Source organism: Diadema setosum, chromosome 9 (assembly GCF_964275005.1).
Source record: "Diadema setosum chromosome 9, eeDiaSeto1, whole genome shotgun sequence".
NCBI classification, from domain to species: domain Eukaryota; kingdom Metazoa; phylum Echinodermata; class Echinoidea; order Diadematoida; family Diadematidae; genus Diadema; species Diadema setosum.
Window position 1 is genome coordinate 5,820,766 of NC_092693.1, and position 240,667 is coordinate 6,061,432.

Consider the following 240,667-nt stretch of genomic DNA (forward strand, 5'->3'; position numbering starts at 1 on the left):
ATGCATGGCAATGGATAATACGCACACACACACACACACACACAAACACTCATACAAACACATACATATATAGGGCTTAATGTATATCTATGTGTATATATGTATGTGTATACATAAATATATATATATATATATATATGTATATATCAAGAGTAAAATCAGTCGTATAAACACCGCAGGAGCCAAAAAATTGGACTGATGTTTCGGTCAAAGACCTTTAGTATTTTATCAAAATATTCTATTTCAAATGTTTTATTAGAACATTTTATTTCAAATGTAGTTTTTTTCTGTGTGTGTGTGTGTGTGTGTGTGTGTGTGTGTGTCTATTTTTTTTTTTTTTTTCAGGTCACCAAATTTCACTACCAGACCACCAAAAATTGAAATTTGAAAATTTTGGTGGCCAAACAGGCCACCAAGAAAAACAAGTTTGCGTTGAGCCTTGTATAAAGTCAATAGGATTTTAGTTTGTGGCGGTCTCCAGAGGGTTAAGCAACACATGGATTACAGTAGATGGGACTGATTCATGACAAGAAATCATATCAGACAAATTTGAAAACTCCCACATATTGAAAAAGGAAAATCATTTATTACATACATACATCCATCAATGTCATTCCAGATTTTGAGACGAGGAAAAGAACACCAAAGAATAAGAAGAAGAAAAATAACAGATTTTGAAAAACAAATTACAATGCATAGAAATCATGACACCGTCTAAATTGCTCGAATCAAGTATGTGACAAGTTCAAAATTAAAGAGACATACATAGCTGCAGGATTCGATGATTAGAACTTCTGTGAACCTTAGGAGAAAATCTCATTGACTAATTACTTAAATGCTAGCTAACAGTTAGATAACTTAAATTTGCACGCACGACTGAACTGTTTTAGTGATCATGACAAGTCTAGCTACTAGTTTGCACTTAAGATGCATCACAGAACAATATTTCAAGTTCTTGAAAAGTTCAGTGATAAGTGTTCTTGACAACAGGCAGCAAAATTACATAAGAACAAGAAGGGCTGACAATAAAACTAGCTCACATTTACGATCTCCACCTTACACATCCCTTCATACGAACCAATATTTGCATGCAAAAGCGCTAAAAAATCCTGACATATAGTACAATCTCACAACTTTCAAGCCACACCGAGGTCCATGGAGAATTGAGAGAAATGAAATAGAAAACAACAAAGATTTTGACTCTGGGTCAACACATGAACATTTTGATCTGTGTACCTGGGTACTTAAAAAATGGCCCGCCCTTTGCTATGTCAATTCAAGGTCAACGTGTATGTTTATCGATTCTCCCCTGGCAGACAGTCTATGATAAAGGCACACAATATGAAAAGAAAAACAACTTTCTTACTATCAGTGACCTGCGCAGGTGTTTGACATAAATTAAATCCAGTTTCCCAGAAATTCATGCAGCCTCTGATGTGAAGAAATTCGGAATCTGCTGGCCACTTCCTTCAATCAAGTACTGACACTGTTGTTTACTTTTTCAACTGAATACCAAGCCTTAAGATAGCTATACTGACAAATACACTTGTAACCAATGGCACAACTGTCAAATACACCTAGCGTCTTCAGTTTTAATGCTTCTGTCAGCTCATCATCTTACATGATGACTTTAAGAAAACAGAAAAAATGGCTGCAAAATACATGTTGCCTCTAAGAACAGAAGGAAATGTAAGATATAAACTCTGGTTGCATAAAAGAATATCTCTGGCATTCTATCAGGTCATACACACTAAATACAAGGATAACTAACATTCCTTAAAACACGCTGCCCTTTCTCTGAGAATGACTTAGGGGTATGCGTCATACCTTTGACGTTAGTTTCTTTTCTCATGATGATATTTTATCGAACGTATGACATGAACCCCTGGACATTTACAGCATAGTTTTCTGCTCAGGAACTCCTCTGGTGATTCAGCTATCATAGGAACAGAAGTTTTACCTGTTCTCATTGTGAAGGTGGGCTTTTTATACTGGAATTGAAGACTAGTTACCTGATTACATGTCTTTGCACCATGTTAGGACAATCTGCTATACTTCAAGCTGCCATGCTTCATCATGCAAGGTGATGCTTCCATATCTACATGTTCGTGCATGTCTCCATGTGTCGGCAAAATTTTCGATTCAATCAAGAGTGCAATAAGCACCAGAAATGACTGACGTGTTTAAGATGAACTCAGAGAGCGAGAGCGAGAGAAAAACCGCCCTACCATCAGCATCAAACAACAAATTCATGATGCCTAGACCGATAGATCAAACATGTGACATGTGATTCTCTCCCTCTTCATGTCATTCTTGATATAAATGACTTTGTAGCTGATTTCAGATGAAATGATAAACAAGATACTCTACCACTTGCTGAAAACAGACACCTCACTTCAGCTCTTCTAAGCAAAAGCAAAAAAAAAAAAATGATCATGGCATGCACACACAAAAATAATATGTTCTCATATATAGTTCAGTTTGATTTGTTCTCTCATGACAGTGTCAAGAAAAGACAAGTATGATACAAAAAATACTGAACACTTGTACATCGACTGAAGCAAACATAGACGCTACATTACAATTACATAACCGCTCACCTAGTACCATTTTAGCCACCATCACAAATAATATAAGGTTGAAGATGTGGAGATCTACACTACCATACAGGTCTACATCCAACATAACAGATAACATGGACTCCTTGGGAAAACTTGATAATGTACTTTTTACGATGCTTATATGAAGCTTGGAGAGCAGGAACATCTGAGAACCACAATTAAGGTGTAAAACTAATGAACATGATCCATTTCACATATAAACTGTCTGCATCTAACTCTTGACATGTGAGGTCACATTGCAACTCTGAATATATTATGTTCAATATCCACAATTCTACTTCATTAAGAAACAAAATAAACCTCCTGCATATGATAGTCACACAAAAAACCAAAAAAGAAACCACATATACATGCACAAATAAACATACCTGAAAAAAAACAACAAGAATACAAGACGTCTCCTCTAATCTGAACAGAATTATTTCTTTGCCATTTGTGATCTAAGCACAAATAACCACAGTCCATTGTCACGTTATCCAAATAGAAAACCACAAAAAGAAAATTCAGGCAGTCTTTGTTAATTTGATTGATTATGACTGCACTAGAGTGCAGGTGGACACTAAATCCTCCTCCCCCACAATCCTCCTTATCATTGTTCTCCTCTGCCAGCCAAAGAACTGGGGAGGAAAGAGACTGTAAACATGCTATGAAACATGATTGCACATCTTACTTTCTGCAGAGACAACACAGACAGACAGACAGACAGACAGACAGGATGCAATACGTTGAAACATCCACCTGCTGTGTTCAATGAATGTTTGTCAGTCATTCTATTCTCCCTAAATCTCTGTCAAAGCTCACAGGAGGAGTCCGGAGCGGTATGCGCTTTTGACACAAAAACTATAACGCCCACAAGACATGATATTCTTGCTGTGTCAGTACACTTGTCCCGCGTCACTCATTCTTCCTCTCAGCACAGCATGGTTGCATTTCTAGCAGCAAACCCCTCGTCTTCAACATGACGACGAGATGAGAGGATGGAAAGTGGGGGGGGGGGGGGGGGTAGTCCACTTCACCGACGGTCACCATTAATCAGACCATGTGACCCCTTCTCCACAATCTCCCTACTTCCTGGCCTACTCTGCCACCTGGGCCTCATCTCCAACATTGGACAACCAGCCCTGACAGATCAAACGTACACGACGGCGGCACCCTACAAAGGTGACGTCAGGCAGAAAGGAGCGACGACACATTACAGATGCGAGTGCATGCAGCACCAGCAGCTCATTATCAATAAAGATACATCTGATAACTCTCTACACGAAAGAAAAAGATATCACAATGACCATCATAACAACACAGTGGATCATATATTACACTTCAAAAAATGAAGCATATCATTCTTTTGCTATTCCTTTTTTTGTTGTTTTGTATTTCTCTAGTAAAAAATGCCTATATATGGTACATTACTGCTAGTCAGATAAACTACATGACAAATTCTATATCAGAAAGCTATAACACATTTTCTAATTCTCTTGATGTATACAATGATTTATGTCTGTTTTTTCTTTTTTTTTTCTCTGCTACTCAAGGGCTATTATATCTGTACATTTGAATTACAATAAGAAGTATGTACAACTTGGCCCCAAACACAACTAGGAAAGTGCAAAACATAAAGAAGTCTACTCCCAACTATCACATATATCTAAGAAACAACAACTTACATGGTATTCCCTCCCTCAGTTTAACTGTTAATCTAAAGGCTTTTTGGAAATACAAACACTACAATTCATACGCTTGTAGAATACATGCAAAATCAGAGAAAAAAACATAATCCGTAATTTTGTGCTAACATGCTGAATATTGTCCCCCCCCCCCCCCAAAGAAAAATGACCAAGGCAAAAAGAAACATCATATATGAATGAAAGACATGTGAACACTCATCACATATCAACATATCACATCATGTATAGAACACAGACGTACAATGTATCGGCAGAGCTGCTTTGCTGTGCGCTAGGTCTGATATTCTTTGTATAACACGCAAGGACAATACTGTTGACATTAAGGAATGCTCCCGTTCGGGCGAAAATTGACATCCGCTACCGCCATCGAGGCAGCCTAGAGTTTGCAATCGTTGCAGCTGAGGTCTTCTCTTTCCAGAAGAGTACACCCTGGTTGCTATGGCAACTCTCACATCCCAAGGAGGACAGCGTTCTGGGTCTGCAGTTTGCTTTGGTTCTTTTCCCTTCAACTGCAGCTATGATAGACGAGAGGGATATGGGTGTTCCACTTAAGTTTCACAAGAACACTGCACAAGCCATGCAGCGTCCAAGAATCCTACAAACTGCTAATTAGTGAAGAAAAGAGGAACTTCACACTAACACCCCCTGAATGATCAAGGATGCATTCATGAACTCCCCTTGCCCACAAACAAAACATGCATATATCTTTTTTTTTTCCAAGCTGACGTCAGACTGGTAGAAAAATAGATCAAAGGGCGACACATCTACAAACAAAGCAAAGATGGCAGAAATATACGCCAGCTACAAATGTAATCATATAAAAGCCTCCACATCTGTATTTCAAATGCATATTTCATATTCAACATACATAATGACAATCTATTGATACCACAGTGAAAAAAATACACGACATACTTTGCAGGGGGAAAAAAAAAATGAATATAGCGACTATTGGGCCGCAGTTGCTCTATCACGATCAGACGACTAAATGTACATAAAACAATAAGAGAAAAAAAAGGAGTCAGGTCAGATGCTAAGTCTTGTATTTACGCTATTACAGTGTCTGGAAGGCAGAAGGCCTCTGTAACTTCGAATCAAAAATCTTGCTGGCATAAACACACAAACAAACAAAATGTCCGGAATAGGCCAAAATATTTTCCTTGTCAATGGCAGAACCGAACCCGTAATAATGTGACTCCTCCCAGACTCGTCCAAGGTGTGATGTTTGAATGCAGAATTATTAAATATAGAAACACTTCTGTGGTACAAAGCACCTTTACAATATTTCCACAATTCTTCCTAAAGAATGAACACCATTTCTCCCTCATGCCCCTTCCCCCACCCCAAGATTAAAAAAAAAAAAAAGGAATAAATGACCACAGTAGACAAATTCACAAACAATCTTTCACACATGCTCACAACAAGGTTTAAATCAAGACAGTTGGTAAAGGATCCCTGTAACAGAAAGGACTGTACATCCACCATCTATGGGTGACTGGGTTACACCCACAGAATTTCATTTCCAGAGAAGAGGGTCCCTGAACACTAAAAGTAGCCACTTGAACTGTGCAGGAGAGCAATCGGTCACCAGCCCCTCCAAATCAATTCTCTCAGCCACCAGTTTGGATTGACACTTGGACCCTTCTTGGATGGCCCTGACTTGCTAACTGAGTTTTGCATTTCACAGCACTGTGGTCATGACATTGGTTCTTTCAAGTTAAAAAATCCCATCTGGAATTTCAAAATACCCTTTACAAAAACAAAAAACAACAACAACAAAGAAACAAACACTAGAGCAGTCTAAATGCTATGCACAGTAGACTGGGTTTCTTCAACATCTCATGTATTCACTACATATGTCACTAGTGCATGGCCTGTCATTTACATTTCGATGAAGTTCATGCGATCTTGACCACAGAGAAAATGTTGACCTCTAATCCTTTGGGCACAAAGGAAATATTCTCAATACATTTATATTCATTTCATTAAATGAAACAATTGCCAGAACTATTAGCTGAACTATGTTTAAATTTGCCCTTTTGAAATTTTACCCCTATTTGCACCCTTCCAACTTATCTTTATTACTAATGGACTTCCCTGGATGGAATTAAAGTTGAATAATGCCATTTGCACCTCAAGTTCAGGGAACATGTACCTTTAATTTCATCCATAATCGCAAAATTCTAATCAATACATCTACACTTCATGTAGCATACCTAGGCCAGGTTTCTAGGGAAATCCATTGAATTTGTGTGCTGAAACCATGGTACGGGATATGGTAATGACCTACATACGAACAGACAGATGGGTGGCCTGGCAACCTCAAATCATAGTACGTCCAGCACCCTAATGGGCCGAGGCATTAATGAAATTTATCCAAATGAAAAGTTAAGTTTAAGTAAATTAGATGCTGGTTAATTTTACATAATACACATTGACAGAAGTGGGGAGAGACAGGGGTAGCGTAAGATAGAGACAGGTAGAAATTTGCTGATTTCCTTGTTTCATGTATTCTACTAAAAAATACCCATCATATATAAATTTGTTATTGCAGCCCGCACGTCAGAAGGCTGGGGGAGCCCTTCATTATTTGTTCTTCAGCTCTTGCCTGACGCGCTTCGTCGCCCGGCCACAGCACAGCCCGCAGAAGAAGAGCATGCCGATGAAGCTGACGATGACGAGCATGAAGTAGTTGTGGGACGGTGAATTTCGTATCTGGTTAAAGATGTCGAGGAAGTCCTCGGCTGGAGCAACCTGAGGGAGGTAGAGGAAATCCCAATTGACAAAACACTTATCAAATCATTCTGAATTAGGCTCATTTCACTGTCTAACTGTACCAGGAAAACAGACACAGTGATATCTTCCTCTACAGACAAAATGTAAAAAGATACTGAATATAAGAAGTTCTGATGATTACACCTTGAATACATCATTCATATAATTCACTCACTGTCAACAAACTTTCATGATGCACACCAAAAAAAAAAAAGACTCACATAATGTACGTAACACAGAAATACCGACATGACATTAATCCTATTGACACTTATCAAAAAAGGTCTGTATGAGCTAATTCATCTGCAAGAAGTATTGTGAATATTACATTATTTCTACTAAATGACAGTTTTACAGCAGGTCAAAACCCCATATGTAATATTTAAAAAAAAAAAATAATCTAATGGAGATATTGAGTTCTCTGCATATAAAAATAAAGAATATGAAAAATTCAACAACAACAACAACATAAGAAAAGTAGTGGTAAAAATGACAGCATATAGTGATCCAAGGCCTTGACTTGCTGGAAATAAAATATAAAACAATCATTGGTATTGCTCACCTTGGCAGCAAACTCCCACATTTCTTTGCGTTCAGCGAGCATCCGGCGGCAGTCCGGCTGTAACCTCACTGTTTTATCATCCAACGTTTCCAGCAGACAGGACATTTCTGCACACACAAAGAGAACATTGGACTTGCATGAGACCGGATAAATCTACACCATGGCATCTACCAGCACCAGAAAAAATGTATCAACAGCCACTGAGTGTCCGCAATAAAGATAAAACCTGCTACATTGTATGGTGACAATGGAGTAACATACATAGCAATCTTACCGTCCGATGCATTATGCATTTAATATGAGCTGAACAGAAAGTTATTGCAATTTTTATTTAACCCCCCCCCAAAAAAAAAAAAAAAAAAACTTTTCCCATGTATCAGTTCACTTAAAGAACACCTACAGTACAGCCCTACTGAAGTCATTTTCCTGCATTCAGTCCTTAACCTTCCATTCAAAGAACACAGAGGATTCAATTATTACAAACATGAACGCGTGTACTTGTTACATTCCCTCAGATGAAGAATCTTCTTCTTTTTTGTATTTAACTGTTTCCTGCCAACATGCTGAATTTTATTATGTATGTAAAACATTGCAGAGTCTAACATCATTTTCAATGTCAGAGACTTGCCTCACCTAAAACTTGGTGACAAATCACATGAAAATTGGTTATTGACAAAACTAATTGAACAAGCATTTATAACAAATGCAAGTCAACAGATCGCAGAGGGCACTCTCAAAATTCAAGCCACTAAATGCAATCTGCAGAAAGATCACCATTTTTATCATCTTTTATTTTCCTAGATTTTTTCATTCACTTATAGCTCATATAAAAACAAAACAAAACAAAACAACAACCTTACGGAATAAACAGCACAACTGACAAACCAACAAATCAGAGGCTTATAAACTAGAACAGGGGAGTTCTCTAAAATGATGCCAAGTTTTGTATGACTGAATGCAGGGGTCAAAGGTGAGAGTCATATTCTCCCTTGCTACATCAATAGGGTAGCTTTGGTATCATCTTTAGACCAGCTACGTTGCAAGCTACTGGGAGATGGCAACACAATAAAATCCCTGTAAACCTACAAAAATCAAACATGCCTCCCACATTAAAGGGATTGTATAGTATTGGTAGAGATGGTGATTGGGCTTTTAACTTTTTGCAAGATACCAAGAAACCACTTACGAAATAGTACAGAGCATACCATTCTAAGAGGAATTCAAAGTTTACTTGATGAAAATTGGTTTTGGAATGGCTGAGACATCCAAAAACAAAGTAAAACAAAGCAATCGTAATAAAAGGTGGGTCCCATCTTCAATTAGGATTGCTCTGTTTTGGATCATCTCGGCCATTTCAAAACCAATTTTCATCAAATAAACACTGAATTCCTCTTGGAATTACATGTTCTTTCTCATTTCATAAGACATTTCCCATTGTCTCACAACAAAAGAAAAAAATGTTAGAAACCTGAAGTCTGGTCACAACCAAAACTATATGATCCCTTTCACTCTCTGTATGCTTTCACTATCAATTGGCATAACAACCCCCCATCGTGTTTGCCCACACTGTCCTTATACCTTGGCACAAAAAGGGTTATCCCTTTGTGCGCCTTGAGAGCCAATGGACAGAGTACTGTAAAACACAGTATTTACGCCGCATGAAATTTTCGCGAATTGAAGCGAACGGCCTTTTTTGCAGCATGAAATTTTCGCAAGTTGCCTCTAACATTCAATGCGTATAGTGTAAACAAGAACTTTCACATGCAGTTTAATTTCGCGAATCTTGGCTCTCGCGAAATTTGCGATATTAAAATGCATGCAAACATTCATCATTTTACAGTAACCCCAATAGTGTAAGCACTCACTGTCCTCAGTCCCTAGTATAGAAAAGGTCAAAGCAGTCACTGTGTGTTTTTTTGACGAGGTACTCACGTTGTCCCTGGCCTTGAGGGATTCCCACGCAGTAGTGCTTAATGTCCAGGGCACAGGCCTTGTAGAGAAGGGGATCGACGTGGACATCGGCGAGGCCCTCGCGGAAGAGTTGGATCACTTGCTGTTATAGGATGCAGAATAGATGCATACAGATTACAAGAGTCATTTAAAATTTGACCCTTTGCATCAGGGAAAATTCCATGTGTAACGGAATCAACTCCGTGGGAATTTTGCAGAATCTGAGCGAAGAGGAGTAAAGTTTCATCTCCCTCTGAAAGCAGGCGAATGCAGCATACCAATTGATGCAACATGTTTTAAGCCCTTGAGTGTGGGAGCTGTTTATGAAAAGGGTCTGTGCATTACGAGATCTCAATGACAAGAAGTTATGCCCCTTCACCCCTAACCATCCTCTGTTTTCATACCATAACGTCGGTCGAGAATGATAAGGGCGTTAAGTTGCCTCTAAACCCATAGTGTTCGGGACAACTTAACGCCCTTCTCATTCTCAACAGACGATGAATCTTGAAATTAAACTAGAAATGTCGCTATGGCGACTGATGCCTCCGCCATAATGCATGATTCTCCCAATAGGTGTATAGTACAATGTCTTCACAATGTGTGATGACAGTTTCACATAAATGCAAAATACTGAAATGACAGGTTTGTCAGAAATATCTTGAATGTTCACTTTCCTTGAACTGGGTTTGCTATAATTGTCTAAGAGTGCAGGTACACATATTTGGGGAATTGAGGATTTTTACTTGACTTCTGACCGTCCCTTTTATAAGTTTATGCATTGAGTACTTTTCAAGGTATGAAGAAAGAGTGTAATTACAGTACACAATAGATTTTTTTTTTTTGCATTTAAACCTGGCCTTTGACCCTTAACCTTTGACCTTCTGGCTGGAAATTTCCCAGAGAATCTCCATTAGGTAATACATGTATATATTAAGTTTTAAAACTAATAATGCAAGCATTGCATAATATACTAGTATATGGGGGAAATAGTAAAATTTTGAGGAGTTGACCTTGACCTTTGACCCCCTTGACTATTGACCCATGACCCCTAAGTTCCCTAGATAATCCCTGCCAGTCAGTACATGTGTATGTACCAAGTTCCATGAAAATACATTGAACCATTTGTGAGAAAAGTGAAATTGTAACATTTTCACCTAACCTTTGACCTTTTGACCTTTGACCTTATGACATGAAACTCTCTCTGGAGAATCTTTACACAGTAGTACATGTCTACACTAAGTTTCAAGAAAATACCTTCGGGCATTGCACAGATATGGGGAAAATAGCAACATTTTGAGCATTTGACCTTGACCTTTTGACCTTTGACCTCTTGCCAATGTCACTTAAATCTACTCAACTAATTGCCCCATCATACATCATCCTTGGACCAAGTTTGGTGAAAGCTGCTTCATCCAGTCTTGAGTTATCGCGCAAACAAATACAATTTCATGATTTGACCTTGACCTTTGACCTTTGACCTTTGACCTTTGGCCGATTTCACCCAAAATCTAATCAAGTAATTGCCCCATCATACTTTATACTTGGACCAAGTTTGGTAAAATTCCAGTCAATATTACTCAAGTTATCGTGTAAACGAATGCGGACGGACGTACGTACAGACGTACAGACGTACGGACGTACGGACGTACGGACGTACGGACGGACGGACAACCCGAAAACATAATGCCTCCGGCACCACTTCGTGGCGGAGGCATAACAAAGACCAAACTTAACCCCGTTGAGGATGGACTGATTCTGCTACAACACGCATTTCCTATAGACACCCTGCCCGAGTACACTCTGGACTAGTCTTCTAATGGGCTAACAGATTTCCCAAATGATCAGTTTGTCGTTCTGCATTATAGAATGGGTAGCGAGAATCCTGCGATCTCATTGGTCGAGAACTGTGTGTGGATATTCTACTGGCCACATGATGCCTTAAAGTGGGAAACATGTACCACGCACTTGTAAAAAAGGATTGCGCAATACGCCAAGCGTTCGTGCACTCAGTACGAGATGCCTATTGGCTGAAAAATCATGCCTCCAGTACTTTTGCCATGCATCCAATAATTACTGGATGCATGGTTTTGAAGTACTGAATGCATGACTTTCGGGCTTTCGTCTGTGGCAAGCCAAAAGAAAATGCATCCAGTAAATTTGCCATCGGGTAACATGACCAATAAATGGATTTTTGGAAAAAAAAAATTCTCCCCATTCTATAACACAAATGACAGACACGTCCTTTTGTGCGTCAGTCGGAATAGTGTGCATGCGGTAACTATGGAATTTAGCCTAAATCTACTTGGCTTCGCCTCATGGATTAATTAGCATTCCATAGTTACCTTATGCAAACAATTCCGACTAACGCATTCAGACCTGTGCATCATTTTGCATACTGACCTGCCGACACTTTGGATCAGAGATGTACTGTAGGTTCATCTTGAGGCACTCCTCCACCCGCCCCGTTCCTGGGTTCTCTTTCTCCTCTGAGCACCTCTCATTGATAGCATCCAGGCAGTATTTGTTCAGCATGGGGTCCAGGCGGTAGTCCTCTGCCCCCTCTTTGATCACCTGTGGTGTGAGGTGAAATGAAAGAACACTGTGGAATCCAAAGACTGCACTGCACACCTCCAAAATTGTTACAGGCCTGTATGTACCTATCTACTAATATCATATCCATAACTTTACAAGCAAGTAATTTTGAGTGTAAATTTTCCCCCTCCCTCCAAAAAACAAACCTTTACAAACAAACAAACAAACATGGCTACAGTGTAAATGGGGTACAGCTTTCTTGACTTATGAACATCTCAATGAGTAGAAATATCCCACATAAAGGGAGATTTTCTTATTCTCCTTTCAGGACACGAAGAGATATTCAAGTTTTCAGGGAGCCTCCTGTAAAATAAGGGAAAGTTGGCAGCTCTGAGTTTAAGTAGCAGCTGACAAAGTCCAGAACCCACTGAAGGGTGCTACACGTTTTTATCAGTATCAACTGCAGGATGACGCAAATATAAAGTAGCTCAAAAACCTGGTTGTCTAAAACACAGAAGACAACTGCGCCATAAATCTCACAGAAATATGTAAAAGTAGAGAAGCACTCTGAGAGCGCAGACCTCCGCCAAGCATGCAGCTAATTTCCACCACTGATCTTGTTCTCCCATAGAGATATCAGTGATTTCCACCCATACGCACTTATAGCATTGCGTGCTGAAAGTCGCCCGATTTCCCAATATAGAAGCCTTTGTTACGTCATAAACCCTAAGCTGCACGGCGCGCCTCGCCCTAGCAGAAACTAGAGCATGCACTTTAGTGCGCGCACGCAAACCTGAAATACGCGTAGCCTGAACTCCCAAGTTCATTGACCCTACCTGCCAAAATATAAAAAATCCTTCATATATTCCCCAGAAATTCTCGGATCACTACCAAAATCTAATCATCTGTTACTTGTATCATTCTCAACCTTTCCTGCAAGTTTCATCCAAATCCGTTAACTACTTTTTGAGTTATCTTGCACACAGACAAACTAACAAACGAACGAACAAACCAACGGCAACGAAAACATAACCTCCTCCCTTGGCGGAGGTAAATATCGATAACATTCTCCTTTACATGCTTAATCAATGATCCCTGCTTTGAATCTAAAATAACTGATGATGAGAGATGGACACATTGTCTCATGAAAAAAAAAAAGAAAGAAAGTTGTGTTTGGCCAGACAAGCAACTATTCTCAGAGTCCAACTTTACGACTGCTCTTTTCATTGCTGAGCACTGGCCTATCATGCAAAGGTTCAATGTCCCATTGCCTACATCCCCTGACCCCTCCCCCCATCCCCCCCCCCCTCCCCCTCCACTTCAATGCTTCATCCTCTTTCATGCACTTCTTGTTTCCAATCTTGATAGGTTGTGATTGTATCGCTGCAGCAGAATTAATGAGCACTCACCGCTCCAATATGCCTGGCACAAGACGGGGATAATTTCTGTGGAAAAGCACGAGGGAGAGAAAATTAGAAAGACAGAAAACAAAAAATGAATACCTTGAAAAACAATCAGTTCATTAGAGAAGAAATATCACAGATAAAATAGAGTTGTACGTGTTGTGGCTGAAATTCCTAAGTCAGACTAATGACACAGTACTTCTGTTACATCAAATCAAAGAGCCAATACACTATTCCATGTCTAACCTATTTTAAAAAATGACAGCTTACTGCTCTAAGGTTCAGAGGAAAGCATGAATGGTACATCAAAAAAATAAATAGAAACCACATTTAGCCCCAACTTGAGGCATGCTGTCCCAGAATAAAGGCAACAAATGCAAAGAAATTCTTCAAACTACAAAGAACCAATAAAAAGTTGTTAAAATAATATCCAAAAACTTTCTCTACCACATGTTATCAATGCACAGCACTTTGATACAGTCTACTTTAAATCCTATTTACTCATAATCTCAATCTCTGCGCAAAAGTATTGACATGCCACAGCTTATGTGCAGGGAACTAGGGTGACCAAACACGGAACCAAAATCAGACACAGTAACACCTGGGGGGAATTTCATCAAGTGTTTTCTCGGCAATCTTTACTGACAAATTTGCTCTCAGCCAATCAGATGAGAGGATTTCAGTAGTTCAAAACAATTGTCGATGACTGACAAGTTTCATGAAACGCTGCCCTGAAAGGCTGGTTTTATGGAACAAAGGCACTTTTCTGACACAGTGGGAATGGGGCCAAGCAATCGCCTGTATTCTGCATCTGTGACTAGTGAGCACTACACTGCAAGGAGTCCAAGATTAATCCTCAAAGCATCATGGAGGAGTAATAGGACTCGTACTGTACATAGCAAATTTATTGTAACAAATTGATAAAAATGTAAAGAGTTTCAACAATATTCCCCTGGAGCGAGTAGGAAGGGGAAGGCTCACCGACTGTCGCTTCTGGAATTCCGACCGCAAGCACTGGATGACTTTGCCCTCCATTTCTGCTGGGTTGGTCTTTTCTTCCTGGGCATTCATCTCCTTGCGACAGAATTTGTTGATGTCCAGCTTGCAAGACTTGCGCAGGGCGGGGTTCAGCTGGATGTTGGAGTTGCGCTCAATCTGGCGTTTGGTGAGCACAACTTTGCATCTATGTGCAGAGAAAGCGAGAGATGAAGAGATTACATTTTATGGAATAAAAATCTGTCCACAAAAGCTGAATGGAACTCTGGAGGGTCGTCGCCTTGAGTGTTTGTTATATTTCCACAAAAGGATTCTCAGACCTTTGAATTAATCCCAAATGGTTGAATTTTAATTTCGCCCATGTCATTAATGTCTGAAAAATCTGCCAAAATCAAGCCAAAGTCTAACAGTAAATACTTCATCCTGGTTTGACTGCGAAATCCTGTCAGCCCATACAAGGTGTCAGCCAACTGACCACATAAGGAGCTCTTCCCTCTATATGAACATCAAACACCCTGCTAAGCTTATGCATCATAATATGACAAGAAATGTCGCTTTGGCGACTGGTATGCCTCCGCCATAATGCATGATTTTCCCAATAGGTCTAGATAGTACATGTGGACACTGTGTGATTACATTTTCACAAAATTGGCAAAATATTGGAATGACAAGTTTGTCACAAATGTGTTGAATGTTCACCTTCCTTGACGTAGGTTTAATTGGATGAATAGGAGAGCATGTATCTAGGGATTTAAGGACTTTAACTTGACTTTGACCCATTCATACATTTAGGCATTGAGTAATTTTCAAGGTACAGGTGTGGAGAAAAAGTGCAATTTCTGAATTGAATAGTAAATTGTTACCATTTTCATCTGGCCCTTGACCATAAAATTCATAAGATAATTACCTTCAGGTAGAACATGCATAATATGTACTAAGTTTCAAGGTAACTTGGGCCACTTCCGAGATATGGAGGAAAAAGTTAGTTCAGCACTTTCACTTGATCTTTGACCTTTTGACCTTTGAGGCAAAAAGAGAAAAAAAAAAACTTTCCAGAGAATTTCTATTAGGTTACACACGCATACACCAATTGTAAAAACATAACCCTGCTGGCATTGCATAAATATGAGGGTAATAGTAAAATTTTGAAGTCTTGCACTTGACCTTTGATCCCTGACCTTTGACCCCATGAACCCTACATTCTCTAGATAATCACTTACAGTCAGTACATGTATATACTATGTTCCATGAAGATACCTTGAACAATTTTCCAAGGTACGGAGAAAAAAAAGAAGTTTTAATATTTTTACTTGACCTTTGACCTCATGACCCAAACTTTCACCAGAGAATCTTAATTGGGTAATACATGTATACACTAAGTTTCAAGAAAATATCTTCAGGCATTCAATAGATATGGTGGAAATAGTAAAATTTTATGTATTTGACCCTGACCTTTTGACCTTTGACCTTTGACCTCATGACCCAAACTTTCACCAGAGAATCTTCATTGGGTAATACATGTATACACTAAGTTTCAAGAAAATCTCTTCAGGCATTCAATAGATATGGTGGAAATAGTGAAATTTTATTCATTTTACCCTGACCTTTTGACCTTTGACCTTTGACCTCATGACCCAAACTTTCACCAGAGAATTTTAATTGGGTAATACATGTAAACACTAAGTTTCAAGAAAATATCTTCAGGCATTCAATAGATATGGTGGAAATAGTGAAATTTTATGTATTTGACCTTGACCTTTTGACCTTTGACCTTGAGCATGTGCATCCAAAAGTTGATAGGCACAACTTCACCCCCTAATACACATACATGCCAAGTTTCATTAGGATACCTCAACAGGTTTCGATAGTTACCTTGTCCACAAAATTCATTACGGACGGACAGAAGGACGGACGGACGGACGGACGGACGGAAGGACGGACGGACGGACGGACGGACGGACGGACGGACAACCCGAAAACATAATGCCTCCGGCACCACTTTGTGGCGGAGGCATAATAATGACATTGACACATTTGTACCAAATTTCTACAAAAAATCATATGCTTGGTCATCTATGAATGAAATTCATAATAAAAAGGTTTGATGTGGAGCATGTTGCTTCTGGGGAGGGTAGGTCTCCTTGAACTGAATTGGATTGAATAGACATTTCCCCTTTCACACACAAAAATGACAACAACAAAAAAGAAATTTACACACTGAAGTTTGGAACATAACTGGTAATGATTTTCACTTGAAACCGTTCTAAACAAGAAAGAAGTAAAAAAGAGAAAACTAGAATTCTGAAGAAAGCAAATACAACCTTAAAAATGACATTGAATATTATATGACATTATTTGGAAGAATGAGACAGAAATAGGGTTTACGCAATTAACTAGTACCATGAATAATTTTCTATCATTCAACAGAACCCAGTTTGACATGACAACATGTCAGGTCTATTCCATGGGCAAATATCCCAGGATAACATTACTCATATTAATGCAGACAGAAATTCATAATGTGGCTATCTCAACAAAATATTCCTCTGAGAAAATTCATACACCGTATAAACAATACAGTCAAACCTGTCTATAGCGGCCACCCAAGGGATACAGAAAAAGTGGCCGTTATAGACAGGTGGCCGCTATAGACAGGTAATCCAACTTTGTGTGCATTGCCTACATGTACATGTATCATTGTTGTATATACACGTACATTTATGTGTGTAGGTATGCACACGTGTGTATCATGCATAGAACAGTGCCGGTGTTTATGAAATTGTTGCACAGTACACTAGATGTAGCATGTGCACAGTCATGAATTAGTGCATTATTGTGACTGAATAAGTGATGAATGCAACGGTGGCGATCACTGAATGTTGCCCAGAAATGACTGGCACGATTAACAAGCAGAAAAATACCCTGAATTATCGGCTCGGCTACGGCTCCATCGGGTTTTTGGCCGCTATAGACAGGTTAAAATCTACCGCGGGAAACAAAATTTGTGGCCGCTGGCCGCGTTAGACAGGTGGCCGCTATACACAGGGTCTTTAACATGGCTTTTCTCTCGGGGGGATTTTTCAGTGGCCACTATAGACGGGTGGCCGCTATAGAGAGGTGGCCGCTAAGGCAGGTTTGACTGTATATGTCTGTTTTTCTTACTGCCTTTCGTAACACAACTGCATTTCTATATCTCCATGGTGAGAAATCCCTCACATTCCTCTTGGAAATGGATACCACATCTTTCTCATTCAGTCAACTACTCGCAAAATTGTCTACACAAGTTTCAATGTGGAGAATGTACGGCTTATACAATACTATGTTCATACATTCCACACACTTTGCAATCCACAACATTACTGGAAAAAGGTGAACAGATTTTAGAGGACTTACTTCTGTTCCATGTCGGGATCATCTTTATGGCTCTTGAGACAGTCTATCATGGTGTCAGGGCTGGCATCTTTGCACTTTGTCTACAAACACACACATCCAATTCAAAAGCAAACAAGGATTGATGAGACATTAAAACACATTCAGTTCTCCAAGATGAAATGTACTTTGTAATGATTTTTTTTACACAACAATATCAAACAAAAGTTATACCTACAAATCATTATTTCTTATTATTCAATTGATAAGATTTCAAAGCATTTTGACAAAAACAAGTGAAATGAAACTTCAGAATGTTACTTGATCAATAATACCATCGATTTATTATTTAACCCTTGTTGTATCAGGCTACTACGACACAACAAAACATATGAAGACACAAATTGAATGCAAAGACACCAAAAACTTGACATGACAAAGGAGACAACTTACCTTGATACTCTTTTTGCAGGAGTGCATGAGGGCGTAATCAATGTCCGGCTTGGCGGCCATCTCCTTCTCGCGGTTGAAGAGCTTCACGTGGCAGTCATTCTCCAGGTCGGCCTGGTGCGAGCGCAGGCACTCAATGACCCGGGCATTGCCCTGGGTTACCGTAGAACAGAAGTGGCGTATTTCCGACTTGCACACCTTCTGCAGCTCAGGGTCCAGCTCGATGTTCTCATCCTTTACCATCAAGCAAAATGAGAACACAGACAGAAGAATAAACTGGTGCTACACTGTACCTTCATTTGTATTAAAGGGGCATTCCGGACGATTTTCATAATTTCACATCATGTAGTACATAAATCAACAGCTTCATGTATAGATTTGTAGAATTTATTGTGGTTCTTGAGCAGAGAAACAGTACTTTCAAAAACCTTAAACAAATTACACTGAACAAAGATGATGACATAGGAGCCTCATCTCAGAAATGTAGCAGTGTCATTCCATTACAATACCGCATGCTTGCAAGCTCACCTGTGTATAATCTATGCATGCCTTCTTCTTTTGTTCTGCTTCCTTGAGCCACATCTCATGCATTCTTGTGGTGAGGCTGCCATGTCATCATCCTTATTCATTGCAATTTGTTAGAAATTTTGAAAACATTCTCATTTTTCATCCCAGTCATTATAAATCCTGAAACTCTGTACCCAGTATAACTAATTTATATATGTTCAAATGTAAAAATTTGAAAATCATCCGGAGGTCTCCTTTAAAGTGACAGAACAAAGTTTGGTGTACCTTACAGTAACGCTCTACCATGCAAAGCAGCAAAGGGACAGGCAACTTCACACAAAAACCAAAGAAATATAAAATATTCATATGACCTTTATGCAAAGACTGTCCACAGACAATTTTTCCAATTCAAAAAGGATATCATAGAAATATGAATATTACTAGCAGATGGACCAGTCCTCACAAGGGTAAGGAGAAAATGCCACAGTCACACTTTTTCCGTGCTCTCATTTTTTTGGTCCCTAACTCACTTATCTATGACATATCTTTGACATGCATCAGTGTAGGCTTGGAACATTTATGTTTATGACGTAGAAATATTAGCCTCTTAAACGTTCATGCGCAGAATAGAATTGAAGGATTTGCATCGCTTTCTGCATTGTGCTTTCAGTACAAACTTGGAACTCTGTGTCAAACATATTGTCACTATTTCTTCCATGGCAGACCTTCTGGGCAATTAATATTGGATGGTCTCCAGCCATCTAACATCACACTGTTATAGTGGAAATTTTCACACATTTCACACAACATGAAGCTAGCATGAAAGTAAAAGCACACAAATATTTTTGCTTCTCATATGTAACAATATTTCATCTTTCTGATTACACAGAATTGAAAAAAAAAAACACATGAAATTCATTTTACTCACTAAAATCACTCACGTGAAAGTTTTTACTTTTGAACAGTTTATCTTGTTCGAAAGAACGAGTGTATATGAGGGAGGGACAAGGGGGTCATCCCCTTAACCTGATGGCTGGAGCGGTCAGCACTGCCTTGTAAATGGCAAGTGCTAAATTAGAGGAGTGGCTGAAGAAAACAAGAGAGGGAAAGGGGGTCATCCCCTTAACTTGATGGCCAAAGCGGTCAGCACTGCCTCGTACATGTAAATGGTGCCCCTGTGTTCCTGACTGCCTCCCTGCGCACACACACACACACACACACACACACACACACTCACCCTCTGGAGGAGTTCAAACTTGAGCTGCTGCCGACACTCCTCGGTGACGGGCGGGGCCTGGCTCAGGAGGATGCTATCCCTCACCTTGGTGCTTAGACACTTGATGATGGAGGACCTGCACGGGGAGGGGAGGGAAGGGAGGAGGGGTGCAAGGAGTGACACCATCATGTCATGTTTTTTCAATTCGATTCGATTCAATTCAGTTCATTTTTTTTTTATTTCATTTTATTTTTTCCAACAAAACATAACACAGAATAAATCCAGAATTATATAATAAACATATGCATTAGACTTTGAACCGGAGGGGCTCCAGTTCCTTCTCTCTACAGGACTTTGTGCATGTCTACTTTCCACTCTATTCCAGCTTATTGCAGATACAAAGATTAACATTTTTAAGAAAGATTGCCTACGGCAAATACCTAGACGAATATTGTTTTTCTGCACTCAAAGACATTACAAATGTGTTGTTGCTGTTGTTGTTGTTGTTTATCATTTTGGCAGTTCATCTGTGGAGCATTATTTTTGAGGTTTTCATATAGGCATGGGCTTTTGTTGTTGTTGAAGCTCGTATCACTGATAAAGATCCAAAGCATGATGCAGAGTGTGAACTCTTCAACCTTTTATGGGAGCAAAATTACTGTACACACACTTGTCATATTAGTTACAAATTATGACTTGTACAGGAGAACAGACTGTAACAGACCATCTCAAATATCACACAAGTGGTCCACTGTTGCTCTCATGTGTCTGTGCGTATGTGAGTGGATGTGGGGTGTGGGTGTGTGACCATGTGATTCTTTGCCTGGTTCATTTCATCCCCATATCCTTCCCCTGTAATTCAATTCTAATCTCCAATAATCCTGTGCAATTTAATGCCATCTGCAGTGAACAGAGGTTGACACACTGAAAAACCACCAGGCGCTAGAGTTAACACTCGCAACGGTGATGAATTAAATCAAGCATTTCTCTTTACGAATGATCAAACTGGTCTGGCAGTGGCAATGCCCCAGCAACCACGTCCAAACTCGTTAATCAACCTCGTAACATTTCCTTCATTATTTCACAGAGGGGCATGGCCAGTGCGAGGTTGCTCGTCCTCCAAGGCTATATTGATATTGGAAGACATGCTAATCACGTAATCAGAATCAGGATTCTTCTAACCAGTCATCTGTTCAAGTGAGAAATTGGTGTGTGCATTGAAAATGGGACTTACTTATGCAATTTATATAATATACATGGATGAAGGAAAGCATTAAAGGAAAACCCCAATTATGTGCTGAAGCTGATCTTGAAAAGAAGAGTTGAGTCAAGCAAACAGAACAGCATGTTCCATGGAGAATACGATAATATTAACATTTTGGACTGTTCTAAGACATCTTCCTTAAAGAGTAATATCAACCACAACCACTCATGTGAATAGAAGGAAATATTGCCATTGGTTCATCTCTCTTCCACTGGTTTGCACAAAAAGAAAATAATTCTACCAATAAATGCTCTTTTCACGCCCTCCCATTTAAAATGTCATCTGTGTTTCATGGAGCATTATAAACTTTACATTACGAAACAATTTCAGCGGAAGATTAAATTCACTTAGAAAGGGAAAGAATCTGAGTATCCTGGAGATGTGAATCATCCAAATAGCTTGATATGACAACTATCACTGTGATGGAAAAATCTTAAACTTTAGAATTTTTAACTTGTGTTTATTTTTCACTTCATTTCAGTGGAATGAAATTTTCACTATGTTGTTGTTTTTATCTCGCTCATCCATCAAAGTCGCTTTGAATATGGAGAGGATTTTGTTTTATTTAAAAGGTTACACCAAGGCAGCCTTTCATGAAACTTGTCAGTCGCTGTCAACAGTCTTAAGCTACAAGAAATCCTTGCATCTGACTAGCTGAGAGCAACTCTGTCAGTGATAATCGCTCACAAAATACTTGGTGAAATGCACCCTAGGAATAATATGATGACAATTCTAGAACAAACTATGCCACTCAGGCATCACTGTCATATTGTTTCAATTCATTCAGCAGATGCAGCCCTTGTTGCCAACGAATACTGTAAAACAAGGAATGTTCGCATGCACTTTAATCGCGCGAATTTCGCAAGAGCAAAGATTGGAGAAATTAAAATGCATGTGAAAGTTCTTGTCTACATTGTACACATTGAATGCCAGTGGCAGCTCGCGAAAATTTCATGCCGTGAAAAAGGTCGTCGGCTCCAATTCACGCAAATTTTCATGCCGCGAAAATATTGTGTCTTACAGTATCCACTCCATGCCCTGAATTGCATACAAGATTAAACCCCCTCACAATCATCCAGACAACTTGAAAGAGTTGGTGACCTACTTGTCTCGGCTTCCTTTGCACAGCTTCAGGACGTCCTTACGGCAGCTCTCCTTGAATTTGAAGCTAAATCTGTAGTCCTTCAGCTGCAGCTGTTGCCCGTGCAAAGAAATCATTATACCATTTTAGAATATTACAAGTTACATCTCTACTACTCGTAACTCACTCTCACAACTACACATACACATACACACACACACACAATATGCACAATGACTGTGCTAAATTACATCACACCAGAAACATACATGTGCTCCACAGAAACAAAAAAAAAAAAAAATTATTTTGCTTTTAATAAACATCTACCTAATTTTACTTTTTACAGGTTTCCTGGATAAATAGTTTGTAATTGCTGAAGTAAGCTGAAGAGAATGACGTCTTGCAACAATACCTGCTACAACAATCACCCAAACGCTTACTCTGGCCAAATCATTAGTCTTTTCTTACTCATTGTTAACTCCACAGTTAACAATGAGCACAATGAGTAACAATGACGAAAAACAATAGCAACAACAAAATTTGGCTCAGCATATGCTTTTCTTAACATCTTCCCCTCTTTAACAGATCCATTTCAGCACTGCATACTGCCATAGACAAACCCCACTACACCCCCAGAACATGTTTGCGTGAAATGCCCCCGCTTCACTCGATCAAAGCTTTCCACCCAACCATCCGCCAGGTCTCACCAGTTGGAAATGTTCGATGCTGGCCTGGCATTTGGCCTCCATTTCATCGTTGTTCTTGTTTTCAATCAGGCAGCGCAGGGCCTCTCCTTCATCCACCTTCTTAGCCTTTAGTTTGTCCTGGGAAGAAAAAGTGGAGAAAAAATGAAGTCTCTGGGAAATTACCAATCAAAACCTTGGTAAAATCCTGACAATTGACAGCAGTGAAAAGTTAAATGCTACTGTTAGTTCTCATTCTCCATGTCAAACAACAGCCCTTTCTTATTTCATGTTTCATTATTGTAGCACTGAAACAATTTTGAGACTAGATATATCGCTACGGCGACTGATATGCCTCCGCCATAATGCATGGTTCTCCTAATAGGTCTATAGTACAATGTCTTGACAATGTGTGTTGACAGTTTCACACAATTGGCAAAATATTAAAATGACAGGTTTGCCACAAATGTGCTGAATGTTCACTTTCCTAGAACTAGGTTCAATTGGATGAATGATTAAAAATGTCAGAGTGCAGGTATTTGGGGAACTGATGATTTTTACTTGACTTTTGACCCTTTTATAAGTTTATGCATTGAGTAATTTTCAAGGTATTGAGAAAAAGTATAATTTCAGTATCAAATGGGAAAATAGCATTATCTAAACCTGGCCTTTGACCTTTGACCTCACAGTTCCAAAGAGAATCACTGTTAGGTTGAACATGCATAAATATGTAAGTTTCATGATGATACCTTGAGTTACTCTTGAGATATGGAGGAAAAAGTGCAAGTCAACACTTTCACTTGACCTTTGACCTTTTGACCTTTGACCTTTTGGCAAGAAACTTTCCACAGAATATATATCGGGTAATACATGCATACATCAAGTTAAAAAAAAAAAAAAAAACCTTCAGGCATTGCATAACCATAAGGAAAGTAGTGATATTTTGAGGAGTTGACCTTGACCTTTGACCCCCTGACCTTTGAACCATGACCCCCAACTTCCCTAGATAATCACTGCCCATTGGAACAAGCATACATACTAAGTTCCATGAAGATACCTTGAACCATTTGCGAGATATGGAGAAAAACATGAATTTTCAACCTTTTTTTTCACAAAATAACCTGTGACCTTTGACCTTTGACCCCGTGACCCTAAAATCCAAACAAAGTATTATCCCCTCAGGATATACCCTCATACCAAGTTTGATGTAAAACCACCACACGTTTCTTGAGATATCGACAAAAACAAAATGGGACGGACGTACGTACGGACGGACGGACGACCCGAAAACATAATGCCTCCGGCCACTTCGTTGGCAGAGGCATAAAAAAAATTGGTCACAAAGCAAGGCCAGCGTCGCACACACATACAGACCCTGTTAAATTTACTTTTTCATGTATAAAGACGGAACAAGCGAGGGCACCATCACCAAAAACAATAGGCGTCTTCGCCAAATTTGAAGATGATCTAAGAAGAACTGCAGCCAGTAGAGTGCTCACAAGAAAATCTCTGCAGCGGACGCGGCGCAACGAGGCCAAATCCATAGTATCCTCTGAACTCTGTTCGGGGGATACAATGAGTGGATGACCTACAATGTATATGTCAACACTCAGCATACTTTCACACCCCATGATAGCATACTATGCAAACGATATGCAAATGAGTCCATTATGCCCATTGCATATGGATATGAAAGATTGAAAATACTGAAAAATGTGAAATACATACACTTTGTATGACTACGTTCCTCTTTAACTGGAACATTTTCTCTGTGTGTACAGCTATAATTGTCATCTACAGAAACATTCAAATCAAAACTTCAAAACGTTACCTATTCCTCTCACACTGAGGACTATAATTGCAATCTACAACGTTCGGAACAATTGTATTCTTTATGTGGTATGTGTTTGTTGTTGTTTGCCATTTTCTTCTCTGTTGTCATGCTTGAACATGTGTTACATCTATCTTTTCATTTATGAAGCACCATGAGCACTAAAAAGCGGACCTGTGCGCTATACAAGTAGCCACTATTATCATTATTATTATCATTGCTACTTCTACTACTATTACTACTACTACTACTACTACTACTACTACTACTACTACTACTACTAATAATAATAATAATAATAATAATAATACTAATTGAACTCTGCAATACATCTTGTAAAACTATGTCTGCTGATTCTTTAACTCCTTTACATGTATCAGTGTTTTTTTGTGAGTGAATATATGCTACTGTCATACATTGTATAGTACATGTGTGAATAATGTGCACAGCTATTAATATTTACCAGGTACAATATTTTTTCCTTTCATTGATTTCACATTTTTCACAGGGGAAGACATTCAAAACTACAGAAGCACTCTGAGAGCGCAGATCTCCGCCAAGCATGCAGCTCATTTCCACCACTGATCTTGTTCTTCCATAGCAGTGATTTCCACCCACACATACTTTATAGCATTGTGTGCTGAAAGTCGCCCAATTTCCCAATATAGAAGCCTTTGTTACGTCATAAACCCTCAGCTGCACGGCGCGCCTCGCCCTAGTAGAAACTAGAGCACGCACTAGTGCGCGCATGCAAACCTCAAATACGCGCAGCCTGAACTCCCAAGTTCATTGACCCTACCTGCCAAAATATCAAAAATCCTTCATAAATTCCTCCAAAATTCTCAGATCACTACCAAAATTTGATCATATGTTACTTGTATCAATCTAAACCTTTCCTGCAAGTTTCATCCAAATTCGTTACCTACTTTTTGAGTTATTTTGCACACAGACAAACTAACTAACTAACAAACAAACAAACAAACAAACAAACAAACCAACGGTAACAAAAACATAACCTTCCCCCTGGGCGTAGGTAATAACACAGTAACAGCAGATTTGTGACAGAAAAAATCTACTTTATCTGCAGATTATCCTATCATTGTTTTGATAGCAGAAATTCTACAGAATTTGATAGGGTTGGGGTTTTAGGTGGTATGGAATTGTTAAATGGTATTGTTAAATTCAAGTATCAGAATGGCTAATCACTTTCAACATCCAGCTGAATCCCTGCTTGGCAAACTGCTTGGCACACTCTCTTATTGCCACAAACTAGCATTAGACTAACATGAAAACATATGAGTGGGACTGTAAGGACAGCAGCAATTCTGCTTAACCCACCACCTAGGCTTCAGTTTCTGTACCCGTTCACATGGGTGAACCGACATTTAAGAATTTTTAGTTGGCAGAAATGTATCAATACATTGCTTTCAAAGTGACTGCTATACAGAATCAGAGCGTATGTGAGTTTTGTCCTGGCAGCTCATATTACAGGATATAACAGTAGTTGTTGAATTCATGTTCATGGAATACAGCAGTGAACACAGAAATGTACACATGCACGTTACATGATCAGGAGTTGATATTTTCACATGTTGTTAGATTTGCGAATAGTACCCAGATCGGAGAATTCCCACAAATAACCCCAGGAAAACAGGTAAGGTATGAAGTCTCATTAATAAAGATTGTCTTTGATGCATTTGAGGTGACAAAAAATGATGTCAAGTATCAAAACTAAATGCAATCGTAAAATTTGCTTTGTGTTTGCTCTGTGTTGTGGGCTGCTCAGGTGCAGCCCTGTCGCGATTTATACAGCGACTGGGCTGTGTATAGTTAGTGTACAGTGTATTTACATAATATGCACAGCCCTGTACAGTGAATTTACATAATATGTGTATGCACAGGCCTGTCACATCATTATCACAGCAAGTCATGACTGTCTATAGTTAGTGTACAGTGTATTTACATAATATGCACAGCCCTGTACAGTGTATTTACATAATATGTGTATGCACAGGCCTGTCACATCATTATCACAGCAAGTCATGACTGGTACTCTTAGTGGTCTCAGTCTGGTGGCCCCTGGCTGGGCCCCCTGCCTTGGGCCAGCACTTAGGCTCCTGGCCTCGGCCCGGCCTTGGGCCCCGTGGGCCCCTGGGCCACTGGGCCTGGGCCCACTTGGGCTATGGGCCCCTGGGCCTGGGCCCACTTGGGCTCTGGGCCCCTAGTTCCGGGCTAAGGCCCGTGGCCTTGGGTCCGGCCTTAGGCCCCGCCTTTGGCCCGGCTATACTTTGTACATGGTCTATGTGAAATCAGGCTTGTCTGTAACTGTATAATTACAAATAATTACAAATAATCACAAATGATCAACAGGTCCATACTACATATAGGAATATATGAATATATGATTATATGAATATATGAATATATACAATGTATGTGAATATATATATTATTATATATGAATATATAAATGTGATCAGGAATTCTGTTACGGTGTCAGATCTGCGGTCATTCATATATACAAAGCAAATTTTATGCATGTATAAATGGCATACATTCATGTGTACAGTATACTACTTGATTGAACCAGCCAATGGAGAAAGATCACACTATTGAACAATACTTGAAAGACATGTACAGTTCAATGACTCATTGCTTGTTATTATGAACTCTGTAGAGGTATGCAGCCCTCTTCAGATGGAAAACATACAGTTGGCTATCAAACAGAGCTTGCAAAACCATCAACAATTTATTGAATTGGATTTGTGTGTGTGTGTGTGTGTGTGTGTGTGTGTTAGAGTTATTTGGCTTGTTTCCTTTGCATGCATCATCACAAATTCCCGAAGTCTGAATAAAGTGAAACCAAGACCTTCATATAGATGTGCTGCATTGTAAGGTGCTGGATCAGAGCACTACCATAAGATTGACACCATGGCGGGAATTGTGCTAACAGTGTACTATCCTTCCTGTGCATTTATGTTAAAGTGTACCAATACCCTGAAAATCACATTTTAAACTAGAAATGTCACTATGGCGACTGATACCTCCACCATAATGCATGATTCTCCCAATAGGTGTATAGTACAATGTCTTCACAATGTGTGATGACAGTTTCACATAACTGGCAAAATACTGATATGACAGGTTTGTCAGAAATGTATTGAATGTTCACTTTCCTCAAACTGGGTTTGTTATAATTGTCTAAGAGTGCAGGTACACATATTTGGGGGATTGAGGATTTTTACTTGACTTCTGACCGACCCTGTTATAAGTTTATGCATTGAGTACTTTTCAAGGTATGAAGAAAGAGTGTAATTACAGTACAAAATAGATTTTTTTTTTATTTAAACCTGACCTTTGATCCTTAACCTTTGACCTCTGACCTTCTGGCTGGAAATTTCCCGGAGAATCTCCATTAGGTAATACAACATGTATATATTAAGTTTTAAAACTAATAATGCAAGCATTGAATATACACTAGTATATGAGGGAAACAGTAAAATTTTGAGGAGTTGACCTTGACCTTTGACCCCTGACTACATACTGACCCATGACCCCTAAATTCCCTAGATAATCCCTGCCAGTCAGTACATGCATATGTACCAAGTTCTATGAAGATACATTAAACCATTTGCGAGAAAAGTGAAATTGCAACATATTCACCTAACCTTTGACCTTTTGACCTTTGACCTTATGACATGAAACTCTCTCTGGAGAATCTTTACGCAGTAGTACATGTCTACACTAAGTTTCAATAAAACACCTTCGGGCATTGCATAGATATGGGGGAAATAGCAACATTTTTAGCATTTGACCTTGACCTTTTGACCTTTGACCTCTTGCCAATGTCACTAAAATCTCCTCAACTAATTGCCCCATCATACATCATCCTTGGACCAAGTTTGGTGAAAGCTACTTCATCCAGTTTTGAGTTATCACGTAAACATATAAATTTTAGGATTTGACCTTGATCTTTGACCTTTGACCTCTGTCCGATTTCACTAAAAAAACTAACATGTAATTGTCCCATCATACATCATCCTCAGACAAAGTTTGGTGAAATTTGCTCAATCCAGTCTTGAGTTATCGCGTAAACGGATACAATTTCATGATTTGACCTTGACCTTTGACCTTTGGCCGATTTCACCCAAAATCTAATGAAGTAATTGACCCATCATACTTTATACTTGGACCAAGTTTGGTAAAATTCCAGTCAATATTTCTCAAGTTATCGCGTAAACGAATGCGGACGGACGGACGGGCGTACGGACGTACGTACGGACGGACGGACAACCCGAAAACATAATGCCTCTGGCACCACTTCGTGGCGGAGGCATAAAAAACACACAGAGTGATTATGCATTCTTCTCTGCATTAAAGGAGAGTAAAGGAGCACAATTAAAACTCCTCCAAAATTTGAGCAAATTAACCTATAATATTCTCTACAGAAGCATGCTAACAAATGTTACAGTAAAATATTTCATTTTTCCACGACTACGATTTTAAGTAGGCTTGTGCAAATTACACTATTGTTGCAGTGTACACTACCTACGTGTATGCAGCTACCCTTTGAGCCGGCACCAGACTTGTACTCATATACCGGTATACATAGACATTGTTTCTCCCATATCCGGTCAGGGCCCTGTTTCATAAAGCTCTTTGTAAAGTTAAGCACGACTTTCCAAACGACTTAAATATGGCAAGCCAAGTGGGTTTCCTAATCATTACTAATTTCAATAGCTAAAGTTGAAATTTGCAGATGATGATGATTATTCTTACATGTTAACACACATTTTAGTTGAAAGTGTATCTTTGCCCCAATTTACGTACATGTAGATGAAATATTGACATACAGTCGTACTTTGTTAAAATGTAAGGGAAAAAATGGGCACACATATTGGCACTTCATATTCCAGACATTCGTAAAGTTACGCATGACTTTACGAATGTCTGGAATATTTCAGCTTCATGAAACAGGGCCCTGATCTCTTTATGCGGACGGGGGCCCATTAACAGAGGTCAGACTGTATTTATTTCTGCTGAAATTCTCACCTGGCAGAACCTGCGAAGCATCGGGGCGCAGGCAGAAATCAGCTTGCGATTCATCTGGATGTCCTCTGCCTCCTCCACTGTGAAGTTCCCGACGGCCTGCCTGCACTTGTCCGTCAAGTCGTTCACGTTGTCTTGCAGACATTGCAGCTCCTTAGGGTGAAATCAGACATACACAGAAACGGCACTGCAGTCAGTGGTACAGTATTCATCGCATAATCGGGACAGGTTGGGAGTAGCACACACGGCCCCTTTAAGCGGGGTGCCCGATTTCGCGATGAGCACTGCCCATACACTAACGTAACGGCATACGACATGTACATGTAGTGCACACACACACACACACGCATACTGACGTACTGTACATGTACATGAATACACAACCACGCTACTCCGCGGCGCGACCCTCTAGCTCTCCCTGCATTAATTCTCGCAATGATGTAGAGTAAATGCAACCGGGTTCTTCTTCTGTTACCTCTCTCCGAACACAAACTATGTGGATTAAAAACTAGCACTTTCTTATACATTCGTAGAATTCTTGAACACGTAGGGCGTTCTGTATAAATACATATCCACAACCATGGGAAATGATTACCCCGAACTGATATGTGGGAACGTCAATGAAAAGTCCTTCAATCATTCAATCATCACGGCTTGATTGTTTACTTGCCGCTATCACTAAACTGTACATGTGTTGTCAATATGTAGCGATCTAGCTCGCCATACACATGTACAGAAAAGCGAAGGCGGGCAGCGAGCTGAAATGTACGTGTACTGGATGGACGGAGGTCAAAACACACCAGTCCGAAGCTTGCTTTGTAAGTTCGATGTAAACGACAATTGATCGGGAATCTCTGAAATATTGTTGTGGTATTTTGGTAGATTTTTTGTGTAAAATATCCACAAAATCAAAGATCGCTTGAAGAAAAATTGTCCCGTTTATCAGAGGTCCCCGCCCGATTATCCAGTGAAAATAACGTGCACTGGAAATGTTTCTGGGAAGCGTATGTCATTTAAGCGAGGTTCCCGATTATCAGATGCCCAATTATGCGATGAATACTGTATTTGCAAAGTCACAAGATTTTAACGGCTAAATACAGACTCTGTCCACTATATGCAACAGATCAGGATACAATACAAATAGCAGCCTGTAATCTAGTTTGGTTGAGGAGCTGTTCACCAGAGGCATTCACTTAGTTTTATATGTTACGTTTCTATAGTCTTAAATGGCATGACATGAAGGCATTCTTGTCTTCACACAAAGCAAATTTACCCATTGGGGAGAAAAAACTGCTCAAAAAGAATGACAGTGTGAGAGAAGTGGGAGATAGACTGGTCAAAAAGAATGAAAGGGAACGAGGGGGCAAGAGAGAGAGAGAGGGAAAGAGAGAGATAGATAGATAGATGGGTAGATAGATAGATAGATAGATAGATAGATAGATAGATAGAGATAGATAGATAGAGATAGATAGATAGATAGATAGATAGATAGATAGATAGATAGATAGATAGATAGATAGATAGAGATAGATAGATAGATAGATAGATAGATAGATAGATAGATAGATAGATAGATAGATAAACAGAGAGCAGAAGAGAGAGATTATTGAGTTATCCACATAGATGTCACACAAAGTCAGGAGCATACCAACCAGTCACAGCTACCATTATAATAACACTTCCTCGTCACATACCATGATGTGTCATCAACAGGTCAACAGGTCCTCGCGATGCAATCAGCATTTCACACCAACTCACATCTGTGCTCGCTTCATACCAACCACAGCGCAATCATTTAAATTCATTTCCTCATTTCAAAACCCCGAGCTGGTTTTCACCCTCCAGCCTGCTTCTCACCTCTCCCCTCTTGATCTTATCGCTGCAGTGCAGGCCCAGGTCCATTCGACAGTTCTCTTCGATGCGGGGGTTGAGGTGCACGCTGACGGCCCGCTGCCGTAGGACCCGATGGATCTGGTCGGCGCAGCGGGGTTGGAGCTGAGCGGACAGGAAAACAGCAAAGAGGTTAAGTATAGTTGTGGGGACAGTCTTCTTGTTTTTTTTAGACACATACCTACGACAGTCACAAATCCTACAAAAAGACAACAACAAAAAAAAAATGGTAGAAACCACAGAAAGTATGGCCTGGAGATAGGCCTTTAAAGAAAATGAAACATTAAACCACAGAGGGTGAGAAAAAATAATACAATGATCATAAATTACAGGGTTTGTCATCAAATGAACTCAACAGCACCCCCGCAAACTCTGCTGTATAACATCACGTACATTCACATTTATGGTGAAATACTGCGGTATGTCGCATGGTAATTCATAGTGCGAATGCTATTTCATGAGAATTACATTACAAAGTACCAGTAGTGATTAGAGTGGTAATGCACACTTCAGGAGAAATGCTCATGCGAGATGTGAGCGGTAATCATGTCATGAAATACTATAAATCATGCAGCAGTTTATTTCCAACTTCACTCGACACTATTCTTATCTCCTCCCCATATGAGATGCGACACATGCACAGTACTTGGCAGATATACCACGGTTGTTCGTGAATAAAACAGAACTAAGTGAACTTCTGTATCAGGGTATCTGTACATGCTGAATCAAAAGTGACCAAAACAAATATTTGGCTTTGTTTTGTGCCGTCCACCAAGGAGGTTGAATTTTTGCTTGAGTCTGTAGTTTTGTTTGCATAAAAATATTAATATTACCCCAAAAGTTGCGGTGAACAGCAATTAGTTTTATTTTTGTTTTGTCTTTTTGTGTGTGTGTGTGTGTTTCTTTTTAAAGGACTCGGGCCCAGTTAAAGGGCACTAGAGACCCTAAGGCTTTGCCAGATGTCTGCGCTCTCCCACTACTTCTAGTTTCTAATCTCCTTACCGGACTTTCCTCATTATGCAGATGACCGTGCAGGCAGGAAAATATGATGCCAGCGGGAACGTTGTTGGAGGCTGACCAGTTCTCTGTGTAACACAGTTGTTTGGCATCAGATTGGCAGTTCTTGTAGAGCACTGGATCTAACCTGTAGCAGAAGAAAAGGGGTTAAAAAAAAAAAATGGGGACGTCCTCTTATCTTCAAAACATGCAAGGAATCAGCGATAAAAATGATTTGGCAGCTACACTGATAAATTCAAACTTAGTTGTGAATCTTTTTCCTGATGACCGAGTTGTCAGCTTTTCACTTCAGACATTCTTACGCACATTCCAATGCATACCAAATATGAAGAAAGCATACAGAACTACTACATCAGTATCATATTTAGCACAGACAGAAGTCATCCCCAATGGTAACGGTCCAGGGCCCAGTTTTATGAAGAGTTAAAATTGATTACATAGTTGATTTCAACTGTAAGTCTGTGGCAGCCTGTGTAGTAAGGACATTTAAAATCGATTTTATCTTTTCATAAAACGAGGCTCAGAACTACACAGCACTCTGCAGGGACCACTCTGCTCCAGGAAGAATCCTAGACAATACAAAACGGCTCACCTGAAATTTCTCGAAATGAAATACTGTATTTCAAGGAGTTTCTCTGCACAGACATCCTTCATCTGGTTATCGTCAATATTGTCCATCAGACACTGTAGCACCCTACAAGAAAGGACAACAGAATATGTGACGGAATCTGCAGTAATCACAGTTGCTGCTGGACTACCGGTACACTTCTCTGACATTACCACTTGGCAGAAAGGGGATGGGGCTGAAGAAAGGAAGACATATGTTCACAATTGCAATTTATAATTTCACACAAAAATGTATCTTAACTCCAGATTTTTCTCTATATGCTATATACACATTATATGTACACAGACAATTACTTTGGAAAGTTCATAATTCTTAAATCTTAATTACTTAATTTGGAAAGATCATTATTCTTAAATTCTAATTACTTACTATTTCCAGTTTGATCCTTGCATATCAATACTTGATTGTCATATTTTTTAATTCTATTTGCTTGCCTGTCATTTCTCTTTGATCCTCTACGTCTACATGTATTTTCTGAATCTTTTGAAATCACATAAACTCTACGAAGCGAATTTGTAAGGTGTAGTCCGGCCCATCACGGGTTTATATCGGATAGGCCAAGGACCTTTGTCATTCCCTCACATCCACTGCAATATCAAACATTGCTTTCCTATTTTTCACTATATGGTAACACTCCTTTGTGTTATTCGTAGATCATAATTGTATGTACCGTTATGTCAATTTGATGATTTGACTGTGCATATGTCTATGTATATTTTTAAACATATATCCTAGCTGTCTTATCCCCAAAATGAAGCCACCATGGCATGTCAAAGGAAAGGCTATCCACTTTGCTATTGTGCTTTGGCCGCCATGTTTTTTTGCTCTCCTGTGCATTTGACATTTTGTCGATAAGAGGTCTTGTCGCCCCAGTGACGATATGTGAAATATAAATGGAAATGGATTGATAAGAAGGATAAGGGGAGGGGGGGGGGGTGGGGTTTGGCTCTGGCTCACAGACAAACTCACTCTGAATCTGCTTTCTTGGGACAGAGGGCATCCCTCACTGGCTTACAGGCTTCATGGAGGGCGGGGTCCAGTCTGTAGTCTGATCCCGCATCCGCTTCTTCCACTAGATCGGAAAGCTGATGACATCAAAGCGACATCACAGAAAAAAACAAACAAACAAACAAGAAAGACGTGATTCCCCTGTTTTCTGTTACATTGCATAATTCACATGAAAATCAATTATCTTAACAAGTTAATTGATTGATCTCACAGACCGCCGATGGCATCACATTTATAATTTACATTCCCATCAATTACACTGCTACGACGGGCAAATGAGAAAACACTCATATCCATTTACATACAGAGAGATTTGCGGCACATCATGTCAGAAGTCCTGAAGAGGACTGTAGAGAGAAGAGCTGGGAAAAGTGTAAAGAAAAGCGTAAACGAGGGAAAGTAGAGTCTTCTTGCGTTGTGAATAGGTGTGATGCGAAGGTAGAACGGCCACGTGGATAGTCATAAAATAGACTGGGTATTCTTTTTGAAAGGAAGTAAAGGCCTGAAGGGATGATCACCACATGAACAGTCCTGATAAGAACCGTTGGTTTTTTCTTTTGTTATACCGTAAAAGTGGATATTTTCATGCGACTCATTTTTTGCGCTCGGACCGGTAAGAAGAATTTCACGTGTTTTTAATTCCGTGGAATCATGGCAGTAAGTACAAGAACATACGGCAAGAAAAAATATTCGCATGCTTTTATTTTCGCACTAGTTTCTGTTTGCGCGAAATGTGCGAAAATTTCAACACCGCGAAAATTTTCACTTTTACTATAGGTGCAGTCCAGTGAGGAGAGATCAGCACAAGGATGATCACTCACATCCATTGATGAATTTTGATTCATATCAATACACATGTTTCCCAGAGGAACACACACCTCTCAGACTCTCTAGTTGGTTGATTTCCTCAAGAAAAACAAACAAATACAAGAAAATGCACTCAGTGGCATATAAGTAAAACTGAAGGATAAATGTGAAATATTAAGGGGTGAAACTAATGAGTTTTAGAATGCGCTATGACTTTTTAGCAGCATCGTTAGACATTAAATCCGGAAGCTGCCTGTCATGATGGCTTCCAAAATGAAAGAACCCCACAAGCGACTTAAGCCCATTGAGGGCTTGCACTTACGCCTTTCTTGCACTTGTCCGAGAGTTTGTTGCGCTTGGCCAGGCCCATGAGGCAGTGGATGGTCTTCCCCTCGCGGCGCACCCCATTACAGTCCCCCTCAATCTCCTCCGCACAGCTCTCCATCAGCTCCGGGTTGATCATGTAGTCTGACATGATCTCCTTCCGCACATCCACCAGCTCCGCCTGGCACTCTCCGCTGATGGTCACGGTCTCTGCGGCACAACACATGACAAGAAAGAGATTACACGGCTGCTAACATTCATGCATCCACATCAGGGAGATTCTACAGAGTAATTTTGTGAGTTACATGCATCTCAATGGACAAAAAAATAATTCCCAAATTAAAGGAGATTTTGATATTCTCTCATCCAGACATGAACAGATATTGAAATTTTCATGAATGTTATGTATACAGGTATCATCGGCATAATACACACCAAGTAGTCATAACTAATGAGGACTCTTGGGCTTTAGAGTTTATCTATTGGAAGATTTTGTGTGTTCATCACCAAACAACATGTACAGGGACTTCAGTTTCATCGTAACTTTGGCATGAAATCTGTCAAAACCTGATTTCCATTAGGTTTAATGCAATATCATTTTCATATCAAGTTACCTTCACAGTTGAAATCATTGGCTAAATATTAGCTGCTATAAAGCTTAATTCACTCTTGCATGATACATATTTCCCTGACTCAATGCAGAGAAGTAATTAAGAATATGAGCTTAGAGAGCATGAGAGTATAATTAATTCTCATCTAAATTACTGTCCCTTTCATTTATTTGATGGATAGTTATGAGTTGAATTAGCCAATTTGAGGTTCCACTTTGCACATGAGCAGAAAAAGGCCATTTGTGCCAACAGGGCATGTTGGTTTTTAAAATCAATGAGATAAGCATCTGGGATGTAATGATTTTTCAAGTACTCCCTTATAAATCCTGCTTGCCAGCATAACCACCTGGCAGCAAAAGTGGTATTAGGCAATATCAATAGAAAGAAATTGTTCAGACATTCAATGCAAAATGATTAAATGAATGCTTTCCTAGATGTTATCTGGCAGACCATTCTGGTCACCTAGTCTACACAAGCTCAACTTTTATTTGACCATCGCTGATCAGGGGGCGGATCCAGAAATTCCATAAAGGGGAGGCACCTTGTCAAACTTAAATTATGTCGACTAGAAAGCAAGTGAAGTGCCTAACCAACTGAGAAAAAAAAAAGGTCATTATTACTAATGAGCACATGAACTACATGTACCTCCGAACTGGCTTTTAGCTGTCACATCATCTGTATCGCGATAATGACAAAATGTACTTCAGCTAGATTAGTAACAGATATGGCTTATCCTTATCAACTTTACATTGGTAATTGTTTCTTCTGAATCTTATGAAAGGCAAACATTCCCCACTGACGGATAAATTTGTCTTAATGCTAATGACACCAAGGACCAGGTGTGCATTTCTCAACTTTTCTTCAAACGAAAAGGGCAAGGGAAACAGACCAGAATTATCTTGGGTTATCGGTCATGAAAATTAATGTTCCCCTTCTATCAGGAGTCTCAGGAGGGTGCTTGTGATGAACTCACTCTCTTTGATCCCCCGCTCCAGGCACAGCAGGATGTTGGCCAGCTTCATCTCCTTGGTCTTCACGTCACCAAAGGAACAAGCTGCATCTGACACCTCCTTCTTGCACTTGCGCATCAGCCTGAAGTTGACCTTGTAGTCCTCGGCGACAACCTTCTGTCTCGTCGTCAGTTTCTCCTTGCACTGCACGGTGGGGAGACGGGTGGAGGAGGGGCGGAAAGGTAATGAAGGAGTGGGTGAAAAGCGGGTCAACGAGGGGTAGAAAGAGGGGTGTTAATGGGGTGAAATGAGGGCAGATAAGGGGGCAGTGGTGAGAAGACGGGGGGGGGGGGGGGGAGAGAAGTTGCATAAAAGAATATCAAAGTGTGTTTAAATTCTTTTGTTTGTTTGTTTTTATTGATAAAAATACCTAATCAAAAATTGTAGCAGTGCTTGGTAATCGTATGTTTTGGGAGACTAACAGCTGCTCACAAATTACTGTAAAAGTGGAAATTTTCGCGGTGTTGAAATTTTCGCGCATTTCGTGCAACCAGAAACTAGCGCGAAAATAAAAACACGCGAATATTTTTGCTTGCCATACGTTCCTGTGCATGATGTCTTGATTCCGCGGAATTAAAAACACGCGAAACTCTTCTGACCCAGCCTAGCGCGAAAAATTAGTCCCGCGAAAATATCCACTTTTACAGTAGTATATAAGCACTCCTAAAAAGACAAAGGCAATGCAGTCATTTCTCATTTGCTATATACTGCATGCCATATATTTAGAGAGTCTAATTTTTCATGAATTGGGACGTCCACACAATTTCACGGGATCTTAGATTTGCTATCATAGAGTGCAGTGATGGAAGGAGAAATGTGCACATCGCATTCATGTCAGGATCAGAATAAATATATTTTCTCATATTCTAAAATTCACCAAGAGCACCTGACTCTCAAAACTTGTGAAAATAAAACCCCCATAAAATGTATGGCATATACAATACTCACAAGTCTCATAATTTGTTATTAGGTTGGAATTTTGTTTGTTTTGTTATGTTTCGTTTTTTTAGTTTTTTGTAAGTACTTATACACTTGTACTGGAGTGTGCCAATCAATCTGCCTTTCTAAGCAAATATGAGGACACTGAAAGGCATTTTTCTTTTTTTTTTCATTGATAGAAAAGTGTCACAGCTTTCCCCGTATCCAAAATGAGAAAGCCTAAAAATGTAGTGCCTTACGTCTTCACTCATCTCCTTGTCAAATTTATTCTTCAACAGGCATTTGTAGACGCGTCCCTGGCCGCTGACTTCCTTGGGACAGAACCGCTCGCGGTCGTCGCGGCAGGCGAAGAAGAGGGCGCGGTCCTCCTGGTAGTCGCGGGAGGAGAGTTCGGCGACCCGCAGTATCTGCAGCTTGCACTTGCCTCCCAGCTTCTTGATGTTCTTCTCTAGGCAGTGGATGGTACCTCCTTGGGAGTGGTGGAGCTATGGGATTAAGAACAGATTAAATGCATATAATGCTGTCTGTCTTTTGGTTTTCATTTGAAAGTCTCCTTCCAAAGATTATCAGCTCAAGGAGGGTGAGAATAAAAAGATTTGATTTCTTTCCCTTCATCCTTTTAGATAATATTCCGTTCTTCAATTTGATATTATGGATATTATCAGACTAACATGACAATTCTTTTTTTGGTCAGAATGAAGCCCAAATCAATCAAAATCAATTCAGAATGAAGCCTAAAAATAAATTTCTCCAAATTATTATCTAAGTTTTCATTAGTGAAAGAAGCAGGAAAAAAATACATGCCATCTTTACAAATCACATTGTGTATGTTGTCTAGTATTCCCTGTGATACTTACACGGAATGAGCCTGCCAGACAATAGTGCAGACCATTTTCACACTATGCTTTCTCTAACACCCTTGAATTCTGAACTGTACAGGTGGGAGCTATGAATAATGCAATTACCAGACAAAGATCCTGCCCCCACCCACTTAAAAAGGAGGGAAGGCACTAAAAGGATGTAGTGTCACATTTAGTCTCTTTCACTGTTACACACAAACAAATGTAGCATCATCACTGTAAATAATCTACCAGTACGCTTTCGTCAACTATCACACTGGTTGCACAGTTCGTTACTCTACCACTTTAAAAATTCACAGGTGGTAATTAGTCCCTATGACAACAATCCGTGCACTCATATCGTTGCTGGGGTGACAAAACCTTGTATCTCAAATTTTTGTGACAATCTTTTTTTTTTTTTTTTTTAAATCAGATATGTGATGTCCTGTCCAAATCCTAGTTGTCTTAGCCCAAAAATAACGGCAGCACAGCATGTCAGAGGAAAAGCAATCCCATTTGTTATGGCGCTTTGACTGCCGAGTTTTTTTTTTTTGCTTTCATGAATATTTGACGTTCTTGAGAGGTGGGGCTTTGTGTCAGTAGGCATCATGCTGGTGTCTGCATAAGTACAGTAATGACAAGCAGATACATCACAGCATGGTTTTTCAACTCACGTTGGTGGCAGCATTGCCGTCCTCATTCACCACGCCGCACTTGAAGGTGGCGATGTCGTCGCCGCACTGTTCGTAGAAGCCGGTGATGAGGCGGAAGTCGCTGAAGGTGATCTCCTTCATGCGGTTGAGGTACTGGACGCACTGCTGGTTGGCAATATCGTCAAAGTGGTCCAGCAGGCAGGGGAGAATCAGTCCCTTACCGGCCTCCATACCGCTGCAGTCACTGAACTGTGTGCCCAGAGAATGAGAACAATGAGTAGTTTCTTTCATGTATAATCACACACACACACACACACACACACACACACACACACATATACACACACACACATACACACACAAACACATAAACAGGCATATCATGTATGATCTCAAGTCAATCACAGGAGAATTGGATAATAACACCATAGCATATATTATGCATTGGTGATTACGCCAAATTATCCTTGAAACTACAAAATAAAAAAAAAATTACAATTATCTAAATCTGAACAAAATTCCATATAATCGGGGCCCTGTTTCATAAAGCTGTTTGTAAAGTTACACAACTTTACGAACAATTTAAATATTGCAGGTCGAGTGGGTTTCCTAATCATTATTTCAGTAGCTAAAGTTGAAATTTGCAGATGAAATTGATTATTCTAATATTCTAACACACGCTCTCAGATAAAGTGTATTTTTGTCCAAATGTAGACTAAATATTGACGTACAGTTTTACTTTGTCAAATCTTAAAGGAGAAAAAAAAGGGCACACATACAGGTTTGCACACATGTTTATATTGGCACTTCATATTCCAGTCAATCCTAAAGTCATGCATAGCTTTATGAACAGCTTTGTGAAACAGGGCCCAGGTTTGTTACACAAGCTGCTTGAAGAATGCCTTGTTTATGAGAAAACTTACCTTCCTGAGGTCTTCACGACAAACTTCCGATGCAGCATTGTCAAAACGGTAATCCTTTGTGAGGTTCATCTTGTAGTTCCATAGGAACTGCAGAGGAGAAGGAAGAAGGAGAAATTGATCAATAAACCAATTAATACTTCATATGCCATGAGAGCTTTGAGGCAAGTACCGAGGCGTTTACATCCTCTACCAAACTGATTCAAGTTCAGACACACTGATTGATTATAACCAGAGACCCTTTCAGGTATAAACGTATTGTGACGGTGTGATATTTAACCTGTTGAGGACGGGCTAATTTTGCTACAACACGCATTTCCCATAACCCCTGCCGGAGTAGGAGTATGGTACTCGGGACTCATCCTCAATGGGTTAAATTTTCCATTTGCACTATGTGAAAAAATAAACAATTTTGTAAAGATACTGCAAGATATTGTAACCTGAAGGAACATGCACATACAGTTGTACAGCTTAGCATCAGCTGTGATAGAACTACTGTTATAATGTCTCAAAAACCTTGACAGCTAGCGGCACATTTTGGCCCAAATTCATGAAGGTGGTACATATTTAAACCACAGTCTATGCAAATTTCTCCTGCGTTAGTACGACTGACAGATTGTGTACGCCAACAGACTCCAGTATACTACAAGTGCACATTGATACATGCATGTCAAAGTTACGCCTATTTCACACTTGTTTCAGACCATGGTATAACTTCGTACCATGGTCGTCGGGTCTTTGTGTCTAGCCAGGGGTAGGAATCTAAACATTGAGTGCAATTCATATGACTATTATATGACACATTTCTGTAGTTTATGTCCTCATAGAGACTAGTTGTACAAAACTCATGGTTTGCAAGTTTTCTGGCAATGTTTCAAGTGGCATATGGCACTACTAACTGGCAACTCTGAGACGAATGTCTTGGTTTTTCAGATGCTGTAATTTTTCAAATGTTGCAATTTTTCACTGTTACTATGAATGAATGAACCCTTTTACAATTCTTTAAATTACTAATTATCAACTACATAGCACATGGCATCAGCAGTATGTCATAAATGCCCTCCTCAGAGCAGGGTTACCACACTCATCTCCAAAAATTTGGAAGATTTTAAACAGAAATCAGAGAAAAACTGACCAGTGCATAACAGACATCTCAAAGCAGGGCAAAAATCAGTCTCACATCAGGGAGAGTTTTGTATTCTTTTGTGTACACATGAAGAGATTAAAGGGAAGGTACAGATTGAGATTTGGTTTATATGTTGAGATTTGGTTTAGATGGGGCTGCAGGTTTCCAACTTTTTTTTGTGTGTGTTTGTGAGATAATGATAAACCTCTTATTAAATATGAAAAAAAATCATAGCAAGTAATTCGAAGAGGAATTCAAAGTTGTTGTTTTTTTTTAATGAAAATGGGTCTTGAAAGGGCCGAGATACCCAAAGAAAGCGATCCTGATATGACAGGCCACGACTTTTATTAGGATTGCTTTGTTTTATCTCGTTTTTTGATACCTCGGTCACTTCAAAACCAGTTTTCATCAAATAAACTTTCACTTCCCCTTAGAATTGTATGCTCTTTAACAATTCATCTAGTGGTTTCTAAATATCTCACAAAATGATAAAAGCTGAATCCTCACCTCAACCAATACTATACAATCCCTTTAAGGTTTTTAAGAAGCCTAGGGCAGAATCTGGCAGACTTGACAGCTCTCTGATAAGGAGTTTATCCTCCCAAATCACTCCTCCACTCAACATCTAATGGAGTAAACTGAACTTGCAGTGTTATAGCGGTTCCACTATGAGCCAATGTGAAAGAAGGAAGCCATTGGATCTGCAAGTTAGGCATGTTTTCAGCAATAGTCACGTTTGCTGCCATCACAAACACAGGCTAATAAGATGAGGGGATGATGACACTATCTCAAAACACGGCCATCAACCTGCATTGACATATTCTCTAAAATGTTGTCATGTCTCTCTTTTTAGGAATTAACAAAAATAGAATAGCTTGTGTCCATCCTCTTAAATCTTTTCACACAACTACAAAAAAAAAAAACAACAACAACAACAACCATACTTATAGGGACAAGAAAATGGGTTGAAGGATATAGTTGCAAAGTTATCAATTCAAATTCAAACTTAAAGGGACTGTACAGTACTGGTTGAGGTGGGGATTCATGTTTTGAACATTCTTAAGTGAGATAATGAGAAACCTGTTATGAAATATGAAAGAGCATGTGATTTTAAGAAGGATTCAACGTTTATTTGATGAAAATTGGTTTTCAAATGGCTGAGATATCCAAAAAAGTGATAATAATAAAAGGCGACAGGCCACAACTTTATTAGGATCTCTTTGTCTCACCTTGTTTTTGGATATCTCAGCCATTTCAAAACCGATTTTCATCAAATAAACTTTTGATACCCCTTAGAATTGCATGCTCTTTGACATCTCATAGAGTGGTTTCTGAATATCTCGCAAAACGTTAAAAGCTAAATCCTCACCTCGACCAGAACTATACACACCCTTTAAGATATGATGGAACCTGATGGAACTTATGCAATTTTTTCATATGACTCTAGTTAGCGCAAGCATGCGAACATGTGTGCATATTGTGGAATACAAGCCTGGCCAATGATCAGTCTTTCGAATCTGCTTTTTACCTCACTAAATTTGAATGCAGTCCGCGGAATTCAAAGAATTCCAGAAATCCAGCCCGAAAAGAGATATTCCATTGATCCTCTTACAACATTATTACTCCTATTAAGCACTCAAAATTAACCCATTAAGGACGACCTGACTTTGCTACACTACGCATTTCCCAGAGACCCCTGCCCCAGTATAAGTGGTACTCAGGACTCGTCCTCAATGGGTTAAAAGTGAGGGACTACAATGCAAGTTTAACTCCTTGTGCACAACTCCAGTCATTGTTTGGGCATGCACAATTTGGAGAATAAAAGTGCTGCGATTGCAGAAAAAAAAAAATTGGCCATGTGAGTATGTTGTCAAATAAAATCAATTTTTGCAACACGATCCGAAAATAGATAACTCTTGTGTGTGAATAGGTCTATAATGACTTACTTGCTGGACTTTTTTAAGGCTCACTGCTACATTTGTATGCCTGTGTGGGCTGGCTAAGTTAAAATCAGGTCAAGTTTGGAATTATCAACTGAATACTGATGAACGGCTAATTATATAGCTATTAAAGTGCCTGGACAAGTTAAGGTTTAAATGCCTTCAATTCACATTCAGGTGCTCATATCTTTGATATACTAGGGAGACATTAAAACAGGATCTGATTCACGCAAGAAGGGGACATAGTGACAACATTGCATTTGACCTTTACATTTGACCTTGAGCATGTACACCCAGAGTTAATGGGCACAGCTTCTTCCATTCCAACATAATATGCCAAGTTGATACCTCAAACGGTTAAGGTACATCGTCCATAAAATCAATTATGGATGGACGGATGAACGGACAATCAAAATTATAAAGCCTCTGGTACCACATCATGGTGAAGGTATGGGAAAACCTGAACATCATATGTCACAGCATTTAGGATCCTGATCCTGTATTAAAGATAATAAAAAGTTTTGGTACCTCAAAAGTTTCCCTGAATTTCCTTGTCTTGGTTTGTGTTTCACGTTAAAGTACGTTGTCTGTGAGAATTACTCGCCCCAAAGTGCTCTCGTGTCTTAGTAATCATGCAATAACGGTTTCATACCAGAGCCGTCGCCGTACAGCGTCGATAAATATTGTACGAAACCACTGACTGCGACCAGCAGCGTGCAGCCCACTGTACGCATAGCTAACTGCGACCAGCAGCCCCATAAATACGCATAGCGTAATGGGGCTTCGCATTGTAACATTCAGGATCATGACAGAATTAGTATCGCGGGTAAATGTCAATTCAAAATCCCAAAATTTCTTCGATTTGAAGACTTACCAATTAAGTTGAAGTATTGAAAACAGGCTTCGAACAACGTTTGGTTCTGCCAATAGTCCCTTTCTTTTTCGAATTGATGACTGAATGTGACTCGGTCGAGAGGACCTTGGGAGAGCTACATACACCATGGACCGATGCATACACTGACTACTACGGCCAGCGCATGCGCACACAAACATCTTATCCGTTGATATGGGATTTGAAATTTGTGCGCATGTGATGTGTTCGCATGCACTGGCTGTAGTATTCAGTGTACATGGTGTATGTAGCTCTCCCAAGGTCCTCTCGGCCGAGTCACATTCAGTCATCAATTCGAACAGAAAGGGACTATAGGCAGAACCAAACGTTGCCCGAAGCCTGTTTTCAATACTTCACCTTAATTGGTAAGTCTTCAAATTGAAGAATTTTTGGGATTTTAAGTTAACATTTATCCCGCGATACTAAATCTGTCATGATCCTGAATACTACAATGCGAAGCCCGATTATGCTATGCGTATGGGACTGCTGGTCGCTATGCGTATGGGGCTGCTGGTCGCAGTTAATTGCATGATTACTAAGACATGAGAGCACTTTGGGGCGAGTAAGTCTCACAGTGTTAGTTATATGAAAGGTACTTTAACCTGAAACACAAACTAAGACAAGGAAATTTTTGAGGTACCAAAACTTTTTATTTCTTTAAGGATCAAAACTAGCCACAAGCTTTTATGTGATGTCATTCTTTGCTTTCTACATTTTTTTTTTTTTTTTGGAGGGTGGGCAAGGGGAGAAAAATGCGTTTTTCATGTTTACAACCCCAAAGTTTCAGGAGCGATGATGCCAGAATCCCAAATCAGAAAACAAATCAATAAGCTTACAGTCATAGTGCTTTTGACTTTACTACCTGCAAATGACTGAACTTAATATGTGAGGCAAACCAATTGTGTGCTCCTGAGGACATCTGAAACTCCCTCCTCAAAAGGCAAGGACTGTAAACACCTAGGCTGAGTGGCTGGAATCAAACTCTGCTATTAGGCTAATGGCGTTGTTAAGCTTTCAAGGAAATACAATCTCTGGAAAAAAAAAAATAATTAAAAATTGAAAAGCGTCATTCCCTCAGACGGGAGGGATCAGTCTGTGACAGCACATCTTTGCTCTCTTTCTCTCTCACAGCTCGCCGGAGATCCCCTTATCAAGCTAAGTGTGGGTTTCATACAGAAATGACACAAGATACACCGCAGTATAATACTGCTCTAGCCTGTGAGCATCATATCTTATTCCTGTTCCTCATTAGGCTATAAGATTAGAGGTCGCCATCCATTTTGTTGTTTTTTTTTACTTGTGATATCATTAAAATTTAAAAGGAAAGATATCCCTGTGACTACATGTCATGCTTACCACTCACAAGCTTTGGTGGAGCAGCAATGTGAACTATGTGCAATCAAATCAGGCTCAAGTTGGCTCCTCATCATGAGCAATACTGTGATACAATGTTTGCTACATACAAAAAAAAGGAAGGACCGCTCTGGATCTTAGGTTGCAAGAAGTCCATTTCTACTTGGCATCTAACAAAAGAAAGCTCATACCATTCAAGCTTCCTTCACCGTTTTGGGAAAACTGACACCACAAGCTTCTCTTCTACAAACTTCACCACTATCTTTCAAGCACACATAAAACTATGATATATGAGTCTATGTAATTCTGGTTTGTTTGTTTGTTTGTTTGTCTTGTTCATGAATAAATGCTTCAAATTCATCTGAACAGTTAAATTACTGCAGTTAAGATAAAAGACTCCCAAATATTGTGTGGCAATTTTCAAACAACCCTGGATGAAAAGATAAATAAAAAGATATACGAGAAATTTATAGGCCTATTTATATTCTTTATTGCTGAGGCTATACTGTACACACTACAAGCATAGATATGGGTATCTAAAGTAAGTGACCTCATATTACATTACGCAGAGACAGTGTTTCAGGTCATTTAAAGGACAAGTTCACCTTCATAGACATGTGGGTATAGTGAATGCAGCAATATTAGTAGAACACATCATTGAGAGTTTGAGGAAAATCGGACAATCCATTCAAAAGTTATGAATTTTTGAAATTTCTGCTCAGTCACGGCTGGATGAAAAGACTACTATAGCTTGTGATGTCATATGTGTACAACGATATAAAGAAAGAATAAAGAAAATTCTACATATTTCCATTTTTCTCGCATAACAAAAGAACACTTGACTTCTCTCTTTCAGAAGGCACGGGGAATAATATTACCCTTCACAAACGTCAGTAACAAGTCGAAGAAATATGTACTTTATTCAAAAAGTAAAGTTTTGTTAAATTATCTTTTTATTTTCCTTGTATCGTTGTATGCATGTGACATCATACACTATAGTAGTCTTCTCATCAAGCAGTGACTGCACAGATACTTAAAAAATTCATGACTTTTGAACGGATTGTCCGTTTTCCTCAAACTTTCACTGACGTGTTCTACTAATATTGCTGCATTCTCTCAATCCTTATGTATATGAAGGTGGACTTGTCCTCTGAATATCATTTGGTCTTTACACACTGTCACCATACTTTAGTCACAAAGATGCTGTATAATGTAGTAGCACTTGGAGTCAACAAGCTATTCATGTCCAGTTGACTTTAACAAAGAGTAAAATCATCAAAACAAACATACAAGTAGATGTTAACCCAACATCAAACACAAAATTAGTTATAAAGTTCAATAGGTTTTTCATATTTTCCTGAAACAGTGAAATTGGTTTAAATCACTTATGCAAATTAGATGAGGTCATGATATCCTATTAATAGGTCTTACACTAAAATGCACTCCAATTTTCAGTATCACATTGAACTTTCTTCTTCTCTTTTTTTTTTTCATTGAATAAACAAGACTGAATCAAATCCTATTAATATACCATATCATCGTAAGGCTTGTCATAATTAAATAATGTGGAGGTTTTTTTTTAAGGGAAAGGGATAACGGCTGTGAAGTGGTAACATTCTCTTGTATGTAAGCCTCAACGCTGGTCTGACAATCTTGTCGTCTATGGTGATAAATATTAATGGCTATAGCTATTCAGAACACTCTTCATGGTTTCTCCTTTCCTTTTTGTGAATTCTTTGTAGGCAGATCTTTTGTCTTTTTTCCTGCATCTGCTGGTCAGAAGAAGAATGAAAGAGAAACTATCATTGATTTCCCGCTCCATAGAGGGCAGGTATATTTACTTATGATTGGTCAAACACTCACAGAATGCCATCCATACACGACCTCGTATGAACTGAGAGAGTTTGCAAATATTGAAGGGTAAATTCTCAAGCGCTCTCCTCTAAAAGTTCAAGGAATAATCATTAACTAGTGCAGAAATATTGACTGCTCTCTAATAAAGAAATGTATACAAAATCACTAGAGGCCTATAAGATCACCCATGACTGGACTGTTAAAATATCAAGATACACATGTATTTCTCACTAATTATTCCTTTCATATGGTAATGTTATAGTAAAATAGCAATTGGCCTTATTCTCTTAATTATTTTTTTCCTCTGACTGATCAAGTCCGAGAAACTACATTTTTCTGAATCAATGCTTTACCTTTTTAATTACTACAAATGTATTTTTAACATCCACTGCTCAAAAGACTAGTATTTCAGTTGTACAGTCATCAATGCCTCTAAATTCCTGAATTTAGGACTGGCCCTACAATTGGCCATACATTTAGGAGATTAATGTTCATGCTTCAGTCTGGACTTTGCAATATTACTCTGATCTTGTGCAAATTCAGTATGTCTAACCAATCCTATATAATAATTCTCCAAATCAGGCTACTCTGTAAAATTTAGAATTGCCATTTTAAAGAATGAAAAAATTATTTAAAACCCAGAAAAAAAAAACCTTGGGCTAATTGGGTCAATATTGAGAAGGTTGGTCAGTCATCGCCATAGTAACAATGGAAGCGCACTGCATGAGACGTACAATAGTATCCACTCATACAAAGGAAAATTGATTCATAATTAACACTGATCACTACAATGAACTACTTTGAGGGAAAATAGGCATTGCCGAAAACACAATGGCACTGTCAACAGGTCGGATGTTGTGATTCCTGAGATGAGCTGTACGTATAGGTAGATGTGTACGCTCATATACACAACATCATGCGTTAGTGCACAGTAAGTACGGAAGTAGATGGGAATTGCTACGAACTGAATGCAGACAGTATTGATAGGACCATCTCCAACACTTATACAGACAATTCTACATGCTACATTGCAGGTGAATTCTTTCATGCAGAAAACAGCAACATAAAGTGGTTGAAATTGGTGATATCCAATGACTAAGCAATCCAATGGGTAAAAGTCAAAGCAAGGTGACATAAATTGGGAAGTCAGTGGTGTCTGGCTAAAGTAAAATCTTGTTAAAAACTGTTGACAAAAAACATCAAATAAAGAAACAGACATTCAAGGATCACCATGTTTAAATGCAGCACGCATTTCAAGATGCCGTTCACCCCACTACTGCCACAGGCAGGTAGACTGAGTACAAGAGCCATGGTGGTAGTTTAAAACAGTGGTCCAGAAGGCTGATCACACCATGCTTGTAAAGTCAATTGCGTTTCATCATTTAAAATGAACTGTACGATTATCCGTATTTGAGCAAAATCCTCACAGAGCACTGGACTGTAAGTCAGTGCATTCAGTCAGACTACGGTAATTTCCTCCTAGTAATATTCAAACACTGTTACACTGTAATGACCTAATCTGGACCTCCAATAGAGCAACGCCTCCAACCATGTGATGCCGTATAAGCCTTGAATTGTACAAATTAGGTTAATTAGAAGGAAGCCTTTGTCGAATACAGAGTACACGTATCAAGGCAATCTATGCAAAGTGACCAAGACTGTCATTGCATCACCACAGGATTTCTTCACGGCTACAATTTCCCTCAACCCACCATGTCCTAGGACAATTTACGACAGATATTATCCTCTTGTCATTGTTAGATTTGTGCATTAATTTTGGAAAAAAAGATGAGATGGGGTCACTTCAATTCAAAATATATTCACAACTGGGAGAGAAATTTACACAGAAAAGCCAATTTTAGATACAAAGGAACTTTGATTTTAGAGGCTTTTGATACTCCTCAAGTGAAACAATGTAATTGAATAGTAAAGAACTCTAATGAAAATGTTTCAATATATCTTATGAAACACTGAATATATATAGTATAAACAGTAAAAGAAGTTTGATACACAGATACAACATCACAATGACGAAACAAGTCTTTTTTTTTTTAAATATCTAATTCATGGTTTAACAAATACACACAGACCCCATTCAATTGTCTTCTAGAAAGGAAGTAATTAAATTCGTTACAGCTGACCTACTCTATTCACATCATTTGCAAGCGTTTTTATGCAAATAAATCCTAATTATTTGCTCAGGTGTGTATTGTGATGTGTCCATCATATAGGTGTATGATGAGCTGAGAGTATTATGGACTAAATAGTATACAAATAGTGAATGGTCACGAGTGCGATGGCACAAGAATTCGCACGAGGTGAAAGATAGAGGCGCTCTATTCACAAGGCGAAGCCGAGTTGAATAGTGCACCTCATCTTTCACCGAGTGCGAAATCTGGTTCCACTGCACGAGTAAAGACCATACACTATTTGTTTTATACAACACCTCGACCATCAACAGATTTGGTACTCACAGATTCTTGAATTTAGCACAGAAATGGCAACCATTTTCTGTGAAAGATGAATGAGTAGTCTGACAGTCGCAAGTCACTGTGTACGCACGTATGCGAAACAAAGTTGTTTACAAAAATGAGTGACAAGAGAATGCGCTTGTAAGCGCGCTTTGTAATTGTTGAGTGCGAGCGGCACATGTTTGTTTATTGTGACATCAGAGCGCGTGCAATGGAACATTTTGGTCAAACAAAATTGCACTGCTGACAGCCAGAGCGTGCAATGGAACTTTTCACTAGATGTCACGTGATGGGTAATCGACCAATCGGATAGCTACATTCTAAATAGGTGTTGTATAATAAGGTCTATAACTTAAAACACCATTTGGATGGTTGAATCAATGAAAGGTAACGGGAACATTGTCCTAACAAGACAGCAACCATCTCAAAGAGTGAGACGTGAACTAAATGCAGCAACATGCTGCCAACAATACACTGCAGCCAGATGTGAGGACAAATTTGGGGGTTGTCATATCAAATTCTTCTCAGCTTTAACAAATCTGTTACTTTCTCAGTAATTGACTTGCTGGATCCTACAATTTGCAATGGTTATATAAATGTATAATTTTCCCTTACACCTGTCTCAGAGTGAACTGATCATGGGAAATCTTGGCCATTACAGACAGAGGATCTCACTTTGGTAAGGAAATTTAAAATCAATTTTATCTTTTGATAAAACAGGGCCCCTGGTCACAGTTGGATGAAGTATCAAAAAAAAAAAAAAAAAAAAAAAAAAAAACAGACGTTCACATGGCCATGTACTATGCATAGCATATTCGACTGACAAAAGGAGGTCACGCCATGACTGATGAATGGACAGAAAAGATGAAATAATTATATGATTCAGCCATCCGCCACGTGTACACTTGTCAGGTGTATACTCCAGTGCCTCCTCATACCCAAAATGAGAATGGAGATGGGATGGGGTGGGTGGGGTGGGTTGTTGTTTTTTTTTTTTTTTACCTCATCACTGCATGAATGGAAGAGCCAAGCCATGACGAAAAGCAAATAACACATTATATACAATGCTGTATTCCCCTAGACTGTAGTGACTGAGTACAATGCACATCCTGTTTTTCTTTATAACATAAATCATGTTTATTGTACCAATAGAAAGAAAAGACTAGAAAATTCTTTGTCATCTCCATTAACAAAAGAAGAAAGGTCATGACCTGCTTGTTTTGGGATATTTTTCCACAACTTGCAAAATGCTCGATAAGACGTGCATAAAACTACAATCTGATTTACCAAACTATACACCATAAAAACTACCCATAAATGAGATTAATCTTCTTCTTTTTTTCAAAGACATTTATGATTCCCAGTGGATAGTACTTGAGGTATTGACATTTTATTTGCTTTAAAAAAACCAACTTACACATAAAAGGTTACCAAAATTCTTAATGCCTTCCACACTGTCATGCATGCAGATTCGTCCAAGAGCATATGCAGCTGCCAATATGTCTGTGTACAATTTACTCATCATTCTTGTATTCTCCTATATAATCAGTGAGGAATTATCTTAAATAATGTCTTCGCACAGAGCCAGCTGATGCCTCAGAATCCTTTTTCCTATACTAAGGACATTTTTATAGGAAATTTGTATTTGGTTTCATTGCCTTTGAACCTTTAATGAAATGTGAGGAGGTCTAGAATTCCTTTCATTGAATGACTGGCAGTCCATAAGGTCACCAACTGGTGGTCTGTTGGGTCCGTGACAATAATTGCAGTTTGTATTCTATTAAGATTAATTCATGAATTCACGCCGATTTCAACAGCTTCTGAAATTGAGAAATGAATAACAAGTCTAGTGGGTCACTGATAAAAGATAATCTTTTTAAGTGTAAAAGGTCAGTAGCTCTCCCTAGGTTTCATGCCTTTGACCATCAGATGTCAATAAGGTCTAAGAATAGGTCAAGGTCAAGTCCAGCCTTGTGGACACATGGGAAATGAGATACATGAGTCTGTGTGCATCACTGCTGTGCTAACTATAGCCAATATCATAAGAATACAAACTATCATTTTAGTCCTGTGTTCACAATGCACCACAATGAAGGTTTAAACCATGCTTGCAGCACACTTTTAAGGTACTGCAGGCAGGAATTACACTCACACTAGCAACTCAATTCTGCTCACTCACAGCCTACTGTGCAACTTTATAAAGTAAAACAAGAAATCACTTGAAATGTAGGGCTTATAGAGGTGTACCTGCATCAATGGTTTACATTAATGTGCACGTATAAACGTGGTATTTGTACAACGCATATCCATAGGAAGCACTGGATGTCATGTGCACAAACCTGTTCGGTGACATTCATTAGGCTATGAAGTCCACACTCCAGATGTGGCAAGTGGCCAAATTGCTGCAAATCAGGGGAATACTATACACTACAGTACCTTTTTCACAACGGTATTTTTGTCAACTTTACAGACATCTGGGAAACATATCTCCAGGTTTGACACCTCATGGTATGTCCCTGACAGGGCGAATGACCTTACCGAAACTGCTGCCCTATTTAAAGACACCAGCAAATGGCCTTAATTTGTCCTGATTAATGACTTTAAATGGTCTGTTTTTGATACCTTCCATGCAATTCTTATCTTGTCATCATGGATATTTTCTTTGTTATAATGATAATAATAACAAAAATAACAATAATAATAACAATAATAATAATAATAATAATAATAATAATAATAATAATAATAATAATAATAATAATAATAATAATAATTATAATAATAATAATAATAATTCAATAATAATAATAATAATAATAATAATAATAATAATAATAATAATACTAATAAGTAATTATTATTATTATTATTATTATTATTATTATTATCATCATCATCATTATCATTATTATTATCATCATCATTACCATCATCATCATCATCATCATCATCATTATCATTATTATTTCAATCTCTATTATTCCTATCTTCATTATCATCAATACCACTGGAATTCACAATGTACATATTTGCAATCTGCATGTCTTTGTGTCAAGCACTTTTCTCTGGTATACTGGCCTTTTGATAAGGGGTGGGGGCAACTGCACTCTCATCATGAAAAAACATTACATGGAAGTCAATTTACATTCCTTGAGCAAGCTGTTACATTGGCAGGAGTGTGTTGAAGGGGGAAAACCAATTTCAATAGGATGGCTGCCTTCACAATGGTTTTTAAATGCAGTTTACAATGATTTTGACTCTTTCACCTTGAATAGGATCTGGCTAGAATCCATCACACGCATCACTGTGACGGGTCCTAGGCCAAAGGAGACATTTGATTTGCGGCGGATGGATTTCAGAGCTTTGGCAGTGAACATCATTATTTCAGTTGGCACAAAGACATACGTATGCACTGCTGTGACATGGATGAGGTCATGTCAATCTTCCTTTAAACTAATTAACATCAGCTGAGTTTATCTACTGAAGGTCTTTTAATTTTTGCACAATCTGCCAATCACGTTTCCAGTTTAGAACATTGAGAAATATGACAGGCGATGACAGTATACTCATGTGGTAATTCTTGCTATGTTTGCTACACACTGTTCCATGACATTTACTCCTGCAATAATTGCTCCCATGAAATATCTGCATGGTAAGCCAAACATTAATTCTACTCATGAACGCAAATGCTTACCCTAATCCTAATCCTCACATTAAACTAAACCTAAAACCCTATTACAACCCTAACCCTTTAATAGTCTTTGGAGAAAATACGACCGGAACAATTGTCGAAGGAGCAAATGTTGTATCACCACTACACACATCACCATAGAGCTACCATGTCTGATTCAAATTCCTTGGTTCAAATGCCATGTACTATTACATGAGCATAACCACCATGTCTAGATACAAAGTGTACTTACGTACCAAAGTGATATAGCACATGAGGCATAAACAAAGAATCATATTACATGTGTTTGATTTGCCGATGAAAGAATTTCTATGGAAGAATGAAGTGCTAAGATAAAGATGAAAGGCATGTACATGGCATCCTAATACAGAAATTGAATTACTAGTACTGAGAACTGACCTTTAGCCCTACAATCTATACATACATTTGTAGAGCTGTGCAAAACAGAAGAAATTTGTCCCTATCTATACAATTTACCAAAAGTCAAGCAAGTAATACTAGTCTTGCCTAGTGCAAGCTATGATTCAAAAATTGCATAGCCAGGGGAATAATGTCCATTATCACAGCCTAATCTTGGTCTCCTAGTAAGTCACTATGCATACACAAAGAAAACTTAGTGGATGACTTCATATCTTCCTTAAAGATTTGTGATACAAATTATCTTTCAGAATATAAATGTAATAAGATGACAATTTGCACAATGAGAAAAAAGGATTATAACATTTATGTTACATTGTAGTTTTGGCTACTACTACACAAGTTACATCAGCCATGACGACTGTAAAGTTTTGGCAGAACTTTTACAAGGAACTATGTGTGAAGGTGACTCACTGTAGACCATTCAAACAGCCGTAACTTTCCAAACACATGTATGATTTCTGTTAGTAGCGACCCTGGCTTTTCTATCACCATAAAGGATCCACTCCATGACCCTCTCCTCCAGGATGAAACGATCAACCAGGTCACACTGAATGAGACACAAGGATCAAGCAGGTGGAATTTGTGCAGTATTTAGAAGGATGAATATCACTCCACAGGTATCGGCTATCCCTCATTTATAAAGAGAGATTCTAATCGGAAGGGTAATCCACAGTAGGAGCTAAATAGACAACGCAGCCATCTCTCTTTCCCCCTACCATGTTTCTACACACAAAGTCCACAATGTACTGTACCCAGAAATGCCTAAATTAAATGGGTCAAGGAGTTTTGTCAGCTGATTTCGGCAAATAGCATTGAAGGAGTATTGAGCAAGGGTTATTATAGCCGCCTTCCACACAGCTTTTTTTTTTTCTCATCGGTCAATAGTTGTCCGGAAGCAATTTTCTTCTGCTTGTTTGTATGTTGTTGTTTTTTTCTGGTCTGCCACAGAAGTACATCATATCACAGTCTATGATTAATCTGATTTGTGTTGCTCTTAACTATCAGGTCCGTGTCAAATGTGTGTCAGGCGTGATCTGATGAGGAAAGATCATACAATGAAGGAGCTAAGCTCACGAGCTAATAATTCACACCATCAGACACCATTTCCGGTCGCAGGTCAAGTAAATGTCAGATAAGTCATGTCCTGTCCGATGATTTAACAGGCATCAGGCAGGTTAACCTGAATACTGGTTCTGGGGATTCAGGCATTAGTATCACCCTTGGTGCATCATGGAAAAATGTGATCATTTTGACATGCTTTTTCTCTCATAATACAAGATGCTAAAAACATGGCTTATATCTAAACCATCAGTGCTACCCTTCAAAACATCAAAAGTGCATTCTTTTTATGTCTACTTGGAAGCAAATTTTCCAGAAAAAGTAAACCAGCGCTGGGAAAAATCTAAAATTCACGAAAAAATGGTCCTCCACTCGCATTTTTCATCAATGGAAGATTTAAGAAATGTAGAGGAGATCGCAATATTCAACCACAGGACAATATGCAGCACACAAACAGTTATACCGGTATGTTTTAACTTTTGCATAGAAAGGAAACTTGTACAAAGTATGTCTAATTTCAATGCATTTCATACCATTTATGATGGCATAAATTTAGACATATGATATGATGACTTGATAACCCTTACTGGGATTGTTTGCTGATTGGTATTTTCAGTGATTGGCACAGAAGTCTAGAAACCAACTGCTAATGAATAGAGATTAATACCCTATTCCACTAATCCCTAATGTGTCACCATTGTCTTCCTGTTCAATGGGGCACAGCACTACACCAGAGTACAATTAGGTCAAGATTGGAGGGGCGAACTCAGCACTGATGGAAAAGCTTTGGAAAGTGCTAGCTACAAAATGCCTAGATGGGCATATGACCGACTGAGGAAATCTTTATTGCTATTTCTTCTTCACAATATGGTGATGAAATTAATCTGGTATCTTGAGACAAAAGATACTATCTTATCTTTTCTTGGTACAAACAATTTATTGTTGAATATAAATAAAGTCTGCAATTAATTTGGATGTGTAATATTTCTGCCCGTTATCAAAATCAAATGGTATGATTATAACTGGGCAAGGCAAGGCAAACAGTAATGAATCATATACATTATCAGACTGTCAAACAAGAACTTATTGCACCAAATTGATTTTTGCTAAAAAGAAAAAAAAAGTAAATACCAGATGGCATAGATTTGGAGACAAACAGAGCTTAGACCTCCATTTCAAACATGTCTGCAAAAATACAATCTCCAATAATCTACAACAGTACACTGCCTTTGTAATACTGCGGCACCACACAAACACTCAGAAATTACCACTCAGAGATCAATTGACGACAATCAATCTCCCACAGATTATACAACTGTGTTGCATGCATGGGCATGTTGTTGCCATAGCGATAAAATATCCAGAGGTACTCACATGATTGCAGTCCGGCGATATGTCATTTTCACCCTGCATGCAAAGATGAAAGAGAGTGGGGAATTATCAATAAAATGCATTACTTGTCAAGGTCGTCATTGCTGACATGACAAGGAGAAGGCCAAAGCGACAAATAGGAACAGCGAAATAGACAGCAAATATGACATTGGCAAAAACAGAAATGTGTCATGAACAATATTCATACAGTAAGCGTACTGTAAAAGTGGATATTTGCGTACCATTTTTTATTTTAATGCCCTCTGACAAGTAAGATGAATTTCGCATGTTTTTAATTCCACAAAACTCTCAAGACATTACAGTGTGGTACATCCACACAAAAACGTTTGTGTGCTTTATTTTCACGCTACTTTCTGGTCGCACAAAATGCGTGCAAATTTCCACACTGCAAAAATTTCTACATTGACAGTAGTACGCATTCTACAGTTAACACAATACAACCATCTGTGGACTTCAAAATCATACTTGACCACTGAAATATCAATCTGTTAACCAGACATGACATCAGAAATGCAATTGACACTACACATGAATACAATGTATTTCTTTAAATACACAAATTGTTATCAATACGAACAAAAATATATTAAAGCATACACGTATAAACAGCAACTCATAGTCATACAAAAATTTGTTTTAAGAAAAATTTATTCATCTCTGTGTAAAAAACATTTTTATTCTAACAGAGAAGTATGTACTGTGTACGTGCATAACATGTCTAGTGTATTATATAAAGACCATTGCATCTCAAGGATTGGATACACCATAATGAATTTGTGACTATAGCATTGTGTGCACTAGGATCTGTTAGACAATCTCAGTAGTTGAATTTGTGATTAAACAAGGCAAGTGCCAAAATGTGTCTCGCCTTTTCCCGTAGAAGAAATCAATGTTTTTCTGGCTCCCGGAAGTTCATTGACCCCGCCTCTGAGCTTTGACCTTGTGGTGACCTTAAACTCCCCAAGGGACATATACCAGCCAAGTTTTGTCACAAACGGACATATTGATCAAAAGTTATGAACCATAATCGAAACGCGCCATAAAAACTTAACATTGGGCCCTAAAAGTTTATTGAACCCCTGTCTGTGACCTTTTACCTTGTGATGACCTTCACCTCCCAAAGGGGAATCTACCATCCAAGTTTGGTCACAAACAGACTTATGGATCAAAAGTTTTGAGCCATAATTGAAATGCGCCGTAAAAACTTAACATTGGACCCTACAGTTCATTGACCCCTGGCTGTGACCTTTGACCTTGAGGTGACCTTCACATTTGGTAAAATGTGTAACTTTGCATAACCACTCTTCCCTCCAAGTTTGATTGAAATTGAAGTCCTCAGTAGAGAGTTATTCAAGTTTTTGTAGCGGTACAGACGGACGACGGATGGACGGATGACGGACGGACAACTAAAAAACAGTCATGGAATTAAGAAAATGGTATCACTTTTCAAGAGAACTCTCAGCAAATTTCCAACCTTGGAGATGAAAACAACACACCAGTGAAACACTTTCAAGAATATCAATCAACTTGCAAAATTTGCAATGCGGCAAAATATACCAAGTACTGTAAACGTAGAAATTTTTGTGGTACATTGATTTTTGTGAATTTCGTGCTACTTCTGGCCAGCGCGAATTCTTTAACCCACAAAAATATCTTCACAGTTTTCTCTGCACATGGTGAATAGGTTGAGTATTGTGCAGCGCGAATTCAACAAGAGGCAAATACGTTTTTGAGCTGCTCAGCGCAAAATATTAATCATGAGAAAGTACTCATGTTTACAGTATACTGTACGAGCTGAAATTTTCGCGTACAGATATTTTCGCGAATTGGTCCGAGGACATTTTTGGCGTGTTGTTAATTTCGCGGTTGCGAGGGTCTAACTGAACTTACTTATTTGCGGGTTGTTGTTTTCGCGTGTTGTTATTTTCGCGATTCAAAGGCGATTCGCGAAATTCGCGAAAATAAAACCACCGCGAAATTTTCAGCTCGTGCAGTACAATATGACCAGTGCTGCAAAGTACTTCAGTCTCCCGCTTGCATTATAACTTGGGATAATTTGAGCTACATCTGGAGGCTTTGAAAATGTACAATTCTTCTTCACATCTTCTATGAGAGGTTTCTCGATGTGTGAACACACAGCTACAGTGCAGGTTAAAATATCTCAAGAAATTAGCTCACAACTGAATTAAAATGACCACACAGTCTCAATGCTCCTCTGTAGTGCGGAGGGGCAGGAAGCTGAGAATACAGAATACATCACCCTTGCTCACGAGGGGAAAACATATGCCTCATGTCATAGTTCAATGGAGAGGAAACTGGCTTTCTCAGACTTTCAATAGCACACATACAGAGGAACAAGGGCAACCAGGACACACAGAAAGACAGGACTGGGACTGGGGCACTGTCAGACTCCAGTGATGACAGCCGCCTTTGCCAAGACTTCCCAATTTCTATTCAGCCACAAGATACATACTTTATTTTGGACAAATGTATAGCACCCAAAATAGGAAAGTTGAGAAACGAATGCTCCATTAAGCACAAACAAAACATATTGGCCCAAATTCACAAAGGTGGTACAATTGAAACCATGGTTTAAAACATGGTTTATGCAAATTTCTTCTGCATGAAATATGATTGACAGATTATGTACAACAACAGACGTCCAGTAACAAACGTGTATTGATACAAGCATGTCAAAGGTATGCCTATTTTGCGCTTATTTTAGACCATGGTTTAAATTTGTACTATGGTTGAAGTTAAAACCACCTTCATGAATTTGGGCCAATGAGGTTGTGCAACTTCATTTGATTCTCTACCATTTTGTTGGTTCTGTTCTTTGTTACCCACAGCACCAACAGTACACTCATACAATCCATTAGCCATTTTCGATAACCCTTCTGATCGCAACTGAAGTAATCTCTTAGAACTGAAAACAATAGCCATGCAGAGAAACGTGATCTACAGTGTGCAGATGATGCCTTACATGTAAATCCTCATTTTCAGTGAGTTGTAAATTGCGAATGTCAATATCATTAACACTAATTGGCAGCTAAATTGATCAAGATGGTAAATATATATGGGTCTGAGTAACAAACATAATGTGATGATCTAAACATGAATTCAAAATCAGTGTCATTGCACTGCGTTGGCCGGTGTTTCGGACCCCACTTGTACAGCCCTGTCGCGACTTCTGTACCGTATGTCCCCCCAAAAAAAAAATTACAACGGGACCCTCCACAATGGTAACCTTAAAAATAGTGAATCAATCCAAATACAATTTCAGTGTATGAAACTATAACTTATTAACCACGTCTTGCAGAAAACCCAATCCAATTTGCTTCAGTGGTCAAAGAGAAATGAGGAGTTTTGTGAAGCATGTCAGGAATCCCTTCTCCCCAAGTTCTATCCATTGTGTTCACACATTATGCAATTCCAAGAGCATCCATGAAAATGTACTAGATTTGGAAGAATCAGACCTATGACATGCTTTACAAAGATCCGCATTTCTCTGTGATCACTTGACCAAATTGACTGGGGGTTTCTGCAATATATAGCTAAGATGTTACATTTTAAGACCCTGAAGTAGCATTCAAACAGTTTAATCATATTGGAAGTTTCAATGTGAAAATCCAGTAGTAATTTTTTGTTTTGTTTTTGTTTTGTTTTTTGGGTTTGGTTTTTTTTTTTTTGGGGGGGGGGCATACTGAACAGCGACAGGGCTGCGGATGTGTAGTTGCAAACAATGCACCAGGGTAATGTTCAGAGAACATTTTTGTGCCATTTCCTCTCTGGTAAAGTGAATACATACACTGTACTTTGTTACATGTTTGGGGGGGGGGGGTTCAGAGAGAGAGACCTCGTAAGGCAAATACTGAAATAGAGAAAGTACAAATCAACAAGAGTAAAGTCCTAAATACATCCCTCAGAGTATTTTGATACACATGTGCTCCACATGCTATTTACTGTCTACACTGTACATCGTATATTTCAGTGTTTTTATTTTCGCAAACTTTGGAAATTAACTGATAGGTGAAATAACCAACTCCCAAAGATATTGGCAACCATGACACAATTGTGTTGTATATATGTATGGTCTCTTTAAGGTAAGAGATTACTAACTTATTTTTCTTTCAAAAAGAGACAATACTTCTTTTTTTTTTACTCCAAAAATGTTGCTTTTGATCAAGAATTCAGACTCTTGAAATTGTCTCACAAGTCATAATTTGCAAAATATCATATGGCATGTACCATATGCTGCTTTCAGTTACAATGCACAGACAAAGCCCAGTAGCAAATGAAGTTTGGATAGAGCTGGGGAAATAGTCTGCAAATTCATAAATTTCCTTGTATCAAACACTAATTCCACAGATTCGTGTAGCACAAATGGAAGTTGACACACTGATTTTAGTAAGTCATCAAGAAATTATAATCATGCAAGCCACAGTCTACATTGAACATGGTAACCATACATTTATGATATCACAGCATGTTAACATAGAGACGAAGTCTAGTGGGTAGGTCCAAAGGTACTAATTTTATTCATGTGTCAACATCATTTGGAAGGGCAAAATTGTTGATACCGTGTATAATTTACAGCACCACATGTAAACGGACAAAGTCTAATTTTTTTTTTTAAATCGGAAAAAAAAATATTATGGAAGAGGGGGTGAAATCCAAAGATACTCGCTATCAAAGGCAGCTACAAATGACACGGCATGGAGGAATTTGAAACCATGGAATAACAGGTCATACTTGAATAAACTTTCACGTCACGATATTTGCAGAAGGTGCTGCTCAAACAGTCACTCAAAGACGGAGACACGACTTACATGCTGGATATTATTCTCTACATCCTCATCACTACACGATGAAGATACGATGTACTGTAGTTGAATAGAAACTTGACACTCACTCTTTCGATTTCAAATTTTAGCTTACTAATAACAAATGTGACAAAATCTTGTAGGAAGTGTGTTGCAAGGGGAACTTGCCAAAGAGAGAACACGCCTCCAAGCAATGCACAAAACATACCCTTGCCCACTGTTCACCCCCCCCCCCCCATTAACCCACTACATATGGCTGACTTGTGAATCTGAATATTCTGATGATAAAACAGCACGGGGGGGGGGGGGGGGTGGCTTGAAATAGGCACAGGAGCACTTCAACTTTACAAACATTATGAGAGAAATTTATAAAATTATAGGCTGATCTATGTTTCTACATGCGTACATGTAAAATAATGTAGTCATGAACTTCACATACCATGTTCACATTGTTAGACCTTGTAAACTGCCAATGATAGCTAGTATAACATACCAGCAATGATAGGTATAGGTAATCTCCTCCAAGATTAACTGGGAACTTCACCTTGTTCACATGGCTCTTGTCATAAATTAAAGGTCTCACGGATTCATTTAACTTTAATAGACAATGATAAAATCCAGAGTGTTGTTTGCTGGATGCAACAACCCCCCTCTCCCCCCCCCCCCTCCCCCATTTAGTGTATTGCAAGCATTTGGGAGAAACTTTTGAAGAGAGCAGCAAAGAGTTCAGTGACCACGAGTGGTGATATCTACTGCAGCTGTGTTTTGTGACTGAAACATGGAATGGTACAATATACATTAATACAAAAAACTCATGTTAGGAGACAGTGTGTCAACAAGATGTTTATTTCATATCAACAGTAATCTAGTGTTTGCAGGAGTCAAGCTGAAATACAAGTTCATGATATACTGCATGTGCATTCACATCCCTCCCCCCTCCCCCACACACAACACCTCTTTGTACATCATTCAGCTACCAGCAACAGACCCACATGAAACCTTGTGGTTATGAAGGAGCATCAAAAAGTGTTCACACTGTCCTGAACTTGAAGTTTTAACTCTCACATCTTCCACTGTCACTAAACTTATACTCCCTATTAAAGCTATAAGTTAAAATTAAGCCATCTCAGTAATGACCAAACTATTTGAATCTACCTGGAGCTTTCAAATCGTGATCCTGCCTGCACTATCAATTCAATTCAATTCAATTCAATTTATTCATTTCATAAAATCACATATAAAATATTTACATAAATGTGTGAGTCAAAGGAGGAAATCACGCAAAAGCCCAGGGCTTGGAAATGGAGATTCCCTTTACAATATAGTTTAAAATCACAGTTTTGAATGAAACATATATATATCAAAATAGAACTTAGATTAGAGACCGTTACAAAATCAACAATATATTATGATGGAAACAGGAAACAAAACAACGACTGAACTAATACAATATATTACAATACAATACAATATAAAACAAAACAAACATGCAGGGTATTTGTCAAAGGTTTGTATGGGAATTGCACAATTTTCATCATTCATTCATATATAATAAACAATCAGTACAGATTAAGAAAAAGCTGCTTATATTGAGTCATAAAAAGATTCAATGTGTTAGCAGTTTTCAGTTTCATGCTTAACATATTCCACAATTTAGCCCCTTTGTACTTTATTGAGTTGGATTGACTAAGTTTCAGACGATAAAATGGTGAAACATAACATTGTTTCCCATAGCTGGGAATCCCTGTCATGTAATGGAAAGTGATTCATACCAAATTATATTTTGATAGCCCCTTATTCTGATCATGAAGTCTAGATAATCACCATCCATCTTACTTTACTGGAATCCTCAATGCTATCAAGAAGGAATGCCAAATGACTCTCTAAAGGGCGCCATCTATGTCACTTGTGAAATATAAGCCATGGCTATTCAATACCACATGTTTCAAGACAGATGAAATCTCTTCACTGACAATAACTGCCACTGAGATTTCCTGTGTACAAACCCCAACCATACATGTATCTATGATGTTCATTGTCTCCAAGTACATGTATCATTATATGGATCAAATAGCTGAAATTAACCCTTTACCAAAAACGTCACTAAGAAAGAAGAGGTTTCATTTACGAAAATAATTTCCCTAAATAAGACATAAAATTTACTATTCTCTCCACCCCCCCCCCCAAAAAAAAGAACAAGGTATGCTTTTTCTGTATTTTGACTGCATTTTAAAAAATCAATCAAGAGATAAATAGTTACAGTAACGGTACTGTAAAAGTGGATATTTTCACATTCTCGTGTAATTTTTCATGCTCAGCTGGGTAAGATGAATTACACTTGGTTTAATTCCACGGAATCAAGACATTAATTGCTGAAACATATGACAAGCAACAATATTGGTTTACTTTTCTTTTCGCACAGGTTTCCGATTGCGCGAAATGCCCGAAAACTTCCACAGCGCGAAAAATTCCACCTCTACAGTACTACATTAAACTGGCAATGTTATTGTTATCCATGAAAGGGTCATCAGAGACAAATTGAAGAAAAACAGGCACATAGCCAGTCAATGCCAAGGAAGCCTGTCTGTAGTTCGCTGTGCTTCAGGTGATACAAGTGACTTTTTTTTTTTCTCTCTCTCTCTCTCTGTCTAGCATTACAGCTTCAGCTGCAATCAGGGCTGCTACATTTTGTGCATGAAATCACACTCTCAGCGTGAGATGGGAAAATAAATGCTGTAAAAATCATGGGACATACAAAAGGGCAATCATAACACAGGTTGTGTCTGTATTAGTGTAGCAGTGCTCACTGGTCCATGGTCCATTTTACCAAGGAGATACTAGGCGAGCCTAGTACATATACCTCCTTGATTTTATTTTACCAGTGAGTAGATATGAAACTCACCCACATGTCGAGGTTTTTCATCTACAGAAGGGAATAGATGGCATACATCGTATATTTTATGTGTGTGTGTGTGTGTGTGTGTGTGTGTGTGTGTGCAGAAATAATACACGTACAGTACCTATTTGGTTACAATGGACTATAAAATGAATCTCACAGTCACTACCAAAAACAGTGTTTTTGCCATTTTCAGCCCATGTGGCATGGATATAACTTTGGCACACAAGCTTGTCGCTGGTTTGAATGGACTGAAACATAAATTGTGCAGCTGCTATACCATGTGTTTTATCATTTTCAGCTCCCTCTTGGTACGTTGGCACAGCACTACACATTCTATCTGTATTGTACAATGTATCTGTGTGGCACACTCACACTACACATTGCGGGCAAACACGCAGTCTGGATGACTTTGAATTTTACTTGACAGGCCCTATTTTTTATACATTATGTTATCATGACTGCTAGAGTCAGGCATACATGTACTGTCTGTGTATGTGTGTGAGCCTATAGATCTTTATACTTATCTTCAAATATATTTGCAATCATATGCATGTTTGTATGAATGTATGAATTAATATTTCATATGCGTATCATGTATTGTATTTGTATCAATGTATACATACATGGATAGATATGCTGTATACATAAACAAATTCATTCAATGGACTGGAAAAAATCAATACAGCTTGCAATAAAGCTGTGATGTAAATAATAGGAACTGGCTGCATTCCGGTTCACACCATAGAGCTTTACACCATAGAGCTTAAAGGGGACCAGATGATTTTCAGACTTTTACATTTGGACTACTATAAATTGGTTATACTTGTTACAGGGTTGCAGAATTTATAGTGATTGGGATCAGGAATAAAAACATTTTCAAAACTCGCAAGGAATCACAATGAACAAGAACGATGGCAGCTTCACCATGATTAGAATGCATGGGGGAGGGGTTCAAGGAAGAAAAAAAGAGAGAAGAAAGCAGCATTCCTGAAATGTGTGAGCCTCTATGTCGATCATCCTTGTTCAGTGCAATTTGTTTTAGTTTTTTCAGAGTATCGGTTTCTCTGCTCAAGGACTACAATAAATTTCACAAATCTATGCATGGAGCTGTTGATTCATGTACTACCTGATGTGGTACGGTATTCATCGCATAATCGGGCATCTGATAATCGGGAACCTCGCTTAAATGACATACGCTTCCCAGAAACATTTCCAATGCATGTTATTTTCACTGGATAATCGGGCGGGGACCTCTGATAAACGGGACAATTTTTCTTTAAGCGATCTTTGATTTTGTTGATATTTTACACAAAAAATCTACCAAAATACCACAACAATATTTCAAAGATTCCCTATCAGTTGTCGTTTACATCGAACTTACAAAGCAAGCTTCGGACTGGTGTGTTTTGACCTCCGTCCATCCAGTACACGTACTTGTATGCAAAGCCACGAAAGCGCCGCGTATAAGTATCCATAAGAGAGGTGACAGAAGAAGAACCCGGTTGCGATTACTCTACATCATTGCGAGAATGCAGGGAGAGCTAAACTGTCGCGCCGAGGGGTAGCGTGGTTGTGTATTCATGACATGTACAGTACGTCAGTATGCGTGTGTGTGTGTGTGCACTACACGTACATGTCGTATGCCGTTAGTGTATGGTGAGTGCTCATCGCGAAATCGGGCACCCCACTTAAAGGGGCCATGTTTGGTACTCCCAACCTGTCCCGATTATGCGATGAATACTGTATTATGAAAATTGTCTAGACTTCCGCTTTAATGTTGCTTCTTTCATGGAGCAGGGAAGGGGAAGGGGGGGGGGGGGACAGGAAGGTGAATTTGAACTCATTTCATCTCCTGGATCCAAGGTCACTTGTACAATCAGATGTAAAACTTTTTGGTGTATTTTGTTGGTACCCAGTTGGATAATACACCACGAGGAATCATCAAACACTATGGGAAACAGGATGATGAATGCTGTTTTATAGCAGTACAGCTTCCAACAAGGAGAGGGAGAGATGAGAGAGAGGGGAAGAGAAAGGGAGAGATAGGGAAAGAAAGGGAGAGACAGGAAGAGAGGAGAGATAGGAAGAGAGAGGGAAAAAGTGCCAGAGGAAGAACGGAACCTCGAATGTTCGTTGCCAAGTGTCTGTATGTGACATGTCGAGATTAGCTTGAATGGCTGCAATCCCCAAGGATGTTGGAAGCCCTTTATCCTCTCTTTTACACCATATCCTGCAGCAAACACAATTTCAGCTTTTTATTCTGGCTTTTTCAGGATGTATGGGACTCACAGAGAGGTGCTCACATCATGTGTTTCCCAAAAATAGATCTCCGTCTCCAATACAGCTCACAAAATAAGATACACACACTTGAATGTGTATGTATGACAGCCTCATATATGTAGCGTGTTATTTGTACGGAATGGCTTCAATTTCAATATTTTATAGTGTATGTGCAAGCATCCAAGGTGTATTCCAGTATCAGCCGTTTACAAGGAAAATGAAGAGGAGTTTGTTGCCTGCCCAGCAGAAGGGCCTAAGGCTTGCACTAAAGGCATATGATGCTGCAGCCCACCCACCCCCCCCCCCCACACACACACATACACACAAACACAAACACACTTTTTGGCTGGTTTAAAAAAAAAAAAAAAAATTGCTCCTGTATATCGGTACACCATTACTTGAATCGGTCCTACCTTCACCTTTGTTTGCATGTGAAATTCTAAAATATTTGTGCCGTATACATCAGTTTTAATGGCTGCACATCAGACAAAGATACATTGTCCTATTTGTCTTTTAACACATCTTGAGTGAGTGCCCTGATCTCCGACCTCCTGACAACATGGACCTGACACACCCTACTCCACAGACTGTAAATTGGCTACAACAATTGAGGGACATTACTTAGATGCTGCTGCCTCATAAGCAAGAAGAAGAAGCCACCTCAAAATATTGAGTAAAATAATGCCTTCTATTACATGTAGCAACCTGAGTATTTCTAACAGATATCATATAGTTTTAAAATTTCATCCCCCCTAACTAAGCAAATGATAAAAAAGCAGCTGAATTTTCAGTCTTAAATGCTTCAGGTATTATTTTGTATTTTACCCCTTTTTAATGAGATTTTTTTTTTAATGAGATTTTTTTTTTTTTTCAAAAGGATGAGGTGAAAAAGGTTTGCCACTAACTTACATCCATCCTCCCCCATCCCCCACCCTATTCCCCATTGTCGGCTCTCACTGGCTAAAACTGACACATGTACCAGTAATACTGGCGGTGCATGAATCACCAATACTCATCCACCCAGGTTGGCCTGGATAGAATTACATGTCGCACGTTTTGCACACAGCGGCCTACTTTAGCCATATCGTTTCCCCAGCGGACTGCAGCGAATTGGAGCCGACAGTGCAACAGTGCATTCAGTGTATGCATGCAGGCAGTTGACCAGTGAACACCCGCCGAAAAAGCATTCATATCAACTCCTTTTTATTCTCTCATCACTTGCCATCCACAACAGTAGGTATATTACATAGGCCTTCAAAATCAATGATTCAATATCTTACATTTTTAACACCCAAAGCATGGTCTGTAGGCCTTGGTAATCAATAATTCAATATTCTAAATCTTCCTGCCCAAAGCACATCTCTCTCGTCCTTCACAGACTCAACTTCTGATCAACCATTATCAATGGCTGCCATGTCTGCATTATAAAAAAATGGCCTTCAATTTATCAAGGTCTCGGCAGTCAAACGGACATTTTCTATCAGATTTCATGCAAGCGATATTTTTCTATCAGATGCAGAGAAAAAGAAGAGACAGTTCATCTACAACAAGGACTAAACTGCTGAATAACGACGATTAAATTGCTGCCATGTCTGTATCAATAAAAAATGGAATTCATGCATCTTTTTCCTGGAAGTCACGTGGATATTCTACTGGCTTTTGCCCACATATTCTAGGCCATCAAACATTATGAAGCTCATTTACAATGAATCAAGGCAGGCAGCAAACATCCACACAATAAAATCAGGTAGATAAGCTCTGCAGAGACCTACACATTAGAAATACCATGGCATTAAATACCACTGTGATTTGCCGTCACTGTTCTCATTGGCAAAATATCATGGTGATAACCCAGTATTTCAAACGACACCGTCCTCATTCACAGTGATAACATGAAAATGCAGTGATATTTCTGGCTTGAAAGTACTGTATACCTCTCTGAGATAAGCACTGCATGTAGGTGAAGTGTGTCGGGGTACATATACACCACAGTGTGGTTGGTGATACAATGTATTTTGTAGCACGATTCACACTCAAAAGCTTGTATGCACATTTTCCATTAAGTTTGCATTACCAGCCTATTAACCACGGTACTTCATGAGGCACTTAGCATTGTAGTTGCCTTCAAATTACAGAATACAGCGCACAATATCATGCTCTTTCATTTTAAGTATGAATGGGCCTCATGTGAGAATGATAGTCCTCACTGAGCAAAAGTGCAGTCCTGTGAAAAAATAGCCAGTGCCATCAAGCCAACAAGATATCACCCCCCACCCCCCCTTCCCCAACCCCGAGCCTAATTGTGGCAATTATTGTATTATGCACATGTACAGGTTTAATACATGAAATCCATCAAAAAAGGGCCGAGGCAATATTGCTGTGTGTATGCACTACATGTGCACATCAATGTGTGTGTGCATCTGTGTATGCAGATCTAATAGTAAGGGTGAGGAAAGAAAAAGTGATGATAAATAATCTCAAAATGCATGATTCATTCAGCACAAATACTGAAAAAAAAACTATAAATGTCGCTATGGCGACTGATGCCTCCGCCATAATGCATGATTCTCCCAATAGGTGTATAGTACAATGTCTTCACAATGTGTGATGACAGTTTCACATAACTGGCAAAATATTGAAATGACAGGTTTGTCAGAAATACCTTGAATTTTCCCTTTCCTTGAACTGAGTTTGCTATAATTGTCTAAGAGTGCAGGTACACATATTTGGGGAATTGAGGATTTTTACTTGACTTCTGACCGACCCTTTTATAATTTAATGCAATGAGTAATTCTCAAGGTATTAAGAAAGAAAGAGTGTAATTACAGTACAAAATAGATTTTTCTTTGCATTTAAACATGGCCTTTGACCCTTAACCTTTGACCTTCTGGCTGGAAATTTCCCAGCGAATCTCCATTAGGTAATACATGTATAAAATTTTAAAACTAATAATGCAAGCATTGCATATACAGTGTACTAGTATATGTGGGAAATAGTAAAATTTTGAGTTGACCTTGACCTTTGACCCCCTGACTATTGACCCATGACCCCTAAGTTCCCTAGATAATCCCTGCCAGTCAGTACATGCGTATGTACCAAGTTCCATGAAAATACGGTGTACACTGAACCATTTGCGAGAAAAAAGAAATTGTAACATTTTCACCTAACCTTTGACCTTTTGATCTTTGACCTTATGACATGAAACTCTCTCTGGAGAATCTTTACGCAGTAGTACATGTCTACACTAAGTTTCAAGAAAATACCTTTGGGCATTGCATAGATATGGGGGAAATAGCAACATTTTTAGCATTTGACCTTGACCTTTGACCTCTTGCTAATGTCACTAAAATCTACTCAACTAATTGCCCCATCATACATCATCCTTGGACCAAGTTTGGTGAAAGTTGCTTCATCCAGTTTTGAGTTATCACGTAAACAGATAAATTTTAGGATTTGACCTTGATCTTTGACCTTTGACCTCTGTCTGATTTCTCTACAAAACTAATAAAGTACATGTAATTGTCCCATCATACATCATCCTCGGACAAAGTTTGGTGAAATTTGCTCGATCCAGTCTTGAGTTATCGCGTAAACAAATACAATTTCATGCTTTGACCTTGACCTTTGACCTTTGGCCGATTTCACCCAAAATCTAACTAAGTAATTGCCCCATCATACTATATACTTGGACCAAGTTTGGTAAAATTCCAGCCAATATTACTCAAGTTATCGCAATAAACGAATGCGGACAGACATACGGACGGACAACCCGAAAACATAATGCCTCCGGCACCACTTCGTGGCGGAGGCATAAAAAGTATGGACCATGCACCACAAAATAGGCTGTACATGTCCACAGCAGAAAGTGGTTACTTCATGTGATGGCAATTGTTTACTGGGGGGGGGGGGGAATAACTAGTAACATTTAGCAAACATATTTTCAAACATTAATAAAATGGAAAGAAAAGCCTCTAAGAATGGCTAAATTCTGCATTAGAACTGATAGTGTGTGTGGTAGATATCGATATTCTGCCAGCAATGAAAAAAGAAAGCAAAACGTGATTATGTCAGCCATGATTGATGCATACACGTACACAGTCGTGACTGGGCAAGCCTTTTTTGTTTCATATAGTCATGTGATCAGGCCAGCCAGTTCAAAACCACTCATGGCGGATGATACATGCATCTCATATATTCAATTGATTATGGCTTTTTACATAATTTATTTTTTAAAGGGTTCTACCAATCTGCTACTATTACCAGACAGTTTTGATTAATGATAATGACCAAAAAAATCATTCCCATGGTAACTTCTCCTTTGACATTTCAGCATAAATGCCACACCAGCACACAAGAATTTGCTTTATCTGGTTCGTCTGAGATTTATGACATCATAGTGCTGTCTGAAAAGTGATGATCTTTATATTGTCCAGACCTGTCTCACCAGCAGAGCTGATCAATACAAATTGAATGATATTCTCTATAGGACCAGAAGAGACTCTGCACTTTGAACTTTACTGGTAGCACAAAATATAAAAAAAAAAAAAGCATAGCACTTCAGTTTTATGAGGCAGAGTTACAGGTACTGAATGTGATGATTTTCAGGGTTTTGAATTACAGAGACAGCACATTGTAGGTGTGGGTTGGAGAATATGTAGAAAATATGTCACATATACTGTTAAAGCTTTCAGATACATATTTGTATATGGATACATTTTACTAGAGGTATCTGAAAATGTTTGGGGTTTTTTTTTAGCACTGTTACCTTATAAAGAATTTTCATTTTACCATCAAATGCTCCCCATCTGAACTGGCAAAACACAACTAAATCTTTCAGAAAGGATAAAATTGAGTTTACCATTTGCAGATGAAACAAATCCCCAGCATCATCGCTTTAAAATAGTTCTAAAATGTGAGTTAGGGATAGAAATAACCAATGTAAAAAATTGAATCAGTCTCATCGATGTTAAGTATTGTTCAATATATACAAAATGTGAACAATAATTATAATAAAAATGTTTCCAGAAGAAACCGTCTACAGTTATGGTTTATTGAGAAAAACAGTGATATCTCTTTATATTTTAGGCTTTATTGCAAAATTGTTATTTAGTAGGATGTTTTGTGATATAACTGACCAACACATGTATATGCATCAAATGTGATATCTTGAACATTTTTTAAATCACTGCTCCCAATGGTAAGCAGTACCTTTAATGTCATAGATTGTCCAGTGTCTACTATAATACATGGGAAGTTTCCAGGTATTGCACAGCAATTTGCTATGCATTTTTACACCACTGGTACACAAACTAACTTTTGAGTAGCAGTTTTCTTCCAAAGAAGTGTACAGGATGCCATTTGAAATATTGTTCATCAGCTGAAGTTGCTAATCAAATATGAGTTGAAAAAATATTCCCTGACAGTTGCCTGACACACAGATTTAAGTTTTCAAAGACTACAATCAGATACACTAGAACAAAATACTGGAATGAGTTACCAGCTCTTATCAAAGAGTGTCCAACACTGTCATCTTAGGTGTAAATATAAAATGTTTTTTAATCCAAAGCACAATTGAATAATTCTTGTTAAAAAAAAAAAAAAAATGTCCTTTTTGTTTGTTGGTTTGTTTGTTTTTTGTGAGTTGTTCTTTTCTATTTGTTGCTTAGTGTATTTCTTATCCTGTGGTTGTACTCTGTAAATGAATCTCTCTGTTGAATTTTAACTTGTACCATTAATCTATATATTCATTGCACCGGAATTGGCCTCGGTAGGTCTCATATGGCCTTTTCTGATTCCTCCATGTGCTATGTATGGTATGTATACATATAACTATCGGGTATATGTGTGTATATTGCCTCTTCCTCTGTTTTCCCTGTAAATGTGATGTGCAATATGAGTTAGGTGAACTTCTGTATTCTTTTCAGCATATGGAATAAATGAACTGAATTGAATTGAATTGAATCGAATTGAATAATGTATGCAACAGTTTGCAATTACTGTACGTAGATCAAGTGCAACCCCATCAATGTATTACCATGAAGGACATTTGGATTACCATTCATCACAATGTTCAACACTTACATCCATAGTGAGCTTGTTATGCTCTGAAGTATTACTAAAAGAAATGGATAGGGGATGGAAACAAGGTACACGTACAGGTGTACGGTAATTGGTTTACCCTTGCCACAGACAGAACTCTTGCAATAACACACAATACGAGGTGTACCTAGCTGAATTATATTCATATTCAATTTTTACCTCTAGATTTTTCACTATAGACATTTCAGGCAACCAACTGTCTATTTGATTTTATCCTTCCTATTACACATCAGTTCTGGGCACTTCTAGCTGAAGTAACTGTGGGGAAATTAATAGTTTAAACTGAGGAACAGTGAACTCTGACCTTGACTTTTGACCTATCACCACTATCAAATTCGTGGAAATAATTAGATTAATTCATACTCAATCTTTCTTCCATGATTACAATGCAAATATGCACTTCTAAGTGACAAAATGGTCAAAACTACATATTTTGAAGTAAATATACATATAATATCTCAATAATTGACCTTTGGTCTTTCACTATTGTCAATTTACACACTTTACAGTTGGGTGTATTTTGAGAGTATAATGTTTCTCAAATTGGGACTTGAAAGACGATTTCATGACTTCTTAAGTTTGCAAATCAAGAACCCAAGTGATGATACTAGCAGGAAAAAGATTCTCTTTAAAAAAAATGAATTCTAGCCTCAGAGATGATAAACATTGCATTCATGTTATGGGAAGCAACATTTTCACAAGTTGTTCATTTTGCAAATGGTGGTAGACTCACAAAAATCACAAAAATATAAACCACTGCAAAATATACAACATCCATGTAACATCAAGACGTTTCCACCCATCCTTATCAAGTTTTTTACTGTACATTCTTAAGGCTTACATAAAGTTATTAAGAGCTGATCATGAAAATGTCATACTGTAAAAGTGGAAATTTTCGCGGTGTTGAAATTTTCGCGCATTTCGCGCAATCAGAAACTAGCGCGAAAATAAAAGCACGCGAATATTTCTCCTTGCCATATGTTCCTGTAGTTGATGTCTTGATACCGCGGAATTAAAAACATGCGAAACTCTTCTTATCCGGCCGAGCGCGAAAAATTAGTCGCGCGAAAATATCCACTTTTACAGTAGTTACCCAAAGTTCTCTAGTAACCTTTGAGCTTGACCTGAAAGACTTCTGCTCAATGCTGAATCAGTATATCTACACCTCATGTAGTATTACTTGTGCTTGGTATGGAGAATATCCATTCAATTTTGTTTGTTAAATCAAGATAACAAAATCTGGGAAAGATTTAAACAGACAGGCAATCGGAAAAGATACTACCAGGACCCTTCAGGGTAGAGGCATAACAACCAACCGCCACCCCCCCCCCCCAACCAAAAAAAAAATGTTTTGCATAAGATGTGACGACAACATCTGAAGAGTGATGGATGTATGGGCAGATAAACTATCAAAAACATTAAACAATGACACTCTTTGAGGCTGGAGCATGATATAAATACATCATGTAAATGTCATTAATGATCCAGTCTGCACACCTACACTGTACACAACCTACAGGTGTACTATCTCTGGTCCTGCCACGTCACAATGGCCACAGATTCCAAAACTTCGTGCTAAACTGTACAACCCATTCAAACAGCGTCTGAAATATGATTTCACACAAAAGGAATGCAAAACTGCAAATGGCACACATAAAAGAGCAACGGATATGGCCCATGAACGTCTTTCCCCATGTAACCCTGTCCATTGTGCAAGGGCAGTATAGCATGGCATCAATTCTCTGCTCTACAATTCTCAAGCTACACGTACCTGTACATAATGTTTCTGGCACTGCACAAGCATAAGAGAGAAATACACATAATTCATCTGGCTTATGAAGCAGAGATGTCTGAACAATGGTGACAATAAGATTTTTTTTTTTTTAATGATCATGAAATTTTAAGACCAGAAGAGTCTTTCAGCATGATAAAAGGTAAAACATAGATCCCATATGACTGCATAAACTGTAGATTTCTGCTCTAAAATGGAGACCTATGCATAAGGAATGTGTGAACTAGCGCTGTGATGACATGATTTCAATTGGGGAACAAGGATAATGTGAAAAATTAGCCCCCAAAAAGGTACACAGGAAGATTGCAATCTCAGAGCATAATCTGATTATGGTTGTTAATGTTACAGGTTGTATGTGATATTGTAATTGTTAATTCAATGGGCCACAGCAGTATCCATCGTGCAACAGTGAATCGGGAATTCATGAATAAAAGTCGGGTACACCGAATGTAATTATTTCACACTTTTGATCTCAAAATACTAATAAAATCATCATTATCCTAGCAAATAATGTCATTCAGACAGGTTTCACATCACTATTACAAAGGCAAATGAAAGAGTAATAGTGTGTGTCATGACATGTTTTACACAGGAGCTACATACTAGTGTACACTGTGTATAAATCCAAACTGTACTCTGTACTGCCTTTATCAATATTTGTTTGAGACCAGTCTTCCAGACTGCTTGTCTTGCCACAAAGTGTACAAGTGTACATGTGCAAAGCTTGAAGCTACATGTTATAATTTCCAGAAATTGGTAGAATTGCTCTCTCCTTTTTTTTCAATCAAGTGCATTTCTTCTGTATCTCTCTCTCTCTCTCTTTTAGTAAGAAAGAAAAGATCTGAATCACACTGCATAAGATTGTACTCAAGATAACTATATCTACCCATTATAGGTGATAAAATCATACATGTAAGGTAGAAATCTGCAGTTGTGTCACCAGCCTACGAAGCCTTTCACACATTCTTATCAACTTACAGTGTACACCTATTTCCAGAACAAGAATCTGTGTATGCAATCATTTTGAAAATCAAGCCAGATGCTCTTTAAATCAACTTCATTACTAAATTGTACACATTGTATACTTGTACTGTGCTATGGAAGCATTGTAAACAACTTCTGTAGCATCTACATGTATGTACCTTCAATAGGCAATCATACAGGGCATACAATCATTTCAAGCATTTTCAGTAGGTTTTCCCACACTTTTATGTCATCACTCCTTCAATTTTTAACAAACGTGTTTTCAATTTTGTCCACTATGGAATGTGTGGATGCTCATTTCAATTTCGTATTTGTCTATCAGAAACATTCAAATTTGTGCTTTGTTATTCATTTTTTTCTTTTTGTCAATAGCAATTCTAATTTGTTAGATAAAGTAGTTGAGCACAAGGCAGCAAAATAAATTCCTCTATTGTAATTCATTTAGATACATACATACTCAACACATTCACTCAAAATTGTCAGATTTAGTGTAATGCAGTAACTACTGTCTTATTCAAATCATTTACCTGTCACATTATATGTCACTTTAATAATGCATAACAACAAATACCATCCTGTTCATAGCACTGATTTACACACACATACTGGTATCTACTCAACTGACACACAGAATTTTTAAAGGCCCACTTAACACTTGGTTGATTTGAATGACAAAATGAAGAATTTATATGAAAAAAAAAAATGATGATTTAATGCTAGTATTCCTTACTTGCTTACAGTAGCAGCAGAGACAAATTTCAGTATTGATTGATAAATTGACACACTAAACTTTATGACAAAAGAACATAAATTATGATTTGACATTTATATGTAAACCAAGACTTTGAATGCTAGACTGGTTTTTGACATTCCATACAAAATTGAATTAAAGTTGATAAAATGGTACAAACATATGTGTGCTACACAGCATTCATTTCTTTGTACAAGCATCCAATAATGCTAGACTGGTCTTTGACAGCAAATGCCCCACATTGTTAGGAAATTACTTCAAGTGACATCATTTTCTGAGTATTCGAGTCCCTCGACTTGTTAGGAGCAGTGAACAACTTGCTTACTCACACCCGATTATGTAACCTGAAACTTCCCTTTCGGATTTACTCAAGTCTTTGAATATTGTAATTACTTCAATCACCATGTCTACATGTGGTTAAACTTGTCAATGCGCCTGTGCAGCATTTGCACTATTGTAGGGCACTCTGCAGGGGTTGCAACACTGGTTTGATAATTGAGGAGAAGGATGTATTCACATTGAAGATGGCATTCTGTACATAGAGTGGTTCAATAAGAATCCTATCAGTGCTAAATTGTCTAAATCACAAGTCGGCAATTCTTCAGCAATGACTGTTGTAGAAGTGGTTGACATGAATAAAAGTAAAACAGACCACGAATAATGGCAAGATGGGTGAAATTTTTGTATTATGGGATATCTTGACCACTGAAGTATAGTTACAAGCAAAATCTACAAATCTATATATTATATGTGCAGTGAATAGGATCATAACAGCCATTTCAGGATGTTATGTAATTGGTCACTACATACAATGTATATCATATTAGAATTATGTACCATATGGTAGTGACTTTCAAATCGTATGTTGAATTGTTCCCAATCTTTCTTCTTTTTTCTGCTGAAGAGCACCGGAGAGTTTGCTGCTTTGATCAAGTGCAACCCTTCTTCTCAGATGAAATTCCTTGAATCCCCAAAATATTCGAGGGAGGGGTAAGAATGACCACTATACTCTGAAAAATTGAACATCATTTTCCACTTCATCATAATGCAGTCAGAGGGGAGCATTTGTTGTTTAAGCGGCTGGGCACTGAGCTATAACACTGTTGACTGCAGAAGCACGTATGGCCAAGGGCTATGAATTATGTCGTCGGCGAGATGAACCACTTAGTGACACGGCACAACAACATTCCGACCACGCGATGAAAGGACATTGGGGAAATCTGGTGGGGGGGGGGGGGGGGTCTCTCCTCCCCCCTCCCACCAGCTGATCATCACACTCCATGATCACCAGTATACCCGCCAAGCCCACACAATGCTTCTATTGCAGACGACCTCGGGGGGGGGGGGGGGGGGGGGTGACACAAAGTCTTCTGTAGAAAGGGGTGGGTGGGGGATGCTTTCACAGCTGTGTACCTGGCACACTGCCCGTGCTATAATAATAATACTTGCGTCACATTAATGACATTCATGTACGGCGATAAACCAAAAAGAAACAAGTCACATGTGTACTTTATCACTATATCAGCCGGCCACCTGCGAGATCCGTACAAATCTCAAGATACCTATGCTGTAACAATACTCTCATTCTGGTAGGCAATGGAGTCCGATTTGGCACTCAATATTTTTTATCACCTTATCATCATGCACCTGTAAGCTTGGTTGATTGTTATTGTTTTCGTTTGCTCTCTCCTCAACTCTCGTTCTCTCTCTCCCACTGAAATTGAGAGGAATATCAATGAAATGTAGGCCTGTGTACTGTACGAGCTGAAATTTTTGTGTACAGATATTTTCGCGAATTGCTCATGGAAGACATTTTCGCGTGTTAATTTCGCGGTTTGCGAGGGTCTAACTGAACTCAGTTATTTGCGCGTTGTTATTTTCGTGTGTTGTTATTTTCACAGTTCAAAGGCGATTCGCGAAATTCGCGAAAATAAAACCGCCGCGAAAATTTCAGCTCGTACAGTATATCGTTTGATTGACAGTTCATTACGCTACACTGCAACAGGAACTTAATATTAAACAGGACAGCATAATGATTCCTCATGTACATATATGTAACATTCCAAAATAACATTTGAACTTTTAAAGCCTAGAAAAAAAATTACCCTTAAATCCAGAAATATATAAAAACTAGTAAAAAAAAAACACACACTAGATGATATCAATTGATACAACTTCATTTTTTTCCCTATACAGGATTGAAGCTGCTTTGTATTTGATAAATTTGTGACTGTGTGACTGTTAGTACACTTAATCAAATATTTAATCAACTTTTGCATCATTAATTGGATCAAATTTTCACCTAAATACTGCTGCTTTAACTTTGTAATTAGGTGGGGGTATCTTTACTTGTCATTAATTCGTTGATGTGATGCATGTGATCCCAGTTGTGCAATGAAATTAGAATACCCCAATCACACAACTGCACATATTGGCAGTTTGTCCATTGGTTCATCTGCATTTTCCAAATGGCTTCTGGCATGTTTATATCCATTATCTTTTTTGTCCCTTTCTTCTCTTTCTCTCTCTCTTGCACACACACACACACACACACACACATACACACACACACACACACAAAGGTGAGTGATATTCTAGTATAGGCCACACCCGTCATTGACATACAATCATGTTAATTCCCCTTTCGAGGAGTTATTGTACATCATATACCATACACCCAACACCCAATAAACAAGAGAATAAAATCCATGCAAATGCATAAATTTAACATTTGGCACTAAGGAGCCACTTGGCTTCAAGCAAAAATCTCATTTAAATATTCTCCAATCTACAGAATGCTAAAGAGTTTACATTGTGTAAACAGGAAGAGATACAGCAGCCAGAGAATATGGACACACTTTGGCTGCAGTGGGTTTGAAGCACGTAATTAGTGTCCTCAGCTGACCTCTTTCGTTGCAGACAACAGCCTACATAAATGGTGAGCAATGAGCTACATAAAAAAAAAGAGCATTACATATTGCCCTATCCGGGACAGAAGCTTACACATGGATGCACATGTATAGTACAGTACACACACACACACACACACACACACAACACATACACACAAGCAGAGCACGTTCAATATTCAGCTAGTACAGCATAAAAGGGGAATTCTGTTTACCAGTACATGATAAATCATGCATCTAAATAGTCCTTACATTTTACATGTGTTGTATGTGTAAAGCACTCCCCTCTCTCATTATGTATTGATATGGGGGGAAATGGCTGTACTCTGAGGACGCCTTCTCCTTTTCAAGGAATGGAAGGGGGACTTGAGCAAAATACTGTTATAATATTCTGGGTACATTGTACTGTGTATAAGCCACTTTATTTTTAGTGAAGTAGTTGTGCAAAATTGAGCATTGTCAAACGTTGAGCGAAAGTTATAAAGAAGGCTCAAGTCATTTATACTACACTGTATCTCACTATTTCTACTACATCAAGAGTTACAAAATCATTATGACTTATAATACTTTCCAATCAATAACTTAAAGGCTAAATATCAGGGAAAAAAAATAAGCTCAAAACATGTACAATTTACACTACAATGTTAATGCAGAAAGCTAAATGTGGCACTGACAGATGAAAGCTATACTAGGTTAGATAAAGTCATCTTCTAAAGATACTGCTTCACATCTATACCGGTAATGGCATGATATTGTAAAAAGAATACCTGGGCCCTGTTTTATGACAAGTGATAATTGATTAGGGCCTACATAGTGGATTTCTATCATAAGTCTATGGCAGCCTGTGTGGTAAGGGAATTAACAATCACATATAATCTTTTGATAAAATGGAGCCACTATATAACTCCAGTCAGATTACTGTGATACCTGATCATAACTGAAATGGTGAATACTAATATGTTTCATACATCCTAATTTATCACTTCCTGGATTCCATTTCATATAAACCCAGACACCAATTATTACAGACAGAAAATGAAATGATCTAATGTATGAGGAAAGGTTGAAGATCAATTGAAGAAATATATTATCACAAAGAGAACAAAAAATTGTCAATGATAAAAAAAACTTTTTAAAATACAACATTGTACGTGAAAAATGACAAATTTGAGTCTACATTTGTACAGCTGTCAACAGCACCATACAGATTGTTTGCTAGCATCTAGGATACGAAGACTAAATTTAATCAACAATGAATACAAACACTGCCAACTTCCATGCATTTCAATAGCCCTGGAGCAAACTACAAAGTGTAAAGCTATTTGGTGAGAACATCTGAATACACAGCCATTGATCTGTTACAAACATTCTGTGAATTTCATGCTTCTGCCTTTCTATCTGCTTGTGTGTGAATGTATATAATGTGTGTGACTTGGAACTTGACTGCCTAAGTGCTATGTAAATATACAATGTCAGCCCTGACAGAGGCGAGTATTGGGTAGAAAGTTCAGAGCTAAATGTACTGCTCATCTGATACATGTATTGTCATCTTGCAGATTTTATCATAAGGGAATTTGCACAATACTAACTCAGCAGCTTGAATGTTATGCACTTGTCAATGTAATGACTCGCCCCACTACCCCCGGACATGGGTGCGTCATTTCCTCGTTCGGTCCGTCAAATTTGTGACCCAGGTGTTCCTCATTTTACCAGCTTTGTCCGTCAAATTTTTGACCGAGGGGTGCATCAAAATCCCATCATTGTCGGTCAAATTTTGGACCGAGAGGTGCGTCATGGTACGTCACTTGGCTATGGAAAATAACACGCATTATTTTGAACCGAGGGGTGCGTCATGGTACTTGGCTATGGAAAACTGCACGCATTTTTGCACGCTACCAGCAGTACCGGATACACGTACCGCAAGTGAAAATAATTTAGAAGCCACCCTTTCTCCTCACATTTTCCCTCCAACAAACCCATGAAATCATGCATACGCGATCTCAAACCAGGGACTGTTCAGCGATGTAACAATTTCAACCTTACTGTCGAACACTTAGTGCCTATTGCATTGCGATGCAACATGTACCAACACACATTGCTATCGAAGAAAGTTCGTTTATATTCCAATACAATGTGTGTCTAAATAATGTTCTGTGGTGACAAAGGCGAATTTTTGACAGTAAAAGAAGCGGCAGCAGAAGAAACTGCCTGCCGCGTGCCATTTTCTGCTCGCGGGATAGCCCGACACGAAGAAGCGCGACGCTGTTTAGTACGCACCCGCTGTGCGAATCTCGACGTACAGCTAGCAGCGACTGGGCTCGCGGGAATGCCGTAGCGTGGTGTGTAGCTGCGCTGCAGTATGCATCCACCGGACTAGCAATGGCCGCGCACACATAGCGCATCAGCACACATGTGTTTGTATTGTCATGTACATGTATGGATTGCATGCACAGAATACAGACTAACTGTACGGAGTATCTTAGCAGCAGTGTGATGTACGGTGAATGACGGTACGGTGCTTACAGGGCCAGGGTAAGGGAAACTTGCCGAAACTTTTACAAATTATGTTTACGAACCAAAAGAGAATGAAATTGCTTGAATAAAACGTATGTAAAAATCGTTTCTGTACTTTCGGGGGTGCGTCAAATGTACCGAGGAAGTCCGTCAAAAAAGTGACCGAGGTGTGCGTCACTTTCAACGTGTTGTCCGTCAAAAAAGTGACTGTGGTGTTCGTCACTTGCAGCGTTTTGTCCGTCAAAAAAGTGACTGTGGTGTCCGTCAAAAACCCCGTGTTGTCAGTTAAAAAATGACCATGACGCACCCATGTCCGGGGGTAGTGGGGTGCGTCATTACATTGACAAGTGCATTATTTCTGGAGTACTGCATTTCACATGATCAAGTGGATGATAACACATGTAGGCCTATCTGAAAATGATGAGGGTGGTGGATAATATCAAAGCAGAGTCTGAATAGCAACAAATCAGTACATTGATGGCAAGGACATTTGTAGTTCTACGGACTGCTCGGTCTATAATCTGTCAATATTACCATGAGACAGATTGAACTAGACAGCAGACAGGAACTATTGTAGCAGCAAGTAGCAAAAGAACTATCACTGTACATGTACACACAGTATTGTACGTAGTAGTACTGGACACACTGCTGAAATGTAGGTTTAAAATATACAGGGCACTGCCATTATAAAATGAACATGGCTATTTTTATGAAACTTTCGCTACAACAAAGTAAAAATTCAGGTCATGTAAAATTATCTTTGAAAAGGTAAAATTGCACCATATATAACAAAATTTTGATATAACTGAATAGAACTGCTGGTCCCAAGAACTTTGTTATGACTGGAGTCGACTGTAGCAGTAATGATATATAGAAGTACATTGTAGAGCCTGTACATGTTGTGGTGTTTTAGAAAGTAACAACAGAAGAGTTAGTAGTAAAGTTGTACAGCCTTAATACATCCTTTTTCACAGCCACCCCTGAGTAGGTAAACCAACTACCAGTAATAGCAAAGAGCATTTATAATCTTTGATTCCCTGAATTTGTATTGTGTATGTGTGTACAATTGTATGTGGGTTAATACCATTCCATTACGTCTACAGGCTTGTATCTGCAGTTCTGAATTTATATACCAGTATCAGAGAGATGCAGTTCTAATGAACTACAACCAGATTTAGCATTGACAGCTGTACAAAAATCAGAAGCAGTCAAGATAGGAAGAATAGAAGTCAGTATTTTCATTTTGGATAGAAGAACTATAGCAGTGCAAGTGTACATGTACATCATACATTTGTATGTGAGGTGCAGTAATTCTGGCCTGCTCTGCTAAGGGGGATTTCAATATCTTTTGTGTATTGTACAAAGTTTACTTTAGACGGAGACATACAATACAAGTGTACTTTGTGGTCTCTGATGATGCACTTTGGGTGTGACGAGACTTGACCATGAGAAAGGCCTTTCTTACTATTATATTTCCCAAAGTTTTTACACTGCATTCAGACTTCAGCACATATTCACTCAATCAATCAAGATGCCACATTAAACAGTGCCAAGTCTGTTGATTTTTTTTCCAACAACATAGGATATAAGCAGTCTAATCACTTCATTTGCTCATACACAGTACTTTTTCTCTACCATGACAAATGATAAACATACACTTCAACATGAAATCTTTGTCAAGGCTATGCATTTCCTGAATTTTACAAAATTTTACAATTTTAGTTCACTCAGGACTCTAACTGTGCATTTTGTGTTTTCCCTGTGGCCAAAAGAATGTGACATATCTGGTAAAACTAATTTAAAATTTAGAAATCTAAATGAAAGACAATTCTAACTACCGGTATGTACAAGTACATTGTACATTACACACTGTATACAGTTTACAGTTGTATGCATGCTAGGGAGTTTTTATTACTTTTTCTTTGAGAAATACAAATGTCAAGTTTTAGACATCTTCTGAAGTAAATACAATAAAAGTAAAAACTAGATATGAGAAAGCACCTGTCTATGAAGACCATCTGCATGGAAGTCCCCACAGTTGTACAGAGAAAATGTGCAACAACTCACTCTTCGAGAGCAATTGTGGCAAATGCTGCCTGCACAATCTGAAACTGAATTTAGCCATCTCATATTATGCAATGTATACCTGTCAATATAAAACCGGGGATGAAAAATCAGTTTTTAATGAATTTATTGGGCCTTATGTTTAAAAAAAAAATATTTATGAATGAAGTCAATTGCAAAATGAATGTGTGCTTGTCTGTCTGTGTGTGTTTGTGCGTGTTTGTGTGCTCTCTATGAACTGTAGCCCCTTTCTTTGCCACATATCATTAAAACAGGATTTTTAGCTCCAATTCACTTGAAAGCTATTTCACATACATGCTGGACACAATTTGTAATATACTCAGTCCCACTACAGAGTGTTTCACATAACAGATTGAACAGTACGCTCTTAAGAACTATTAAGCATACACATACATGCCGTGCGGAGCAAGGCGTCAGACAAGACTCAAGAGCCATCAAGTGCCATCAAAGCGAAAACCACAATACAACTACAAAACTAATGAAAATTGATACGTTCCGCCAAGAATTGTACATTATACTCACGCATAGGCCATGAAACAAAAAATGGCACTTTCTAGGGCAATCGCTGATGGTCGGAGTTCATCGTTGCAGAATTAAAAATACATACCATGTACAAGATTTGAACAATGCAAGTTGTGCGCTCGTCTGGCTTCAAGACCCTCCGCTCGTACTATTTTGCTTTAGAGTATTGGTTTGCCTTTGCCTCCGCGGAGGGCGCATTTTGTAAAAGAAGTCCAGTTGGCAAAGGGTCTGGAAACCAGACTAGTTGTGCGCAAATGCGTAACCAAAGTCTGTGCGTGCACCACATAGAGTTCTGTGGTTTGCAGTGCGCCGCTAGGGGCTGCTAGTGTTGCATCACAGTCAACAGCGTGACCTTTGAAAGTGCAGCTCTGATCGCGTTCGTGATCAAAAATGGCTGCACGAAAGACTGATATTCCGCTCTCACACGCTGCATAAAATCTTCGTTTTCGGTAAGTTGTGATTTGCGTATATGTCATATAACAAAAACATGAAGTCAAGACCTCTAATTAATCAAGATTGTCCTTAATGAGTCTGAGGTGACAAAAAAGATGTTGTCAAGAACCAAAACTCAATGTGATCAACATGTACTTGCGTTTTGGACCTTGTGGGTACAGTTGTCACGTTTTTTACAGTGACTCGACTGTGCTGTGTATACATTGTAGTTAGCCTGGTGAATGTCCTTCTTGCTACAAAATGCATAGCCCGACCAGACGCCCAGACAAGAGGAGCCTCGCCATCACATCGGAAACCACAACACAATTTGAACTACAAATCATCTACAAATTGATATGTCACTTATAAAAATCTATATGTCACTCACATAAAGTGCATGCTTATATTTCAGAAGGTACAGTTATATGCGTCATGAGTCCATAGAGAGCCCTCGTGATATGTCCATGGAACAAACAAAAAATGGCACTTTCTAGCGCAATCCCTGACCGTCGGCGTTCACTGTTGCAGAATTCAAAAGGTGCGTTGACTTCTCTGCACATTATGCGCGCGTGTGGCTGGAAGTGCAGGGATCTCGTGTGCATGCGCTGCTCGAGTGTAGCAGCACGGCCAACAGTGCAGTATAACCTTAAAAAGTGCATTGAGATTGCGTGAACTCCCGATTATTCAAAATGGCCTGGCATGAAAGACGATGTACCTTTTGCACATGCTGCATGTGCATAATATAATCTTCGTTTTCAGTAAGTTATGAATTGTGTAGGGTTGGGGGTACCACGTATCGACACCCTAAGGATCTGTAGCTTGTTTATTCTAAAAATATAATACAAATCCGCCTAATTCTTACCTCAAATATGCCATAAATACTGCAGTTTTGAATGTCGTGACCGTCTCGTTATGAATCTCCGTTTTAAAATAGCGCAATTTTAGTGCGTGCGTTCCGTTTTCTTCGCGCAGCTAAAAAGGGAACCTTGCGATCTCCTCCATAGGTATACACGTGAATTTCACAGCATAGGTAATACACGTGAAATTCACAGGCCATAGGTAATACACGTGAATTTCACAGCCATGCGTCGTTACTGATCGGATGTGTAATTTTTAGCTTGGTTTGTTTGAGTTTGATTTTCGTTTCTTCGTTTTTATTGTTTTTATAGCTAATGACACTTAATCCCGCGCGTATTTTCGTTCTATACGCAAACAGCCATGATACGCAGGGTGTCGATGGGAAGGTGCCCTGTCGATAGGTGGTGCCCTAACCATACATGTCAATATTGATAACATAGCTACATTTGTATGAAGTCTCATTAATGAAGATTGTCTTTAATGTGTTTGAGCCTAATTGAGGTGACAAAAAATGATGTCAAGTATCAAAATACAACGCGATTGTAAAATTTACTTTGTGTTTGCTCTGTGTTGTGGGCCGCTCTGGTACAGCTCTGTAGCTGTCGCAATATAAGTATGGTTGGGGCACCACCTATCGACAGGGCACCTTCCCATCGACACCCTGCGTATCATGGCTGCTTGCGTATAGAACGAAAAAGTACGCGCGGGATTAAGTGTCATTAGCTATAAAAACAATAAAAACGAAGAAACGAAAATCAAACTCAAACAAACCAAGCTAAAAATTACACATCCGATCAGTAACGACCCATGGCTGTGAAATTCACGTGTATTACCTATGGCCTGTGAAATTCACGTGTATTACCTGTGCTGTGAAATTCACGTGTATACCTATGGAGGAGAGGGGGTGCCGATCGCAAGGTTCCCTTTTTAGCTGCGCGAAGAAAACGGAACGCACGCACTAAAATTGCGCTATTTTAAAACGGAGATTCATAATCAACGAGACGGTCACGACATTCAAAACTGCAGTATTTATGGCATATTTGAGGTAAGAATTAGGCGGATTTGTATTATATTTTTAGAATAAACAAGCTACAGATCCTTAGGGTGTCGATACGTGGTACCCCCAACCCTACTGTAGGCTATATATTAGGGTTATTACAGGCTAGGCGGCTAATTACAGCAACTGGGCTGCGTACAAAATGCAAAACCCCCCATGCCATACATAGAATTGAACAAAATTTACCCATATTACTTAGCATGACATGGCCTAGGTGTAGGACAATAAAAGATAAATTTTGTTTACCTTTTGTAAGCAATCAAGCACAGCAAAATTATTTCCCTTTCGGGCACACATGTGCTGAACATCAGCAGCGCAGGCAGGGTGGTCAGCTATCCTAATGGGTCTCATGGGTGTCTGTCTGGCTGATGGCTGTTTCTTTGCATCTTTCCGTGTCTGAGGGTCTTGGAGCTGTTGCTGTTGCTGTTGCTGCCTAAAATTTGGGTTTTGATCCATGTTTACCGGCAAGCCCTGACCTCCACCTCCCTGAGCCTGAGGGAACTGCATCTGTGCATTAAAACCTCCCTGGGCCTGGGGCTGGCCTTGTTGAAACCTTCCCTGATCATTCGGAATTCGAGCAGGACCGGCATTCATCGCTCCAAACCTGTTTGGTTGCATCTGCTGTTGCATCTGCAAATCGTCCCTCATGTCCCTCCTCCTGCCAAATTGATTATCGGCATCATTGCCTGGCACTACACCGGCTCCACGGCCCCGCTGCAGCTGCATGTCCATACCTCTACCACCACGGGCGATGCCGCCACCGACCCCGGCGTTGCCAGCAGGAGGTTGCTCCTGGTCGGCCAATGCACCACGCCTTACTCTGTGCTTTACATCCTCTAAATCAATGTTTCTTCCCCTTTCGATGGCATCATGCCTGTCAGCATCGTGTCTTCCCACTCCAAATGCGAGTGCTACTTCGAATAATATAAAAATTACAACACATGTCGCTAACCTGACACGTAGGAAGGTCGCCATTTTGAATGCGATGTCTTTCGCAACTAAAAATTTTCAGTACACATCAAAATCGCGATCGCGCGAGCCACACACTTACTACTACGTGTGTGCGTTCATACCGGTGCGCGTACTAGATCGACCTATGCACCAAAGAGGTTCTATATAGAACCTCTTTGACCTACAGACGGCTTGCTAGCTGGCGCTAGAATACGACCACAGAACTTGCGACACAGGCGCGCGGCGATTACTCGCTGTACTAGTATGAGAACACGCTATTCAGTTCACATGCAGCAGGTACCAATCAGCCACGTCATCTCAATTTTCGTGTGAACTGCACCCGCCACTGATGTGATCATCTCTGGCCTGATCTAGAACAATAGTTATCAACTTGATACATGTACTGTTAATATCGCCATGGTTACGAGTGTCTCAGTGTTATTGTTGTGTTTTGTATGTTTGTGTTTCAATGACAAAATCATGCTGTTATCTGCACAGATTTTCATTTCATTCATCATGGGCATGACTGTGTAGCAGCAGCATGCAGGTTTAGCGCATGAAGCTTGCGTCTTTCGAATGGATCATGTGGTTCTAGATAATAACAATAATGATAATGATAATGATAATAATAATAATAATAATAATAATGATAATAATAATGATAATAATAATAATGATAATAATAATAATAATAATGATAATAATAATAATGATAATAATAATAATAATAATAATAATAATAATAATAATAACAATATGAAGCAGAATAAGAATAAGCATTATAAAGCATTCATTCTACCTTTAAAAGATATTCGTGAGACTTTGAAAACAGTAAATAGATATATTACGTTACAACATAATTATGATATCATAGAAGATACATGTTTAGAACAATAAGCAATCAAGCAATATACATTATATAAATATATATATATATATACATATATATATATATATATATATATATATATATATATATATATATATATATATATATATATATATATATATACATACATGTGTGTGTGTGTGTGTGTGTGTGTGTGTGTGCAAATATTCTTTGCCTTGATAGTTTCTATGGGCAGAGATGACGACAAAATGACTATTCACGGGGGGGGGGGGGGCAGCACCGAAGTGAATACTCCTTTTGGCGGCACCGAGGTCAATAGTTTTAACAAGAAACTCGAAATTGGGCAGTGTATATTTGTTTATTTGTTTTGTATTTGGGGTCAAAAATAAGGGGAAATGGGAAAAATGCGAGGCGAGACGTCGTGTGGTGGACAGGATGTTGTGAAGAGATCTGTCAGCGGATCAGGGCAGTTACTCCCCGAGGGCAATTACCCCCTTCCCCCCCCCCCCCCCCCCGGTTAAACAGATAAGGTTAGAGTATCATAAAGATTGGGGTTGGGGTTAGGTTTAGGGTTAGAGTTTGGGTTAGGGTTAGGATTAGGATTAGGGTTAGGGTCAGGTGAAGGGTTCGGGCACGATTTATGCGCAATGTCAGAATTGCTTTATGATGTCACAATTGTTTTGTTATTTGTTACATTTTACAGGGTGTCGGTACGAAATTTTCTACTTAAAAAAGCAGAGGTGAATAGTTCTTTCGGAGACACCGAGGCCTAGTTTTAACCAGAAACTCGAAATAAGGCAAAGTATATTTGAAGGGTTTGTTTGCAAAAACCGATAAGTCCATTTTTGAAGATTTTGAAGTACGATCTCTGTCATAAAGTACAAAATAATACCTTTTAAATGATATATTGGTCACTACATATAAAGGTATATTTTTGAAGTTATGGTCAAAAGAAGCAAAAATTTTCTTATTATTCTTTTTATTTTTCTTGACCTTTAGTAGCAAATTTCTCCATTTGGCAAATATGGACTTATCGGTTTTTGCAAACAAACTCTTCATTTGTTTTATATTTTGGATCAAAAATTTAAACAAAACAAGGGGGAATACCCATAATCACGTGAGGCTCTTTCATCCAATCACTAAAGAACAGTTTTTTTTTTTTTTTTAATCCAAAATATGACATCACTTAAGGAACCTCTTCAAATAGTATTATCAAATTTTCTGTTGAGGTGGTACACAGTAAAACCAAGGAGGTTCAAGAGATGGAGTCACAACAATCTTATTCCCTTTGAGTTAACCCAAATTTTTGATCCGCTAATACAAAAAAAAAGAAGAAGAAAAGATGGACATAGAGACACTATACTGTCTCTACATTAATACACAAGTGCGTCCTGGATATTCCTCACTGAAAGGAAGACATTTGGTTCATTTCTCCCTGGCTCTCATTACATGATCATCAGTCACTCTGAATATAATATAGGCAAGGTACTGCCTTTAGAGTTTCTGGTTAAAACAATGGGCAGAGGGAATTCAAAAGCAGCAATACGCCTATTCACTGAGGAGCGCAGTCCCGAAGTAAATCGGAGACCCATCATTTTAACTAGAAACTCGAAGTTAGGCAAATATAACTCGAAGTTATTCTGCATAATATGTGATCGAAAATTGAAACAAAAGAATGGGAAAATGTGAGGTGAAAAGTCCCGTGTTGGATGCGATGTTGTGGAGGGATCCTACACCTGACAAGGGCGGGCTGTCACAATCATTTATATTTAACATTAGAAAGAGAATAAAGTATACAAATTATTTTACGAAGTGGTCAACGAAGCAGTGGGCGATGTCAGAATTGCTTCGTGATGTAATAATTACTTTGTGAGAAATTGTTACAAGACACAACAGAGTGACCGTACGAAGCAGTGGGCGATGTCAGAATTGCTTTGTGATCATGCTATAATTACTTAGTGAGAAATTGTTACAACACCCAGCTAGAGTGACCGTACAAAGCAGCCCGCGATGTCAGAATTACTTTGTGAGGAATCATTGTTACATTTTCACGAGTGACCGTACGAAGAAGCGCCCTGTGTCAGAATTGAAGAGTTTATTTGCAAAAAACCGATAAGTCCATTTTTGAAGATTTTTAAGTACGGTATCTGTCATAAAGTACAAAATAATACCTTTTAAATATTATATTGGTCATTACATAAAAAGGTATATTTTTGACGTTATGGTCAAAAGAAGAAAAATTTTCTTATTATTCTCTTTATTTTTCTTGACCTTTAATTGCAAATATCTCTGTTTGGCATATATGGACTTATCGGTTTTGCAAACAAACTCTTCAATTGCTTTTCGAGGTCACATTATTTATTGGTTTGTGACATTTTCATGAATAGTGCACTGTTTGGAAAATGTCGTGATAAGCAGTCACGTCATTTCCCAAATCTAGTGTAGTGTGAAACAGACCAACATTCTGAAATAGATGAACATACATGATTATAATCACGTGACGCTCTAGGCAACCAGTTAGATACAGGATTAATTTCTAATTCAGAATATAATACAAAATATATGTCTTTATGATGTTACAGTTCACAATGAAAATGGCGACATCGAACCCCCGATCAGGCAAAGTCATAAAAAAAAAAAAAATGAACTTGTGGATTATTTTGCGCATCGAAAACTTACAACTGAATAACATGGCGAGTTGGAACCATAGAGCACTTGCGCCTCCAGCTAATAGCCACTAGCACATATTTTTTTTTCCTTGGGATGGATTAGTTGCGGAACTCTAACCTTTTCAACTTCTCATAGTGTATTTTCGACTCTGAATGTCAGCATGTTTGACACTCCATGATATTCCTAACAGTACACTCTATTCTGAAATGATGTCACAAAGCACTTGTGAAATCGCACGCTGCTTCGTACTGTCACTTTGGGAAATTTAATTTCATTAAACAAGTAGGCCTACTTTAATTTGACATCACATCACATCTATTCATCTACGTTGCGTACTCACAACAGACGTCTACCAACGGTAGTACTATTTAGTAAGTGTTTAACGCCCTCTCTCGTCAGGCGCAGGACAATCAACAGCCGGGTGTCCTAAAATATTTTTCTCGTCTAAAGTCAAGTTGCAATTGCCATAGCAACAGCGAACTGTGCGACAGAAATTCTTGCTTTGGATTATTAGCTGATGTCAAACTATAAAACTGCCACACTGGTTGCATGAACTGTCTGTGAGGTGATTGTTATTGAAAGTTCTGGATGCAGAGATGCCAAGTTTCACAACTAGCTAGGAGTGAGAAACTGTTATTTAGTGAAGCAACCAAAGAGATGGAGTGGGTGCCCCCCCCCCATGCGATCTCAAAAACTGTGCAATTTTGGTGCACTCTTATGAACCAATTTTACTGGCATAATTCTCATCTATTCTTTATGCAAGATAGTCCTGCAAGACATCATTTTGAGCATTTTATTTTTTAAAGCTTGAATTTTGGTCCAGGATGAAAGAGTCTACTCAGTCTAGACTGTATGACAGGCATGACTTAATTGATGGCACAGTTTTTGGAGACCTCTGGATTATTTACAGTGCAACGTTAGTTAGAAAGAAAAATAGCTGTAAGACTAAGATGTTTCATTTCAGATTAGAAATTGTGCACTTTGGTTTGGTGCATTCCTGAATATAATAGACTTAATTAACTTGCACAATTATCGTCCACTTGTTGGGGAAGGGTCTTAAAAAACATTATTTTTAGCATTTTACACCCATCTTTTTTTTTTTCAAGGGTGAATGGGTCCAGCATGATACAATTTAAATTTTTGTTTACCATATTATTTTTGAATAGCAATAGCTATTATCTGTATGTTAACATACACAGGTTAAAGGGATGGTACAGTTTTGGTTGAGATGGGGCTTCAGGTTTCAAACTTCTTTGGATGATTATTTATTTTTTTTTTCAGATGAGAATCCTCTTATGCTATATATGAAAGAGCACATAATTCTACGAGGAATTCAAAGTTTATTTGATGAAGATTGGTTTTGACATGGCCGAGATATCCAAAACAGCAAAACCGATTTTCATGTAATAAACTCTGAATTTCTCTTTAATGGTATGCTCTGTAACATTTCATAGAAGTGGTTTTTAGGTATCTCAAAAAAGTTAAAAGCCGAATCCTCAGCTTAACCAATACATGTACAAAAGTACTATAAAATTCATCCCTTATAACCATTAGCAAGCTTTCCATCCAGTGTTAGTTATTGATCTACATGCTGTGGTTTGTTACCTCCGCCAAGGGGGGAGGTGTTATGTTTTCATTACCGTTTGTTTGTTTGTCCGTGTGCAGAATAACTCAAAAAGTTGGGAACGGATTTAGATGAAACTTGAAGGTTGAGAATGATGCAAGGAACAAACGATTAAATTTTGGTAGTGATCTGAAAACTTTTATGGATTTTATGAAGGATTTTCAATATTTAGGCAGGTAGGGTCAATGAACTCCAGAGTTCAAGCCGCGCATTTTTTAGGTTTTCATGCGTGCACTATGAATGTGTGCTCTAGTTTCTGCTAGGGTGAGGCGCGTCACGCAGCTGAGGGTTTATGATGTAACAAAGGCTTCTATATTGGGAAATAGGGCAATTTTTTCAGCATGCGTACGTATGGGCAGAAATCACTCATCACTACATATGGAAGAGCAAGTTCATCGGTAGAAAGTAATTGCTTGGCGGAGGTCTGAGCTCTCAGAGTGCTTTTCTAGTTTGTTTGTTTGTTTGTCTGTGTTTCTTGTTTGAGAGATGAGAAAATGACTGCTGGGTGGGCAAGCGTGAGTTTGGCTGTGACGTTAGACTTGGTAGATTAGCCTAGGACGAGTTGGAGGATGAAGTCTATAGCCACATATCAACCGTGCCATCAGCTTCCCCGCCTTCAGTGACATGTGCTAAAATCATGCATCTTTTAGATAAGAGAGAGAGATTTTGTTTTGTCTTTTTCCATTTCTAAGAAAAAAGGAAAACAAAGAAATAGGACCCTATTGGAGATAATATTCTGTAAAACATGATATTTCTGTGACATTAAATATTTGCAAATTGGAGCCAATGGCCCTTTTCTAGGCATGACATTTTCGCAAAGTGCCTCTGGCATTCAATGCATATAGTGTGAACAAGAGCTTTCACATGCATTTTAATTTCGCAAATCTTTGCTTTTGTGACATTCACAAAGTGGAAATGGATGCAAACATTCATCGTTTTACAATATGCACCAGCCAGTACCGATGTCAAATTTTGTTGTTTTCAGTATTGTTTTGTCTCCACGGTAACATCAATTATTCTGTGACACACACATACATCTCCTCTCTCTCTCTCTCTCTCTCTGTCCATGAAACCTTATGCTGCCTTCAATCCATGTTCCCAGTGGTCATGACAATCATGTTTCAGGTCGTCATGGATAAAACGGGCTGGATGCAAGAAAACGGAGGGGGACAGGATGGGCAAACATTATAGGCTGTGATTGCCCAGATTTTTAACTGTCAAAAAATCTGCCACGGTAGCCACGGTGCTGATTAAAAAAACCTTGCAGGCTCAAGGAAAACTGGATTTCCACAAAACATGAGAGCATGCAATAGGCTGCAACAAAAGGTGGTCCATAGTGGGACACGAAGGGAAATATGGTGAAGTCTAGCCTGACCAAACACCGTGAAAATGGCATCTGATTGCTAAATGTTCTAAGTCTGGAATGAACAAGACTAGATAATGGAGGGGGTAAGAAAGAAGAATATGCCACCTAACCAAGGCACACCACATGTATGTTACAGGTAAACCGGGCTGCCATGGCCGCCGGGAGTATGATGTACACGAAGCATTACTCTTACACTCACAAACATAACCTCACAAGCCTAAAAACACACATAGTTTGACAACATACAGCATCCAGTCTTGTTGGCAAACAATTTGGTTCCTTATATTTTTGTTTTGATCTATTTAATTCAAACTTGCATTAAACACTAGGAACAGTTTTGAAAAAGAGAAACCACCACTCTACAAAGTTTTTTTTTTTCCATTTTTTTAAACACTGTTTCAGTTTCCTACAAATACATCTAAAACTACATTTCTTCTTTTTTTTCAGTAATACTGCGAACAAAGACAGCCAAAGCTACTGTAGTGAAGTACTGATACAAGACGAATACAAAATATTATCTTATTCTGAATACAAACTGAAAGTTAAATTCGAGTGCTGTTCAATGATTATCATGTCAATCAAGGACATTTTAAAAACTCTACAGAAATGCCTTAATGCCTCAATATACATTGCAATGAGATGTCATGTCTTTACTAAATGGGCAAAAAATATGATTATGTCCAGCTGAAATTTGCAGAGAAACTTGTATGGTTTCTTTGCAAGTTATTGGGCTAACTAATGCCAAACCTATACAACTCTGGAAAAAAAAACCCAAACAAAACAAAACAAAACACAGTAGCTTTGAATGGATGCATAACAAGATTTGTTCTAAAATGTAACTTCTCAAAGCATGGAAATTAGAAGCATTGCTTTTTCTTCTTCTTTTTTTTTTTTTTAATGCCAAGAAAACTCTCAATCATTTTATATGAGAAATGTGACCACAAGCAGTCTTAGCACTATCAATTCAATATATATATATATATTCTTTAAAGTACTATTCCCTTAAAAAACAAGTTTTTAGGACACAGCTATCTACTTGTGAGAGAAGAACAATAATTTACACACAACTGTAAAGCAGGAGATCGGCAATATAAATACTCAAAATATGGTTAAAAGCAACTGACTGTGACACTAAGTCTGCAAATGTTAATTAATGTGACACGTTATGGCAAATGCATGATATCTTACAACTTCAAATCTGGCCACAGCCACAACCTCAAATACAAATATATACAAATATCTTTATATTGGATACACAAGACCACAGATTTTTGAAGTAAGTACAGTAACAACCATGATTGATTAACTGATTTTCAAATTCGGGACAATATCTTAAACAAGCTCCCCACATACAAACTGAACAATGATTTTGGACAGACTAATCCACAAGGGAGGGGTAGGGGGTAGGGAAGACATTGGTTGCTTGGATGGCTTCAGAAACAGCTTTATTTGCAGTCATGAACAATAGTTCGGTTTTTCTGGGCAAATCCTCTGCAGCGTAGAAAGGCAACCTGTCAAGAGATGCAACAAAGGACTGCCGTGGCTGTCGTGATACATGTGACAGACGTCTAAGCTGAGCTTCAGTGCATTTTTCAAAAATGTTGCATCATTTCCTCTATATAAAAAATAGGGAAACTGACCTCTACAAGACTGGGGAAAATTACCTCTCTGCCTAACAAGAACAAATAAGGTATGAAACTTTGAATGTTAAAGTATGTGTTGCAACACAGAGACATCATGTTGGCTGGTTCTGGTAAATGCTGAGGCAATGTATTTGCAAATGCACTGCATAATACCAAAATGAAGCAGTTGTTGTTGTTGTGTTTTTGTACATCAAGTAATATGAATTTGGACTTATCTTTGAATATCACACAAAATATTTGCCCATTTACATTTTTACACCGATATCAAATTGCATAAAACGTACAAAGAAAAAGAAATTGTCTCTCCTACATAACCCCCCAGGGGAAAAAACAACAACAACAAAAAATGATAAAAATCTATTAGGGAGATGCACACCCAGGAAATTTTGACTAGACATGTGTTTGACTAAAAATACAGAAATACAAGTTTGCTGCCTGTGTACCAAATTCTGCATCGCAGAAGATTCAAGAACCCAGTAAGCCACCCCCCCCCCCAAAAAAAAAAAAAGAGGAAATGCGGTGGTAATTTCACTGGGGGAGTGTAATAGATTAAGAATAAATGCTCTAATCTGACATATGTTAAATAAACCTCTGATTAAACGTAAAGTAAAGTCTTGAAAAGACATTTCATCACTGAATACCGTGCATTTCATGCAATTACAAGAATGTGAAACACAAACAAAACATAAATAACTCCTGACTTCTATGTTTCATTAATCCTGTGATTGTAGTTGATCTCTGCAAATACCAAAGCGCTACAAACAATTCTGGATCACTACTACACTAGACATATACATCTACTCAGTGTTGACTGTTCTTTACTCAAACTATAACAGTGTCTCAAAAGCGTACTATCTAGTTTACATGGAAAATGAGTAAATCTTCACTCAATTAATGCACCGTATACATATATTACATCTCTCTTAGCAAGAAGTCACGGGACACAACAGAGTAATAAGTTGTGTAAGAAATTCACACAACACTGCCATATGGCGATAATTTACATCTTTGTAGGAACACTGTACTGCAAATTGCATCTTACAACTCTTCAACAGTAAGATTATCAGGGTTGAGTGGGGGTGTAACTCCAGAACTAGTAAACATAATATATACTGTATGAAAACGAAAAGAGAGATTATTGAACAATGTTTGATTAAATAGGGGGTCATCTTTGGTTTCAGTCTCAGCGTACGGAATGCAACCTATTTTACACTGAATTTTCACAACACAGTGTATGTATGACTTGCTCACAATGAGCTTCACTGCAGTATTTCCCCCGTACATAGCAGGAATAATGCATGATAGATGAAGGCACTGTACGTTAGTATACAAATGATGCACAGGACAGAGTGGATCGGTGAGAATTGGATGTGCGAGTATAACTTTGGAACTGTTCAAACCCACGAGCGCAGCGAGTGGGTTTTAGACTGTTCCAAAGTTAAACAAGAGCATCCAGCTCTCACTGACCCACAAAATAAGCCGGTGAGTCATTTATGTTATAAAATGGGCCCGTAAAGTCATGAAATACATCCATTTTCCCCATCATGGGTCCGGTACACCTACTCTATAGAAGGCTCAAGCCGTACATTCGGATTTTACCGGACGCATGGGTCAGTGTGGATCAGTAAAAATCATTGCATGACAATTGATCAATCAGATTGCAGAGATTCTAAAGCCCATTTTATAATATCTTTTTATCCACTTTCTCTTTCCTTTTAAGAAATTGTATTCTGCTGGATTTGTTTGGACAGGCATGCAATGCTGCAAACAGTTTTTCAGAATGGCCAGCAAATTTCCACCCCTTTGCTGCACAAATTTGTGATGCACAGACAACTCACATGGGTGCAGAAGTTTTCAGTTTGTACAAGAATTGACATCCATTGCTTGGATTTACGACATGACTGATCCCATATTGATGTTCTCAGATAAGTCATTGTCATTTCTTTTTTTTAGAATTATGTCTGCTGCACCACAGCGCAAAGCAAAGTAGTTTAACAAGAACGTGAGACATTAATAGCAATGTTTATACATAAATTTTGTGGTAGCCATGATGGACCTAAAGAATTCTAGAAATATACCATGTTTCTGTAGGATGACTACCAAAAAAAACAAACAAAACAAAACAACCCCCCCCCCAAAAAAAAAACAAAGCCACATACGACAACACAAAGATGTTGTGTTTCAGTGTTCAAATACAAATATTATTCACAGTTTATCAGCAATTGCTACATAATGTAATGTAACTGTGCTATCTTAATGTTTTCTCCAGAAATGCTGAATACTCCACTCTGAAAGACGCACAAAGCAGGTCAATACACACCTTTCTGCATTTACTAAATAAAGCATGAAGTATGAAGCAAAGCAGAAATGCAACCATGTCTTAATAATGCACAACTAATGTATCATAACATTTGATGATCTGCTTCTTTGCGTGCTTCTTAGATTCTATTTACTTCACTTTTCCATCTGTAAAGAGCATCCTCAAATCATCGGCACAACTGCAATTATGGTTGGAAAAATGCACACCATCCTAGAGTTTGTGGACCATCAAAATAAACACCATTAAATGACAGCAAATGCACACAAAAAAAAAATATCATAAATTAGCTGTACTGTAACAAGCAACATGCATGACCTTGCCATTTGTTACACATATAAAATGCACACAAATCTTTCACTCTAACCTCAATTCACTGAGTGAGGTACATGTCGCATTCCTACAATGAATACGCACGATTATTCTATTCTAATCTCTCTTTTTTTTTTGCTCTCAGAATATTGACACACCCACATACATACACAAACACACACCAACAGACACACACACTCGAGTTCCTTTTTGATTTTCTCTATAAACTTTAAAAACTCTCAGTACTAAATGTAATCACTCCTGTCGTCAAACCACCTCTGTATTTCGATACTTTGTTTGGAATCGTCGAAAGAACTACATATTCCATCTGACGGGCAAGATTTTGTGCATTTTCTTGCACTAGGTATTCTTTACAGGTATAGATTTGAGCAACTGTTGCACACGACCATACACACTTGTGAATCGGCCACTAAGAGTATGTGCGTGAATTATTAACAATGCACAGAAGCTGAATCACTTTCAATTCAATCAATGTCGCTACTTTTGTAATTACATGAGCTGACTGGATTAAACAGAGGGGAGAAATGCTTTATTGCATGTTAACAGCTATGGGTGAGAAATGACTTGGGGGATACTGTCCTGGAAGCAGGTAAAAATCTGGGATATAAATCCATGTTAAAAGTGACCTTTACAAGAAATGTGTGCAATGCTCTACTCCTTTTCTTCTGCACAGTACACTCAAATGAGACAGGAGCATGCTGGTTTCCCACCTGACTACCAAACGTGCCTAACTGCCGTACATGTCGGCAAGCTTCCTGAACTGTGGTCCCCAGTCGTTGAGGTAGTCGTAGTTCTGCTCCGACTCCGTGCTGCTGCTATTGAGGGAGCTCAGCGATCCCGCCGTTGAACCCTCGCCCTCGTAGTCGTACAAGTGGGGCTCGTCATACGGCGGGCCGTTGGGGTCATCATCGGCTCCCTTCAGCCGATCGTTGATGAAGTCACCGACGTTGGGGTCATCACCTACGGAGGGCAAAGGAACAGAGGTTTGAATTGATGCAAGGATCTACGATTAAGCTGGACTGCTTGCACTGATGTGACAGTAACTTCTATTCTCCCGTTCCTACCCTGCACACACATACACAAGGACAAATATACACACATGTACACTATCTGAACAACAGACAAAAATGACATAATAATGTACACACATATACACAGTGGGAGCATGACATTAATATCTACAATTGTGACTGCATGTTATCACATGACTAGCATCCAGCCAGGAGGGATTTTGCAGATGAAGAGGTAACAGTAGTTGGAGCAAGAAACTCCTTCTTTCATAAGATCTGCTTCCCTTCTCTGTTAACCCTAAAAAGACTGGGGGGGGGGGGGGGGCTAAAAGGCCCCCCCTCGACATTTTGCGCAATTACTCTGCAACACGCAATGCTCTCGCCGCGATGCTCTATGACTTTTTTCTTTCGAGTTTCCCGCACATTTTGACACCAAATTTGTGACGCCCGGGGGTACAATTCTGAAGTTACATAATTTTTTGTACATGCACGTGAGGCCAAAAATGGCTTCAAAATGTGATTTTGTGTACAAAGTCAATGCAAATTGAGTTTTTTCATATGGTTCATATAAATATGCTTATTTTTACTCTCAATGACTAAAATTAATTTGTTTTAGGAGTATTATGCTTCAAACAGTGTCTGCCACAAATTTTTGTTAAAAAACAACAAAAACAAAAGGTCGAAAAAACGAAGAAATACATAAGAAATTCATAAAACAATAAAATAAATAAGAAATTAATTTTGATACCGAATTTTTTTTCAAGTACATTTGCTAAGAATGCCACAAAGAATAATTAGATAAAAAATGAGCACTTTTGGAGCTTTATCTACTGATTTAGATCAAAGAGTCTGATTTCTCGAATAAATTAGCATAATTAATCAAAATAAAATAAAAGAAGACTATTTTGGAAAATTCAAATATACGATCTTGTAGATTACATCGCACACTACCATTGTGCAAATTTCTGCGGCGATCATGCAATCCATGGCCAAGATCTTAAGGGGGGGGGGGGCCTTTAGGCCCCCCCCCCCCCCCCAGTCTTTCGAGCTACCAAAGTAGCCCAGTCTTTTTAGGGTTTAACATAAACAAGCTATTCAAATATACACAGAGAAACAGATGTAAAGACTTGTCATCAAGATACAACTTCATGTTTAGCCCTGTTAGTGCAATTATCATGACGTCATTTGCTGTTTTGCATTATGCACTGCATGTACAGTCATTCACTATGCATAATCCGGCAAATTATTGAAACTGTCTACGGGAGGAAGGGATAACGTGCAAGACTTTTTGCTCCTACCCAGCGGTCTGCCGGCAGCAAATCGTGGCATCTCCGACTCTGGCTGGATGGGCTTCTTTTCGAGGCTGCTCGTGCTGATTCTCTCGACCTCGTTGACCGGCTTTCGCAGAGTGTTGAGGTCGTATGCGTCGTTGTCCTCCTCACCGCCCCCTTCCTCATCGTAATTGATGAAGTTTTCGCGGATGTCGTCCTCTGGGTCCACTGCGAAAATGTTGGCCGACTTTCGGTCCTTCTGCTGGGTGTAGACAATCAGGAACAGAAGCACCACTAGAGAGGAGAGAATACAGATTAGAAACAGATAGATTAGTAATCAAATAATCAGATTCAAACTTGATGAGCATACCATTAGCTATTGCCCAAATGATTTTTCCCTGACGAAAAGGGCCTAACATAAGATCTCTTCAACATGAGGCTATCCCATTGCACTGGCAAGTCAAAAAATGAAATAGACAATAAGCATCTATCTTTTTTGCAATTATTCAGTGATATCACATCTAATCATATACCTTACAACAGGAAATTCGGCACCTGATATATAAACGTCAATGCAAAATCATCGCAGCGCAACCTGGAATGGCCTCCAATAGCCATGCAGTCTAATTGCAAAGCCTCCAAAAAAAATAATGCATTACAACTACTTAATGAAATGATTATATCCTGCTTGCATTGGGTGCATTTTTCTACAACATGGGGATAGCACTGAAAAGCCTTACATGAAAGCTATGGGTGCATTGTCTAAAACAAACAAACAAACAAACAAACAAACAAACACAGTCGTCCTCAAATGCACCGCAGAAGGCAGAGGTGAGGACCGAGGTAAACAGGGAGTCTGAGGGTGGCTATTAAAAAAATGGTAATATGAATCCTAATCAAATGATGACTAGTTAAGAGCAATCACATAACAAGTCTTTCATTTTGCCTAACTTGCCAAGCAGGCACAAGATTTTACCATTGTCAGCGTACAACCAGTACAAACAACCCCTCAAATGAGACCCACGTGACTGTGGCTTGCCATAATCACACTCACTGTCGTCAAGATTGCATACTGAACAGTGCACACTCAATCAGTTAAAAGCATGCGCTCAATCAATTTACCATTAACATGTCCTAAGTTTGTGTTCAGTGTGATTGGAACATATCTTCGGACATCATGGCTTTTGAGCAAGTTCCACATCTACAATGTAGCTGACTGGTATTTACCAAAAAGGTAAACAACAAAGAAGTTCATAGAACCATTTTATACAACAAATGATGCACAGGTTTAAATATGAGTATTTCTTTGAATACTCACGTATAATGAGCAGAATGCACAGGATGAGGAGACCGATGCCCAGAGGGCTGAATCCCAGGTTCGATACTTGCGTGGCGTAGCTTTCCTGACACAAGGTGCCCCTGTAGCCAAAGGGGCAGGTGCAGTTGAACCCCGGGGTGTACTCGTTGCATGTTCCTCCATTCTGGCAGGGGTTGGGCTCACATTCTATGATGTCGGTGCACGTGTCACCCGAAGACGGCTCGGTGCCAACGGGGCATCTGTGAGCAACACACAGTGTCAGACAGGACAGGTGGAAATATTTTACAAATGCCTCGCAAAGGGGAATGAGGTCCTGATGAAATGTTGAAAAATAGATACTCTCATGTCCTTCAATTTCTTGCTATAATTCCCCTTCTTATCACTTCTTGGATCTCAGTGACTTATCCATCTAATGTCTTAGGCCCTATATAACTATATATGTGACTCATCATGAAACATGTGATTAAAAACACATATACATGTACAATGAACGACACAAAAACAATGGGCATATACACATAGATTTCAACTTTAACCAAAATCATGACAGTTTGGGTGACTATCCTGTGGTATTAATGCTGAAAGACTAATCTACAAAGACTGATGATGTGAAAGAGTGACACATTTTTTCATCTATTTTGTTTTTGGACAGTTACTCTTATTTTTTATCATTGTAGATCTGCTGATTTTAGCCGAGGTTAAAACTGATTTATACTGCCTTACCATCATGCCCCTTGAGGGAGAAGGTTATGAAGACAGATATTTTCATCTTCCACATGATGACTTCACTTTCAAGCTTCTCATTCCTACAGACATTCTTACAATGGCATGGATCTGGCTAATGGAAACAATTTCCTATACAAGGCATGAGACACACAGCCACTGGTCTCATTCAATTTATTCAATTTACCACCAAGACACTAACTTCATCAGAAGAAGAGGGGAGGGGGACAAACAAATTTCAAAGGTCACGATCTACTCACATGCACTCATACAATCGCCAGTGATCAAGGCACTCCAGATCTCCAGTGCAGGGGAAGCTTTCGCACACGTCTGAAGGACATCCTTCCACCACACCGGCAGAGGGTGTGGCCTCGGCGTAGTCATTGGTGCCGGTGAAACCGAGATAGCGATTGTCGATCCTGGGGTCGTTCATGCAACCTGTGACATCAGAGAGGCAAGATGATTTTAGTTGGGGGGTCAGTGGCCGTCATACGAAGAATGTAGGGGTCACTGACCTACATAATCTCTCAGCAATTAACGATAAGAGTCTATTGCAAGTCATTCTGTGATATGTACATACTAATAAAAAGAATCTGATACATTCTTTCCCACTGTGACAAATCAAAACAGGGTGTCATTCCGGTCTGTGAGCGATCTTCCTGAAATCAATATTTTGTTGATAACAAGAGACCCAGGGGTCACGCGCTCACCTGAGTATCGCAATTTCACCTTCCATGCATTCTTGCACACTCATACCTGAGAACATTGGAAACTTAGGTGGGCATATATGGATCCCCCCTCCTCAACTCCAGGGTAGGGGGGGGGGGGGCAGGCAGCCCTGCTGGATCTGCAATGAACAAACTTGGAACTAAAGTCATCAATGTACAAACTCATGGTAATAACTTTGCTTTACCATTTCTGGTTCTAGAGTAGTAGATTTTAAATATTCCTTGATGTGGGGGGGGGGGGGGGGGGGGGGGGCTAGGGGCCCCCAAGAGGGACATGGTGCCCATTTGAAGGAATTGAGATTCTATCCCCCTAGGGATGCTACCTGCTAAGTTTGGTCAAAATTCATCATGAGGTTTTCAAAAAGAAGATGAACATGTACAATTCAGGTCCCATTAGGACCCATCCCCATCCCCTCTCCTGGGTCCCAAAAGGGGGGGGGGGGGGGGGCACCCCTGATTCTGCCAATCCCATGAACGAACTACAGTCATCAATGAATTAAATCATAGTATTATCTAAGCCCTGTCACTTCTGGTTCTAGAGAAGATTTTTAAAGATTCCTTAATTTTAGGGGATTTGGGCCCCCTGGGGGCCCCCAGGTGGGCCATGGTGCCCATTTGAACAAATTGAGATCCTATCCCCCTAGGGATGCTACCTACCAAGTTTGGTGAAAATCAGACATGGGGATCTCAAAGTGAAGATGAAAAAGTACAATTTAGGCCCCATTAGGACCCCTCCCAAGCCCCTTCCCCTGGGTCCCAAGGGGGGCACCCCTGATTCCCCCATGAACAAACTTGAAACTACAGTCATCAATGTACTAATTCATAGAATTAACTAAGCCCTATCACTTCTGGTTCTAGAGAAGAAGATTTTTAAAGATTCCTTAATTTTAGGGGGTTTGTGCCCCCCTGGGGCCCCCCAGGTGGGCCATGGTGCCCATTTGAACAAATTGAGATCCTATCCCCCTAGGGATGCTACCTGCCAAGTTTGGTGAAAATTGGTCATGGGGTTCTCAAGAAGAAGATGAAAATGTAAAAAGTTTACGCACGACGCACAACGGACGACGGACGACGCACGACGCACGACGGACGCCAGACGAAGGGCTAAAAAAGGTGGGAAAAATACTGCTTATACAGAAAATATTAGGACACAAATTGAGCAATCTCACTGAAATAGACCTCTACCATGCCAAAAGGAGGTTCTACATGTAGATCAATCACTTTCGACCACATCCCACATAAACAATAACTCATCCACTTGGCGCTCAGACACACCATAGCCTCGTGTAAATTCTCACCCATGTAGTCATCAGAGACCGCAGCCAAGTCAACCACAGCTCCTATAACCAGTGTTTCGGGGTCAACCGACAGCTCCGAGAAGGTGCTCTCCCTGCTCTCCGTCTCTTTGGCGCCGCCTCCTCCGTCGATGGTGATGGTCACATGGTTATCGTAGCGGTCAAAACGGACCACATGCCATGCTCCATTGCTGATGATGAAACCGTCCAACGTGACTGAGACGGGAGCATCTCCTAGATGCCAGTCTACCTTGAGGTTTGAGTTGAGCACCTGTGCAGAGGATGATGAGGACAATACACTGCATGATTTGTTGCCAGACACTACCTTGTACCTACTGCTAACATGGGTCTAAATTCACAGAAGCAGTTCATAACGATGGTGATGCACAATAATTGCATGTCTCCCCATAGCAGCAGGTGAGCAACCAGCTGCAAATATTTCACTGTGACAATGCTTCATGCAATCACTGTATATTATGCAGTAGATTGCAAATTACCTTCTGAAACACACTTCTGATTAGGGAGACAGTCTCCACCTCCACCACACCAAATTTCACACCATTTCTGTGGTTTAAGTGTCGAAGTAGTTCCAAGTTTTCTTTCCTCTGACCCCATCACACTGAAAAGGTTGACATTTCTATTCAAATCAACAGCTAAAAAAGACTGACTAAAGCAAGCCAGTTACTCAAAACAAGGCTGTAGTATGGCTCTAAAATCTTCTTATGTTGGAGTAAAGAGAAAATGTAACACCAAAACACATTTTTGACATCTCTCGAAAAGGCCAAAAGATAATAAAAAATATTCTCACGGATTACATTGTTGGATACATACCATATCATAAACATATTTATTTGAATGACTGGTATGATCCACTTGTTCATACTATTGTAAAATGCCCTCAACAAGTCCTCCTCGCATATGCATGTGTTGTGACCAAACAATCTGCACTCATTACATAATCCTCTTACCGTAGCAACAGGATGAGTTCTGTGAAAGAAGTGGAGTCGTGACCTACCTCCATTTTGATGTATTCGTATGTGTTGGCATTGGAGATGGACCAGATGAGACCACTGGGCTCTCGTGTGCGGACCATAATCTGGTAGAGTGATGTGCGGCCATCATTGTACAGGGTGGCATCTAAGAGCCGGTAATTCACATAGCTGTCCACACCAAAGTCATACGGTGTCAGCTCTGCGACATCAAAAGACGGGGATGAGACAAGAGAGAGAGAATTTGGAGGAGGCGTTAAAAAGTGACGGCTACAACCTTCATGAAGGCTTCAACCTTCATACAGTGACATTGTCAACACGGGACTTACATGTATGTGCCCAAACTACAGCCATGTGAAAACATTTATCCCGTATGTAACTACTCCACACACTCCTACACAGCCCTTTGATTGGCAGCATCCATCTCAGTTAGATGAAGTCAACAATGTATGCATTAATAATGGATAGAAATAGTGAGTTCAAATGACTTTTGTGCATTGAGAAGAAAGAATTTAGATAGTGGCAAGACAAAGTAACAAGAAAAGTTGCAACTGCTCAAATGAAAGTACGCTTTGTCTCACCAGTCAAGCAATCGTTGCCTGAATAGCCTGGATAACAGATGCAGACATAGGAATCCAGGTCTGCCTCGCACACCCCGTTGTTGCAGACGGGATTGCCGTCGTCGTCCAGACACTGTCCGTCCGTGCGGGGGCAGCCGGCCTCGGTCTTGGAGGAAACGCCCGGAGTCTCCAGGTCGTAGAGGAAACCGTCGGATTTCAGATTCCGGATGCATCCATCAAATCCGGAGGACGGCGTCACGCGGGGGATGTTATAGGCTGGGTCCACTCCACCAAGGAAGAGAGGCGTCTTGACGTTAAGGAATCTACCATCAGAGAAAGACAAGTGATTAGAAACCGCCCCTAATGATGAGGAACACATTGAAGCAGAAGAAGAGACAAAAGGGATAATCTGAATCAAAGGCCGCCACTACATGTCCAAACACTGCGCATTAAAGAGCACGGAAACTGAAATGTAGTGAGGCTCATTGGAAAACACTGCACAGGTCATGAAGAGAAGAAATCTACTGACTGTAATTAAAAAAACGATCTGTGTAGTTAAAAAGTCAACAGTATCAAAATCTGGAAAGAAATTGCATGCGTGGGGGAGGGGGGTGGAGGAGGTATGAAACCTTACTTGTTTGGTCCTGGTGTTTGACCACTGACTCTGCACACGCTGTAGTCTGCTGACGTTGAGCTTGACGTTTCAGTAACTACAGCATTCTCGCAGCGGTCCACTGTCATTTCCACAAACTGGAGATGGAGAGGGAACACATTATGGAAATATCATCAACAAAATCGCAACGAGCATTCTGAAGACGGACCATTTTTTGACAACATGCACAAAAGGCAAAGGGACACATTTGGGAAACACATTGCTAATGGTGCATGAAGATGTCTCTCTCTCTCTTCATTTTCCTCTCTTTCTCTCTCTTCATACTTCTGCTCACTTTCAAATGTATTCATGGTCTCGCCTCTCCTTACTTATCCAAACTCATAACCATCCCTCATCCATACCGGTACACCCTCCGCCCCTCACAAGGTATCACACTGAATCATCCAACTTCCAAGATGCTGGTCACATTTGGTGACGACAAATTTTCACCTGCTGCTTGAAAACATTGGAATCAACTACCCCAAACTCTCCGCAACCAGCAATCTCTCATCGTCTTCAAAAAGCATCTAAAAACTCATTTGTTTCATTAATGTTAATAATCCAATGGTAAAGCGCATTTGAACATGCATGTACTTTTATGGAAAATGAACTATATAAATGTATTACAAGTATTATCATTATTATTATTAACAATCTGTTCATTACCTGTCCATTTCTGTAGACATCAATGCGATGCCACTCTCCATTCGCTAGTTCCAGTGTGTTCTCCCCCGTCACCGAGAGTACCAGGTTCTCCGTGGTGCCCTCGATGGAGCCAAGATTGATGGTGAGCCTGGCCCGGCCATCTACCAACTCCAGGAGGATCACGTCCATGGGGTCCGTCTCCTCGCCCGACAGGGGCCCCAGGGGTCCGTTGTACAGCAGGGTCCCCGAGGAGACCTGTGTGATGAATTCGATGGAGAGGCTGGTCTCCTCACACTGCCGTAGCGTGGCAAACGAGGCATAGCCGTCGTTGAAGCTGCGCTTGGTCTGCTGACAGTTGGGGCCGTCGTAGCCGTACGGGCACGTACACCTGTTAGAGGGAGAGAGGAATGCATACTGTTGAGAGGGAAAGTCACTTGCCTTGAGCCAAACCATTCCCCATATTTTTTTTCCCTCTGACATTGCTTTCTCTTCTTAAACTAATATTTAGTTTGACTCTTAACAATTACGGCTACAAAGTAGTGGTGATGACACACCAAAATGAGACATATTATGCTTGAAAATGCATAAATCTATTAGCAATCACACTGTTTAGAAAAAAAATGATGGTATCCAAACCATGTACAAATATATGACAGAAGATCTGTTTCTCTGTTCCCACATAAATTTGTCCTATAATATTCCCTAGAAGTCTAATTGAAGGTTAACTCACTGGTAAGTGCCACCGTAGACATCTACACAGGTGCCTCCGTTAAGGCAGGGGCTGGATTCACAGGTGCCTGGCTGATCTGTGCGGGACGCACACTCGCAGACTGCCTCCACGTAGGAGGAGACGGCCACAAAAGACGCAGAGCCGGAATCCACAACGGTGGGGGTGTTGTTGACCTTCAGAACGTTGCTGCACGAAGACTCACACACGCTCTCAACCACACACAGGTCGACAGGGAGCTGTGCCACCGTCACACCAAGCTGGCTCTCAATCTGAAAGCACAAAGGATAAAACGAAACAAAGGTTAAAGGAGACATCCACATGATTTTCAGACTTTTACATATGGTCAACTATAAATTGGTTATACTTGGCACAGAGTTTCACAATCTATAGTGATTGGGATGAAGAAAAAGAATGTTTTCAAATTTCCAAACAAATCACAGTGAACTAGGACGATGACATGACAGCCTCACTACAAGAATGCATTAGTAGGAGTTCAAGGAAGCAGAACAAATGAAGGAAGCATGCATAAATTTCACACAGGTGAGGTTGCTACATTTCTGAAATATGTGAGGCTCCCATGTCATCAACACTGTTCAGTGTAATTGGTTTCAGGTTTTTAGAATATTGATTTCTCTGCTCAAGGACCACAATACATTCCAAAAATCTATACATGGAACTGTGGATTTATGTACTCCATGATGTGATATTATTTCAGCATGGTACCCAAGGAGAACTGAACAAATTCACACAAACCCAATTCCAGTACTGACAGCAGATGAACATTGGGATGTGAGAATGATGATCTGTTACTTTAACTTACTTCGTCCAACACGCCAAGAGCCGCCAGGTCAAGTTGGTCAGCAGGGTAGTAAGGAGAACCATGGGCAGCATAGCGAACGTCCACCAAGTTTGGCCCTACATTGATGACGCTGAAGATGTCGAGGTTCTCTGGCCGAGCTCCCGTCGCCCCTACAAGAATGCCCTTGAGGGTGTCTAGCGGGGTCACGCCCTCTTCGTTGGGAGTGATCAGGGCCTCGGCGGTGGTGCCCGACAGGCGAATGGATCCCGAGCTGAAGACGGCCTCACGCGGAATTTCCTTGACCGTGACGACGACGGTGGAAGTCTGGTCGGGGAATTCCCCGCCGTCAGAAACAATGACCTTCAAGGTATACACGCCATCTGGAGTCCCTTCCTTCATGATGATCTGCCCACTTTGCTCATCCAGCTTGAATGTGAAATTAATACATCAGAGATAGAAACCTCATTAAAACTCATTAAGCCGTCATTATGAAACAAAAAAACAACAACAACAAAGTTCTAAATTCACATACTGCATTCAAGCAGTAAGTCAAAACCTAGCTTTGCTCTGCAAGTTTAGAAGTACAATGAAATGCCAACAACAGAGCAATGGCCGCCTATTTCGGTTCATTAAAAGATGCAATATAACGTTATATTGAATGCAGGCTTCATACAAGGTATACAACATAAAATGTCATGAAACATGCACATACAGTTGAACTAATGTACATACCAGTCCGACACCACAAACTGAATTCCTACAGTATGATATCAAGATGAGCAATTCCTTGTAATTTCAACAGCCACATACTTGTTTAAAGAAGAATAAAAAGAGAAAATATATACAGTCACAGTATATGGTCACTACAAAAAACTTCCCCTGAGATAAAGTCTTGTTAAAGACCCTGTATGTAGCAGCCACCTGTCTATAAGGGCCATTTTTCTGTCTTCCTTGGGTGGCCACTGCAGGCAGGTTAGAATGTAGATACACTATCTAGTGTAGATGTCAGCTACTCAGAATTATTGAGGACCTTCACATCCTAGCATAATCTTAATATTGCAATGAACTGCCAACAACAGACAAAAGTGAGAAAGAGACAGACAAATAAACAACAGACTAACTTACAGAGAGACAATGTAGAGACAGGGGAGACTAAGAGAGAGAGAGAGAAAGGGGGGGGGGGAAGAGAGAAGAGGTGGCTTCGTTGAATCTTTTTGAAGTGTGGCTCACCTCAAATTGCTCTGGGAACGGTGCATCTTCAGGAATGGTGTATGTCTTGTCGTCCAGGATGTCTGGGTCAACGACCTCCACCTGTCCAACCTGAGTGGTTGGAATCTCGCCTATGTGTGGACAGCCACCACAAAAAAAAAAAAAAAGAAAGAAAGAAAGAAAAGAAAACACATATTGTCAAATCAGACATGCTAATTCTGAAGAAATTATATCATGGAATAATCAGATGCTGTGATATTGATAAGTCCACCAGATGAAGAGTTTATTCATAGGACTGAAAATGGGTTACACCATAACAAGCAAATTATGTCCTCTCATGGGAAGAGACAAATCTCAATACTGTAAACAGATTAACAAATATTACCAACTTTATTTTCTGCTCATTTCATTCCAAGATTTGAAATAAAAAAAAGGTACTGACTATTCCACTATCACGGCTCTGGTCATCTGCCTTTATTATTTAACTTAAAGTTCATGTCGTATGCTAAGATAATTCACATTATATGTCATGACATAATTCTGCATAAAGACAATTAAGAACTGCTCATTTGAGGGACCTAAACGGGAAGTTACAATGTCAAGGCAGCCCTCAGTAGAGAAATGCCTACAAGGCACAGGAGACTAACCTAAAAACAGACATCATTTTGCCTGCTGGAAGTAATGGGAATACTTCACAGGTGTGCAAACAATAACATTTTTCAGCACTCGGCGATATCACTCTGCTTCTTACTGGGAGAAAATAACTTTTACCAGAGTGCATTACTGTTTAAGAGGTTTTTGCACACTTTTATTTCAAACTTCTACTGTTGTAAACAGCTTCCTCCCAAGATCTCATTTTTGCAACTGTAAAGTGGAGGGCCCATATAGTATCTGAGGTCAACTTTACCTCTGATAAATAAAAAAAAAAGGCTTACAAAGCAAGAGTCATTAAAACCTTGCAATCACGACACGACAACACAGTGTAGAACACAGATCATACATGTTAGCACCTGTTAGCTTGACATCAACTTTAACTCTAATCTGCACAATACCATTGAACACATGATAAACAGCTTATGGAGGAAAAATCTACAAAAACAAAACAAATGTTGATGGATCCTACTACATCTAAGATCAAACACAAGTCAGACTCTCAAATTCACAAAGATAGGTTCTTTCTGTAAACTAAGAAGGATAAGGCACAACACAAACAATGTAGCACACAGCAGTATGGAAAATGTTCATCATACACAACACTGACAGAATTATGAGCTTTTGGATTAGTCTGAATTGAGACATCTACAGTTTAGCAGGGCAAAAAGATGGGCATAGGTTTCATGCTATGAGAAGAAAGTGAAACACGATGAGATGCATCAACCTACACAAATTCAACATTTCTTCATTGTTGAATGTGAGTGTGTGAACATGTTCACTACTGTATATGCCAAATATTTTGCGGGGTAATCATTTTCACAAATTTTGTGAGTTGTGTCTATTCATGAATTGAAAAACATGCGAAAATATTGACTTTGATCCCAACATGAAAGTGACATGCAAACATACATTTGTCCATTCAGTACTGTACAAACGATCACGAAGTTAACCACTTACAAAATTGTTGAGAAGTCCCGATTCGCAAAAAATTAGACTCACTAAATATCTAGTGTATACAGTAGTTCTCGAGGTTGAGGGAAGAAAAGAAACTCAAGTGTTTCTAAGCGATTAATGATGGTGAATAAAATCATAGGTGCAGATAAACACTACATGTAATGTGCACGCATTTTATTATACTGTGCGTATGTGTGTCTTAAACACACCAATCTGATTCTGCTATGAACAAACTTGAAACAACAGTTGTCAATATACTGACTTATTGTACTAACTTAGCTCAATCACTTCTGGTTCTAGAAAAAAAAAAAAATCTTTAAAGATTCCTGAATGGGGGGTGGGTTGGGCCCCCTGGGGATCCCCATATGGGGATTGGTGCCCATTTGATGGAATTGAGAGTCTTTCCCCCTATAGGGATGCTACCTGCCAAGTTTGGTGAAAATTCATGATAGGGTTCTCAAGAAAAAGATGAAAATTAACAATTTGGCCCCAATCTAGGCCCCATGCCCCCCCCCCCCCCCCCCAGGTGGGGCATGGAGCCCATATGATGGGAATGAGATTCTATCCCCCTAGGGATGCTACCTGCCAAGTTTGGTGAAAATTCATCATGGGGTTCACAAGAAAAAGATGACAATTTACAATTTGGCCCCAATCTAGGCCCCCTCTAGGCCCCCCCCCCCCAGGTGGGGCATGGTGCCCATATGATGGGAATGAGATTCTATTCCCCTAGGGATGCTACCTGCCAAGTCAGGTGAAAATCCATCATGACATTTTCAAGAAAAAGATGAAAATGTACAATTTGGGCCCCATTAGGAATCCTCCCCACCCCCCACCCCCCTCTCCTGGGTCCCAAGGGGGGGGGGGGGGGGGGGGGCACCCCTGATTCTGCCATGAACAAACTTGAAACTACAGTCATCAATGTACTAACTCATAGTATTAATCTAGCTCTATCACTTCTGGTCCTAGAAAAGAAGATTTTTAAAGATTCCTTAATTTTGGGGGGTTTGGGCCCCTCTAGGACATGGTGCCCATATGAACAAATTGAGATCCTATCTCCCTAGGGATGCTACTGTACCTGCCAAGTTTGGTAAAAATTGGTAATGGGGTTCTCAAGAAGAAGATGAAAATGTAAAAAGTTTACGCACGACGCACGACGGATGCCTGACGAAGAGCGATCGCAATAGCTCACTTGAGCCTTTAGCTCAGGTGAGCTAAAAATTGTACGTCAGGCATTGCACTTTGAAGCAGAAATAACAGGGACACACAACTATGCTTTGTCAAAATTGCATACATCACTGTAAAGTTTGGTGATGATGTTTGTGTGTTGGGTGGGGGGCATGGGAGTAAAGTTTGGTGGTGTGTGTATGGGGAACGTAAGAGGGATGGTTAATAAAATGGAAGCATGCGACGATGTAAAACTAAAACTAATCACAACACATCTCACATAAGAAAATGATAATGTCAAAAAAAGGACAAAAAACAAATAAAAAACAAATGACAAAGCTCAACAGTGTGGCAAAAAAAAACCCCACCAACAACAACAACAAAAAACAAACAAACAAAGTAAAGACATAATGAAGACTTGGCACTGTCCAAACACAGTGAATGGAAAAATTCTAAAAGTGGGATGGGTCAGCGGGGAAGGGATTAAAAAGGATTGGGGTTAGCAGGACAGCTTGGCGTAGAAGGATGCTGTGTTCACGCAGGGGTTATATTAATCATAATTAAGTGGAGGAGAAAAGGAGAATACATACCAATATTAACATCTGGGTTTTGGCCTATATGATAATGGATGCAGCGCAGAGTTGCACAGAGGCAAAACAACACCAGTTAGTTTTCAAAAGCATATTAAATTCTCATTTAAAAAAAAACAACAATAACAGAATGGTACATATGCATTTATGGCCTTTTGATGTAATTGTGGTATTAATTGCCAAGACTATATAATGATGGTAAATATGGATGAATGAAAGAAATCTTTTATATATATCTACTGTCATTCCTAGGCATATTTTTCTGTCAGCTTTGCTCTTTCTTTCTTTTTTTCTCTCTCTCTTTTTGTTTTTGTATGTTTATGATGGCTGGGCACAGCTTCAATAAATTGTAGCAAGTTTGCAGCACACACACAGTCACATTTGAAAAGCATGAACATGAAAAATTGCAGCTTTACTCTAGTTTCACAGTTGTTGCAAGAAATGGAACAAAAGATGTATAGAGCAGAATCCACACAATCAATTTCTATGAACACTTCCCATGGAAATCTGCAAACACATGGAATGTCTCTTAAACAATTAATCTGGAACACAATGAAACGAGAGCAAAAGCTTATGATTTACCAGTCTGTCTGGGATGTGGTAATGTCAGAACTTATTCCATATCGCCACATGACACTGGTACTCCCTCCTAGATGTCCCATTTCAGCCAAATGGCTACTCAGTTCCCTCTGATAAGCGCTTTTAAGAACTTTGAAGAGGTTACCCTACCTCTTACAGGATTTTTTTTTTTTTTTCAGGGCATAGAAGATTCTCTTGGATGTTTTGACATCAGTGAAATTCTTAGTGATTGACTTGGGCATTTTGAAGCAAAGTGTCAAGATGTGATGATGAGCTGCCCAAAAGAGGGTAAAGGGAACCCCCACTTCCGCAGTCCCCGACAGTGTCCTGGGGTCAACACAGTTTTGATACTTAATACATGACATTACAACACAAGATTTCTTGAAGACGATACTACAGTATGGTTGACACAATAGCCAAAGAAAAGTGAAGTTACACGTTCTGCGATAGAGATGTACTGCATTACAATGTCCCTACATTTCACGCTTTGATGAGGGCAGAGTCTGCGTCTTGACAACAACAAAAAAGCTATGAAAGTGGAAATTTTTGCTGTGTTGAAATTTTGTGCATTTCAAGGACCAGAAACAAGCACGAAAATAAAACCATGCAAATATTTTTGCTCGCCATATGTACAAAAATGCAATGTCTGGATTTCATGGAGTTGGAAACATACGAAATTCATCTTACTTGGCAGAGCGCAAAAAATTACTCGCGTGAAAATATCCACTTTTACAGTAATCCATCAGACAATATATCAGACAATACATGTACATTGTACATCCCACAACACGCCCATGGAACCCTCTGGTAATATAACTCTGACAAGAGTTTTGTCTGCAGACTATACTGTCTCGGCAACAAACATGTCAATAACAGCTCCATCAGCCTCCTACCAGCTGGGACCCTGGACAAGCAGCCATGCTGACAAACATCTACTGAAAACAACATCCAGCCACCAGCAGACTTGACTGCCATGTGAATCTAATCATAGGGTTTACAACTACACACGGACACAGACACACACAGACACACACACACATAGACACAGGCACAGTCACAGATGCACACATCCTTCAGAATGCATGTAAAGTAAGACTTCTGAGCATGGATCACAGGTGCTAACCACCATCTAACCGTGGACTACAGAGCCAACAGATTTCAAGGAAGCCCAGGGACCTTATCACTCTCATCTGAGACGGTGAAATCTCACTGAGGGACGTTAATGACCCCATGGGGTGGAAGGAGCAATATGTTTTTAACTGCGATTTTGTGATCTACAGAATTTGTTTAGCATTTTATCCACAGCTGCTGTGTTGTATATCCAGAAGCAAGCTCATGAATTTTGCTCCTGTGGCCCATATGCGAAGAGATTTGCAAAACAAACATCACACACTCTCGCAACAGCTCAGATTTTAAGTTAAGGACGGCGTCACTGCAAATTCATCACGGGGAGCAGTTATGATGCATCAAACGGACTATTTTCTCTAGCACACAGAGGCAACTAACACAGTGTCATCACTCTGGCTACTGGCACTACTGACAGCCTCTCTCACCTTCGTAGTTGTAGACCAGGACGTTCTTGGTGTAAGCCTCGTGGGGGTTGTCGTTTACATCGAGGATGGTGATGGTGAGGGTGCTGGTTCCCGTCAGCAGCTCGGTCGTGTCCGTTTCACCCATCTCAAAGACCATGTCGAAGTACGGGAATTCCTCACGGTCAATGGGCACGCCATTGGTCTGCACACGAATGCCGTTTGAGGTGGGCACATCTAACAGTGAGAAGACAAGGTAAATGTGAAATTCTACCGAGCAAGACAATCTCTACACTAAACACAAGCTTCATATTTAATACACACAGTCAACAAAAATCCATAAAAGCATAAATACAAAATCAACAACAAAACAGTATACACATAAAATTGTCAACATCACATATAGGCAAACTCGTTCAGCTCAAATCAATGTGGGACACCCAAACATCACATATTACATACACTGTACATATTGTGCAAAGGTTTGGATGTGCCCATCAAACTGTTAAAAATAAATGATGGCAATAAACCTGCCAATGGCCACTGTTGTGTTAACACTCCAGAAGCTCCAACAATAGAATTCGGTTTAACTCTAACCAGGTCGGGCTTTTTTTGCTTTTCTGCGGTCAGGAGAGGGTTAAATCAACTCCTCCCCCCCCCCCCCCCAGCCATTTTAGGATTAAGACTAATCCAAAGTATACTTGGGCAGATGTCTGTAGGTACGCTTGTCACATCAAATATCATTTCATCCCTCAACAGGTTAATACTACAACTTGTACTGGTCACAAAGAAAATGACCTGGTTCCTTACTAAGTGTGTCGGGCACCGTGAAATAAGTTTGCCATGGGCCACTTTGGACGTTGTAGGTGAAGCTGTCCCCGGCCGGGGGGTCGTCGATGTCTGTGGCGAATACCGTGACAATCACCTCCCGAGTCTCGCTGTTCTCCATCACCTCTGGCTGGTAGTCTTCGGCGAAGATTGGAGGCGTGTCGTTCACGTCCAGAATGTTGATGTTCACCGTGGCTGTGCCAGTCTGTGGAGGTGTTCCTGTGAGATGAGGACAAAATGGCTGGGTGAGGAACAGCTAATCATATGCAGGGGAGGAGAGCAGGGTCTTGCTAATATGATGATTCTTGAAGGAATAAGATCAATCGGTTGTCACACGAAGTGAGGTAAAACGAAAAGGATTTATGAAGTTTCGGTTGCAAAATCTGCTCGCCTTCGTCTGCAAAAGTAGACCGAGGACTGCAGTGAATGTGTATTCATAGCGCTAGCAAGTGAACATTGTACACCACTGTTCCACTTTGCTGAGTACAATGTGTCCTTTGCTAGCACTTTCAATACATGTTCACTGCAGCGCTGGGTCTACTTTGTAAGATGAAGGCCAGCAGATTTTGTGGCCGAAACTTTGTAAATCCTTTTCATCTTTACCTAGCTTTGTGTGACAACTGATTAATCATAATCCTTCAACAACTACCATGATGATGAACACCTTCCGTATTACGAAAATTCTTATTCCCTTCTCTTTCTCTATTCACTCATTTCAGGTACTAGTTTGTTAATTGATTTTTTAATCTAATGACAGAAAAATAAGCCGAGTCAAGGATTGGAAGAGTTTCACATCGGTTCTTCTCAATCCACAGCTGTAGGTTCACAGTGACATAGGAGTCAACAGCAAATGACAGAATATCATTTGGATATCCTGTTGAACAGGACTACCAACTTCAGTAAATCATACACATACTGAAGCACAGATAATTTTTTTTTTAAGACATTTTTAGTCATTCATTTAATTTTGGTTTAAAAAGTTGGAAGACTGACATGTTAAGCATGCTAAATCATATTTTAAAAAACAGAAAAACATAATTTCATGAACACAGCCTATGACTTGAAGAATAAACACAAATTAAGCATCATTGAAACACAGTTCTAGGTGGGTCTGACTGGAAGAGCACTAGAACACAGATGATGCGGATCATGATATATCACACATCATCAATGCAGACAAGAAAACTTGAGTCAGCCACTAAATCTGACTTACCATTATCGACTGCCCAGACTTTGAGTTCGTAGCTGGCTGTGGTCTCTCGGTCCAGTGCACTGGCCACCACTAAAGCGCCATCAACTGCAACATCGAACTGACCATTGGGATCAGTTGTGGGGTCTATGACGTACCTGTGTAATTAAAAAAAAAAAGAAGCAGAAGGCAATAACAGTGATGTCAGATATGATCTAATAACAACTTGTATTGCTCCAAATCCACTCTGTAGAGTGCTCAAGGCACTGTGCTGTAAAAGTCTAAGGGAACTTGCAATCAATGACACTGCACCGAAAAAAAAAAAACATATAAACCTACATAAACAAGAAAGATCATATCAACTTTTCAAACAATGCTTGACCAACATCTACATTTGAATCACTGCCTCTCTTGCTTCTTTTTATTGGTTGAGTGGCAAAAAGACACACACACAAATGTAGGATTTTTCATATGTGATATTGAGAGGTTTTGACGTTCTTGAAGGGCAGATTTGGGGGCACCCATTAGGTGCATCTTATTGCACATATGTTTGTTGTGTGAGACAGACTTTTCATGCAAAAACAACCCACAGCAAGTATCAGTGCCCCTGCTTATTCAAAACCACCTTATCCGGTGAGTTTCCTGTTTGAAATGATGATGATGGAAAAAAAAAAAAACAGCTTCAACACTTATGATGTTTCAATCCTACCACAGAAAAATTGTTTCAGTAGACCTCGCACAAGTCAAAGAAAAATTCTACCTCGGATGCATATACATATACGCATTGATTCTACTGTGCAAGTCAAAATTTGTAGAAGTTGAATGATATTCTCTGGTCCCATGATACTGTATAGGCCAATGCATATATTTCGCGAGTCTAAATTTTCGCGAATCGGGTATTCCCGATAATTTCGTGAGTGGTTAAATTCGCGATCATGGTAGTAGCGACGGGCGGTGTGTACAAAGGGCAGGGACGTAATCAACGCGAGCTGATGACTCGCGCTTACTGCACATATGTACATGTGTACATCACATCCACATTGGGATCAGAGTCAATATTTTTGCGTGTTTTTAATTTCGCGAAATAGCACCCAACTCGGCAAATTCGCAAAAATAAAAACCTCGCAAAATATTCAGCGTATACAGTACTTGACTTAAGTGAGGTTGACTGTGACTCAACACTATTAGTGTCCCAATGTTGAAAGAAACACTTTGGCTCTGGGCAGAATGTGATGTGGAAACACTTACGTGAGGGTGGTTCCAGGATCATTGTCTGTAGCGGTCAACAAGATGATCTGCGCCTCATTGGGTCCCGTGCCCATCACGGGGTCGTCTGGCTGTGCATCCTCGCTCACCTGCCCGCTGTACGTCGACGGGTCGAAGACGGGCACCTCGTCGTTGGCATTGACGATGTTGATGGTGATGTCGGTTGTGGCGGGGTTGGCGGCATTGACGCTGTCGGTCACGGTGATTTGCAAAGAGAAGGAGGTGGGATCCGGGACGTGACCGGGCTCACTGCTATCATCCACATCCAGAGGCTGCCGGTGATTTGTACAAAAAAATTATACTTTCTGAATCTCTGATACAACACTGGCAAATTCTGTTCCCAATAGCTGCTTTCAAGATCATGCTAATGTATAGGAAAGAAAAAAAAAATATTCACATTTCTTTCTTTGGTTCAAAATTTCATATGCATCAAATAATGCACATGTTTGCACTGCTTTGAAAAATGCACAAATCTATTCAAATCAAACCAATATGGGCTAGCAGAAATTATGGCACAGACACACTCTGCCGCACAAAGCATCTCAGCACTTACACTGTTGACTACCACCACGCCAGTAAGAGTAGCCGGGTCTGAGATGATGGCAAAACGGTCATTGATATTTCCCGACGTAATTTCAAAGGTGACCTCCTCACGGAAGTCTACGTCGTCATCTGCTGCTGTTACCATGGTGACCGTAGAGCCCACACTATCATCCTCCGAGATGGTGGTGGGTGGATACGGCTCACCCACAAATACGGGCCTGTTATCGTCGACGTCGAGAACCGTGATGGTGGCAGTGGTTTGTGCTGTGAAGAAAACAGGGAAACAAGGAAGCTGTCACTTGGCATCATGCAAAACTTTGCTCAGAGCTTTTACACTCCTGACTAAGATCCTGATGGACGAAGCCTGACCTACTCAGAACCAGAGAAACTTGTCAGGGGTGAAATAAAGATGCGTTCCCTTCAAATCTTTCAGGATTGATATCGCCCCTGACGCACAACTATTTTCAAGCTGTACAGATCTGCAGCAACGCTACAATGCACCTTGCACTCTCACGCTGAAAGACAATCTTTATACCAAAGGCAATATGCTACTGTGAAGTTTATTTGGGTGTCATGCTTACTCCTTCACTTCATATGCAAGATTGAATATGATTAACACCTGATGGGGATTGGTTGGTTTGTTATGAAAGTCTTTCAACATTAAAAGCAGCAGGCCCACTTTCACTTGCTCACGAGAATTTTCTTCTATTTTTCTTTAAATGGCATTGGTCAATACTGTCCCCTTGTATACAAAGAGTAAAGATTAGAAAACTGCATTTGGAACAGCAACAGAATGAAACTTATGTGTTGAGCATTTTAAATTTACAGACTGAAAAAAAAAAAAAAAAAAAAAAAACATGTCATGGAAACAACACACAAAACACATCAAAGATACATTTATTATTCCTGTTACACTAGCCATGACACCTAGAATATTGATACAGTACAAGTGCATCAGCTCTACGTTGTTGGAGCACACACGACGGCTATAACTCACCGGTCGAGCTGCCGTCTGAGACTTGCACTGTAATCTCGTACTCGCTCTGGACCTCCCGATCAAGCACCTCCGTCGTCGTCACTAACCCACTGTCAGGGTCTATGGCAAACGCATTTGCATCATCCTGAATGATGGAGTATACCAATGGATCTGTGTCGAGGTCTACAGCCGCAACCACCATCACCTCCGTACCTTTAAGATACAGTGAAGAGAGATATTGTAACTATGCATGATATATCATTCTTCAGAGGTTATCAATGGCTCTGCATTCTATGTATATGTGTATATGTATATAGTATAAAATAAAATAAATATATACATATACTATGTTGAGCAGTACAAGTAAGAATGCTCACATTCAAATACATGAATGTTAGAGCATAAAAGCTTTAATCTTTTTACTTTGAGAAGTTTTACAGACAACAATAGGTCTGACACAAATTGCCATATGATTATCTTGTGACACCATCGATTACATTCTCATATTGAGCACGTCCTCATAATATGTGACAGCATTATCACAGAGAAAAAGGGGTTACAGCAAGCCTGGAGGATGGATTCTCACCCATTGGCCTGTTCTCCTCAACGCTGCCCACGTATTCAAGGTTGGGGAAGGACGGCACATTGTCGTTCACGTCCCCAACTGTTACCACGACGTCGACGTAGCTGGAGAGCCCGTTGCCATTCTCATCGGTCGCTATGGCGACGAGGTCATACTGCGCGACCTCCTCCCTGTCCAGCTCTTGGGTGACACGAATGTCTCCCGTCTGCTCGTCGATGACGAAGATTGTGCCCGCTCCCGTGCCAATGAGCGAGAAGACAATGTCGGCATCGGATGACCCAGCATCCCCATCGGTAGCTTGCACCTGTCAAAATGTATGACACTAGGTTAAGTTATCTTCACACTTTTTCCCTTTCAAAAGTGCATTCTCCACTCTATCTGCTCGCCCCCTCCCTTCCACAAATTGATTACAAAGTACAAAATGTAAAGTAAAGAAAATACATTTAAACATTCTTTTCCATTGTTATGATTAACTTTTTTTTTAAACCATGACAAAATGTGCACTATTTCCTCTTTTTTTTTTTTTTTTGGGGGGGGGGGGGGTTATAATATCATTCACGCATAACTGGCCAGATGAATGAAAGTCAAATGGACAACTTGTACCACTTTGAGTCATTTTTTTTTTTCTTTGACGGAAATAAATATATTATTGAATTGAATTAAAACATACCTTTGGGTTTTGGTGCTGCTTGCTGCCATTTCATTCCCAATTCTCACATTAAATTATCAAGATTAATGCACACATACATGGAAAGATGAATATGAGCTTCGGGAATAGATGTAGAGTAATCAGGTTGCGAGGCTTACAACAAGAAATGAGCAGGGTGGGATGATGGAGCAGACAATATTCAAATCATCTGTAATTCCTCAGAGAGATTTGAAAGTTTTTGAATTATGTAGCTTCACTAATTGACCCAAGTCTGTAGTGATGAAAAGCACTGGATCTGTTGTCATCCAGCAGTTAAAAAAAAGTTCTGGACAGAGAGTACCCTGGCTTGCAGTGGCTGTATCGCTAGGCAAGGCACCTTATCCTTATTGCCTAGTCCTACTGGGAAGATTTATAGCTGTCGGTCCTGTGGTTGCCGAGTTGGAAGCTTTCACTGCTTACTTAGCAGCCATGTAAATGAGCCCACAATACAAATTCAATTCAATTCAAATCACGCACTTTTCACATATCATATTAAAATAAAAAAGTTCCTCCTCCCCACCACTCCTACCAACACAATAACAGAAGTAAAAGCGCAGGGAAGATTGTTTACAGATGGCAGAAACAGTCATATACCTGCACGATCACACTCGTAAAGTCGTCTGTGTTTTCGACAACCGTGGCTGTGTACAGGTTCTCGGTGAACTGCGGAGCAATGTCATTCACGTTGGTGATGTTTACAACTACAGTGGTGGTTGCAGTATTCAAGCCATCATTGACGCTGTAACCCAACGTGTACTGTGTCTGCGTCTCAAAGTCCAGGTTGCCAGTCACCACGATCTCACCGGTGCTCATGCGTACGGCAAAAGCACCCCCCTGGTTGCCGCTGCTGATGAAATACTCCAAGTTTTGGGCTGAATGCACAAAAAGGAAATAAAAGAATAAATACACAAAATCGGGCAAATCAGACAACATGGATCCAGAAATGAATCATCCTGATGATTTGGATGGGAAGACATAAAATAGAGAATCAATCTATTGATGACAGCAGGCCAATTGCCTTTATAATTTACAGAATTGATGAAAAACATGACCTGCGCACACATTTCTCACAGGAGTTTCCATGCAAACTCTTCAACAGAATGCGGCATCATCTCAACTTGCTTGCCTCTGTCCACTGCTTTGGCGGTAAATTCATGTCAACATATCTAGCATAGCACCAAAAGAAATTCTCAAGGCACATATTACGGAAAAGATGAATTTCCCGAAGCACACAGGCAGATTACTTCCAGTTTGATGTGCACTACAGAATGAATGAGAAAGTTGCTGATTATTTATGAAATCATGAAATATGTCATCCAAGTCTTTGAAAGAAAGTGTGTGCAATGGTTTAACCCCCTGTGTTCTTTGAGTGCTAATGGGCACAAAAAAACACTATAGCATTGTACACAATGTCAAAAGTCCCTGAAACAGAAGGGGTTAAGAGGGAGAACTCACAGATATCTGCATCCGTTGCCGTGACGGTGCCAATCACAGACCCAAAAGGCGTGTCCTCGGCAACCTCATAGGAGAAGTCTCCCGTGAAGACAGGCTCGTTGTCGTTCTCATCGACAACCTCGATGAAGACCTGAGCGGTTCCTGTTGTCAACACAGAGCAAGATGCAGTGGGGTCAGGGGATGGCACAGTAGCACTTATCCAGGCATATACTCAACGCAACACTTATTACAGCAATTATTTAGTATCCAGGTAGCATTTAGTATCAGAATATCATCTTCTAAAAACACAACCACACAAAAAAATACACACAAACAAAGTATGAAATGTTAAAAAAAAAAAGGTTGAAACAGAACAACAACAAAGACAATTAAGCCCTTGCGAAAATTACAGCTTATGCAGTAGATTAGAAGCCACAACTCCCTTCCCCTTAGAAGTCAGAATCGCAAAGGTCAGGGCTGTAAACACATCCCCATCAGAAATCTGTGTAATGCTACAGAGTAGTCAGGGAGATGCTTGCGTGTGACATGCACCTCCATATGAAAAAAAAAAAATAATAATTTCCACTTCATAGTGACTTTTATATTCTCTTATCCAGACATGAAGACATATTGAAGTGTTCACAAAGCCTCCTACAGAATTATGAAGACTTGGCAGCTCTGGAAATATTTACAATAATGTATGCACAATAATGTAATGCAATGAGTGCAGTGTTTATTACAAACACACACACACACACACACACACACACACACACACACACACACACACACACACAGCTTTAATTCTTCAAAATAGTTCTAAAATGTGAGTTAGGGATAAAAAGAACCAACATAAAATGTTCATCAGTGTAATCAATATACAAAATGTAAAAAATAGTTTTATCAAAATCGTTTCTAGAATAACCCATCCACAGTTATGGTTTATTGAAAAAATTATTGATATCTCTTCATATTTGTGGCTTCATTGCCAAATTTTTATATGGTAGGATGTTTTTTGATACAACTGAACTATTCGTATGCATCAAATGTGATAATTCGAACATTTTTTGAATCACTGCTCCCATATGCTAAACAGTGGCGTCAACTATAACTTACTGATATTCAAGCCATCGGAAGCCTGCACAGTGATGATGAGCGTCTCCGAGTCGAGGGCTTCGCGGTCAAACGTTTCCGTGGAAGTGATCGCTCCGGTTGTAGGATCTATTTCAAAGCTTGTGTCTGCTGTCAGTATGCTGTACGTGATCTGCACACGGAGGAGAGACAAGTCACACTGTGCACAAGACTAGCTCCCCCATTGCATCAGCATCAACTACTGTGTACACCATATATTTCGCGAGTCTAAATTTCCGCGAATCTGGAATTCCCGGCGATTTCGCGAGTGGTTAAATTCGTGATTGTGGAGGCCTGTACTGAACGGAGAAGTGTACATGCCTACGTCACATTCACATCAGGATCAGAGTCAATATTTTCGCATGTCTTTAATTTCGCTAATAGCACCTGACTCGCAAAATACGCGAAAATAAAAACCTCGTGAAATATTTGGCGTATACAGTACCACATGTATACCATTGTGGAAGGTGTACTCACAATACAATAACAACATAGAATGAAAACCGAAAGTGAAATTTTGAAACTTTCTTCATTATCTTTTCCATTGCAACATGTTCCCGTTTGAACATCATCAAATCTGTGAACATCAGCAAATTTGTCCTGGTCCAATGACCCCTGACCCCTGACCCCTGACCCACTTCCCTATCATCTCATTCTTCTTGCCTCTCTGGCTTTATAATTCAAGGAAGGCACTGCTGAGGCTTCTCCTCTGATTCTCACCCAGTCAAGAATAATGAATCAAAAACAATTAAAGTCTCATTATCCCACTGCAGCGTGTAACAGCTAGCCTGCTGCAGAAAGCAGTAGGTTCACAGATATATCAAAATTTCAGGGGATATTTTTTCTTTCCTTCTTTGAGGACCTACCCGAACGGATACTTCATTCAGATGAACCTACCAAATGCTCTGCAATATTTACGGGACCACTTTGTGATTATTTCTTGCTGCTACTGTATGTTTGGCAGGTTTTCCGGTAGTCACACATTACAAAGCACAATATTTGCATATTCATATGTTTGCTGGGGGGGGGGGGGGGGAAGGAAAACCATTTTGGTTTTACCTGACGGAAAACTTCCGAAGCATCTCTGTCTGTCGCCTGTATTCTGATGACCGGTGTACCAGCATTTTGATTCTCCAAGATATTTGCATAGAAGGTGCTGGCTGGGAATATAGGGAACTCGTCGTTCACATCCTCAATTGTTACTGTGGCAATGGTGTCAGTGGAGTATGGTGAAGTGCTCTGGGCATTGATCGTTAGACTGTAGCTGTTGATTAAAAAGAGTATCAATGAAAAGTTGCTTGAAATGGATTTCAAAACTTGCATATGGTAATATTCTCTTGCAACAGTGATATGGGTTATGTGCAGAAAGGCACACTGGGAGCCATACACTATGTACCTGGGTTTTTGCTGCACATACTGTACGAGCTGAAATTTTCGCGTACAGATATTTTCGTGAATGCTAGTTGGAGGACATTTTCGCGTGTTGTTAATTTCGCCTTTTCGGGGCTAACTGAATTTCGCTATTGGCGCGTTGTTATTTTCGTGGTTCAAAGGCGATTTGCGAAATTATTTCGCGAAAATAAAACCACCGCGAAAATTTCAGCTCGTACAGTATACACAAACGCAATGCTCTATATCTACGCATGTGCAGAAAGTGCACCAATTCTATTACACTTTTCTTAGCCTATAACTTCTTGCCTGTAAGTGTAGAACAAAGGTAGTAGCATGTTGTACATGGATATCTGATAGGTTGCAGATTGAAAAGCCAAATATTCATGATCACATGCACAAATCAGTATGTATGACATCTCTTTTCCGCATTAACACATATTCATACATGTGAGTGAAAGACTCTTCTGTGTCAATCATCTGTGGCAAAATATGCCAGTGAGTAGCCCGACATCGACCTACCTAGAAACAGTCTCAAAATCTAGAGACTGCTGTAACGTGAGGATGGCCGTGTTGTTCAGTGGCACAAGGTCCAGGGTAAAGGTTAGTTCGCTGTTGGTCTCGGGACGTAACCCCTGGATGATGTTGAACCCGATTTGGTCGTCGCCATCCGTGGCTGAAATCACGAGGATGTCTTCGTTGAAGGCAAAGTTTTCGGGGATGATCACCTGGTAGGGCAAGTTCTCGAATGTGGGCTGACTGACGGTATCTGCCGGGTCACGCACGTCAATTACAACGTTGCTGCTTGACGTGGACTCTCCATCTGTCACGGTCACTGTGAACGAATCTGGCTCCTGATATGGAAACAGTCGGGTTTGTGGGTCTCAGCAACAGATCAAACAATGACTAATGCACAAAGATGCATTCACACTTTTGCTAAGGGATTCCTTGAGTCACATCAGTATGGTACTGGTCACCTGAATACTTTACAACAGGGATTCTCAAGCTGAAGTTCTTGCACGTGGGCCACTTTTCATTCTATGTATTCAATCATGTAACTATGCCTCAAAAATCTTCGCAGGGACTAAGAAGGGCCTTGGGTTCAAAAAGATTTACGCTAAAAATGAAACGTGAAAGGTATGTTGGGGTCTGGTAACTGATTTCCCACAAACAAAACCACTCAATGACAGAGTCATTCAACTACACCCGCAGAGGACTTACTGAATGATTGATTTTTTGCCTCACTAATACACCATCCCACCCACCTTCCCTTTACGTTATCTGCATGTTAACCTGCTGGACACAGGAATATGGATACAGAAATACCATCCAGCTAATATGTGGACTACAAATCACTGTTCTATCAGCACATCACTGTCCTGCTTACAGGGGATGGTAGTATCAAAGCTCAACCACCTGAACAGGGAGGGAAACAACTGACAAGAGGGGAAACCAGCTTACCGTAACAGTAGTCAAATCTCTTCTAACGATAATCTGCCCAGTGATGGGGATGATGCCGAAGTCTATGGTGTCCGGGACACCATAAATCAGTGTTCCCACTTCATCCAGATCATCAGCTGTCACGGTCAGGACCACGTCACCTACAGCGGCATCAGATCTAACTGAGGCTGTAGCAACAAGCACACACACACAAAAAAAAATAAAGAAACATTGAAGAGTTATTGAGAATAAGAGATCTGTGTCGAGTGCTCACCTGAACAGCCCACTTCACCTTCATGTCAGTCCACCTGAAGCATACTGCTTTACAAATCTTGAGAGTCAGGGATTGCTGCAGGCCCCTTGGACAATGCCCTCCTAATATGCAACACCTTCATAATACATAACACTCTTCTAATATGCAGCACCCTTCCAATACACAACATGCTCTTAATACGCAACACCCTCCTAACATACAACACCCTCCTAATACGCAATGCCCTCTTAATACACAACATAGGGAGGCACAGGGAGGCACTGACATTTGATTAAAAATGTGTAGAGAAACTAGGGAATAAAAATCAGAGAGCCTCTCTGACAGTCAGGGGAGTACTGGCTGTCTTCAAATACTGTAAACGCCATATATTTCGCGAGTCTAAATTTTGCGAATTGGGAACTCCCGACGATTTCGCAAGTGGTTAAATTCGTGATCGGGGAGTCCTGTACTGAACGGAGAAGTGTACACACGTACGTCACATTCACATTGGGATCAAAGTAAATATTTTTGCATGTCTTTGACTTTGCGAATAGCACCTGACTCGCAAAATTCGCGCAAATAAAAACCTCGTGAAATATTCGGCGTATACAGTAGCACAATCTGAGGGCAGAGATCAAATCAATCGTAAGCCAGAGAGGCCAATGGATGGACAGATGAATAACCAAAATGACACACTGCTCCACTCTTAGTCTGAAGGCATGACTATTTCCTTGTTTTGTACAAGCGGATACATTTTACTTTCTATAGGGGCATGACAGAACCATGATATCTTAAGCAGAAGAAAAAGACAGCATACCAAATCTAATTTAAGGTTAGCATAATGAGGTGTTTGTTTTTTTTTTCACTGAATTCTAACGCTACCACATCCTCAAGAACACATCACGCATCTTGTCTGCATAAAGTGGAGTTATATAGGTATTCTTCCCAACATAGACTTGAGTTGCTAGTTCTCAGCTACATGTTCCCACACTTACTGCGATACTGGGACTGCGAGAAGACTGGAGGGTTGTCGTTGACATCGTTGAGGGTGATGGAGAACGTGCAGAACCCAGTCAGGGCAGGGTCCCCACCGTCCTCCGCCGACACCAGCACCTCGAAGATCGGGGTGACCTCGCGGTTCAGGTTCCCTGTGGTCGTAATCACGCCGTCATCGTTGATGCGGAAGTAGAGGGCAATGTTCGTATTATCGTTGGAAGAGATAGAATAGCTAAGTTCGGCATTGGAACCCTGGTCAACGTCCACTGCAGTCACCTGCCCAGAGAGAAGAATACCCACATTGCATTGTAAATGGGGATGGGAGAAGGGGGAAAGATATGTGGAAACATGACATCTGCCACTTATTTTTTACTGCAAGAAATGAGGTGTGACCTGTGTAAGATATCTAGATATGACATGTAACATCATTGTTAATCTTCTTAACAGAGTATTTCTGGCAAGTTCAGACTATTTCACAACATGCATCCTGTTTGAATTACTTTAGTTTTGTCCTGCAATCTACAGTACTGCTCAGGTTATGAAATCTTATTCAAAAAGATACAAGTATCTACTAGAGTTATGAGTAGATATTCAAATTCATGAAATTCTTTCGTCGAGATGTTTTCATTGCAACTGATTGACAAATTGCCCCACATCGACGTAAATAAGCACTGAATTGATCAGTGTTTTAGTAGTAGCCATGATAAAAAATTATGGGCGTACATACTCGAGCAGGATTCGAACCTACGACCTCCTGATCACCGGACAGGCGTCATCTCCACTAGACCACCGAGCTTTCGCCCGACAGCAAGTGTTGGTTCTAATCCTTATAGCATGCAGCGGGTACTGTTTTGTTATTCAAATTCATGAAATTCTTCCGTCGAGATGTTTTCATTGCAACTGATTGACAAATTGCCCCACATCGACGTAAATAAGCACTGAATTGATCAGTGTTTTAGTAGTAGCCATGATAAAAAATCATGGGCATACATACTCGAGCAGGATTCGAACCTACGACCTCCTGATCACCGGACAGGCGTCATCTCCACTAGACCACCGAGCTTTCGCCCGACAGCAAGTGTTGGTTCTAATCCTTATAGCATGCAGCGGGTACTGTTTTGTTATTCAAATTCATGAAATTCTTCCGTCGAGATGTTTTCATTGCAACTGATTGACAAATTGCCCCACATCGACGTTAATAAGCACTGATCAATTCAGTGCTTATTTACGTCGATGTGGGGCAATTTGTCAATCAGTTGCAATGAGTAGATATTGTTCTGAATGGCTGAAGACACCTCAAAGAATAAATTGCCACCTTCAAGGGCAAATGAATACAAACAATTGTAAATAGAGGGTGAAAGATTTTGTTAACCTGTTAATTACGAGAGCCTGGCATACCAGGTTCCCATGGCGTCAACTGATATACGGGAACCCGGTATACCAGGTTCCCAAAATGTAGACAAGAGTGTCTGCATTCGCGATCTAATTTCATGTTTATTTGTACTATGAGACCAAGAAAAATGACTTTGATCGAAAGATTAGAGTTTACCCTACCAATATCTGTAATGTTTCTGTCTCAAAGTTTGCATCTATTTTTGCCAATTCACCTTTTTCCAATGCAGTAACAAACCTGTTTTGTTACAAAAACTCATATGAAGAAGTATGTAGTTATCCAGGCTGGCCTTACTAGATTTTGACTTTCACTGACCCCACTCAGATGTCCTTATTTTGTATAACAAAAAGGTTTGTGATTCCATCAATGCATCTTTCCATACTTCGTGCCCGATGGAGAATTTGCATTGTTTGATGGCACATGTAATTGACCATGGAATTTGGAAAGCATGTACCGCTTGACTGCTTTCACACAGAGGACCACGAAACTATCCGTTCTCTGTTGACCTGCAAAAAAGAATCTCGTTTGGGGGCATTGAAGGCTCTCGGAGAATTGCGGTGGGAGCGGGTTACGAGATCAATGTGGGCATGGGCAAAGCCAAAACAAAATCTCACGCTCACCTGAATCACTTCATCCCCGTTGTTAGCATCCTCTGATATGCTTGGAGCATAGGTGCCGCAATCGGGGAAACTCGGGATGTTGTCGTTCAAGTCTGTGACTGAAATTTCTGCCATCGCCATGGATTCGAGTCCAGTGGAATCCGTAGCGGAGATGTTGAACTGGTACAGCGACTGATATGAGAATGGCTGTGTTCGCACTGTTGATATTACACCTAAGGAAAGACAAAACAATCATCATTATATGTCTGTGATGACATGCTATATTTCCTTGAAACAACAAATAACAAAACACTCAAGGAGTAGAAAAAAAATTGAACGGAAAGGAAGATATGGAACTTTAACATCACTCATTCCATTCCCACAGTGGTTTACACACATTTGGTGAAGCTTTAAAAAAGGGAATGAGACCAACCTATACATGTGGATTGAGTGAATGCAGCATTATTAGTATATATCTATATATATATATTAGTAGAATATGTCACCAGAATTTAGTAAAAAAAAAAACACACAACAAACAAAACAGACAATTCAATTGAACTATAAATTTTCAAAGATTTAGTGCCATCATCACTGGATGAGAAGACTACCAAACTTCATGACATCATGCATGCACACAGACAGATATACAGATATCAGAGAATTCCAAAAAAATTCATTTGTTGCTGTTGAAAGGACAAATTCTTTTGAATTGCTATTGACATACATGTAATGTTAAGGGTAATACCATACCCCTGCTTCCTGAAAGAGGTAAGTCAAGTGCTCTTTTATTATGCTAGAAAAGAGAAATTATGTTGAATTTTCTGAATATTTTCTTTATATTGTTGTACATGCATGAAGTGTTACGTCTCCACATCCAGCACTAGCGGCACCACAATTTCAAAACTTCAATACTTTTCATAGAACTGTTCAATTTTAAAACTTCAAAACTTTTCATAGAACTGTTCAATTTCAACTTTGCCGACATGATCAACTAATATTGCTGCATCTCCTCAATCACCACATATGTTAATGGGTGCGTTCGAGCGCTCTAAAGCCAACCAAAGCGAACTGAACCAAAGCCTACCGTACCGAACTGTGCCAGTTTTGGAGCGTTCGAGCGCTCTGTGGAGAAAGCGTACCTCATGAGTTATTTTTAGAAAAGGTCATCCACCTAGCGCTTGAACTACTTACAGGTGTCCCGAACAAGGAGAATGATGTTTTTGCATTGTGACGTATGCACATGATATGCGCATGCTTTACAGCAAACTTTGGGTACGTTTTGGTACGCTTTTGGAGCCCATCGGGAAGTGGTCCACTTTTGGCTCGGTACAGTACAGTACAGTACATTTTGGGAACGTTCGAGCGCTCCTCTGGCGCGGGTACAGTACGGTACAGTTCGCTTTAGGAGAGCGCTCGAACGCACCCTTAGTTTTCATTCTCCTGTAAAACAAAGAGAGAATTGAAACCTGTTTGCCTTAGCATTGTAATCTGCTGAAAAAGGACATTTCTCATTTAAAACTGTGACCCCTTTTTGTGTGCATATTCTCTTCTTCAAATTAGTCATGAACTTAATTTCGAAGTGCCACCTATCTACAATCAGCGTGAAAAGATACAAGATGACATAAAATCTCTCGGAAGTAATATCGACCATGACATTACCTGTATTCTGATTGATGGCAAAAGTTCCATCCCCACCAATAATGGCCAGGGTGATGGTATCTCCCACATCGTCATCGCTCACATAGACGGTCCCCACTTCGTAGTTTTGGTTGGCCGTCTCATCCATGCGGAAGAAGTAGTCGTCCGGATTGAAGACGGGCGCCTCCGGGGCATCGGCCAGGGAGATGACCACCGTGGCCGTGCTGGACAAAGGCTGGTTGCCGCCGTCCATGGCGCTGACCGTGAAGGTGTAGTAGCGGGGACCCTTCTCGTAGTCCAGGACACTAGTGGGGGAGATGTCCCCACTGGTGCTGTTGATTGAGAAGACGGTGGAAGTCGTCACGATACTGTAGGTGAGCTCAGCATTTACCCCAGTGTCGCAGTCAGTGGCAACCACTGTGTAGCAGGGAAGAAATCCAGCGAGATAATCAGTGTGAATACAAGGTGGTTCATAGAACTGCCGAACAGTTAACAACATTGTAATCCCCCACAAATATCCATGCTACAAGATAGCACAGTCTTGTGCAGATCCTATAACATCTTATATCATACCATTTATCCTTCACATCCTTTTTGTTTGATCACAGAAGACTAAAGCTATCGTCGCACAATGAAAAGGCATCTACTGTAATCTTGTCAGGCAGAGAATCTCACAGAAGAATGACCTTTGACCTCACCTGTGGCTATGGTGTCTCCGGGCTCTGCGGTTTCTGGGACATCATTGAAACTGAGGACGTCTTGACTGAAGGTTGGTTCACAGTTATTGATGTCCTCCACCATAACATTCACCTGCAAACACAAGGAAGCAGGAGTTTAACAGTGCACATCCCGATCCCATGTAAATGCTGTGCACAGTGCAAAGCACAGTAGTCGTAATGAATCAGTCATAACCCACCTTAAAGTGGGATTATTCCGGTTAGAGGCAGCATACTTTCTCTTTGCATTCACAGCTCACACAATTGGCATTGCAAATGAAACTCAAAAATTTTATAGCCACCTAAATTATTTGACTGGAAGTGTGGTTAAATTACTAGATTATGGTCTTTGACCATATAACAAAATATTCAGAATATCCAATCAAATGCTATTTGTACGCACAAGTGCACTCTATGTACATTGCTAACCCTTTAGCAACTGACGATTCCATACTTAATGGCCTATTGTTCCCCAGAAGGTACAGCAATACATACTACTCTCATTTCGACAACTTTCTAAATTATGTAAAATGGCTCACTGCACGTTTATTTTTGTTTGTTATACGTTATGTTTAATTGAAAGCCTATTCTCTTTTCCAAGAGAGCGGTGTGTCACAGAAGTAATTCTAACATACTTTTGTTGACCTTTGAAATTATGTAATTATATAGTTAATATGAAAATAAAAAAAGTGGTAAAGCATAAGCTATAACAAAACAGAAGGGCAGTTTCGGGCGTTTTCCCAAGTAATAAGACGGGCAGTTTTGAGCGGTTCAGTTACTAATGGGTTACGGATGACTTACCCTGACTTCAGAGGTCAAAGGGTCATCTGCTGTGTCTTCTACAGCCTGAACAGTGAGGAAGTAGGTAGGTAGCTCTTCATACAAAACCTGCTCTGTCAGGGTGATGGTGCCGTCTTGAGCGTTGATGGTGTGCGTGGGGCGATTCGCGGGCCCGATGATCAAATACGTCACCGCCACATTCCGCTTGAACGACTCTGCAGTTATTTGAGTGACTCTGCGATTGGGTGGGTGGGGGGGGGGGGTAAGGAGTATGGAAGAGAGTATAGTAAACCAAGTAAACTCGGCTGAAAATGTGGCAAGATAAGCCAATTCGGAAATCCAGTTTGTGCATGAGCAGAAAGAGGTCATTTGTATTGAGAGACAGGTTGGTTTTTAAATTCACTCAGATAAGTATCTGTGATGCAATGATTATTCATGCAATCCTTATTAATGATGCCTGCCAGTACATCCACCTGACAGCAAGCCTGGTATTTGGCAATGTTAACAGAAAAAGTTTGTTAATGTATTCAATACAGCACAATGATATGGATGCTTCCCGAAGTGTTGATTGACGAACTATTCTGCTCACTTGACTTCACATCAGGTTCATTCTTTGTTTGAATACGAGCTCCATAAATTGCTATGTTGGGCAAGCTGAAGCATTATGTCGCTTTGAATTGAGTGAAGTGCCTAACTAACTGAGAAAAACGAAAGGTCATTTGTACCCATGAGCTGTCTCCGAACTGGCTTATTGGAAGGAGAGTCTGATAATCCAAATGCATTTTCTTTTTTTTTCTTTGACATGGATGGTAAGGATGCAATGGATGCTTGCAAGCAAGCAGCCACAGGACCATCAGCGTTAGGTCCCCCTGAAGGATTGGATAGTGAGGATGATATGACATGCCTACTACAGGGCCACAACTACAGCTTTATAAATCTTTGATAATCCATGGTCTTATCTACTGAGCTGCACTAGCTTCTATTGGAGCTGACCAGTGTCTCTGTGTGTGAATTGTGGGTTTAGTACATCAGAGAATATGGCATGATGTACAAAAGAGTTTTTTTTTTTTTCAATTTGACTACATTTATATATTTAAGGCACATTTGATTCTCTGCTCATGTAATGCATAGTAAACCACACTTCTGTGGGAAGATAACTAATCAAGGCTGTTTCTTTCTTTTTTCTTGTTTTTTCTTCTTTTTTTTTTTTGGGGGGGGTTGGGTTGACTTCCAGTATTTCCTTTGTCTGGATTCATTCATTTGTCTGCTCACAGGAGAGGGGAATATCTCAGGGCTAAACTCACACTTGATTGGCCTGTGCCTCGTTGACGGAGGCTTCGTAAGGATCCTCGCGAAATTGCGGCGGGTATGAGCCACCATACACAGAGACGGAGGCCGTGACATCGGAGAATACATCTGCCCTCGTGCCCCTGGCATACACGCTGAGGATGTACTCCTCATTCGCCACGTAATTGGTGTCCGCCGTCACTTCGGTGTTGATGCATCCACTAGTTTCATCAACAGAAAACCAGCCATTTCCACCTGAAATTGAGGTAGAAAATATTGTCGTCATCGACTTATTCCTTTGTCTTGTTCAGATTTGCTGTTGCTCTATGCAATGGTGTCAAAATATCTTCCTAAGTATCAACATGAAGTTCCTATGGAACATCATGCAGAGAGAATGGAGCTGAAATTTGTTCTAGATGGTTTATGTTACTATCATTGATATGTTACTATCATCTTGATCATGCACTCAAGTAAATTCAAACTTTGCAAAAACTTCTATCACAGCGTGTACTGTAGAAAAATCATGGCATAGTTATCAGTGCACGGGAAACTAAACAGTGATAACCAATGACAAAGAATATATTGCTGAACTAACACTACTTGAACACTTGCTGTATGACGTGGTGCCTACCAAAATGTACAATTGTACTACAATGACTCTTACAATATATTTAAATTTCCTCAGATATATTGTATCTCCCTCCTCCAACTGAAATTGACATTAGTGAGATATCTCACATGGCTCCCAGATACTTACTCTGTATATTGTACATTCTTGCTCCAAAGACAATGATGCCCAATACAATGATTTCCCAATACAATGATGCCCAATGCTTGTCCCACAATTTTAATGGTACTTATACAAAGCACATACTTGATATGCATAACACATAAAGACATTGCCAAAGAAGTCACAAATGTCATCACTAAATATGACACCAGCAAAATCTCTAAAAACCATTAATAATGGAGTCTACTTTATCTATATCGGCTACATTAAATCTTCACGTGCAGAACAGTCCCCAAATTATTCTGTTTTGATGTGAATACAAGTACATATGCAGGGCTCGACACTAACAGTGGCCCGGTGGCCCAGGGCCACCAAAAATGCACGTCGGGCCACCGAAATTTCAGAAATGAAGAATTTGGCGGCCTGATCGGGCCACCAAAAAAGGTTGAATGTTTGCCTTTGGGCCACGAAAAATAAAAGTTAGTGTGGAGCCCTGACATATGTCTTGAGGACATGGCTCAAGCCAAATATGCTCATGTGCTTTGGGGCTTGACGATCAGATAGGCCGGACACTCACCTGCACGCAGAAAGTATGTGATCTCGGTCCCCGCGTCGATGTCCGCAGCAGTGAGGGTGTAGATACAGGCCTGGTTGGGGGCATCAAGGGGTACGACGGCGATGTAGGGGGACACTTCCATGGTCCAGTAAGGGGGCTCATCGGCATCTTGGATACTGAAGACCACTCGCAGAGTGTCAAGCATATCTGCAGATCAGAAAAGCAAGGGAGAGGAAGGGGGGGGGGGGAGAAAACACATGAAAACAGTAAATATGACTAGTTATTTAATGTACATCATGTAATAAGATGTTTTCTGACTGCATGAACTTAATGACTCTTCCCAAATTTCTCTCTATAATGGGATATACAGTGTTGATACTTCTCGGGCAAAATCCAAATTTGCGTTTAATGAATACTGTGAGAGACATCACTGTAACTTCTTTATCTGAATTGCTGGTTACATACACCTTATGCTTATTATGGCTTGTGATGATTAGAAACAGAAATTGATATCAAAATTTTATTCATACACACTTATGGCTCCACAAGACAAAACACACATAAACTATGAGTGAAATTCTTAAAAGACATTGAAAAATATTTGTCACAAAGGATTTTTAGTTTAAAGGTCCAGTTTACCTTTGGGAGCAGTGATTTCAAAAATGTTCAAGATATCACATTTGATGCATATGTGTAGGTCTGTTATATCATAAAACATCCTACCATATTAAATATTTGCAATAAAACCTAAAATATAAGGAGATATCAGGGTTTTTCTCAGTAAACCGTAACTGTATACGGTTTAGTCTGGAAACATTTTTATTATAACTATTGTTCACATTTTGTGTATTTAACAACACTTAACATCGATTATACGGATTCAAATTTTGACAGTGGTTGTTTCTATCCCTAACTCACATTTTAGAACTATTTTAAAGCACTAATGCTTTCATCTGCAAATGGTAAATTATGCCTTTAACCGAGTGTTTTTGTTCTCTCAATTTCTCAATCTTGGGTCATTAAGAGTTCGCATACATAGGAATAGCACAATACACACAATATAACCCTCTTCTCACATTTTACGTATTTTTCACTGCTTTGTTTATCAACTTGAAAAACACATTTTACTTCTTCTTCTTTTTTTTTTTGTTCCAGTTACTCAACTGTGGAAAATTGTGTGTGTGTGTGTGTGTGTGTGTGTGTTTGTCTACATGAGCGTGTGTACACATGTACAAAAGTAGAGAGTCTGTAAAGTGGGTGTGGAGTCTGCATTGAAACTATTCAGTGCTGACCTCATATTCCCCTTTGAACTTGCTGTGTGCCACACTGAAGTCCATCCATTGGCTGTCATGTATAATGCGATGCACAAATAAATGAATAGCAAGTTGTTTGTTGCTGGATAGAAGCAAGGAGCTACTGACAGCAGAGATTACTGGCTTAGATGTAGCCAGAGTATAAGGGGTAAAAAATGCAAGGTTAAACAGGTGTCCTACTGGTAAGTGGAAGGTGAATGGATATCTTCCTGAGATTTCATTTGGATGAAAGTATTGAACATTGCTGCCAACGTGACAGCTGTACAATACTTTCCTTGACATAATTTTTCAGATGGTATGGTTCTTTAACTTCCATTGCAACAGATGTTTATAAGGCATGTGCATAAAACAACTATTTCAACCCAAATTGTTCCCCCTGGTTATGTCCTACACAGCTATTATTTTCCTTCAAACTTTTAAAGACACCAGCATGATAGGCAGTCAATTATTTTATTTTATACATTTTGTTTATTTTTCAATTTCTACTTGTTGTGCTTATGTAAGTACACACACACAAACAAACACAACATTGTGGACTACTACCACTGGTATTTTTTATAACTGCAGTGCAGCATGTACAATGTAGATGTCATGATTGTTACTTGTTTCATTTTCTTTGATATGAATTAGGCCTACACAATACAGGTAATAGTCATGAAAATTACAAGTATGAAACCAAACGAAAAATACTTTTCTTTGTCGTTTTCAATTCTTAGTGGGTTGTCACTTGCAGATTTACTGCATTCTATTCCTGCTTTTGGTTTGCGAACGGATAGGATCATCATGTAGCAGGATGTGAAAAAAAGAGTGAAAGATGGCTAACCAGTCAATGATAGTCCCATCAATCATTCCACTGACTTCCTTCAGCATTTTAACCTGACATGAAAGGCAAAGAGGAAATTCTCCATGCTGACAGGGCCCAGTCACTCTTTCCTGGGCTAGGGATGAATGAATAACAAGGAGCCCAGTTAATTTTCCAATCTGTCTTGTCCCAACAATCATCCAAAGAATCCCTCTATATATAGCGCATGTCAGGAGCAATTCAAGAGGCAGACCCCCCCCCCCCCATACACACACATTCCACTGGCTTTGCGAATTGGATACACAATGACCCCCCCCCCCTCCTTTGTCACACCTGTAGTGTCATTGAAAGAGGATGACGCTAACTCATTGTGTACATTTTGCCTTTCTTTAGTCATAGAACAAAGAAGTTGGCTTGTCTGCTAAAGGGACAGTACTTAATCACTCAAGCATGAATGTCCCCACTGAGCTCCAGAAGAGAGACAGCGCAGTAACGTATCCACTTGATCCGAGCAATACCCTACGGAGACTGAGCATCTACATTTAGTCTCATTACATCACAGAAGCCACTTGATATTGATATCATATGGACTCTTTGCTCCTCAAAATATCACATATTTGCTGCAATCTTGGGTAGAATCTTTTAGAAGAGATAGGCTTCTACTCCCCAAGCCCCTTTTATTCCCCACCATTATATCAAGTGCTTGCAAAATCAACAGCACATCTACCCAACCAGTCAGACCCTGTACCATCCATGCACTGTTAGCATTGTACACACAATTGCCAGGTGTGGTATACCATGTACTGTATGTGGGGTACAAAGGGTACCCGTACAAGTGAACCTGGTATACCGCAGAAGCAAAGGACCCGTCTTACACATCCACCATAATGACATGCTTTGTCTAAGTTTCTTTTAATCTCTCTCTCCCTCTCTTACACTTGCATATATGAACACACTTGCATACATGAACACACACACACAAACACACTGACACACAACTCTGCAGAATAACAGCACCATCCCCCCCCCCCCCCTCTTTTCGATCAGTCTACAACATGTATACAGTGTAAATCAACGCCAATGTACGCAACGGTGGAGTACAATGAGTCATACACAGAGAATGCAGACCAAGCCGAATCCTGGCCTTCTCACTGTGCATGAAATGCCTTTTCACAGAACCCCACCTACTGGTAATGCTGTTGACTTTTCCTCCTCCACATCTTTTTGTCTTTCTGTTGGGGGGGGGGGGGGGACTCTTTCTCTCTCTCTCTCTCTCTGTCTTCCAATAAGAGAATGTTCACATTATGTGATCAACGAATGGAATAACAATTCAAACAGTCTGACAAACAATTGAGGCTTGTTGGTTTGGACTCTGTCTTGTCGGCACAGACAAAGAGCATGGAGTCAGGATCAGAGAAAAGAATAGATAAGAGATAGGACACCATAGGGAAAAGAGAAAGACACATGTACACCCAAATTCCTTCATGTTCCATGAGATAAGACTGTGGACTTGTCCTTCGAGATGCTGGAAAGATCTCACAGAACACATTTGTACATTGTAAAGCTCTACCTTCTATTCTTTGCAATCATCTGGAAGAAGACATACAAATATTTTACAAGTTTCAATGTAAAAAAAAACAGAAAATGAAATTTTCAAAGTTTTCAAAGTAAGGTCATCATCAATTAGAGAAAATTCTAATCTTTTAAATGATTACATAACATACAATATGTAGTAATGACATACCGTGTCAAGAGATTTTTTGAAGATATTACTAAAATTATCACATACATTTAATCACTTGCAGCAAGTTCAATCTCAAATACATCTCAAGTTGATAAAAATGGATGTATTGTGATATCAGTTTTGCCATTTAAACACTTCATTTCTTTAGATATGTACACATTGTATTCAAAAGACAGTTTTGTACGGTGAAGATGGCCTGAACCAAGAAATTCACAGGTAACTACAGAGAGAACTTTCAAAGATGGATGTGAATGGACCTACATTGTATGTAAAATCATATCACTCCTATATTACTATATATTGCATATCTTTAGATATACACATTGTATTTAAAAGACATTTTTGTACGGTATAGATGGCCTGAACCACGAAATTTCACAGGTAACTACAGAGAGAACAGCTTTTACTTTCAAAGATGGATGTGAATGGACCTAGGTTGTATGTAAAATCTTATTACTCCTATATTACTTATATTGCATGTTTATAGAATTAGCCTTTAGGTATATGGTACCGCAATAAAAGATAGAATTCATAAATACACTCTTAAAAGAATAATGTCTAGGTTCATTCCACTAAACACAAATCAGATGCGTCACTACCTAGAGATATACAAGGTTGTGTACATGTACATAAGTACTTTGTATTTGTACTTTGCTCAGTTAAGTGACATTTTTCGTTTAGCATTTGGAGCAAAATTGATCCTGATCTACAGAAACATAAGTGATGCCATTATAAGTCACTGCAGGCATGGTCGCAATAAAGCAGGCTGTTTAAATTCACTTCGGTGCATGTGTGTATTTTACTCAAGAATAACTCTTTATGTGCCATCGTGGAAACCCCCTGTGTGCCACGTTATTCCGAGACTCGAAGGTAGTCATGCTTTGAGGAAGAATTCTGTTTTTCTAATTTGTATAACCTCTAGAAATTTCTGTTAGGATTGGCATAATAGTAGGCCAAAGTTAAAGAGGAATGCCAAACTTTGTTTCGAAATAAATTGTATGACGCATCTATTTTCAATTTCTCTTTCGAATGACCAGTTGCTACATTACTGTAAAGGCATGACTTTTGCACATAAAACCGTAACATAAACTTAGAATGTACGAGCAAATCTAGTTGGGAACACCGCTTGATAGTCAATCAGCACATAAAATGCAAGCCCTATATGAGAGGAACAAAAGCACGAAAAACACTTTCATTGTGCCGCGGGATTAGTAGTGATTAGCGATTTATCGATCGGTTTGGCGGCTTTGTTTGTTGAGCAGAATATGCGAAGTTGGCACGCCGTCGACTGAGCTGGATGTGCGAACGTGGCACATAAAGAGTTAAGAAGAATCTTAAAACCTGCTCACTCCAAATTTGAAGTAGGACCTGAAGGTTATATTTGCAGACAAAAAAAAAAAAAGAAGATATTTCAAAAGTTCACATTTTCCGAACTCTTTCTAAAAGTGAAAACAAGAGGCTTAGCAATGTGCATGCAAACATAGTAGGTCTACACTAAAGATGAAATGTACAGTATTTTTACACCTTTGAAAATGAAATTCTCTTCTTCAAGAACACTGCTTAAAGAATGGTACAGTATATGTGGAGATGAGAATTGGGCTTTTAACTTTTTACAAGATATCAAGAAAACACTGATGATTAACTGGTATAGTACAGAGCATACCATATTAAGAGGAATTCAGAGTTTATTCAATGAAATCAGGTTTGGAATGACTGAAACATCCAAAAACAACAAACCAATTTTCATCAAATAAACGTTGAATTCCTCATAAAATTGCCTGCTCTTTCATATTTCATAAGAGGTTTCTCATTATCTTACCAAAAAGTGTTAGAAACCTGAAATTAGGTCTCGACCAAAACTATACGATAACTTTAAAGGCATTACAAACTATGGAATAGGGAAATGTAATTGAACTAACTTGGAAGATAGAAGCCTGAAGCTGTAAAGGTGTGATCACACAAAATTGAGATCACAGTGCTGTAAATCTCATTCCTACATCATCTGGGAAAGAAACTTTTCTTACAAAAGGTTGTATGAAAGAATTAAAAGGATTGTATAGTATTGGTTGAGGTAAGGATTCAGCTTTTAACTTCTTTTTTCTTTTCTGAGATACTACATCTTATGAAATGTTAAAGAGTATACAATTCTAAGTGGAATTCACAGTTTATTGATGAAAATCAGTTTTGAAAAGACCTGAGATATATCCAAAAACAAAGTAACACAAAGCCATCCTACAGTAAGTATTAAAGGTGGGTCCCACCTTTTATTGAGATCGCCTTTGTTTTCGATATCTCAGCCATTTCAAGACCAATTTTGACCCAAATAAACTTTGACTTCCTCTTAGAATTTTATGCTTTTTCATATTTCATAAGGAGTTTCTCATTATCTCCAAAAATCATCCTCAAACATGTTGGGAACCTGAAGCCCCATCTCAACTGAAATTGTACCATCCCTGTAATGCTATTGTCACATTTTTCATTTCTACTTTGTCTCTACTTTGACTTTAATATGACACAGCCAAAAAAACAAAAACAGAACAAAACAAACACCATTCTGACTTCACTGAAGTTGAAGAACTTAAAATAAAAATAAAGTTCATGGTACCCAGTAATCATGAGCTGACATTACACCCTTGAAAAATGGTACACACAATCGTAAGTTTCGCTATTTAAGTTCCTGCTGAAACTGCAAAGTCACATTACACTATACATGTACTGAACTGTATCAAATGTCTGCAAAAAAAAAAAGTAACTTGTACAAAAAATATTTCATATAATTCATAAACGGAATTTTATAACACACTGTTGTATTTTCGATTACCAGTATATGTGAAAACAAGAGTGCAGTGAATGGACTGTGACCTGCACACACACATAACACACACACACACACACACCACCTGATACAATGTACGATAGTTTTTCCCCAACATGACTCCAAAAATACCACTTCTCAGACTGGTGGTGTCAGTGTGTGGCTAAAACCACAACTTCGCCAAGAGGTCATACAAATGACTCCTTCATGAAAAACAAGGCCATGTGTAAGTCAGTTGGAATGTTGTGGTGTGTGTGGGGGGGGGGGGGGGGGAGGGGGGACCATTTCAAATTATACTAAGTGCATTCATTCACAACTGCATTGATTGCACAAAGACTTGCTGCAGCTGAGGTGTATGTGTAATTTGAGGAAAATCACTCAGAAAAGTAGTGGGTGATTCTTTCTTTCTTTATCATACATCAAGAAGGCAGCAAATGAAATATTCATGGAGTGTATTGAAGACACCAAAAGACACAGTGAAATAGGTATCAAACATGCAGTGGTACAGTACTACAAATTTAGAAAAATATTATAATTTTTTACTAAGAACTGAAGAGGAAAGACAACTCCACTGGAATGATATGTAGTGTGATAAATTAGGAAGTTTGATAGTTTATTCCACTAGCAAATTTAATGTATTCAAGGTAATTACAGTGTACATGTACATGTAAGTACATTGTAAGGTATGGAATATACCACAGCAACTTACATTGTACACGTACAGATCTGTATACAATTGTACACGTACAGATCTGTATACAATTGTACACGTGAAAACCCAGAGGACCTACAAAATAGAATGCACTTCCAATATCACTATAAAATTAAGACCTATACACTGTAAGTATGGGAAGAGAAAAAGACACAAGACGGGCTACATGAGCTACAAATAATGATTCTACATGTAAGATACTCACTATAGCTCCATGCCAAGACCGAGCTAATTTACTTCCTCCAGCTCAGAAAGACTAATTTTTTACGTCAAGTACAAAGTACAATAGTATGTTAACTGATTATATGAAATGTGATGAGCAAAAATATTCACCGTGCAATAACTAGATTCAAATTATAGTGAGTGTTAATAGTAACCTCATGTAGTGCATTATCATCTGTGGTAGTTACTGAGATGTTGAGTTGTCCACTCCTGAGTTACATGGTTGTATACAATGTCATGATATATGATGCAATTTATCCAAACGACAGCTGCCTATGATTATGTACTATTTGGAAAAAAAGTTTCCTGCAAACATGCCATATTGCGGGAATAGTTAGAGCATGAAGCTACTAGCTTCATGGTTTAGCGGGAGTATGCCCCTCTCAGCAAGCCTACACTCTAATATCTCCTCATGATTTACTGATGACAAGAGAATTACAGGTTGTGGTTCAACAACTTCCTCATTCAGGAAGTAATGAATTAACACACGGGACTGCAGGTACTTACCTCTTCCACACACACACACACACACACACACACACAATGAAAACTAGACTCGGAATTTGTCAAGACTGACAAATTAGGTGATCCGAATTTTTTATAATCAATGATTCGAGTCCTGATCGCAATAGGCATGACCATATAGGTTTCATCTGTGTTTAGAGACATTGGCCGTGTGATATTTGGATTCTCATTTAGAAAAGAGAGTCAGGTCTGCCATCTTTGGTACCAAATTCGGTATACGCTATAACGAAGATACAGAATGAAGTATATTTGACCATTGACCCAACTTTGCACAGCCAAGATGGCATCTGAGCAAAAAGTGGTTATTTTGCGAAATGATTCTTGTAACATGGTCTTTGCTTGTGCAAAATATGGGAAAGATAGGACATGTACTCACCAAGATACAGGTTGAAACATTTATGACCTTTGACCTTAATTTAGATACCCAAGATGGTGTCTGATCAAGTACAGTATTCATCGCATAATCGGGCATCTGATAATCGGGAACCTCGCTTAAATGACATACGCTTCCCAGAAACATTTCCAATGCACGTTATTTTCACTGGATAATCGGGCGGGGACCTCTGATAAACGGGACAATTTTTCTTCAAGCGATCTTTGATTTTGTTGAAATTTTACACAAAAAATCTACCAAAATACCACAACAATATTTCAAAGATTCCCTATCAGTTGTCGTTTACATCAAACTTACAAAGCAAGCTTCGGACTGGTGTGTTTTGACCTCCGTCCATCCAGTACACGTACATTTCAGCTCGCTGCCCGCCTTCGCTTTTCTGTACATGTGTATATATGGCGAGCTAGATCGCTACAACACATGTACAGTGCACTGATCGCAGCAAGTAAACAATCAAGCCGTGATGATTGAATGATTGAAGGACTTTTCATTGACGTTCCCACATCAGTTCTGGGTAATCATTTCCCATGGTTGTGGATATGTGGATACCGAACGCCCTACGTGTCCAAGAATTCTACGAATGTTTAAGAAAGTGCTAGCTTTTAATCCACATATTTTGTGTTTGAAGAGAGGTGACAGAAGAAGAACCCGGTTGCGATTACTCTACATCATTGCGAGAATGCAGGGACAGCTAGAGGGTCGCACCGAGGGGTAGCGTGGTTGTGTATTCATATATATCACGTACATGTACAGTACGTCAGTATGCATGTGTGTGTGTGCACTACATAATGTACATGTCGTATGCCGTTAGTGTATGGTGAGTGCTCATCGCGAAATCGGGCACCCCGCTTAAAGGGGCTGTGTTTGCTACTCCCAACCTGTCCCGATTATGCGATGAATACTGTAGTTGTTATTGTATGAAATAATGTACATGTACGTGACATGAACTAAACATGTGCAAAATATGGGGATGATAGGGGCTGTTCTTTACAGGAAGAAGTACATATGACCTTTGACCCCACTTTGCACAGACAAGATGGCCTCTGAGCCAAAAATGGTTATTTCATGAAATGATTCTTGTAACATGGTCTTTACGTGTGCAAAATATGGGAAAGATAGGACATGTATTTACCAAGATACAGGATGAAACATTTATGACCTTTGACCCTAATTTACATATCCAAGATTGTGTCGTGATTGTGTGCAAAAAAATTTGAGCTCGATTTGAGCATACAAATATTTCAACGCGCGCATACGCGCACGTTTTCAGAGAAAATATGAATTTTGAGAATATGACTAAAATGCCCATAACTTGAAATGTATGTGACGTAAATTTCATTGAAAAATTCCATTCCATTAATGAGATATGAATGAAAATGTGTTTTCATATAATGATGTCATAGTGACGTCACGGTCGACTGATCACATTGATACATTACATTTGTCGTCTTTGGGACATGATACATATTAATGGTATGAGTTTGAAGTTGATACTCTGAGTACTTTCTGAGTACGTAGATACACAACTTTTGTCCAGAAATAAAGAAAGAAGAAGAAGAAGAACAAAGAATCCGTACAGATACAGAAGGTGATCTGAGAGGATACTCGGATCACCTAATTCTTACTTTTTTGTTACTGCAAAGGCTGTTATTTCGGGTACAGATACTCTATTTTCACCAGTGAGGAGGTCACAGACATTTTTGTGAGATGTTGTTTTCGCTGTTTTGACACAGAGGCTAATGTAAGCGCCCTAATACCTTCCCGTTTGCAATATTTTCATCTGTTGTTAAATTTGCTCAGTGTGAAGATATATCATGGGCGCAACTGTCGCAGGAGCAAATGTCACAGAACTGTATTTTCTGCATTTCTGGCTTAGAAAACTGTAAAAAACAATATGCAGTAATAATAGAAATAAACATTTGCATGCCCTTTTTGTTGTAATGAAAAAACAAGAGACCCGCGGGTCTAGCGCTCACCTGAGTATCGCAAGTTCACCTTTCACGCAGTCACTAATCTAAATTATTTGACGAAAATCCATCATGAGGTTTTCAGGAAGAAGCTGAAAATGTACAATTCAGGCCCCCATTTGGACCTTCCCAACCCCCCCCCCCCCCCCCCCCGCCCCCAAGAGGGGCACCCCTGGATTTGCTATGAACAAACTTGAAACTACAGTCATCAATGTACTAACTCATAGTATTAACTTAGCTCTATCACTTCTGGTTCTAGAGAAGAAGATTTTTACAGATTCCTTAATTTTGGGGGTTTGGGCCCCCTGGGGGCCCCCTGGGTGGGGCATGGTGCCCATTTTACGAAATTGAGTTCCTAACCCCCTAGGGATGCTACCTGCCAAGTTTGATGAAAATCGGTCTTGGGGTTTTCAAGAAGAAGATGAAAATGTAAAAAGTTTACGCACGACGGACGACGGACGACGGACGAAGGGCAATCGCAATAGCTCACTTGAGCCTTTGGCTCAGGTGAGCTAAAATAACCATGATAAACATAGATTTGATTTTGACAAAATTGTTGGTATTCAGTGAGACGATCGTGTGAAACTGCATGTAAATGTGTACGATATGTGTTCTCTGCATGAAGGCCTTCACACACTAATGAAGGTTTCATTTGAAAACATTTGATGGGATCTGCCTACAATTGGCACCGACAGGTCATTTCCGGAATGGATGTGTACGCATGATTACTGCATAGTACATGCATACGTCCAAAGCAGGATCAAATCATAGCCATGCAAAGTAAGCTCGGTATGGTGGGGTCCTGCTGAGCACTCCATTGATTTCATGGGTCACAGCAATTGATTTTATTGACAAACCGCAAGGCTCATACACACTGCCCACAATGCAAATGACTGGTTGCCGATGTAAATGAGTGTTGTATACCATTATAATAACATCCATGGATATACAGTTGGTGTAACTGTCGCAATAATGAATGTACTGTAATATACACTCTGTGTGTGACAATTCAAACTCTGCAACACAGAGACATGTACTGTAGCTGCCACATGTCCAAAAAGTTGCATAAAGGTCCATGTACATGTAGTACCCTTGACTGTCACGAACAACAAATTAAACAGCAAAACTGTTCAAAGCTACTGCAGACCATAAGACGATTAAAAATACAGAACATGCAAACATGACTGAAGATTTATAAGGCCGGAATGCTCACTTTATCACCAACCGGGTATTTCCCTTCCCCCCCCCCCCCCCCCCCCCCCCCCGGCCCAAAGCATACAGTACTGGTATACCATTGGTACTTTAGAAAGGAAAGGGAACATACATTGTACAAATTTATTTATGTAAATTTGATGTAGACCTATATCTTTGTACTACTGTATGTAGTAGAAGTTGACGTCAAACTCAAAGTCAGAATGCAATAATGGAAGATTGTATACAGTGTTCACCTGTAGCCCATGCCCTGTACACATTGTACATGTATAAGTTTGCGCGATAAAACGCTGTCACAATGTCCATGATTTCACGTCTTTCAAGCATGATACGCAAGAAAGAGGGTCTGTTTATGTATGTAATCTCTTGCCTCTCCCAGGCATGTGTACGGCAAATAGCCTGCTGCACAGACTCAATTCCGAATTGTCTCAATTGCTCAGGCAACCCAAGTTGGTATTTAGGATGATGGCCTCTTCCACCCTGTAAGATTTCTCATCGTCCCCTTTGTTTCACCGCACCATCAAGATGCGGAGGTCTGAACGGAGGGCATCAAGTTACCAAATCACTGGCCCCCACAACGTTTCTGAGTGAGAGGGGAGGAAAAAAAGAAGGCGTAGGTTTACTCCAATGCAATACGCATACTACTGCAGGTTCGGGTCCACCTATTCTGAACTTTTCACACCAGCTCTTGACTTGAATCTGCCTTGCATTATGCATGTTTGCCTGCCTGCTGCCTGCATGAGGTCACATGCACTAGACTCAAATGGAGATGTGTTACGATTCAAGAGGACCATGCCACGACTTTACATTGTACATCAGCCAAGCTGCAGTACGAAATGATTCGGTTTCGGCACATTTACATTTCGCTGCCAAGCCTACAGTAGATGACATTTTAAATGATCCAAAGTTCTGTAGCACAGATACGTTTATTTAGTTTTTTAACGCATACAGTAGTACCAGTAGCTCAATTATTTTTACTATTCAGTAGTAAGTATAGGCCTTTTTTTTTTTTTGGTAAATTACTCTTTTATACTTGCAGCTGATGATAAATGTATTTGGTCATTTCTTACCAAGTCATCATGTTATCTCCATTACAAACATGCAAACACTATTTGATAGTCATCAAAAGTAATAAGTTGGACATATATGCACAATGGTGCACATTTTTGTATTGTATACAGTACTGTATGTCATTTACATGTATGTGCATTTAATATGTTATCTCACAGAGGTGCTCTGTGACAACATTCTTCAGTGAGCATGATGTGTGTGTGTAGTAACAGTTTTTTTAATCTCTGCAGACAAGCCATTAAGAGACTGTACATTGAAGACATGGCTGCATGCAGCTCTGCACTGATGTACTGTATACTACGCCTCCAACCCGAGGCAGGATGCTGTGTTTGAGTGCTGCGCATGGAGAATAGCAAAGGAGCAGATCCTTCTAGTACATTTTGAGTGCCAGGAGGCAGTGTAAATATCGGCCGGGGATAAGGGTCTTATCGATCGCACCGTAATAGCTCTGAAGACAGGTTTGCTTATTTTCCTGTCACCTCTCCAAGCCAGCCATATGCACCCCGCTCAACAAGAAATGACAAGTCTGTTTAGGCAAAACCGATCTGCTACAATCAATCACTCGTCTCTATACTTGTACAATGTAAGTATCCTATCCCCCAATGAAAGAGAGAAGCACATTTTATTGGTAAACTACCGGTAGGAGAACTGTGTAATATGTAAGACCTTGTAATGACTCTACAACTCGTACAGGGATAATCCAATCAAAAGACAAGACAAGCATTATAACTACAGTATATACAAGCAATTTCAAAATTACTTCTTCTTTCTATTTTCTCTAAACTGGTAAAAATGTAGCAGTCATCATCTGGGTTACTGGGTTACGAAATACCACTTTACAGCAACATTATTCCTAGTGTTAAAGAAAAACATTGTAACACTGAAACACATGGATCTGCATGTTGTGCAATGTACATTGTACAACTAAACTGTAACATTATAAATCCAAATAACTTTCTTATGGTATAATGATAACAACAAAATATCTGATTACAGAAAAATACTCTTTTTGTGCAGACTGTCATGCCATGTTTCAACCGAGTGCACGGACATGATACTACTTACGTGTAAAACCAGTACATAGCACAAGGAATAATCAATATAATTATTTTTTTTAGAGGTACATGTACTTGTCCAGCATGACAGATATACACTGTAGTGTCCATGTATCTTATCATTTCTATTTTTTTTTAAATCAAATTTTATGCATTAATATGTACATTGTACACATATTTGTCTGAAAACTAAAGAAATGATGCTACATGGTATTATCATACATATTTTCATTCGCCAAGTTAATAACTGACGAGACAAATCAAACTTCAAATCCCTATTACCACGATGAATGAGTTGACAAGAAAGGAATGCTTTGAAGTTCAGGCTGCCAAGCCGCCGATCCCAGTGAGGCATCACAGACACAGAGACCGTCATGTGTACGAGACCTTTCTCATGAGCTCTGTGCTAGTCGCAGAGATACATGTAGCAGACATGTTGTAGATATGCGCGACCACCTCCCCCCCCCCCCCCAACTGGTCGCATTCTTGAGTACTGTTAACACAGCCAAAGGCTCATGTCTGATGTAATGAAAGGGCAAGGAGGCCCCCCTATGGGTCAATCTCATTCCCGTAAATTAGATCTCTCCCCGCTGCATTGTTTTGCATAAAGTTTCACAAGTCAAAGGTATTCACTATCAAACCTGCCAATTTGGTTCCTTTGGTTCTGCCTACAAATTTGGTTCCTGTGTATTCCCCCTTTCATGAATTCTAAATCATGCATCCCCCATGGTGCGTGTTGTTCAAGCAATTTCGGAAAGCGGATGGAGTGGTGGTACAATGTACAAATGTGGTGTAGTACTTCTGCAGTTTGTTGATGGCAAGAATCCACTGAATTCACATGTAAATCACAGTCAGGAAGGTGCCAAAGAGCCATCAGTGTGTGTTTCATGTACAGTGTACATGATAGGATATTGTACAATGTACAATACATTTTGTACAATTTACATGGTATGCATCTGATTCAGCAAAAGTCCCAAATCTGGGACACTTATAAAAATATTCTACACTGTACACTGTATGTACATTATTGTACATTTCTGCATATTTTCACATGTGCTTATCACCCCTACCAATATCACTGTTTCATGTGCAATGTGAATACCGGTATATCCCAACACGTACAATGTAACAATCCCACAATGTTCTCAACATCTGACCAATCATAATGAAACTGATGCTGTTTGTCAATTAACATCCTACAATCCCATTCCACCTTGATCGAGAGGGGTGGTAGTGGCCCTCTACTCTAGAGCAGGACCGCCCAGTGGCCACCCTACAGAATACCGTAAAACGATGAATGTTTGTACATGCATTTCAATTTTGTGAATTTCGAGAGAACCAAGATTTGCAAAATTACAATGCACACGAAAGTTCTTGCCTACACTATGTATGCATGCCAGAGGCAATTTGCAGAATTTCATGCTGTAAAACAGGCCATCAGCTCCAATTTGCACAAATTTCAAGCCTTGAAAATATCTTGCTTTTACAGTCCATCTGTCCATACAATTGTACAAATTTGTAGTACACTTTGTACCAGTTAACTAGTAATTGTAATAAGAAACTTCTAAAGTTTGTCATTAGCGGGTATCAAGGTGAGACTCTAGAGATTCACTTGATATTAATGCTTTTTAATGCTTTTATTGTACATTGTAGGCATCTGTCAGTTGTCCTGAGATAATATAGATTTCAAATTATGATATTGAACTTTAAAATTAAAAACAGAGGGGTTTTCAACATGTGAGCTGTCTATTTCAGTTTAAAGGGCTTGCTGCTTTTCAAGACCATCCACCCTACCTCCCCCCCCCCCCCCTTGATGATTCATAAACATGCAGAATAGATTATGCCTTTCACATTCAAGGAGCAAAGTATGATAGAAACAAGGCATGCATACAGCACTATGGGTTTTCAAGAGTGACACAAAACAATGGCGCAATACCAACATGCCCTGATCTACAAATTACATTGTAATATGTGAGCAGTCACAGACTCATCACTACTATCTTGACTGTGATTTAAATCGAAAGTTGTAATACTATAAAGTGTGTCTGCACTAAGGTTGGGGAATTTATATTCCTCCTACAACCAAAAGTGATTCAGGCTAAAAGCATGATGGCCTATTTTAACAGACTGGTAAAACATTATAGTGACATGACTTCATTCATATCACATGACCCAGGACCATTTGAGAATATGCATGCATGCTGATAGATCTGTTGCATGATCCTGCCCCGCAAAGGCTGCGACATAATACGCACCTTGGCTACAAGTGCATCTAGACATTACATCGGGATACACTGTACATATTACAACTTCCTAAAACCCTGTCTATCCATTGCTGGACAGTCTTGACTGGGCAATATACACACATGACTGGGGGGTGATATTTTCCTTACCGGCGCCGCGGGCAGATGCAATATCAATCACTTGGCTCGCTGACAGCTTCATTGCACCACCCGCGCTAGACTCTTAATTGACTGCTATTTTCGATGCCCGGGCCAGCCACCTAAATGGGATTAATTGGCGCAGAGTGACTTTCCAGCACAGGTGTGAATGGCAGTCTTCAAGTTCAGTGCTGTCACAACAGCGACTTGAAACTCGTACAGCGACTTGAAACTTGTACAGCTTGTGCTATTTACTTCTCGTACTGCAAGATGCAGGTTCTCCCCCCCCCCCCCCATCCCTTTTTATTTGTTCAGTTGCTGTTGATAATTTAAGTACATATTCCAGAATATATTCAAATTTCAATTTGAATTCATGCAAGTGATCCAGACAAACTGTAGAACTAGAAGCCTACCACACCCCATTTCATGAAACTTGTTATCAATAACAAGTTACGAATCATGATAGCTGTTATAATTAAGCTACCAAAATCATTGCATCTGATTGGCTGCAAGAGCAAATTTGTCATAGAAATGTAGCCGTTGTTACTGATAACAAGTTTTATGAAACGGGACCAAGGTTTTGAAAGGAGTTTATAACGACACTTCTGGTTACACACAATTGTACATGTAACATAAGGTCTACACTATACATTGTACATGTATGGATATGATATTGCAGGCATTTCATCTTCACAGTTTATTTCAAAAGTCTGCAATTAAGGAGTTAAGGAGATAGCCACAGTGTTCATACTTATTGTTCAAGTTACATACCAGTACATTGTATCACACTGTCTGTATAATTTTACAGTTTTTAAAATCTCACTGTTTATGAACAATTCATTTCAAGGACTATCATAGCCTACTCACAGAGAAATGTGTGCAGTATTACAAGGAGCGCCAGTGCATTTGTTGAGCATTACACTTACAGACGTATAGGGCCTACTGTTTTGTGCGCCTGTGTACCATCATGTACACAGACATCATTTTTGTACTGCACATTTTAGACAGTACATGGCTGTACATTGTCGTATTTATCAGTTGTGGTGGTATTGCTAGGAAACTCTTTTTTTTTTTTTTAATGACTCAAGAATGACTTGTAGAACACCATAAATCTCAAAATATTGAAATACAGTGTGTACTACAGTACTGTTAGTGTACATGTACTGTATGCATGTTACTGTAAGTGCTGTTGCAGTATGACTGCACATGCATTATTTATAGAAATACACATTTTTGTACATAATTATGTAGCATAATGTGGAAATGTTGCTGAGTGACAAAATTAGTCATGACATCAGGTCATTTGCATTATCAACATTGTTATTCAGTACAAGCCACTGTACGTCTCTGTGCAGTCTTTAGTGTGTACACTTTGATGGCATTTGTTTAGCATTATCATACAATGTGCCTATCACTGGCTCTGGCAGAGTAAATATTGGTATTTCTACAGTCTGAGCAATGTAAGAGTGATTGAGATTGTACTTGGCAACCACGGAAGGGGGGGGGGGAGTTACAGATGAATTTTAATATCCTCTTGATAGACGATAGATGGGACATGCAGGAATTTGTCTCCTTGAGTAGCGTACATTGTGTGTTTGTATGAAAAGCATTCTTCATTAGCATACTTTACAGTCAAATATATTCCTTATCCCATATACATGCTGCTTTCTGACACTGATACGAGTTTGTATTTACAATGTGAGGTATATGTACTGTACCAACAAAGAAAAAATTGACAAACTGCCAAATAGTCTTTCAAATGTAGAGGCATTCTTAATGTCAGCCGACATGTAGTAATACTGGGTGTGCTATTTTCAATACTGCATATTGTATGCAGTACCTACATGTATATCCATGTACACGTTGTACAAGAAAATACTTGCAAATCTTGAATGCAGACTACATTTTTGTAGCACAGTGTACACTATTACTCAAGTTGACTTTTATTTGCTGAAGTTTACTGTGTTACTGTAAGTAAGATGGCAAACATTCTCAATGTCAGGATTTTTTGTTTTTTTATTTAAAAAAAAAAAGATCTAAAGATACGTTATCATACATTTGTGTAAGATGTCTGTGTGTTAAAGGCATAATTTACCATTTGCAGATGAAAGCATTAGTGCTTTAAAATAGTTCTAAAATGTGAGTTAGGGATAAAAACAACCACTGTCAAAATTTGAATCCGTATAATCGATGTTAAGTGTTGTTAAATACACAAAATGTGAACAATAGTTATAATAAAAACATTTCCAGACTAAACCGTATACAGTTACGGTTTATTGAGAAAAACCCTGATATCTCCTTATATTTTAGGTTTTATTGCAAATATTTCATATGGTAGGATGTTTTATGATACAACAGACCTACACATATGCATCAAATGTGATATCTGGAACATTTTTGAAATCACTGCTCCCAAAGGTAAACTGGACCTTTAAATAATGGTACATGCATACAAGTTTTCTCTTCTGTACACCATAAAATGTAATTACTGGTGACAGTTTGTTTTCTACAACACGTAGGCCTACACTTTCACAGCACATGCAGAATAGACCGGTTTACTAATGATATGCATAATGACGTCAACCCCACGCGACCCTAGTGATTGTAACTAAGTCGGGCAAGCGAAATAAGCGCGGACGCGCGCGCCACACTGTTTTTGCATTCACGCGTGTATTGTCTACGATCATTACTCGCTGCGGATAATCGACAACTTTTGTTTGCTATTTAATCTTGCTTTGAGATGGCGTCAGCTTCAAGTTCTAGCCAAAGTTCGAGCAAGCCATGGAAGAATTGGACAGTTAGGGAATTAACTGAGTATTTTAGGAATATAGGTGTGAGCACAAGCGGCTACAACAAGGAAAAACTCATCAAACTATATTTAGTGCAACTGCCGTAGCCGATTTGGATTTGCCCATCGATCCTGACCTCTCCCGGCCGGACACCGGCCGGTCACTGCAGGAGAAGCTCGCTCTGGTAGGCTGCTCGTTCTCCGAACCTAACAAGCTCGCTCGGTTTACATCCAACTTCGAGAGTATGCCAGATTTTGGACTCTGACGTGTTCAACTACCTGATCATCAATCGGACTGAATATGACTGGAAAAGCTATATGGGATACAAGTCATTTGAGGACTACCGTCTTTTCGCGGATGGGAGTGTTTCAAGCCTGAAGTTCAATGAGGTTTCGGACACGAGCCCTTTTCGTGTTTTCCTAAGTGAGGTTAGGCCGACCGGACATACCTCAACAAACCAACGTACCAGACCTGGGTCGTGATGAATAAGTCAACGGCGGAAATAAATGTTGGCTACTGCGAATGTCAGGGAGGTTAGGTCTATCATTGTTTTTGTTTTTAATTTTAGGTCTACGTCTAGATCTACTCTAGATCTACTCTAGATTCTAGATCTAGTCTATTTATAGGGCTAGGCCCCCTAACTCTTATTGTTAATGGAAAAATAGGTCAAAATCGTCATTCTATTCCATGAAGTCTAATCAGTCTGAGTCTAACTTTTAAAAAAATCCTTGGAAACATATCGATTATGAGAGATTCGTTGTCTAGTTTAGATTTCATAATCAATCATAATGCTTAAAATCATTGAAGTTTGAAGTGATGCGGTCATACTGTTGTATGTTCCGTAGCAGCAGTGTTTTCCACCCATTTTCAGAACTACTGAAGACAAAATCGAAGCCAAAATTCAATAAAATCGAAACTATAGTCCAAATTGCGTTTGATCACAGCAGAATTTTCCCTCATCTAAGGTTGGGAATTGATTTAGAGCCACACGAAATGCCAGGAGGTAAAGTCGAAGTTGATGCATCGCACACATGTACACAACATACACGTAAGTCTACATGTGGGGACGTGTCGGGGACGGCTGCAGCAGCCGACGGTGCAGGCTCGCATCCTTTGTTTGCCCGAGGTTGCGGCCGTGTGCAAAATTAAAGATCTGTGCATACATTAGTAAACCGGCCTATTGAAGGAATACTGGTACAGCATGCATGTACTAACTGTATTTGGAAAGAGTATCTATCGGAAGAAAATGAATTACTTTAGTAGGTGATGTCATTCAGCAAAATGAGGAGAAAGAAGCAGCCACTCTACTCACATTTCATTAGATTTGTGAAGATCTATGAAAAAAATTGTTTTAAAAACCTGAAACTGTACAGTTCTTACGCATTTTTTTTTTTTTTTTTTTTTTTTTTAAGCCACTCCTTTGGTGATTTATCACTTGGTCTACTCGGCCTTTGTCTAATAGCCATTTAGTCTCAACCCACATGGTCTAATCCTGTTTCATCTAAAACTAGTTCGTCTAATGACCATTTAGTCCAATTGCCACTTTGCCTCATTAACAGTTGGTCTACTCCCAGATGGGCTATGCCCACTTTGTCTTTAACTGTAAAATACCCACAGTTTATTAGACAAAATGGAAAAAAGTCTGAGGAGGCAAGACTGCAATTAGACCATCTGGTCATTAGACAAAATGATTAGTAGCCAAACTGGTCATAGACCAAGTGAGAAGTAGACCAAATGGGCCTTAGACGAAATTCATAGTAGACGAAGTGAGTTTAGCCATATAATGTAGTGGTGTTAGACGAACTGGGAAGTAGACCATCTGATAGTAGACCAAGTGGCAATGAACCACTCCTTTCCCTTCAAATCCATTAGTGTGCAATGTTCCTACCACATGGCTGACTGAACTTTAATTTGTCACTATAATAGGCCTATCTCAGATCTAAAGTCAGTGGTGTCCTATCCCCTTGATTGCAGAGGCATGACATTAAGAAAAAAAAAATCATATCATGTGATTGGGTAACTAAACACCACATGGTGTATCTCACACATAGCTGAGACAGTCACAAAACCTGCAAACAAGAATTACGTATACAGCTGTATACCCTCATAAGTTCTTTATCTTTAATCTTATACGAGGTCCTTCAATCACAGCAAGCACAGCACCATATCACTTACGGTGTACATGCGGGTGTAAATAATAAATGATTCTATGGTCTCCCTGTTGTCTGTCTTGATATTGCTCTTCACAGGCATAACCGCATAACACTAGCCACTTTTCATTGACACTTAACCCTAAAAAGACCGAGGGGGGGGGGGGGGCCTAAAAGGCCCCCTTCGACATTTTGCGCGATTACTCTGCAACACGCAATGCTCTCTCCGCGATGCTCTATGACTTTTTTCTTTCGAGTTTCCCGCACATTTTGACGCCAAATTTGTGGCGCCCGGGGGTACGGTTCTGAAGTTACATAACTTTTTGTACATGCACGTGAGACCGAAAATGGCTCAAAAATGTGATTTTGTGTACAAAGTCAATGCAAATTGAGTTTTTTCACATGGTTCATATAAATATGCTTATTTTTACTCTCAATGGCTAAAATTAATTAGTTTTAGTAGTATTATGCTTCTAAAAGTGTCTGCCACAAATTTTGTTTAAAAAAAGAGCAAAAACAAAAGGTCGAAAAAACAAGGAAATACATAAGAAATTCATAAAACAATAAAATAAATAAGAAATTAATTTTGATACTGAATTTTTTTTCAAGTACATCTGCGAAGAATGCCACAAAGAATAATTAGACCAAAAATGAGCACTTCTGGAGCTTTATTTACTGATTTAGATCAAAGAGTCTGATTTCTCGCATAAATTAGCATAATTAATCAAAATAAAATAAAAGAAGACTATTTTGGAAAATTTAAATATACGATCTTGTAGATTACATCGCACACTACCATTGTGCAAATTTCCGTGGCGATCGCGCAATCCACGGCTGAGATCTTAAGGGGGGGCCCTTTAGGCCCCCCCCCCCCCCCAGTCTTTCGAGCTACCAAAATAGCCCAGTCTTTTTAGGGTTAATGTACTTGTACATTTGGTTTGCAATACAGCATGCATGTTCAGTGTGTATAAATCTGGTATGGAGTTTTCTTCAGTTTGTCTCCCTCTGTATAAAAAAAAAAAAAAAAAAAAAAAAAATGTAAGATCAGAACCGCTGACATAAATGTGTATTGTAAGTCTCTCTCATGATCTGGCAGGGTATGTTTGTTTTTCAATTATTTGCTCTTTTAACTGATCACAAAAAATCATATGAATAGATTAGTAGTTCTATCTCACATTCATTTAAGTGATTCTTTCCTCAGTTTGTTAATGGTCTTTAAAGTGTTACCATGCCAAATTAAAGCAGGCTTGTTACTTTGATACAAGGGCTGTATTCAAATGGTACTGACTGAAAAAAAAAAAAGAACATGAAGACTTGAAATGTGTCAACAAGGGTTGGAAATTCATCCAAGTAGGCTTGGATTAATCACAATTCATTGTGACTGACAAAAAGAATTTGTATTCGTGAGTGAGGTTCCACTAGAATCATACAAAGAGTACTGGTAAACAAGAACCAAGAATGTATGCATTATGTGATGTTGAAGTTTAATTCATGTGACTTGGAGATAGGGATTGACAACGATCGATGTGGATTCAATTACTTGCAATTATATGAGTATTGGTATATTCTTGAACACATTACAATGAACAAGGGTAATCTATTATTTCAAGTGAAGAAAAACACTCATATCAAAAAGTCACTTGTGCTAAAAATTCATCAAAATTTTCCACTTACCTGGATCTGATGCATTCGTCAGCACCACATTAAGGATCTCCTCGCTACTGGTTTCAAAATCAAGTGCTTGCTCCAGAGTGACATCCCCCGAGATTGGATCAATGGAGAACTTTGCATTCGCAGGCGTTCCCATGGAGTAGCGAACATCCATACCACCAGTTACTATGGTGTATACCACATCACCAACATCCTCAGCTTCTGAGATTGTGTGGGTTTCTTCCGGCAAAACGTCACGTTCGACACGATTTAATACCTGCCCTAGGTTGGGGGCGTACATGATGTCATCCCCGTATGGATGAAACTTTGCAGACAGAGGACGCACAATGATCGTAACCTTTGACGGCAGGGATGGCAATGGGGGATTTCCATGATCGCGAGCATGCACAGTGAATGAATAGTCGCCGGTAGTCACAGGAGATTTCACAGAGACAACTCCAGTGTTTTCATCTAAACTGAAGACATCACTTGAAGGCTCCATGGAATAGGACACTCTACCACTCTCTCCTTCATCTGCGTCCGTGGCATAAACTGTCACCACTCTCGTTCCACTCGGTGCCCCTGTGTAGGTACTGGACACAAAGGTGTCCATTACGAAGGCAGGTGCATGGCTGTTCCTTCCCACCACTGCGATGGTCACATTTGCTCTGGCTACCACAGCGGTCGGGGTAGATGCCACAACCTGCAGGTTGATTTGCGGAGTGGCCGTAACGCTCAGGGGCACGGCGCAGTAAATCTCCACTGTACCGTTGGGTAGCGCCTTCAGTCGGAAAGAGTCGCTGCCCTCTCCAGCCAGCTGGTATGATATGTGCTCTGCTGAGGGTAGGGCGAGACCCTCAAGACCTTCCACAATTTGGTTTTCAATACCCTCTATAATATTCCCCCAGTAAGATCTGTGAGGAAGTTTGTCTGACTCTCCACTGACACGGACACGTAGGACGTCATCCCACGTGTGATTCCCCAGTGTGTGTCTCAACTTGAGAGCAATGTCAGTGTTTGCAAGGTGCTCCAGAGAGTCCCTGATCTTCAGGGCACCATCTTCAGCTAACTGAAATAGGTCTTTCAAGTGTGGCTCAGAGATTATCTCTGACACCTGTCCCTTTCTGATTACATCAGTCACTTTGTGTCCTGGCAAGGCATTGGAAGGCACAGTGAACTGAGGCAAGCCCAGGTGTAGGCCAAGCGCCATTTGCGTCATTGCCAAGATACATATCACAAAAATAACCAACAGGTCAACTGACCTGAGTTTACAGTTTGCAGCCATTGCTTGTTCAATTGTCACTATTCACTCGTCCTCTGATCTTCAAAGTATCCGCTGTATTTTTCCACCTTGTTAATGTTTCACCCTTGAGAATATCCACATATCCGATATCCATAAATATGCCTGTTATTTACCTGGAAAGAAACAAAAAGATACAAAATTTGACTCTGCATATTATCACATGCTGTGTCAATTATTCTCATTGCCCATTTCCCAGAAGACTCAAACAAGTACTTTTCTCTATTTGATTGACCGAAATGAAGATCTATGAATTATAACAATCAAGCAGGAACAGGGTCAATCCATCTTTACCAACTGTTGAAAATCAATCAAACAATATGATGCTTCCCATTTATTTCTCTTTTTTTTTCCACTGTTCCCATGTTTGACTACATTTTGCATGCATCATCCCTATCATGACCACTTCTGCTGTGTATTAGCTAATCCACAGAAAACACACCCATTCTCATACTATGTCAGACCATGTCATTTTCACCTAACACTTCAGTAACAGCATCCCCCCCCCCAAAAAAAAAAAAAAAAGAAAAAAAAAAAAAAAGATAAATACACGACCCTGGTGCAGCAAATGACATTTCATGATAGGGAACAGGACTTTTTTTTTTTTTTTTTGTAAACCACAGCCTAAGTACATTAAATGAAAAGTACCGGTATGGTGTACCATAGATACAGTTTGTAGATCTGTAGAGACTTTATCTGAGCTGCATTTAAAAAATAAAAATAAAAACAAAACATAATATAAAACCAGAAACATTCGTGGCATGAAACTTTTGCAAATTGAAGCTGACAGCCTATTTCGGTCAGACACAAAATTTTTTTGAACAGCCAAAAAAACTTTCACATGCATTTTATACTTTTGCAAATCTTGGCTCCTCACAACATTACGTTTCTAGTTTTTTCCTAGACAGTAAAATATGTCTGTCTAAAGAGTTCTATATGTAACATTTGTCTTACTTTCATCTGGTTCTCCTCTGGAGACACTTTTCTGTAAGAAGGGATTCCATGAAGCCAGACATAATAGTCTCTGCCGAATACATTGACATATCCCCCACCTCGACGATAAATGATTAAATACAGACTGATCTTTCTGTCTACCAGTACACAATACATTGTACACAGACATCTCCCATTGCAGGCGTTAGCACTTTATACCAATCCTCATGACAAGCAATTTTCTGTCATTTTGTCTGTATATTTTAACATATCTTGTTTAGTCACAAGTGAAGGGAATTTTGTACCATAAACTAGTGGATCCCCGCTCTACATAATGCTAGTAATTAAAGGCTCCGATTTTTTACTTTGTTGTGTTTAAAAAAAAAAAAAAAAAAAATCACTATTATAACCATGTTTGCTCGCATTCACTGTATGGAGAGTGTATTTTAATACTACTAGAATCTAGTATAAGTATTAGTGCCTTGTCTCACCTCCATTGTGTTTGTTAGTAGAACGAGAGACAGTTCTATGCAATATTGTGTACATCTCTGAGTCAAGCCAGGACCTTCCATCACTCAGTTAGTATGGTTAGTCCTAGTAATTTATTATGACTTGACTCTCGCTCATATTCCCCTGCACTTGATACTAGTAATGGCCAATGTCGATAGTCTACCTGACTTGGAATTTGGATCATTAGAAATGTAGAGAAGGGCTCTCAATCTAGAGTATGAATTACTATTTTTATGATGATTGATATTCTTGAATTGTTGAAAGTTGAATTTGAAGCCATTGCACTGCCAGCACTGGCACTGCAGCTGTTGTGACTTGTGAATTGTGCGAGTTGTGATGGAGGAGATCTACATTGTAGACCCCATCAAGGAAGCGAATTCAAGGATTTTACAACCCTATCTGAGTAGAAATGACCAGTAATAATCTGGCCAGTAACTTTCTACAAATGTTAATGATATTTGCCATTTTCTCAGTCAAATACAGCTAGCATAGACTACGAACATGTATGCTAAGCTAAGCGTATGCTCTACACTCCATTTGACTTGTAAGTTGTGGTTGTGCGGTATAGCGAGTGCCAGCGAGAGCCCGTTGGCGTTGCACTAGGCCCGCTTGCAATGCGACGTCCGTTGAAAGATAACGGGCAAACCGGCAGTGCCAAGCTGATGAGTCGAACATCCACTCGACAAAATTTGTCAAAGCATTCATGCTACTGTCATAAAAACGCATGATTATGAAATGAAAACCCTAGTTCGTAGTTTTTAGGAGTTAAATACTTACAAGGCTAACTAACTTTGGTGAAAACAGGCCCCCAATTTGATGTCACTTCTCTGTCTCCTCGAATCCTCCTTCCCTCTCGCACTATATTCCGTGATTATTGTCAGATTGATTTCGTGCGTGTGTGCGTAAGTTTCGTTATCACAGACTGTATGTAGCGCACGAGAGACGCACAGTGTGCGTCATCGACGACACTCAAATTCCAAAGTGTACAGCTCACAACGGCTTTTACGATCCATACATCCCACTGAAATTCAGTGATCCCATCAAACAGACTGGCTCACGAAGTTTTGCTCGCATTCCAAAGTTACATCTCCGAATAATGTACAAATTTTACTTTCATTTACCCGTCCCTTCAAGAGTCTGCTATTTACTTTTAAATAGCCAGTAGGATATTTTTATCAACCGCACAAGCGAAACGGTTAGATGCAAGGTTGAGTTTTGTTTTCATCTACTCTAGGGTTAGGGGCTCTCGCTCCAGTACATAATTTCGCAACAAACCAATGACACCATACAATGGTAAATGAAAGGGCGGGGCAATGTGTGCCATAAAAGGACATTGTTTGTAATATCATCATTCGTGGGGAAGTTTAACCGGAAGTACATATGTCTGCACCTGAGGAACGGACGGATTTTTCTTTTCCGTGTTCTTCTTTTTTTTTCTTCTTCTTCTTTCCTTTTCTTCTTCTACTCGTATATGCTATTTCTTCTTTACACCAGCGAATCTTATTTATAGTAACTTTTGAGTCAAGTCACGATGATGCTGTAGGCGTACTTTTAAAGTTTTATAGACAATGCAGGCATGCAAAAGATATCCATAATCCAGTTGTCACACATTTTTAGCCATCAGCAATTCGCGGAATGAATAGCCTATTTATTTTTGACAAACATAGGCCTATCTGTATGGTTTTCTTTTTATATACATTACGAGATATACAATGAAAATAATATATTTCCGTTATTTTCTTTCATTATTATGAATAATGAATGTAAGAGGAATATATGCCCGATGTCGTAAATGTCTATCCATGATCGTGCCCGAGTTGGAAGTAATAGCTAGAAGCCCTCTTCAAGTGAGACCTAGTCATTTAAATTTTATTTTTCAAAGCTGCTTCCATGTTGATAGCTATGTTTCATTTCCATCGTCAGCCTCCTTCGTGCTTACATTCACAAACTCTGAGCGCGTTGTTATTTGTGTGTTTCATATAGTCATAAAATATTTCTCATTCGTTCTTTTCCAAAGACTCGTTAAGTTAACTAACAATTCCTAATGTGATTTGAACATGTCGTTACTATTTACTTCATCATTGATACATTTCCACCCTGTCATGACAGAGATTCTGTTGAAAATCTCCATTTAAAAAAAGAGTTCATTTTGCACTGGTTTTTTTTTTCACCAAAGGAGCAGGAAACCTTAATCCTAAAGTATACTACAGCTGTTTGAAAATATATTTGAAAATCTATATAAACATAGATTCTTTGACTATGGTTGTGTATCCCCCCCCCCCCCCCTTTGCCCTCTGTCTGTCTGTGCGGTCTGTCTGTCTGCTTTGTCTCTCTGTCCCCCTATCTATCTCCCTCCGTCTCTGTGTTTATTTCATATGTGTATGTTTTATACATGTACTCTTTTACACGAAAAATATATTGTAATGATTTTGCGTATCTATACAAATGTGCATCTATATGTAAATGTTTTGTGTTGTTGGAAGTGAAATCAATGAAATAGACTTATTTCTGTGCCCGGCGGGGAGAGTACAGCAATATAGGGATTGTATAGCTATTCAGAATATTAAGAGTTGGTGTATACACATGGTGTACCATATGCACTTTCAGAAGTGAAAGATGGTAATGAGACAAAATGTTATGTCATAACAATAAATAAACCGCTAAAGAAAGAAATGTCTTGATAATTGCAGAAGTTTCAGAGCAAACGTTCGTGTGCTCTATACAATCTCTTGTTTGTGCCTATCATTTCCGAATACAATGAGTTCACTAGTGGAAGACTCATAATTAGATACATTGTATCACAGTGTTTCTTTTTTAAGTCAGGATTTCTCGGTGGGGAAAACCCAAGGTTAGAAGTCTGTATAGAACGAGGAATGTTCGCGTGCATTTTAATTTCGCGAATTTCACGAGCGTCAGGATTCGCGAAATCAAAATACACGCGAACGTTCTTGTCTACACTACATGCATTGAATGCCATTGGCAGTTCGCGGAAATTTCATGCCGCAAAAAAAAAAAAAAAAAAAAAAAGGCTGTCGGCTCCAATTCGCAAAAAAAAAAAAAAAGAAGTCATGCCGCCATATATCATGTTTCACAGTATCCAAGGCCTGTATTCTGACTGTGTACTTTATATCCGTTACTTCCCTGTCTTATAGAGAGAGAGAGAGAAAAAAAAAGCAAACATATAGGCCATATATACCTCTACAATTTGAATGTGATGTTTGCTCTTTTTTTATTCTCCATTTCACATTACAAATAAGTATACAGAACAATGTATAAATGACCTAAATCATTATACATGAATCAAAGAAAGGTTACAAAATGGATGGATTGCCCATATCGGATTCATTGTTCCATCTGTTCTTCCATGGGATCCACAAAAAGATATCTGCCACATTTTAAACATAAACACTTATTTAATTGAAAATAAAACCAACAGCAATATTAGCAAATATTAGAGCTTGTGACCTTTCATAAATACATATACCACGTTCTGAATACCATTGATCATTGACACCACCCCCCCCCCCCCCCCCCAGCACACACACCATCAAATAATGTTCCGCTGCTCCGGTGGTTGTCTTCTTTGATATCCAACAATGGTGGTATCGAGACTTTTAAAAGATAACTTTGAACAGACTGCCCAATTCTGTAGTTCCTCACAGTTTACTGATGTGTGTGTATATGTTTGTGTGTGCGTTTTTTTTTTTGTGTGTTTTTTTAATACTGCTCCATTATTACTCAATACACATAATACACAATAAAGTGTTTTTGGGTAAACTCCCCTTTCATATACAAATTCTGCTATAACCTGCGTGACATAATTGATTTCGAATAGACAAGCAATGTCTGGCAATAGCAACACGCAAATAGTCAATTGAGTGCGACTCAAAAGCAGATTCTATTCTTTTTCTTTTGTGACTTTTTCCTTTTGATCTTCATTTATAATACTCACCAGGATATGTCATTTCATGAGAAGCATCCATGCATATTCTCTGATGCTCAATAAGCCAGTTCGGAGTTTCACTTCGAGTTGGAGCAGATGAAGGTCATTGTTACCAAATAACAGGACATGTTAAAATTAATCGGAGATAAGCATTTTGGCCTACTTTGTAATGATTGTTCAAGTCATCCCAATAAACAAAGTGATAATTTTTCCTCGGCAGTATACATTGATCTGACAGCATATTTGGCAATAGGCCCTATCAACGGGAAAAGACTGTTAATGCATTAAAAAAAGAGGGAATGGATGCTTTTCAAATGTTGATTGATGGACCATTCTCAGTTCGTCCTTTTATTTAATTATAGTTGAGCATGACTAAAGGATTCCGTAAATTGTCATGTCGGGCAAGCTTGTGCATTGGTTTGTCGCTTTGAAAATGAGTGAGTTGCCTAGCCAACTGAGAAAAAAAAAGAAGAAAGGTTATTTGTACCATGTGCACATAACGAGCTACAGATTATAGCTCCGAACCGGCTTATTGCAATCCTCACAAGTAATTTTTAAAAACCTTGCAATAGGAGAATGGTACAATATCTTCTTGGCGTCATTGTCTGCATACTGACCGTTTGTGCTATTTAGGATTTCTTGAAAAAGCCGTACGAAGGAGATTTATGTACGAGAATAATGCATTTTTTTTTTGGGGGGGGGGGGATAATTATTATGACTGTACTTCCCCATCTATTGTTATGCAGCTGTCATTTGTATGACGCACCTCTTGACCCCCGGGAAATGTGCGTCATGGTCGCGTCAAGTACCACCAATTTGATGACGCGTGGTGCCGTCACGGGAGCAAAATGTCCGTCACAATACTGACCCATTATGTGCGTCATAGTCGGTCATTTAACCAGAGTGTGTCAAAAGGTTCGTTAATGGGACCGTCATGTAATTTTGCGAGGCTTCTTGCATGCCTTATTGGGGCATGGTATCCCTCCGTAACAGAATAAAACAAACTCGCGATCGCGAGTCGGCCGAATTCACCGGCTCCTGGAAACGCGAAAATGACACAATTTTCAATCAGTTTTATTGTAACATACTGATACTCACTTCATTCTCGTATGTCTTCTTTTTCTATCTGATGTCAGACTAAAGGTCTTTTCAGAAAGTTTGAGTACAAATTTGCTCCAAAACCACACTACCAAACACGATTTGTGATTAAAATCATCACATACAGCCCGCGGCATCGCGAAGCTCGCTATCCTTCAATCGCATTCACTGTATGTAGTGTAGCATCGACCGTCGACCGTGGAACCTGCAGCAAAACCACGTGCGTGATGTCGACCATGTGGTACATGTATACATACAGTACACGCGTACATACGTATACAGAAGGCGAGGCATGGCAGAGGCCAGGCCCCAAAACACATACAAACGATTATGGAACTAACATTACTGAGAGTCTATTAAAACCTGCATTAACTTAAAATAGTAAATTCTATTTAAACACTAGCCATATAAACCATGTACCTAACTTGGGTTTAATAAGGTTCGTGTTTAAATAGGCAGGGGCTTCAATCAAGCTGTTTTCGAATCGGGGAAGGGGAGGCGGGAGGTTACGGAAAAAATTACTGTGGCCAGAGTTTCGCGAAACTAGATAGTTTGCCATAGCAACGTGTATATCAAAACACGCGTTTCTATGGGATGTCCATGAACTAGGGAACGGTTTAGAGAAATTCGAAGTCATTCGAGGTTGAAGTGGTTTTTTCCTACGCATTTTTTTTTTTTTTTTTTTTTTTTTTGTTGTTCATATCTAAAAAATTTGATTTCTTAATTTTTTTCAACTGGTATTTGGGAGTCTTGTAATATATTTAAATTGTTGATAGAAATTTCTGAATATATTCAGAAAGTACGCCTAGGCGCCTAATGTTTGGATAAACGGTAAACATGCAGTCTACGTTCGATACGAAGAAATCATTACGTCTTTCACGAGGAAAAACATACAAAACAAGCAAAAAACACCTACGAACGAATGTTGATAGCCAAAACTTTGATAAGTAATAAGCAGTTATCATGAGCGTGAACTGAAATTAATTGTCATGATTTTGTTGTCTAACCAGGTGATGACTGCATCTCATTGAACCTACTCGTAGTGAATTTCTCTGGGCATACGAGACCTTTTAAGTATTTCTGGCTCAGTTGCATTTTTAATTGACTGATTAATCGATCTTTTTTTTTATTGTTCAGGGAACATAAGATATTCGATCAAGTACATTATATTCGACTGTTTGATGTTTCCTACTATGCGCCAAAAGAAAGGCTAGAATTTTCTATAGAATCACGATATCTTTGCAATGATTCCTTTAATTCAACTAATGAGCTGGTTCTTCGATCGATATTTCCATATTTACACGCTGTTTATTCCAGCGCGCGCATTCTTCCGTCTGGCACGCACCTGGGTGTGGCACCTGCTTTTGTGGAAATTTCCACAAGGGGAGAGGGGTGGGGTGTCAAGTTTCTTCGAGCCGAAGAGACTGCATGTAAAACAATCTCTTCGCTCTAATTTATTGTCATTCGTGCTTTCCCCTTATTCTTTGCTGATATTGAACATTTAGATTTAACTTTACGAAGGTTGGTAGCACGTGGTTCTATTTTGTTGTGAGGTGTATGTAATTTCTTTTTTTTTATCATTCTTGGAAAGGAAAAGAAGAGTAAGGGGGAAAGAAGAATAAGAGGGAAAGTAAAATGGAACGAACGGCACGTACGCTCAGCATTCACAGTAAGCCGTCTTTTTACACCAGCATAGTTATCATCATCACCATCAGACATCACTCAGACCATTTTAGCCTTTTCCTATCAACATTAAGAAAAATAAATAACAAATACAAAGTATCAACACCTCCCAACAACACAAATATTTAGAAAAGACAACACACGGCACACTACAGCGGCTGGTATCAAACTTCGTCGCTTCGATTCGAAAAAGTATTGCAGCAAAGCGGAGAAATCGCCGTTACGAAAATAGCAGTGCGAGACACTTGAAAGAATTACGTCAAATACTTCAAAGTATAAAGGGAACGGATAAAGTGATATAAAATGGAAGAAATCGTACCAAACGATGTGTGAGAAACGACAGTGGAGAACGGTAAGTTTAGTAGTAGGCTTAGGCCCTAGCAACAGTTTACAGCACCGAAAGCTAAGCGAAAATAAGGTGAAAATAAATACACATTGGAAACTCGGTATTGCGACAAGATCCTTAGGATCAAGTCAATAAACGATACAAAACAAAGGAAATCAATTCATTTTGACCGGAAAATAGTTTGTTATAAGTATTCTGTTGTATGAGATCTCCTTTGATAGGCCGAGAAATACATCGAGCTTCCACGATACTCGGGAAAGACAGTTCGAACGCTTTTCACCTGCACTAGCCCGACCAGACACTGTTACGCTATGCGACGTACCATGTACAGCGACTGGGCTGTGTATAGTTACACCTGCAAATACTGCAGTGCACATCAATACACGAACAGAAACTCACCTCTTCCTTGCAGAAAAATGATGCAATAACGTTACGAAAAACACACACAACACTCTAAAAATCATTTCATACTTGGGAGGCAAGGGACAAGCGGATGAAGAAGAAGAGAAAAAGAAGCAGACATTGCACAACGGAACGCTTCTACCCCGATTCGAATCGAAACAGGGTACTGGAGTGTAGTGGCAGCCAGCTGGCTACAGTGGACTAGTGTGCAGCTAAGCTACTATACTAACGCTCGGATCCCCAGCCGCCCACAACATGGGGATACAGTACCACGGCGATCGAAGTAAACATCCAGCAGGGTCCGTAGGCGACAGGGATTCACGCGGGCGAAGTTCCGTTCGGTGTACACAGTTCGCAGGCAGCGAATTGCGTGAGCGCACACAGAGCTCTGCAGCATTCCAGTCTGGCACGTACTGCGAATAACATGTGCGTCAAGGGTCAGTCATTTTCACGAAGAGGTGCGTCACCATTTTGACTGGTTATTGCGTCAATGTCTCATAGAGGTGGGTCACTTTTTGTGACGGAGGGTACGTCATGGTACCTAAAAGGTATGACGCACATTGGTACTTTGACGCACCTATCCCGGGGGTCAAGAGGTGCGTCATACAAATGACAGCTGCATTATGCTCACTTCGAACTTCCAACATGTACGCCACAACCTAGAAAAAAAAGTACTGTCTTGTAGTAGATATGTCTAAAAATATCCTGTAGAAAAATAAATTCTTTAACTTTAGTAACGGTAGTTTTGTGTGTTACGTAATCCATATCACTAAGCAATTTTTTGCTTAGAGCAGTTGACAACCTTTTCCCCATTTCGCTTGATTCTCTCTTCCAACGAGTCTCTCACGGCTTTACGGTACTCAGGAGTCAGACAGTGCCGTCAGTAGTCATGTTAGAGCGCCATCAACGATAATATGATGGAGAATGAATGGACTTCGACAAAATGCTTTACAAACTGTACCTTGCAGCTTTGGTGTCAGTTTGGTGTAATTTGTGTTTGCCTATGTCCTCCCCCCCCCCCCCCCCCCCCCTCCCCCTCTCTTTCTCTCTCTCTCTCTCTCGGTGTCTGGTGTTCGGGGGGGGGGGGTGGTGAGAAATCTTTAGTTGTGTCCACCATGTGGTGTGTTGAAGGGAAGGAGTTGGAAGTGTGGTATATCTGCGAGGTGGGCGATTGTACATTATTGGTGTGTGTGTGTGTGTGTGTGTGGGGGGGGGGGGGGTCTACCTTAATTTTTGTGCTATAGGTAGTTTTGTTGATTAGGCAATACTGTGGGATGGTTCAGTCAGCAAGGTCTGCCTGTGAAATTATGTGTTATGTAATGAAGCCGACAGGACAAAAACTCGTCTGTTGGAAAACTAATTCTAAATGCTTCGTCAGTGGCAACTACACAGAATGAAATATTGACCCTTTGAAACAACTACGGTTTCTATAGAGTGGCTATTGTATGCAGGGTCTTTCAAATATCACTTCTCTATAAGCTAGTTCGGAGTTCCACTCTGCGCATGAGCAGAAAAAAGGTCATTCGGACCAACAGGCACGTTGGTTTTTAAAGTCGCTAGGATAAGTGTCTGTGATGTATGATTATGTATAATGATTATTCATGTAATATTTATAACTGCTGCTTGCCAGCACATCCACCTGACAGCAAAAGTGGTATTTGGCAATATCGATAGAAAGAGGTTGTTCTTACATTCAATGTAAGATAATAAAATGGATGCTTTCCCAAGTGTTAATCGACGGATCATTCTGGTCATCTGGTCTATGCGAGTTCATTCTTTGTTGAAGTAGGATTGATGAATACACCATAAATCGTTGCGTAAAGCTTATGCATTATGTCGCTCTAAAAACGAGTGAAGAGCCCCTTAACTGACTGAGAAAAACGAAAGGTCATTCGGACCAATGTGCCCATGAGCTAACTCCGAACTGGCTTATTGGATCATGGGGGTTGGGGGTTTGAGGCAGGCGTAGTGGCTGAATTACTGTATGCATATGGCCCCTATGGTAGGTTTCATTATAACAAATACTCATTTTGATGTTATGTATGGTTTCATTCAACTTTTGTCACGGTCAATAGGCCTACTCTGTATTCATAGTGTGGTAAATGATCAAAGCCATCTAAAAATGCACACACACACTTCTACGGCCTTGCAACCATGGATCTAAGTGCACATACAGAAAATGTGTTATAGTACCATCCAAGGACTTAAATACTGTACCTGCACATTTCTGACACTAATGCTGTGAACCTTCACTCCTATGCATTGTAACAGATATGCAGCCTCCTGGAAAAATCAAATACATCCAATACTTCAAGGACATCTGTCACACACACACACACACACACACACACACACGCGCGCGTGCGCGCGCGCACACACACACACACACACACAAACAAATGTCCACACACATTTACCTTTTAAATTTGATTTCTTTTACTGAAAAACCAGAAATTAAATGTTGGTGTACATTTTGATTTCACAATTTTCGCAAGGACCAAGATTTGCAAAATCAAAATGCACGCCAAAGTTCTTGTCTACACTATTTGCATTGAATGCCAGTGCCAATTTATGAAAATTTCATGCAACGAAAAAGGTCATCGGCTCTAATTTGTGAATATTTCATGCTGCAAAATATCTTGCTTAACAGTATATCGATCTTTAACAGCAAATACACCAATGATAACAAGGGAGAAATGCATGTACTTCTGATGGGATCATTTTTATTTTTTATTGTTTCTGCCACAAATCACAGCCATACTAAGTACTTTGTGTATTGATGCCACAGTAGGTACCTAATTCTTACATAACCTGCAGAGAAAAGCATTCCCTCGCTGTTCTGTAATGGCTCGGACTGAGAAAACAAATCCATTGAGAAGCCTGGTCAATAAGTTAGCATGAAATCAACCTAGATCAAAAGTTGAATCTTAATACAGCTGTAATGTTGCAACTCTGTTGTACCAGTATCACTTTACAAATATAATTGAGAACAGGGTTTAGTTGGGGGTCCATCGGTAAAACTTTTCAGTATCATTTCATGCCTCTTCCTAGCCTTGGGTCTGAAGAGAAAACCATCCAAAACATCTTGGCAAACAGGCAAGAGAAATGACCACTAATTTCCTACAAATTTGGGCTCATACAGCTTTGGAGATACTGGCTTGAATGGCATCTTCAGGATTTATAACAACTTCACATCAGGGGGTTATGGTGCTATACCACTGGGTAGCAACATTCATAACCATCCAAACTTGCTTTCTTACACTTGCAATGAACAGTGGTCTGCTCAGTGTCAATATTTACAATAAGAGGAGTAGAATGAGCTACCTCCATACTGTTTATAACAAATCTCATCCAAACGGCCTAGTCATCTTTTCCTGATAATACATGCTGCAATAGCAACTGCAGCACTACCCTTGATAACCTATATCTGTACACACATTTTCATTTAAATGACTCTACTTGTCAGCTTTCTCCTCTGTTTGTCCAGCTTCAACTTGCTCTGGGGCGGGCTCTCTGTGATGGGGGAAGGACTCCCACGGACTGGACAGGTCAAACTTTCGGAATTCTTGGGTCATCTCCAGTGGCTCTGCCACAACTCTCTTCAGTTCGTCGTCATAGCGAACCTTTGAACAGGAAAATGGCATAAAGTTGTTTGCTTGGTGGGTCAAAATGTGGACACAAATTACCAACGACTGGAAAATCATGGAATGGTTCACTAAAATTGAAAGAAATTACTTCCTCTGTAATGTGTGTCGTAAACAAGGAGAATATTACCACCTTATGGGCATCAGAACAAATGCATGTCTTCATTTCCAAAGTAATTACCAGGGGGTCATCAATAACCATGCAGCTTTTCATCCACAGCATTTTCCTTTAACAAGTGTAATTTGACAAACTTTGGCAAAAGTTGCCTGCAAAAGAACTTGTATTCAGAAGTCTTTATTGCATTATCTTTCCAGTAGTGTCAATGTTACATCAATGACAATGTGGCCAATGTTAAGTAAAATCAGTTTAGAGCTGAAAATCTTCATTTGTAACTTCTTGTCTGCTGACCAAGACATTATCAGGCAATGGTACACTCTAAGTAATGTGACACATATCCTGCTAGGTGTTAGCTTGATTATTTAGTCAACCTTAAATTGCCCTTTAATTACACATCATGAAAAACTTTTAGCACATTAGCTATGAGAGTGTGTGGCTACTGTATTGCTGCCATGTACAGTGTAATTGTGAATGCGGGTTGGGTATCTGCATCAACACATACAAGAAATCTTGCTCTGTAATCAGAGATTTGGACAGCAAAAATGGATTGTGATATTTTTGTTCAGTTTTCGTGATGTCACACTGCAAGATGGCGCAATAATCCCTTGCCCTCTAGAAACCATCAATCAGTATTTTGGGCAGTGTGACGCCGCCTTACACCACATGCCACTCACCTCCACAAAGCCACTGAGGGGAAAGTCTTTCCTGAGCGGATGACCCTCAAAGCCATAGTCTGTCAGGATTCTCCTCAGATCAGGGTGGTTTGAGAAGAATATACCAAACATGTCCCAGATCTGGTTGAACAGGGAGAATAGCAATGATAGATAGATAGATAGATCTTGGTTTATTTCATTAAAAGGAAAATACAAAGCAGCCCAGAGGCTAAATTGTGAGTTCTTGATGTAACATACTGGAAGATACTGGAAGAATATTGAACACACACTCACACAGTTTTTGGGTTTTTTTTTCAATATACAACTTCACTCAAAGGTGTGTTATCATTAGCTTCTTTTTTTTTTTTTTTTCTCTAAGACCAAAATAAAGAAAAAAATTAATACAATGCTTTGTATACATTCAAAACAGAGTTATACTGTATAAGCTGTTGTTTTCGCGTACAGATATTTTTGCGAATGGGGAGGTCAAAGACATTTTTGTGAGATGTTGTTTTCGTGATTTGACACCGAGGCTCATAGTAAGTGCACTATTAGCCTAGCATATAGTGACATTTTTGCATGTTGTTAAATTCGTGATCTAGCAGTGATTCTTGAAATTCGTGAAAATTAAACCCTCACGAAAATAACAGCTTTTACAGTACTTTTGGTCTGAAAAAGAGCCAGAACTCATCTTCTGTGGTGTCCACTGGTTTGTCATGTAGATGTAAGATATTGACACAACTTTGAAAACAACTCCTTGCTTTCTTTCTTGATCTATCTTTTTAATTGCACTGATCCATTAGATGAAGAAAGATCTTTAAATCACAAAATCAGATGAAGCACACAGGGTCTCCGATCAACACAGGCTTCTGTGAGTTAGCACCTATGCGTGTAGATCTGGGTGTACGGGGAAAGGTCTGTCTACACAGATGGAGGTTTCTCTCCAGTCACTACGATTCAGCATGTCACCGACACTTTTGACCCCACCTCTCTCTCCAACCAATCAGCAGCCTTGAACACGGAGTACAGAGAATCCACAGCAGTCAGTTCATCTGTGTAGGTCTTGACACGAATGCGCTCATTGTACTGTAGTGACAGGAGGTTGTACACAAGCTGCACAGATAAAAAGAAAGAAGTCAATTCAGGCAGTGAACACATAGATGTTGCAGACTTCAGGACCAACATATAAATCACTGATTACATGATTCAGTCTCACATGAACCTAGTGTACTTCAAAACCATGTCTTATTTCACAATGGAAATCCATGAAATACATTTATTCATAAATCAGTGAGCACTACAATAGCATGATATCAAAAAGATCTGTTCACCAGCATGAACACAATATGTGGACAACAACAACAACAACAAAATAAGAGCACATCAACAGTGGTACTACAAGATCATGGAGATAGATAATTGAAATGCTGCTAAATTCAAGATCATTTTACATCTACTTCCTTTTTTATTAATATTTAATTAAAAATGTTTGATGAAAAAAAAAAAGTTTTCAGTTTCTTAGGAATTAAAGAGAGGTGAATAAGACTTCATGAGCTTAAATATCCAATCCTTGCGAGGAAAGAATACCTCAAATCTGTGGGAGCGTGTGGGCACATCCACAGCAGTGATGTCCGCCAGCGATTTGAACTGGGCATTGTGGTGGTCCTTGAGGAAGGTCATGACCGGGATGATGCCTTCCGGATGGATCATCACCTCCAGCTCATTGTGGTAGGCCACCTGGACCTCCTGCACGTACTTGGGCAGGCAGTCGGCTACGTACTGGCCAAACTCCTCCAGTCTTCCCTTCTGCAGCTCATTGCTGGGTCGTACGGTGGCTGTCAAAGCAGGGTGAACCCAAACGCAAATTATGAGAGATAATAATTATAATGGGGTACTGTATAGGCCACATATTTAGTGAGTGAATTTTTTTTTGTGAATCTGGACCCCCAACAATTTTGCAAGTGCTAAAATTTGCGATCATGGAGTGCAAAAATAAATGGAGACATGTACATGTGCACGTCACATTCATACCTACACACAAAGTTAATAATTTCACATGTTGTTACATTCGTGAATAACACCCAACTCGCATAAATCGTGAAAATAAAAACCTCGGGAAATATATGGTACAGTATATGCAGCATTTATAGTGCTCCTTACCACCAAGTCTGAGTGCTCAAAGGGCACAAAAAGATGAGATGCATACATATAAATCTTATATGGATGATGGGGAAGTATCTTTTTCTGCTTAAAATTTTGCAAGGTAAAACAAAAAAAAAATAACAAATTAAAAAAACACAAATGTTCAAGGATATTCCCTCTCAATTCAGCTCATATGAAGAAAAATACAAGAAGATGCATGTATATCTGATGGAAAAAGGTAACATCTGCCACACATCACCGTACATTGGGAAGCCACAGACTGTATCTACAACTCTGATACTCAGTGTATAGATTCTAATAACTTCCCAATCATACAATTAACAAGAGAGAGAGAGAGAGGGAGGGAGATAAAATTGGGCATACATCAAGTAAGACAGAATTATTACCCAAGGGAGATTGCAGTGGATATCAACTTACGTTTATTTGTGCCTGAACATAATGCCCGTGCACTGTTTTGGCATAACAGTCTACCTGTAAAGACAAAAAAGTGACAAACACGTTACACTGACATACAGTAAAGATCACATTGCAATGTTGACAGGAGTTGCAACTCCTGACATTGGGAGGTCTCTTATCAATGAATGTCCATGCATTTAATACTCATTATCTCAATAGTAGTACCGACCCATGTATTCACCACATAACACTTAATGCGATATGAAAACACTTAACATCACAAGCAAATCATTGACAGCTAAGAGCACAGAATTTCACAAGTGGTATACTGTGGATGTACACTGTATTAATGCATGTACATGTAGTTACAGTCCATCCACAGTATGAATGCCAACTTGTCATGTCAATGTTGTACTTCTAGCATGAAATCTAGTAAATTCAAATGTATCAGTTTCCGGCTTTCTTTTTATAACTCTAGCTAGTCTAGGGAAAGACAAAAATAAGGATTTTAGGGCTGGATTTGAAAATACATGTAGCTCTGTGTGGCTCCCTTTGATAAAAAATCCTGCACCATTATAGTAATACGTCCCATGCCAAAATTCAACCGCACGCAATGGCATACGTTTCAACATGTAGCTTGCAAATTTTGGACGGCGTTATGGTTGAATTATCAGTGGCCTGCTTTAGGCCTAGGCCTACTCGTCTAGCTGGAACCAGACTCATCACTGATATGGAAACATCCCAAAGCAAAGGATAAAGAGAAGCATGGCAGTCTGTGCGCTGCTACATCAACTCAGCTTTCTATAAATCTTTATTTAGTACCATAAATGCCAAAATGCTTCTAATCATGACATGAGTTAGACCAGAACTAGAGATCTAGTCAGAGGCCCGTTTCATGAAAGCCTTATGAGAGACTTTTCGCTCAGTCATAAGCAAGAGAAGACACACTTACCACTTTACCAGCAGAGATTGCTAGCTTAGTTAAGACCAGTTTAGGCAGTTAATTATCTAAGAATAGTCTCATACAGATCTCCATTGTCCATACAGCATTATGAATAAGTCGGACTGCACATAAAGTCATCGCTACATGCATATGAAGAACACAAAACACTCAACAGAACAGTCGTCTCCAACAACTGAATGGAAACATATAGAACGCTACATTTCACAAGATATACAATTGGAAACATTAATGTGACATAAAGCAACATAATATCACCGAAAAATACATACCATGGGCTACATTTAGGTTTCTAAGCGATGAAGCGCACCTCGAAAGGAGGGATGCCATTCTTCTTCGACGCCGACAGCAGCAGTGTATCAGTGCCGTAGTAAAGTCCGCCCTCTATGTCAAGAAGCAGCGTTGGAACTACGACATCATGTAGTTTTCAAGATGTCAAAAGCTTCTTTCTTTCTTTTTTCTAATCGACATCGCATCTAACTTATTCATTTCTTTTATGAATATGATAAAAGACGTCATAGATGAGTACCCATGGAAGAATTTCCTTCAACACACAAAAATTTCAATGAAACACTGACCTTTCAACGTGACAGGCTACACCAGGGGCCTGTCTTATAAAGACTTGTGATAGAAATCAATCAAAGTTTCTTGTGAGCTGCGATGCAAGTTGCGATTGATTTGCGGACTTGTGATTGATTTGAAGGCTTTATAAGACGGGGCCCAGGGCAAGGGGCAGCCCACCAAGGATTATTTCATTTCATTTCATTTCATTTGCGCCCCCCACTTTTTGTGGACCATATAAAGGAATAAATAAGGTGTCTTCACTTTGGGCCCCCACTCTTTTAATCCGGAAGTACGTAACGACCTTAAAAAAAAAAAAAAAAAAAATAGATAGAGATCTTCAGGTGTGAGGGCGGCGGTAAGGTTATGTATTTGCGCTGAAGACCTTTTAATTTTTTTTTTTTTTGCTTGTTAGCTCATGAAACCCGGAAGTGGGCCCCCACTTTCGGAAACGCTCTGCCGGCCCTGTTTCATTTTCAGATTCTTATTAAAATGCAAAAGAACAACAGAGGAAAAAATATAGCAGCACACGGAATATATACAAACATTAAACTAAGATACTAAACATAGAGAGAAAACAGAAAATTCTAAAAGAGGTCATAAAAGAGCTAGCAAAGGAATTTCTTCGAGCGATTGAAAGGTCATTTTTTCTTATTCATACATTTTTAGAAATAAGATACACTTAGAGAAATAGGAAACATGAAGGTAAAATTGAACATATTGCAGGAATAAAAAACACACACAGTAGTTTTGTTCATTTCATGGCATGCTAATGATTCGTCAAAAATCTCTTATATCTACGCTCAAAAGAGACAAAGGAAGGATGGACATGATTAGATTTCCGGGGCACAGAATTCCACACTTGCACTCCTTGATATTTAATCTATGCGTTGGATAGCGTATCATAGAAGAGGTAAATAACAATCATCAGTTTGTCTAGTGCTATATGAATTTACATCTCTTGTATATTTGAACTTATCATAAATATAAAGTGTAATAAAAATAAGGTGTAATAAATTGTGAGTGTACATAATACATAAATGAAGCAGTTGTTGTTGGATGGAATTTTGTTATTACAGTACGCAATGACCTTTGTGGAGTGTGTTTAATATACTAAATTTGATGTAACCCCCCCCCCCCAAAAAAAAATGGCTTGATTTGTTATGTCACTCTCGTCCTTGTCGAATCAAGAGTAACATTCTCAGTCCCTATTGAAGACCTTCATCCTCATAAAACAACAATTTATACCCCCTCAAATCATTAGCAATTTAACACCGCCCCTGTCATCAACATAGAAAACAACTACAGGATCCTATTATATAGGATATACAGTACTCGTCTTTAACAAAAAAACAAACAAACAAACTGCATTGACCATCATCCGCTATATCAAACCCCCAAAAACAGAGAAAAAAAAACATTAACAAACTAATGACCACGCGTTTAACAACAATTCAGTTTATACACACTAACGTAACTTTTAATAAGTAAACAAATAAAGCTAGCGGAAAGAGTGCTTTTCCATTCCTCTTGGAACTCATAATTTCAACTAACGGCTCTCACTGAATGGTCTATTGTTTCTAAATATATAAATAGCGGTACACCGGGTAGTCCTGCCTCTTCGCTTTAAAAGCACCAATGAACAAACAAGCACATCACCCACACAAGCAAAATGAGATCAGCAATCTGACGAGGGTAAAGTCGTATCTTTCTTTTTAACAGCAAAAACAGATATGGGTCGAGCCTGCCTCACCCTGGTTGCTTAGACATGTTTGCTTGTTTGTTTGTTTGCTTGTTTATTTGTTTTTTGATTTAACATGTCTTTCTCATTAAGTCAACAATCCCTGCGTTCCCAAGTAAATCAATAACAAAATACATAAATTGTAAATAGTCATCTAAAGGATTCTTAGGTTTGTCCTCGTGATCTTTGCATATTGTAGACACGTGTGTCAGAGACTCCAACTCTCCCGCAGAAAGCCCATTTTTGCAGAATCTCTCGTTCTCCCTCTTGAGATTTAATTTCTCCCGCCCTGGCTCTGTGTCTCCCGCTTGAAATGATTTCTTACTTTATAATAGTGTCATCGTATGTTGAAAAATAAGCCTTAGATAGCACAAGAGAGCATCTAGAACCTTAGAGTTTCCAGGGCCCTTAAGCGGGCACTTGGCCCCAGCCGCAAGGAAATTCGTGCTTCGCGCACATCAAATTGGAGTCTCCCGTTTGTTTATGGGGGTTTCAGGCGGGAGAATCTCCAGATCACAAGGTGCTTGGGGTTGGAGTCTCTGGTGTGTATTGTATTAATATACATTCATAAGCACTTTTATCTCTAAGTTTACAGTGCGTCACAATCTCTGTGGAAACACGTGATTGCCTTCCCCTGTGATGGTCAATTCAAACAACTTAGGGGCATTTAGGATGTGAGCTCGTTCAGTGAGTGGCACGTTGACAGTTTCATGTGATTGTCACGTCGTCGCCTCACTGCACTCGTCCATCGCCTTTTCTCTGCGAGTGCAGGAGAGGGAAAAGAAAACAATCATAGAGATATGATAATATGCCATCCACGCACATCGCAGGTGTAACGAAGTAAAACGATCATGTGATACGGTAACTTGTCTTATGCAAACACTCGCTTATTTTCGAAAATTGAATTGATATCCAAAATTGCATAATTCCATTGTATCCTCCTGCTTCGGCATTGGGTGATAAAAGAAAGAGACATCCGATACGTGTAGAATGAGGAATACAATACATACGGAAGGGAACTGCCTATTTTTAAAGTCATGTGTGGAATAGAAATTTCGCCCATTACACACCCTTTTCATATCTCGGAAAGAGGTATGTATTCTTCCATCATGTCCTACAACTACAAATTTTCGCGCTTCAACCACTTTGATGTCGAACCCACTGACTTGACAATCACTATTTGCTCCTCACGTTTCACAGAGAATTATTACATTAACCAATTCAAGCAATGAAGTACCAAGCTCGTCTATAAAGTACCTCCTTGGTTCAAGCGAAAGATCGCGGTGGTGTGCATCTGATAGCGTGTGTGTACGCGCGTGATGCTTAGATTAAAAAATGGCCGCCTACAAGAAATGCATGATGATTTATCATGTTTATACTTATCTTTGTAAGGATAAAAGAGGTTTTTCTTTCTCCCTCAAGTTCGAATTCAACTACTTTGAAATTAAAGTTGAAACAAAATCGGAGAAACATATCCTGACGACCATGCTACGCCTCTTGGCATGATTCACTGTTGAATGTATCATGATAATGCGATGGTAAACTCTTAACATAGCACCTATAAATAACTGCATCATCCTTATCTGGTGCAGATGATTGAAATAAATGCCTTAACAAGAGTAACGTAGAACCCTAGATGATTTTCAAGCCATCCGTTGTACATTCTAATATTCGTTTGTCAATGCTCATGAGGTAATCTCCAAAAATGTCATGTGATTTGCTAGTCCGCCATTTAATTCCCTTTGTTCGTTTTCTCCTTCCCTTCTTCCTCTTTTCACCCTCTTCATAATTATACCTTCATCTCGCACCCCTTTTTCATGTATACTTCTTGTCAACACTTTCAAAAAAAAAATTTTTGTCGCATTTTTACAGAGCAGACAATCCTTACAAATATAGACTGGGACCGAAATAGCTTTATGGTTTCCCTTTTTTCTCACCTTCTCTTCGTCTTTTTTTTTTTCGTATAGTGCTCATCTTGTCATCAGCATGATCAATTCCAACATTACCAGTAATGGTATAGACATCATTTTTTTAAGCATAACTCTGTCGAAACGTTCAGCATGATAACAAGGATTGGAGCCCTCTTTTTAGATTAGAATGCTTGATTTTGTAACCCGCAGCATGACTCTGAACCACCGATCTATTGGTCTATACAAAAGGGAAATAAATAATCAAATATTGTATTTGCATACTGCCATTGATTAGATAAATGCATTATGGATTCCCATGCCGTGCATCTGAGTTTGCAAAGTGATGACACGATGTTGCGCTGTATTTGTTTTATAAATGCGCAGAGCTGCGTTGGCATGCTCTTATGCCGAACGTAGTATAATCTCGCGGATTGCATTTCCGCTCCCAAAAGCCCGAGCTCGAGAATTCATATACGTTCTCGAACAGCGACGAATTCTTTTCATTTCGTCGGCTCCCGGGCTCAACAGCGTATCAGTATAGGGTGGATGGACGATTGAGTTGTATTATGAATGCGTCAAAATGCTGCGTACATTAATGCGGTTTACTTTCTCGAGAATGCGACGAAAAGTATGAGTGCCTAAGCCATTAAACAGTGGCAGTTCTAATCAACCGACGATGCTGATTACTTTATAGTCAGCCGACGAACTCGTCGAAAAGTAAATTTAAACTGGCTATATAGCATGGCCGTGGAACAGGTCATTCCATTACTGGTAAAAAAAAATTGACACACCTCTTCTCTATGCTATGCAATGGCTTGTCTAATACAAAGACATCGTCTGGAAGTTGGAAAATAGCGTTCATGATCATACGAAGTAGAGAGGAAAAAAGGGAAGAATCCGTTGTTATTATGTTTTATTCGTAATTTCTCGTCGCTTTATAAAGCTGGACAGCACAAAGTACTATGACGAGCTTACCACAGGCACTAGTTAACGTCCTCGTTTCTGTAGCTATCTCAAACCTCGTGCTGACCGTGACGCTGAATTCTCTCGTGATCGTCATTCTGCATCGGCAGAAGGATCTCAACGACGTCTCAAAGTTTTTGTATCACGTGTCCACGTGTCTCGACCTCGCTATGGGAATCTCCTGGAACCCCTGGATGATTCAGTGGGTGGCTTTCGGCACCGAAGAGAACTGCCGAAGGTTCACAAGCGTTTTCGTCTACTTGCATCGCACAATAGCCATCTGTATCCTGTTCACAGTATGCTTCGTTAGTCTTGACAGATATTTCCGAATAACAAAGCCACTTCACTATCCCATGCTTGTGACCCGTCGTCGCGCTGGCATCGGCCTGGCTGTCGCCTTCTCCACCATTGCACTGATGTGCACCACCCACATCCCGTTTCCATGGTTTCACATCCTTGCCGATGTCATCATCAATAACTGCATCAATCAGAGTATCCCGTTCTGGACGGGAACCTGGGCTAACAAATTTACGACGGTGTTCATCGTCGCGCCCATCTTCGCCACGATGGTCATCCTCACCATCAGCAACCTCGCGCTCCTCCGCATTGCTCGACAGCAGTCACGGGCCATTGCCGCTATCGGAAGGAGAGACTTTCCCGAGCGTCCAAGAACCTTGCTTCGCGGGATTGGCACTGTAGTTTTGCTCACTTTCCCTTTTTACGTGTGCTGGCTCCCCTGGATCATGTACCTCGTGTTTCAAGAGTTTCTTGGCGCTCTCGATCCTCTGGAGATGTTTGGTGCTGCAGCCAGCTGGATCAGACCAATCATATACATCGCTACCACCAGGGAAGCGAGAAGTATATTGCGGGAAAGGAGCTGCAAGCAGAGTTTCTGATATAACTATCCATACATGACATAAGACATGTCTCTCTAAGTTTTGCAGCTTGAAATGATATAAAATGTTGACAACAAAGATAATAATGTTTGGCTGTGCTTGTTTAAGGACATAGAGCTGTACTCTATATTGTTACGTGGCAGCTACCATGGAAAGTGAGATATAAAATATAAAAAGACCAGATGATAGATTTAAGATTTTAGATTTAACCGCTGACTTTGGCCGTGGCGAGGGTCGTGGTCATTTTTATTTTGCTCTTCTTTTAAAGGGATAACTAGTCCATCAAAATAGAGGGAAATAGATGTGACATGAGAGACACTGTACCTTTTCATTAAAACTCGCTTATTGTGTAGTCGAATGAATGAATTACTTGAAAATTTATCATAGAAAATGAGATGGCAGCAAAAAAGCCAGTCTTGCGGGTCAGTGCTTATCACCGGCTCCGGAGAGAGCGTGGCAGTGGTTTCAGATTGACCCCCTCCCCTTTTTTATTTTTTTTTTATTTTATAAAGAACGTGCTTTGACTTTCCAACTTAACATCATATTGTAGTTTTTTACATATATAATGCTATACTTTCAATGTTTCGAGTTTCATTTCATGTGTTAGTATCATTTTATGATAACAACGTATTGCGAAAATGATGATTTACTTCCTCTCCATGGCGGGATTATTTCCGCTTGATGCTTCGACAGAAGAATCGACAGAAACATTATCACAGGTCGTTATTCTCAAAGATCGTGAATCCGAAAATGAACTAAGGTTCGCTGTTATGAAGGTCAGATCAGTAGAATCTGCCACTAGAAACACGTATGCTTGTCCTTTTCAAACTAGATAGCTTGTGATTTATCATCGTATTGCATGATGGAGGGGGAATGATTACTTCATTTTGAGAATTATATGTGTTATATGTGTCAAGCACGAACGTTAAACTTGTACTACATCTGAATTATTACTTCTTCATTCCAGTCAATGATCTTAATTCTCGACGCTTTCGTTTTGTTTTCGATTCGTTTCCTTATATTTATTTGGCAAACGTAACTTGATGACGGTGATAGCACTAATAATAACAATTATACCAAAAAAGTTTTTAATTCACTGTATATGGTTGTGGTTAAGGAATAGATAACCCATATAATAATGTTTTCGAGTGCCTCTCCCTAACAATTACTTATATAATTCTATATGAAGAAAAGGGGTTAAATTCATTTTTTATCAAATTGAACTTTTTGACAGAAACGTATTCGTTTTATATAGTCTCGATTTATAGTAACTATTCAAAGTATTGGAATATATACGTGCATTTGAAAGCGGAAGAGAAATTGAGCACTCGCATATCATAATGTTAAACTATTCATTCGAAATCATTGTGTTATTGGAAAAGAAGCCTGCTTCATGGTGGAAAAAAATGTGATGAAGGGCCGCAGCTATAAGCTGCAAGGAGAAAAGGCAGAATTATTATACACTTCAAAGCATACTCTCGTTTTTATATCCATCAATGTGTGTGACAATGGCTTTATGATTAGTCTTTTAATTCTTTTTTTTTTTTGGGGGGGGGGTTAAAATAGAAGACATTGGACAGAAGAATGTCAGGGTTTCAACAATAAAACTTTTCGCAAACCACTCTAATCGGTAATTACTGCCTATTTTTCTCCAAGATGCTTAAACTGGAAAGTGACAGATAATAAATGGCACAAAACAAGAGATGTTATTGATAGACTGGAACTAATTGGTTACTGCATTTAAGAGTTTTAGCAATAATGATATTGCAAATAAGTGAAGTGAAACATGTCAGACCTTTATGTTAATCTTTCGCAGGTGACCTTATACGGTTTCAGTTTGAAATTCCAAAGATTCTTTATTGCGAAGGTTCGTTAATTCGAAAATGAAATAGATTTCGTAATTCCGAAAGTACGTTATATAGCACGCGCCTTTTTTTTTTTTCATTTTCGGATTAACGAACGTTATTTTTTTTTTCTGGATCAACGAACCTTCGAACCTTCGATCTTTATTTCATTTTCGAATTCACGAACTTTCGGAATAACTCCACGACTGTTCGGATCAACGAATTTTTTTTTTTTTTCGATTAACGAACGTCTGGATATATTGGGGATTTGTGGGTTTCGGAATAACGAACCTTCGGAAAAACAAACGTCATGCCCATCACCTTGTACACCTGTATACATTGACAAAGATCTCCCTTGGACATGTCCTACCGAATTTTGGTCAAAATTAGAATAACGGCTTGAAATTTGTTAATATTTGTTGTCACGAGAGAGTTAACGTTAACTTAGTTATGACCCCAATTCTCCTTCAAGCTTAGCATGTGACCTTGAACGTACAGCACAACAAAATTAATAGATTTTCGAAGTACATCTCTCACTTTAAGTGTGGTCTCAATTGAAGTAAAAATTGGAAAATCATTTGTCAACAGAGAGTCGTGCAGGTGACGGACGACGGAAGAAACAACATACATGACGGACGATGAACAGACTCTCTAGTGGCTCCCTTTATCAACTTCGTGGGGGGGGGGGGGGGCACAAAGGACCGCCCCAATCATTTAGACGTGCAGATGCAATGCCGAATGACCAGCTGATGACTGTATCGGGCACATCAACCTCGTCTAGTGACTTTAAACTTCATGCATGATGGATTTATAATTCGCGTCACGGCCACCTATCTAAACTGTTGCTATCAAGTGTAGACCCACTTAGATAATTAATGTCTCCTGGCATGTATTGTATAGGAAACAAGGAAATTACTGTCTAAAATGGCATTGGTCTATAACCATTTTGTATTTCTTGTGCAAGAGAGCGTGAGTTGAACTTTACTTTTGGTCCATGAAGATGGTCATTTGTGAAGATGTAGATTTTGCACATCTAAAAACGAAACAAAAAACATATAAACATAATATTCATAAGTGTGAGCTTCAAATGATGTCATCGTCAGTATAGAACCATGTAATGTAATAAATTTTCCTGGTGCAATAAAGCGTGTTTTGGGGCCTTGCCTCCTTTTTCGATGAGAATGGTCCCCAAAATCAGTATTTGAATTATTCAGCGGCACCAGTTGAAATAATTCAACATGCTTTTACCACACGAATGTCTGAAGGTCAACTGAAAAACATATTTATTATTGAAACCTGAGAGGTATATAGTAAAGTGCGAGTTACGGTAGGTAATCATAAACCAACTCTCTCTCTCTCTCTCTCTTTGAATAGAACTTTTCATTTTTTTTTCTTCACCAGATAAACAATATATGAATAGACAGGGTTCCTTGCTCTAAGGTTGATTGTTCTTTGTATGAGTGTATATTCAGGTGAGCTTTAAGTGTGAATGCTTTTAAAAGCACTTAAATGCTTTTGAGCTGTTTCACATTACCCAAGTATACAAGTTTAACTCTCATTACCAAACAGAGGCATCAATACAAACATCGACATTGTGAAGGACACGGTGATTTTTATTTTGCAAAAGAAAAACAAACAAATTAACAAAACAAAAAAGGAGCCGTCTTTTGTTTCGTGTTATTTTAAGCTCTCAAATCAGTCGAACAGAACAGTAAATAACAACAAAACATCAACATGTCAAAGGTAACATGTGCGAAGAAGATATCAAGCTCGCATCATAGGATGCATGGATCTTTTGTGGTGGGATAGAGTCTGAATATTTGATGCATAAAAAGCCGCCCGAAGTTTTAGCTTATTAATTTGGAAAACAATTCAAATGGCTTGTCAGTGTTTATCATCATGTCCGGATTTTTTGTTTATATTCTTCGAAAGGCATGTGTGTGTGCGTGTGTGTGTGTGTGTGTGTGTGTGTGTGTGTGTGTGTGTGTGAGTGTGTATAGGGTTATTGTGCGTGCACACACTGTCTTTGGCAGCATCACGACAGCAAGAGAATACTTAAGTACTCATAGGAATGATTTTGTTGTTTTATAATGGTCGGGTGTTTGATTGGTTGCTAGTTCGTTGGTTTGTTAATTCCAATATAAATCTAAATGTCATGTCATTGACAGACAGGTTTCCATCACATCAATACAAATAAGGTTGGACTAATTCTGCAAAAAGCATTCTAAGTAAAGCACATTGCCAAAGTGATTTAGTGGGTAAGATAAGATTTTGATGCAAATGCTTCTGACTGTCGCCCACTTGGCACAGATACCTGACATATTTTGACAAAACGCCTAGTCACAAGGTCAACTTTACGGATGGAATCGCTGAATGAGCAATCCTTTTAGGCATGTTCTAAATTGCCTGCTTGCAAGCCTATGTCTTTATACAGCGGAACGATTCGCGTAAAAAATCAAACTCAACAAAGCACGTATGCAAACACGCGTCTATGGTGGAAACCGGGGAGTTGTTTTACCAATAAGAATTTTACCACATAACCGAGGACCTGTGTGTCGGTAGGACTCTTGTCAACCGATGACTCATTCGTATATTACCATCCAACCGAGGACTTATTACAATAATGCTAATCGAGGACCTACAAACATGTACCCCTGCATGCAATGACACACGGCCAATGACACATTATATTGCCTTCACCACTGATAACTACACTGTACTAATAAAAATAAAAAGAAAACAAAACAATACTTAAGCTCTCGTTTCAGAAACATTTTCCCATTTCAGCAAATGTAATCCCAACTTATTTCTTTTTATAGCAATTTCTTTTTCTTCATCCCGAAAACTTATTATTCTTCTACAAATTTCCTCCAAAGTAGGAATTTTCCCTCCGACCTAGATCTGAAAATGATATATTTCAAAATAAATATTATTGTATTATAAAATTTTACTTTTGGATCCCTTCCCGTAACACCAAAATGAACATCTCTCCACTCTATATTTCGAAAATCTGCCATCTCTAACCTATCTATCACTTCCTGCCACAAATTCTTAACATACACACAATCCCAAAATAAATGTTTATAATATGTTTCTACCGATTGCTCACAAAAAGAATAATAATAATAATAATAATTGCATTTATATGGCGCTTCATACAGACGTTTCTAAGCGCACTTTGCTACTCATACAAATAGATTAGAAAACACAATAACATTAACAAAATCAGCGTTAACAGTAACAAAAGAAGAAGAAAGAAAAGAAAAGAAAAGAAAAATACATGTGATACAATGGTACAATAATTGATAACTGTGTGCGCCTCCAGGAGAAAAAAAAATTACAACTGATTAAACAGGTGAGTTTTAAGAAGAATTTTAAATGATTCGACAGAATGAGGCATTCTGAATATACAGAGGGAGTTTATTCCAAAGAGTGGGAGCAATGGAAGAGAAGGCTCGGTCACCATAACGGGTTTTTGTACGTGGGCCATGAAGTAATTGGAGAGAGGAAGATGAACGGAGGGGTCTGGCAGAAGAGGAGGAGCGGAGAGAGACTAGGTTTTGAAGATATATGGGTGCAAGATTACGTGTGATTTTGTACGTCAGAAGTAGGATCTTGAAAGTAATACGGGAATGGACTGGAAGCCAATGTAGTGAGCGGAGAACAGGAGATATATGGTCATGTCTCCTACTAAGGGAGACTAATCTAGCGGCTGAATTTTGGATACGTTGGAGAGGGGATATGTGAGAAAGAGGGAGGCCGGCAAGGAGGGAGTTGCAGTAGTCCAGATAGGAGGAGACGAAGGCATGGACAAGCCGCTCAGCTGATGATTGATCAAGCAGACGCCTGATCTTCCCTATTTTGAAAATACCCCATGATGCAGACTTACAAATGTTTGTGATATGGTGTTTAAGAGTTAAGTGTTTGTCCAAAGTAAAGCCAAGGTCTCTAACACAGTCAGAGACCTTAATAATCCCATCCCGAGTAGTTAGATCTGGTAGAGGAACTGTGCTCCTAAACTGTGATGAGAAATGGATGAGTTCAGACTTGTCTTCGTTCAGACGGAGTCTGTTGGCAGTGGACCAGGCTTTGATGTCGTTGAGACATTCTCTCAGTGAATTAACAGCAGCAATCCTATCGCCAGGTGACATAGTTATGTAAATTTGAGTGTCGTCAGCATACATAGCGTAGTTGACTCCATGATGACAATTGATGATTCTGGTGAGTGGACCTGTATAAGAGGAGAAAAAGAAGGGGGCCGGCAACGGATCCTTGCGGAACTCCGCAGCTGATAGGACTAGGACGTGAACAGGTCCCATTGATTATCACCCTCTGAGTGCGATCTTGAAGATATGACTTGATCCATTGGATGGCAGTGCCTGTGATGGAGTAGTCATTACTAAGTCGTTGTAGTAGCAACGTGTGGTCGAGCGTGTCAAACGCAGCCGAATAGTCAAGAAGAAGAAGAGCAGCCTCATTGCCCTTGTCGACAGCAAGAAGGAGATCGTTGAGCACTTTCAACAAGGCAGTTTCTGTTGAGTGGAGGTTGCGGTATGCTGACTGGTTTGTAGGAAGCAGATGATTACTGTCAACATAAGACATTAACTGTGTAGACACAATCCTTTCAAGAAGCTTACTCACAAATGGCAGATTGGCAATTGGTCGGTAATTGCTCAGGACATCGGGATCTAGGTTCGGTTTCTTCAACAGAGGGGAAACAAGAGATGTCTTGAAAGGTATTGGAACTGTACCCGATGACAATGATGTGTTAATGATGTTTTTAAGAACCGGAAGCAGCTCATCAAGGCACTCTTTGAGCAGCCAAGTTGGAAGAGGGTCCAGAGTGCAAGATTTTGGTGGAGATAGCATGATGAGACGTCGAAGCTGTTCATCAGTGACCGGATTAAACTCGCTCAGGCTGCAGTTCAAAGAGTTCTCAGGAGCCTGGACGGATAACTCCAAATGGTTCACGTCAGATACAAAGGAAGACACAATATCATCGATTTTCTTCATGAAGAATATACTGAACCTGTGCGCCAGTTCTGAATCAGATGAGTGTTATTTGCAACGAAACCAAACTCAAAAAGATTTTCCTTTGTATGAACAAAAAAAAAAAACACCATGGGTAAGTGCACACACACACACACACACACACACACACGCACACACTCAAATAAACATGCATGTCTGGTGAAATCACATGCGAAATTTAAAAAGGCTTTCAAGGACCAGGAGCGAGAGCCAATGTTTGCTTAATATTTGCAGTAATTTGTAAAGCCTACTCATTACACATGCTCCATCCAATCCGATTTCTTTTTTCTTGCAGGATTTTATCACAATATCATTTTACTTTCTTTGTACGGATTATCAGGAAGCCTAGCATAATGATAATAACAATCCAAATAAAGAACATTAAGCAAATTGCATGTTAAAGTAACAAATTTACGGGAAGGACGAAACGACTGCATGATAGTTATAGTCTGGGTGCCAATGTCACATTTTGGGCCTAACCTTATAGTTTTACCGTCCGCCTTTTAATGGTTTCCCCTATTTCGAGGGTACTGATTTTGAATCTCGATGATGCAACCCTTGCTTCCTTGAGGCTTTGAGATATTTAAGATGGCCGCCAAAATCTAAAATTCCTACGTATTTCGTTAAAAATGGTGAAAGATTGGACACAAAAATGAAGTTTTACCGTATTTCAAGGGTGCTGAATCCGAATCTGGATGATGCAACTTTTGCACTCTTGAGGATTCTGAGATATTCAAGATGGCCGCTAAAAATTTATATTCCGGTATATATTTCAAAGGGAATATTGAAATCCTGTATGAAACTTGGTGGTAATATAACAAAACAAATCCTTAGAGTGACAAAGATTTATTCATTTATTTATTTTTTTCATAGATTAAGAACTATTTCTCTTGTCGCCATATCCAAACTTTGGAAGAGCTCCCGGGCTAGTGAAATGCGAAGCATAAGATAATGTCCGGTAGAACCTATTCGCATAAATTTGCACGTTAACATATACCGTTTCGATAATGTATTCAAATTTCATGCATGTTTTGACTTGTTCACAAAAGTTTCCCTTAACAACCACAAAGCTTGCCGGAGGCTTGTCCTACCTCTCAACAACTAAGTGAATTCCTCCCTAAGGAACTTAATTGGAGGGAGGAAGGTGAATAAAATGGTTCATTACTTGGCATCAGGTAAAAGAAGTATATGACTTTTGATACATACAGAAATGGTCTATTGGGAAGAGATTCCACTCCTTCGATAGACCTGTACGTTTTGGGTGCTCTTGTTTATTGTAATGTCTATTTTAGCCATATGCCCTCTCTATAATGGACTTCAGTAACAATATATTATTTATGCACTGACATTCAACGCACATGACGTTAGACTTGTTCTGTAGTGTATACAGCGCGTATATGCCGATTTTATGCATGCTTTGTTCACGACAGTTGCTCCAATCACATACAAAAGCTTGCTGGAGGATTTCCCTACCTAGCTTGTTTGTATCAGGAGATGAGCGGAATGCTCACGTCAGGGAGGTAGTATGTAAGCCATATCCCCGTTTACACTGTGTAATCAGTCCTAAAGTATAATTGCTTTCAGGATGGCATCTCGCACTTGATGGATACATGCTAAAAGAGAGATGAACGCACACAAACACACACATACTACGTGCATGCTTCCTTGGTGACGAAATAGGAGGGGAAAAAACACACCATTACTGCTTTCATCAAACATTCACAGTGTGCATGTACGATGTCAAGCAATGAACAAAAAAAAAATTAGAGTTTGATGAAAATCATGTTGACAATCAAAAAAAAAAAGTGACAGTCTCTGAAAGATTGAATGTATTTCAATATTTCAATAGATCGCTATTTGGGTACTGTACCTTTATAACGTCAAGAGAGTGTGATGACATTGTGTGTGTGTGTGTGTGTGTGTGTGTGTGTGTGTGTGCGCACGTGCGTGCTTGTGTGTGCGTGCGTGCGTTGTTGGAGTATCCGACCGTGTAGACGAAGGATTTTTTTTTCTCACTTTGGGTTATGTCTCACCAGTTTAACATTCCAACACATAACAATGACCTCGAAATGTTTTCATTTACAAACTTCAAAAGTACAAGGTTAAAATGAAAAGATGACCAAACCATGACCATTAAACCAAACAGAGGTAGAACAGAGGGAGAGAGAGAAAAACAACAACAACAACGGTCACCATACTGCGGCATGAAGATATCTTTAAAGCCCGTTGTTCACCCAACGACAAAAAAAAAAAGGATAAAAACCCATCGTAATACATTCCAGGGATTCTTTTTAATGGTGCTAATGGTCTCGTACGGATAACACGAACGTCATTAAAACTCGAAGAGAGGGTGATGATGATAAAACGAAGTACATCAAGAAAACACTGGAATCAAGTGGGAAAGAAATCAAATATTATTACGAAGGCAATCTTTTTTTTTTAACGAATTTTCCATCTCATTTTTTTTTCAACATTAGCTGTACATCATGTTCTTTTTCATGAATATCAGAGAAGATTTCATTTATACTGAGAGAAACAGAGAAGGGGAAGGGGAGCTGGTTAAAGTGATAATAATTATAATAATAATAAAATCTCAAGGAATCGGACAGAGAGGTGACGACAGATTACATGTTAGTAAATGGGTCGATATGACGTCATTCCAACTTCCCTCGATAAGCATGCATGATAACCAGTGTTTGTCACGGGACATTATGACCGCACACACAAATGACCAAGATGATTACTGATGTTAATTCTGTCTCTATGAAGAAAAGTCTACTAGTATAGTATAGATTGGAAAAGACCGTTGGTACGCACTGAAGACACACGCACACACAAACACACACACAAATACAAACACAAAATGTGAATCGAAACAAAATGTGTATACAAAAAAATCACCTTTATAGTGCACAGTACAAGCTATCTTAAAACCTTATGAAGTCCATCTATTCGCATGGCGAATCTGACACACTGCCATGACTACATTTAATATTCATTTGCAGTTCCTGAGGTGACGTGTGGTATGTTAATAGATTTTATTCTCAAATGCCACGCGTGACTATGTTTCACTTTTGCTTTGTTATGGTTGCAACAGAAACATGGACTTTGGATTCCACACGGGAAGGTTTCGAACTGTTTACCGGATTTACCGAGTGTGGTGTCCAGATAGCGATGGTATTCGGAGAAAAATCTCGCGTGCGAGACGATTTTGTAGATATTGTCAGGATTTACTATGGCATGAAATTTAATCAAATTTATTTGCTGCAGAGCAGCGTATGAATAAATTTTTCTCTTTAGGAAGGCTATTGCGATTGACTCTGTCTACTCAAATACAGCTAGCTACCTGTCGCAGGAAAAGAATTGTCTAGACCATCGTCTACTCTGTGCTCGGCACAGCTGTACTCACAAGTCTTGCAATATTACTATCGACTGACTATGATAACTCGTTGTCAACATCATCCCATGCTTAGTTCCAAAATTTGTAGCTTTATTCTACACGTCTGCAACCATAGCTGACAAAATTATAGCTGCTATTTACTTTTTTTTTTATAGAATTGTCCAATTGATAATTATGTCAGTCAAACACATGACAGATTCCATGATTTTTATTAATTTTATTTTGCCGAAATTAAAACGTTCCTTCGTATAACTTGTAATTTGATGTGGATCAAAACGTTATTTTCGCAGGAATGGCGAAACTTCTCCCTTTCCTCTTCACCTTCTTCTGCTGTCTTTCTTTTATTCATTCTTCTTTTTCTTCTACTTCTTTCTTTCCCGTTTCCTCCTCTCCTGCTTCCACTTTCTCATTTTCCTGTTTTCTCCTCCTCCTCCTTCTTCTTCGTCCTCTTCCCCATCCTCTTCTTCTTCTTCCCCTTCTTTTCCTTCCTTTCCTGCTTCCTTCTCTTCCCTTTCTGCACCCTCTTCCTCACCTTCCTCTTCTTCTCACCCTCCTCCTTTTTCCTCTTTTTCCTTTCCCTTCCCCCTTCTTCTTTGAGGTCTAGTCTGGTACGCTGAGCAGATAATGGTGTAATAGAATTCTTTTTTTATCATCTTCCAGTTCCTCCTTTTCTTCATCTTCTCCTTTTCTTCTTCCTTCTCCTCTTCCTTTCTTCTTCGCCTTCCTCTTCTCATCTTCCTCTTCAGTTTTCTTCTTTCTTCTTCTTTTCTTCTTCCTCCTCCTCCTCCTCCTCCTCCTCAGTCCTTCCCCCTCTTCTAAGTGACTTCTCAGTCACTAAACAGAGCAGAATAGTGTAACAGCCTAATACTGATCTTTTAAAGAGATCATCATACAAAACAGATGAACATCATTATATTTGCTGTCTTCATGTAGCTGTAACCGAGGATGAGTGGGTATCTATCAATCTCGTATACAATATAGAGTCCAATTCTTATAGTCTGCCAAGCACTTATTTACTTCCCGGTACATTTTTCACATATCAAAATTCATGAGTCAAAATACTTACTGAATTTGGTGCTATTCAAAAACAAATTTCGCAAATATCAATCATTTATCATTCTCCATTACCATAGAGTTAAAGACTGTTGGTTGGCAAACTTTTCTTCGCCGGCGACGAAAGTGCACAGTTTCATCTAGACCGAGTGATAGAGTAGAATTATTACTGATGGATTAATTTTATCACTTTGATAAATCATTTCGCTGATTGAAATGTCAATTTCTCTTCCAGAGCGTCCTCGAGAAGCGGAAAAGACAGTGTCTCACGACAAACCTGACAGTTTTCGCTCTTCCGCTACTATATAGTGACGTCATCGGGGCGGATGGTGGCGTTCGGGAATGAAATCTCGTGCGAGAAAAGCTGCGAAGCATTGTCGACGCCAATGGCAGTGGTTAAGGTCTCCTTCTCTTGTTGCAACATTTCCAATTCATTTTGAAAATTCAAATGTGTATGACAGCTGTCGTCTGTAAGTGCGAAAAAGAGATGTTAATATTTGACATATTGATTTGCTCTCTAAAAGGTGATATAGTATTGCTGGAGATGAGGATTGGGCTTTTAACTTATTGCGAGACACCAAGTAACCACTTATGAAATTATACACGGCATACCATTCTGAGAGAAATTCAAAGGTTATTACATAAAAATCGGTTTTAGAATGGGTGAGACATAAAAAAACAAACAAACAAAAAACAAAGTAAAACAAAGCAATCCTAATAGAACGTGGTCCCGCCTTTTATCAGGATTTCTCTGTTTTGGATATCTCAGACATTTCAAAACTAATTTCCATCAAATAAATGCTGAAACCTTTTTGGAATTACCTTGCTTTTTCATACTTCATGAGAGGTTTCTCATTATCAACAAAATGTTAGAAACCTGAAGTTGGGTCTCAACCAAAACTATACCATCCCTTTAAATTCACTAGATGTATTAACTCTCCAATGTCGCAACGAATGCGCAAGTCGCCTAAAATGATGCTCGGTTTAAATGGACGAAAGTCCATTCGTCAGACTTGCATGTTTGCTTGATTTAGCATAATACAGAGACAAATGCATTTGAGTGAGATGAATAATAAAAGCAAATTTTCTTTGTCGGCGAAGTCCGTACACTTAAGGTAAAAACAAACGACACATTCTCTTCTTTCTATTTCGTTTTCCCTTTCTCTTACCCATCTCCATCTTCATCCCTTTTTTATACTTCAGAGACACTTTAACACCACACACACACGCACACACACACACACTCACACACACACACACACACACACACACACACACACACACACACACACACACACACACATCAGAATATATTCTCTTTCTCTGTCTATCTGTCTCTCTATTTTCCTTTCTCTTACCTCGCCTTCTGTTGATTTTGTTTTCCTGTCGCGATTTCTTTGCCTGTGCGATAGCCTGAATCTAACACGTCGTTTTGATGGTGCAGAATTACTCAAATTTGCTTCCCATTGACGAATGTCATGCGTTAAGTCGCGATATCGTCAAAGTACGAGGTCTGCATCTCCAATCAAAATGTTCTATTGGGACAAAATTGTATGATAGTCGACATTTGTGAAAAGTCTTCACGCCAGCAGTTTTAGGTATGTTTCTTTTGAACATCATGTGCGACCAACAACGCTTGTTTCTGCTGGTATCATAGTGTACCTCTGCAGCAAGTTTATAACTGTATACTGTGGAAGAATTCCAATCATATCCCATGCAGCAACGATGTCAGACAAGTCCTTAATACAAAAGAAAAAAAAATCAGTCGAGTAACACATGAATATTATCAATACGGGCTGGTAGAAAAAGTCACGTTTGTACGCTTCAACATAGAGAGAGGGGATTTTAGATTATGGATACAATTTTTACTTGACATTTTTGATGCAATCTAAGTTGATCATTAATGATGTTGAACGGAGCGATTTTATTGACTTAGACAAGAGATCATGCTGGATAGTGGTCTCAAAAGAAAAAGAGAGAAAAAAAGAAAGAAAAAGAAAATCCAGAGAAAATCCCGGGAGAACATTGTCAAAAGATAGGAATTCTTACTCTCTCTCTCTTTTTTTTCAAATACAATGATGGTGAAATGGGAGCATACAAACGACACAACTTGGAACAAAAAGTGGAAAATGTAAAAGCGCTCTGATATCGGTGATAAAAATAATTCCAACAATAAATACTGCCCCAGTGTGACAGTCTAAAACTATGCGCATGCAGGACATACTATTCTTTCTTCTTTTTTTTTTTTTTTGCGTACTTATACAGATGTGAGTTTGATTTTGACATCCATAAATCCTTTTTTTTTTCGAGGTATCTATTGAGGCTCCCTCAGGGTAAACCATGATTCTATTTTTTTTTTCTAATTGAAAGAGGCATACAAAAGTACGGAAGTAATTATTGTTAAAGTTTCGCTCCGGACAATACCATATCTAAGGGATAACAAAAGATGAAAACGCGGTGCTCTGAATGTTAGAATGAACATCTGCATATAAACCTTTTCTGTTTGATTGATTTTTAAAACCCAATAATATATACTTCCCCTAAATTAACAAGGGCTACTTAAAAGCCAAGTTATACTGCACTCAATGTCACTACTTTGATCATCTCCACTCTCTTTAATGAAACTGAAAATAGATTGAAAATGATTCGTTTGAAAGCATCTTTATGTGTAGATATAACAGAATAATATTTGGTGCGCGGATAAGATCGATTCTCTTTTTTGTTTTTGTTTCATTCGATGATAGTGTAGATGACGTTCATTCCTCTCGAGCACTTCTATCGCTCGCTTCGTCCCTAAAGTAAGAGTGAGAGGGAGAGAGAGAGAGAGAGAGAGAGTGAGTGTGTGTGTGTGTGTGTGTGTGTATTAAAACACTAAACAAGTTCCCCATGCACCCCACCCCTCAAACAGAACACCCCAAGCCCTCATTTCAGCGCGACGCCCCACTTGTGTTCTGCATCCCGACCTCTTCAAATTGACAATGGATGTAGTGAAGGACGCATCTTGATCGGTCTTCTGGTGTAATCTGATATAATCAGTCAATATACGACGCATTGGTCAATATTCCGTCCTGCGCTGGACACGGGCTTCATTGGCAAGGCTCTGTGACGTGATGTTAATTTGGTAGCGTAAATACATCAGCTCGAATTCAATTCATGCAAACATTGTTGGTATTATTATATGACTAACTATTTGCATTGAGATCCAAATCGGTGACAGATCGATCATTCTGACAAATCCAATGTTTTCCATCTCTCCCCTTCCTCCTCCTTCTGATCCTCCTCTTCCTCTCCTTCTTTTCTTTCACTCTCTCCCTCTTCACCTCCCCCTTCCTCACTCTCGTTTTATTTCTGTCTTCTTCATCTCGTACAGTCCATTTCACCAGCAGTTTCAACAGCAGAGCTGGCATTCCGTACTTCTGATGCAAGGCGTACATAGATTCACGAACAGATGCGTCATGTAGGCTCACAAGGGTACCATCAATTATTGTATATATTCGGTGCCTTCTTATACATGTTGTATTGCTATTTCGTCGTGCAGATCCTGTTCAACTAGTTTTCCGTTGTACGTATATTGACAAAGCAAAAAGTTTGTATTATAGCAAAAAATAAAAAAATTGCGTGAGATTAAAAAAAAACACAAACAAACAAAACAATCTGATTTGCACTGCTGTCATTCGTTTACATATATATATATATATATGCCATTTATCACCCTGAAACATAAACACTTAATTTTGTTTTACATCTGTGAATCGATACAACACACATCAACGAAGAAAGTTGACAATCATTATAACACGTACACATCTTCAAAAGATGGCGCTAATCAACAACATATTGGTGACTTCGTCCGTTTTCCGTATGGAATCCTTTCGTGCTTACTCCCATACAGGCACGCACGCACACACACACACACACACACACACACACACACACACACACACACAACACACACCTACACATACGCACACACGCAAGCACACGCTAACAAACAGAGGGACTTCGCACCTCCAATGCCGCGAAAGTATACACTCTTATCTTTGAATATTTGCTGATTATTTTCTTCAATATGAATGAGGTCTGTTTTTACAATCGCTGTTTCATATAGAATCATAGAACTCATTCGCTTTTATCATACATTTGTCAATTAGACTTTTTTTTTTATATAATAAGGTGTATATTTTGCGGACAAAAAATTTCCGTATAGGAATTGACAATTGACAATTCCTAAATTAAAGTGATGATATAGTTTTGGCTAAGACCTAATTTCAGGTTCTTACATTTTTTTTTTTTTTTTTTTTGGAGATGAGAAACCTCTTATGAAATATAAAAGAGCATGTAATTCCATGAGAAATTCAACGTTTATTTGATGAAAATTGGTTTTAAAATGGTTGAGATATCCAAAACAGAGCGATTCTAAAAAAAGTGTGGGACCCGCATTTTATTGCGATCGCTTTGTTTTACTTTGTTTTTGGATGTTTCAGTCATTCCAAACCCGATTTTCATCAAATAAACTTTGAATTCCTCTTAAAATGGTATATGCTCTGTACTATTTCATAAGTGTTTTCTTGGTATCTTACAAAAAGTTAAAAGCCCAATTCTCATCTCCACCAATACTGTATCATCCCTTTAAATCTGTGTGGAGCATAATCATAAATTATATTCATGTACATGTGCACGGATATCATTACAATTCCTTATTGACGTTTGTTGAAATCGGACAATCCATTTAAATGTTACAGTATGAATTTTCTTTAAAGGTGTATTGTTTACCATTGGGAGCAGTGATTTAAAAAGTGTTCGAGATCTCACATTATTGATGCACATTGTGTAGGTCAGTTGTATCACAAAACATCTTATCCACCACATAAAAATTTCGCAATGAAGCCTGAAATATAAGGGGATATCACTATTTTTCTCAATAAACCGTAACTGTGGACGGTTTAGTCTAAGAACATTTTTGTTATAATTATTGTTCACATTTTGTATATTTAAAAATACTTAACATTGACTATACTGATTCAAATTTTTACATTGGTTGTTTCTATTCCTAACTCACATTTTAGAACTATTTTGAAACTTTAGAGCTGGGTTTTTGTTTCATCTGCAAATGGTAAATAATGCCTTTAAGTGTCGATGCCGCCATTGCCATATACGAGAAGACTACAACAGTTAATGACGTCACAGCAGAACGATATAACAGAAAATGATATGCATAGAATTCTGCAGAATTTAAATTTTCTACCATGATAATGAAAGAGCAATATTGACTAACCTGTTTCAGAAAGCAGAGGAATGATTATTATCCTTAACATAAATACAGTGTTAGTTTGATAAGTAATGAAAATGTCTTTTTCGTTAAAAAAAGAATAAATTTTGTGGCATTTTCTCTTTATATCTTTTTTTTTGCAGTGACGTCACGAATTGTTTTAGTCATCTCATCCAGTGACGGCGGCACCAAAACTTTAAAAAGAAAATCCTTCACAACTTTTGAACTGATTTCCGGTTTTCCTCAAATTAATATTATGCTTGTGCGCTTGCTGCGACTCATTCACAATGTATCAGTGAAAAAAGTACTTGATTACTGACGGGGCCACCCTGTATAAATAAAACGAAATGATGATAATAATAATAATAATAATAATAATAATAATAATAATAATAATAATAATAATAATAATAATAATGATAATAATAATAATACTAATACTAATAATAATAATAATAATAATAATAATAATAATAATAATAATAATAATGATAATAATGATAATAATAATAATGATAATAATAATGATAATAATAATAATAATGTACACATGGGGAGACCTATTCCACGTAGGCTTATAGTGTGGGCGGACCCATTCAGTTTGGTTATTCAAGAGTTTGCATAATAGTCCTGTAGTTTCTGTCTGACTTTGCTCAAATTCTTATTCTCCTGTAATGTAAATCCTGCATATCTTTTTGCTATACACGAGTTAAAAAAACGGGTAGGCCTATATAAGTTCATGACATTGATCATGATGATGAAGGTTAGTCAAATGTGCCTTCCACTTCTCTCCTGTCATTGCTGCACGAAGTTATATCATAGATTGGAAGAATACACAATCCCTTGACCATGCATCGATGACACGCTGGCAACGGGAAAAAATGATGAAACGTGGCATGATATACATATCTATAGATTTTATCGCTCGTGCTTCTGATTTTATCAGGTTAGAATATATTTGCACGTCATATGCATTTGATATAGCTCGTTAAGATGAGAAATATTTGGCAATGATGTGTAGTCATGCCTGAACAATAGGAGCCTGCGGAGATAAGTGGCCAAGGTTCAGAAGATTGATAGAGGCATTAAAAAGCGAAAAGTATAGACCTCACGGCACGTTATCCTTTGCTTCACCCCTACTTCCTGCGCTACAATTGAAAAACATAATGTACAGAGGAGATGATGTAGACATTGATGATGATAAAGACGACGACGATGATGAAGATGTGCTAGTTATAATGATTAGAAATAATGATGGCACATAACGTCATTGCTAATTTTATTTTCGAAAAAAGAGTAGAAAGACTATAATATAGGTTTTCCCGGCCAATTTCGCACTTTTGTCAGTCTATTTGATAAAAGGTTCATTCAATTTAGCGAAAATCCTCGTCACTGCACATTCTGTCATTCAAAATTGCAACTTGTGCATTCAATTTAGCATTTCGATCAAGGAAATTCGCACATGTGTCTTTCGAATTCGTAAAACGGGCATTCAAATTGGCACGTGCTCTTCAGTCATTGAAATTCGCCAGCACTGGCGGAAAGTGGTATTTCAGTCATTCAATTTCGCGTATGGGCAGTCAAATTCCAAACATGTTCATTGAAATTGGCGTAATGTTATTTCTATTTTGAAAAGGTGAGAACCGTGGTTTGTACGTAGGGGGTAGATGTGAATTTCTGTTTCATCCACACACTGTTAAGTATATAGGCCTAGCAAAGTTATCTTTGACCCCAAATAATTCAAGTTTGTTGTTCTGTAACGCCCCTCTTCTTTTATACATGTTATCAGAACTATACATGCACCAGTACCATAGATTTACTTTACTTTCTTATGTCCAGTCATGGCAGTACGAGTTAGATACAGGCGTATCTCTCAAGAAGACAGGGAAAGAATCATAGAAGCATTTGAGGGTAATAACCTTGACAAATGATGGCTAGATCCAAGAACTTTATTCATAATAATGATTTATGAAATATAGATAGCACCCACCAAATTAAAATAATGAAACATGCAGCTGAAAGAAATATATAATTACGATGTAAATTGAAACCTCCTCAAAACAAAAAAGATTAATGTATCTGTGAATGAAATCGAATGCTGTCGAACATTTTCTGGTTCTGGTTCTGGTTCTGGTTGGATTCTGCGCAATCACTGCCTGAAGGCTGTTATCCCGCGCAGCCGGGATAACAGCCTTCAGATAACAGCCTTCAAACACATACACATATTTTGAAAGTACTGTTGCAAAGTGATATCAGCATAAAGAATGAATACGAAAATATGAAATGCTAAGATGCTTGCAAACACTACCTATGATGAATGAAAATGGAAAAAAAAAAGGAATAAATGCATTAACGTGTCTGCTAAATTGACTGCAGTAAATGCGAAATTGGATGCCCAAGAATGAATTCGAATGAACGAGCGCAGCGTATACGTGATCACGTGACTATATCATGCTAAATTGAATGAACGATTTGCAAAATGGTGCTTGTCTTACGAATTTGAACTGAAAAAGTGCTGATTCGAATGATGTTAAATGTAATTTGAATGCTCCAAAATGAATTTGAATGAAAAGATTATAAAATTGAAATACCAAACATGCCATCCAGGCTAAATTGTGCTAAATTGAATGCACAAATTAGGAATTGGACTGAAAAAAGTGCGAAATTGGCCGGGAAAACCTATATTAAAGAAGCTAGAGGACTGGTGATATCAATTCAGATAGGGACCTAACTATAACACTTTTGAAGACATTTGAAATATATCAAATATGAACTTCACACAAATGTCAGCACGAGACTGAGTGGCATTGAAAGATTTTTAATTAATAACCAAATGAAGTGGTTAGTTCGTGAAGAGTTTAACCATTTAACACTGGACTCAAAAATAATATATCAGCCATTGATATCACACATTCGGCAAACATTAATTGCCTGAACACATTACAAGTGTGACGACGACAGGTAAAGGACAGTGTTGCACACGTGTGTATGCGTGTATACTAGTATTGTGTTTGTGTGTGTGGTGCGTGCACGTGACTTGCAGATCCGCATTGCACAATTCACTCGACGAAAGGTTTCATAACAAGGGCATTTAACGTTACTGGTATGGTAGACGCCGTTTTGTACTTTGCACTGGCTGTTCATGTTCATTCTACCTACGTTTTCCGGATCATTACCACATAGGCCACAGACTAAAAATATAGGACTGGTTTATGGCATTATCATCGTTTCTTCGGGAAGTGGTATATATATCGCGGCAGTTTGGCGGTTGGGCATTCATTTCGGCTGCGAAGGTGAATCGTATTCGTAGTGGTACTGTTGTGTTGTGTTCTGATCATAATGTTTTTTTTAGTGGAATCGTAGTGAAGGTCTCGGAAACGGGTCGAGTTACTGCACTAGCTCTTCTCCGCCCTTGTGGTACCGGTATTGTGGCATGTTCTGAGGGAAGAGTGCTGATTTTAGAGAGAGATGGGAGACACTGGCAGCAAGGAGAATGTGAGTGAGATTAGAATTTAGAATCTAACGTTAGAAGGCTTTGGGTTTCTTCTAGTCGACGACGTAGATCTACACAGTTTAGAAGTCTACATAGTTTAGGCGGTACACCCGGTAGCTTGTGCTTGTTAGCAGTAAGATGTTGTGCCTCTGTATTCAAAATGATACACTTGTAGCAGTTGAAATTAAACTTACTTTATCAGTAATGTATGCAATGGTATGCAGTGCGGTGTGATATTATTTTGATATTCATCACTTCATGGTCCTCTTTTGACAAGTACAAGTATATTTGTTTGGAGATTCTAGTAACGAATGTGATACAGATGTATCTATAGTCAAAATGAAAACACATAAATTAACCTGTTATATTTCTTTCTTTAAATCTTTTTTCTTGACAGATTACCCCTAGCAAAATGCCACGGGAGGAGCCAAAAATAGAGAAACAGAATATGGAAACTGCAACCTTCGCCATGAGCTGATTCTGGTTCCCCGAGGCACAGTTTGGCTGTGCCCCGGGGGTGGTCCGTACCAAGGTCGGGTACACTGGAGGAACCAAGAAGTTCCCCACGTACTACAGCCTGTAAGTACAAACTGATGTTAGGCTTGGAGTATATAAATATACTGTAGGAGTGTACTACAGTTTGTCATGAGAAGAACTTGACCGAAAGATCGGTCTGTATCTGGTCGTCGGGGATATGTTCCTTTCGCGACTGCGTCTGGCTTCATGGAATCCCGTCATATACACAGGAGATCCGAAAAAATCAAAAGAATGAAAGACTCCAGTGGACAGACTGATTTTTCTGTTTAGCAAAGAACAAAAAATATGGAACTTTTTGGCTTACCTAATTAACTAGAGAAGTCATACCACAAGCCCAGAGGATCTTGGTCAAATATCATTGAGTGTTGTGAGACAATGTAGGAATAGAATGTTTTCAGTAAGTATAATTGTACTTAACGCTCTACTTCTGTGACACACAAAAAGAAATCTCACATACATGCAAGTTCTTGTTGGTTTTAAAAACGTAAAACAGGAATGTCCTCTGATGTGCATGTGTGTGTGCATGCAGGTGTGTGTTTTTGTTTAGCAACTTCCTGTTAACTAATCAGAACCAAGTAAGTGTTCAACCATTCTAGGCCCCCTTTTTATTACATTTTGCTAATAAACATGTGGTTTGTAATTGTATACTGTCTGTGTGCTTGTGCTACGTTTACACAGTGGGGACCATACGGAATCTGTGCAGATCGAGTTTGACGCCTCACAGACTTCGTACGAGAGCCTGCTCAAGAAGTTCTGGGCCAACCACGACAGCACAGTGTGTCACAAGCGGCAGTACATGTCGGCCATCTTCTACCACAGCGAGAAGCAGCGCGAGGCGGCGGAGCAGTCCAAGGAGGAGCACCAGAAGACAGTCAAGAGACAGATCCAGACCCTCATCAAGCCGGTGGAAACCTTCTACGATGCAGAGGAGTAAGTTCAAAGGATTGACTGTGCATAAATATGCTGTTTGTTGTTATTTTTTTTTGGGGGGGGGGGGGTGGGGGGAGGGGAAGAAGGAGACGGAATGTGATTTTTTAGAAATGTCAGTGTGTCCTCTTGTGATTTTATACTTATGAAGCATACATTATTATTTTGTGTTAGACAATAAGTATCTGCTTTATGTGTGCAGTCTTGATAATGCTCCTAATCTCAAGATCATGAGATCAAGCAAAAAATCTAATATTTTGTTTTGTTTTTTTCTTCTCTTTTCGAATACATCATTTCAATGACAGTCAGTTTACTATTAAAAATGCATGTATGTTTATGCTTGTGTCCATATGTGTGTGTGTGTGTGTGTGTGTGTGTGTGTGTTTGATAGACCATGTTATATTTGAATACACAGTAAGAAGGACAAGCATCTGTAAAGTTGGGCGGAATGTCAGCAAGATGTGTGTAGTATTAATTGACCTGCTGGTAGTATTTATTTACAAAGCAGGTCTTTGTGTGAGCGAAGCACTATCCAAATTTACGTCTATGCACTTTCTCCATTCTACTCCATATTTGAGCATACATTTTACACTACACAAGTGTACATGTTATCCTTCTTTTTCACAGTATAAATGGATGCTACCTCCCCTAGGATGACTAGGCAGAAAATGTAGACAAGCTCACAAAAAGACATATTAGCAGGATGTACCTAAAACACTTCAATTCATTTCTTATACAGTCAACTTAGCTTAAGTTGACCTTGCATTTAAAGGCGAATAATCGCCTAAGTAGTAAGTCTTTCGAGTCCCCTTCTCATTATTTATATTCTATTGATTTTGATCCCTCATACATGTAAGTTCAATTTCCTCAATTTTGAAGCTATGTCTTTAGTCCAAATAGATTTTACTTCTAAAGGCAAGTTTGACTGTAAATTAACACAAATCTTCAACAATCTGTTGGCTCATCTAATGGAAGTTTGTTTTTTTTTAAGTTCCATCTCGTTTTAGCTTTATTGATCTACTAACTGTGACACCTTTCTCTTGACTCAGTTCTCTTCATTTGCCCAAAAAATAAAGATCAACCATTTTCATTTTCATTCATCTAAGGAAAAGAAAAAGAAAATAAGTGCAAGCAAAACAAAACAAAAACTATATTTAGTAGGCTATCAATTTCCATAGTTTCCTCTTTGTTATTCCGGCTTGTTGTAATTGTCTCATGAGTTGCAGTTTTGATAGTATTTGTAATCATTTCCTGAACTTGTTAAGAGTCGAAGCTACATTTCCTGGGTGGACAGGTTTATGTACATAATGTCATGGTTTGTGCAGTTCTGCAACTTTCACAGGAATGTGTGGGCTTTGTCATTGTCGGATGACAAATTATATTCAGCATGAGGAAGTGAATTCACCAAAAATTGTGAAAGAAATACCACTTGATACCGATATTGACATGTATGAACAGTTTTAATGGAGAAGGTCATGGAATGCACTTAACAATGTATTTGTTGAGTCAAAATACTAAATATATGAAGGGATATTTTGAGGGTTTAATGTTCTAGAAAGTAGTGCATAACCACTATAATTTAATACAGGAAATACATTCTGTTGTACTGTGGACATTGTGCAACCATACAAACATGTGCATCCTTTCTTGAAGTTCATGACAAATAATCTCAAAATTCAGGCAAAACAGATTAATGTGAAAGGGACATGGACTACACCAATTTAGCTAAGGAATACGGTAATGTTTGATGATCATGAGAAACAAACAATTTTAAGAAGTGAATGGCCTTTATGTACTCAGAGAGTGTCAGAGACAATACCCTAAGAAACAGCGCTCTTTCTTTCTTGTCACCCAAAATCTTTCTTTGATATTTTTTTTGAAAGAGACTGTAATCCATAACAATGTTTACATCTTTTAGCATTACACAGCACCTGTCTGTGCCAGATTTTCCTGAATCACATTCAGGGCAATACAATTGCACTGATGCCTAGTTTGAAGGACAAAGCACTGGGTGAAGGTATTAGTTCCGTGATTGGAGAATTCTCTTTGTGTGATGTGAAGCTTTCATGGAATATGAATAGGCTGGTGTTAACCACCAATCGGGAGAGATCAGGAAAAAAGCTATTAGGGAAAACCCAAAAATAAGCATGAAGTGTGACACTGTGACAGTCACTGAAAATTATTTGTTCCGTACGCTTCCAGTTTCTATGCCTCGGTCTTAAAGAATGTAGGAGGCTGTTCAATTGATAAAGCATTTTGTTCATCTTCACACTTCAACAGAGAATAACTATTATTGTGAAGTTTTACTCTGAGTATTGTCCATAATAATGCCTCCATAGGGTGTGATTGTCTGCGGTAGATTTTTCCTTTATCATTTTTCAGCAGATAGTTTGCTCATATGTACTTGTAACATCAAGGACAGAGCTTAATGACAGGTACTCTCTGTTCTTGGAATAGGGTACAATACTATGCTGTTCAAGCATAATGTAACGCTCCACTTCAAACTGCTTTCATACACTGCAAAGATCTACGAGTGAAAACCAGGCAATACAGGAAAGTAGACACACTTGGCATAGACTGGCTTTACATTAGAATGCAATATATACGTGTCCATGTACAATATGACCATCACTGGAAATCAATCACTTGTTTCATAAACTACATACTGTACATACAAGTGTTCTGTTACAACCAGCACATCAGGTAGAGGAGCTACGGTATACAGTGACTTTGACAGTTCTGACTCGTCTTCCCAAAAGGGTATTCTTATGTTTCGACACCGAAATATTATTAGTTATCCCCTGCTTGTTCACGAAATACGGGCAAATATCTACGGTCTGGTGCCATATTCCATGAGGCCGAAGGCCGAATGGAATATGGCACCAGACCGTAGATATTTCCCGTACCACTTTCTGAGCAGCTTTGTTTTGTTGTTGTTGTTGTTTTTTTTTTTTTTGGGGGGGGGGGGTTTGTGCACTTCTCTTTCACATTTCCTGAATCACACCTGGCAATATAAAAAAAAAAACAACAACAACAAAAAACAAAACAAAAAAAGAACAGAAACAAGACAAAATAAACCTAACAAAAACACAACAATAAAACCATAAAACAACAATCCAACAATGAAATTATGAAATGGAACAGCAAACAAAGAAAAAGAACTTACAGGAAGAGTCGTTCTTTGTGTGGTGTTCTGTTTCTCTAGGAGTATAAAAAACCACTTGGTACAGAGCTCTATAGGGGAAAAAACAGCAAAGAAACAATCAGACAAGACCTGTGTATATACAAACTGATAAATGTAAATACTATCAACTGCAATTTACATAATTGTTAGTCATTAAAATGGCTGCATAAATTTGTAAAATTTAGGGCTTTTAGAAAGTGCTTCAGAAACTGTAAGAGGTGTTTGTCTGTTTGTCTATGCACCAAATAAGACATCCCAACTGACCAATACAAATGTATTCACAATTTTGTTAAGGTGTTATAGAACCTAACTCTGCAAAGCCGTAAGTAAAGGCGTTAGGTTGCCACTAAAGCCATAGTGTTCGAGGCACCTTAATGCCCTTTACATTTTCATGTGACGTTTTAATCTTGATACTGTATGCATATCTTTGATTCATGCTTCAGCAAAGAAAACATACTCAAAATGCAGATCAAAACATCTGGAAAAATAGTACATAAATTAGCTGAGTGAAATGAGGAAAAACTGTAAATTGGAAACTTTTTTGGAGTGCATTTCTTTATGCAAAGCACTGGAGGGTTTTTAATGAATAGAGAGTCATTGTAGATGCCTGTAAGGTACTTGTAGTCTTGATAGTGTAGAGTTTAGTATGTCCTTCATATATTACAATGGTAAATATCAGTTTAGTCACTCATTCCAATCTCAACATAAGGCTATTTGTTTGTCTATTTGTATCTTTGTTAGTTGAGAGGGCTTAAGAAGAATAATGTTCTGTCTGGCCACGGTCTGCAAGAATTGTGCCTTGTTCCACTGAATTCTTGGTACCTGAATGGAGCTGGTAGCTCCATGTTTTCCTGTAGCTTAAAGTTTCCAGACCTTGACTACAGGGTTCTGTTAGTTTGCAGGCACAAACCCTTGTTGGTCGTATAGGAGTCTGCATGCGCCAAGACTAATACACGCACCACTACACTGCAGCCTCTCCCGGAGAAGCTTCAACACAGGGCCTATGGGACAGTGCCAAAGTGGTGCATGTAGTAGTCTTGGCGCAGACTCCTTTACGACAAACAAGGGTTTGTGCCTGCAAACTAGGGTTCTGTAGTGGGTGTGTGCTTTCCTCACTACCTTCAAGTAAAATAATCATGTCTCTGCGTAATATGCAGCAGAACCTTTACAAATGCATCTGTGACCTTGGATGGAGTAGCGCTCCTTTCTGATTCAGTGTGCATGAATCACATAACCGTACTTCCCCCATGTGTGGCCTCCTTATCTCACAAAAGACAGTCACCACAACGGCAATCGACTAGCAAAAATATTGAGAGCTGATTGGCTGTTTCTTTGGTAGTCCCTGTAATGCATATTCATATTTGAAACTGGGCGGGGACATTGTCACGAGTTCTCACACATGAGTGCTTGTGGACTTGAATAGAAGTTTCAGAGCTGGGCATATTGTTCGGTACTTTAACTGCCAGCTGCATTTAGTTTATCACCTCGTATTGACATGTATTAAAAGTGCTGACATGTATGGATTTAGACAGGGAAGTCTGAATATTTACAACGTGCAATTAAGTTGTGGCAGCCTAAAAGACAAGCCCTGTAGCTATGGCACAAAATCCATGATAGATATGGCACACCATAAAAAAAAGGGTAGTAAAATCAGATATGAGGAATTTAAACAAGGATACAAAGGTGGATCAAAAAGTGCTGACTCTGCTTGACATTGATGTGACCTCGCCTGTTTACCTGAATGGCTTACGACAAAATGACTTTTGAAGTGGTATGAAAATGTTTGTTCATGTGATGTAATGACTGAGATTATTCTTTTCTATTATCAAGGTAATCATTTTCCATTGTTTTTTATAATTGAACTTTGAGATATATGTATATGATAACAACATGCATGTCAACATGTGCTGCTATTATCAAGTTTCTTTTTTTCTAACTTTTTTTTTTAAAAATGACTGTTCTTGCTCCCGGCCAGCTACCACCAGAAATACATGCTTCGCCAGCACCGCAGTCTGTTCCAGAGCCTGGTCCTCAAGCCCAACGAGGAGGTATGGTCCCACGCCGCGTCTCGCCTGAATGGCTACATGGCCGGCTATGGCCGCCTGAAGGACTTTGAGGCCGAAGCGGCCAATTTCGGGCTCTCGGAGGAGCAGGAGGAATATGTGAGGAAGAAGATCCGCGGAGGTGGCATGAACTAAAATAGAAAAGACAAAAAGTGAACTGAATTGAAGGACTCGACTGACCGAAGAGAGCAGAACATACTGTGTGCATTTTTATTTCCCTGTGTAATCAAGGATCCATTATCTTCTTGGTCTCTTCTGAAGACGTGAATTCTATAGAGATTTTATAACATCTAAAATATAGGTATTTATCAGATTCACATTCACCACAAAATAGCCCAAACTCACAAAGGTGGTTTAAATTTAAACCATGGTTTATGCAAATTTCTTCTGCATACATCTGATTGACAGATTGCCTATGATGCCAAGAGACGTCCAGTAACAAACACGTGTCGATACGCGCATGCCAAAAGTATGCCTATGTCACGCTTATTTGAGACCATGGTCTTAATTTGTACCATGGTCTATAAAGTTTTGACCACTTCGTGAATTCCAGCCAAATATGTTCCTGAACATCAACATTGATGCCATTGCACAAACTAACCCGGGAGAAATTTCACAGTCTTTCTATGCAAAAGCAGAAATAGATCTTTCAGAGCTTCGGCTTGTGACTCCAATTTTGTTGGTTGAAAGCCAACACCGTACTTCACTAATCATGTGACTGATAATTTTGATTTTGCAGTTTAAAAAAAAAAAACAAAAAAAACCTCCCCTGAATTGGATCTCTTGAAGTCTTAAACTGATCAATGTTTTAATGGTATATGGGTAAGTTTCCCCCCATAACCTTATGTTGCATTATGTCAAGTAGATGTCATTGATTCAAACTGCTCTTCAAATAGAAAAGAAACTAATGATAATAAGCATCTCTATGTATGGTAATACAACATAGTTTCCTTTGGTTTTTAAGTCATTGGGATAAAGATTAGAATGTGATAGATTGTACAATGCATGATAGTATTTATTATGTATGTTTTGCCGTGAAGCCATTGATTTGCTGTATTGTGACTAGCGGAGTTCTTGAGAGGGTGCGTTCAGACTAAATGACGTGTGTCAGTGAACTCGGGGTCCTGCCTGAAGCTGGCATGCTGATGATGTATAATATCTGAATCGCCTGACTCTGTGCTCCCCTAGCCATGGTGTACCAGATCAGTGTGCATCGGCGTAGATATTGTGGAATTTTAAAAATTTGCATTGTTTTATCACAATCTAAATGTGAATAAAGAAAGAATTGATGTGAATCATGCATATTACCCAGGCTCAATTATTAGTACAGCTTGTTGTCGCTCTATTTCATTGTGTTAGCGTGAGTATACTCAGAGGGATGAGTGTGTATGTGTGTGTACGTGTGTGTGCGTGTGTGTGCGCATGTGTGTGCCTGTGAATCCTGTAACGATGTGTTGAATTACATCGGCTCTGCCAGGCAGCCAAAGTTGAAATACGAAATTATTCAGGTAAACAAGCCAGGGCACTGTTTCATAAAAGATGTTAGGATGGCAACTCGTGCTGGAATAGCAACTTCCCATGCCAACAGCCTATCTTGTCATTACTATGACAATTGCCATTCCAGCAAGAGTTGTTATCATACCAACTCTTTATGAAATGGGGTCCAGGAGAGTCACGAAAATATGTTTCAATTGAAGACTTCTTATGATGAACACAATGTTGATATCCTCAACAACTTTGTTTTGTGTGTGCATGCTTGAATGTAATGAGAGGGAGGGTGTTAGTTATGGACATTCGTGTGTGTATAGCAATAATAATGTCACAATAGAGGAATGCATTTAATGCCAATTGTCTTGATTTTAATTCAGAATCGTAGATTATGAATTAAAATCAAGGCAATTGGCATTTAAATCATTCATCTATTGTGACATTATTATTGCCATTTCTAGTACTGCCAATATGTGGAGAAAATACTATATATATACTGTATATATATAAACTATATAGTCGGGTACCTAAGGGGGGGTCACCGTGCATCCCCCCCAGGACTCCTCGAAACTTACATTTTCAGGATCCTCATGACATACTAAAACATAATCAAGATGTTAACAGGAGCGAAAAGTGGCTGTTCTAGGTGAAATTTAATGTATTCTATTGTTTTTCATAATTTCTTATGTATTTCTTTGTTTTTCAACTTTTTCAACTTTTGTTTTTTCTTTGTTTTTCTATTGGAAATTGTCACTGACCACTTTTCTACCATAATTAGCACAAAACTAATCAATGAAAGTGATTAATTGTAAAAATAATCAGGTTTTCATGACTTTCATGGCAGAGCACTGTTTTCCATAGGAAATGTACACAAAAGCACAAAATTGTGCCCGTTTTGGGACGACATTCCGTTACAAAAATGGGCGTGACTTCGCAAAAGTATGCGGGGAAGTTGCAAATATGGTCTCAAAAGTTGCGTGAGACTTGAACAAAACAAAGTCAAGTAAGTTTTGAGGAGTCCTGGGGGGTGCACGGTGACCCCCTCCTCCCCTTAGGTACCCTACTATGTAGGCCCTACATGTAAGCACATATTATATATTACATACATACATAAGGACGGGGGTTGGGGGGATCCGCCCCCCCCCCCCCCCTCGAAGTTTCGTGCTATAAATCTGTCGCGAGGCTTCTTGACTTTGTTTGGTCAAGTCTCGCACAACTTTTGAGACCAAATTTGCAACATCCGCGTATACTTTTGCGAAGTCACGCCCATTTTTGTAACGGAATGTCGTCCCAAAACGGGCACAATTTTGTGCTTTTGTGTACATTTCCTATGGAAAACAGTGCTCTGTCATGAAAGTCATGAAAAATTGATTATTTTTACAATTAATCACTTTCATTGATTAGTTTTGTGCTAATTATGATAGAAAAGTGGTCAGTGACAATTTCCAATAGAAAAACAAAGAAAAAACAAAAGTTGAAAAAGTTGAAAAACAAAGAAATACATAAGAAATTATGAAAAACAATAGAATACATTAAATTTCACCTAGAACAGCCACTTTTCGTTCCTGTTAACATCTTGATTATGTTTTAGTATGTCATGAGGATCCTGAAAATGTAAGTTTCGAGGAGTCCTGGGGGGGATGCACGGTGACCCCCCCTTAGGTACCCAAGTAATACCTATGTGTGAGATATGAGAAAGGGAGGAGAAATCGGTGCGTAGCTTTGACATTGTTATTCCTCTTACTGTTCCTCCTTTTTTATATATATACTATATATATATATATATATACATATATATATATATATATATATATATATATATATACTCAACCAAAAAAGTAAGTTCCCCCCTAGCATTTTTGGATATATCTCAAAAAGTATTTTACCTATTTTCATAATTCAAACGGGAATGGATAGGGGATTTTATTACAACATGAATGGCATATCATTGCCACCAGATATCGTTATTGGTGTTAAAAAAATGCATTTTAATAAAATTAATAAAATTCCCTATCCATTCTCGTTTGAATGATGAAAATCAGTAAAAAGTATGCAAAAATGCTGGGGGGGGGGGGGAGGGGAACTCACTTTTTTCGTTGAGAGTATATTATATATATATATATATATATATATATATATATATATATATATATATATATATATATATATATATATATATTATATAAGGGTTTTGGGGGAGGGGTTATTGCATCTGTACATGGTTCAGTTCATACTACTTACAGGATTTTGTTATTTTTTACACACCATCATTGAAGAAGACATCCAGAACTCACAGGGCATTCACAAGAATACCACTGTACAATGATTACAAATAGTATGGTTAGAACCCGTAGGAATAGCCTGCATTGATAACAAATTTACATGCCTGGATATCTCTTCCTGTACTTTAACCTCTGAGTAAGTCAATCCTCGGGGGTTAAAGGCATTATCTACTATTTGCAGATGAAACACAAACCCAGCTTTAGTGTCTCAAAATAGTTCTAAAATGTGAGTTACGGATTGAAACAACCAATGTAAAAATGTTAATATAATAAAAGTATTGTTAAATATACAAATGTAAAATGTAAAAATTGTTTCTAGAATAAACTATCTATAACAGTTATGGTTTATTGAGGAAAACAATATATACTGATATCTCCCTATTTTATTGCAAAATGTTTATATGGTAGAATGTTTTTTGGTACAATTGACCTTCGCATATTAATCAAATGTGATAACTCAAAGATCTTTTAATCACTGCTCTCAATGGTAAACAGAACCTTTTTAAATGTGTAATAATCATCAAGGTACTGTTGAATACGGAGTAGTTTTGTCTCTTATCATTACAGTTATAATATTTGCTGTGAACATACTGTTAATGATAATTACAGATGCAATGATAGCAATAGCAATGATGATCAATTAAATTGAATTATAATACATCTATTATTATTATTATTATTATTATTATTATTATTATTATTATTATTATTATTATTATTATTATTATTATTATTATTATTATTATTATTATCATCATCATTGATAATAATAATAATAATATTTTGTTATCATATCGTGTTTACTATTATCACTCTTGGCTTTGATTTTATTTCTTCTTTACGGAAAGGTAAAACCCTCCTGTCATATACTACCTGTATCTAAAATCTTAATGACCTAAATGAATTGGTGAAAATTTGAGTAAAAAGTCACAGCTTGTTGACAAGCAATGATCACTAGAGGGCAGTAGTTAAAAAAAGAAAGAAAGAAAAGAGATCATCGCAAGCCTGCTCGGTCAGGTACTCAGAACTGGCCCAGTTCCAGTATATCTGATAACAGCGGCATTGACATAGCAATGAACACCTGACTCATCGCATATCCAGGCAGGTTCAAGAGATGGAATATTCCAACTTGTTAATAAAAACAGCTGTTGGTTGCTTTAAAAATTCCACAAGTGCATCTTTGTGCCCGTAATCTTTGCGTTTGACCAGAGGCGCTATCTTTCTGAGCAATCCGAAGATTCATTTTGAACGCTCACATAATGTCAGATTCCTTTTGCTTGTTTATTCATCATGATTATGAAATGAAACTTTACCGAAGTAAAAAGTGTATAAAAAACAAAAGTCAATCCTGTCGAGAAATACATGCGCTGCACAAGACAGTGTCAATACGAGCTGTATGTTGTAAAAGTATTTGGAACAGGAGGCCTACCCTCCTGGAAAGCCGATTTTCATCATTTTTCCGCGGAATTTCGACAAAAAGAAAAGAAAAGAAAACAAAGTAAAAACAAAAATGATACGGTACGTCTTCAAGATAGTTCTTTGTAAATCGATATTCCAGATTAGTGCCCGGACTCACCGAAATGTCCTCGCCTGCAGTCGAAAATTTTTATTTTTATTTCATCAATCTTTGCGCAATTTCTGTTCGAGCATCCCCCAGTTTTTACCATAACGTGTAGGCCTACCCAGGGCATACCGCTTGTCTTTAATAAGCAGGGATGGCGAAAACTAATTACTCACCATGACTAAAACATATCTGCCTTTATAGAAAGGGGCTAGTCATTATGCTGTGAGTCATAAATTCATTATCTCCTTACCTGAGGGGCAGATCCAGTTTACTACGTATTTCATAATTATGTTTTTGAGTGACGGGATCGAACTTTGGATCAAGGGGAATAAGGCTGTTGTGACCATAGTCTTGAACCTCCTTAGCATGACCTGTGGAATAATCCTTTCTTCTTATTTTGGATCCCCCTCCCTCCCCCCCCCCCCAGTTAAGGCTGACGTAGGTGACAATGTTTTAAAGCTGAATAGGTTTATAGTGATTGTGTATGAAACAAAATCCTCTGAAATGCTGACAGGTTACATGTATAAAGATACAAGAAAATAACGAATCCTACAGAGAAACATTGCATATCAATCTTGCAAATTTATATGATTATTTTGTGACAATGAGAAAATAAGCAAACAAAGTTTTAAAATTTTGCACTTTGCCCCAATTGAAACTATTTCTATGTTTTGTATCCTTATATCCAATTCTTTCTATTCATTTCTTTCTCCCCCCCCCAAAAAAAAAAAAGACTGACTTCATCTCACGGTCTCATACACTGGTAATATCCTTGCTAAAATCATTTGACTGTACAATTTGGGATATTTTCAAAAAAGGTTGCCTTAGCAACGAGTTTTTAATGTATAACTTGCCAGCGCAACTAAAGAGAAACCGTGGAATTTTGTGGTATAGGTGATATAGATTATTTCGTTGAAGAGTATTCAAAAAATAATGATAAGAAGAACATATCTCATTTTGAAATTGCTAAGGCAAAGTGCCGCGGTTTTGTTTCGGTTTGCATTTGTTTTTTCATCCACATTATAAAGGTGGCGTGAAAGACAACGAAAATGGCTGTTTTTTATGTAACTTTCCATCACAACTGAAGATAAGCAGTGGAATTTTGTAGTAAGCATGGGCGTAAATCCCGGGGGGGGGGGGGGATGGGGGGGGATATATCCCCCCCCCCCTGAAATGGAGGAGGGGGGATGGCCTGTACAATCATCCCCCCCTGAATTTTGAGGGGAAAAATGGAGGAAGCAGAAATGTGATTGTATCAATTTTGGCATATTGCATGACGTTTGTACGCCGGCCTTCAGACAGGTAACAGAGCTGAACAGTATTCTATCTTGTAGGAAAATGTATAATTTTCTCAAGCTCTCGCTCGCTTCGCTCGCTCGCGAAGAAAGTAACATCGACATACACTGTAAGGTATGGCTCAGGCGTTGACAACGTCAAATAGTATAGGTCTACATGTAAACATGCTATGACGCGAGTAAATGGGGACCATCTGCAAAATATGTACGAAAACATACAAAGAAACAATAACAACAACTTTATCGCCATAATTGAATCCCCTCCATTTCCTGAATCATTCCTGAGAAACGACAGTGACTGATGACTCAGTCAGGATACATCTATGGGTATACCAAGGGAAGATCAGGGACGTCGAATCTATAGGGGGCAAACGGGCATTTGCCCCTTCCCAAAGGAAGTGTTTAGACAGACAAATTATTTATCCCCAAGCAATTCCCGAGACGAGGACAAATCTCGAACTTTCTTAATGGAAAATTGTCCAAATATCGCCAGAACTATGCACCAGATCGTTGTATTGCAATCATGAACATGCAAAAGGTCCGCTATACAGGATAAGGGATAAACTTTGTACAGTTTTGACATAGACGTATATTCCCTAATATATCAAAGAGTGTGCAGCAGATCTTTCACTCAACAAAAGCAACCTAATATGTATAGAGGCGTCGATGGGGGGGGGGGTGGTTCTCAAATAAAAGTGGGACAAACAAAAGCGAAAAATATAGCTACAAACGGCAGTTTTTGGAGTGTAAACTGTTAAAATTTTAAAGCTCGCTCGCTCCGCTCGCTCGCATTTAACAGCTATGCCATTCTCCTGATGTTGCTGCCAGTGATTGCAGCAGGTGCACCCGGTGCGCCCCCCCCCCCCTTAATTGCCAAAGCGAAAATATAGCTACAAACGACAGTTTTTAGGACTGGAAAATGTCAAAATTTTCAAGCTCACTCGCTTCGCTCGCTAGCATTTAATCAGTATGCCATTCTCCTGATGTTGCTGCCAGTAATTGCCGGCAGTTGCGCCCGGTGTGCCCCCTTAATTTCCAAAGCGAAAAAATACAGCCACAAACGGCAGTCTTGGGACTGTAAAATGTCAAAATTTTCAAGCTCGCTCGCTCCGCTCGCTCGCATTTAACCACTATGCCATTCTCCTGATGTTCCTGCCAGTAATTGCCGGCAGTTGCACTCGGTGTGCCCCTTAAATTTCCAAAGCGAAAAAGTATAGCTACAAACGGCAGTTTTTAGACTGTAAAATGTCAAAATTTTCAAGCTCGCTCGCTCCGCTCGCTCGCATTTAATCGCTATGCCATTCTCCTGATGTTGCTGCCAGTGATTGTGAGCAGGTGCGCCCCCCTTAATTTCCAAAGCAAAAAATATAGCTACAAACGGCAGTTTGGGGACTGTAAAATGTCAAATTTTTGAAGCTCGCTCGCTTCGCTCGCTCGCATTTAATTATTATTCCATTCTCCTGATGTTGCTGCCAGTAATTGCCAGCTGTTTTCGCCCGGTGCGCCCCCTTAATTTCCAAAGCGAAAAATATAGCTACAAACGGCAGTTTTTGGACTGTCAAATGTCAAAATTTTGAAGCTCGCTCGCTTCGCTCGCTCGCATTTAATCATTATGCCATTCTCCTGATGTTGCTGCCAGTATTGCCAACAGTTTTTGCCCGGTGTGCCCCCTTAATTTCCAAAGCGAAAAAATACAGCCACAAAGACAGTTTTTGGGACTGGAAAATGTCAAAATTTTCAAGCTCATTCGCTTCGCTCGCTCACATTAAATCATTATGCCATTCTCCTGATGTTGCTGCCAGTAATTGCCAGCAGTTTTCGCCCGGTGCGCCCCCCCCCCTTAATTTCCAAAGCGAAAAAATACTATAGTACAGCCACAAAGGACATGTGGGACTAAAATATCAAAATTTTCAAGCTCACTCGCTTCGCTCACTCGCATTAATCGTTATGCCATTCTGATGTTGCTGCCCGATTGCCGGCAGTTGCGCCCGGTGAGCCCCCATAATTTCCAAAGCGAAAAAATACAGCCACAAACGGCAGTGTTTGGACTGTAAAATGTCAAAATTTTCAAGCTCTCTCGCCCCGCTCGCTCGCATTTAACTGCTAGGCCATTCTCCTGATGTTGCTGCCAGTAATTGCCAGGAGTTGCGCCTGATGCGGCCCCCTTAATTTCCAAAGCGAAAAAGTATAGCTACAAACGGCAGTTTTTAGACTGTAAAATGTTAAAATTTTTATGCTCGCTCGCTCCGCTCGCTCGCATTCAATCGTTATGCCATTCTCCTGATGTTGCTGCCAGTGATTGACAGCAGTTGCGCCTGGTGTGCCCCCCTTAATCTCCAAAGCGAAGAATATAGCTACAAACGGCAGTTTTTGGACTGAAAAATGTCAAAATTTTCAACGCAAAAAGATTTCACCGTAGGAGGGGGAAACCCCCCTACCATACCCTCCCCCCTCGCTTGATTCGTTCCCTCACATAACCGCTCCTCCTAAGATCAAATCCTGTCTACGCCGATGATAGGCCCCATTATTTAGTAGGCCTTCACAGTGATGTCGCACAGCAAGAGCTGAAATACCACGATTTTGTCATTCAATAATATATTGTGAATATTTCATTTTCTTATTGTTTTTTTAAAGAAATGAAAACAAAATTTTCACCACAAGTGAGCACCAGATCGATGAATTTCAGGTGTGAAAATACAAAATCTTCCTCGTGTGGGAGAGGGATACCCCCCCCCCATACACACCCTTCCCCCGTTCGGTCGTTCCGCTCCCTCTCACAGATATTTAAAAAAAAAATGTTTTCATACTTTTAAGGTCTGATTTTCCGCCGAAAGTCGTCTGACAAGCAAAAAAAAAAAAAAAAAAAAAAGCAACAAGAACAAAAAGTCTTTATGTTGTTGCTGCCACTTTTCTCCCACTTTATATTTCATGCAAAAGAGTGGGGCATCCGATCCCTGTAAAGTGTGTGTGGGGGGGGGGGGAGGAGGAGGGGGGGCACAAAGCTTCTCCCCCCCCCCACCCCCCCCCCCCCCCCCCCAAAAAAAAGGGCTGCGCCGGTCCGGTTATGGGCTTGTAATCGTGGTGATGGTGACCATCCCCCCCCCCACTCCTCAGTATGGATTTACGCCGTTGGTAGTAAGTGCTATAAATCATTTCATAAAGAGTATAATTGTATCAAAAAATAATGATAAGACGAAAACATATCATTTGGCCTAGATTCATATTATGGCAAAATACCGCTTTTTTTTTTTGATCCGATATGAAAAAAAAAAACCCGGCTGTTCCCAATTCTGATGCAATGAAGAGCACTAAACATCAAGTGTCAGTTGAGGCAGGTCACCATGGAGATACGAACAATGTTATCCTGTATTTAGGAAATCTGTCCTCTGTGGTAAAAAAAAAAAAAAAAAAGAAAGAAAAGAAAATGTGTTTCGGCGGATAAGACTGGTAAGATATTGCCACGAATGCATTGCACGTCTGCGCCTGAAACTGACATAAGTCGGCACAAGGCCTCCAGTCCGGTTGTATTTATAGCCACACTGCAGACAGTGACAATCAACTGAAATTTACTATAGTCGGCTATATAGGTTGTTCGTTCGTTTAACTTTAAAGAAGGAACAGTAGGCATGGGATACATGAATATACATAAATCACAATCAAGTGAGTTCTAGTGGAGTGAATTTAAAAACATCTGTTTTTTTTCTTGTATTTTTTCTCTTTGGTAATCCTCATACTCCATAGCATTCCTCGAGATAGCGTACTGTTGATTTCTAGCAGAAATTCGGCGTTCGGTATTTGTTGTTGTTGTTGTTGTTGTTTTTTTTTTTTAATCGTGCGATGATAATGGTAACGAGGTGCTTCTGGTACAGCAGGTTCAATCCGAGTGCATCGCTAAAAGTGCACGCTTGGTGTCAGATGGCTTATTTTTGCAAATAAAAGGTAGTTATGCAAATCAGATGTGGCTATTGTTCAGGTCACTGTGATGAAATCGACACAGAACTTCCGTTCATTCATGTCAAAGTCGACGATATTGCAGGTCGTTTACAGCAGTACTAAACTAGAACGGTCAGGTTGACAACAGAGACAAGCGATGTAACCACATGTGTTTGAATGCAGTCAAATTGTTTGTTTGCTTGTTTGACTCTGAGGAAGGAACCCCATACAGACAAACTTAATTAAGATAAAAGTGATATGAACAAAGGTCGTCAATCATTCAATTTTCATTACTTTAAGAAGTTTTGCCGGATGGATCACCACTGACCACTCGAAGAAAGCGTCCAATTGATGGGTATTATACTACTGCCTATTTTGCATACAGAATTTCAACGTGACAAGGTAAGGTTAGCGTAATTTTGACAGGGATGTGCAGTGTATATTAAATGTCTGACAAAACAAGTGTGCTCGTTTTCAGCCGTGTATCTGTTTTTAATTACCACATGATAGCTGTCTGAAATAAAAATCATAAACCAATTTCATGTTGTTGGCACTCCTTCCTGTGGGTCCGTTTTGCTCCAATGGCAGTAAGTCCTATGTAGCAAAGCATATAGCAAAGGACTCACTCATGTGTGCATCTTTCAACCTGAAATGTGCCAACCCTATCATGCCGATTGTTACTTTTTTGTTTGTTTGTTTGTTTGTTTGGAAGCTATTATGATGCTAATGACATCTTTGTTACGTTCATTCCAATCTACATGTCTGCATATCAGTTTGGTTGCTGTTATTGTTGTTTTTACAAATACCGATCCCATCCCCAACAATAATGATAATCCATATCATAATATATTATCATAGGCATTTATCACATTAACATTTCTTTTACTAAACTCTCTAATTGCTTATCAAAAAGGTAGATCCATGCTGTTTCATTGTAAACTACTCATATATGGGCCTTGGAGAGAATTGCAAAGAGGGTAATCACTCAATCACATGCAGAATCAGTAGAAGACTCTGATCTACGTCAAGGGGTATTGACTGACCACAGTGGTCCGTTTTGCCCAACCAGCTGGGAGGCTTGGTTTGGCCATTGGGGTATACCGAACCTTTGCCCACAAAAAAAAAAAGAAGAAAAGAAAAAATGATCACCATTTTCAGAAACTGAACATACAAGGGATTCTGTAGGAAGGTACTGAAGGTCTTTGTAGATTAAACCAAAACCTTTCCTGTGTTACCAGAAAAAAAAAAAAAAAAATGGGCATTTTGTATTACAGTGATATGGCGAGCCAAAGTTATAGGTTATTATAGGTGATCCGTTTTGCCCCGCTTTCCTCTATCATGTCTGTAAGCAGGTAAGTGTTGTTGTCTGAGTAAAGACTATTCATAGGATATGACGTGTGTTGGAATCTCCTGTCGTTGCGACAGATGAGTATAGGCAGAAAACTCATTTGCCAAGGTGGGTCCTCATGTGAGAATGAAGTCCAACAATTCTTCATATATATATATATATATATATATATATATATATATATATATATATATATATATATATACAATAAGAGGAAGCGGGACGGAACTCGTCAAATTCAGTGAGGTATTTCATGTGGCCCTATAATAGAGATGTTTTCCAGCCTGTCCTAGCTTTCTTTTGCGTTTTCATTGAGATCGGCTTCTTTTGGCAGCATTTGATTGAGTAGCTCGCTATAGAAGCCGTGAATAAGCTCGCACCATGGATAACATGTTTTACAAAACGCTGGATATTCCTGACTGATTTGATCTATTACTTGCGCATCAACGCATTAATACGAGCAAGGGTGGCAGTGCAAGAACAGAATTTGTTTGTTCAGATTTTCGAATCACCCGTGCATCAAACGCGTGCGGGAAGTAACTTCATGCAAACACACAATAAGCTGTAGTTGTTTTGTATTCTCGTGAAATGGTGAAATCTCCAAGTTTTGTCTTTGGATTCGAGTATCAAAGTATTATGTTCTGCTTCTGGACTTTTCTTTTAATCTTTCAAATTACTCATATTAACCACCGACTGCAAACAGTTTTAGGCCTACTTACCATAAGATGGAACATTGTCGCTCGGATCTTAAAGAAGAATATTTTAGAGAACACGGGTAAAATAGGTGTGTGTAAGGACATCAGAGAAATAAAAGAAAAAGAAAATATAAGATATCTTGATCAAATACTAGTACATTGTGTATAATAAATATGCATACATTCACAATCATATATATTCATGTGCATAATATCCCTATATATATATAATAAGGAGGTACACAAAATTATGAATTTTATTTGTAAGGATGTCAAAGGATAATTATGTTATACTAGACAAAACTTTTGTGAGAAATAATTGCCAAAATGTAAATCAAAATAAGGCACATATTGAGGCAAGGGATCATTAAAACAAGAAGTTAAAGTTTAGTCTAACAGTGGTCAAAATCAATTCCACTCTCTATCCTCTCCGACAGGTCTCTAACTGTAGCGAGTCCCTTCCTGGGCCCTGTTGCATAAAACCCTTACCGCTGGACTTACCGCTCCTTTCTAGCGGTAAGTCTTCAAATTAGCGGTAAATTTTAGAATCCTTGATGCTGATTGGCTGTGATGCCTAATTTTGACTGTAGTTACCATTGAAATTCAACGGTAATTTTTATGCAACGGGCCCCTGGTGGTTGTGTGGTGCGATGGAATTTGAAAGAATGATGCGGCATTTGTTTTTTTTTGTTTTTTTTTGTGAGCATTGACAAGGCAGTGTATAGAGTATAATAATAGACACTCCTTGTCGTAACAGTGCCCCACCTGACAGCAGCCTCGAACTTCGCTATTATCATTCTGATTTGATCCCCCCCCCCGAAAAAAACAAAAAACAAAAACAAAACAACAACAACAACGTGGAATTCCTGAGAAATATTGTGGGGTGCGTGGGTATAGGCACATCCTTTTGAACTCGGCTTCATGTCGGTGAGGGAAGATGACGTTATTCCATTTACTGTATTACAATGTATAATTATATTGCTCACAATGCCCCGTGCGGCCCCTCGGGCTCTTCGCCCTTTTATCAGTGATTGATAGCTGGCTCGACACATTTTGTTCTATACGGGTTGTTCAAAATATTTGAATTATATATATATGTAACGACAACAAATAGAGCCGGGACTCACTATGTTGGTTACGGGTGTTCTTTATTATTCGCAGGTTCTGATCATCAAAACCGAACCCAAACCCTGAAAGATGTAAACATTATGTACAAGGGATAATGAGTACATTGTATTGTCAATGAATACATGAATGAATATTTGACATTAATATAGCATACACAGTCTTATAATTCAGATGTGTTCACTCTTATTCGTGATGCTTTATTGCATCATTGCATCGTTATACACTCTGCATCGATATTCATCAGCATAATTTCTGCAACTTGTAATTGGCACATAGTCATTGATTATTGACATTTCAACAGTGAATGGTTAATTCTGATAGTTCATGCTATGCTCATTGAGTAATCGTTTCCACTGCATGATTATAGCTATTCCATTATAAGTACATATTTACAATGGCAAATCTCTAATTCGCATTAGGTTTCTCTGTACAGACTTAAGTTTATGTTGGAAGTTCTGGTACAAACTCCAATGTGAAAGCGTTTAAATTGGCTTAACTGTAGCTCTAGTGTTCTCTAACAGGTGTCCTATGTGAAAGCTCCTAGGTCGTAAATGTGTCAAGAATGCTCTCTCGCTGACCAGAGAGGATTGAATGACCTTCTGTCCGAAGTCCGCTCACTGGGTTAAAGTGAATTTGCTCTGTTTCTAGAATTTTGACGTCACATTGTTTCTTGCTACAATGAATCTTTTACACTGCTCTTGAAGTTCATAAATGTCTTGCTATTAACTTGAACAAGTAATCATAGTATGCTAAATCAGAGTAATGCATCTAAAGCAGAATAATTAGCAAATGTAGTTAACAGATACCACATATAAAGAAGTTAGCATGATTGCAACTCAATCAGCAATACCAGATAATGATATCCAATATTCTCTTATATCACACAACTCAACATAATATAGCAAGATTCAATTTGTTCAAAGAACCAACAGTGTACATTCAATACCGGGCCTTATACCGTTAAACACTCCTATCATCTTCAATAGGCAAGATATGGAAATAGGGAAAGGAATTAGGAGGAAGAATGAAGAAGAAGGAGAAGAAGGAGAGAGAAAGAGAGAGAGGGGGGGGGGGTTCCTAGCCAGTGCATACTCCAATATGACTAGAACATTACATTCACGAGTGTTTACTCCACAATGTCGTCACACACACAATGTCAGCTAACAAGATGTTGTGAAAGCAGGAATGAACATATATCTCCAAATTGTCAAGTCTATCTTTTAACCAGCTTTCTAACAAGTTCTTCCGATTTGTCAACTCAACTCAACTCAACGTCCACTCACATAATGTAGGAGCTCGATAACCGATAAACAATGTCATATCAACCAATCTGAGTCTGAGGCAGGTTTGAGCCATACATTTCAGAAGTCAGATATATATGAACGACAATGAAATCTCATGATGTGCCCATGCACATTCGCATCACTCTGTTCAACATAACAGAGGATCCCTATTTCAACTCTATTTGAAATAGCAACAATGTTATCACTGATCTATAGCGCAAGTAGCAGCTCATAGATAATCCTAACACTATCTGGACAACATACTAGACTCGAACTAGACTTCACAGTTTAAGCTTGACAAAGAAGATAACTTACCCCTGCCGGAGACAAAGATAGCTGACTCCCGATCACTCGCTCTGCTTCACAATATCTTGCTGTTTCTTCGTTGTCAAAGATTCCAATATGAAGTGAGGAGAGGAAAACGTCGCTATTTATTGGGTTTAGGACCCTTCCCAAAGATATATTTTAACTTTAAATTCCAATCCACCGACGCACAGTTCTACGTCACTTTTACTGCCACTTTGTTTGGGTGGAGGGCCATGTCTGGCTATGAGGTCATAGCTTGACCCAAGGAGGGCAGAGAGTGGACATTATGCCCAAATTTGGCAAGTAAAAGTGGAGAATGTGACCGGAAGGATTGGACTTCCTGAATGACGCAGGGTGACTCTTTTTCCAGAAAATGTATTTTTATGTTACTTTTTGTTTTAATTTTCATTCTTGGAAATCTTTCTTTCCTTTTGTTTTAGCAAAAACCATACTGTTACACTCTCCCCTGCTTCATGTTGGCATCCCTGACAACATACCAATAAACAAAATCATTTAATGTCAATTAATGAGACTCTTAATTTCTACCCGAAAGTAGAGTAAGTAGTAGCAAGTGCGACTTGCTGACATCTGCGAGAATCTCCTCAGTGACGGTTGGCGGCGGCTTTCCCTGGAGCCTAGCCGAGCGCCTTGGGGGTGGAGCTGACTCTGGTCCATCCTCTGGGCGCTCCCCTGCTTTTTCCAAAGCAGGGAGGTCGTCCTCCCTCATGATGACTGCTTCGCCGTCATCCGCCACAGGCACGATGTCGCTGTCACCTTGTTGATTGTCGTCCCTGTCGTTACTGGTGTCGTCATGATCGTTCTCGCCTCCTTCATGCTGCACCTGTGTAGCGTCGACTGTCGTTTCTGGTCCCGCTGTCAATTTCACATGGACTACCATCGGTGTGCTGTCGTCGCTCTCCTGTTGTGGCACATCAGGACTTTTAGCTAGAGATGCCTCTGCCTCCGTTGGGACGTCAGGTGCAATGTCGGGGACGAGTTGCCGACTGTCCAGGATGTTACGGCGGTGTATAGCCTTTCCCTCGTGTGCCTTATCACCATGTAGGGGAGCCACAATGTAGACATTGCCTGTCGGATCTGGCCTAGCGACAACCTTGTAGGGGATGTCGCTCCAAACATCTTGGATCTTGTTTCTTCCCAACACTCGGTTCCTAAGGAAGACTCTGGCTCCTATACGCAGGCCCTCATCAGTCGCTTTGGCGTTCGCCCGTGCCTGTCGTCGTAGAGCTTGCTTCTCCGTCATCTTAGCAGCAGAATTGAAAGCAGTCTGCAAACGGTGGTGGTGTGAGGACAACCAGTCGTCTGTATCCTCATCTTGCTGCGTGGCTGCTCCTAACACATGGTCAATTGGTAATGTCGGCTCCCGACCATAGAAAAGATAGAAGGGCGAGTACCCCGTGCTAGAGTGCGGTGTACAGTTGTACGAGTACACAATCTCCGGCAAGAATTCGGTCCACTTCCTCTTCTGCTGTGGTTGGAGAGTGCGAAGACGATCGTGGAGCGTGCGATTGAATCGCTCACACTGACCATTACCTTCTGGGTGATATGGTGTTGTCCTGGTCTTCTGGATACCATAAAGGGCACAGAGTTCTCGAATGAGGTGACTTTCGAAGTTCCTTCCTTGATCACTGTGGATCCTCTTTGGCACCCCGAATCGGACAAACCAGTGGTTGACAAGGAGCTTGGCCACAGTTGAGGCTTTCTGGTCCCGAGATGGTACAGCCTGGGTGAATTTAGTGAAGACGTCTGTCATCACCAGGACGCTCTCGATCTTCCCACTCGGCTCTAACATAGTGAAGTCGATCGCCAGGATCTCGAGTGCCTTCTTGGCAATGAGCGCTCCCATTGTAGTCTTCACTCTGGGGTTACTGGACTTTGACAGCAGGCACCTTTGACAGTTTTCACAGTATTTCTTGACGTCATCAGCCATGGAGGGCCAGTAGCATCTTTGACGGGCAAGAGCAGTTGTCTTCTCCGAGGCTGGATGTCCAACTTGGTCATGAACAGCCTGAAGCACCCGTCCTTTCAAGGTCTCTGGAACGAACAACTGGTAACATTCTGAATCAGCAATCAGGACTTTGCGATAAAGGATGTTATCTCTGAAGGTAAGGCGTTCCCACTCACGGAGAATCTTTCGGACAGCTTTTGATTCGGCCATCAACTGCCGCGGTGAAGGTTGAACTTCTTTGGATTTGTAAGCCAAGACCTTAGAGAGAGTTGCGTCGCCATGTTGCATCCTTACAAGATCTTCCTTGGGGATGGACGGTAGGGTGAATGGTGAACCCACCTCCTTGTCAGGAACTTGATCATGACACTGCAACTCTGCCACCTCTTCGATTGTCGTTCTCAGTGCAGCCGGCAAAATGGTACCTCTTTCCGGGGTCGTGGTCTCAGGGCAGCATTCCATCTCTTCCAGTCTCCCACGTTGACGTCCATGGTCAGTCTTCCGGCTGAGAGAATCAGCATTGGTGTTGATCCTCCCTGGCCTGTACTTTATCTGGAACTGGAATTGAGCTAGTTCTGCCTGCCAGCGCATCTCTGTGGCCCCCAGCTTTGCAGTAGAGTTGAGGTAACTAAGTGGATTATTGTCCGTGTACACCGTAAAGCTAGCTCCAATCAGGTAGTCCCTAAACTTTTCGGTTACGGCCCACTTCAATGCCAGCAACTCCAGCTTCATCGAGCTGTAGTTCTGCATGTTCCTCTCATTCGGCCTCAGTGCTCTACTCGCATAAGCAATGACCACCTTCTTACCATCCTTCTGCTGGGACATCACAGCTCCCAGTCCAAGATGGCTGGCATCTATCTCCAGGATGAACGGCTCCCTGAAGTCTGGATACCCCAGTATTGGTGCTGACGTCAAATGACGCTTCATGTCCTCCATTGCCTTAGAACAGTCCGCATTCCACGCCTCAGACAGTGGAGTCCTAGCCTTGACCTCTGCAGTCCTCTTTGACCTTTTCTTCTTTGATGTTGACCCCAGTAGGGCATGCAGGGATGCCGCCACTTCAGCATACTTTGGTACAAAGCGCCGGTAGTAACTGCATAGACCAAGGAATCCGCGAAGCTCAGTCTCAGTTTGAGGGGTGTTCCACTCCTGTACTGCTCTGACCTTCTCCGGATCGGGTGATATTCCTCCTGCAGAAACTACATGGCCCAGGTAACGCAGCTCCTTCTTGAAGAGGTTGCATTTCTCTGGCTTTACCTTGAGATTGAAGTCCGCCAGTCTCCCTAGCACCATGTCTAGACGTTGAAGGGTCTCCTCAAACGTTGATCCGAACACGAGGATGTCGTCCATGTAGATGAGGACAGACTGGAAGTTCTGATCGCCGAATGCCAAGTCCATCAGCCGCATGAAGGTTGCAGGAGCGTTGCAGAGTCCAAACGGCATTCGTAAGAACTCATACAAACCTCCTGTCCCCACTCGGAATGCTGTCTTCTCCCTGTCTTCTTTTGCCATGGGAACTTGGTGGAAGCCATGTGCCAAGTCTAGACTGCAGAAGTACTTAGCACCCTTCAGAGCATCCAGGGCTTCCTCGATGCGGGGGAGGGGATAGGCATCTCTATGAGTCTTGGCATTCAGGGACCTGTAGTCAATACAAAGTCGTAGCTTACCATCACGTTTCCGAACAAGAACCACTGCAGATGCATATGGACTCGATGACCTTTTGATGATGCCTTGCTTTAGGGACTTTTCAAGGTACTCCCTCACCTCGTTCCATTGATGTGGGGGAATCCTCCTGTGGGGTAGGCGTACGGGGCGGTCGTCATCGAGGATGATCTTGTGCTCCACCTTGTCGCAGTACCCAATGTCCATGTCATCTCTGCTAAACCTGTCAAAGTGCTTCTGGATTAGCTTTTCGACTGCCTGAAGCTGCTCTGGGGACGCCTTGATCTCCTCGTCTACCTCCATCCTCTCCATCATCTCCTTGACATCTCCAGTCGAGGAGGGCGAACTGTATGCTTCCTCCAGACTAACAGTATGCTTTTCAGATGATGACTCTAGATTGCCTGGTGACAGCTCCAGCAGACCAACTGGCGTCCTAGGGTGAAGATAGATGTCGCTGTTGCTGAAGTTTACCATCTGGACAGGAACTCTTCCCGAGGAGGGCACCCTTACGACAGTAGGTAGGAGAACGAGTCCATTTGGTAATGTTGGGGTATCCCTCTCCTCAACAACTGCGACACAAGGTTGTCTAGGCATATGCGTAGTGCAGTCTACCATAATACTACACCTTGCTGGTAGGAGAATGGGCTTCTTTCCACCAGACCGAACTTGATAACGTTTTTTCGTAGTCGTTTGGGGTTTCCGGGCCATCACCTCTTCATACAGGGCAAGGACATGGACCCACGCAGTTCCCTCACTGGACTCTGCTAGTGTCTGCTGAAACCGGCTCTCTGACGTGGACTTCAGTGCCTTGTTGACATCTCGAAGGACGTTAGATCCGATGACAGCAGGAACAAGCTTCTTACGCTCGGCCATGGGCGGGTGAACAGGATCACGCACGACGAGGAAACCCATCTCCGGAAACCTCTTTCCCATGACCTCCAGTGACAACTCAACATAGCCGCGATAAGGAACTGCCAGACCTTGTGCACCTGTAATAGAGATGAACTCTGAAACGTCAACAATTTCTTCATGAGCGAGGTGCTCATTGAAGAAGGACTCTGTAATCGTAGACACCTGCGCACCAGTGTCCAGCAAACATCTGACGTCCTTCACCCCTCCAAGATCCACCGACACCTCCGGACAGCTTCCCACCGCCTTCTCGAAAACTGCTGAGCCATGACATTCCTTACCCACCGTTTGGCTCTCAACGGTGGGCCTTACTCTTTTGGCGCCTCAGCTGGGGCTTGTGACGCCGGTTGCTTGGTGATAGCTTGACCCTCATTGGCCCGATTCAAGTCTGCCATCCTCTTCTTGCACTGACGTTGAATGTGGCCAGTCTTCCCACAGTAGTAACAGGTGATCCTTGGTCGGCTGGAACGTTCAGCAGTCAACGCCTCAATCTGACGTTGCTGCTTTTCCAGAAGGTCGCCCTGCCTCTTCAGGATATCCAGGATACTTGCCTTTTCGCTCGTCGAGGTCTCCTGCAAGGTGGCTGCCTTTGGCTTCCTCGATAGCCCAAACCAATTGAGGGCACGATCTCGGAGTTCAAAGAAGTCGAGGTCGGGAGACTCGGTGTTCAGTCGTCTGAGCTCTCGCCGCAACCCCTCATCACAAACAGTCTCCGCCAGCCGTCCCTTTAGAGTTTCCGTCTTGCTGCCCTTGTAGGAGCTGTCCAGGAAGCATATGCGGTCATAGAGGGTCACCAGTTGGAGTGAGCATTCCAGCAGTCCCTCTGCTGGAGCCTGCTGGTAGCTGAAGAACTTCTGGAGTAGAACCGGAAGAGAGTCCCCACTCCCGAAGACCTTCTCCAGAGTAGCGAAGATCTCCTTCACGTCCTCGGCTACAGCATCACCACGACCAAGGATCTCCCTGCGGGCGTTCCCTCCTAGGTGATCACGGACGAAAGCAGCCTGCTCTGAAGTACCCAAGTTACGGACAGCAAGCTGGCTTTTCATGTCTATGATCCAGTCCTGGACGGTTGGATCTCCTGGTTTCACCGGTTTCCCTTTGAAGACTTCCAGCCGCCTTCCTTGTGTCAAGAAGATGGGCTGGATGCTGGTAGTTGTGCTTGCTGGGGCTTGGACCTTGGTGTCATCCCGTTCTCCCGCAAGCTTGGCTTCCAGCTCCGCCACCTTCTCCTTCAGGGCGTCAATCTCCGATTTCTCCATATTGTATTCTCCAGCAAAGGGGCAGGTAGGTGAACAGTGATCTGCGAATCCTGTCCGTGACGCCATTTTTTTTGTAACGACAACAAATAGAGCCGGGACTCACTATGTTGGTTACGGGTGTTCTTTATTATTCGCAGGTTCTGATCATCAAAACCGAACCCAAACCCTGAAAGATGTAAACATTATGTACAAGGGATAATGAGTACATTGTATTGTCAATGAATACATGAATGAATATTTGACATTAATATAGCATACACAGTCTTATAATTCAGATGTGTTCACTCTTATTCGTGATGCTTTATTGCATCATTGCATCGTTATACACTCTGCATCGATATTCATCAGCATAATTTCTGCAACTTGTAATTGGCACATAGTCATTGATTATTGACATTTCAACAGTGAATGGTTAATTCTGATAGTTCATGCTATGCTCATTGAGTAATCGTTTCCACTGCATGATTATAGCTATTCCATTATAAGTACATATTTACAATGGCAAATCTCTAATTCGCATTAGGTTTCTCTGTACAGACTTAAGTTTATGTTGGAAGTTCTGGTACAAACTCCAATGTGAAAGCGTTTAAATTGGCTTAACTGTAGCTCTAGTGTTCTCTAACAGGTGTCCTATGTGAAAGCTCCTAGGTCGTAAATGTGTCAAGAATGCTCTCTCGCTGACCAGAGAGGATTGAATGACCTTCTGTCCGAAGTCCGCTCACTGGGTTAAAGTGAATTTGCTCTGTTTCTAGAATTTTGACGTCACATTGTTTCTTGCTACAATGAATCTTTTACACTGCTCTTGAAGTTCATAAATGTCTTGCTATTAACTTGAACAAGTAATCATAGTATGCTAAATCAGAGTAATGCATCTAAAGCAGAATAATTAGCAAATGTAGTTAACAGATACCACATATAAAGAAGTTAGCATGATTGCAACTCAATCAGCAATACCAGATAATGATATCCAATATTCTCTTATATCACACAACTCAACATAATATAGCAAGATTCAATTTGTTCAAAGAACCAACAGTGTACATTCAATACCGGGCCTTAATTATACCGTTAAACACTCCTATCATCTTCAATAGGCAAGATATGGAAATAGGGAAAGGAATTAGGAGGAAGAATGAAGAAGAAGGAGAAGAAGGAGAGAGAAAGAGAGAGAGAGAGGGGGGGGGGGGGTTCCTAGCCAGTGCATACTCCAATATGACTAGAACATTACATTCACGAGTGTTTACTCCACAATGTCGTCACACACACAATGTCAGCTAACAAGATGTTGTGAAAGCAGGAATGAACATATATCTCCAAATTGTCAAGTCTATCTTTTAACCAGCTTTCTAACAAGTTCTTCCGATTTGTCAACTCAACTCAACTCAACGTCCACTCACATAATGTAGGAGCTCGATAACCGATAAACAATGTCATATCAACCAATCTGAGTCTGAGGCAGGTTTGAGCCATACATTTCAGAAGTCAGATATATATGAACGACAATGAAATCTCATGATGTGCCCATGCACATTCGCATCACTCTGTTCAACATAACAGAGGATCCCTATTTCAACTCTATTTGAAATAGCAACAATGTTATCACTGATCTATAGCGCAAGTAGCAGCTCATAGATAATCCTAACACTATCTGGACAACATACTAGACTCGAACTAGACTTCACAGTTTAAGCTTGACAAAGAAGATAACTTACCCCTGCCGGAGACAAAGATAGCTGACTCCCGATCACTCGCTCTGCTTCACAATATCTTGCTGTTTCTTCGTTGTCAAAGATTCCAATATGAAGTGAGGAGAGGAAAACGTCGCTATTTATTGGGTTTAGGACCCTTCCCAAAGATATATTTTAACTTTAAATTCCAATCCACCGACGCACAGTTCTACGTCACTTTTACTGCCACTTTGTTTGGGTGGAGGGCCATGTCTGGCTATGAGGTCATAGCTTGACCCAAGGAGGGCAGAGAGTGGACATTATGCCCAAATTTGGCAAGTAAAAGTGGAGAATGTGACCGGAAGGATTGGACTTCCTGAATGACGCAGGGTGACTCTTTTTCCAGAAAATGTATTTTTATGTTACTTTTTGTTTTAATTTTCATTCTTGGAAATCTTTCTTTCCTTTTGTTTTAGCAAAAACCATACTGTTACATATATATATATATAGGGCAATGGATTTGGCAGTATATACACCCACCTCAAACAGAGATACTGATCGTGTGAATTCACGTTTCGTTCGTTCGAGGAATTCGATGTCATGCCTGTAGGCATACATAGTTCTTATATACGGCACATGCCACTCATGACGTTGGTTTGTTCATTTATTTTGCTTGATTGTTTGTTTGTTTTTTCTTGCTTTTTTTTAAAGGTGATGTGACGTTAAAACTTATATGGAATGAAGTTTAAGCACACACACACACACACACACACACAAACACAATTTTGTAGAGGACGTCTTCCTGCAATATAGTAGGCAAAGGAAAACCGATGTTGCTCCAATACATAGTAGATATCTAGATTCCGGGGCCTAGGTTCCCTTCGAAAGGGAATAACTTCGAAATAACGCCACATTTTTTTTTTTTTTTTTTGACTGACAAACCCTATTTCATTTTGGGGTTAATGAACATCTAAAGTTTACGGCATTAAAGTGTGTGTTTCGACATAGCGAACCTTCAGAATAACAAGCATTATTTCATTTTTCGGACCTCCGAAATAAGGAATACTATCCATTTTCACTCATATTGAGTACATACATTTATAGATGTTCTGCAACTATAAATTCAACACAAATTCTTTTCATCTCAACGTTTTCTCAACCACTACAAAACTGTGTCATGTGCATAATGCAATGTTTGAAATAAGAAACTAGATCAGTAAAAATGACAAAAATAGTAAATAACAGCTGGCCAAGAGTTGAACGCTTTGGCACGGCATGGGTAAAATATGCCTTAATTGTTATTTCGACGAGTATCATTTTGAGTACAAAATATATCATCCCTTTGAATACCAGTCATCCGTGACATTTCACAATGATGAGGCAGTCGAGTGTCTTTCCATAAACCCAGACTGTTCCTCGTTCAGTATGTGATTATGTGTTAAGTAGCGAGACAGTCGTGACTGCACAAGATTTTCCCAGAACGAGAGGTGAAAGAATTGAGATCGGCCTTTAGCTGCTAGCTAGGGTTTTGCCTCCAGATTTAAAGATTGATATATCAATTTCGCACATTTCCAACGACAAGGAACCATGTCCTAGCTCTGACAATGATCGATGTATAAGGTAAGTCCATGAATACATTATACCAGCAGCAGTTTATGTGGAAAATTTTGACTCTCAGGCGTTCTGGACCGTAGACCAGTTGATTTTTCGGCTTCGAGTCCTCAGAGGATACCTCTTCCTCACTTACCAAATGCAGAGTGAAACATACAAGGTCGGATTGGAACTTCATCTAGGATACACTGTTGTACGCAATGACTTTTGCAAAATTATCTTAAATATCATAAGCTTGTTCAATGTTATCGGATAATAAATCAACTTTACCAGGTTTACCGTCTGGTAATTATATAGTATAAGATTACCATTGTGTCGGCCATTTTAACACAATTTCGGCTGATTTGACAAATCTAATCAACTGAAATGTAATATAAGAACATAATTTCATCTTGGGTGTAATCTCCCTTTCACTTTAGAACATAAGTTTTCACCACATAATAGTGCACTACTGGATTTTCAGATCTTGGCGACGATCTTGAATTTTCTCAATACCCTCAATAATGCAAAGTAGAATCATCAAGATTCGGATTTGTTTTGAACAATTTTCATCATTATAAGGAATACATATAGAAATTTTACACCCAAGTATTACACCCAAGTATTGGCTGTCATTTTAGCAACCATTTTGGGGGCATCTTGAATATTTCAAAACCTTTAAGGGTGCAAGAGTTGTATCATTCAGATACGAATTCAGCATCTTCGAAATAAAGTAAAATACCATTTTTTTCACCATTATTATGTATAACGAAACGTGTTGAAATTTCAGTTTTTGACGCCCAGTTTGGTGACCATCTTGAATATCTCAAAACCCTTAGATATGAAAGAGTTACATCATCCAGATTCAGATTCTGCACTCTCCAAATAGGATGAAATCATTAAAAAAATGACACAATATTAATTTTAATACTTGCTTTGTTTAGTTAAGTAATATGTTTGTAAGTGAAGGTTAAGTTGTTATTTTTATAGCCGTGTGGCCATCAGACAGTCGTAACCTTGTGTTGGTCCCAGAAAGGTGCCGATGAGCAAAACGTTGATAATGACGAAAATGGAGAATTCCATTTTACAACAAATACTGTAGATCATTGCATTTTACAGAATTGAACGGAAAAGGTGTTCAAATCTTGGAGTAACTGTTGATCCTCGGTAACCAAGTAAAACTGACGTGCTGCAAGTTTTAGCTTTGGGTAAGACGGGTGCTGTTCGTTATTCCGAAGGTTCGTTATTCCGAAAGTTCGTTATTCCGAAGGTTCTTTAATCCGAAACATCCGAAAAAATTCCATATACCTAGAGGTTCGTTAATCCGAAAGTGAAAAAGGGTTCGTTAATCCGAACATTTGTGGCGTTATTCCGAAGGTTCGTTAATCCGAAAATGAAATAGGGTTCGATATTCCGATGGTTCGATGATCCGACAGTGAAATATGGTCCTTTACGAACCTTCGGAATAACGAGCTTTGTTACATTTTCGGATAAACGAACCTTCGGAATAACGAACCTTATTTCATTTTCGGATTAATGAACCTTCGGAATTACAAACCTTATCACGTTTTCGGATTAACGAACCTTCGGAATAACGAACCTTCCGACTAAAGAACCTTCGGAATAACGAACTGTAACCGGATGAAACATAGTTACCGAGATAACTCTGCCTCAGAATCTGATAATGAAATCAAAGTTTGAAGGTTATAATTTCATTCATAAGAAAGACAAAAACAAAAGTGTAGGCTACAACCTGAAATATGAATTGTTGAACCATCTATGCTCAACAAACCTTAAAGTAATACCACTTTTAATACGATCTTATAATTAAACGCCAATGATATTTGTTACATGGTATAGGCCATCAACTATCAGTAACGCTTCATTTGATTTGTATAGCCAGTGTCTCATTTCTATTGATTCTTCTAGTTCTGATAGTTTTATCATGGGCGATTCAAACTGTAATCTATCACAAAATGTCACTATCAGTGCATACTAGAACAGTGACACAAATCTCGACAAATTTAATCAATATACATGTACATGTATATGCACCACCGGACGACGGAGGCACTAGTCAAATGAGTTTGAAAGCCAACCCATTAAAACAAACAAACAAACAAAATACAACAGAATTGATCACTCGAACAATTATTAACAACATTGTAAACTTGTCTTTCACCTTTCTTGCAGGGATCATCGTGCATCATGTAAAAGTAGCTGACGTATGCCGTGACGATAAAGCAGCCCACCCCCCATCCCCCGTCCACTGTAACATCACACAATACCGGCATAGCGTTTACTCTTTTACGTGGAAATATGGGTCTGATGTTCCAGGACCGGCTCAACAGGTCCTTCGTGATCTTGTTAGTCGTCCTCTTTGGTCTCAGCACATGGATAACAATCAACGGACTCTGGGTGGAGCTTCCACTCCTGGTTGCCCTGGGAATCCCCGAGGGCTACAACCTGGCTTCCTATCTCGTTATTATCATACAACTCGCCAACATCGGTCCTCTCGTCTACTCCATCGCCGACCACTTCGTGCGTGGCAATAAACTGGAGGCGCCGTGCATCTACCTGGGTCTGTTCTTGGGCGTGGTCTCCTGTCTCCTTCTCGTGTTCTTCTGGGACGTCACGACTTTTTGGGAGGCGATCGGAGAAGAGCGCAGCACGGCTCTCCTCTGCCTGGCTTTCTTACTCGCTCTCAAGGACACCACGTCTTCCGTCACCTTCATCCCCTTTATGGTGAGACTGGACAGTGCTTACATGTTGTGGTTCTTCGTCGGACAGGGTCTATGTTCTCTCGCGCCAAGCCTCATCGCCCTCGGACAGGGCGTCAGCAATCAGAACTGCGTCGCCAACACCACATATACCGACGAGCTTTCCGGAGAAAACTGCACCACGTGGATGGTAGAGACAAGTCCGGCTAACTACCCTCCCGTGAGCTTCTTCTGGTTGCTATTTGCTACCATGTTGGTTGCTATGGTGGCGTTCTTCATCTTGCACAGCCTCACTTTGGCGAAGAAAGAGTTCGTCATCAAGCCTCCAAAAGTTGACGCTCCCGAAAATTCGGATCCTGAATATCATTGCAGGAGCATCGCTGGCACTGCGCGCGAGTACGCGAAGAAACACTCGGTTTCGTCGGCCAATGACGTATCCGAAGAAGACGCTGAAGAGAGCTTCGAAGAACCTGCGCTGGAGCCCGGATCATCGCCTCAGCGTAGGAAAAGCATTTCCAGGAGTCTCGAGATTCATGCAAGGAAATTGTCCATCTCCGAGATCAGCGGCTCCTACGTCAACGATTGCTTCGACGATGAGGAAACGGAAGTTGAAACCACCAACAATGGGCGTCGGCTTTCGAGATCTTCAGGCGGTGTATCCGAGGAAAAACGGCGGAGACCCCAGAGGGAGTATGTCTTGCTCTTCTTCCTTCTTGCCGTGGTCAATGCCATGCGAAACGGCGTTTTGCCCTCCATCCAGAGCTACTCGTGTGGTGCGTACGGCTTCAATGCTTATCTTCTTGCTACTACGCTCGGTCACGTGGCCAACCCCGTTGGATGTTTCGTCGTCCTGTTCTTCCCAAAGAAGAGCCTTGCCCTCGTGACGTCGACGTGTCTTGTCGCGGTCCTGGCTGGCTGCTATTGCATGGCAACTGCCGCACTGAGTCCCACACCACCTCTGCAGCACGATGTCGCTGGGACGGTAATAGTGGTGAGCATGCCTTCCTTGAAGATCTTAAAGGGGAATTTAGTGCAATTAGGTTGTAGGTGTAGTTAACGTGCAAATGTAAAAAAAAAAAAAAAACACACACACACAATGTAGGACTGAGAAAAATTTAACTCTCTGTTCAAAGGCTATGTTTGTTTGTTGTTGTTGTTGTTGCAAATCAATATGACGTCACCGCCGAACTAAAGGCTACAACAATTCGTGATGTTACAGTAGAACTATTCAAATGAAATATGAAGAGATTTCTCGACATGATATTTTCACTTTTTCTGGCATAATAAAAGAACTCTCGGCTCGCCTCTTTCACAAGGCAGAGAGAATATCATTAGGCCTACCCTTAACGTTTGTTAGTACCAAGTCGAAAGGAGGTACACTTCTTACCAAAAATTAAATTTAGTGAAATATCTTCATATCTTATCCATTATCGTTCTACTATACTTAGAAATCGTGAACTGTTCTAGTCTTCATATCCTGCGATTACAGCACAAGTGATGTTTGTTATTCCGACGGCTAATTACAGTCGGAAGGTTCGATATTCCGAAGGTTCGATATGCTGAACACGAAAATTCCTACACCTTTGGGGTTCGTTAATTAGAAAATAGAATAGGGTCCGTTTATCAGAATATTACTCAAACAGTGTTCACGACGCTGAATGTTGTTTAGCGTATTTTCTTGAAAACCTGCAATATATATATATATAATTATGTATATACAAAATTGTATATATATATATATATATATATATATAAAACGCATGTGCAGATGTGAATAATTTTGTCTGCATGTATAGCTATACCTGCGTAAGTTGTAACTTATGATAGTCTTTGTGAGCATTTTAGATATCGAGCAAAATGTTTAGGGTGAAAACTGTCCTCGAGTAAAACTGAGCCTCAACAGCAGGTTATAATGTGGTAAATTATAGTTATTCCGACGGCTAATTACAGTCGGAAGGTTCGATATTCCGAAGGTTCGATATGCTGAACACGAAAATTCCTACACCTTTGGGGTTCGTTAATTAGAAAATAGAATAGGGTCCGTTTATCAGAATATTACTCAAACAGTGTTCACGACGCTGAATGTTGTTTAGCGTATTTTCTTGAAAACCTGCAATATATATATATATAATTATGTATATACAAAATTGTATATATATATATATATATATATATATATATAAAACGCATGTGCAGATGTGAATAATTTTGTCTGCATGTATAGCTATACCTGCGTAAGTTGTAACTTATGATAGTCTTTGTGAGCATTTTAGATATCGAGCAAAATGTTTAGGGTGAAAACTGTCCTCGAGTAAAACTGAGCCTCAACAGCAGGTTATAATGTGGTAAAAACAGAGAGAGCTACATGTCCCCCGTTAACTCACTGCTGTTCCTCTTATTTTTGTCATTTCCCATTGTCGGTTTGGACAAGGTAATCGCGTGGGTGTTGGTCAGCGGTCTCTTCGCGCACACCAAGTCGTCAATCGGTTGGATTCTCCGCCACGAGCCCGACAACCACAAGCTGCTCCGCTGGTACGGCATCGTCACCCAAGTGGGGTCCCTGGCGGGCGCGGTCGTCATGTTCCCACTCGTCAACGTACTCCATCTGTTTACTGCTTACGATAACGACCCATGCGAAGGGTACCCAACATGCCAGTAGGACCCGGCCAGTAGGGAAGGCATCACTCGTCTGCAGTGCGGATGAGGAGGAGGTACGCGTAAGGAAGGTTCTGCACTTTCTTGACAAGACGGTCCCAGGGTTCGAACCCTCCTCTACGGCACTTGCGTTTTTGGGAAATACCCGTTCAACCAGACTGCTCCTTCTAACCACCCAGGTCGAAAAACCAGTTGACTAACTGGTACTGGTACCAGTTGATTCCAGTTAAGGCAACTGGTTTCAATATGGAAATTGGAACCTGGAATCAACTGGTATCAACTGGTATTCGTCCAAATGGAATCAACTGGTACCAGTTGGAATCAACTGGTATTAACTGGAATCAACTGGGATCCAGTTGACAAAATTAATTTTGTGTCAACACAATTTTGAACACAAATTTAATTTTGTCAACTGTCACTTATGATATGTTTGGCGCTTTGAGCAGAACGACGAAGTCGAAATGAGACACAAAAATTATTACCACGTATCGTCAAAGAGAATCAACTATTAGCTATCCATCTGCCCCACAGATGAAGGGGAAATGGTATCGTGTTGCACTGTGCTCCCGAAATTTTTTAGTAAAGTGCCACAACTGAGCACTTGAAATGAAATAAATAAAAGAAGATCAATTAAAAGATATTGATGTGATCGATCCGCATGGCTTCCATGAAGAAAATTGGTGTAAATCTCATTTGGAAAAAAAA

General features: G+C 39.5%; 6 protein-coding genes across 7 annotated transcripts; 3 read left to right on the forward strand and 3 right to left on the reverse strand.

Moving 5' to 3' along the window:
• Nucleotides 1-5,687: 5,687 nt before the first annotated feature.
• On the reverse strand, nucleotides 5,688-87,808 carry LOC140232490 (Golgi apparatus protein 1-like). Its single transcript, XM_072312584.1, has 23 exons — nucleotides 87,070-87,808; nucleotides 56,801-56,833; nucleotides 40,624-40,710; nucleotides 39,722-39,949; nucleotides 38,448-38,693; nucleotides 37,233-37,413; nucleotides 35,647-35,858; nucleotides 34,479-34,594; nucleotides 33,474-33,575; nucleotides 32,867-33,008; nucleotides 31,832-31,969; nucleotides 29,978-30,127; nucleotides 23,119-23,235; nucleotides 22,436-22,524; nucleotides 20,088-20,202; nucleotides 18,347-18,577; nucleotides 17,918-17,997; nucleotides 14,510-14,711; nucleotides 13,535-13,570; nucleotides 11,994-12,164; nucleotides 9,576-9,696; nucleotides 7,644-7,750; nucleotides 5,688-7,060 (listed from the first exon to the last, which is right to left on the reverse strand). Exons 1-23 carry the CDS (start codon nucleotides 87,796-87,798, stop codon nucleotides 6,893-6,895), a joined length of 3,801 nt encoding a protein of 1,266 aa, XP_072168685.1. The 5' UTR covers nucleotides 87,799-87,808; the 3' UTR covers nucleotides 5,688-6,892.
• A 10,073-nt stretch (nucleotides 87,809-97,881) lies between these two features.
• Nucleotides 97,882-160,560, reverse strand: LOC140232980 (neural-cadherin-like). The gene is made up of 34 exons (XM_072313085.1): nucleotides 159,218-160,560; nucleotides 136,413-136,598; nucleotides 135,123-135,360; nucleotides 133,840-134,053; nucleotides 133,021-133,132; nucleotides 132,344-132,739; nucleotides 130,703-130,914; nucleotides 128,689-128,965; nucleotides 127,462-127,628; nucleotides 126,523-126,851; nucleotides 125,671-125,875; nucleotides 124,597-124,744; nucleotides 123,502-123,642; nucleotides 122,641-122,918; nucleotides 121,362-121,662; nucleotides 120,797-120,988; nucleotides 119,810-120,063; nucleotides 119,239-119,528; nucleotides 118,015-118,148; nucleotides 116,784-117,020; nucleotides 115,998-116,210; nucleotides 113,866-113,889; nucleotides 110,525-110,634; nucleotides 109,316-109,720; nucleotides 108,496-108,764; nucleotides 107,787-108,153; nucleotides 107,103-107,218; nucleotides 106,490-106,791; nucleotides 105,935-106,110; nucleotides 104,923-105,190; nucleotides 103,160-103,337; nucleotides 102,177-102,415; nucleotides 100,886-101,152; nucleotides 97,882-99,537 (listed from the first exon to the last, which is right to left on the reverse strand). The coding sequence occupies exons 1-34, from the start codon at nucleotides 160,476-160,478 to the stop codon at nucleotides 99,305-99,307; spliced, it is 8,739 nt and encodes a 2,912-aa protein (XP_072169186.1). The 5' UTR covers nucleotides 160,479-160,560; the 3' UTR covers nucleotides 97,882-99,304.
• Nucleotides 160,561-172,111: 11,551 nt separating this feature from the next.
• LOC140233552 (NADH dehydrogenase [ubiquinone] iron-sulfur protein 3, mitochondrial-like) lies at nucleotides 172,112-177,699 on the reverse strand. The gene is made up of 6 exons (XM_072313675.1): nucleotides 177,616-177,699; nucleotides 176,404-176,457; nucleotides 175,411-175,658; nucleotides 174,811-174,936; nucleotides 173,845-173,964; nucleotides 172,112-173,031 (listed from the first exon to the last, which is right to left on the reverse strand). Exons 1-6 carry the CDS (start codon nucleotides 177,671-177,673, stop codon nucleotides 172,864-172,866), a joined length of 774 nt encoding a protein of 257 aa, XP_072169776.1. The 5' UTR covers nucleotides 177,674-177,699; the 3' UTR covers nucleotides 172,112-172,863.
• Nucleotides 177,700-182,517: 4,818 nt separating this feature from the next.
• LOC140232777 (trace amine-associated receptor 6-like) lies at nucleotides 182,518-183,414 on the forward strand. The gene has a single exon (XM_072312891.1). The coding sequence runs from the start codon at nucleotides 182,518-182,520 to the stop codon at nucleotides 183,412-183,414; it is 897 nt and encodes a 298-aa protein (XP_072168992.1).
• Nucleotides 183,415-203,093: 19,679 nt separating this feature from the next.
• On the forward strand, nucleotides 203,094-211,522 carry LOC140232625 (peptide methionine sulfoxide reductase-like). Of its 2 annotated transcripts, none has more exons than XM_072312725.1 (4): nucleotides 203,094-203,304; nucleotides 203,902-204,083; nucleotides 204,720-204,971; nucleotides 210,128-211,522. In XM_072312725.1, exons 3-4 carry the CDS (start codon nucleotides 204,838-204,840, stop codon nucleotides 210,348-210,350), a joined length of 357 nt encoding a protein of 118 aa, XP_072168826.1. In that variant the 5' UTR covers nucleotides 203,094-203,304; nucleotides 203,902-204,083; nucleotides 204,720-204,837; the 3' UTR covers nucleotides 210,351-211,522. The 2 variants fall into 2 exon arrangements, with proteins under 2 accessions (XP_072168826.1, XP_072168827.1); XM_072312726.1 differs by lacking the exon at nucleotides 203,094-203,304 and adding an exon at nucleotides 203,316-203,506.
• A 25,384-nt stretch (nucleotides 211,523-236,906) lies between these two features.
• LOC140233536 (solute carrier family 52, riboflavin transporter, member 3-A-like) lies at nucleotides 236,907-239,966 on the forward strand. Its single transcript, XM_072313657.1, has 3 exons — nucleotides 236,907-237,787; nucleotides 237,995-238,298; nucleotides 239,739-239,966. The coding sequence occupies exons 1-3, from the start codon at nucleotides 236,907-236,909 to the stop codon at nucleotides 239,964-239,966; spliced, it is 1,413 nt and encodes a 470-aa protein (XP_072169758.1).
• Nucleotides 239,967-240,667: the final 701 nt, after the last annotated feature.

Bases quoted from the DNA above. Each gene is read 5' to 3' on its own strand.
- LOC140232625 (XM_072312725.1), top strand. From the start codon at position 204,838: ATGTCGGCCATCTTCTACCACAGCGAGAAGCAGCGCGAGGCGGCGGAG. The intron at 204,972-210,127 runs GTAAGTTCAAAG...GCTCCCGGCCAG, and splicing joins ACCTTCTACGATGCAGAGGA to CTACCACCAGAAATACATGC.
- LOC140233536 (XM_072313657.1), top strand. From the start codon at position 236,907: ATGGGTCTGATGTTCCAGGACCGGCTCAACAGGTCCTTCGTGATCTTG. The intron at 237,788-237,994 runs GCCCGGATCATC...GAGACCCCAGAG, and splicing joins TTCGAAGAACCTGCGCTGGA to GGAGTATGTCTTGCTCTTCT. The intron at 238,299-239,738 runs GTGAGCATGCCT...GGTTTGGACAAG, and splicing joins TCGCTGGGACGGTAATAGTG to GTAATCGCGTGGGTGTTGGT.
- LOC140232490 (XM_072312584.1), bottom strand. From the start codon at position 87,798: ATGGCGACCTTCCTACGTGTCAGGTTAGCGACATGTGTTGTAATTTTT. The intron at 35,859-37,232 runs GTGAGTTCATCA...GTTGTGCCGCAG, and splicing joins GGAGCGGGGGATCAAAGAGA to AGACCGTGACCATCAGCGGA. The intron at 33,576-34,478 runs GTGAGTTTGTCT...CCTTTCTTGTAG, and splicing joins CCCAAGAAAGCAGATTCAGA to GGTGCTACAGTGTCTGATGG.
- LOC140232777 (XM_072312891.1), top strand. From the start codon at position 182,518: ATGACGAGCTTACCACAGGCACTAGTTAACGTCCTCGTTTCTGTAGCT.
- LOC140232980 (XM_072313085.1), bottom strand. From the start codon at position 160,478: ATGGCTGCAAACTGTAAACTCAGGTCAGTTGACCTGTTGGTTATTTTT. The intron at 121,663-122,640 runs GTATATGACTGT...ACATTTTGACAG, and splicing joins TTACGAGTGTGATCGTGCAG to GTGCAAGCTACCGATGGGGA. The intron at 120,989-121,361 runs GTGAGAATCCAT...TGTATCTTAAAG, and splicing joins TGAGGAGAACAGGCCAATGG to GTACGGAGGTGATGGTGGTT.
- LOC140233552 (XM_072313675.1), bottom strand. From the start codon at position 177,673: ATGGCATCCCTCCTTTCGAGGTGCGCTTCATCGCTTAGAAACCTAAAT. The intron at 173,965-174,810 runs GTGGGGTCAAAA...CTGTTCAACCAG, and splicing joins CTGATTGGTTGGAGAGAGAG to ATCTGGGACATGTTTGGTAT. The intron at 173,032-173,844 runs GTGAGTGGCATG...TCCTGTTCAAAG, and splicing joins CCCTCAGTGGCTTTGTGGAG to GTTCGCTATGACGACGAACT.